General features: G+C 42.4%; 22 protein-coding genes and 2 long non-coding RNA genes across 63 annotated transcripts; 16 read left to right on the top strand and 8 right to left on the bottom strand.

Moving 5' to 3' along the window:
- Positions 1-264: 264 nt before the first annotated feature.
- LOC118315627 (vesicle transport protein GOT1B) lies at positions 265-4153 on the top strand. The gene is made up of 5 exons (XM_035643065.2): positions 265-509; positions 1467-1558; positions 1653-1831; positions 1927-2008; positions 3524-4153. The coding sequence occupies exons 1-5, from the start codon at positions 485-487 to the stop codon at positions 3560-3562; spliced, it is 417 nt and encodes a 138-aa protein (XP_035498958.1). The 5' UTR covers positions 265-484; the 3' UTR covers positions 3563-4153.
- Positions 4154-6235: 2082 nt separating this feature from the next.
- LOC118315407 (spexin prohormone 1-like) lies at positions 6236-7568 on the top strand. The gene is made up of 5 exons (XM_035642672.2): positions 6236-6298; positions 6395-6440; positions 6653-6712; positions 7332-7418; positions 7510-7568. The coding sequence occupies exons 1-5, from the start codon at positions 6236-6238 to the stop codon at positions 7566-7568; spliced, it is 315 nt and encodes a 104-aa protein (XP_035498565.1).
- Positions 7569-8936: 1368 nt separating this feature from the next.
- On the bottom strand, positions 8937-16234 carry ldhbb (lactate dehydrogenase Bb). Of its 4 annotated transcripts, none has more exons than XM_035642767.2 (9): positions 16102-16234; positions 14421-14622; positions 12312-12448; positions 11237-11354; positions 10865-11038; positions 10622-10795; positions 10414-10531; positions 9781-9904; positions 8937-9411 (listed from the first exon to the last, which is right to left on the bottom strand). In XM_035642767.2, the coding sequence occupies exons 3-9, from the start codon at positions 12438-12440 to the stop codon at positions 9244-9246; spliced, it is 1005 nt and encodes a 334-aa protein (XP_035498660.1). In that variant the 5' UTR covers positions 12441-12448; positions 14421-14622; positions 16102-16234; the 3' UTR covers positions 8937-9243. The 4 variants fall into 4 exon arrangements, with proteins under 4 accessions (XP_035498660.1, XP_035498661.1, XP_035498659.1 ...); XM_035642768.2 differs by having other exon boundaries at positions 14484-14622; XM_035642766.2 differs by lacking the exons at positions 14421-14622; positions 16102-16234 and adding an exon at positions 12599-13096.
- tmpob (thymopoietin b) lies at positions 16031-20872 on the bottom strand. The gene is made up of 6 exons (XM_035642764.2): positions 20204-20872; positions 19961-20078; positions 18883-19050; positions 18595-18704; positions 18409-18509; positions 16031-18004 (listed from the first exon to the last, which is right to left on the bottom strand). Exons 1-6 carry the CDS (start codon positions 20435-20437, stop codon positions 17620-17622), a joined length of 1116 nt encoding a protein of 371 aa, XP_035498657.1. The 5' UTR covers positions 20438-20872; the 3' UTR covers positions 16031-17619.
- A 5575-nt stretch (positions 20873-26447) lies between these two features.
- On the bottom strand, positions 26448-36693 carry LOC118315939. Its single transcript, XR_004794980.2, has 3 exons — positions 34557-36693; positions 27912-28109; positions 26448-26893 (listed from the first exon to the last, which is right to left on the bottom strand). It is a non-coding gene; the product is annotated as an uncharacterized LOC118315939 (long non-coding RNA).
- An 11304-nt stretch (positions 36694-47997) lies between these two features.
- Positions 47998-50579, top strand: pthlhb (parathyroid hormone-like hormone b). The gene is made up of 3 exons (XM_035643645.2): positions 47998-48459; positions 48653-48771; positions 49348-50579. The coding sequence occupies exons 1-3, from the start codon at positions 48367-48369 to the stop codon at positions 49763-49765; spliced, it is 630 nt and encodes a 209-aa protein (XP_035499538.2). The 5' UTR covers positions 47998-48366; the 3' UTR covers positions 49766-50579.
- Positions 50580-53482: 2903 nt separating this feature from the next.
- Positions 53483-54525, top strand: LOC118315459 (galanin receptor 2a). The gene has a single exon (XM_035642747.2). It carries the CDS (start codon positions 53500-53502, stop codon positions 54421-54423), a length of 924 nt encoding a protein of 307 aa, XP_035498640.1. The 5' UTR covers positions 53483-53499; the 3' UTR covers positions 54424-54525.
- A 10409-nt stretch (positions 54526-64934) lies between these two features.
- On the top strand, positions 64935-69031 carry LOC118315772 (shaker-related potassium channel tsha2-like). Its single transcript, XM_035643335.2, has one exon. It carries the CDS (start codon positions 65671-65673, stop codon positions 67108-67110), a length of 1440 nt encoding a protein of 479 aa, XP_035499228.1. The 5' UTR covers positions 64935-65670; the 3' UTR covers positions 67111-69031.
- A 1446-nt stretch (positions 69032-70477) lies between these two features.
- On the top strand, positions 70478-78377 carry kcna1a (potassium voltage-gated channel, shaker-related subfamily, member 1a). Its single transcript, XM_035643564.2, has 2 exons — positions 70478-70800; positions 71451-78377. Exon 2 carries the CDS (start codon positions 71696-71698, stop codon positions 73163-73165), a length of 1470 nt encoding a protein of 489 aa, XP_035499457.1. The 5' UTR covers positions 70478-70800; positions 71451-71695; the 3' UTR covers positions 73166-78377.
- Positions 78378-88974: 10597 nt separating this feature from the next.
- cnot4a (CCR4-NOT transcription complex, subunit 4a) lies at positions 88975-99250 on the bottom strand. 6 transcript variants are annotated; one of them, XM_035641912.2, is made up of 14 exons: positions 99138-99225; positions 98973-99046; positions 96809-97031; positions 96270-96467; positions 95846-95932; positions 95465-95566; positions 95109-95234; positions 94894-95018; positions 94598-94804; positions 94332-94389; positions 93969-94224; positions 92470-92967; positions 91994-92236; positions 88975-90936 (listed from the first exon to the last, which is right to left on the bottom strand). In XM_035641912.2, exons 3-14 carry the CDS (start codon positions 96980-96982, stop codon positions 90608-90610), a joined length of 2403 nt encoding a protein of 800 aa, XP_035497805.1. In that variant the 5' UTR covers positions 96983-97031; positions 98973-99046; positions 99138-99225; the 3' UTR covers positions 88975-90607. The 6 variants fall into 6 exon arrangements, with proteins under 6 accessions (XP_035497805.1, XP_035497810.1, XP_035497807.1 ...); XM_035641917.2 differs by having other exon boundaries at positions 92003-92236; positions 99138-99224; XM_035641914.2 differs by lacking the exon at positions 98973-99046 and having other exon boundaries at positions 99138-99250.
- On the top strand, positions 98670-100833 carry LOC118315028. Its single transcript, XR_004794789.2, has 3 exons — positions 98670-99092; positions 100103-100244; positions 100595-100833. It is a non-coding gene; the product is annotated as an uncharacterized LOC118315028 (long non-coding RNA).
- Positions 99833-106883, bottom strand: zgc:136858 (uncharacterized protein LOC678543 homolog). Of its 3 annotated transcripts, none has more exons than XM_035641918.2 (19): positions 106001-106883; positions 105356-105461; positions 105156-105270; positions 104906-105080; positions 104399-104510; positions 103917-104023; positions 103636-103762; positions 103326-103446; positions 103074-103159; positions 102788-102918; positions 102633-102692; positions 102467-102530; positions 102279-102373; positions 101996-102124; positions 101120-101234; positions 100894-101031; positions 100571-100737; positions 100394-100476; positions 99833-100233 (listed from the first exon to the last, which is right to left on the bottom strand). In XM_035641918.2, the coding sequence occupies exons 2-19, from the start codon at positions 105435-105437 to the stop codon at positions 100038-100040; spliced, it is 2103 nt and encodes a 700-aa protein (XP_035497811.1). In that variant the 5' UTR covers positions 105438-105461; positions 106001-106883; the 3' UTR covers positions 99833-100037. The 3 variants fall into 3 exon arrangements, with proteins under 3 accessions (XP_035497811.1, XP_047189111.1, XP_047189110.1); XM_047333155.1 differs by having other exon boundaries at positions 105356-105438; XM_047333154.1 differs by having other exon boundaries at positions 106637-106685.
- A 25-nt stretch (positions 106884-106908) lies between these two features.
- LOC118315020 (interleukin-17 receptor A) lies at positions 106909-111252 on the bottom strand. Its single transcript, XM_035641925.2, has 11 exons — positions 111037-111252; positions 110890-110911; positions 110079-110216; positions 109765-109883; positions 109553-109673; positions 108884-108931; positions 108641-108798; positions 108416-108490; positions 108241-108310; positions 107754-107849; positions 106909-107681 (listed from the first exon to the last, which is right to left on the bottom strand). The coding sequence occupies exons 1-11, from the start codon at positions 111160-111162 to the stop codon at positions 106921-106923; spliced, it is 1734 nt and encodes a 577-aa protein (XP_035497818.2). The 5' UTR covers positions 111163-111252; the 3' UTR covers positions 106909-106920.
- Positions 111253-112872: 1620 nt separating this feature from the next.
- LOC118315027 (troponin I, slow skeletal muscle) lies at positions 112873-115986 on the top strand. The gene is made up of 8 exons (XM_035641938.1): positions 112873-113021; positions 114307-114335; positions 114516-114519; positions 114666-114707; positions 114804-114935; positions 115016-115105; positions 115194-115364; positions 115452-115986. The coding sequence occupies exons 2-8, from the start codon at positions 114325-114327 to the stop codon at positions 115536-115538; spliced, it is 537 nt and encodes a 178-aa protein (XP_035497831.1). The 5' UTR covers positions 112873-113021; positions 114307-114324; the 3' UTR covers positions 115539-115986.
- Positions 115987-116165: 179 nt separating this feature from the next.
- Positions 116166-118908, top strand: tnni4b.2 (troponin I4b, tandem duplicate 2). Its single transcript, XM_035641935.1, has 8 exons — positions 116166-116353; positions 116804-116831; positions 116955-116958; positions 117069-117110; positions 117259-117390; positions 117829-117918; positions 118015-118188; positions 118262-118908. The coding sequence occupies exons 2-8, from the start codon at positions 116821-116823 to the stop codon at positions 118346-118348; spliced, it is 540 nt and encodes a 179-aa protein (XP_035497828.1). The 5' UTR covers positions 116166-116353; positions 116804-116820; the 3' UTR covers positions 118349-118908.
- A 2643-nt stretch (positions 118909-121551) lies between these two features.
- LOC118315026 (troponin I, slow skeletal muscle) lies at positions 121552-125302 on the top strand. The gene is made up of 8 exons (XM_035641936.2): positions 121552-121763; positions 122542-122572; positions 122688-122691; positions 122832-122873; positions 122964-123095; positions 123206-123295; positions 124363-124536; positions 124656-125302. The coding sequence occupies exons 2-8, from the start codon at positions 122562-122564 to the stop codon at positions 124740-124742; spliced, it is 540 nt and encodes a 179-aa protein (XP_035497829.1). The 5' UTR covers positions 121552-121763; positions 122542-122561; the 3' UTR covers positions 124743-125302.
- Positions 125303-125516: 214 nt separating this feature from the next.
- On the top strand, positions 125517-129384 carry tnni4b.3 (troponin I4b, tandem duplicate 3). The gene is made up of 8 exons (XM_035641934.2): positions 125517-125644; positions 126396-126420; positions 126552-126558; positions 126753-126797; positions 126905-127036; positions 127623-127712; positions 128106-128279; positions 128645-129384. The coding sequence occupies exons 2-8, from the start codon at positions 126410-126412 to the stop codon at positions 128729-128731; spliced, it is 546 nt and encodes a 181-aa protein (XP_035497827.1). The 5' UTR covers positions 125517-125644; positions 126396-126409; the 3' UTR covers positions 128732-129384.
- Positions 129385-130522: 1138 nt separating this feature from the next.
- Positions 130523-134287, top strand: bpgm (2,3-bisphosphoglycerate mutase). Of its 3 annotated transcripts, none has more exons than XM_035641926.2 (3): positions 130523-130663; positions 131188-131813; positions 132345-134287. In XM_035641926.2, exons 2-3 carry the CDS (start codon positions 131213-131215, stop codon positions 132518-132520), a joined length of 777 nt encoding a protein of 258 aa, XP_035497819.1. In that variant the 5' UTR covers positions 130523-130663; positions 131188-131212; the 3' UTR covers positions 132521-134287. The 3 variants fall into 3 exon arrangements, with proteins under 3 accessions (XP_035497819.1, XP_035497820.1, XP_047189112.1); XM_035641927.2 differs by having other exon boundaries at positions 130539-130663; positions 131203-131813; XM_047333156.1 differs by lacking the exon at positions 130523-130663 and adding an exon at positions 131086-131103 and having other exon boundaries at positions 131203-131813.
- A 10296-nt stretch (positions 134288-144583) lies between these two features.
- On the top strand, positions 144584-158947 carry LOC118315017 (caldesmon). Its single transcript, XM_035641920.2, has 17 exons — positions 144584-144743; positions 145075-145178; positions 148167-148292; positions 149281-149602; positions 149695-149736; positions 149827-150450; positions 150789-150824; positions 150939-151006; positions 151416-151662; positions 151768-151893; positions 152348-152391; positions 152497-152575; positions 152665-152796; positions 152880-153026; positions 154408-154479; positions 155612-155648; positions 157049-158947. The coding sequence occupies exons 2-17, from the start codon at positions 145105-145107 to the stop codon at positions 157063-157065; spliced, it is 2193 nt and encodes a 730-aa protein (XP_035497813.2). The 5' UTR covers positions 144584-144743; positions 145075-145104; the 3' UTR covers positions 157066-158947.
- Positions 158948-159210: 263 nt separating this feature from the next.
- Positions 159211-163674, top strand: tnnt2d (troponin T2d, cardiac). 2 transcript variants are annotated; one of them, XM_035641932.2, is made up of 13 exons: positions 159212-159358; positions 160063-160117; positions 160250-160260; positions 160344-160361; positions 160479-160500; positions 160586-160643; positions 160733-160849; positions 160938-161015; positions 161104-161214; positions 161837-161949; positions 162103-162193; positions 162649-162686; positions 163467-163674. In XM_035641932.2, the coding sequence occupies exons 2-13, from the start codon at positions 160080-160082 to the stop codon at positions 163510-163512; spliced, it is 741 nt and encodes a 246-aa protein (XP_035497825.1). In that variant the 5' UTR covers positions 159212-159358; positions 160063-160079; the 3' UTR covers positions 163513-163674. The 2 variants fall into 2 exon arrangements, with proteins under 2 accessions (XP_035497826.1, XP_035497825.1); XM_035641933.2 differs by lacking the exon at positions 160344-160361 and having other exon boundaries at positions 159211-159358.
- A 368-nt stretch (positions 163675-164042) lies between these two features.
- On the bottom strand, positions 164043-176719 carry dnm1l (dynamin 1-like). Of its 2 annotated transcripts, XM_035641923.2 has the most exons (19): positions 176489-176719; positions 174271-174415; positions 173143-173172; positions 172412-172458; positions 171833-171904; positions 171592-171678; positions 169311-169473; positions 169034-169154; positions 168769-168900; positions 168404-168610; positions 168160-168280; positions 167918-168073; positions 167748-167837; positions 167554-167646; positions 167239-167292; positions 166075-166251; positions 165030-165139; positions 164756-164915; positions 164043-164471 (listed from the first exon to the last, which is right to left on the bottom strand). In XM_035641923.2, the coding sequence occupies exons 1-19, from the start codon at positions 176588-176590 to the stop codon at positions 164415-164417; spliced, it is 2124 nt and encodes a 707-aa protein (XP_035497816.1). In that variant the 5' UTR covers positions 176591-176719; the 3' UTR covers positions 164043-164414. The 2 variants fall into 2 exon arrangements, with proteins under 2 accessions (XP_035497816.1, XP_035497817.1); XM_035641924.2 differs by lacking the exon at positions 173143-173172 and having other exon boundaries at positions 176489-176718.
- A 406-nt stretch (positions 176720-177125) lies between these two features.
- Positions 177126-180972, bottom strand: dnajb9a (DnaJ heat shock protein family (Hsp40) member B9a). 3 transcript variants are annotated; one of them, XM_035641931.2, is made up of 3 exons: positions 180699-180972; positions 179742-179972; positions 177126-179434 (listed from the first exon to the last, which is right to left on the bottom strand). In XM_035641931.2, the coding sequence occupies exons 2-3, from the start codon at positions 179956-179958 to the stop codon at positions 179001-179003; spliced, it is 651 nt and encodes a 216-aa protein (XP_035497824.1). In that variant the 5' UTR covers positions 179959-179972; positions 180699-180972; the 3' UTR covers positions 177126-179000. The 3 variants fall into 3 exon arrangements, with proteins under 3 accessions (XP_035497824.1, XP_035497823.1, XP_035497821.1); XM_035641930.2 differs by having other exon boundaries at positions 180777-180969; XM_035641928.2 differs by lacking the exon at positions 180699-180972 and having other exon boundaries at positions 179742-180137.
- A 1001-nt stretch (positions 180973-181973) lies between these two features.
- Positions 181974-202609, top strand: LOC118315014 (calcium-independent phospholipase A2-gamma-like). 3 transcript variants are annotated; one of them, XM_047333152.1, is made up of 11 exons: positions 181974-182157; positions 182452-183770; positions 185071-185220; positions 186157-186308; positions 186652-186746; positions 187746-187917; positions 188580-188637; positions 188933-189127; positions 197564-197759; positions 200158-200324; positions 202475-202609. In XM_047333152.1, the coding sequence occupies exons 2-11, from the start codon at positions 182520-182522 to the stop codon at positions 202502-202504; spliced, it is 2466 nt and encodes an 821-aa protein (XP_047189108.1). In that variant the 5' UTR covers positions 181974-182157; positions 182452-182519; the 3' UTR covers positions 202505-202609. The 3 variants fall into 3 exon arrangements, with proteins under 3 accessions (XP_047189108.1, XP_035497803.1, XP_047189109.1); XM_035641910.2 differs by lacking the exon at positions 202475-202609 and having other exon boundaries at positions 200158-202167; XM_047333153.1 differs by lacking the exon at positions 202475-202609 and having other exon boundaries at positions 181975-182157; positions 182639-183770; positions 200158-202167.
- Positions 202610-205505: 2896 nt separating this feature from the next.
- Positions 205506-276872, top strand: LOC118315013 (neuronal cell adhesion molecule-like). 22 transcript variants are annotated; one of them, XM_047333131.1, is made up of 34 exons: positions 205506-207157; positions 238630-238711; positions 252176-252179; positions 253433-253639; positions 254498-254509; positions 255083-255188; positions 255977-256170; positions 256580-256702; positions 258061-258231; positions 258765-258821; positions 260025-260136; positions 260233-260417; positions 260606-260740; positions 261355-261498; positions 261600-261711; positions 261854-262014; positions 262473-262620; positions 262878-263002; positions 263328-263357; positions 264123-264224; positions 264825-265022; positions 265274-265344; positions 265533-265758; positions 265912-266027; positions 266120-266324; positions 267055-267177; positions 267649-267825; positions 268293-268328; positions 268832-268891; positions 269150-269269; positions 270601-270762; positions 271503-271634; positions 271915-271993; positions 274849-276872. In XM_047333131.1, exons 4-34 carry the CDS (start codon positions 253555-253557, stop codon positions 275093-275095), a joined length of 3954 nt encoding a protein of 1317 aa, XP_047189087.1. In that variant the 5' UTR covers positions 205506-207157; positions 238630-238711; positions 252176-252179; positions 253433-253554; the 3' UTR covers positions 275096-276872. The 22 variants fall into 22 exon arrangements, with proteins under 22 accessions (XP_047189087.1, XP_047189100.1, XP_047189086.1 ...); XM_047333144.1 differs by lacking the exon at positions 252176-252179 and having other exon boundaries at positions 276025-276872; XM_047333130.1 differs by lacking the exon at positions 252176-252179.
- The last annotated feature ends 3999 nt before the right edge of the window (positions 276873-280871 follow it).

Genomic DNA, 280871 nt, shown 5'->3' with positions numbered 1-280871 from the left:
CATTTCATTGTATAAGTAGATCAAGTAGAGAATGGTATCTCCCTAACATGCTGTTGGTTGTTAATTTTATTATAGCGGATCATATTTTATTTTGTCTTGTAGCCTAAAAACATCTTAACCAGCAAAATATTTCCCTGTTGTGGGACGAATGAAGGCACATCTTATCTTATCTTAGAACTTGTAACAACGGGACAGGAAACTGTCTTCCTTGAAAGCTGATTCTGATTCTGACAGATAAAAGTGGATGGGAAGTGGAGGAAAAGTGCAAAAGAAGAATAACGAGTTGACGCAACTTTGCTACATAGACGATCTTCGGTGGGGCACGTCATCACGTGGCAGCGGAGGACGTGGCGGAACAAGCCGCCTGCTCTGCCTCTTCTCGGCTGCTGTAGTATCAACAGTTTGGGCCTGACGTGAAAAGCAGCCGGTTCGACTCATCGAGGTTCACGTGTTCTGATAAAACTGTCCCGCTGCCACCACCAACATGATCTCACTCACGGACTCTCAGAGTAAGTCCGGCTTTGTTTTTTTGTTCTTCCTCCGCCGCTCTTTGTCTTCGTAACATCATCATTTCTGCGAGAATCGGGTTCAGCGGAACGTGAGGGTTAAAAGCTCAAACACGATTGGCTGAGAGCAATAGTGACGCCCGGCGTCATTACGTCATTGCAATGTGTTTCAATGAAATATAGTAATATTCAGTCTCATTCATTTGTTAGTAATCGCCTGGACCTGTCGTTATTAATCAGTTAATTAATTAATCAATTGACCTGTAAAATGTCGACCATTTTTCGGACATGTATGATTTGTTTGTTTATGGATGTGACACTTTATGAACATTTTTTTGTTTTTTGTTTTTGTGTGCAGTGTCCCACGTGCTTTTTTCTTTTAATTTGTTCGAAATAAAAAATAATGAAAAACATGATAATAATTAATGCCGTTCCCAACATTTTATGATCTTCTGACAATATTTAATGTTTAAATCAGTGAAGCAATTAACTGATAAACTGAATTGAAATGGAGCCATTTGTTTATGGAGTTACTAACTAGCCAGTGGTTTAGCACTTATATTTCGCACATATACAGAATTACAAATGACGACTATATTAATCGATTAGTCGACTGAGATGAATCTTAATAAGTTAATAACCTGTAATGTCCTTTACAAAGCAGAAATGTCAACCATCTGCTGATATCATGTAATATCTTTTTTAATTTCAATTTGAAGACATCTTTTAATTGAGAAAATGATCGAAAGATGAATTGCTAATCAGTTCAATCATTAATCTCAGTTATTTTGTTCTCAAGTGTGGTATCAATCCTACTTTGTATAGTTTTTTTTCTGTTTTAAATTTTTATAGTGACTCATGTTGCACTCTATATTTTGCATATCAGTGCCAGTCATTTTTTGAAAACCTCAACCACATCTTGTACTTACCTTCTACTCTTTTGTCTCTTAAAATCTACAGAAATCGGGATGGGGCTGACGGGGTTTGGTGTGTTTTTCCTCTTATTCGGGATGATGCTGTTTTTCGATAAGGCTCTCCTCGCCATTGGAAACGTGAGTTGATCGTCGATGTTTCCACGCTGTCAAATATGGAAGATGATAGATATCTGACTTGTGATGTTTTCGTGTGTCCGTGCTTGTCGCACAGATTCTGTTCGTCACTGGTCTCTCCTTCGTCATCGGCCTGGAGCGTACGTTCAGGTTTTTCTTCCAGAGACAAAAAGTGAAAGCCACCAGTTTCTTCCTGGGAGGAGTGCTGGTGGTTCTGATCGGCTGGCCGATCGTTGGGGTCGTTTTGGAGATCTACGGTTTCTTCCTCTTATTCAGGTCAGCTAAAAAAACAGATAGAAAACAAACTCTTTGTCGTCATATTACTGAATTCACGTGAACTGTTGTTGGTCCCACCTTATTCTCTTGAACAGGGGATTCTTCCCGGTGGCAGTCGGCTTCATCAGACGGGTACCGGTGCTCGGGTCTTTGCTCAGTTTACCAGGGATCAGTACTGTGAGTATCATGACAACATTAAACCACGCAAACTGAACATACATGTATAGTATTAGAGACATATTTAGGTTTTTAACAGGAGGTTTTGTGATGAATTCTGTTTTATTCGAGCCAAAATGGTCAAAAACTCCAAATATATTCCGTTTACTATTATATGTGACATAAACATCAATTCCTCACACTTGAGAAGCTGGAACCAGGGACCTGGTTTGGCATCTTTACTTGAAAATAAATGACTTAAACAGTGGATTATCAAAACAACTACAGTTCAGTTTCCTGTCAATCGATTAATCAACTCATTGTTCAGCTCTGTTTATTTTATCGGAATATGTTCTTTGGCAGCCGCCTGTCAAGTTTCCTCAAGTGCTGAAACAATCCAACAGAGAAGACATTAAAACAGCTGTGTTACTGTGTTAATGCCACGCTGACAAAAAAATATGATAATGTAAAGGCGATTAAATATCCGCTGTGAAAGATGATGAGTCATGAAGGGGTTTTTATTTATGTTTTTTTTGAGAGGTGGAAAGGAAATCATTTTTTTAAAAAAAAGTCAATAAGCTTCTGAAAATAATCAACTGTGAAAACAAGTAGTTTTTACTTAAACTTCATAAACAGGCAAATATGACCCGTGTGTTAATCTTAACTCAGGGAATGTTGCTGCTTCAGAGCTCGCACCAGAGTGAGACACCGCTGAAATCTCTGAAAGAAGCTAAAGTTGAGATTTCCATCTTTCTCCGTCTCCTCTTCGTGGAGCTGGGTATAGAATATAAGGCTTCGACTGAAATGTGAGAGTTGACAGTCTTTGTCTTGTGTCGCCTCAGGACAGCGTTGTCTCTGTTGTACTGAACTCGTCCTCCAAGAATCCTCCACTCGGAGTGTGTTGTCTGTGAAGACAGTCAGTGTTCAGGACCAGTTCTCACAACGTGATTCATTCAGTGTAGCTCTCTGCTATATGTGGTCAGCACAGTGGGTACTGATCTGTTCTCAGCACAGCAAACAGTTTCACCCCATCCTGAGGGACAACTTTCTCTTATCCCATGATCCCTGTTGGCTTCTTTTGAATGAGCTCTTTTGTTCCTCATGTCAACATTACGCTCCGATTTATTAGTGTGATTTTAATTGAATCATCTGAAACCTACAAAGTTGTTGTGCAACAGGAAGTCTTTCTGACTTCTGATGCGAGTTTGAGAAATCAAAAATGATAATCCTTCATCGTAATACTTCATCCGATGAAATAATCCCTTAAGGCCGATTTGGTTTTAAATGATCCCCCACTCACTTATTGTTTCAGAACCAAGTCTTTTCAAAAACAATTCAAATAAATACAATGTAAACTTAAAGGTAAATGGGAAGGTTCATCTAGAGATTTTCAGGTTTTGGCCCTGTGTTTTGCCTCTCAGGCTGTCCTACCTTTGCAGACACAACAATAATCAAGAATCAGCATTTCTATATCTATGCTGTATTTAGTTTTCTGCATTCTTGAAAATAACCCTGGATTCTCCCTTTCATTTTCAGCTGGTGGACAAAATTGGCGAGAGCAACAATATGGTATAACATTGGACTGTTTTTGTTTTGTTTGTTTTTTTCATTGGAGGAGATTTTCAGTATTTATCACAGCTTCTAACAGTTACTGTATATTTTGGTCATTGCCACTCCATTACTGTGAACCAACATTTTTCTGCACAAAGGACGATATACGTTTATTTGTGGACACTTGCCAGACATGAGTTTCTTCTGCCAGAAGGAAAACGGTTTTGTATCTGACTGCCACTGGACAAAGTTACCAGGATATTGTTTTATTTTAAAGTTTGGAAGCAGGTCTCCCTTTTAATTTGTGTCATCCCAGTCAGATATATATGGAATGATGATGCAGGACCAGAGGATCAACTCACAGGAGAGTCTGGGGCCTCTAGAGTCCACTCCCTCAGAGTGTGTGCCTGAGCAGTCACTGAGAGCATCTTTCAGTTCCTCTATGAAGTGTTACTGGAATTTTTTGTACGTCAAAAAAGACAAGGTGGAGCTAAATGTTACCGAGGCCAAGAAGCCTGAAGTGTTTGTAGGTAAAAGATATAAAACGATTATTGTGGAGATGTTTCACTGTAACTTTTGTAAGCGCATACTTGAAATAAAGTGTCTTTTCATACATTTGCTGTATGTGTTTTGCTGCTGGATCACAGTTTTTATGAAGATGTGTCCCTTTATAACTTTGAGCCCCTGCCCCACATTTCCTACAACTGTTACTCCCCTGTTCCACATAGTCTTGTTTCCTTCTACTGTACATTTACAACAAAATCATTCTCACAAACAGGCCCACTGAACATAGAACCAGAGGTTTAGGTTTCCCCTAAAGCCTCAACTGGAGAATGTCCCTGAAAGAGACGCGAGAGAGACACAGACCAAAGTGGCTGCATGAGTTTGACTACAGACTGATTACAAACGACTAAATTGATGCGCAAAATAACCACTGAGACAAAAATGACTGCAAAGAGACCTCACAAAAGAAGCAGGTGGACTTCAAGGAGAAGTACGGCGAGGAGAAAATCAGAGAGTATCTAGTCGTTTTGTGTCTCTTTGTGGTTTCTTTGTCTCTTTTTTCCCAGGTGTGGATGGAGTGACTGGCCCATTGTCTTATAATCTGTTCATGACTGAATGGTGGGCCGCACTATAAAGTATGCTCATAAATCCATCCTTGCCCACTTGAAAAAAGTTTACTTTTACAGTAATCCACATGACAATAAATGACACATGCAGCTTTTTATAGAAAGCATCAACAAACTCCCCAACATCTGCAGCTTTTACTGCCTCTGGGCCTCCTGCAGGTGTCTTCACCTGCCTAAAAGCTGTCATCACATCGGCCTCACTCAGTGTCGTCATCACGCGCTGACCCCGGTGAAGAAGCTGCTGCTGCCCATGAAGGATTTGAAGGTTTAAAACTCTCATGTGTCTGCGGTTAATGAGCAGGGACAGTTTTGATAGCACCTGTCATCCTCGTCAATTGAAATACAGTGTAATGTGTGAGGCCGTGAAGCTGCCCATCCTCCTCCTCACCGACGCTGTTAATGAGGTGGTCGTTTCAATTTTCGAAGTAATGTAACAGCAGAGAGGAGGACAAAGCACCAATCCAACATTTAAACACAAACTGCAGCCTGCAGGGGAGCAGACAGAATACAACTAACGGTAAGCTATGATTGTTATAATTATTGTTATTCTCAGTAGAAGTAGTAAGTAGAAGTAGTGGCGGTAGAATTATAGTATATAACACAAGTGTTTGTCTATTCCATTCGACAAAGAGGAATTTGCATTTTTCTTAATTTTTGAGACTGAGTCTGTAACAATTGACTATTTTCCTTTACTTTGAGTCCTAATGTTTAGCATTTGAATGCAGTGAATGGATGATAACTGTTGATTAGGTGACCACTTCATCTTTTAATTTCTCCTATATGTCTGTATCCTTTCAAAACATGCAGGAACATATGATAGCTTTTAATCAAATCTATGAAGAGTTACTCAATGCTATAAAATGATCTTTTGCCTTATTCAAGCAGCTAAAACTGAAGGTGCAAGAATATTCACAATGTAAAGGTATTTTGAATATTGTTGAATATATCAAGAAATAATATCTTTAAATAATTTTGCTGTGAGATGCCCCTTCAGTGTTGTGTTTAGCACGTTGATAGAAAAATGAAATTGTGTTTATTTTTTTGATCATTTGGCATTTTCAAACAACATAGAAACATCGAGAAATGGTTTAAAACACACTATGATAGATTAAATAGGCAGAAATTATTATAATTATAATTTTTAACATTAACAGATAAGTAATGGCAATTTAAAAAAACAGGAGTAATAATATAAAATATAATATAGATAATAATGAATATATCATAATGTATAATTATAAAAGGCAGTGTCCACCCAGGGGGGAACAATTTCCATGGTCCTCTGAGACAAAAGGATGTTTATGAATATGAATTAAACATTATAAATGTGTACATTAATAAACATTTTAAATGTCCCGTATCTATTAACACTTACATTACATTACAGTGCTATAGAGCATCTATTAAATGTCTATAGATGGCTTACCAATGCTAAATTGTGGGTTTAAAGTGAATGTTTCCAACTGATGGGAGAATGTAGATTTGCTCCCTTTCTTTTTTATATTGTTATTGGTAATACCATTCATTTCCATTTGAACTAAACTAAATGTCATTTCAGATTTCAGCAATGTCGCTCATAGTCACGTTGTTCGTGGTGACATTGGTTAGCCAGTGCTGGACCACACCACAGGTTAGTCAAAGCTCATCCTTCTTTGTCACATTGTGTTGAAGTGTCCGTGTGAGATTATAAAGCTGCATGTGGTTTGTGTGTTTGTTTTTTTTCCAGCGGAGGAACTGGACGCCTCAGGCCATCTTATACCTAAAGGGAGCACGTAAGAGCTCATTGAACACACAACTGCTTTGTTTTGAGCCGTCTTGTCAAACAGAGCCTGTTCACGGCAGCAACTTTGACATGAAGCAGTAGGAAAACACAGGTGCTACTCATCACATGAAACTCCTGTGTTTACCGACCTCATGCCAAAATGGCCGCTGTGAAAAAAAGGTCTAGAAAGAGAAAACAGTGTTGAGTTTTGGTCTTTTGCAGAGGGACACCGCTCAGTGTTGGAGCGAGCCAGCAGAGACAAAGATGACACTTTACATTTAGGTGAGTCTGACATGTAACGCAGCTACGGGGATAAAATCTGATTAAAACTACTGATAAAAACAATTACATGTCAGTTTCACCTGCAGGTGAATATGGAACAGTATTTAGGCCAGACATAAAAGCTGAAATTCTTTCCCCCCCGGTATACATTGTGAGAATAAAGTTGAAATGTCAAGAAAAAAAGTGGAAACAAAGTTGAACTAAATCAGGTGATGATAAATTTGCATCTCAAGAATAAAGTCTAAATGTTGGGAATAATATTTGAAGTCAAGATTTTAAGAACATAGATTTTATTTCTTGATATTTTGACTTCTATCATATTGGCTTTTTAAGAGCTGATCTATGAAGTGATTATTCCTCAACCATTGATAAATCCACTTAAAAACAACATTTCATTAAGAATTCCTTGTTAGAAAGTTTTGAAAGTTTTTTGATACTTGGTATTAATCTCATCAGCACAAGCTTTCCCGTCATTTATCCCAGCAGTTGAGACGAAACTATAGAGGCCGATCTTAAGTACGAGTCTGTTCTCCGCATGGCTTCATTTTTGTATGTTATTTCTTTTTAGGACAAGTGTTGATTGTGCAGTTTAGTGTTTCTTTGTTGTGCATCTCTGCAGCGACTCACAAACAGAGCAGTGATGGACTGGGGTTGTCTTGGGCTTCATCCCTGCTTCTGGAGCTCGTGCAGCTAGCCATGGAAGAAGGTAAAACCCTGAAAGTCATCACCAACCTGACAATCATGTATGTTATAAGATTTCTTTCTCAAAATTTTCTTTATCTTTCTCTCTTCCTTAGGTGGACGCAAATTAGATAATTACCCAAATGAAGAAGAGCTGAATTTGAACTATTTCTGAGGTGTCATAATAGATTTTTCTTCTTTTCTCATATTGATGCATTTTTATTTATTTATTAGGTTTTATATAAATCTATAAATGACTTGTTCCTGCTTAATTCTAATTAAATGTGCAAGATAAATAAAATCTCCTTGCCAGTGAGCTTTATTGTGAAATTCCGAGCCACATGTTCAATTTATTGTTGGTCCATAGTGTTTATATGTCCTCTCCTGTGTTAAGTATGGATTGATTTCCATTCACAGTGGTACACCCAATGAAAAAAAGATGAAAAAAAAATAGTCTGTCAGCTTGAGGCGACGATTAAGTGATTCTCACCAGACTAAACACCACTGGGTCAGACATCATCACATTGTCCACACTGGGGTCACTAACAGAGGTGGCCCGGTGAGTTTTATTGGGAAGGGCAGCTTGACCCAGTCGTGAATGGGTCAACCAGAGGTCAGAGGAGTTGAGGGTTTAATTCTGTTATTTCAGACTGACATTAAGATTAAAAGTACATTTGTACGTGTAAGTGCTCCTTAATTGACAATATTCCTTAAAAACAACAATTGCATTACGGAAAATGTTTCCCATATGATCATGACTGACTGGGGTTTTATACTCAGTCAGTCAAACGATCTTGTACAATACAGTATCAACAAAAAGACAGAAATGTACGCACTGATCTAAAAAAATCTATATTTCGACTCCGACTATATACTGCGGCACCATTTGTTTACAATAAAAGTGACCAGAGACCTTGGACCCTAGAACTGCGGGAGGAATGTTTAGGAGAGGAAATATCAAACTTACTGACTGATATTCTGCATCAAGTGTAAATCGCTTCTGTTTTACTCTGCTCATCCACTGAAAAAGAAAATCGACTGAAGCGCTGACACAAGTTCATGCCGTGACACAGATCAATGACTCATTAAATATACATTCAAAAACAAAAAAGGAAAAAAAAATGTTCTGACTGTGAGGGTGTGAGACTCTACAGTATTACACACTGAAAAATATTCATCCCGGAAACGTTATGGAATCAACTAGTCTTTTCTCATTAACTAAATATGTACCAATAGCAAGTTCATTCAACAACAAAAAAATTCTGGTCTCTATTTTCACCGCTACTCTCCTGAATTGAATCCTTTTGACATAAAATGATGGGTTGATTAAACAGACTACTGAGAGCTCACTCACTTTACTAAGTTTCTGCGGATTTTTACCATATTAATAGATTTCCCAACATGCAGTTTGAAACCTCTCCAGAGAGCCTCATCTTTTGAAGTTTGAAGCGAAATATTCACGATGGAAACTGGGTGTATGTATCAATTAACTTTTACAGAGGGTTTTGACATCACCACGGAATGAAGTAAACACTTGTTTGTCTCACGTCAACAAACTTGCTTTATTACACGTCAAAGCACGTTTTCCCACACTGCAACACGGCCGAGGACAAACGAGTCAGAGCAACATGTCACTCAGTCGGTGTCACATTTGGTCTCTCCAGTGAGCAAAAAAGTGAACAAGCTCTGACATCTACGAGTAAATGTGACGACATCTCCGTGCACACGCCTGTGACTCTACAGTGTGGAGCAGTGGGTGGAAGGTGTGGGAGCTGGAGCTGCCTGCAGAGTGATGGCCGGCATGCAGGACATGTCAGGGAGGTGCAGCTCAGTTGCCCCCTGCTGGTCAGTTAAATGTCCTGCAGGTCCTTCTGGATGTCCCACAGTGTGTTGGCACTGTCCTGCAGCTGGGCCACCTCGTCATCCGTCAGGGTCATGTTGACCACGCTGGCCACGCCCCCGCTGTTCAGCACACAGGGCAGACTGAGATACACCTCGTCGCTGATTCCATACATGCCCTGTGGACCAACAAAAAAAAAAAGACAGTGTGTGCACGGGAGTATAAACATCAGCGAGACAAAGATTACAGGCACAGGAGGTAAGATCGGAATTGCCAAAAATTCTACTCATAATAAAAGAAAAGCTAATTTGTTAGTTACAAAACAAAACTGAGAGAAAAAGGCTTGGAATTGAAAGAATGAATGGAAAGTCAGTGTTCATCTTTAAATCTGAGACAATCTTGATAAATATACTGTATGATATGTGAGAATTAAATGTATAAATGTATGAAATCAAGAACAATCTTTTCCCCCCACTATCATTAAAATCATTATTTGTTGTAGAAAAGTTATACTTAAAAGAGATCGCCGTGTGTGAACATCCGTTACCTTCACCATGGTGGAGACTGGATGGATCCTGTTCATGTTCCTCATGAGGCTCTCTGCCAGGTCAGCTACACTCAGACCGATGGCCCAGTTGGTGTAACCCTTCAGTTTGATCACCTCATAAGCACTGAGAGACACAAGGACCCAACTCAAAACACCAAAAACTTACTTTGAACAGCCCAGTGTTATGACCTGGTACCATTAGTTTGAAATGAAGAAAAGATATGAGGTGTTAAAAATAATCTTGGAAGATGCGAAAAAATCTCTAAGAAGCAGATCGTCTGTTGCTTCCGTCCTCTATACTAATGAAAGATCCATGAATATGAGACAGACTTATTTTTCAAATCTCATTTTTCCAGATGAAAAAAACAACATTATTTTAATACTGATGCTAGTTTAACACATGAAAGAGGAGGAGAATATGGATCAACTGAAATCAATAATTATCACTTTACCCCATACAAATGATTTTTAATATTTTACTGTAGTAAAATACTTAAATCATCCTGTATCCTATCCTATAGATACAAAGTGAAAAAGTATACAGATTTAAATTATGATTATCTCAGTTTTGATTGCATTTGAGACTACAGTTTTTTGTCACACTATGATTACATTAATAATCAGGTGAACTACCTGTCCACCACCATCTTGTGGGTCTCTTTCCAGTTCTCGTCATCACAGTCGGTGCCGATATCCGGGTTCAGTGTCTGCAGGTTGACTCCAGCTACATTTGTTCCACTCCAGACAGGCACTAAAACACACGTTCAAACCATCAACCCTCCCTTCATAACATGAAGACATTACCGTGGTTCTTTCTTTGTGCTTGCTCACAAATCCTCACCGCTGGTGTCTCCGTGTTCCCCCAGGATCCATCCGTTGAAGCTGCTGGGGTGGATTCCCAGTTTTTCAGCCATCAGGAAGCGGAAGCGGGCCGAGTCCAAGTTGGTGCCGCTGCCGATGACGCGGTGCTTGGGGAGGCCGCTCAGTTTCCAGGTCACATAGGTCAGCACATCCACTGTCGAAAACAGTTGTTAGCAACGAGGCACAAAAGACGAAGGGCGAAGAAATGTGTGTGAGGCGGCACCTGGGTTAGAAACCACAATGATGGTGCAGTCGGGGCTGAATCTGACGATCTGCGGGACAATGTGCTTAAATATGTTGACATTTCTCTGGACGAGGTTCAGCCTGCTCTCGCCCTCCTGCTGACGGACTCCCGCTGTCACCACCACGATGCGGGAGTTTGCTGTCACCGAGTAATCTGACGGAGACGAAGAAAGTGTGAGTTTGTTGTGGTGGTAAAGAGGGTACCAGCTCTGTCATTCAGATTCCAATTCAATCCCTAGTGTCTTTAGAAGGTCAGTGAATCATATTTGATGGGCTGGAGTGTTGGCCAACACGAAGTGTGTTTATCAAACTCGATTTGATAATGTGGTATGACTGGGGTATATGAACTTGCCTTTGTCTGCAACTATTTTGGGAGTTTTGAGGAAGAGGCTGCCGTGCTGCAGGTCCATCATCTCTCCTTTCAGCTTGTCTTCCATCACGTCCACCAGGGCCAACTCATCGGCCAGCTCCTGCACACATCAGGGAAGGTCAGAGGTCACATGAAACTGCTGCACCCCAATAAACTCATTCAGCATCATATTTGCTTGTTATTAGTGTGGGCTGCCAGCTGAAATGACATAAATAGTGAGGTGGTAGCTGTTAAGTATATACAGAGCACTGGCACAGCCACTGTTGATCTTAAACTACAGCATTCTGCATGTATGTGCTTCCCTAAGGCCACTTTATATGTTGTTTGCTTTTTACAGATAAAACCTTAAGGTTATCATAGGTAAAGACAAACGACTGAAATAATTATATTTTACCGCAGGATTACCTCCGTGAAATATGACAGCAGACGGCTCAGTCTCAACTTTTCCCATACTCATAATTGTCCCAACTCAAAACCTGATCATAAACATATTCTTACCTCACCTTGTGCAAGCAACCGTGCTTTGCCTACAAATACATGTACTGAGTGATAAAAAGGAGGTATAGGGATTTCTCAGCATTATCACTGTGAATCTATGATCTAATTTAGCAATACTTGGTATTAGCATTAATTGCATTGGTTATTTTGAAATATAAAAAATGTACCTATTAGCTAAAAATAATACCCATTTTCTCTTTGTATGAGATCAATGTCTTTTTTCTACATGGTCCCAGACAAATAAATGTAATAAGTTCATCTAAGTCATTGCTGCTGTTCGGACAAGGAAGCTGCTCCACAATTTCAGCCGACCATTAAAAAGCCAGAGCAGAGGTGATTTGGTATAAAGTCACCGTCGGTTTTCCCTTTTCTATGTCAGACACTTTTTTTTCTTTACAGTCCATCCGTCGCCACACCTTCGTAAGGGATAACACCCAGATCAGACACCAGGGGATCAGTAATCCAGTGTCAGTCCCAGAGGATCCCGGGTATTACCCCATCCTGCGATACCAGCCGGCCGGGCTAATCTGAGCAGGGGCAGAACCAGTGGGGCTCTTACCCTGAGCAGGACGCTGATGGCACACGCCATGCCGACCTGGCCCACGCCCACCACTGTCACTTTATTCCTGGGGGGTTCGGGGGGGCCGCTGCACAGCGGGGTGATCAGCTTCTGAAGGATTGAGGCCATTTTAAATGCTGAGGCGTGTAAATGAAAGAGGAGGACAAGAGTATATCTGGTTAGGCATACAGTGTGTGTTGGCTGTTGATGAGTGATGAACGTCACATACACACATCACACTAAAGGAAAACAGTGCTGCCACCAGAAAGCAGGCTGCGTGCGCAAACCTCATAAATACTGCATTCAGGATGTGGCGCGTCATAGTCGGAGCGTGGAGGAATTCAAAAATGAACCGTGACATTTTTCTCAGTAGCAGTAACGGATGCATGACATCACTGACATCTACATCCATTATAGAGAGAAAAGAAAACCTAGTGCCTGAGCTCCGTCCCACACACGATCCTCCTGCAGGGTTCACCTTCAAAGGGACACGCAGCCAGACAAAAAAACACCAGCAATACTTGCATTGTTGGGCGATGTCCCGGGCTGCGAGGTATAAATACCACCATGTGATCAGCATGGCAAACTGATCGGACACCTGAGGTTGCGTTTCCACAGAGCTCCGTGCACCCTGCCTCCACGACACCTGCCACGGTCACTGTGTCTGTGCCGTCCAGACTGAGGCAGGCATCCGGTCAGCTGCAGCGGCAGCACCGAGCACATGTGACTCAGGGCCGGTGAGCTCCTCTCCCTCTCCCTGTCCTCTCCTCCCGTCCCTCTCCCCTTCACCCCCTCTCCCCTACCCTCCCTCCTCTCCGAATGGGGGATGGAGCAGTATAATCGGTTGCCAAACTTGACTGACTGACTGCAGACTGTTAGGGAGTTAGTGTAATCCCTTAACGCGGCCTCCATCTGCTGCAGCAGCACTTCAGACGACCGTTAACCTTAACCTCATAGGATGTCTCTAAACACCAATAACAATTGATTTATATTTATGATGATTATAAATTCCTTTCATAAATAACGGTTAACCTAAGTCTCTCTCTGATATGAGCACAATATAAAGCAGAAGCCTTTTGTACAACTACAATACCACTGCTGAATAACTACAGCCAGCAACGGAATCTGAATCATACGTGATTTAATAGCTATTAAAGATTTCTATTAGAGATTTTCTCATTATGGAAATGGTTCAAACACAAGAGGAACAAGAGGCACCGAGTCATCTGGATAATGAACCCATCTCTAAAGGAGGTAAAGTGACACTGTGTTTAAAGACCGGTTCATTCCCTCGCACTGTGGAACTGGATTACAAAAGAGAAAGCGCTGCACACTCCAAGTGTGTAGACACGAGCAGTTAATGAGTTGGCTTATAGCCTGCAAGGTCACGGGGAGCAGCGACAGAACCTTTCAGAAGCTTTTCATTATCCACAATAAATGCACGGTTGGTACCTGAAGGATCAAGCTACAAGACTATTGTCAGACTATACGCCTTTTAAGCAAACATTGTAGAAAACGCATCTCTTTTTAACAACGTCCTGAGTGTTTGTTCGCTGCAAAGAAAGGTCAAGTGGCAGTTGAACTTGAACCCATAAGAGGGGGAGAAGGACAGTGGTGATCTATAAACATTCAATAATTCTACAAAGTTATATTTAAAAAAAAAGACAAGTTGTATAGGAATAATATATAGTATCATATCATAATATATATAAAAACAAATGATTAAAAAAGTTTTTCTGTGATTATTTGACATGACACATGCTCAACCTCAAAGACTTTTCCTATTGATGCATTCAACTTTGAAATTGTTGTTCTTTTGGGTATAGAAAGTATGAATGTGTCCCGTCAGTGGTGCAGACGAGGGCTCTGTCGCTGCATCTGTCAACATCCACTGTCCAAACAACTGCATGCAGATTCACTACTACACTGTGGAAAACAGAGATTGTTAGAATAATTGTGACTTGCAGTCCTGAATGGGGTGAGAAGGATCTGATCCGAGCTAAGGGCAAAAGCAAATAAATAGAGAAACAAAAATCCAACTCAGTTTACATCCGTCTGCCTACATCAGATTTCTTTGAATCTACATAGAATGAAAACATGGCTGTTCACCTGTTGCAGACAGTCCGCCTGAATTCTCGTCCTCTCTCTCCGAAGCTGCAGTGCAGGACTCACCCGTGAGATGTGTTGCCCCGTGTGTCTGCTCGTCTCCCTGCTGTGTGTCCGGCTGCAGCCTACTGGATTTATTTGACTAAGTCTCTCCATCCCCTCCAAAGTCCCAATTTGGCACTCCAGCGGTCACCTCAGTCAGCTGCTGCCACGTTCACAAACAACAACAACAACAACAACAACAACACACACCTCCTGTAAAATAATGAAACTGTTGAAGATGGTTCCAAATAGTGAAAGGTTACTGAAAACCAATTAAAATGATTATCATATTTCTAATTACTGATTAATAACATCTTCTGTACTTCACGTGGCCACTGAAGTGTTTGGGCTGAGCGTAATGTTTCACACTAGCCAGAGAGTTGCTGGGAGCCACGGAGCTGCTCCACAACTGGTAGAATTTAGGGAGCGTGTGAAATATGCCGCAAATATATTTGAAACAGTATTAAGCAAATCATTTTTTTCCCAGTTCTATAAGTAAAATTGACCTGACTACAGAACAGGGCCACATGTGTGGACACTGTTCCACCCTGTCTTTTTCATTTGATGGAAAGACAGTCGGGATCTGTCACATCAGCCCTTCACATTCATAATAATAGTAGTATTAATAAAAAATCAAGTATAATCAACTAATTATAATATTATAAACAATAAAAGCTTTTGAGTGGATTAAGATTTTTTTGAATATTTGGAACAAAAAAGTAATGATGGCGAAGTTTCGACTCTATACATCCGGTACTTTCTGAAGTGCACACAGATTTAGATGTAGATTTAGAGTCCTGCTCGCTACGACTGTCACAGCCGGTGTTAAGTGCACAACTCAATTGGTTCTTCAAACAGATTAGAGAATTATTAGTCCCTGTATAATAAGCAGAATAAAAACAACAATATAAACACGGACATAATTTGCCAGCTTCTCATATGAATATACATTTTCTGTTTTTACTACAATGTCATTCATACAACAGCCTCAACATCTGGGTGTATGCATGAGTTATAGTTGTTAAATATATTAATAAACACATTTACATTGGATTTATAGTCCATTATAAAGCACTCATTAAATGTTTTAATATTCCTTCTAAATGCCAAATAGGGGGAATTTGAAGTGTCAAAAGAGTTGATCCGCAACTTTTTTGTCAGTGGCCTCTTCTTGGTATTAATATACCAGTGTCATCATTTTTCATGTTTTTGTATACACCTGCCATCATTACTCACTAATTCTTAAGGTGTTGTTATCAATTGAAATGTAAAATTTACCACAAAATATTCACTCTCAATTTAGAACACATTCTAATCTCCTACATTACCTGACAAAAACGAGACAATGATATCCACTGTGACAACAATTGTTTTTCCAGAATTTCCCAGGTTGGGATGAATAAAGTATTTAACTATCTATCTTTTTAAATCCGTCCTAGAAAATGTGGATTGTTTGGGGAACTAGTTGGTAGTATTACTTAAGTGTGTTGCATAACTTTATTTAAACTTGCAAAAATTACAGTTTACGTGCCAAATGTTTGGGCAGTGACAGAAATCATAAGAAAACGGTCTGGTAGCAACCAAGTTTATTTTATGATACACTGCCTACATTATCATAAATAAACAGATTAAAAATCCTTACCCACATAACCCGTCGTTTCTGTCCATTGTGGGAGAGCTGCCTGGTGACGAATCAGTTGTGTAAAGTCAAAAAAGGTTCAGATTAAGATGCAGTATCACTTGCATGTACCACATATTGCTTTCAAATGTGCTGTAAAAAAAGGTGAACACACCACTTTAGAAAAATATCAAAATAGAAAAAAAGATGCCCAAGATATCTCCCTGCTAAACATCACCTCCAGTGAATAAACCCTCTCCCCCCACCACTCAAGAGAAACCTACAGCATCTTAATTATGGTAATTTGCACAGGCAGAAGTGGTCGAGAGCTCCAAAGAGAATACACCGATCGACTGTGCCAAAAACATTTTTACTTCCTCCACGTGTCTTCTTCGTAGATCTGCCATGTCTGGAGTCTGGACACATGCAGTCTGAGATGTGGGCTATGTGGGTGCGCGCCAACAGCCAGTCCCGCATTAAGGACTGAAGGATCAGAAATCTAATAGACAGAACAAAATAAAAAGAAAGCACAACAGAGCACTAAAAAACCCAAAGCATGTAAACTCATATGGGCACACTGGCAGGGCTGGAAAAAGCAATAATCTATGATCAAACACTGCAGTTTTCATTTCCTCAACGAGTACTAAAATTGTAATGATCGAAACAAGATGCCAAAAATACAGTAAATTGACTTCATCTATTTGTCAGTAAAAACAATGATAACAATACAGTGACCAGAATTATCATTACCACAGAGCCTCATACATAGATGAGTTGAGCAGTGATCAGCTACTGGAGGTTTAAAAAAAAAAAAAAAAAGAGACAATAGTTTTGTTTTCATTTCAACTTGAACATGGGCTGATTTTTCCTCATGCGGTGATGTGACCTGACCACGTGTTTCCTCCCGGCACAGACCACGACACAAAGGTTGAGCTGAATTGACCTGAGCACCATCGAAATAATGAATCGTTCTACCTAACTCTATAGCTACAGAGCAAATTCTGAAGCTTGTATAGAAACACATGAAGACATTCTGGTATTGGTAGTAGTAGCGCTGCTTTGTGCTTGAAAAATGGGAGGGCACCAAGTGCTTACAGTGTCCAGGCACTTCACCATCAGAAAAACACCTGGCACACAGCGTCAGAAACTACAGTATGACCTTCAAAAACTATAACCATGCACGGATAAACTGGCCTCTCCATTTTTGCACTTGTTTCTACAGACAAGGGTTTAATACACACAAAGACACAAACGATTCACAGATAATAATAAAAAATCACCATTAAAATGAGTCTCTTCTGACTGCCACGGAACAGTGTTATCCAGAAGCTACTGTTTGAGTTATACCTCCCTCTTGTGGTGGGAGGAAAAGCGAAATCCAGAGCGGAGAAAGTTTTTCATTCCAATTAAATCTGTGTCGTTTGTCCAACCATGTAGGGAAAGATAAGAGCTAAGCCAAGTTTACTGCTTGAGTTGTGTTGTGCTGTGGCAGGTGGCAGAGAGGCGGGAGCTGTGGGCAGGACATGGGACTGCTGGAGGTCTTCACTTGCCGGAGCTCTTTGCAGCACCGCTGCTGCCGATGCCCAGGTAGGTGGCTGCGCTGTCCACAATACCCTGGAGTGGGATGACGACGCCGTCCAGAAGGCCTTTCAGGTTGTTGATCTGTTCCGCATCCAGGTTCTGGTAGGCATAGTAGAGAGAACCAGCCACCACAACGAGGAGGAGGAGCTTGAGCAACACGGACAGGAAGCCTCGTCGGGCTGAGGCTTTGCTCAAAGTGACCGCGCCGCCCGGTCGTGAGAAGGACTCGGAGTAAGAGCGGGTCTCGGTGTGGACGCTGTGCTGGAGGCGGGACTCGTCCAGCCAGTACTCACTCGGTTTTAGAGGTCGGCCAGCGGCCCCTCGGATTGGACGCCTGCAGGTCGCACTGATCAGAGAAACAATAAAATCTAAGTTTCAGGCTAATTTCACAGACACACACAGTCCAACAATACCAGCTGTTTCCCAAGCTTCCAACCACAACTCACAATCTTTCTCAGCAGCTGATGTTTGCTCAGCTGGTGCTGAGATAGCTGCCACACCTGACAGCAAAGACCCTCACCATAGTGCACAGGGTTGTGGCTGCCACTTCTGTTTGAGTTAGTTCTTTGGCTTCAGATGTTGAGCCAACTCCACCCACTACATAAGACCATGGAATGTGGTTGAAAGCCCTGGATAAGCTTGTAAATGAACCTTGAATTAGGACCTAATCTGCTCCACGGTCAACTTTATGGCCAAAGGTTGGTTATCTATTTTTCTTCACGTACAAACCCCCCAAAAAATCAATGTTACCTGATGCCTGTAGGTGTGCTTATTTCATTGGCAAGGATATCTTCAACAACGCTCTTGCTGGCCTTCTTAGGGGTGTCTTCAATAATGATTTCCTCCACCACCTGTCAGTGTTATCATGAAAACATGTTCATACACATGGAAATATACTCTTATTGCCAATTTTGGGAATGTTAAAATGTCCCTCACCTTGGTTTGTCGTCTGCTGCTGGTCCTGACAGTGACTGGAGTTTTCCCTCTGCTCCGCACGGGCTTCTCTACCACAGGAATCGGCTCTGGTTCAGGAGAAGCAATCTCCTCTGAAAAAACACAGAAAGTGCAACATTATAACTATACAGTTATCAGTGTTTTTCCCCCCAACATTTAACCTGGTAAACATTGACAAACCTACAAGAAGCAGGATATTTGTGCTATTTGTGTCTTGATAAACAGAATGAAATGTATTAAGATCACGAGCAGTGTGCGTTCGGAGCTCACCGTCTTCCTTGTCACTGTACTGGTCAGAATTTGTGTTGCCGTTCTGGTTGGTATCTGCCTTGGGGAGAGCTGTGAGGTCTGTGGGCACTTCAGGTTCTGGTTCTGGTTCGGCTGGAGGCTGGTCCAAAAGCTTCTGCAGCTTCTTCTCGTACACTTTACGGGTAGAGGCTGAATGGAGGGAACAAGGGTAAACACAATAGTTTGACATATTGTAGTTTCGGCAGGATGAATTCCTTTAAAATTAAAAATAACCATACTGTAGTGCTGCTTCACTGAGCAGCAGTTGCAAATATCACGTATCACATTTAAATTTCTTTACTAAACTAATTGACCTTAATGCTGTGGACAAAATGATCTGAGTGACTAATCAGACTTTAATATGAATTACAGTAGCACAATAATAAACCAGGATCTACAAATATGTCTCTGACTGAGGTGTAAATTGTCCTTCTTGGTACAGAGCTTGATCAGAGTTCTTCTAAAACAAATTAAATTAAGGTATTTACAAAGTTGTTAATGCTACAGATGTTTTTACATTTAATAAAGTCTAAAAAAGTATTTGTTTTATTAGTTGCGCTCAGTCATCAAGTAACATCAAGTCTTTTCAAGGATTTTTTTTTACAACCAACAATAATGACATTTAATAGCTGGTCCATAAATTATACCATCAAAAGCATGAAAAATATCAATAAGACCAGTAGAGATGATAAAGGCCAATGTACAAAGTGAATGATATTGAAATTTTAATCAAAATGATGTTCGCTCTACAAGCTGTAAAAGAAATAGATGGATGAATTAACCCATTAAATAAACAAAACAAATTTTACTTTATAATATAATATTATGTTGTATTAAAGTGCTCTGGGTAGTTTTTGACAAAGTCACAAATCTGATATTGGTCATTATATGGTCACAAACTTTTGGGAAGCCAAGCAAATTCTGTGCTGGGTGCTTTGAACTTTAACACAATCATAACTGAGTTGCACGAATCAGTTAACACTCCAGTTTTATTTCAAACAAATTGCTCCATAATAAAATACCTAATCACTCCCCCCCAGACACGCCTCCAGCCACTCACCGACGATGGGTCCTGACTCGACCCCATGCTTCAACAGCTGCTGTTTTAAATCTTCATCGGTGAGGTCTGTCGCCTCCACTTCCGCTGCGCGAGGCTTGTCCGTCTTTCTGGTCGCTTTCTGCGGAGAGCAAATGAAACAAAGTCAAACAGATCACACAACCCATGAAGTAGAACGCGAAGCTGCACAGACGACGCGCAACAGAGCCACAAAGGCTCCGTGGTGTCGACACCGCCGGGACGCACTCTTCCAGATCGGCTCCTGTTGGCCACCACGGGGGCGGGCAGCTCCTCGTCGCTGGAGAAGGCGTCCGCCGGCGGGCTGCCCTTGGTGTTCAGGGCGGTCAGGTTCTTCAGATACAGCTGCACGTACACTTCTTTCTTGTGCTCTCCGCTCGGAAGTGGCACGTTGTTGGCAGCGAGCTCGTTCTTCAGCTTATCCTTCGTGAGCACCGACGGATCTTCGAGGAATTCTGCCATGCTTTCGCCTGAGCTTCGATTCGATGTTGAGGCTGCTTCTTCTTCTTCTGCTGCTGCTGCTGCTTCTTCTTCTTCTTCTTCTTCTTCTTCTTCTTCTTCTTCTGTTGCCGCTTCAGTCGGCAGCTGCACACAACATCCACCAAACACCGGGAACGCGAGCGAGCAGCGCTGTTGTCAAACACGACTGGCGCCTATCCGCTGCTAGCGCGACACAAGCGGTTTATTACAATAAACCGCCCAGTTCCGCCTCTTAGCCCGATGTTGTGAATGTGTGTCGGTGGCGTGGATTTTTCCAAAGCAGATCCACGCGAGTGCTGCAAACGAAACCGGTGCAAACAATTAAAAATGAACGACTTTAATGAAACGGAATTAGCTTAGCGCCAAACCGGTCCACTTGCTTCTGTCTGTCCGCGGTCGCAACAAGGCCAGGAAACAAGCAGCGTCGCTATTGGACGGAACGCCGCAGCACGCTGCCCTCTGATTGGTCTGCTATGAATGGAACGGTGGCAGGCCGCCGCCACAAAGAAACCGCAGGCTGTGTATTTTAGATAACGGTTTACACACAATCCTGCCGACGATATGCTGTCTATTCAGCTGGCAAACGTTTTATGGCAGTATTATGTTTAATACATTGACAGATACGGGTTTAAACAATGCATTCGAGTCGCGTTAAGTGACGAGGGAACAACGTTAATGGCGGTTAATGATGCGGACGGTTACCAACGCTTACAGAGCTGCAGTTTCAACATGTTTATTGTATGAATCCGGTCTAATCCTGAATGATTACTAACCCTTTGTATTTAATATCAACAACTAAACTGCAGCCATGGCCGGTGCGACCTCTCAGGGGGCCGAGGGCAAAAACTTGTTAACTCCTAACTGACACAATACATGGCAGTTTCATTATTTTCCCTAAACCCCACCAATTCTCTAATAGACCTGAAATTGAAATCAATTAATGAATCAATTAGTAAAGTGATCAAACAAACACCCAATTAAGTTTTAGTCGCTGTTAAAAATGCTAAAATATTACCAGGCTTCTATGATCAAATCAAAGTAGTATTAAAGAAAACTATAATTAAAAGCTTAAACATTAGTTCAGATGACCAGAAAACATTTAAAATAAAAAAAATGTGCTCATGTACAGCCCAATAGTATGAGTAAGGTGTTACTCTTTTAAACTCTTTTGGCAGCAATAACCTCTACCAGGCGCTTACTGTAGCTTTGGATCAGACCTGCATATAAATCATTTTGGACCCGTCTTCTCAGGAATATTTGGTGTGAACAGCTCCCTTCAGGTCATTTAAAAGCATCTCTACTGGGTTAAGGGGCTGGGCTGCAACGAGGACTCTTTGTCTAAGGTTATTGCCCTGTTGCATCACACAAATTTACTGAGCCTCAGCTGGTGGAAATCCACACGAACATTATCCTGTACGACACTTTGATAAAGTTGAGAATTATTTTCTCCTTTATGATGGCAAACTATTCAGGCCCAGGTAAATACAAAGGTTGTTTTTTTTTTCGTGGCAGCCATTGTAGAGTTCAAGTTAGTAGGAATAAAGCAAATCTGAGGTCTATTGCACTGCGTACCGAGCAGATGTAGGTTACAATGTATATTGCATACATAGTTATACGTTTGATAATGAAATTCTTTTCTACTAGTATCAGACTTCTATTTTGTTTAAGATAACATATTACATAATGTGGTAGTGAGTGAATGTTGAGCCTATTTAGATGAAGCTTACTTCTATAACAGAAGAGGGCAGCATGAGCCATATTATCATGGTAGCTGCAGGTCGTGAAGAGTTGTATAAAGCACTGACGTTAGTGTCCTCACAAAAAGACTGTAGAGAGACCGGAGTGTTAAAATATTTGAATTTGATTCTCAAAACTCATATTTTTTGACTCACTATGACTGGTCCTCCATCTTGTGGCCCCAGCCTTGCATTGGAACATTGTGCCTTTACTTCTATTGAAAATTGATAACTGGAAAAATATTGACCTTTGAAGCGGCATAGTGCTATTGAACTTCTGTAATAGAAGTATCTACATTTTATGTTCAACATCTATTCGATTTATCAACTAATGATATAAGGAACCAGCCAGAAGTACTGGCTGGTTTCGGTGTGTTCCAGTGTTAACCCAGCTGTTGTTTCTGTATGTGTGTTTGGGCTGTCAGGAGACGTTGCAGATCAGGAACAGGTATTGAATTGATTATTTATTTATGTATTTTAAAGTCTTAAATCTAAGTTAAGTAAATTCTCTAGAAACCCCAATAATTTAAAAGAAACATGGGTTTGTCTTATTTGAGGTTTCATGTTGATCAGTATCAAGCCAGCAAGAAAGTGGACTCGATATAATGTACAGAAATATTTGTAGGATTACCATTCGTTTGTCAAAAAGTCTATGCACAGAAAAGCCACATTACTCACATATTTAACATAGCTGTGCAAGAGGGGTTTGGCATTCTAGATTCTTATCCATCATGCATCATCATTACAAAGACACCTGATTGATCCCAAATTCATTATGCAGCACAGTCATACAGAACTATTTATAGTGTCAAGAGCAGATGGTTTGCCCCCTTCACAGCCCCATTTTGAACATCATGGAGTCAGTCATGGACAGAAGAGAATGAGATAGACTACATCCACCTGGACAGTGGAATAATTGAATAAAAAACTTGTGGGTGGCAATGTCTGGAAGCAGGCTCATTTTTCAGTATTTAATGACATAGTCTTAACAATCAATCAATTAATCAAAAATGAAAATAATCTCTTGAAACAGCCCTTCACATATGCACGCACCAGCATGCTGGTCTCTAGCTCTGTGGTGCTTTGTGGGGACAGTGGTTTGATGTGGCACCGTGTGGCTCCCCACCTGTCCTTCAGACCTGCCCCGCTGGGACTTTCTGTGGATGCTGCTGCAGAAACCAAGCATTAGATCTCCACTTCAGCTGCAAACCACACTAAAACACAGCACTTCATATATAGTTCAGCTTTTCCAATGGAGTGTAAGTGTAAAAAAATGTTGAGCCCTTGAGAAACACCTCTTAAGTTTTCTTTGTATGTAATTTACACAGAAAATAAGGCTCAGGCCAAGAATCATAGAGGGTGCCTCTTTAAGCATAACAGTCATGGCCTCGGCAAAATGATCAAAGGCCACTCTTTAATCGTCAACATTCACATTTTCTTGACAGATTACTGTAAAACAAATCTAGAGCACAAATAATTGGCAGGTTGAAGACAAAAAGCAATTCATGAGAATATGAAGGTTTTTATGGAGTTACACCGAGAGAGTTGTGTTGATAAGTTGATCTTTAAAGTTATATGGTGTTTGGAAAAGAAGGCACTTCTCAAACGCACACAATCTCAAACATCTGTGTTCTATAAGTGGATTTCTGATCATTTACAAAAATGTTCAACACAAACTCCTTGGTCTAGTTTATCTTGGATTTTAAGTATTTCTAAATCCCAATTGAGTCAACCACAGAAGTAGCTGAGGAAAAGTCAACCTTTACCACCCAGAGAATGTCTGATCCAATTCCACTGACACCACAAAACGCATATTTGTGAAATTAATCAATGTTCTGAAATTTCATCTTATGTGTAAACGTGTTGCCTGGTCAATGACCAACCAGTCAGTTGTATGTTTAGTTTAGATTTTTTCTAAATAAAGGTTTATTCTGTTATACCAAATTCACACATTAAGATTTTTAAATGACCAGGTCTGTTTTCCTGCACTAATCTATCACAACAATCTCTAATCCTCACAGGATGTTATTCCTCACTGCCAAACTAATTAAGATCAAGTCCGAGGCCGTTTCCTGTACAAAGAGGAGGGTAGGATGCGGGCAGCGGGCGCAGTGTATTTCACAGAAGTTGAGATTTGTGTGTCCTGGCTTAGGAACAGCCATCTACTAGTACTCACACAGTATATTTTCATCTGTTGACAATCCAAACTCTACTTAAAAGGGACACACACTTAGTTGTAGACATTTCTGTCAGAAGGAAAAATGAGGCTGCCTCACTGGCCCTTGGTGATGCCCATTTGGCCGACTGCCTGTTTGTATCATAGGTACTACTCCATATATTTGCATTACTATTATGATTTGGGCTTGTCCAGTTTTATTTGGCCATTGAGCACAAAGAAACACTTGCTCATGTCCTCACTGAACCGAAGGCAAACTACGGTGTATGAACTTAGTAGTGAATAAGGAGTGAATAAAGAATTTCTATCAAGTCCACACTGAGGCACCCTTGGGATGTCATGTTGGATCATTTGGGGGAAAAACATAATGTGGGCCATCCATCTCTTTATTGCATTGACATAATAGGATCCACGCAAATGTCACAGGGTTGAGACACTTTTGCAGCAAAAGTTAGAGAATAGCTGGTGAACATAGAGGTACATAATACATTTTAGCCAGATATTTTCCTCGGGAGTTGATATGAGAATGCAAATCAGACTTACATTCAACAGGGGGCAGGGCACACATCGCCAAATCAATGCTAATGTAGCTTCAACATGCTAACAAGTTCCCCAACTTGCCTTGAAAAGGTGATGTTCATGTTGTGCTTACAGCTTGTTTCTGCCATCTGCTGTCCCCCAGAACAGACCTTCATGGCTCCCCCACGACCCAGGGTCTCTATACTTCAACAAGTAATGGTATTTCTTTCATCCAACACCACATGCCAGATATTTTCTTAGTTAAGAGACAATGAAATCACATATTTCATTTTACTCATGGATCATCACCAGGAAGGCCTTTTTTTTCAAGCGCCTGACATGGCTGAACCGAATGGCCGGTGGCTCGCGACTAAAGAGAGAGGGCAAACTCACGTAGGTGACTGCCAGACTCTTGAGTTAACAGGAAATAAATATTTCTGTGCTTAACTTGGCCAAAGAGCTCAACAGACCTGCCTCTGCTTAGTTTTTCAGTCCACATGGTTGAACACTGGTACCGGACCAGTATGGGACGAGCCAAAGAGCTCTCAAAAGCCTCCTGTGATGTGTCGGTTGTGACACCGCCATGCCCCTAAACTGTTTCCTCTCTTTCCCGGATGCCTGGGCTTTGAGCTCACAGGCCTCTCACTGAAGCAAGGAGTCATCATTTGGGACCGTCAGCAATAACCTTAACTAATGAGTGAGGAGTCGACAATCAACAGAGACTCAGCAGCACTCATAATTACGAGTGCCAGATCAGGGAATATGCCAACAGCTCAGTGCATTCAGCATTTTATTGCAATTGTTGGCAGGACTCAAGCTCGATATTCAATTAAGTACCAAAAAAGAAATGGGAGTGGGTTTTATCAAAGCTGACAACAAGAGACCTCTATGGGGAACTTTATGTGAGGTGCTTCCATAGACTGACATGACTGTGTTTGTAATTTCCTTACTGGTCGATCTGGGGGCTTTCTGGTGTCAAGTTATTTTAAGTAATAGCTCTCAGCTCTGTGTTTAGTGCAGCCAGGACACATTCCCAAAAACCTGGTACTACAGCCGATATGATCTTATTTATTCAAACTTGAAAACTGAAACTTCTAGGCCTCACACTGTCTCGCTGCCCGAATGGCCTGCTCTTTAGCTGGACCATGGACCATACATCAGAACTTTTTGGAATAGTGCACTAGGAAGTGAACCACGTGGAAAAAGCACTTGTCGTTATGTTTACTGTCATTCCAGGAGGCAGTTTTGATGGTTCGGCTCTTGCGGCAGCCCATAGTTTTGGGTAGTAAAACACTGGGGGCCTATCGATACTCTGTAGTCTCACAGCGTGGCTCATCCGTGCCAGCGGTGCAGGACAAATGTGCCAAAGTCTGCTGGGTTTGGCTCTTTTCTCACCCCCCTGGCTTCCAATGGCGATGTATCCAGCTGAGGTACAATAATTTGACACCTCTTAAGCAGCTGGATCCTTTAGCGTGACAACCACTGCTTTGTTTTATATTCCTGCGTATTTTGAACGCAATAAAAAATTACAGTCAGCAACATCCAAACTGTGTTTTTATCCAGTTTGGACTTTTGCCCCTCCCCACCCCCTTCAATCTCCTTTATCCCTCCCTTTCCTATGTGGGATTTAACGTACACTTTGTGGTAACCTTGCTAAGTTATCAATTTTTTCTATGTTCTCTCACACTGAATAAAGGCTTGTTTCTCTATGCCTGCTTGTTAAGACATCAAGGACAGCTCCCTCCATCTGGCATTAAGTATTCCTGGTGCCAGTGTCGGGTTAACTGACACTCCTGCACTTAAACTAATGGCAGCGAACAGTCATCTCCCATGAGGTGCTCACCTTGGAAAAAATCACCCAGTTCCCTCATCCCCAATCATAGTCGTGCTCTCACCACCCACCGAATGAAACCATGGGCATGAAAAGAGGGATTGTTTCACTGTTGAGGCATATATAAGGGCAAATGAAAACATGTAATACGCATGTCCTGTCTTGGATTCGCCTTCCTCCCGAGTTCAATGAGACGTTGAAAAGTGGGAAGAGTAGAAGAGCATGCAAACAGAAAAAGACGCACTCAGCAAATCATCATCTTCATGAGGAAGGAAAACGTGAGAACATTTCTTAAGCAAACAAATCCAAAATAGCAAAATAATAAACATTCAGATGCTTGAATGGATTCTTTTGAGAAAGGACATAAATCATATATTCTAATAAACAAGAATCACTGCTGAAGAAAAATCTTTCTAAATGTTCTGTTTTTTAAGGGAAGCTTGCAAAGTCATTATGTGGACATTTTTTCTTTCACTGGGAATTATAAACTACGTCTTGCACCTCATATAAAGTGCAGTTCTACTCTACTGCTTTCATCAGATGCTGTGTCGTTGGTCCTGTTGGATTGAGAGATTGTTTCCTGTGGAATTTTGTTTTTCTTTGCACATCTTGGTCTTGTATGTCACAAGATCAGAAGAAACTGCCAATTTCAATTTATTCCCAGGTAAAAGTAAATTTTCAGCAATGCCTCCACCTCTGTGGTGTTTTTCACCAACAGGTCTCATCACAGTCCTTCTATGCCACTGGGTAACTATATGACATAACAATGTCTCTCATTGAATTTCCCAGAGCTTCTTATCTTATTACATTTTAATTGGCTGTTCTTGGGACAAAGACAATTTCCATCCTAACACAAACATCGTGTGCAGGTGAGTCCAGGGCAAAGAGAAGCCCCTCTCAGACCACATGTGTGCAGCATCACCACCCGTCCTCCTCTGAACCCCCGTCTCAATGGAAACCTAAACAGCTTTTTAAGAATGAAGAGGTTTTTCAGTTTGTTGCTAAATATAGGCCAGCCCGGTGGGAGGTGGCAGGTTCCAGAGCCATTTTCAACATAGATGAGCCCCATGTCCTGCCCAGGGCCCGGCGGGTGGTGACTGCCGGTGGTCCGCCTTTCTCTTATGCACCGGCTCTTAAGTAAACACTGCAATCCTGCGGTCAGCTACAGCATGGCAAGGCAGCGAAAGGACTCACTGTGCAGTTGCACACAGCTATGGTGTGTTGCCTCCTCTGGCCCACTCAATCTTGGCCCCACCCCGTCACAGGGGCCTGGGTAGGGGTCGGGGGCCAGCGACAGACCTTGATGTGTGATCCCAGAAGCCTGCTGGGAACTCCTGGTGGGAACAGTGTTGGACTTCACCTCCCAGACCCCACTGACCAACCATTTTCCATCTGGAAAAAAAAGTCTAAATTAAGAACATTATCACGTTTACTGACATTATGCTAATTCACAAAAAAAAAATTCCTACATCATTGAAATCTGTCAGGATGGACAGTCATTAACATTAACGAACCATGATCCATTTGAGGCCCTAATCAATATCATTTGACTATCAGAGAACTTTTAAAGATGATGTACAAAAGTAACAGGAAATTTGAAAATACAATAGCAAATAATTAAAATAATAATCTAATTGTAAAAATTAAGGTATTAATGTTTTATCCATTTCGTTACTTGTTAAACTGTCGGTTTGAAGGGAAATAATATTAAGTATATTTTGAGACATTGGAAAAGTTATGAACAGAGATTGTGTAAATGGTTAATCGAGTATCTATCACATTCAAAAGTTTAGCGTGTTAAAGAATAACACCCAGGAATATCGTGTTCAACCAGGAAATAACTGAAATCTGAATGTTTTTATCAGAGGGCCAGGATAATATGCCATTAATCATCAGGATCATATCCAATAAAGTGCCAGATTAATCAACACAGAGGAAAACTGACAGCGCCAGTCCTTATCCACCGAGGAAAATAAGGGGCAACAGGTAGGCCCTTTATCCATTGAGCTCTGTTCTTGCATTGCTCCCCTATACATGTAGATCATAATTTGGGGAGTCTCAGTGGCTACCTGTAAGGACCACAGGGGTGGCGAATAGCAGGGCTGTGGCTTTCTGAGCTTCTTAGTGGTGCAAGCAGAAGGATTTACGGTAACTCTCAGACAAGCGTTCACAGCTTGGACTCTTGGCATGGATTCGATATTGTCCCTGGCTGAGCATCAAACCCACTGAACCTGAGGTCCAAAAGTACCTACACAAAACCCTGGGATGTTTGAATGATAAATCGCCGACATTTAGTGGCAGAACAAAAAAATATTGGCCTTGCTGGGGATATCAGTTTTAATTTTAATTCACATTGAGAGCACATGCTGGGTGGCTTGATTGACCAGAGATCAGCTTCTAGTTTAATTGACAAGCTCTTCCCTTTCGGGCGAGGATATGAGTTTTCCTGCAACTTCAGCACAGGTGCAACAGCAGAAAGCGACCCCGCGGTGTCAGAGGTGCAACAATTGCCGATGGTGGTGATATTGAATATCAACTCTGATTTGAAGTGCACCGACCAAGTTATCTTTAAGTTCATGTCCGGTCCCTCTGGGACACCTCATTTATTTCTCTGTGTAACTGGACCTTTTCTCAGTGCCCGCTCTAGCCCGCCATCTCCAGCACTTCTGGTTTTGATAAAAGAGAGACCAGCTCCATGAGAGTTCCTGAGCAGAGTTTGATGATAAAACCATATGGCAAAAAAAATCGCTCAAGAAGTTAATACATCTGACATGCAGAGAAGCATAATGGGTCAATTCAGTAATCCGTTCTGGTAAGAAGGATCAGTGCTGAGACTGAGTGTGTTTTCGAATTCACTGGTATCATTATCTTCTGCGTTACACTCGGTCAAAAGCATCATTTACAAGGTTAAAGCAGTATTTTATTAATGTGCTGACTGCTGATGATGCCAAGAGGTGCTTTACAAAGCCGCAGGACTGAATTTAAGGTCAAAGAGGATGCACCGAGCCAAACACACCAACCGCCACCCTGGAGAAAAAAGCCATGGTGCTAATATTAGAGGGAAGACTGATTACAGCGCTCCTATTAGGTTTTGGCGTCGATTATGGTCCAAAGTAGAAACGCCCTCGGCACTTCTCTTTGGTGTTTGTGCCCCCGGTCCTCGATGGCACACTACATGACACTATTAAGAGCCAGAGCAAACATGCCAAAGCAGACCACAGGGTTACTCACAGCCACTGCACATTCTTCAGAGGCTGAAATGTGACCCGATCCTATTTTTCAGCAGCTTGTCAGACTCAGTGTGGTGCAGGGAGGTAAACTGGGAGGGAAAACTGTTGTCACCTCTCTATAGCGCTTACATTTTCTGACTTACAAGATGGCAACCTCAGGTGTCAAAATGAGAGCAGAGGGGTGGGGTGGATGAGTGCTGGCAGTCATTAAGGATATGGAAAGTGAAGATATACTTACAACATCAGCAGCAGACAGTGAATGGAAAATGGACAGTTTATTGTTGAAGCTTTGCAAGTTGATGGACACACCGTTAAAGTAATAAATGTAGTAACCACATGCATTAAGATATATAATGCCATATGTGGGGCTGAAATTGAAGTGACAACATAATGATTTAGCTTGAATTCAGTGAAAATATCTGTAGCTGCTTGAGGAAACCAGCCATGCGTAAGATGTTCAAGACATTGCTTTTATGGATGATGTCTGCTCCCTGTCCAAAACCATTTTCTTATATGTCCTCCCTCTACATTACTGTTGCAGAAGTCCTTGTTGCACAGCATCATCATAGAGTTGGACTGGAAACATTGTCGGGTATTCAATATGTCTGAGCTTGTCGTCATTTGAAGTTCATTTTGAAAAATGCTTGTTATGACTGCTGCTAACCATATCCACCCACTCTGTTCCCAGTGAGCGGGGACAGCGAGGAGGAAGTCTTTCAGTCAGTCAGGTCATACTTCATCTCAGCAGGATATCAAGCTGCTGTAAAAGTCAAAGTCAAAGTAAAACTTTGGACACCTGAAACCCACTGGTGGCACAACGCGGTGGAATAAAGTTTTTAAGAAACATATAGAGACAGAAAAATTGCCAGTGAGACAGACTATGGTAAGTTAACAATCTAAAAATTATTAAACACATGAAAAAGAGGTGTCAATTCAGTCTGATGATCAGGCCTAAAATGTCCCCGAATGGTGGCTTTAAAAAAAGCTATTCAAACCCCATCACCACATGCCTGACCCGAGTGAAAAGGAGACGAATGGGCTGAAAGCAACATGCAGGTAGCAACTGTCTTATTTAACCCCAAATAATAGTAGAGAACAACAAGCACGATACACCACTCATATAAAAAAAAATTATACAGTGACTTTACACAAGCTGTCCATCCATGATCTTGAAAGTATTGAAGGAAGTGTATGAGTGTGACAATTTCATGCACTACTCAGTTGCAATAGGACCACCTTAAAACATATATGGCAACTTTTATATAAGACTATTCCATTCAAAGGTGAATTCATTTGCAATTAAACGCACTTACTTGGTCTGGTATGACCAGTCGCTTATTGTGGCTGACGTTATATATCTATACTATATATGCAACTAATCTGTCTTAACTTTAGACACATTTAACTATAATTGAGGCAATAACTTTGAACAACAGATTTTGGCTAAAGGGAGGCATCCATGTTTGTTTGGTTTTAAGGGACTTTAGTAATAATAAGCAAGATTACTAGTATTTTAAGGCAACTTTTGTATTCACTGAATGCAATATCTGCAAAATTGACATATGCTTTCTTCACTTTGCCTTCACAAATTATTGACTTCAGTGATTTTCTCCATTCCCCAGAATTACATTGCAAAGTATTCTGCTTTTGGTTTAATCTAAAAAGAAGGACAGGGAGCATATTTTTGTATTGTAGCTGTGGTGCATTATGGACTACTGTATACTGAAGTGATTACAAGTGGAGAACTGGTATCTCTTCTTCCTTTGTAGATTTACTAGAGTTACTTTTGATCGACACATTTTGTGCTATGTATTCAAACTTGTAGTCAATGCTCTGCTCGACCTGTTTTGGCCAAGTATGTGCAAGAATAAGGATCACAGTGTTTTCATTTTGAAAATGAAAGAACTGCTGATCAGTCTATACGTTGTTTCCAACATACATCACTAGCAGTTCTTGTAGCTGCAGGTTCCCACCCGTCACAAACGTACACACTCCTCCCTTTGAGCGCAGCCACAAAAGCAATTCACCTCCTCGTTGACCAAAACTCACTGTGAGAGTTTTAAAAAAAAGGCCTTAACTCTCCAAGAAACACAGCCAACTCCACCACCGAAATAGATTTCAATAAATTTTAATTTCCGCAGCCACTTTTCCCGGTATTGAGATCGTAATGAATTAGCAAACAAAAGCCCCAAAAGAATTCCCGCACATTTCTCTTTCCTCAATGAATTACTGTCGACCACACAAGGAAAACAAAAGATGGCACATTTATTTTTCTGTGGTGGGGCTGTTTCAACACAGCAATTTTTCACTGACATCACCTTCAAAGCTTCCTCAATCTAGGGTTCTGATAGTGCTTAGCTACAGGAACATTTAAGTACTGTGAAAGACATTGTCACATTCTAATTAGTCACTAGCTGAAAGAGCAAGTTTAGTTTATTTAGTGATAAATAAAAATACCATCTGTAAAGTATTTGTCTGAGGGATGCAAAGCCTGAGTGGCATGGTTAACTGTAAAACTGTATATCAGGTTAATTTGCACACAAAGAAGCATGTTGCTCATCATGCATTTATACTAATAATTCAATTATTAAAGTCAGTGGTGTAACCCACTCAGCTATATCACTATACCAGCTTATATAAAAGTCTATGAGAAAATTAGTCTATATTTCCTGAGTTTCAAGTCTTCTTCAAAACAGCTTCCTGTTGATTTGTAAATTATTGTCTCATTTAGAGTCAAATGATAAAGAATTGGGCGTGGATACTGTGTGATTGACAGTTAGTACCATCCAATGGGTGCAGGTCACAGGTGTAGGTGGACGTGTAGTGGACGATCTCTCAGTCAGGCCCACCCCCACTCCTCCAAATATGGTCACTTCTGGTCTCCGGAATCCAAGACAGAGTGGCTTCAAAACAGCAGTTCACAAACCAATGGGTGATGTAATGGTGGGTTGCCACTTGGTTGCCACTTGGTTGCCACTTGGCGCAAGTGCAGTCGCTTTTAAACAGATTAGGAGATGGCCCTGATTTGTTTGGCACTGTCATTGGTCAGCAAAAGTGAATTTGGACTAAATTCACTTGCCCATTGCTCTGTAGATCATGTGTTCAGATTATTAACAAGACAAAATACATTATAGAAAAACAAACAGCATAAAGAAAGTAATTCAGAATTAGGGCTTGAATGCTTCGAAGCTTCGGCCACAGCCATGGTAATCACCGCCCAAATCAGTATTCAAATGTTTCATGTTTTATTTTTAACATTGTTGTAAATGCATTACCAAAAAATTCCAAATACTCAATGAAATAATAGTCAGTAATCCGACATAATTCATTATGTATGTGCTAACCCTGACCCTAATGCTTACCACTTTACAACTATGACAGCAAGGATTAAAAAAAAAAAAGCCAACATAGCACTGGATTTGGAAGAATTGAAAATACCATCAGTAGTCATCTGCTCTGATTAAGAGGGGAAATATTAAGGGTTCTGTTGATACCAAGCCAAGGTCAGGTAGACCAACAAAAGATCTCACAACTGCTAGGAAAACCGGTCGGAATACTAAGAAAACACAAGCAACTTCTTTTGACCTCTCTGCATAAAAGCGGTGCGGCTGCTTTAAGATCCACAATAAGGAGGTACTTGAACCAAAAATGGGCTGTGCACTCGAGTTGCCAGAAAAAAGCCGTTACTGCGCCAAAACAGCCCATACAATTGCCAAACAGCACCTAGACAAGCCTCAGAACTTCTGGAGAGAGAGAAAAAAAATCATTTTGAGTGATGAATCCAAAACTGAACTTTATGGTCATAACCATAAACGCTATGTTTGGAGAGGGGTCAACGAGGTCTATGACGAAAAGTACACCATCCCTACTGTGAGGCATGCAGGGGGATCTCTGTTGTGTTGTGGGTGTGCGTGAGCTACAGCTGCACAGGGAATTGAGTCAACATTGACCGAAACCAAGTGGACTCTTCAGTGGCTACAGGTTCTTGAGTGTCTCCTGAATATCATTGAGACAGGGGGGATCTCAAATTTGCAGGCCGTGCAAGACAACCCCAAGAGTCTAAAGACCCCGGACACTTTTTGCCGAGAAGAAGGCACAGAAAATAAAGGTCCTCATCCACATCCATCACAAAAGACTCCAAGCTATTATTGATGCTAAAGGAGGCAATAAAACTAAGTGTTTGCAAACTTTTGAAAAGGGACCATCTCATAATTTTTCTTATTGCATGTGAAAAAAAAATGGTTTTGATCGTTACATTTTAATATGAATCCCAATGAAAATAAATATGTTTTGCCTGATCACGCATGTTTGCTTTAAAATATGGCAAACAAACTTACACAAACAAACACACACACGGGCAGAACTGTAATTTTCAGTTGGCTTACTAACCACTGCAGCTCTCTATGTATGCATGAAATAATGATGATAAGGATACGGGAGTATGAAGAAGAAGAAAACAGATGTGCGAGAAAAAAAACATGGCTGACTGCAGAAAATGCTTGGATGTTTGTTTGTGTATGCTTGTGTAACTGTGGGTTCACAGTATGTGTACGTGTGTGTGTGTGTGTGTGTGTGTGTGTGTAAGTGGGCTGTGTGTGGTCAGACTCACTGGGCTGATCTTGGCCCCTGGCTGTTGCTGGCGTTCAGCATGTCTGTAAAGAAACAGCTGGAGGCAAAGCCAACACCGGTCCCGCTCAGAAGCTCAGCCCTGCCAGCAGCGACAGAGTCCAGAACTTTCCATGGTCCTGCGTCGCCATGCCAACGGGTCTTGGCACGACACAGCTGTCCTGATCTGCACACCTGGCCCACCAAGAGTCCAGAATCACCTCTCCTGTCACTGTGTGATGAACAGGTCATTTACAACCCAAGTGTTTGTGTGTTTTTAAGAGTTATGGGCCCAGGTAAAGAAAACACCGTGGCAGTGGACCTCCTGTGTGTTTCCCCTAATCAAACAGAGCTGAGAACCTTAGCACTGTAGAATAGCAGGGTTTGAATTTGTTCAGACTTGCACTGTGGAAAACCCGCACAGAGGGATATTCAAAAAGAAACGGCATTATGGAAATGGAGCTTGATAGAGATTTGTTTTGTTTGTCTTTGATAGAGCCATCGAGTTTTGTGGTTTCAACTTGCTGCAGAAGAGCATGTACCAAACAGGAATGTAACTGCAATGTTCAAACTTTAGGCGGCCAAGGGGGACTTATTTGAAGTTCATTTCTCCAAATTATGTGACATATTTATGTTCTGTAATACTTTCCAAGTGACAAAAAAAAAAGGCCAGATTTCTCTGGATGGAGAGGTCACTCGCTGGAGAAATGTTGCTTTATCTGATTTCTCCATTCTTGTTTGTGGGAAAGAGCATAAATCAGTCTGTAGTGAGATAATGCCAGAAATTTTAGATCTACAGTAGAATGTCTACATTACATTAGTTTGGCAGACAACACATTGTCCACAGCAATGATCAGTGAGCTAAATAAAATATATATACACACACAAGAACTTTGCATTAAATGATGGAACCAAAGGCAGAAAACCTTTTGACTAAAGTACACTAACTACCAGGGAGGGTAAGATTCACCGATTTGCAACAGCGCAGTGGTATAATGCCATTGGTCATACATTTTGGGATGATGCATCGTTTACGAAATGTTACAAATAATTTTCAATTTAGATTGATTCCTCCTCTCTAAACTGTTTCTCAGGTGTGCTCTCTCATCTCCATCGCTGCCAGAGGCCAACTGTCCTCAAGTCTCTCGGCCAAGTCGACGTTGGAGGCACGCTTGGCGAGTCACAGATTATCATGGAGGAGGAAGAACAACAAGTCCCGTGCTTTGCTACGAATCAAATGTTTGGCGACAGGTTCAGGTTTTTCAATGGAGAAAGATAATTTGACAAAACGCATGCAGTGTGCAAAATATTTTGTGGTATAAAACAATAAATGGCACCAAAAGCAAGGTCCAGGCCTGGTTTTACTTTACTTTTTGTTGGTACTTTTTTTTTCCTCCTCAAAATAAAATATCTGGTTGTGAAAGGGCCTCATGCTTTTTCAGAAGTTAAAAAGAAAGATAGTTAAAAGATGCTTCCTGAGTTTCAGTACAGGAGAACAAAATAATGAAAGTAAAAATGGCCCAATTTTAGTTAATTCATGATTGGTTGTTTGCTTAAAAATAGCAAATTAAATCAAATCTAAACCATCTGCACCATATTGAATTGTCCAGCCTCATATTCTTTAGCGTCACATCCTATCGCATTGAATCACATCAAATTGCATCACAGTAGGTGTGAATCATACTGTATTACATTGCATTAGAAGTTGCTTAATGCGTCTTCAGTGTATTGCATTGGCGATGCTTCAAGATGTGCATCACATGGAGATGCACATCTCCACTAATTACAAATTACTCAATAACTCTTCAATATGAAATAGTATCAGACCATGTTGGTTGGTCTGCAGGAGTCATGCAGCTCTTAATGCGAAAGCACTGTGTTATGACACGTATGATGACAGAATAAAACCATGAAACTCTAATTTGAGCATCAGATTCATGACAACCAGCATATGCCGCCCCAACACCTGAGATATGACACGTTGTTTTTCTAGCATCAAGTGAAAAGTGACAATTTAATTATTATATTTCAGTTGTGAACTCTTGAGATTTTTCTGTTCAGCAACTTATCTTTTTCTATGGATGAGTAATTCTCTGGCGGCATCTTGACTCTGTTGATGCGTTCTCGGGTCAGTCGTGACAAGCCACTGTAATTCAATTACAGAAAAAAAGCATTTCAAAAGCGGATATTTAAGGAGGACAAATAACGGGTTATGCACATCATAAAAATGCACATTTCACATTGTGTATCTTGGCTGAACATGTTCAAAAAAGAAGCCAAACTTTATTGCCATGGAGAAAAAGTTGTAATTTTTAAAGTGGCGTGTGTGTGAGGGGGATTGTTTCTTGTTCTGTCTCTCAGGATATAGTACCCACCCATGATGTCCAAGTCTAAACTTACACACAAACACACTCACACATTAGGGGTGGAGTACGGAGAGAAAACATGATTTGCGTATGGGTGTCCGACATGCGAACATTTTGATTGATGGGCAGCTAAAGAACACAGGCCGATCCTTATTAGAGGCTGCAGGCTGCCAGCTCTGAGGGATGCGTGGGCATGTCCTCCTTGGTAAGTGATCAGGTGTTTGACTCTGTCTGGTAGGAAGGAAGTCCTTATTAATGTTGAGAAGGCCGAGGCTCAGCAACCTCAGGCATGCATGCCTGCCCACACACACACACACACACACACACACACACACACACACACACACACACACACACACACACACACACACACACACACACACACACACACACACACACACACACACACACACACACACACACACACACACACACACACACACACACACACACACACACACTCACTCACTCACTCACTCACTCTCTCTCTCTCTCGCTGTGGTTCGCTACAGTAGAGGAGGGCTGGTGAGCTTCTACACGAACAGACCTGATTGGGAACAGATACCTTCAGCTGTGGAGGTGTTAAAATAAATCTATCGACATCTTTTTACTGTTTTTACCTCCCCGTGTGATTTTCTCCACTGGCTTTCATTCAATCTAAATATTCATTACTGCAGGAATAAGTGATTTTCCTGGCCTCTTGGGGGCAGCAGTCAGAACAGGCTGCAAACACAACAGCTTGTTATGATTAACATGTTCGCCAATATTCAACTCTTACTCTATACGCAGACACAGAGCAACATTAACATAAATGTGAAGTTGGCCTCGGGCCTTCTGGTGAAATTACTGCAATTTTCAATTTTTTCTTTCAATGTGTCAGATTGACTCCTATTCTATAACACTATAGCTTAGTATAAACATTAGGGACAGGGGAAAACAGCTAGCCTGGCTCTGGTCCGAAGGTCACAAAATCAAACCCACCAGCACTAAAATTGTATTTATTGTTTGTCTAATCCATACAAAAAAGGGAAAATAAAACAAACATGGTTATAGTTATGTGCTGAACTAGCATGTCCTTTACAAATAGGAGGTGTTAATTATTGAGTTTTAGAGTTGTTGTCTACTACAAAGACATGACAGTGATGTTTATTCTTCTCATCGCTCTCTCGGCAAGAAATACATTTGTCAAGCTATTCTTTGAAGGCTTTTATTTTTCTGCTAGTAAATCCTCTAGGCTACTATGTTCACCAGCTATGGCCGCTAACTCTGTGTATCTGTTGTTTGGTGCTTGGCATGTAGAGTATGCTGGAGTTTGTGGAGCTCTTTGCTCATAACAGCTGCAAATTGCAGGGCTTAAAACCAAAACAATCAGCTGCAGGGGCCTAAAATGCTCCGCAGAGCTGAGGAGGACTGCAGAGTCGGGTGATGGCTCCATGAGCCTCTCTACCCTGCAGTCATGTGATCCACTGCTAATATGAAATATTGATAAGCGCTCCTTCTTTAAAATGAACAAAACATTATTTTTGGGGCTGGTGCAGGGAATCCCCCTTCCCCTTCATAGATGTGGACAGAAATGCCAGTGACCTGTGAAATGAACACATCACAGCTACACAGCCACTTCACTCTCACCATTAACACTGAACTTTAAAAGGTCTACAACAGCTCTTTTCCCCTGTAATCCATCTGCACCACCAAGCTCAACTCTCCTGTGTAATATAAACATTTTCAGCATGCCTCACTATTTCCAAAGCCACGCACACAGGCCGTACCCCATCTGAGAGAAAGGGAATCTAGGTCTGAATCAGTGCCGCTTTATTTACAACTCTTACAAAACAAACCTTTAAAAGCCGGCTCCCCCTTTGCTCATGCAGTGAAGACGCAATGAAAGCCTGGCCTTATGTTACAGGACTGTGAGAGCGTGGGCAGCACAAAACAAACAGCTCAGCCTTCCTTCCTTTGCTTTACAAGGGGATGCAGATTGGACAAATATGTTGGCTGTTGTGAGCAAATTCGCCTCATGGATTTAGACTGTTGGAAAACCACAGTCGGACAGAAAACAAGCCGCCTAGCCAAGAGCCCATGTTTGAATTACACTTAGCCTCGATTCATCTCCTGCCCAGAATATGTAATCGAATGTCTAATGGACTCACTGTTCATTAGTGAATTAACACTTTTGAACATTTACATCATCAAGGCCTGGCATATGTTTTCAATTCATGAAAGAAAAAGTTATTCTAGAGTTTTTTTCTCAGAGGGAGGGGACATTTTCTCTGTACCACAACAATTTTAAAACTGACTTACAATGGTGAACACTACTGACAACTTTAAAGGGCCAGTCTATTACTGGTGAAAATGTATCGTTCCACACTAATCACAATGCTATTGCATGTTGTCAGCTAAATGGACAGAACGTGATGCGTGACCTTTATGTTACTGTACTTACCTTGGGTCTGCCTCAGACTACCTCAAATCGAATTGTGTCATTGTTCAACAATATTGTATTTTTTAGACCTTTCATTCACAAATGAGACTAGTATATTTGCTATGGCATCTTTTGAATTGCATTTTTTTTCAGATGTGGTGATTTCAGTCATCATGAAGAAAATGCTTGTAAATTGAAAATAACCTGAGAACATTTGCACCATGAATTATAGTGCAGTAATACTGGACACAGTTCTTATTTGTACCTAGAAAAGTGATTGATTTCTATTCTACATCTCAAAAAAAGTTACAGACTGTATCCGTAAACAGTGTCCTCTCTCATGTGGGCATTTTTTAGTGCTGCTCTCATTTATTGTGTCTCAGAGAACTAAATATTTTAGATGACCAAGCTCATGTCATTTTAAACGTCTGTCTGTCTGTCTGTGTTTGGCGGAAATCCTCAGTCAGTAACAAAACATGTGGCCATCAGTAAAAGGACATGATGTCACTGTTCACCACATTTGACAATTTTAGATTTACAAACCAACTTTTGGTTTATAAAAGCCTTTTTCAATAAAATAACAAATATAATCTTCAAATATTGCAGATTTAACAGTTTCTTTTATGAAGACAGTTTGACTAAACGAGACCACATGCCGAACCCTATCAATTAATAAGAACCTATCAAACATGACATATCCCTTCATTATTTAGCACCAGCGAAGTCTGACAATGAGGAGACTCCCTCTGAAATTTGCTTTGCAAAAGCCACAAAATCTAATTTTTACATCCAACTAGCCACTGAACTGACCCAGTTTCAGTTCTCATTTCATCCAATGGATTTTGCTGTATGATAATTTCTCCAATGGGCGGCACAACAAACTTTTCTAAAGCATCTTAAATCTGGCTCTCATGTTCATTCTCCTTTTTTTTTCAGCAGTCAAAGCCCCCGTAAAGATTCAGTTTACTGTTACAAAGAAAAGAAACCAATCATCAAATTTGATCCAACAAATATTCAGAATTTTGGCCTGAAAAATTACTTTAATAGCAATAAACTATTCTATTCATTCACTAACTGTTTCAACTCCAATCTTCAATGAGGAAACCAAAACATATCATTAATAAATCCAATTTCATTTTTGACTTACAGTCTATCATTTAAATTATTCTAATTAATGTTACGCTTAAGACCACCACAAATTTGAGCCTTTCTATTCTCTGGCTGGCCTTGATATCCTTTCATGGTCACAGTGCTTTAAAAAAGTATTCAGTGTTCTCCAGTTTTCTGGGAGAAGCAGAAAATTGAGAGGTGAAAACTGAGGCCGGCGAGCGCCGTGCCAGTCACTGTGCCCTGGTGAGCACGAAGCGGGTGGCCTCGCTCGGCGCAGGATAAAGCTGTCCAGAGGCTGCCTCGGCATCCATGTCTGTCTGCCAAGCACTGCCATGTCCCAGAGCAGCACTGGGAGAACAAGTCCACTCAACAAGGCCTGTGCATTGAGCGCAATCCATTTAAAATAACCTATGGATAAATAAATACAGGACCCAAGTTCACTGTACAGTAATTGGTCAGGAAACCAACAGAGACAAGCTCATTTACAGTAAATGGATCAGCTTTGAGTCGGTGAAGTGCACTTGGCTCACACCGTGCATTATAACGATTTGGAAATTTCAAATGAAGCCTTTTTTTTTAGTGTTTGAATATTCACTGAAATGTCTTTGCACTGGGAAAACAACAACTGACAAGCATCTATATAGGAACAAAACAACGAGTGATTATGATGAAGAAGCAAATTAAGGGAAGTCTGAAAGATTCTGGTATTGTTTTTGTTACTGTGTAAAATTAAAAAAACAACTTTTCTTTCTTTTTTCTTTCACACACACACACACACACACACACACACACACACACACACACACACACACACACACACACACACACACACACACACACACACACACACACACACACACACACACACACACACACACACACACACACACACACACACACACACACGGTGGTTAGCCTGGCCAACCTTGTTGACCCTCTGGCTTAGCTGTGGTTGCACGCTGGACGCAAAGCACTCATTAACGATTTCAGCCTGCTCTTCACTTGTACAAACAAACAGACTCAGCCCGTCATTACCGTAACACCATGTGTGTGTGGTCTGCTCAATCAGACCTTTATTGATTCTTCAATTTTTTCGCTCAGGCTGAGGCAATGCAAAAAACGGAACGATTTGTCAAGGGAGCACGCAGACTTGTGGCATGTTTCAAAACGCTTAACACACTGGCGGACACATTTTTCATCAGCCTCAAATGCTGCACAGTAGTTGTTGCAGCGGGCAGGAGCCTGTTCCACAGGCAACGCCACGGCATCACCACAAGCCACAAAACATAAAACACCACAGTTGGGTTTTATGTCGCATATAAAATGCACATCATTACAAAGAGCGCTTACCCCACCAGCTCCACTTTTTGCCCTCAGACAGAGCTATCTTTACATGACGAGTAGTGCAGAGTCTCACTGTGAGCTCTGCTGTGTGTGTTGCTTGGCAGCCAGGCAGAAGTTTATGGTAATGTTTTGGGTGATAGGTCAGGGGCAGGAGGGTGGCAGCTATCGTGGTGGCTGTGTGGGGTTTCAGGCCACGTCCAGCTGGCTGGAGTGCTGCCTCTTGAGGTCAGGAGAATGAGAGGGGGGCATCAGACATGGGGCATTTTGTGGTTTGGGTTTGGGGGTGCAAGTAAGGAGCGAGGAGCCCCCTCCCCTTTTCACAGGGCCTAGAGCACAGAGCCACAGCAGAGAGGCCGGCCACAGTCGGGCACCGCACCATTAACATCTGCCCATAGAGAAATGCTAATGTGGGGGCTGCCCCTGGTCAAAGAATCACACTTTGGACTTGTTTTTTTGCTTTTTCAATCACATCGCAGGCATTAAACGCACATGTTTAATATAAGATGGGAAGCATTTGAGGTTTTCACCAGGAACGAGCTCTAACACTGAATAGACAAGTGTAAAAAAACACAAACACAATTTCAGATGAGTAGAGCTGTGCCAGGCGGGAATCATTTCATCTTAGAAATACATTTTACAGGCAAAAATCTCCAGTGGCAGATATTTCCTGTCTGAAAAATAATGATTTAATGTACCTGAGCTCCAGACTGAGTCTGGACAACATGCTTTTGTCCTGCTCGGACCTCCCCCGACTCACTGTCTCCAGTAGCTTGACATTTATGGTTAACATAAAAAAGGAAATCTAGTTGTAAATAAGAAAATCAGCCCCAAAGCACAACCTGAGGAGGATTATCATATATCAAGCAGCAGAAACAGAAACAGACAAATCTTGCAGCTACCTTCAAATCAAATAAATGCGTGACGAAGGAGGCCATGTTTGGCTAACCCTGAGCAGGAATTAGGTAATGTTCAGGATGTACGCCTCTTAAAGTGCAAATCAATGACCCTTCTCTGACATCCTGACTAAACTTCCCATTGTGCATTTTGGCTCCAGACCTAAAAGTCTGCATTAACTGTTGGAAACATCGACTTAAAACCCGTAAATTTTACATGTATGTAATAAAGCATAAGGATTGTGGCAATGTAAAACATTATTGTTTTAACAGTGAGAAATGTTTTCCATCAATAAATAATCGTGACATCCACAGTAACAGTGGGATCCGGGTATCGCATTGGTGGACCATGACCAAATTAGCAACATTTTTGCCGGTGCCCTCATAAATAATTAGGAATTTCTATTTAACACAGCATGCTCATCTTTTAGGTTGATCTGGTGAACTGGTGACTCATGTTTGTCTTGATGAATGCATAGGAATGAATTAATTTAAAGGCAGAGTTAGCCAGTCAAAGTGCCTCTGAAGGATTGATTTATTTTTCTGTTGAGTTCAAATATCAACAGACTTCTCCAGCAATTATACAGAATCACTGACCCCTATACCTCTTTTTGCTCTGTGTTCTCTAACTCTGGTCTCTTCCAACTCCTGAGTGAAATATCTGTTTCTTTAGCTAATAAATGCTCAATTACGTGCACTACCTGTTTTCTGATTTTCTGTCTTCTGTGGCTACGACTTTATGAGAGTGAGCCGAGACGATAAGGTAACAGACCAGACATCTGCACATTAACTGAAATGAGGAGGGCTGCACATTCAAGGGATAGTTCTGTAGGTTCACAACAATCGGTGACTCATTTCACTTGGTCTTTTGATACACTGATATCATAGAAATGTTGATTACTGCTACTTTCAATGGAATAAAAGTACTAAAACTGGTTTCATATATGTTTATATAATTCTGGATGCTACAACATTTTGGATTTGGCCCCATCTGGAGCAATCTGCAAAGTGATCAGTAAATATTTTGAAATAAAACTATGCAAAGTTGGAAAATGTAACCATGGTCACTATACGAATGTAGAATATGTAATCATGACTCTCTTTAACAAACGTTTGAAGTAGATTATAGAAATGAACAGAAAATATGTTATTTAGCCCAAAATCTTGACTCGAAACCCATGTAGTAGTTTGTTCAGTTGTCATAGAGATCAGATGCAATATCTCTGTTGCCATTAATATGTCATCAAATTGACAGAATTTAACAGTGGTCATGTCTAGCTCGGAGCTCAGAGTTTGCCATCACTATTTAAATAGTCAGCTGGAGTTCGCAGTAATTAAAATGCAGTTCTCAGTAAAAAGGTTATGTTTACTGTATATTAGTGCATGATTCTGCTGTCCCAGGGTAAATTTGACAAAGAGCTCTCTATCCTTTAAACAGGTCACTGCCGAGAGCCCAGGTTTAATACAGCAAAACCAGCTCTTGAAAAAAAGTGACGTGATTTAGGCACCAATAAACCACCAATTGAAAAGAAAACAGAGTGCATTAATTTTGAATTTTGACCGCCTCAACTGTGCCGAGCTGTTGAAAATAGCTGACCAGGAAGAAGGTAAGGAGGAATAAAGCACATTCCTGGGATGACAGTTATGATTGGTAGGTGTGTATGATTAGCAGGAAACCCTTCCAACTGCCCACAACATGACATTATAAAGTAGGCCTCACATGAACTAATTCAAATGACCCGTACAATAACTCACCGTTAAAAAACCATTAAGAGGGGAAAGTAAATCTGCAAAACTCATTTTTCAAGTGAGGTTTTCCAGGATAACAAACCTTAAGTTCTCTTTTGAACAAATGGCCGACCGATCAAAGCCCTGACTGCATCATAAAGAGACCATTATCAAGAACACTTTAAAACCTTTGATTCTGTTCTTTACAGCACAATGTACGGCTATATGTGATATTTGAACGTCATGTTCAACAGAAACTGCACTGAATGTTTAAAACATGTACGGGATGTTATTAGAGCACATGTCTTCACTTTCCACTTTTCTGCGATGTTCAAATTTCACTTGAACCTGAAACAGTGTTGAGAGTTAAATGGGAGTGGTGCCTTGACATAGTAATAAAATAATAATGGGGGATACTTACAGCGTCAGAGTGTGACTTTAGTGGGAATTAACACCGACTTACTGGCACAGACAGGATTGTAATGTACTTGCCAAGTGCGCAGTGCCTCTGAATGTAACTCCACAACAAAAGCAGGAACTGTTGCCGTGACTGGAGAGGGTTTATGACATAATTGGGTGGGCCAATATAGGGAATGGGTATAACACATAACCAAAAATAGATGCTGAACGTGGAATGAGGGTGTTTCTCTGGATGCAGAGTGTGTATGCGCTGGCTGCTTACAGTAGAACAGGAGGGTACAAATTCTTTGAAACTGGGGTGATTGGGTGGGTGTGTGTACTGTACGTGTGAAAGTGGAGAGGGAGCAGTGTGAGAAGGATGAAAAACGCACAGGAATACTGTTCTGTGTTGTTGAGAGTGCAATTTAGCATGAATCAAAAGCAGCTTTCCTGGCTCCTGTTCCATGTGCTGCCGTCTGCCAGGAAATGGGATTTTTTTTCTTCTTTTCAAATATATTTTTTTGCAGGTAAAGTCTTTACAGAATGGAATCAAATGAGGTATTTTTTTCCCAAACGAATGTTAAAGTGTTGGAAGTTAGGGGCAGACTCGTTGGAAATAGAAGAAAGAAAGCTGACTTTTTGAGACAGCAGGGGGGTCTGCCATATATTTGTCCCAGCCCCAAATCCCTTATGGACCCCCTCTTGCTGACTCCTTGTAAAATACTGAGCGCTCTCCTAAGTAATTTACCACCAACTGCTCTACAGTCTGGCCTGGAGTGATTCTACTAATCATCACCGCTCACAGAAATAATTTATGAGTTTTATTCATGAGTAGAAATGCAAGTTATTCCATCCAGTAAAACAGTACATGTAGGTACAGTAACCACAGAAATAACTCAGGACTTTGAATGGGCTGCATTCATCTTAATCAGCACACACGTTAACAATGAATCCCTAAATAGACAACGTTTTCACAATGTTTTCATCATGTATCCACAATGCAGTGGAAACATTTATCTATCCCATTGTTTACCCAAGATTTTAGTCATTGTCAAATCAATATAAAGATGAAAACAGATTACACTGAATTAAAGAGTGAACAAGTAATGTTACTGTTTGAATTGATATGTCATTTTTACTTTCATAGATGTTTAATTTCATTACAAAGTTTTTCATTTCTTCTGTTCTCCTTGTACTTACATTATTACATTTTTAATTCGTTGTGTTATGCACCAAAACACCAAAGCCAATTCCTTGAATGTGAGAACCTACTTGGCAGTTAACATGAGTTTGATCCTGATTCTAGAAAAGACTGCAGGTAAATAGAAGGAATGCCTCTGAGTTGTGCCATGTAACACCGAGTGTTCAATAGCTGATCAAAGCAAAATCTAAATGACTACTACAAATAAAAGTGACAGGTTCAAAATTAAAAAAATAACCTTCAACTGACGGATTCCCAGAAAACCTGACGACACATACATTAATATCCATTTTCATATTAATTGTTATTTTTCACTCAAGTCCAATTAGGATTCAGGCAGAGATCACTTTGAACAAACTCATTCGTCTCACTTTGCTGAAGAAAGACTTGGCCCGCCGTGTGACTCAAAATCCCAGAGTTTCTCAGGTGGAACAACATGCAGAGGTTAGGGTCTCAACTTGAAAGTAAATGGTTAAGGTCAAACGTTGGAGCCAATCCCAGCTAACATTGGTCCACCCTGGACAGGTCGCCAGCCTATCGCAGGGCCACATACAGAGACAAACATCCATTCACTCTCACATTCACACCTACGGTCAATTTAGAGTCTCCAATTAACTTAACCCCATTCTGCATGTCTTTGGACTGTGGGAGGAAGCCAGAGAACCCACGCATACAGGGGGAGAACATGCAAACTCCACACAGAAAGGCCCTGGTTGGTTTGAACCGGGATTTGAACCCAGAACCTTCTTGCTGTAAGGCTAAGTGCTAAGTGCTAACCACTACACCACCGTGCAGCCCCATCATCAGTTCAACATTTTTATTTTGTCCGGATGTAATTTTTGTTCTGTCTTAACTACAATTGTTAGAACACGTGAGCTATGATTGTGCACGTGTTCAACATTGTACTGAATCCACATCATCATGTCAGCGTTATCATTGTGAGCATATTTGCATGCTGACAATTTCCTCAATGCATTGCTGCGCCTCTTATAGTCCTGTTAGCTATGAACAAGTGTATTCACCTGAAAAGTGACCAATCAGATTAGCAATCATGTCACAGGGTCTTCACCGCTCAGTTTCTTGTCTCACATGTGCAACTGCAGCTATACAGCTACAGCCAGTGTTCAGATTGTGCGCTACTGTAGAAACATGGCGCAGCAACATCGCCCGCTCTGTGGAAGAGAACCCTCCCCATATGAAGGGCTCATTCTAAACTAAGACAAACACAACAATTCTTACTTTCAAGTGATTATACTCTCATGAAAACATAACTATGAATATTATATTTCATTCCTGCCAATAAATCCCCCCCCCCCTAAATCCTACACACTGGCCCTTTAACTATTGGGCTCAGTGCCTGAACACACACAGTGAACCTGAGCTTGTCTATACGGCTGCCTCAATGCAAAGCTCTCCACTTTCCTTATTAGCCGAATATCAGAGATACCTCAGAGCCCACTGTAACCATTCGGTGGTGAGCTGGTTTGCTGAGGCAGAGTGGAGGTGAATTGAAAGGTCTGCAGTGAGAGGCTGTGGCTTAGGTTTCTCTGAGGTTATGGTCATTTTCCCCTGGGAAAGTGGTCAGGTCTGGCTGTTTACTTTGGAGTAACCCTGCCCCTCCCCTCCTACTGTACACTCTCCGCTTGGTAACCAATGATTACCTCCATTGGTGCACACCTGTCATTTCTGACCTCCTTTCAGTTGAGTTATTCACAGATGTCATTTAGAAACTTCTTAGAAATTTTAAATTGATCAAAAATTAAAATTTTTTCAAGGCTCGTGGTAAATATGCTCTTTGTTACTTGTTGGTTTGGATGCTGCATGGGCGCCACCTTCTTGTCACAGCAGGTGTATGTGAAGGGCTGGGGGACGGAGGGAGGGAGGGAGGCGAGGGGTTGGGAGTTTGGGGAGGGTGTTAGGACTGGACTTAATGGGTAAAGGCTAAGGTAGTGCCTGCATCTTCATCCAAAGAGGAGTTTGGCTTTCTCTCTGTGCCTCTCAGACACACTCACTCACACAGCGCTGGACTGAAAACCCCTCACAGCTCTGCTCGCAGCTCCGGCCACCAGAGAAGATGCTTCCACATTGCTCTCCGTGAGATCACTGCAGGACAGAGAGGAGCTGCAGCTCTGCAGCTCATGGGCTGCTGCTGCTGCTGCTGCTGCTGCTCCGTCTATCTTTATCTCTCTTTTAATTGGGACGCTGGGGAGAAATAAATAGCTCAACACACACTGTTGGGAGGCAAATGAATGGAGCACACTGACAGGGGATTTCCCCAGGCTGCCTTCACACCAATGGATCTGGGAGTTTTGAAATGTCCAAATTGCCTTTGGCAGAATCATTTTCCTTGAATGATTTGTAAATTGATTTTTGCTACAAGATCACCTCCAAAGAGCCCGCAGACCGACCTTTTGGTGGATTTTAACTTTACAAATTCACGTCATGTAAGTCCAAGTTTCCTCTTCACTTTTACAAACTCTTTATGCCACCGGAGAGATCTCTGTACTGCGGACACTTTTTAAGGGACTATTAAATGACATGTCAATTTAGTATTAATTCATACAACAATGTTTTGCTTTTTTATTTTTTTGCTTTATTAAGTGGAGTGACGTAAGTAATGTTCCTTGTGTTCTTCAGATCTTTGGCCTAAGGATGTGTTCTGTAGTCTTGCTTCATCAGTGGAGTCTGGCTGTGTTCTTGCTGTGCTCCCCAGCGACTCTTGATGGGAGACCAGTTGATGCACTTAGTAGCAGAACGTGAGTTATTTTTGACATTCATTTTAAATAGCATAGTCAAATAATTGAGTAATATGCAATACCGGACTTTAAAAATGAAGAAATTGATTAGGAATTATACGTGGTGGAGCAAAAATATTCCTGTTTCCTGATTTAGAAAACCAAACCATAGTTTACATGAATAGATCAAGAAACATACAGGAGCATTTTTGCTGTTTCAGCTCTGGCATATTTTGGGTCTTGCGCTCAGACTCGTGATGGCCCTCAGACACTTGTTAATGCTGCCACCTACTGTTTTGAGTTTTCACTGAGCCTGACCTTGAATTTCAGCTGCCAATACTTCTGAAACTGCAGCACACATAAATGCAACTCCACAGTATCATATGAAATTAAAAGTGACAAAATCAAAAAGGTTATTATAAGGCTTTTTTTTGTGCTTACTCAGAAATTAGAAATGAAAAATCATTGGAAGAAAAACTGAAATGAAAACAGATCCATACGTTTTAACTGCTCTCATCATTTGTGATGCTGTTTGATGATTCTTGTATCTAATCTCAAAAGAAGCTTTAATCATCTCATTTTTCTCCCTGTTTTCAGGAGGAGATCTGTGAGCCACGCCCAGCTGATGCATGACAAGGGACGCTCCTTGCAGGAGTTCAAGCGTCGCACATGGCTGCAGGAGCTGCTGGAGGAGGTGCACACGGCAGATGAGCAAGCGCCACCTGTGCAGAGTCGAACCCCGAGCCAAACCTTCAGTGGGAACTCTCTACACCAGAAGCCCCCAGGGGCCTCCAAAAACCTCCCGGACCGATTCAGGCTGGACAAGGAGGGCCCTAACTTGCCCCAGGAGACCAACAAGGACCAGGCTTATAAGGACCAGCCTCTAAAAGTGGCCATGAAGAGGAAAAAGAAGGTGAGGCTAGGCCGGCGTCGAGAGAATGACAAGAGGCGGAGGCGGGCACGGTCTGTCACGATCACAACAAAGGAGCCATGGAGGACGCAGTACCCTGGTTGAGAGACTCCCACAAGCCTTTATATGGTCCTGCACTGACACAGTTCCAGCTGGACTGAAGTCTGACAGACTTGAACCACAGCTGACTCAGTCACAGCCACACGAAGGACCCCGGGGGCTGTGCTTGTATGATAATAGTTTGCAATGTGTTCGGTTTTAAAGCAATCTCATCCGTCCCGGAGTTTCACCATAACATCTTCATAAGTCCATATTTATTTGGAAAATCTTAATGCCTCTTTGAACCAGATTAAATTCAAAACAAAGCACACAGTATGCTATCATCTCTAGACAGTGTATACAGGTAGAGCGTAGAAGGACGTATTTATTGCCTGAATTTAATGTAACTTCACAAGAATTTGGATGCTGAGTGGTTTGCTTTTGTTTGGCTCTACATGTGTTGACGATCATGGACTTACAGTTACAAACTGTTCATCGAATACATCCGTTTGAACTGTTCCATAATTTATTTCACTTTGAAAGTGCGTATTTATTTTGTGAATGTATCATGGTGCTGCTGACTAAATTCCATAATGCACTTTAGTTATATCTTGTAAATGTTCTTTTGTGGTTGAGTTTTGATTTGATGTGTCTTTTTGATGGTCCTGCTTCCCCCTCCCATCTTAGATCCCTCATGGACTTGTAACTTATTGGAGGCTTCATCAAACCCACTCTCATCATTTTACGGTATAGTTTTATTTTTATAGCACAAGCCCGGGTCAGGGCCTGTCAGAGTCATTTGATGTTCTTCACTTGCACTGAGAACATACTGTACATGTTTCCAGTTAATCAAACATTAAACATGTAGCCATTAGAAATATTTTTGATTCATGGTGTCTTTGTTCACCTGTCATATCTGCCTAAATTGTGCCTTTCAGACCAAAGCAAGGCATATATGGACTTTTGGGGCAGATACAGAGTACGATATTAGGGGGTAAAAAAATATGATACGATATGTCTGCTGACATATATATATGTATACACATATAATATATATATATATATATATATATATACACATATAATATATATATATATATATATATACATATACATTTTTTTTTAATACACAAAGAAATGTAACTGAGGCTTGATATTTTACAGTTTAACCATAAATATTTTTCCCAATTACTTATAGTAAAAAAGAATACGAACAAATACATAGACCTTGAATTAAGAAGATAAACATAAATGCACATCTTTTTATTTTGATTCTGTAAAGTAAAAGTTTTCATGTCGCCTCATATTACCAGACATAAACGCTGATACTGATAATTCTGTGAAAGGCTCATATCGGCCGATTTTAACATAAATTGACTCATTAATTTAATAAATTATTGTAATGCAATTGATCATTAATGACAAGTCCAAGGTTTGTTTGTGTGTTTGCATGAGAACACACATGTATATTTTGCACACATGGTGGTCTCAGGTGTAAATGAACCTCCCAGCAGCTCCTTCAGCCGAAACAGTAGCTTGGTAAAACATTGAAAAGCTAGTTCTCTGTTAGTTCTTAATATGCATTCAATTATGTACTAAAGCACTATATGATTATCGACTATTTTTTAAAATCTGAAGTTGATATGGAGGGGACTGAGACTGAAAGTGTGGATCATTTCTCCATAATCTGCTGGTTCATTTCTCAATTAGTCTATTTATTTGATTTGTCTTTAAAATGTGAAAAATTGGGCCCAGGAGTACATGTCACAAAAAGAGGCCAAGTCTTTCAGCTAGAAACAGCAAATGTTTGGGATCCTACTAGAGATTTTTTTTTACAAAGATAAAATTCACAATCAGAAACAGAAACACCAACCATCCATTATCTATACAGCTTTATCCCTTAAGGGTTGCGGGGGCCTGAGGCCAATCGCAGCTGACATTGGGAGAGAGGCGGGGTTCACCGTGGACAGGTCGCCATCTCATCACAGGGCCACATACAGAGACAAACAACCATTCACTCTCACATTCACACCTATGTGACTCCAAGTATCTGTCGCAGCATTGGTGTCCTTATCATGACCTTTAACCTTGCATTAGAGAAAGAGGTTTTCTGCTGAGAAAAAAATAAATAAGAAGTGTATTGTTTCGATCAAAACAGGGTTTTTAAATTCACCATAGAGGGACACACACAAGGTTGACACCTTGTTGACACAAGGTGGTCAAAAAAGATGTTGTTGACTCTGCGACACAAACACACCGAAGCTGTTAATGTCCTACTTGAGAACATTTCGCATTTTTAACAGCCGTTGACTGGATGGCACACAAACTGGTAATGGAGGGGATAGCAGATGCATCAGCGTCAGCTATATCCTGTGCTAAGAGCAGCAGCAGTGTACACCGTAGGCCATTAGCTGACATCCTCATAAATGCTGTGGAAAGCCTGATAAAGCTGCCATCAGGAGCCTGCGGCTCACACCGAAGAAATCAATCAAACGATGGAGAGAGACATTAATATCTTCAGTGAAGGGGAGGAACACAGAACGTAATCAATGGACGGGACTTTTTTTTTTTTTTTCCCCTTGGAGAGTGAACGACTTTTATTTACATTTACTCATTTGGCAGATGCTGTTATCCAAAGTGACTTACAACTGAGAGACAACACTCTAAGAGATGGTGAAGTGAGAACTTAGCGCTCAGTCTGGTCAATAAGACAATGTGCAGGTGGGGATGGGGTGAGTCATGTTAGGGTTGCAGAGGTGAAGGGAGAGGAGGTTCCTGTAGCAAGAGAGGGACGCCCTTGTTCTAATGGCATCTGATTGTTCCTTCCACCATCAGCGAATCACACACAAGAACAGTGTGGACTGTGATTGCCTTGTGGCAATGGCAGAACATGTTTCTAGGAGGAACGCAGGAGCCTGTATGATTGAGTTCAAGTAGATGGGCGCAGACCCAGAAGTCTCTTTGTAGGCGTCGGTGACTTGAATTTGATTTGGGTGGCTATGGAGCACAGTTAAATGTGACGTGCCCACCACACGCCGCCACGTCCTGGACCGTCTGTGAGGCCTGCCGGGGAAGGCTTTGCATTAGTTGAGGTGAGCAATGATTAGGAGTGTTGATTTTTAAACATAATTGATTTGGTGTGAAAGAAATTGCCACAAATATGGGGAGGGAAACGATGACTCAGAAACCATATCCTCTAACAACAATAAAGCTCATCCCTGTTTTCTCAGCAGCCCGGTCAGAGGAACGTTTCTCTTTAAACCTAGTCAACCGGAATCAATTTGATGTTTGCCTTCCTTCCCTCCACGTTCAGTAATCACACTTTGTAATGAGCCGTGAGAGGCTGCCACCTCTCCCTTCTTCAGTCCAGTGTCACAGGATGGACACGGGTGAAAAGAGAAGTCTTCAGGTTATGCGATGAAGAGGGTTCACTCACAAACATGAGCTCGATGACGCTGCTGCGAGGAAAGACTGTGGTGAGTTTGTCAAAATGACAAAAATCTGGTTCCATTTCTAAAACGTTATTGATTTTTTTCTCATGATAAAACAATATAGCTGAAAGCGAGTATTTTAGGGATCACTAGGAAACATGATACTGTTCAGTGTTGCTTACTTTGTAAAAAAGCTAAAACAAAGACATAATTAGACATTATGTAATTTGAAAAGCTGCAACCAGCCAAAGTTAGAAATGTTTGGAAAAATGACCATAACGTACAACCAACTCAAACTATGCTATGTTCCTTTCTCGACTAATCCAAAACATATATGACTTTTTAAGGTGATGCGAAGTCAGTGATAACATGGCTATTCCCAATACCTATGGACTGATCTTTGCCTGCACCTGTGGAGTGATCCTGGGCATCGGGCTCTGTGCCAACCTGCTGGTCTTCTCCCTGTTTGCCAAGTACAACACTCTTCGTAAGAACCGCCTCGACATCCTCTTACTCAGCATGACGCTGGCCGACTTCCTCACCCTCCTGCTCATCCCCTTCACCCTGCACTCTGCCGTCAGCCACTCCTGGCCGCTGGGCGACACCTCCTGCAAAGTCTACCAGTTCCTGCTCGCCTTTAGCCTGGCAGCCAGCACCTACTCGCTGTGTGCCGTCTCCTTGACCCGCGCCATGATCATCACCAACCCGTACCAGCCGCCCACCATGGACCTGGTCGTCTTCATGTTTGTCCTGGTCTGGGCCCTCAGCTTCTTCATCAGCCTGCCTCTGAGGATGTTTGCCAACAAAAAGAGCTTGGTCCCGGGCCTGGCAGACTTCACCTTCTGCCTTCCAACCATTCATGAGCACCACTACCAAGTGATGCTAAGCCAGTTTGTACTTTACTACTTTGTTCCAATGCTGGTCATCGCTTTCAACTATGTCCGTCTGGCTCTTTTCCTCCACAAGAGCCCTGTAATGTCGCTGTCCAGCGCCAGGAACACCCGCCGGGCCTCCGTCATGGTGTTCTTGGCTGCTGCCACCTTCTCAGTTTGCTGGCTGCCTGGTTATGTGCTGGAGCTGTGTGTGTACCTGGGGCTGTATCACCACGGACAAGCCTGGGAGATGTTCTACTTTATCTGTACTGTGCTCCAATACCTGCACCCCTGCGTCAACCCCGTGCTCTATGTGCTGCTGTCCAAGCGCTATCGCCACAGGAGGGCAGCCTGGCTCTTCAGCTGCAACAAGAACCGAGTGCAGCCGCAGGTCATCAGCATCACCACAGACAGTTTTTAAATTCAGCTCATTTGTTTGTACCGGTACATGAAGACCTCTTCTATCAACTGCAAAAAGTAGCAGGAAAATTCAAATTTGCGTATCTCTCGTATGAAATGCATGTTTAGGTAAACTATGTAAGCCCACATGGAATGAAGAGCTAAAAAAAATATCTTATAAATGCTGTGGTTTCCTGGCTCATTGTTGAAATTCACACTAAACTTTAAAGTCTAATTGCTGTGTTTCTTAAAATTGCTCTGTACTGTAGAAAAAAAAATTGTCCAGTCCCATTTGAGGACAGGATAGCAGGTACATCTGACGTTATGGTAATTTACAGTTTTAATCTACTAACAGATTTGCTATTTAAACACTCCGCAGAGCTGTGTTTTAGCCTCCATCCGACCTACTCGTATGACAAACTTTCACAGGGCAGTTATTCTTCCAAGATGCGGATTTTGTTTCCTTGGCAGAGGGTGGCCATAAAATATGAGCAATAGAGTATGATCCACTAATATTACACAACATACCTAGTAATTGAGCCATCAAAGTGGGCGACTCAATAACTGACACTGCATGAAAGGATGCTGATCTCTAACGTGTGATTACTATTAGTTCAGTGTATTATTGCAAAGTTTATAATTTATTCAACTTGCTGAGGATCTACTGAAAAAATGGGTTGTGAAATTATCAGATTTATTGTGATAATTATTCCATCCAGCAAAACCCCCGAACAAATCACTAATTGTAATGCAGGAGCTGTGTACTGCGGGATTTGTTACTGTGCTCCAGGAAATGTATGAGTAATATTTTTCCGAAATAGCGATACATTGTCTTTCAACTGTCCATACGCTCTTATAATCACAGCTGTTATTGGACTTTGTTTAGCCTACTTACAATCAATCAAATCTTAGAATAGCCAGAGAAATAAAAGGAACATTATTGACGGTGAGTGTTTTAGTGATGACCGCTCCTTTAATAATTAGCTCAATCCCCCAGGAGCTGTTGGTTGTCAGTTTGAGGGGTTGGGCCAACACACTAGATAAAAGCACACACACACACACACACACACACACACACACACACACACACACACACACACACACACACACACACACACACACACACACACACACACACACACACACACACACACACACACACACACACACACACACACACCGGTGCTTTAGGCCCAAAGTTTTGGAGTGGTGAGGAGTAAGCAGGAGGCTGTGTAGGTGTGTAGTTATACAGAAAGCGACGGGATTTGGAAAGGGAACAACAAGGTTGGCAGAGTTCTGGCGTCCGTTGCAGTAATAGGAGACAACCTGCCCCTCCCTCTTTCAGTTCACCCCCTGACTTTTGGCCTTCTTCTTAGTGTACAGCGAGGGCAGCTGGCCTGACTCGTACAGAGTGGTCATAGCCCATCAGCATGTTGGATATGGTGAAGTAATAAAGGACACATGCTCTGGCTCTCCCTCTCCTACTCACTATACTTCAGAGTGAAGAGAAAGCGATCTGCAGCCTCCGAACAAAGCAAATAATCCACAAACAATAAAAGCAGATATCAGTCTAACAGCTGCTTTAAATTGTATGTTACCTCATTTGGGTTGTCCAGTATAAATGATCATCTTATTATCAACAAACTGTTGGTTGACTGATCAACATTATACTCACATTTAATGTGTCCACTGTTAAAGCTAACGCCCTCTCACTTTCACTAGCTTCCATTTACATGACCATCAGATGGACTGTGGACTACAACTACCACTAGGTGTCACTAACTCCTCTCAGAAACGAGGTGTGTGTGGGAAGATTCATGCTTTTCAATCCAGAAGAAACAAAATAGGACAAGACATTGCAAAACGTCACCTTGGACAAATAATTGCAATCTGCTGCCGCAATTTATTAACAATAAATCCCAGATAGATCTCGTAAGTGGTGGGTTATAAGGCTGTGATTTTCCACCCCTATCAGATCACGGTTCATTTATTTTGAACCTTGCTCTCTCGGCCTTGTACCTTTCTCTTCCTGCTTTTCCTAGAAGATCAATCAGACACTCAAACTCAACTGAGTCTGATGACATACAAGGAGTATCAGCTGTGGAAAAACTGAAGTTACTGATTAACCCATCTCATAATCAGTTGGTACTAACATTATTGGGTTGTGTACATCTCCACAATAACCTCCTTCATTTCTGACAGAACCACAGGTACTGAACTTGTGTGATTTGTGTGACACTGCAGCGATTACAACCAGGGAAATGAAAACAACTTTGCAGAAATTCTGTGTTTTCATTTTATCAAACTTTTGTGGGACTTTTGTGTTGCTCTGATTCGTGTGGAGGAGATTTCGGCATAATTTTCTATAACCTCTTGTATCTTCATATGAGATACAATAAACGCTGTGGATGTGCAGTCTCAAAGAAGTTTGTCAAGTCAGCAAGTTCCTCAGGAGAGTTGTGTTAAATCGATACTGAGTCAGAGTTTGCCAGCGGTACCTTTGCGCCAGGAAACGCAGTGAAGGACCCATTGATGTTTGAAGGGTCTTTTTCCAGAATATCTACACTGGAGCTGCTGCCGGAATATAATTCAATGACCCTATCAATTAAAACTGCTTGGCCTGGTCACTGTGCCTCCACTACATGAAGCAGCCTTTCCAAACAGATCTCAACTCATTAAGATGACAGCCACCACACTTTATTAAATATTATATTAGATAAGCAAGAGTGAACAATCAAGTGTGTCCCAAGAATGGACTTTCACAACAAAGACAATAAATGAGAGTTTTATAGATCTTTGATATACTTTAAAAAAATGTTGGTAAATCATTTTAGCAGTTTAGTCCAAATACACTACATGGCATATACTCAACTTATTTCATGGTAAACATACATCATTTGTGCAACAGTATTAATATGACAATAATAGCTATCATTGCATTCATATTGACCTACTGACATAATCCCTTCACATCCTGGTGTCTTTCTTGTAATTAATGTGACAACAAACCTATATAAGGCCAACATACAGTATATAGGCCGACTAACTTTTGTGAATTCCTGAGAGACCACATTCTCGACGCACTCCGCGAGTTAAGCGATGCACATAGCTGACAGAAAATACTTGTGGCCACGCACTGTAAGATCAGAGGGCTCTTGCCATGAGCTAATCATTCCATGTGCCATATAGGCAAGTGTTGAAGGAGCATCGCCTGTTTATTTATAGGAGTCTCTGAGGTTCCACGGCAGAGGGTCGCTCTGGAGCTGGATTCAATTACAGCTCTGGTGAAAGCTGAAAATACAGCTTCTATACAGACACAAACATGAGTATAAATTCTTAAAATGGATCTACGGGCCTAGTTTATTGGGCTGTATTCACAGAAGGTGAAGCACATGATATGCCCAGAGGAATACATGCTGCAAATTAAATATTAAAAACACTTTAAGGCTACATTTCCAATATTCATGTAAGCTTCGTATATCTTTTGTTTGTATGATGACTGAAATGAAGGGGTCTTATGGTAGATAACTGTTGCAAGAGAATAGGTTGTGAATGAAGAAACGTAATGTATGAATTTACTGTGTCATGGCAACGGAATTCTCCATAGGTAGTTCACCTCAGTATGTGATGTCATCATCTCAAAAGCAGTTGCTCAGCAGTTGCCTGAGGAATGCTCAAAAACAAATGGTCGTGTACAAACTTACGCTGAACGTAAGCTACACAACTGAAATACATCAAAATGTATTCCCCAACAGAGGCAGCAGCAGCAGCATCACTTGAGAATAAATAAACTCATTTTGAGAAACGGAGGAAGAAAATCATAACCAGTGGTTTGCATTGGCCCTGTTTGTGAGCTTGAGGAGCAGGAGGAAGATTTATTAATAGGCAGGCACAGGGTAAAGGATATCGAGGAAGCCAAGGCTTTGAGAAATGCTAATCAGACACGTGGGCAACACTTTGCAGTCCAGATGGGCGGCACCGGACTCGGCCTGACCTGATATCACGGTTCAGTGGTGTGTTTACGTTGTACAGCTCACTGTAACATGTCCAGACATGGCATGTGAGGGGCAAAAATAAAAGGAAAACATTGGAGTTAACACTGAGCTTGAGAACAAGTGAACATGACTCTTCCTATGAAGAAAATAAACACAAAATAATAAAACCTACACATTATTTTTTACAGTTTTTTGGGGGTTATTTGGCTGTAGAGTCATTACCAACTTGCCAAGAACAGAAACCAGTCAGGAAGTAAAACATAGAAATCCGTAAGAGTGTCTGTCATACTGAAAGCTGTCCGTCGATTCTCCTGGCTCTGACAGTTCGATAGACGTGTCAATCGTTCAGATTGACCAATGGGCTGCTGAGCTACCGCCCTTAGAATTGTTGTTTCTGGGAGCTCTGACGTCATTACGCCGCACTACAAAGATCGCTCTTAGAGACAGATGAGCACCTTTCTTTGTTTAAACACTTGTATTAGATGAAATACAGACTTACAGAGACGTGTAAGTGAAATGAAATGAGTTTTGCAGTGGGACACCTCACATGGAACAGCTTTGCCAATGTGGAGAGTCCGTCTGACCAGGTCCCTGCTAAAGCCTATAACTTTGCTCTGCTTCACTTTATCAGCATGAAATTTGGCCGGATAATGTTCAGATATTGTTCTATGGAATTCAACAGGAACGGGCCTCATTTGCATTATGACATAGGAGATATTCACTCTGCAGGGACCTGCAAAGTAAAACCCAGTGAAAGACATGCTAAACGAACAAAATTGCTCTGACTTACAGATGGGAATCCAAACAATCAAAAGCCAAACCTAATTCACAATGATATGAAGTATAATGAATTGAAACATCATCTCAGCTCTATAAGGACATATATAGGGCAGCATTTATTGGATGTTTGAGCATGTGCACTGTGGACAATCCTGGGAATTTGATGGGCGACCGGCCTTAGCTTGCTGCAGAAAAGTGTTCTGCTCTCGACTCAGCTTCTACTAAGATGAGTTGATAATTCAGTCATTTTCATACGGGGGGTTGATTCCGCAGCTCTGCTTGCCGATCTGTAAAAGTCACCCCCACTTCAATGAATCACTGAACAAAGTTATCAACAAAAACTTAACCTATGAGACCTTTGACGTCATCCTTGATTAATAACCCATGTGTGGTTCTCCTGAGAACTGATCCCCCTGCATTTGCCCCTGGCCTGGATGTTGGACGACACAGTCTACTTAATAAGGGAAAGGCTTGATCAAGGGGTGAAATGATAATCCGAGGGAGGCGTGGGATGGGAGGGTCATTCCAAGGAACCCTGCCCCTCCGGATCTGAGGTATCTAGTTTCATCTCCCGCATGCCTTGTTACCTATCAGCAAAAGCATCGGACATCGAGTTAAGGTGACAGCGGGCTAAAATTGGGGGCTATCAAAAAACCCAGGATCTGGCAAAAGAGCTTGGTGAGGGTATCCGCTTTCAAGAGTGGAAGCCCCGGGTCCAGACACCTCAGGGTGAGGAGACCGTGTGCAGAGCGGGTAATGGGGGACGGCATAAACACAGCTTAGGCTCTATCAGTTCAAAACTTTCACACTAATAATTAGCTGCAGCTTAACACGCTGCTCACTTCTCAGCCACATGCAGTGGTTGAGTGGAGACCAAAAAGTAAACTGTAATCTGTGCAAAGTTCAACCTACGATTTTTTTCACCGTTTAATCGACTCACAGGTTTGTCACATCAGAGGCAGAGAACTCATGGTGTGGATAATATTCAGTACATCACACATCTAGGTGTTCAGTAAGAGCGTGACTCGGGCCAACGATGACACTACAGAATGCACATATAAACAAATGAAATAGAACATATAAATCAGCTGAAATCCTTCATGGATCTTTAATACCGTCAAGTATACACTCACCGGCCACTTTATTAGGTACACCTGTTCAATTGCTTGTTAACACAAATAGCATCACACGGCTGCAATTCAATGCATTTAGGCATGTAGAGGTGGTCAAGACAACTTGCTGAAGTTCAAACCGAGCACCAGCATGGGGAAGAAAGGGGATTTAAGTGACTTTGAACGTGGTGTGGTTGTTTGGTTCCAGACGTGCTGGTCTGAGTATTTCAGAAACTGTTGATCTACTGGGATTTTCCCCTGCAACCGTCTCTAGGGTTTACAGAGAATGGTCCGAAAAAGAGAAAATATCCAGTGAGCAGCAGTTGTGTGGACAAAAATGCCTTGTTGATGTGAGAGGTCAGAGGAGAATGGGCAGATGATAGAAAGGCAACAGTAACTCAAATAACCACTCGTTACAACCAAGGAATTCAGAATACCGTCTCTGAACACACAACACGTCGAACCTTGGAGAAGATGGGCCGCAGCAGCAGAAGACCACACCGGGTGCCACTCCTGTCAGCTCAGAACAGGAAACTGAGACTACAGTTCGCACAGGCTCACCAAAATTGGATAATAGACGATTGGAAAAACGTTGCCTGGTCTGACGAGTCTCGATTTCAGCTGCGACATTCGGATGGCACGGTCAGAATTTGGCGTAAACAACATGAAAGGGCTGCACGGTGGTGTAGTGGTTAGCACCTTCGGCTCACAGCAAGAAGGTTCTGGGTTCGAATCCTGTTCAACCAGGGCCTTTCTGTGTGGAGTTTGCATGTTCTCCCCGTGTATGCGTGGGTTCTCTCCGGGTTCTCCGGCTTCCTCCCACAGTCCAAAGACATGCAGAAGGGGTTAGGTTCATTGAAGACTCTAAATTGACCGTAGGTGTGAATGTGAGAGTGACTGGTTGTCTGTCTCTGTATGTGGCCCTGTGATAGGCTGGCGACCTGTCCAGAGTGAACCCCGCCTCTCGCCCAATGTTAGCTGGGATTGGCTCCAGCGACCCTTAAATGGATAAAGCGGTAGACGATGAATGAATGAATGAACATGAACATGTATCAACGGTTCAGGCTGGTGGTGTTGGTTTAATGGTGTGGGGGATATTTTCTTGGCACACTTTGGGCCCCTTAGTACAAATTGAGCATCGTTTTAATGCCACAGCCTACCTGAGTATTGTTGCTGACCTTGTCCATCCCTTTATGACCATAGTGTACCCATCTTCTGACGGCTACTTCCAGCAGGATAATGCACCATATCATCTCAAACTGGTTTCTTGAACATGACAATGAGTTCACTGTACTCCAATGGCCTCCACAGTCACCAGATCTCAATCCAATAGAGCACCTTTGGGATGTGGTGGAACGGGAGATTCGCATCATAGATGTGCAGCCGACAAATCTGCAGCAACTGCGTGATGCTATCATGTCAATATGGACCAAAATCTCTGAGGAATGATTCCAACACCTTGTTGAAAGTATGCCACGAAGAATTAAGGCAGTTCTGTAGGCAAAAGGGGGTCCAACCTTTTACTAGCAAGGTGTACCTAATAAAGTGGCCGGTGAGTGTAGATATCATTATAAGTAAATTCAGTACTAACCAGGCAATGGCGTCTGGGTTAAAATGGGGCGAAATGAACAGTTAATGTTTTTTTTACAAGTGTAGATTACCTAACCTCTGACTCATTATTTTCATTATTTATTTTAGAGTTTCAGCGATTACTTGTTCAATCAATAATTTGATTTGACACAAAATTAATTGGCAATTATTTTGTTATTATTTTGATTAATCTTTTCAAGTAAACATGTCAAACATTTGATGTCTGCAGCCTCCAAAAAGTGAGAATGTACCGTTTTCCCCTTGTCTCAACATTGTAGGACATTGATTATCTAGGGGTTTGGGACATCAGACGAAACAAAGACATTTGACAACACTGACTCTTTCTGGTGTTTTATTGAGTAAAGGATTAATAAAGACAAAAATCTGCAGATTCATTGATTTTGAAGATAATCATTACTTGCAGCCCTAGTATTGTACATTTTCCGGAAAATCGGTTGAGAGATTGGTAATGAATATACTAACCAGACAGGAATGTCTGTTTTTGGTTAATCCATCAAACTGAATTCCAGACAAATCAAAGTGCCAAAACATTGACTTTCAAATCATGCACTGTACATATTGACATAATGCAGTCTTGATTGGTGATTTGTAATACTGGAAGACAAATTTCATTTCTTCATCTTATGATTTATAACATTATTTTGTCCGACCCTATTTTCTAAACTACTAAATTTGACCTGCAATACAGCAAACCACTGATTACTGGCAATTTTTTCTCTACCTCTGTCATAAATTTTGAATTAACTACAAGTGATTGTTCATTATTAAAACGTTGAGTCTTTCGACTAAAGCAGCTTGAATCACAGGAACAACTTTGCCTCTATAGACTCTTGCAATGTCTGCGACGCTGTCATCGCCAGAGTGAACGTCAGACTGGGTCAAATGCCCCCTATTTCATTTCCAGCAGATTAGTTGGCACTAGAAGGATGTGAACTAGAAGGAGCTGTTGACTAGCCTGGCTGACCTTCAAAAACAAAAAACACACAAACAGCCTCTTTCAATTTATCTCACACACACACACACACACACACACACACACACACACACACACACACACACACACACACACACACACACACACACACACACACACACACACACACACACACACACACACACACACACACACACACACACACACACACACACACACACACACACCCATCGCACTGATAGCAATGGCGGAAACACACTTACAGAAATACACAGACACACACTTTGTAAACAGTTGGCCCGGGGTTCGGAGGTGAAAGCCAAAGGGAATCGTTGACACAAGTTGCTTGTATGATTACCTCATGTCTGTAATGGGTTTGTAAAGGAAACTCGCCCTGTCTATAATTAGACAAAGACAATCTTCACAGGGTGAAGTGCAGTGAATAAAATGGTAACAAACACTGGCAGCTTTCAAACAAATTAGGTCTCAGAAAGTCACAACATTGTGAGGATTATCATAAGAATAATTGTGATATCACTATTTATTTTATTCACATAATAATACATTTCATTTATAGAGCACTGTTCATTGCTAAAAGCAATCTCAAAGTGCTAAGCAACATCATGAATGATATGTTTTATTCAGTCACATCAGATGTTTCGATCATTCCACTGTGACATTAAGACACCCTCTTTACTCCTTGTTGTGTCTATCGTATTACTATCACAATTATTAAATGAAGATATTCACATCGGTTGAGATTGAGACAGATTTTGTCAAAATATGTTTTTCTTAAAAATGATAAGAAGTCAGACGTTTTCCTTGCTGTGGGAGAATCCACAGTATCCTGTTACCACGGGGGTCTCCTGCATTCATAGGTCGAGCCATTAATAACGGTGGGAGGTTCCTCGCTGTCAGCATTCATGCACCCTGCGACTTTACGATATGTGTCTCCCAGGCTACACGCGCTCCCTGTTTAAGTGAAAATGTTCCTCTGCACAGAAACGTGTGGACGGTGGAAACACACACACATGGCAGCAGAGTAGACAGAGTAGTAAATGCTGCTATACTGGAATTAGATAATATGAATGTTGCGCTAAAATGATACTACTACCCACGGAGATGAGATTAAAATTCCCTTTGCTTAATTTTGAACAATTAAAAATAGAGGTGACAGAGGGAGGCCAGTGTAGATCGTAACTGAATGATTCATCTCGGAATCTTTTGCTTTGACTGATGTGAGGAAGTGTCACGTGTGCATTCCTCCGTTTGTTATTGTTTGTTTCCCTGGATACAGTCAAGGCCTGACACCTTGGCTTGACCCAGACAGTCATTTGGTGAACGCTATATGCTAACAAATTAGCGGCAGGCGGCACCGTGTCCTGACACTGGCATCTGACTCCAACCCTTTGTTCAGTAATGGAAAGGCCCCCAAAGAAGGTGTCCCTCTGGGAATCTCTGCTTTTTAACCTGGGAGCCAAAAAAAACCCCTCTCTCCCACATAAAAGTTTGTGATGGCAACTTATTCTCACTTGCCCTCATCTATGTAATAACGCAAACTGTCCCGGTTGGTTTTAGTAACACCGATTAACACCGCTGTGCTATTATTGTTGTGCTCCTGTGTGTACAACTGCGGTGACTGACGTAACTGATACAGCTTCGTGAAGGCAATGAAAGTGAGAAAAAAAAAGCCAGATCTATAAATAGACCACAACGCTGCAGTGCACATACACTACAACTTCCCTCTGTTCACACCGGGGCCGCGTCTTTGAAACCTTTCATCATTTAATTTCAAAGCGACGAAAAGAAGAGTGAAACTCTAACGTGACCAACAGCAGTTTGAACACGTTCAGATGTGTCCGGTCTGCCAGGTCTGAAAGGGGACTAATGGGTTTGGAAGAACTCACAGCAGTTTTTTCTTTTCTTTCTTTCTTAACGCCGCAGTGACCTCATGGTCAGGTCACTGGTCCTATGGGGGTCCCCTTGTTCCAAGTTGTACAATTGAGCCCTTTAAGTTGGGCGGAGAGTGAGTGTTATTTTGGCTGAGGCTTCCTGAAGACACTACCCTCTCTGGCTCAAGTGTCAGTCAAACCAGCAGTTTCCACTGGCCGGGGCCAGCAGAGCCCCTGGTCATACGGCGCTGTGTGCTCCCAGGCACTCGACTTATTTCGTCTTATTAGTTTCAAGCCACATTTAATATGCGGCCGCAGAAAAAGCACCAACACTTAGATGTGTTTATCGTCTTCTTGTGGACCGTTTCTTAGACTGCGGGCTGCTACCTAAAGTAGACACGGGCCGGGGTCCTGCAGGTTCCCCCTTGTGACAAGAATAGCCCCATGATTTCATGAATGAGGGACCTGCAGGGTGAGAGACTCCATTTCTCAGTGGACTCCGGATCTGAAAACATATTCAACCTTGCTCTGGACAAAAAAAAAAAAGGACAGAGGAAGATATTCATCTCCAATTCACATGAAGAAATACACTTGTCAGGCTACAAGTGTACTTGGAAGTCACTGCAGCGAAGGGAGTGTGAGAGGGACAGCAGCAGCAAGTGTCATCTGCTCTTCCAACTTGGGAAGGGCTTTGGAGTTTAAACTGGTGTGAACATGATAGCCATCTCCAGCCATCGGCACTGCTTATGCAAGTGGAGATCTGTCTGCGCCGTTGAAAGTTGACAGTGCGGAGGCACCAATCTGACAGAGGGACGGTGTAAATCAACGACAGCAGAGCCTCGGGCGGCTGCATGAGAAGGAGAGTTGGGAGGACGCACGGGCAAAAAAGGGCGAGAGGCAGAGCCGGGAGGCGAGCGACGGATTTACCCTCGGAGGGGTAAAAAGATGACTGTGGTGTCCCGGGAGAGCCACGACGAGACTGTGGTCGTAACTCCTCTGTCGCAAGATGCTGCGGACTCGGACCCGGCGGACCAGGAGCGCAGCGAGCGGCTGGTCATCAACGTCTCCGGTCTGCGCTTCGAGACGCAGCTGAAGACCCTCTCCCGCTTCCCGACCACGCTCCTGGGCGACCCGCGCAAGAGGATGCGCTTCTTCGACCCGCTGCGGAACGAGTACTTCTTCGACAGGAACCGGCCGAGCTTCGACGCCATCCTCTATTACTACCAGTCGGGCGGTCGGCTCCGGAGGCCCGTGAGTGTACCTGTGGATATTTTCCTGGAAGAGTTAAAGTTCTACGAGATTGACGGGGAGGCCGTGGAGCTCTTCCGGGAGGACGAGGGCTTGGCGACGGAAGACGACCGCCCGCTGCCCAACAACGCGTACCAACGCCAGTTCTGGCTGCTGTTCGAGTATCCGGAAAGCTCAGGACCTGCGCGGATAATTGCCATCGTGTCCGTTATGGTTATTTTGATATCCATCGTTATATTCTGCTTGGAGACACTACCTGAGTTCAGGGAAGTCCCCCCGGTGCCGGACAACAGCGCCAACGGCAGCGCCAGCGGCAAAGCGCCCAGTCCCTTCACAGATCCCTTCTTCATGGTAGAGACGCTCTGCATTGTGTGGTTCTCCTTGGAGTTCACCATGCGGTTTCTCTCGTGTCCCAGCAAGCCCGTCTTCTTCAAAAACATCATGAACCTGATCGATGTGGTGGCCATAGCTCCCTACTTCATCACCCTGGGCCTCGATCTCGCGGAGCACCAGGGGAGCAGTCAGCAGGCGGCGTCTCTGGCCATACTGAGGGTCATCCGCCTGGTGCGCGTCTTCAGGATTTTCAAACTCTCCAGGCACTCCAAGGGTCTCCAGATCCTCGGCCAAACGCTCCACGCAAGTCTCAGGGAGCTGGGGCTGCTCATATTCTTCCTGCTCATCGGCGTGGTTCTATTCTCCAGCTCGGTTTATTTCGCAGAAGCCGAGGACCCCGAGTCGGGATTTTCAAGTATACCCGACGCGTTTTGGTGGGCTGTGGTGACAATGACCACGGTCGGCTATGGAGACATGTGTCCCTCCACCATTGGGGGGAAATTCGTTGGATCTTTGTGCGCCATCGCCGGGGTACTCACCATAGCTCTACCGGTCCCTGTGATAGTGTCCAATTTCAATTATTTCTACCACAGGGAGAACGAGGAGGAGGACAACCTTCACTACGTACACGTGACTTGCGGGCAGCAGCAGCAACAGCCCTCGTTTGCTGAGTGTGATTCAGACAAAAGTGACCTGTCACTCTCCAAAACGGAGTCCTATCAGGAGAGCGACGACCCGGGCACTCTGACATATCCAAACATACACCCACCTGGGACATACACGGGGAAACTCACAGATGTGTAAAGAAGATGTGTGTGTGTTGGTTTTCTTTCCTGGTGAGCTGTCTTCCAGTGGACATGAAGTCTATAGGCTTCTCCACGACGGGTGCTTACAGGTGTTTTTACGCACGCTGTCTTCAGTGAATCCCAGATATTCATTTTACAACTAACACCAAAATGAGGATTTCACGCGATCTTAAGATGAGAAAATCATTCCTCCTGCTGCTCCAACTTCACACATTTTCTCATATCGGGGCTACTGGTAGAAATACAAACATAAGGAAGAAAGCTATGGACTAATGTTATACTCGGGAAACATCTAATAAAAACACCGGGCACACAATCAGACGCGTAGAATATTTGAAACAGTACAGGCCTGCAGGAATTGAGCCTCAGGATAAGACAAAAGCCTCCAGGGGACAGGTGTTTTTTATTTGTTTACCCACAAAGAAATGGCCACGCCAACCGCAAGCTATCCTCCTATTGTTGAGAAAAATATTTTTATAATCCCAAAGGTTGGAACAATGTAGGAAAGGGGAGGTCAGCCGTGCGCCAAAGGGCCAATGACGCACGAGGCATCCAGCTCTCCAGACTGCAGCGCGCGGCGAGTTAGCGACACAGATGTGTAAACCGACAAAATAATATGTGATCACATACGATAGAACAGGCCACAAGTCAGTGTGTGTGTGTGTGTGTGTGTGTGTGTGTGTGTGTGTGTCGAACTGGCACCATGCGCACTCTGGAGAGGTGGCTACTGCTATGAGCACACTGACACTTGTTTATCCACGGTCCTGTTGTGTCCAGATCTTGGGTTACTATATGTGTTCGTGCCGAACGTGTCCTGGTATCCAAACACCAGTGGCTTTTACGCAGCATGCCGTCCCGCGGCACACACATGTAAACTATACTCTGCAAAGGAGTATGTGGCGGGAAGGTTAGTAAACTGCACTGATGTCTAATAGAAGGCCTCGGACGATGGCTTGTTTGCCTCTATTTGGATCGGACTCTCACACTCAGGATAATGTGTTCAGGTTTACAGCATCTGTATTTCACAATAACGAGACAAGTAACCACCACTTAAAAAATATAAATATCTCGTTATCACAGGATCGTTTTTTTCCCTTCTCTCTAATAATAACAAGTCTCACATTAGTCTAACATTGATTTTTCTTTTTCTTGGAGCTCGTTATGTGCTTCTAGTGGCCAGAATAGGTGAGCTCTGAGCGCCACTCCGTGGATGATCAAGATCCCTGCAGACCGCTCAGGAACTAAGATTCAAGCTTGAGCATCTTTGCACTGTTGCAGCTTTTTACTGATTAAGCCCGTGAGACTCCGTATGTGACCGGATGCCTGTCGGTGGTGATCTAAGCTCACCCGAGGGCTGAAGGCTTTCTCTCACAGGTCAACACAGGGAGTTGTCGTGTTCTGTTCAGCTGCAGGAGGCAGAGGATTTAAGCGAAGCCCCTCGCTCCCCTCAGAGTCGCAACAAAACACTAGTGTGGCCTTTTCTTCTTCTCCAAAATACTGGATCATTTTCTCGAGACTGCTCTTGCATTGCCAGTGATGTGGCCCACAGAGACCTGGCGGTGTGGAACCGCTTGGGGAAAGTTAAGTCTGCCGCAATAGACAACATTCTCTTGTGTAGGCGTTGTACTGTAAACGACCACGCGTTCTTTGGAGCTGTCCAGCTGTATACAAAGCATTGTGTACATGCGCCTTTTGTAAATCTGAACCTCCTCTTTCCTTGTGCAGCTCGTGACGCAAGGTCGGAATCGCAACTTACCGCTGTGTTGTTACATTTCGCCGTCAACGACATAGACAAAGGCATTTTGGGTGTAATGTCTTGCATGTCATAAATGCATTGTGAATTCTAAATGTGATGAAATATTTATTTTTCTAATTTAAACATGTATGTGAACTTAACTTGATCCTTTTTTTTATAAATAAATTATGAATCAGAAAACATTTTTTTCAAACAGCGAGTCATTTGTGTAAGAATTGATTAGTTCAATATGATACACACACACACATATATACATACACACACATATATATATGTGTGTATATATATGTGTATATATTTATGTGTATATATATATGTATATATATGTGTATATATATATATATGTGTTGGTGCTCAATGGTTGCAAAAGACGCACAGAGGCTGCGTTGCCACAGAAGCAATTCAGTAAATAAAGTGCCATAGTGGTAATAGAACCAGGCTCATTTGAACAATTTAACAATTAGACAGATGTGTGATAATCTCATTATGTATTGAATGTGTGTTGTTGTTGTTGTTGTTTTTGTCAGGCAACAGTTGTTTTGAGTCAATTTGACCCCGTCACCTCAGTGCCTTTATAAGCCCTGCTTTTTTTAAATTTTTAATTTTTAATTTTTAAATGACGTTTGACTGTAATAATCTGAGCAGGTCCTCGTGGTTCGCTGTGGTGAATCGATCATGTGCGCTGTCCGTGGTGCTGAAAGTGACAGAGTCATGGTTGGTTTGGTTTGTCAAATTCAAGGCGGGGGGGGGGGGGGGGGGGGGGGGGGGGGGTCTCATCTGCTTCGCTTTGGGGGCCATTGAGAGGACATTATAAGTTAGTCAGCATCATAAATTATAAAATCTTGGGCATGATCTGCAATGTTGGAGATTTTGTTCTCCTGCTGTAGTTCAATGAAGAACAACAACAATCGAATTTGCTCTCACATACTTTAGCGCACACACATCCTTGACACGTCGTCCTCCTCCAATCCAAGAGTGATGGGAAGAAAAGGGCATCATTCTAATCTCCCACTGATTGATTTAAAATAATAATTAAAAAAAAAGAAAGAAGATGAAGCTCGTCTCAGATGTTGCACAGTGTTGATTGGAGGACTGTGTTACCAACTGTCCCCTCGTTGCGGTCCATTGCGCCAGTGCTGGCACACCAGCTCCTGTTTGTGTGGTGTGTGGAGAAGTTCTGTCGGCGTGCTTTAGTAGAGCCGGTCTGCATTGCGTCGAAACCCTCCAACTCCTCCTCCTCCTCCTCCTCCTCCTGCTGCTGCTGCGCTCCCCTCCCCTCCCCTCTCCTCTCCTCTCCTCTCCTCTCCCTTACCTCCGCTGCACTTGCATGTAAATTGCACAGCATAACATGCTTGACATTGGGGAGAAACCATTTGGACCCGCTGGCTGCACTTGACGTGTGTGGTCTTTTCTTCCACTGTCCATCTCGGTCCGCTCGCCGCGGCCGCGCTCACACGCACTCAGCCCGTCGTCTTGTCTACTCGCAAAAGGCAGCAGATTTCTGCTGATGCAGAGATGTCTGGAAATGTCAAGGGCTCGCTTGTTGCCCCATAATGTATCTCCCCCCCCCCCCCCGAACTGCTGCGCAAGATTTCCTCCTGCGGTACAGCCTACTGTAAGCTGCTCACACCAACGTGCCGCCGCGCAAGCGAGTGCGGACGCTGCAGCTTCGCGACCCTCTCCGTTCTCCCCATTCCCATCACAGGATTCCCTCACGCGACTCAGCTGATTTCTCCTCACGTTTCGCCCTCTTAAGACGTTCAGACCCACGTGAGGACTGTCTGACGGACACGGGATGCTGAGGACCACCGACAGGCTCTCGGTTCTTTCTTTGCGAGGTGCAATGTAAAGTTGACACTCACCGGTGCCCCGCTGTTGGATGAATTTACCCGAGGATAATACGCATTCGAGACCTTTCAAGATCAACCCACGGTGAGCCTGGAAACTGCTGACTTGTACAACAGCTGCAGGATGGATTATTTATCGACAGCCGTTATTCATGTAAAGTTGATGCACTGTCATTTTATTGTTTGCCCTCTTTCCTTAAGATGAGCTGTGCATATTGTGCCAGGCAATGGGCCTATATAGATACCTCAGTTGCTTTAATATCAGTTTAAAATGTTATGCGTCACATCACAATTCAGGCTGGACAGAGTGCTGTATGGGATGCATCTCTGCCATGCTCCTTTAAGACAGAAACACTGCAATACTATGACCAACTGAAGTAAACATCCGTATAGAAATACAATAGGAGTGTAGCAGGGACACAGAAGATACAATGCCTTTTGAATTACTAATTGCTAATAAGAATTATAAGAGAATGGGGAAAACTCACAATGACTACAGATAGATTTTAAATGTCTACATTGTTGAAATATTCTAAATATTGCTCATTAGAGTTATACATATATACATTTATTTCTTATCTTTACTACCGAACAATTGCATTAATCGTAGGCTGAGAGAAGAAAATGCATGAATAAATAAAGTGCAGAAAATGCTGAGCCAGCAAATATCTTGGCAGTTTGATCCCATTATTTCCTCCCTCTCTCTCCCTCTCTCCCTCTCCCTCTGGGTGACAGAGGCGGCAGTAACAACAGCAGCAGATGCACTGGAGAGCAGCAATGGTCAAGTCAGCGAGAACCGCAGTGGAGCCGCACTGAGGCAAAGCAGCCAACAAGCCCCCTCGTACCTGGAGACGTCGCCGACAATTTAAGGGGTGTGGGAAGCTGAGGAGTGGAAATTTCCCCCCGAACCTGAATGCCTGCTCAGTCAGACTAACCAAAATCCCAACTCAACTCCTCCTCTTCCACCTCCTCCTTCCAAAATGACTGTGGTAGCAGGAGATAACATGGACGAGACCTCGGCTGTCCCTGGCCACCCTCAGGACACCTACCCTCCAGACCCCAATGACCACGAATGCTGCGAACGGGTGGTCATCAATATAGCCGGTCTCAGGTTTGAGACACAGCTGAAAACTCTTTCCCAGTTTCCAGAGACGTTGCTAGGCAACCCCAAAAAGCGAATGCGGTACTTTGACCCTCTGAGAAATGAGTACTTCTTTGACAGAAACCGCCCCAGCTTTGATGCCATCCTCTATTACTACCAGTCTGGGGGTCGCCTGAGAAGACCAGTGAATGTCCCTTTGGATATGTTCTCGGAAGAAATCAAATTTTACGAGCTGGGAGTGGATGCGATGGAGAAGTTTCGTGAGGATGAGGGTTTCATCAGGGAGGAAGAGCGCCCGTTGCCTGAAAAGGAGTTCCAGCGTCAGATCTGGCTCCTCTTCGAGCACCCCGAAAGCTCAGGCACCGCCAGAGGGATTGCCATAGTGTCTGTGATGGTGATCCTGATTTCAATAGTCATATTTTGTTTAGAGACTTTACCACAGCTGAAAGAGGAAACAACAGTTCGAATAGTGGGGAACGTTACAATATACTTCAAGCCAAATATCCTCACTGACCCCTTCTTCATCATCGAGACACTCTGTATAATCTGGTTCTCCTTTGAGTTGATAGTACGCTTTCTGGCGTGCCCAAGTAAACCGGCCTTCTTCAAGAACATGATGAACACGATCGACATCGTGGCCATCATCCCATACTTCATTACACTTGGCACTGAGTTGGCTGAAGATCCCGGCACCGAGGGGGTGGGGGAGCAGGCAACATCTCTGGCCATACTCAGGGTGATCCGTCTGGTCAGGGTATTTAGGATCTTCAAGCTGTCACGACACTCCAAAGGACTGCAGATTTTGGGGCAGACGCTCAAGGCCAGCATGCGAGAGCTGGGATTGCTGATCTTCTTTCTGTTCATTGGAGTCATCTTGTTCTCCAGCGCTGTCTACTTTGCCGAGGCAGAGGAGCCAGGATCCTACTTTGGCAGCATCCCGGATGCATTTTGGTGGGCCGTTGTGTCTATGACAACTGTGGGCTATGGGGACATGGTCCCAGTCACTATAGGAGGCAAAATTGTAGGATCTCTGTGTGCCATCGCTGGAGTGTTGACAATTGCACTCCCAGTGCCAGTCATTGTGTCCAACTTCAACTACTTCTACCACCGAGAGACCGAGGGAGAGGAGCAGGCCCAGCTGCTCAATGTCAGCAATCCAAACATCCCCTCTGAAACCAACTCTAGCCGCCGCAGTTCATCCACTGTCAGCAAGTCAGAGTACATGGAGATTGATGGAGACATAAACAATAGCATCGACAACTTTAGGGAGGCAAACCTCAGAACTGGCAATTGCACTATAGCCAACCAAAACTGTGTAAATAAAAGCAAGCTGCTTACAGATGTTTAGACACTAGTTAGGAACTTTGGGATCTCTATGGGACTGTCATGTGGAGTAGACCATCACTTAGGAATGCTTCATTTCCCTCCTCAAAGCGCTCAATGGCATTAGGCCTACAACTATGCTCAGCTACATAGGAAGGAAACAGAAAAAAAACTAAGTTGTTCTAGAGTGTGAGACAGGTTGTTAGAATAATTAATTCTTCTGATCCGACAAGTAAATAGGTATATCAAAAAGAAACCATTGATTACTACGCGTATATATGGCTCCCTGGAGGACGCAGAGCACACACTGTCTTATCACACAACGGCGTGATGATTGAAATCTTGTGCATGGAGTACAGATAATATTTCAGCAAGTTGCACAATGCACCAGAAAAGTCTGCAGGGACATGCAAGCATCTGCAGTCAAGTGGTAAGCGCCAATACGTTATGTGACCCCCCCCCCCCCCTCATACACACACATATATCTTCCTCCCTTCCTACAAACGGATCTACTATTCAGCAAAGCACCTTATAGGAGGAAGACTAATCTCTCATGTTTGGATGTAAACAGATGGTGATCTACTCGCTTCACGGACATCTGCAATGCTGCTGTTTTTCCGACAGTTGCTGTAATTGTGATATCACCAAGTGATTCCATGCCATGCCCTTTAGATGCAACACAGCACAATGATAAAGTGAGCTTCACATTAGCATGATTAGAGACTTTCCATTTTGATATCGGCATGCATGTGACATATCTCACGTAATGGAAAGGATGTTCTTTTGGATACCTGCCTCCATCCACTCCTTCTCATCTGTTTTCATACTGAGTGCACTGGATGCGTTTTTAATTTGAAATGCTAATCATTTAGAAGTATAGAAACTGAATGTAAAATCTTAAGGGGAACAGTACATAAATGAGATCATAGCATGAAAAAAGTAACCTGCATTACGGTCTATTTGACTAAGGTACTTTTGTATCCTGGTATATTTAATGCATGACAAGAGTATACAGCTTGTTGCAATTCAGGCACTCTGCAGTGCCCTATTGTCAGGGAAACTAAGGAAATCAAATTCTGGATGTTTCTGAATTGCGGTCAAATATATCCAAACCCACCTTGAGGATGCAGAGTTTCTAATTTAAAAGTAGACAAAGAAACTGAATAAATATTATCAAAAATGCATTTAATCATAATAAGCACCAATTACAGTATTACATCAATAGTGCAGTGCATGGACCTTCTACAAAGAAGACAATTAGTAGTCATGCTTCCATCTCCATGTCAAATTTTAGTACACTTTGTTTTGGAATACACTCAAAAAGGATCTTTACCAAATTTCACAGAGAATTATTCTGACATTAGTTGCTAGTGCCTTTATCCCTTTCACCAACAGGACCAGTGAAAGTGCCTCAGTGTACAATGGTATTTGGTGAGGTTGAGCAGAGCTGGTTCACCTTTTTGGTGTTGGACACACTGTTGGTTATGATGTTAACGATGCAAGATACGCAAGGTTGAAACACATGTAGAAGACGATTGTGTTAAAAAAAAAAAGAAGATGATCCATGGCTGTCATGCACAACCCTAGTTTTCATGCACTTAATTATGCCCTTAAGCAGCAATGTATTGTACTCTGCATGTTTACCAATCCAATTCAAAGGAGAACATCCACCCGTTTTCGGCATATTTTATTCACGTCTGTTGTTTTTTTGTTTCTGCACCATGCATCCTTTCAGGGTCTCTACCTCAGCGAGGTCATTGCAAACTTGCTGCAGAGCTGCAAGCTTCAATGCAGGGCTTCCTTTACCATAATGCAAAATGGAACCTTAAGTGTAAACAGCAGTCATGCAATATTGAATGTCAGAGTCCCAAAACATAGCCTTTACACAAGCACTTAGGACAAATAGTGTACCAGAATCCTGCTCCTTTTGTTCACTTAAAGCTGCGCACAATCAGAACATTCATTCATCGAGAGTTTTTAGAGATTGATTGACTCTCCTGACAGGATGAGGTTGACTGTTTTATATCTTACTTGCTTTGAAACAGTGGTATGTAAGGTTGCTGTTGTGTCACAGAAGCACGCCTTACTGTTCATCAACACGTGGGAGAGAGCAGATATATTAAGTCTGATATAGTTTTTATATCTGTCATACTGCAATCCAGAGTGCAGCCCGAAGTTTTGCACAATCATTTTGTTCTGTTGCTTGAACCATTTTTTGTTAAGTTATATCTTTTTTTCTGTGCTTGCTCATACGTAGTGCATTGTTTCTCAGCACATTGTCCCAAACAAGCGAACTGCAGATGGGCTGGAATAAATTCTAATGACTACTTGAAAATCTCCAGCTACTGTACATCAATCCACACTCAGTATTGAGATAAATTCATTCAAATGATAGTAAGATTTTATACTGTATGCTATTTTTTTTTATTTTTTAAATTTAGCAATCTCCTGACAAGGTCCTATGAAAAACAAAGCTCTGCTGCAGTGCTACTTGAATGTCATAGTTGTTTCTGTCGGTGCAATGGCTATCCTTTGTGGTGCTAGTACAGGACCACCATTGTTGTCCTGTTACCATCACATGTCTGAAGCTGAAGCCTTCATTCATTGTTTTGGACAAGACTTTCTCCATTCTATGATTTTTGTACCCTATCTGGGTTTTTGTTTTGTTTAGTTATTGGTGGTTGGTTAGTACAGGGCACTGTTTGTTATTTTATTTGAAACTGATCTTTGTACTGTACTGCAGAAGGGTGTCTGCCTCAGGCGAGGTAAATATTTAAGAGCCTTGCTGGATGTCAGGATCTTATCATGAGAGCAGGAAAAGACATGTTTGTGTCAGGGATCTTCAATTTGTGTAGGGTTTCTCATACAGACGGACGCCAATAACACCCAATACCATATATGTAATACTATTATCACACACACACACACACACACACACACACACACACACACACACACACACACACACACACACACACACACACACACACACACACACACACACACACACACACACACACACACACAGAATGATACGAGGAAATTATAGTCAAGTCATAAACGCAGCTATCAGGAAATCGTTCGCCCAGGTCATCAAGAATGACTAATGCTTGAAAGTAGGAAAGTCATGTCCTGCATGCCACAGCTCAACATGAGGTGAAGAAAATACAAATGATACCCCTCACATTAGCAGTGCTGTTGCTTCTCTTGCTGTGAGGGCATGTATGGATGGTGCTATGCATTCAATTACCCAAAAGAAACATGCATTCTTAACAGCAATAGAATAACAGATAACCTGTTTCTTAGATGCTTTTTTGTAAGAAAAAAAAAGAAAGAAAAAAAATCAAAAAACAAAGAAACAAATCTATTTTGAATGTCAGAGGAACTGTGATCACTTGATAGATACTCACAACAGGGCTGTTCATGTACCAACCTCTCCCTCTGTTCTGTGATTTTTTTTTTGTAAGGTCAATGGGGTTAAGATGTAGATGGAGGCCGACATTTTGTTCAGAGAAACCCATAAAGAAAATGAAATAAAATCAAAATATATAATATATAGGCTTTTGTAACAATGGCATTCCCCATTAACCACCCGGGTCAGACTCGAGTCGTTTTGTAGTTAGTAACAAAGGCTGAACCTTATAACACCATCCCGAAGGAACGGCCCATAATGCACTTAGAGAGGATCTATCATCAGTTCACTGGGCTGATCAGCTGTGCGAGTGAATGTGAGAGAAGGTGCCTACATTGTTATTACATGTTCATATTGTTCAGCTCACTGTCAGATGTTACGCTTCTGCAAAGAAACTCAAGCAAGAAAAAACTGAATCAATTAAACTAAGAAAAAACATGAGAACAAAATGCAATTTAGCTACAATAAGATAGAGAAAAGTAACCACTATATACTGCAAGTAAGTATAAAAAAACAAAACAATTTGAATGTGTTTTTATTTCCCTTTTTCTTTTGGTGGCACTGTCACGTGACTGATTTAGGAAGAACATGCCATATACTGGAACATCAAAGGGTATGTTCCACTGGCAAGCCATTATAACGAAACTACTGTATTATGATCAATTGTTATACAATAAATGATATGGACATTAAGTGAATTTAAAAAAAAAAAAACATGGTTTGTTTTTTTAATTTCAAGAGAAGAAAAAAAATACAGGATTCATTCAACCATCATGTTCCCATTTTCTCCAGTCTCCGCTGCTGAACCTGCTGCTTTAATGTATCTCTACAGAAACCTACTGATCGCAAAAATATGCATGGTCGACGGAAGACTGCATGAGCTTTGCCTTTCAAACTGTGGATCAACTATAACACAGTTGCATCATGTAAAATAAATTTAAAAAATTTAAAAAAAAAAAGAGAGAGAAAGTAAAGAAACCCTTGCTTTCATCTGCACCAAGGCTTTGTGTAAAAGGCCCTGTTCAGAAGTTGTTGTGAAACGTGTCCTCTGCTGGATTTCTCAAAAGCACCTTAGCGCTGACCTCCTCACTAAGACGCCGCCGGGTATCCGAGCCGCACTCGGCGCGTGTGGATGTTCGGGTTGTGCTCGCTTAGGCTCTGAATGTGAGCGAGGACATAAAGGGCTAGTTTCTCAGACTTCTATCTCTATTCTAGGACTGAAGCGCTCGTTCGTGTGACACTTCGCCCACTCTCATCTCAGTCTAGACTGTAGTGATACTGTGTTGTGAGAAACATGCCTGTCGTGTCTCAGCAGGGCCCGTGTCACACAGCCTTGTCTGTACCACATCGGTTTTTAAGGCGTTCCTTGTTGGCTAAAAGGTCTTGATACTGGACTGCTTTCTGCCTGCTGAGGAGGCACTGAACAGGATCAAATGTCAGGATTGTTGTGTACCTCACTCGCCAAAGGTGACTTTCAGTGAGAAGATCGGGCTCGCGACGGCTGAGTTGGTCTTTTCCGTCAAGGACGCACGTCTGACTGCAAGTATAGGGCCGTTTTTGGAGGACATTTGCAAAAAAGTGAACTGTTGAACTCTTCCGCTCTTCTTTTCATCCACAAGCAAAACCAAACCTCTTTCTTGTGTTTTCTGATCCAATCACCATTGTCATGTTGTGTTTATTGAGGATTATGCTGCAATGTGTTCAGTTTGTCTGATGATGACGACAAAGGCATGGTCTGTGATCTATGCAAGGGTTATTTGTTTTTGTTTTTCTTATATCACTTTTGATTTCATCTTACATTACCTACAATAAATTTTTAAGGATCTGCTGGTGTATGCTCATTTTGGCTTGGGGTGGGGGACTTAAACCGTCCATTGTACACTAAGTTGTCAGAGTCGATCGCGTGTCCCACTAACAGGAGGAATATGCTGCGGTGTGCAGTGTTTCAGAACTGGAAGTCTCAATCTAAATGTGTCCAGCTGTGTACTACCATCTCGCTTAAGCCATTAGCAGTGATTCACGAGGCTAAGGTAATGGTTCCACACTAATCCTCCATCCCGGGAGAGCCCCGCTTACCTCTGTCATTCCCTGCGAGTTGTTACGCTGCACCTCGGAGGCCTGAAGAGTTCCTTCCGCGCTCTTCTTTTTCCTCCTGTTTTCATATGGACACATGCAAGAAACCGTCAGTGTGACTCTGAGGTGTTGTGCACACGCCGAGTGTAGAATAAGGGCAGCAACTAAATATTAATGTCAGCGTAGATTAGTGTGCTGATTATTTCACCATTTCCTAAAGCCCAAAGTGATTAGGTGGAGATATTCAGTTTACCATCTTATATGACAAACAAAAGCTGCAAATCGTCATATTTGAAAAGCTGAACCAATTAGTAATGTTTCCCATTTTTGATGGAAAAAACGAAATTGAAACAAGATTATTAACAGGAATTTATTTGGCATCTATTGCTCAACTAATCTGTAAAAATAGACAGTTAAATTCTTCGGAGTAATTTGAGATACTTGGGTCAAAAAGATTACGTATCCAAAATAAAAATTACTGTTCTTCAGTACTTTTGATTGCAGTCATAAATCTGGTCTCCTCTGTGAGGCAACTCTTCAAAATGTCCAACCAACAAGTCAGCGAAGCATAAAAGAGGAAATAGGGTGATAGGTTGAACAACTTGAGTGGAAAACACTTGCACAAAGTAGAAGGTTTTGCATAAATAAAATCAGGAGACTGCATGCTTTCAAACAACGTATAATTTGCGACGGTTAAGTGAACACTAAGCCGTGGTCAGACCATAACACACCTAAAGTGGAGCTACCAACAAAAACATTCCTCAAAAACACCTTGCTCCTACGAGTGTGATTTTGAAATCAATGTCAGATAGAACGTCATAATGAATAAGTGTTAATACGTGCAGCTGTCGAGGGCAGTCTCCTCGGAACGGCCAACAAAAAAACATCCAATCACAGAACAGAACACTCAGAGGGAGAAAAGAAAAAAAAAGCTGAAAGAAGTGGGCGACAGTTTTGGGGTGTGAAAATGATTCACTCCCTCTCCTGTCTTCTGATGGCGTGAAGCTGAACATCTGACGGCGGAGGCATTGTGGTGAACGCTGCCGCTCATCTGACACTCTCAGTTTCTCTGTCCGCCACGGGCTCTTTCTCTCTCTGTGTGTGTGTGTGTGTGTGTGTGTGTGTGTGTGTGTGTGTGTGTGTGTGTGTGTGTGTGTGTGTGTGTGTGTGTGTGTGTGTGTGTGTGTGTGTGTGTGTGTGTGTGTGTGTGTGTGTGTGTGTGTGTGTGTGTGTGTGTGTGTGTGTGTGTGTGTGTGTGTGTGTGTGTGTGTGTGTGTGTGTGTGTGTGTGTGTGTGTGTGTGTGTGTGTGTGTGTGTGTGCTCTGTGTTGGCTGTACAGTGACCTTAACAGAAGTGAGTCTCTTCTTGCTTGTCCTCTGCATTGCCCTCAGGAAATGCAGCACTCCTCACTCTGCAGGCAGCAGCAGTAAGGGTGGGGTGAGCTGGCGTAGGTCCCATTCTTCTTGCACACATTCTCTCGCTCTCTCTCCCCTCCCGTGTCCATCTTTGTCTCTCACTCGCTCCCTCTCCCGAGTGTTGTGAAGCTCCACTGGACTGTAATAGCAGCACAGAGCATCGTACAGGAGAGGAGCTCGCTCGTAGTAGAGGAGATCACACCTGCTTTTATTAGATTTCTCTTTACGCACACACACGCAGAGAGAGAGACTTACAGATCTGACTGTGGCTGCTGAATAACAGTCCACATGCTCATGTTGACTTTTACCATCCATTACCTTTTTTAAATTTTTTTTATATTTGTATTGGGACAATCCAAGTGGCAACCCACCGTGACATCACCCATTGGTTTGTCAGCCGCCGTTTCGGTCTGATTTAGGGCTCATCCATTGCACGTCCACCTACACCTGCAAACCTCTTCTATTGGACGCCGCCAACTGTCAATCACACTGGAGCCACGTCCCAATGTCCGTCGTCTATTTTACTCTAAATGAGACCATCATTTATAAAATGAACATGATGCTGTACTGGAGTAGACTTGAAACTAAAGATTGAGAACAGAAACACCTCAGGAAAAAGTTTACTGACTTTATAAATCAAGTGAGAAGTAAGAGTCATTTTCTCTGACTTAAAGAAACTTACTTCTTTTTGCAACAAGTAGAGTCGCCCTCTGCTGGTCATTCGAGAGAATACAGGTTTCAGGCATTTCCTCATTGGCTTCACTTTCAGGCCCCAGTGACTGCGTCCATTTTAACATAGTCTAAGGGACAAGAACAATAAATCGCATTAACCAATACCACATACATTTGCTGTGTAACCTTAGCATATCTGTAATGCCTCTCCTTAGATGGATCTTTAAAATACACAAAACTCAATGAGAAAACTTAGGTGCAAGCAGTTTGTAGAGTGTAAACTTTGTGTTCAACAGAGGGAAATAGCTTTATCACACCCAAGTTATAGTTTCAAACTGCAATGCGCTGATTTCAGGCTCGACAAAGCCGAGCAAAGTAACCGATGGCACATTCATCATTCATTCTGTCTCCTGTTTAAAAGGAGACGTGAGACCAATCGCCCACGTGTTTTCATCCTCACAAAGCCTGTGGCATTAAAAAAAACAAAAACGGCACACTAACATTTCAGCTCAGGACGTCTCCAGTGAGGTTGATCAGGATCGCTCACAGACATCTTGAATAATGGGCAGTGATATTTTGACCGATGGTGTCCACTTCTTTTGGTTGGTCTTGCACATTGATGATAGAAATGTGGTTCGGTGAGAAGGAGCAGGACCCAGATGCAAAGTGCAAAAGAAAAAAAACCAAACCAAACCAGGAAACAAGGCACGACATCACAGACTGGAACAGAACAGGCCAGACACAGGAACAAACTGGAACGACCTGGGAGCACAAAGACTAAACACACATGGGCAGAGTGGACACAGGTGAGACACATCGGGCGGGGCACACAATCACAGAAGCGGGAAACAAAAGAAAACAGCAAGAGACGAGGGGAACGGGATGTGCATGTCAAAATAAAACAGGAAACACAGAACGAAACACAAGGGATAACAAAGGTAACTTAAAACAGAGACACATGGAATGTTTGAAAAATGAAAAATAAACCCACAACAAGGGATGAAGAAACCAAAGTAACAGATACACAAGGAACAGTAAATCAAGTCCACAATAAGGCCGAATCATGACAAAACGTGGCTCTGAGACCTCCAAGGCTGTGCAATAAAATACCAAACGTTTTCATGGTGAGTTCAAAATGATCCCAGTCACGATCCACTGTACAGAGTTCCACACGTTGATCATCCCCCCAAAACAGAGAAAGAAATTCACGTGGGGTTTACGAAAAGGAAATATTACGATTCCCAGTTGAAGCTCATCGTGTTTGTCCTGAGAGGAACCACCAGCTCACTGAGCAGCCGACAAGCCTGGTTATTTAAGCCCTCATAGATAAGATGTAGCTGAGCAAATTCAATGAAATCTTACTAATTCTAATACCACACTGTCTCTCATTCTGACTTCCTTCGCCACAAGCCCATTGGTCCCCACAGAAGACGTGGATCTTTCAGAATGAGTCCCGACTGTATAGTTTCATTTTTATACAACGTCGAACAATCTTCGAAAAGTGTTTTTTCAGCCATTGATTTACATGGATAAGTATCTAGGGTAAAGAATGCACATTATTAAGACTGAATAGTTTTGTCTGTATTTGTACAGAATATTACCAGGTTGACTGTTTACACTGTCAGGTGGATGTTTAGCTTCAGGCCTCAGGTGAGCCCTTGTATTCAGAACTGTGGTTTAAGCCACTGTGCTGGTAATCCCTGATCAGCGCGTTGGACTCATTGAGGTGCTGTCAGTCAGTGGTGCAGTATAGGCCTTCAACGAGATTGATACCCCCGTCCTCCTCCTCCTCCTCCTCCTCGCTCTACAGTATCTTACAACACCTAAAACACATGTCAGCTGTTAGCCACACGAGTTCCCATCAAGTTAATAAACGGTATAAATGACTCAGGCTTGTCTCCACGTCGTCCGGGCACGTTACATTGACTTGTTTTCATTTCCCGGAGACTTACTCAAACCTTAACCAAACATGTATTCACCATTTGAATATTTACCTAACAGAGACTTGATTTTTGTCACCATGAGGACGAAAAGTCTCACACGCACACAGAGAGAGAGAGAGAGAGAGAGAGAGAGAGAGAGAGAGTATGGCCAATATGCCTGAGTCAGGCTTCTGGCTCACTTGATATTCTGATCGATGTATTTGAAGACATACAATCATCCTTTGTATAAAAACGCCATGCCTTTCCTGTTGACGTCGCCCAAAAAAAGTTCCTCAAGGGCCTTTTCAATCAGCTGTGCATGCAAAGTATCATATGATCGCCCCGATATCAAGTCGCAAGTGTCCTCTGCCCGATCGCAGTGTAAAACCGCCTCACAGAGATGCCTGAGCAGAGCGCTCGGCCCTCTAACAGCTCCACGTAGGTTCTGAATGTTAACAATGTGCAAAATAGCTTTCACAGCATTATTGGATCCACCATGCTGGAGCCAAAGCCCTTGGGCCTAACACCACCCCACCCCCAGGTCCAAGCCCACCAGTTCATCTCTTATCTCCTGATCCCCGAGGCCCTCTCCCTCTCTGGTCCACTTCCTCTTTGCATTACCTCCATCAGGCCAGGCTGCTGACACACTTGTTTAATAATTAAGGGCACGTCCATAATTTCCTCGTCCTTGTGGAAGTCCACAAATGGTCTCTGTGAAACTCAGGCCAGATAAATGTACCTCTTTACCCCGGGCCACTGACAGCCTTACATCACTACAGAGACGAAACAGTCCAGCGATGGTGGCGGTGACCCGATTAGACGCGACGAGCTCATCATCACGAGTCAACCGCCGATCTTTTTCATGCACCCGTTCGTTTGATTTCCATTGACGTAGATACATGCTCACCCTGTGGTGTGTTCAAGGAATACTGCATGACTGAGCACGTTGACTGTAAACAAACATCCACGATCCCTCCATAAAACAATCAATCTATAAAGCGATCGATCCATCTATTCATCCGACCAACTATGAAAAGTGCTACAGATGTGGTCGCAGCTCTGTAAGGCTGAGCTTAGTCACAGCATAGTTTTGTTTAAATGCTACCACCAGCATGCAAACATACTGATATTTTCACTGTGTTCACCATTATACAATATTGGTCTGATCATATGATGACTGCACTTTTCCAACGTCTACTTTTGAGGAAGAGACTTCTTGGTGATAGAAAACACTTTCAACAGAAGACACCATTAATCTGCAATTGGCGTTTTCTCTCGTATCAATAAAACATTAAATACAGTAATAACTTAAACCCACACTAGTGCCTTGTCCATTAGTAACAGATTGTTCTGTAAAGCTTTTGGACTGATGGCATGGTATCTTCCAGACTGTCTATTTGAGCGCTCACTTCTGGCTGTTGGACAGGTTTTCTCCCTGGTACATAAGATATCGGGATGTAATAAACTTGTTTGAAGGCATCATTATTTCCATGGTGGCAGCAAAGCATATTCAGAGAGTCCTGTAGGTTAAACTGGAAAAAAGAAAACACTTTACGGCTGACTAACTCTGACCAACTCAAAAAGAGTATTTGATATTAGCCAACGTTCTCAGGTAGAGCTAAACACAAATTACAGCTAAGACTGGTGTGACTGTCAATATATTTGCAGGTATTTAGTAATAAGTGAGTATTGGAGATGGTTTACCTCAGGATGGCACCAGAATAGAAGTTTAGTGATCACCAAAGTTCATCCTGGGGAGGAACCATAGTTAAAAATACAGAAATATCTTCCCTTTACAGAAGATTTGTTTAGCAATTTTTCAGATTTAAGTTCCTCTTATTTTGATCAATGCTCACAATCTGCACACGTCCTTGTGGTATCGGGCGATGTGGGTCTCAGTTTACGTGCTCCTCCTGCCCAGTGTGCAGGGTCAGCGCGCTCGTCCGGGGGAGAAAATCCAAAACTAAACAAAGAGAGCACCAAAGCGGTGCTGTGACCTTAGCGCTTCAATTACATCCCCACACAGCGCTCAAGGAGGCTGGCAAATAAACAAAACCACAAAATGATATCACCGCGAAGTACGAGGGACCTGCTGAGATGCACACAACACGAGCATCGACTGTCTGCGCCGACCTGGAGTCTGAGCCGCCACCAGAGGTTACTGTCATGCTGCACAGGCGGCGTTTAGCACAGTAGATGGCACCTTCGTGATCACAGGTGAGAAAGAAGCAGTGAGCTTTCAAAGGAGCAGTTCAACCTTTCGAAAAAAGAGTAAAATAACCAAATTGACCGACAACTACTTTCACTATTAATAGGTATGACTGTTATTTTATTTCATAGTTAGTTGATTGTTCAGTGTAGAAAAATTGTAATTAATCTCTGAAGCCTGACACCTATTCAAATTGCTTTGTTGTGTCTGGCCAACAGTGGAAACCCCCCACATTTTGACTTTACTATCAGAGAAAAATGGACATTGCTTCTGTTTATCAACTAATGACCCGATCAAATTTACCATATCGGCCTCAGAGTAATGGTTGGTGACGGAACAGCACTGAAGCCTACATCTGGATCCAACAACAAATGTCTGCCCAGTACGAGTTATGCGGCCGAGATCTAGGGTCTCTCCATCACACTCTGCGATGTCTGAATTGGACTTATGAATAATATCAACGTCTGATGAACAGCTGTCATATCGTAGAAAGCCCCCAGAGGAAAACCAGACACACGTGGGACGTCCAGTATATTTCCCCTGAGGTTGCAGGACAGGACACTGTTGGACATAGACCACGGTCCATGTTGCTCCACATACAGACCCAGAGTGGTTACACACTGTACGATGATGAAGGAGCATGTCAGTTTTCCTGCCCATGCAGGACACATTAACTGGACTGCTGGTGGAATTTACAGTAAAGGCTTGTGTGGGTCAGCTGAGAGCTGTGCACACTGCAAAAGATATCCACCTCACTGTGTCAGTCAGTCTCTTCTGAATGTTACTTTTTAGAAAGCAAGAAAAAGAACCTGTGGCGATAAGGTGAAATAATTCTCTGCATTTTAACCGTCTGTTAAACTGACAGGCCTTCATTCTTTTTTGCTGGTTTCATAATGTTGCCACTTGAACGCTAAGCCCTGCGGAGAAGCGGAATCATTCAACCCTTTTGCCGTTTTCCAAGATGGTTCTCAATGTTTTATTTGTGATTGCAACTGATAATTATTTTCCTTATCAATTATTATTCTGATGATTTTGTGTTTAAATATATGTTCTGTAAAACAGTTAGAAAAAAAAAAAAACCTTTCCCAGAGCTCAAGGTGACGTTTTCAAAAACAATTGGCACACACACATTGGCACAAATTCTCACAGTGAAGGAGCTGGAACCAGAGAATTTTACAGTTTTGGCAACAAAAAAGTTGCTGATATATATTTTTTACCACCCGACCAAATGATGAACCGATAAATTATTTCAGCTCTAGTTTTTAATTGCTCGATATGAGACTAAACTTCAAAAGTTTGAATTTTTTGCAGTGCAAGCAGCTGCACTGGTGAGAGAGCCTGTCAGAGGCTGACAAATGGAGAGAGTGCTTTCTGCTGAGAGCAGTCCCTGCAAGCGCCTGGAATGTATACATACATACATACATACATATACACACATAATGTCGTACATATATCTAATATTCATCATTCCCGCAGGATGAAATCAGCCGACTCTTCATCTAGGGCTACGATGAGGTTGACATTTGTGGTTTTGAGAGAAAACAATTTGACTGGTTGTTGTGAAGTTTCAGTTGAGTCAAAATAGTATTAAACTGAATTTGGAGATACTTGAATAAATTTAACTAAGCGATGGAGATATCCACACTGTTGTATTGCAGTTTTTCCTATGTGAGGGTGAGAGGGGTCGGGGAAAAATGTTTAAGAGTCTTCCTTTTTTCACCCCAAGGCAATTCATATTTCTTCTAATATTGTGTATAGCGTCCTGCATCATTAAGCATGATATCTGTGCAGAGAAGTGTCAGAGAGGGTCTAATGAAACAAGAGGCAAAGCCTAAATGCTGACGTGTAAGTGCGATAACAGCAGCAAAGAGTCCTGTTCACCTGCACAATGTCACCGAAGGAGACACGAAGCGACCGCAGGCGACACCGCTGCAGTCTGGGGCAGCGTCCGTGTACATCGCACGTATATTGCCTCACAATCCATCCATCCCTCTCAGCTCTATAAGCGGCAGCCACTGCAGCTGCTGTGCCCTCTCCACATGCCCTCTCACTGTAGCTGCAGTCCTCGAGGAAAGCGAGATTTCAGCAGTTTAACAGCGTGAACCCCTGCAGAGGACAGCTCAGTGGAAGAGTGAACAATCAGGGCTTTTTTGCTGCTTGTTCTGTTGGAACACCTGACTGGAGTCAGGGCCATTTGCAGCTCACGGACATTTATTTGCACACACTCAGTGTGCCTCGTTTAGAGACAGGGAATTGAAGTCACATCATTTCACACACACTTTCAAAATGAAATAAGAATAATGTCACAGTTATCCCCACGGCTTCATCATGAAAAGGTTCAAACCTCTCCCAGAGTAACCTCTAACCTCTTTTGCTTCTTAATCCAGCCCCACTCCCCGGTCCTCCTCCATCCCCTTTATGATAATGAGCATAAATATGCAGTTTCAGCAAATCAATAAACTAATCAGTGGCAACACTGTCTGTCACAAAGCACTTAATGATTGAGTCCAGTACAGTATTTGCTTTTGGGGCAAAAATTCTTCCGCTGATGCAGAAAGAAGCCGAACACCAGCTCTTTTCTGCAGCAGCGGAAGCTGAGCAGATGCTATTCTTGAATGTGTCGGACATGCATCATCACAAAGATACCTACGCTGTGTTTCGGAGCAGCGTCTGCGTGAGTGGGTGTTGGTGCGGGAACACTCTCCTCCTCAGCAGAGGCCCCCCTCCCACCCTCTGTGTTGCTGCTGACTCATTGTCACAGCCCTTGAATCTGCTGCCTGCCTGCATTATTCACACACTCACCTTCCTCTGCTGGTGCCTCCTCAGCACCTGGAGCCTGTGAACGGCGGGGGCCACTTCAACCCCCCCCCCCCCCGGTGCTGAACAGAGGGGCTTCAGTTCCAACCACATGTCCAGTTACTCCGGGACTAGAGCTGAAAGAATCAACAATCCATTAGGGCGATTGACTGAAAAAAGATGGTCAACTATTTTGATAATCAAATAATCATTTAGCCCTCTGTGAGTCCGAACTGAGAAGCCTGAGGTGGAGCTGTGGGATATCTGATGATCGTACAAGTATTTTTGAAACTAATTCAAAATGTAAAAAACAGTTACTTGTTAATATTTTCAGTGATTTACAGTTGAACATCCAAATATATTGCATATTTCAACTGAAGCCTCTTGCGTTTCCTGATTCTCCCGTCAGGTGATGTAATTACAGGAGCAGCAATCGTAACTCAGAATAAGGATCCTCATCCGTCCACACACACCTGATGTTTTCCTCAGCCGCCATTTTTTCTTCTTTCCTAGAGCAGAAGCTTGAGTGAAATTTAACTCACGTGATTATTGCTGTCATTTATTTTTGGAAACTGTTTTGCGATACTTAAAAAAAAAACAAAGCTTTACTTTTGGCATTTCTGTTAAGAGGGGCACTCAATCACAATTTTGTGGTGGTCACATTGTCATTTTGAAGACCCCTGGACTTTATGTTTAATTTAATATCAATAATCTTAAATTGCATCCGGATCAGGACTAATTTTGGATTGGTCTAAAACTGTCAACTGTCAGTCTGGAGGTGGAGGCACCTGATTCACCTGATGTCTAACTGCAGAAATAGTCTGGCCCCTGTGTCAGTTGTGCTCCTCCCCGTGTCCGTCATACGTCCTACAGGAAACAAATATATGTCTCTGCTGCAGGTATCTACTGCTGCATCTACGAGAGCAGGGCTGCAAACTGAAGGCCTGGGAAATCCACGATTGCTGTTGCTGTGTGGTAATAATATGAGAACACCTCTTCATCCACTTTGCATTTAATAATTTGATGTGCTTATTAAGATACTTAACGATGGCTATTTTGTGGGAAATACATGATTCATATGAAAAACTACTATCTGAATATCATTCTGTGTAACCGTGTGTGCGTGTGCGCGCAGGCCTGAAGTTTAACTGCAGAGCTTCATCCTTCACAGAAAAAGTGATCTGCCCCCTAGTGGATGACATTGGAACAAGAAACAGGAGTAATTTATTAGATTGATTGATATATTATTGGCTGAGTACTTTAAAAGTTTAAACATTCCTAAGCGTACATGTTTGAGTCAGGGTGGTGAGAACACAACAGCAGACAAACACCAGCTCTGAGTTTTCAGTTTTATTTAAGGTTCATTTTTCCAGACCTGCAGAGGACAGTTCACTTCCTTTTAAGCGCCTTGATTTGTTTCGTTATTTTTTTCTTTAACCGCGCAACATCATGTTAAAACCCATTGTATGACTGTGTTGGTTTCTCCTGGATGAGTTTGTTCATTTTGTGAATACTGTTAAATACAGAACAGCAGGAGGAGGGGGGGGGGGTGGTGGTAAGAGAGAGAAAGAGAGAGAGAGCAAACACGGATGAGAATTAAGACTTCAAAAAGAAATAGAAACGGCGGTGGTCGGAGAAGACGTTCTCGAGTCCTGAAGGCGGAGAGCTCCTTCAGTCACTACTACAGTACTTGGTATTGTCTTGCAGCACCTTCCTTTGTGACACACACTCACATGCAGTTGCTGAAGTCAAATACAATATTGCATACTTTTTCAGCAATTGAGACTCCTCTTCCAATCGCTCCGGCTCCTTTCTCTCATCTGTCCATTTTAAGGCATCATTTAAGCCCCCGTGGGTTGAACAAAGGGACCTGTTGACCCTTTCTCTATCCTCACGAGTTATTTTGGACATTTCCTCATCTGTCTAGTCATTGTCCTGTCTGCTTGGTGGCTGTCCATGTTAGGGTTTAGCTACTGTAGGTACCACACAGTGGCACTGTGAGTAAGAGTCTAACCCTAGTGCTCAGGATGTGTGCCACGATCTCCCAAAGCCCTGGCTCCCCGCGGTTAGGCAGTGCTCTATCCTCTGATACAGAGGTTCAGCAAAAATGTCCCTCCAGCCGGACGGGGCCAGTGAGAGCCCTCCACTAAAGGGAATGTGGGCCAAGTGGCCTCTCAAGCAGACCATTTGTGTCCCTACCTAACAGGGAGCCCGTGCATAGCCTGTGCCCTCAACTCCCCTGTGTCATCTGCATATACTCTTTGCTCATCAAATCTCAGCTTCTTTTTTTTGGGACATTTCTCTCTTTTTTTTTTAAAACCACTCTCAAAAAAAGCTAAGTGCCAACCCATTTTCTCTCCCTCTCTCTCGTCTTGTTCACGACTTAGCAGTTAAGGGTTAACCGTTTCACAGTCTCCTGTAAAGGTGGGGAGGATGAGGGTCTTTGGGGCAAAGCTTCAAAGAGCAGATTCACAGCTTGCTTCATTCCTCGGAAACTAATCGCGACTTCAACTTTCAAAAAACACTAATGTTGTTCATGCTTACTCATTAGTTACTTTAAAAAAAGACCCCACTTCAGCTAATTTGTTTCGTTTGCCAGTTTGTGAACTCTTGTGTCGCCACTGGGCGCTTCTAAGCTCTACTGTTTCTTGTGCTCTCCGTAAACAGCAAGCTCCACAATGAAGACCCACGTTACGCCCAGTACTAGGCCTGAGGAGCGGTGATGGTAGCTGACAAAGGGTACTGATGACTCGTGTGCCACAAACAATAACGAAAACAAATAGGCATTCGGATTAGACAAAAAGGAAGGAGGAAGAGAAAAAGAAGAAAGCATGTTTGTTACTTTGTTAATAATTTCTCATAATCTGCAGATTGGTGTGTATTGCATTTGGGGGGAGGGGCGGGGTACAGGATGAGTGGGTATAAAGTGGTAGTGTGGGAATGGATGGGTGTCTGCTGTAGTCTGTGTTCAGTGGCGGTCCACAGCGGCACTCTGTAGCAGCTCTGTGGCAGGCTGTCCTGGGGGTCTGAAGGCGGTCTGGAAGCCTGGGGGAGGGGAGTGGAACTGGCTGGCGGGGTTGGCTGTGGGAGGGGGCAGGTAGGGAGCCCAGCCGCCCGCGGCTCTGTGGTGGAGGGGGATATGGGCGTCGAGGAGGCCACTGTGGAGGGGCTGGGGTGTGGGCACTGCTGAACTGGCTGGGCCGTCCATCTCTGTGAGCGCCTGCAGGGACTTGAGCCAGTGTGGTGGGTTGTCGTCCTGGAGACAGTCTAAACTGTTGCCCGCCGTGGCTGGGATGCCTGGGGGTGGGGTGGGGTGGGGTGGGGTGGGGTGGGGTGTCACAGGATAGATGAGTAAAGACAAAAAAAAAGTTTACATACAGAGACATCTCAATCTATACACTGCAGTTAACACAAAGACCCTGAAGCTAATATTTAGTTTGGTTGACAGACTCTCCCTTTTAAAACAACCGACTCTTAGAGCGTCAATAAATATATTTAACTTAATAAATTCACACAGCTGACTTTAGATCCAAAACAATTTATCGATTAATTGATCAACAGAAAAATAAAATTTCAGAAAAAATAGCAATTTTAATATTTCACTGTTGGCAAAACTTTTTTTCCTGACATTTAACAGATAAGGCAAATAATCCATCGGCTTCATCAAAAATGAAATGAATGGTTAGTTGCAGCCCTGACTGACTCTGGAACTTCAGCTGTTGCTTGAATAACAGGTGCACTATTTGCAGAAACTGCATAATTGTCTACTGCAGCAAGGTGTATATGAAAACAACAACAACAACAAAATCAAAAACCAAAAACTACTACTCCAATTCAATATTGTATTTATTGATGAGATGTTACTGGTATTATGCCCTCAATTGGTAAAACACGACTTCTGTCATTAAAGTGACCGCCAACTAAAGGCAAACTCATGGTTTCCATTTCCACATCATCACAATTCCTTTACTATATCACTAAGTTGCATATGATCTGTGCAGACTGTGTGGAAATCCACATACATCCCAAAAATAGGGTCCTGTTCGTGTTTAGTGGGCACAAACTTATTTTTTGCGAATAGTGGGGTGTGTCTTCTTGCTATCAGAAGATCGCCATCACGCTAACTACAGAGCATGTGTGATCCTACGTATAACCACAGCTGCAGTGTTAATAGAGGAACATCCATGTCCACGAGATGGAGTGGAAATCATTAGCTAGCCTTAACTATAACTTTGTTAATTTATCCTTCGATAAAGATACATCAAAGGGGGGAAAAAGACAAATGTTTGTCCCAATTTCCCAATGACACATTTTAACTTAAACAATTAATCAAACATCAAAATTGTTACATCACCATTTCTACCTGTGATGATCGCAGGGTCCATCCAACTGGCTGTGCCATCCCAGCTCAGGCTGTGTGTGATGCCTGCCGGCCCCACCGGCCCACCGATGTGATTAACACTGTTGGAGGATGAGGAGGATGAAGAGGAAGAGGAGTTTGGGAGACCCCCGAAGTTGATATTGATGTTGGGCAGGAGAGCTCTGAGGCCATCCTGCCACTCTTTCACATTTAAGCCATCTATAGAGCCACTGTTTTCTGCAGGAGAGCAAAAAGAGATGTGTCCGTTACTCGGGTGATGTGAACACCGACTAGTGGTTGACTGCAAAACTGCATCTACAAGTGCCTTTTCCTTCCTCTGTAAGGTCAACAGAAGTTAATCACAACAAGTATCACAACACTGTGTGGCAGTGAACACACACTGTCTCATTCAATAACATCATTGTGTTACACATCTGATCTCAGTTTTAACATGATCGTGTGTCCCGTACCTGAGATGGGGATCCCTCCCAGCCCTGTGTTGTGCTGAGGGGGCAGATTCAGGTCCAGGAAATTACTGTGTGAGGCAGCACTGGCTGAGTGGTTCAAGTGTGTGAGGTTATTCCGTGTGGGGACGCCCATCCAGGGGTGTCTGGCAGATGGCTGCTGCTGACTGGCCTGGCTGTTCTGACTGCCGGGGAAGCTGAAGGAGCTGTAGATGGCTCTGTGGTGGAGCTGGGGGAGGCGTGGCAGGCCACTTGGGAAGTGGTGAGAAGCGGCACTGAGGTTGGGGGGTGGCAGCCCGGGACCATGATTGCTCCCCTGTCCGAGGGGCCCCGGGGATGAGGGACACTGATCCTGCACCGACAGCTCCTTCTCGATCAGGTCAGCCAAAGCCTTGCGGGTGACGTCGAAAGGATCGAAGCCCAAATCGTCGTCCTGCTGTTTGCTGGATGAGCCGAAGCCAAAGGCCGCCTGCCAGTCTGTGGAAGAAGACACTGGTATTGTGTCTGTGAGGAAAGAAGACACACGAGTTACTGGAGCCGTCGGTCATGTGATGAATTCTTACGTGATCAACAGCCATTGGATTTTTTAAACTTTTATTTGACTTCATTATTTGATTGGCTGGTGCAGTTACAACTACGTCTGTGACCTCTCTTGACCTTTGGAAAAAAAACAACCCTGGGACCCTTTAGCCTTGATAGCTCTACTTTAGGTGTGTGTACACTGTTTGATAGCATTGTCTTCTGATCCTGAAATTGTGCATTTTAGATACCATCACTGCAACAACTTTTGGCACAGAATTACTTCAGACTTGAATTTCTACATTGTTTATGTCTCTGTTACTTCGGTTCAGTAACTCTTGCATCCACTGTGACTTGCTGGTTGTAAAATGTAAAAGTTACTATTAAAAGGAGGCCAAGGTTATGTCTGTAATCAAAGGGATAAAGAACAGTAACCTTTTTTATCTTGGGTACATTATTTTTCAGCCTAGTGCACTAGAATGGCGGCGTCCCCAAAGAGGCTAAATCCTTTAAACTTGTCTCTATGATGTAGTTTTTCTTTTTGAGTTGAATTTCATCATGCAGGGGACCTTTTGAAATGTAATTAAAGACATGTGAGCACTACAGGGAAGCCAGACAAACATCATTTAATTAATGTTAGTTATTACTCATTTTCAATAAAAAAAGACTTATTGACTAAATGTTGACTAGGTCCCTGACGAATGGCTGACTAATAAGTTGGGTGGGGTCAGCCCACTAAAATATTATATAATATAAAGAGTAAAGCCTGTAACGGCAGAAAATGCTCAAGTAATAAGACGCCACCATTACAGTCAATATTATGGTGTACGAAGCTAGTGGCCACAGTATTATGGAAACAAATAGTCAGAATAAATCAGATGTAGGTCAAACCATCATTTCAAAACTAGACAAACAACAGTTTTTAAAAACACAACCAGTTACGCATTTTACAGCTAACATATCTTGAACCTTAATCTCCAGTGTACCTGATGTGAAGAGGCTCTGTGGTTCAGGGGTCATGGGCCAGTCAGAGCTGCCGCGGGGGGAGCTGGGGAACGGGGGCAGGCCAGCGGGGAGAGGGTTAGGATGTCTGAAGTTACTGTTGTCTGAAAAGAGTGACTGGGACTCTGCTGCTGCACCCTCGAAGGGCGAGCGGGCTGTGAGGTCTGACACACTGATGGGCACCACCAGGCTGGGCTTGGTTAAACCCGGGGGCGGGGAGGGGGAGTCACTGGTGGGCATCTAGATAAAGAGAGAGGGAAAGAGAAATGCTCATGAGTTTGTCCTTTTCAACCTGATTTTGAAGCGTTAGGATATAGCTGAACTGACAAGTGGTTAAGTTGTTATACCTGTTGTAATGTCTCTCCATTTACCAAACCGATCGACTCTGGAGGTTTATCACTGGGACTGAAGACAGCAAAGGCAAAGTTAGATACATAATGGTTCCCATATTTTACACTTGTGCAGTGTTTCATCGTTGTTCTGATATCAAAAGATACATTTGTAGTTTTAAGTACCGAAAACCATTTCAATATTGTTTTAGATCTCCTCTCTCATGCTAAATATACTTTTGGTTGAGTGTATGGCCCTATTGCCAAGGGGTGGTCTGTGTTACCTGTTACTGTCACAGTTAGAGGAGAAAGGGGACAGGGCGGCATGCTGACCAGGACCCAGCTCTGTATCTAGCCCATCTGAAGTAAGAACTTCTTGGTCTAGGTAGTCTAGTAGCGGAGGGGACTTGCGGTCCTCTGAAAGCCCGTTGGCCAGTTTGTTATGCCCTGACAGTGTCGGCCACCCATCTTTACCATTGCTATTGTTGGATCTGTTGCAAAGCAGGAGAAAAAAATGTAACTTAGCACAATAATCAAGAGCTAGAGTGGAAAAAAATAGAAGAAATAAAATAACAACAACCTCTGTGTGGAGTTGGATTTACTCTTCGACTTCTCTGTACCACATGCTGGAGGTTGTAGAAAGCTAGGGTTGATTTTATAGAGGTCTTGGAGGAGTTTCTGCTCATACTCTTGATGTTTTCCAGCCTAAAAACAAAGGACGCAACATGAGACGACTGCCTTTTCAACCATCAACAACTCACACGAGACAAAGTAAGATTTATGCTCTGACTTTACCTGCATCTCCTCTTTAGTAAAGCTAGCTGCTTCATCCCCCAGCTCATGTAGATACATACAATCAGGTTTGGGACACTGCATACTTTTAAGGAAGTAACTGCAGTACTTTGTTGTGCCTAAAGAAGCCTGATACAAAGACAGAAGACAGACAAAAGTCGAGTAAAAAGTGATGCAAGAAATGTGTACATAAAATTCAAAGTAAAGGAATTTTCTTCCGACGGCTTTTAGTTTGATCCTATTTTACACTGCAAGTTGTTTTATATTACGATGTTAACATCTTGCAAACAGTCACAGAATAAAGCAATGATATGGCCTGTATGCGAATACAAAACTACTAACAGTGGTTATTTGCTCACCTTGAGTGTTCTGCCATCAACAACCACATTGTTCACACACTGTATTGCTCTTAAAGCGTCTTCAGAGCGGATGTAAGTGACATATGCGCTAGCACTAGGCCCCTGGAAAATCAGAAAATTTCAATCAGCTGTCAATCAGGGCTCCATGAAATGTTACATTTATTCATTGTGAAAATTAATATATTAAAACTTTTCAGAATGATAACTGAGAAAATAACAACAATTTAATAAACAAGCAAATCTTTGTAACATTCTGCAAATTTGTAAACAACACTTTTCAAAAAAAAAGAGAGGATTTTCTATTTACATTGATTAACTTTTACTAATGTTTTTGAAACTATGAGTTGCGGTGCATCTGAGCAGTTTGATTCCAACACTCACCTGTGAACCGGCATAAGATGTACTATTGTTGATGACCACTTTATGGATTTTACCAAACCTCCCAAAATACTCTGGTCGTTTTAGGACCTGTGGGCACAATGTAAAAAAACTATATGATAAATTGAATTTAAATAATCCGTTACCAGAGAGATTTTATACAATGAAACCTCTTTAATGTACAATGCTGGACACAAGCTTTATGCCCGAGGCTTCTGTGGCTGCTGCACTCACATTACATGTTCATTAAAAATCACTTCCTATCACAATGCTTTCAATCTTCACTATCTGTGGATGAAAATCAAGTTTAAGATAAATCGAGCCGCAGAACCTTCAGTTTGTTACCGACTCTGCATTGTTCACATCAAACTAATGTGGCACAAGTAGAATCAGACATCAAGTTTGTTAGCAATCACTCTGTGCTCACCTCCGGGTCAGCGAGTCGCTGCGAGAGCCCCACCACAAACACCAGATTTCTCTGGACCACTCTGACACTGGCCAGATGCTTGCGGTTTTCTGTCACCTTCTGCTTCTTCTCGTTCTGTTTCTGCTTCTTTTCATTCTTTATCCTTTGGATCTCCTCCTGTGACAGAGGCTTGTACACAGCCGGGTCCTCTGGGTACGGCTGAACAGAGAAAACACAAATCATTTTTTATCCATCTTTTGAGAAAGAAAAAAAAGAAGCTCTACAGGTCTAGATGATGAGGCTTTAGGAAGGATGGAGGCTGACAGAAGCCTTAAGCCACCAGTGTGGTAGATCAGCAGGCATCAATAGACAAACTGTCAATGCTATAAATTTAAATTGACAAAGTGATATCTAAACTGACCAGCCACTTTAAAAGGGGGTTGACTAGTTTATTTACCAACTGCATTAACATTTTGCTAAACGCATCCCCTCACAACAGACAACTCTCTCCAGTCAGGATGAATTTCTCTGCTATTGTGTTCTTTGCAAAGTTTCCTCACCTTTCTGCAGGCGGGGCACAGGCCGTTCTCATCTGTGCGGATGCGATGCCAACAGAAGCGGCAGATCTGGTAGCCACAAGTGCAGGGGAAGAAGTTGACGTCATCAATCTCCAGCGGCTCCATGCACAGAGGGCACTCCATGGGGTCATCCTTCATTTCAGGGCTGTGGGACATCCTATGGCGTGACTAAGGCGAGTGTTGAAGCTGGTCACAGAGCACAGGGCTAAGAAAACAAAGAAAAGATGCAGAGTCTGATTTGCCGTATGACCTTGGTGAAAATAATTTCAACTAACTAGATCTATTCTACTAAATTGAACCTGCTGCAAACACATATACTCATGAGTGGGATGGCACCGCCTCTGCAGCTGAAAAATTGGACTGTGCAAACACTGAAATATTACTATATAAATATGATCGATGCAAAGTTTTACCTAGTCAGCAGCAGACCAAACAGAACACTCTGTTTTATTTGGTACACTTTGCTAAAAATTACTGCAGTCTAAAGAATTATATCTTGCTTTAAATGCAGATATAGTGTTCAGTTTTTCAGATTTCACTTTCTAAGAGAGGAGTGGATTCAACTTCAAGTGGCTATGGAGTTTGTGGAGTTGCTGAAGAGCATTGCAAGTCCTACATTCTGTCAACTCCATTTACACCATCAAGGGCAGATTAGATATCTGAAAAGGCTATCTTTACATTTTGGAGCTGAATCGATCAATTGATCCTCAGTAAATTAACCCGCGGGTAGGGCTGCAACTAACAGTGGTTTTCACAATTACCTGATCAGTTAGCCTATGAAAAGCCAAATAATACCCAAGGTGATGTCTGCAAGTGTCTTGCTTTCTTTGAGGTATAAAAACAAAACAGAGATATTCACTCAACAAAGATATATGTCAAAGAAAAGTGGAGAATCCTTGTAAAATGACTGAAACTAGAAGTAGGCTATCAGAATAGTTGCTGATCACTTTCTATGCATCAACTTGAAGATTCAAAATGTATTTGACCTCCATCTGCAAGTGTTTTGATGATCAACTACTTGAGTGATTTTTGAGCCTGATGCATTCGGTCCATCGCTCTAATGTGCCTGTGTGTGATAAAAGGAGCTGTACGACACACGTCATCTTAAGTTTGTGATGGGTCAACCTGAACATTACGTGGAATTATTGCAAAGACAGCTCCACCAAACAAAAACCCTCGCATAAAATCTTGATGGAGGCATGATGCATGGCCACTGTGACGAACTACGCTGCCTTGGCGGCTGCAACACTGACTGGAAAACGAACGTTCCTCCCAAAACACAAGCTCAACCCGGCCCTGCTGGGAGCTGCCGCGGTGTTGTGGTGTCGTCCAGGGGGTCGACTCAGTGTCATGGTGGACTCGAACAGAGGCATCCAACAAAACCAGCTTCGTGCGCAGTTCAGCAGCAGACCGGCGACAACACCGCTGCCGTCGAACCCCGAGTGATTAAAGCCCACGGTGACAGGGAAGTGCCAACGTTTCAAATACTGCACCTGGCGGCGTTTCGCAGATACACTGGCACGTCCCGGGGAGTCACAGCTTCACCTGCAGACACCAGCTGATAGCCGGAGCCCTTGTGTTGGGCCAAATAACCCAGAGAGGCAGGCTGGTAACTCGAGCTGCTCCGTCCCCTGGATCGTACATTATGACAGATGTTATTTGACCAACGTTAGGGCTTAAGCTAACACTGGGCGCAAACGAGGTAAAAGAAGCCGGTCGGACTGAGAGGGGGACATCCAGGGGCGGCTGGAGGCTCGGTCACCCACGCGAAACACACAGCAGTGGATCCTGACTGGATGTGGATGTTAATTGTTTGAACATTACGCATGACACGCCGCTGCGCGCTCTCCCACATATTAACTGACAGCTTGATTCGTGCTAACCGCTAGCATGCTACACTCTCATGAAGACGTACGGCGCGGCCTACACCAAGCTAGCGCCGATCTGGACGCAGGTTGTCGGCACCGTAAACAACTGACACCGCTCCCACGACGCCGAGACAACACGGACAGCGCGCACACCAGCCCGCGGATACTCTGGTGTCCGTGTGTGGGGGCGCGAGAGACACGGCTCTCCTTTGATGGACGAGGGACAGTGGGAGCTGGCTAGTCCATCTAGCAGCCTGGCTAACGTTAGCGTCACTTACCCTGTCCGTATTTAGCTTAGATTCCACTCCGAGGGAGTCACACCAGATTGGGCGGAGACTGCGACCCAATGTATCTGAAATGTCAAAATTTCTATGAACGGTCACTTACGAAAACCGCAGGTGTGTTGGTCTGTTGTAATTAGAAGGCTATAAAGATGTTTTTACCCCTTTCTTTTCTTGGTATTGTGGAGACAATTTACGCTCAAACCACCATCTTAGCTAGCATTAAAGTTGGGAGGAGGGAGTGGGGCAAGTATTCGGCGCCACTGAGTCTGCGCATGAGGATAGGTGCATTGTGGGAGATGGAGTTTTACGCGGTTCTCAACCAGGAACTACAGGAACTAGGAAACATTTTCTACAAACCTGTGGGACATAATATCTAAAATAGAAATATATAGTAAAAGTGCATATGAAGTCCTGCACATTTGATTATTTACATTTATACGACTTTCAGGGTTTCAACAACTTTTCAAGACCCCTTTAATACTTTTAATGTACTTAAGTTTAAGACCAGTTTTTACTGACGATATCGCCTGAAACGATTTACCAACTTCATTAAGTTATTGACATTTATGTCAATTGTTTGTCGCTGCCAATGTCAAATGGCAGAAAGTGAATGGATGAATAGATGGAACGATTAGTAAATTTCAACTAAATTACATACGTACCCAAGGACCACATATACATTTCATAAAACATCAGATGTTTGGAACAACAGTACTATTCATCCAGTTTTTGCTGGAATCAAATAAAAACGCCTCGTATAAGTAACATTACCCCCAAAACCTCCTCCATCACTGCTGTTAAATATGTATTTTTCAGTACTGTAAGAAATCAAAACAACAGAGAAATTTACAATGTATAATCTTAAATCATTTATTTTCAAGGATTTGTAATCACAAGCTCAAGTTAAGATATCAAATACAATTTGTGTAATGTAATTCATTAACTCACTTACAGAATATTAAGGCATGAAAATCAAAAAACAAAAACATTTGTTTAAAAAAATCACAATGTTCAATAAACCAGATTCCTCCCACATTTCTTTTTCAATTTGAAATATTTTCAATCTATGCACCTGTAGCTCAGTTTGGGCCAGTTCTGAGTCTGGACTTTTTTTGGATCCACAGATTCTAATGTGAGCGCGGGGGCGATGGGGTGCGGTGAGGCCAGGGACAGCCGTGCAGCCAGGAGCCCCATCCTGACACAGCTGTCTGTGTCTCGCTGCTGGAGGATCCCTGCCATCAGAGCACCTGCGAGACTGCAGACAGAGTGGGGATGAGTGTCTTTTGTTTGAGTTGTTTAGGCATGATTTTGTGAGCGAGACAATGGAGGTCCGTGGAAATGAAAAGTGGCTGATACTGCAGCAGCAGCAGAAAAAGAACAATGGGAGAGAAAGAGGTAGAGACAAATTTTAGCACCTATCTCCTGCTCCTGATACGTTCATTGTCTCTTCTGCGGTCACAGTCAGTGCTGGGTAGTGTACAGCACAAAGCTGTCTTCTCTGAAAACCCAAGTGCAGCAAAAATTAATCTTCACTTTCACTGTCTTGGTAATCATCATCATCCTCATCAACATCAAGTATAGACAATTCTCACCCTCTTCTGTTTGCTTGGCTGCAGGTTGACTGAGCTTCCATCCTGCTCTCCACACAACAACACACCGTTAGCCCCCAGAGTCACCACCAGACAGTGAAGATGCTCCAGAAGGGGGCGTGAGAGAGCCACAGCAACATCCAGCACCTCCTCCAGAGAGCTTGGCAGCACTGCCATGCCATAAGACAAAACCACATCCGCAGCTACTGTCACACTATTTTCATTTTTTCAACAAGGAACCTAATTGTAACACTCATGGGAGGGAATCTGTGACATAGTTGAACCATTAAATACTGTTTTCTGTCTTTCAGTCGACTTGTGTTTACCTTCAGGTGTCGGGATACCCAGTGTTTTGTTCATGGTGCACAATTCCCCCAGGTTTGGGGATGAATAGGACAGAGACTTCCAGGCGTCTGACAGGAAAGGCTTGCGAGCCTTTTCTGAATCCGTTGGCTCGTACCAAACTGTGACACACAGTATTACATAAAATCAATGAAAGCTTGTGTTCACAATCTTTCATTTTCATTTAGTGGCCATATCCCACAAGCTTACCATTGATGTTGTGCTTTTTGGCAACACAACAAACATAGTCGATGGTGGAGGCAGGAATATTTCCATCTAGACACACAAGAGTGGCTGATAAAAGCTGCTTCTCAAACTGGGACACCTTCAAAAGAGATTTTCAAGGACAAAATCAAGAAAGAGTAAGAGAGAGAGTAATCATATAAGTGAAGATTATTTCTATTGAACCTTTAAAAAAAAGAGGTGCTTCAATGATACACATAACAGTGATTTGTGGGATGGTCAAAGATAGAGGGAAATACAAGTGTTTCAACTCATCATTATTGTCATTACTGATTAATTGTTCAGTCAAAGTTTCCTAAAACCCAAACTGAAATATTCAAACAACTTATGTTTTACATCTTTTTGTTCAAAACTCAAAGCTATTCACCTAACTATCTTTGGAAGACAGAGAAAATGACCAAAGGTCTACAATGACAAAAACTGTGCATAACACCAGAGTGATAAGTTGCATATGAGCCTGTACAGGTAGGTTTAAAAAAAACTAATATTTAAAGATTGTGAAGAAAATAGATATAAAGATTTCAGCATTACTTCATTTGGAGACCTATTTCCTTACTGGTGTTAAAGCTAACAATAAATAAAAAATTCAGTTCAGTTCAAAATGACCTGAGGTTAATGGATTGTGCCGTTACATCACCTGTAAATCCTCATTGCACCATTCCCAGAGCAAACAATTATATACAAAGGTAACTAATGATAAAAAACATAATAGTGACAAAATGTCATTTTAATATGTTTTAAAAATGTTAGAAATAACAATGTTTCTTTGTGCATTTATGGTTTTGGAACGTCAGTGCCGGAGTGGTGTGACTGAAAGTAAATGTCTTTGTCAGCACAACTTACATACTGCTCTGTGATTTGCTGGTGAATGTCCATGTCTCCCAACCCAAGACTCAGTTCTCCACTCTCAGTGATGACAGCACAGTAAGTAGCTGTGCTTTGCTCTTCCAGCCTAGAAACACCACTCGTGTTCTAATACAGAAACAAGAAAAATAAAATAACATTTATATATTTAACTAAAATAATTCCAATCCTCCCGCGACCCTTAAATGGATAAAGTGGCAGATGATGGATGGATGGAATTTCAATCCTGCTCAGTGACAGTCGCCTCTTGACGTTCACATACCATATGTTTACAGTAGTTTAACACTGCATCGCTGTTTGAATCGGCTCCGACGGCTGAGATGAACAGAGGTCTGTGGCCCAATCGACTCAGAGAGTCTTGAAAGAAAGCAGAGAAGAAGGGAGTGTGAGAAAATCAGGTTTTTACCTGCTGATGAAAATGTGCATGAACTAGTCAGATAAAGATCTCACCAGCGATGTTCCGTCCTACGCCACCAAATGACTGACACACACTCCCTGGGTTGGTCTGCCCAAACTGAAAGAGGCAACAAGTGCTCTTGGACGTCTCAAACTAGATATTATGCTTTCATATGATATGGAATAACGTGGATGAATAAGTCTTGTAAACTAAACTTACTTGAATTGTTTTCTTTTTTCCTTTGGCAATAAAGTCCACATTTATTCCTCCTATCACAACCTGTAAAACAACAGCACTTCTGGTAATGCGTCGTGCCAATGTTTGACTTCACACTGAAAAATGTGTAAAACAGTGCAACATATTTGTATACTCACAATGTCTGTTTCTGATTGTGATTGTTGAGAATGATGAGTTCTACTTCTCAACTTTCTCTTATTCATTTGTTTTGACAGTGCGCAGGCTATCTGACTTCCAACTCGAGCATTGTTATGAATGAGAGCAATATCTCGGAAGACAACAGGTAAAGGAAAGTGTGTTACAGCTCAAAGGTGATCTACAGTCAGTGGCATTCATTAATCTTTTTTGTGCCTTTTTACAAAGAATATGAAATGATCATGTTCTGTGTTTCCCGTTTGATGTTTCAGACTTCCTGAAGGATACTGGCCTGAAGGGACTTTCCTTCAGTCAGCTCATTGACCTTCTGAAGAATAAATGGCGTCACATCTCTTCCCGTGATAGCTTTGGCACTGAGCGAATCAAAACAACATAAGGTGATAATCGTTCCATCTTAAATCAACGGTGTGTTTAATTCACTTTGTCATCACCGCAAAGACATGTTCCGCTGTTGTCACGGACCCAATATCCCATAGACAGATCGACACATTAACAGATTACAAAAGACACTCTCTGTACCTCGCCTCTGTCACTGCAGCCTGTACGGCTTCCTCGATCTGCTGGCCTGCAGCGGCATGCTCCTCTGGGATGGGCACCGCTAACAGGACACCACTTTGAAGACCCAGGGACAGAGTGCTCGCTGAAAGACACCGGAAAATGACATCCAGACTCATAACAAAAAATTACAAAGACAATTATTATATTGTAAATATTAAAACATTCTGTGCCCAATATACTATTTGGTCAGATCTATGCTTCGCAAAGTTAAGTGATGCTGGACATTGAATCACAAGGAAATTAACAATCAGGATGTAAAATGTTGATATACCAATGAGTTTTGCAGCCTCCGCAGGGTTGTCGACTTGGCACGAGGAAGTGAATCCGCTTTGTGGAGAGAAGAAGGCTGGGAAATTCTTTGACTTTCCATAAGTGGCTACACAGACACCATGTGTCTCCTGAATAAAGACACATTGTAGAAGAAATTACCAGTAGTAGGAAAATTTGATTCACATGCCCAACAAAAATATTGCTGATACATTATTTTGCTGACTGAAGTATACACTCCAACACAGTATCTATGGTTTTATGAAAAATTATTCTTATTCTTACAAGGAATTCAAGGGTGCGACCAATGTCCAGAATAGACTTGACCCCAGCAGAGATCACAGCAATGGGAGTTCTGCCCAGCTCTGTCAGATCTGCACTGATGTCCAGACCTAAAGAAATAATCTGTTAATCAATGGTGAGTAATGGTACTTTCTATAATTTTCTGTAACTATTAAATTCTATAACTGTTATGGTACTTTGGATAAAGTGTGAGCATCTTGATCTTCTTCACATATTATATACATATATTCCCCAAAACAAATTCACTATTCTGACACTTCTGGTGTTCATACACATGACGGCCTTCCTCAAGTGGGCTGGACCTTCAGCAGCCTAATCCGTTCATTGTCTCTGTCAACAAATCAAGATTAAATTACAGTAGCAGGTATACTTGACACTCAACTCTGTGATTTGGGGAATTATATAGGTTTTACAGTGTCAGGAAGTCAGATGGCTATTTCTGAACATGGTGCGTGTCAGCTTACTGTTCTCTCCGTCTCTGTGAACTCCTCCAATGCCACCTGTGACAAACACGGGAATGCCAGCTCGATGTGCTGCTATCATTGTGGCTGACACCGTCGTTCCTCCAGTGAGCCCCTGAGGGAATCACATATCATGACTGCATGCAAAACACCACAATGAGATTAAGCCAACTCTAGTAATTAAAATTCGATGAAACCCCGCCATCCAGTGAGCCGTCATGTGTTTCAGACACAGACGATGGTGGATTATGCTAAACAAATAATCCACCCTGTAGTATATGAAATACTTAGAACTGGCTCCACATTAATGAACAACATAAAAAATGCTGTTGCATGTATTTACAATAATATTAAAATCTGAAAGGAGCTATTATGCACATTAAGTACAATTGATCCTTTGAGTACATTTTGTTCATCATACTTCAATACTTTTACTCCAATAGGATTCTGAATTCAGGGGGCATTTACTAACTACTCCACCTATCTGAGTTTTATATACTGCAGGCTCACTTTGCTGATGACGTGTGGCAGATCACGGCGGGACACCTTCAGGGAGCTCTTGCAGTGGGCGAGGTGGTCAAGCTCCTCTGACGACAGGCCGACATGGACTTTGCCCTCAATCACCCCAACCGTGGCCGGAGTGGCTCCTTCAGCTCGTACAATGGCCTCCACCTCCTGTGCTGTGCTGGATGAAAACGTTAATGAGGCTCGTTATCTGTGATTAAAACAACTACGTACACTTGAAGGTCATTGCTGGTACCTCAGGTTGTGCGGATAGGGCATGCCATGTGTGATAATAGTGCTCTCAAGGGCAACCACCGGTTTGTTTTCTGCCAATGCCTGTGATACAGACGGGTGAACCCTGAAGAGGCTGTCTGAGGGGAGAGGATTCACAGATCATCATCCTCATTTTTTCCAGCTGCGTGTACAATATATCTTCAAGTGAGAAGATGCATTTACCATTCTTGCACCATGTGCTCTGATAAGTTGTGATTCCTCTTTTCAGGACAAGTGCAGGGGCGCTCCTCAGCATTCTCTTCATTCTGTTTAGATTGTGTTGGAAACCCTGAATACATTAAACAAGTTTTCAAAATTCAGTGTGAAAAAAAGCAGTCAGCTGATCCTCGTGATTAAATCAACTTTAATTAAATCCTCCTTGTGCGACAAGCATGTTTGTTATTTGCATAAATTCTACTTCAACTTCTGATACATTTTAAATAAATAGATAATTCTGATTAGTCTAACCAATGACAAAAATGAACGGGGGTGTAATAGAAATTTCTAAATTATGTGTATTCTGCTAAATTACTGTGTCTTCCTCTTCAACGAAAGAAGTAAGAACAAATTGCTACCACAAGAGTGGACATCGAGACAAATTCATAATGTTTGATTACGGTTTAAAACTACAACAGACCAAACTATGAAAAAGACAGACAATGACTCAAAATAAAATGCAAACACTAATAAGATTGGTTTGTTCTATTTTCTTATAGTATAAACTCTTGAGAAATGATTAGAAGGGGGGAAGGCGTCTAGTCTGTGCAGACAAATCTTTATTAAAAATATTTTTGTGCTCGTCAAAATCAAAACAATAAACAGCATTACCTCAGTTTTCTTGAAAGAAATATCAAATAGGCTCCTCAAGCTGTATCACACCATGCAGTGTGTGTGGGTTTTTTTCTGTCACTGCAAGGCACTAGTCCAAACCAGCTATTGTGAGGATTTTCTTTGCTCCAGTTAGTTGGAAAGAATTCCCACCACCATCCCCTCTCATGGGGCCACTCTCAAATACTCACATCCAAAGTCCAGTGCAAGGGTCTGCATTATTATAATGATCTGTTTTCACAGCCCATGTGCACTAAAGACCATTAGCTGAAATATGTTACATCAGCAACTTGTCTGATACAAACCCCCAAAAACCTAACTGTCTGCTGTTAACTGTTATTTGCGCCAATATTGTAACAGCTGAATTTTGTAATCTACTATTTCATTAATGACAATGAGAAGAGCATTTATAAATACAAAATAATTCATCCAAATCCCTCTAAAAGCATCAATCTGCAGTAAAGAAGTCATCAACATTAGCTGATTTAACACCACTCTGCGCTGGACGATGGACAACATTTACAAGTGGTGGAAAGATTGACTATTTAATCACAACATTTTTGCTTTTTTAATATTAAAAAAGGTCCATTACACATAACACTCAAACTCTATACACCAAGAGATTTAAGTGCTTACCTTTTCCAATGTAACAAAAATGCTGGAAACTTTGGCCACAAGGCTAAACTTTGACCCAAACACTGTTTACACAGCCCACAAGCATCAACCACAGATCTCTGTGCTCTCAACTCTTATCTGGAGTTGTGTCCTGGTGGAATGTAGTGCAGCATACTGCATATAACAACCAAAGCATTTTTGTTTCCCATCAATGCACATACATAGATATTTTGTATAGATGAGTCCGGTTCAAGCTGCAGTTAAATCAGTTTCTTGGGTGATGACTATAGAATATGTTTAGAGATCTATGAGGTTGCGTGGTCATAGGTGGCCATCGTCTCCTCAACCTCCAGTTCGGTGCTCTCGAGTAGTTCACCTTCAAACCACTGAGGATGCTCCAGCTGATATGCACGGAAGGCCTCTATAGCATCGTGCAGGTCTCTACCTGAGGGACACTGATGATACTCGTCCTCTGAAAGCCCTGCAATGTGATTCACTCTGCCGGGTTCATACATCTCTGTGTCCAGGATCCTAAAAAAGAGCTCCTCAAACTTCTTCATCAGCTTGTACCGCACTGTTATGTTGAAAGGTGAAGGGACATCCTCTTCGGAGCACACATCATCAAAGTAAGCCACTATGTATTTTTCAAAGGACGCAGATTGGATGAAATGGGGCACCAGGAGGCAGAGGGCGGGAGTGAGCATGTCACCTAAAAGTGAGTGGACGTCCTCTCTCAGAGAAACCTGCTTGTCACCACACATGGCTCTCCATTTGGCTTGTACTCCTGGCGAGCACAGGAGTAGTATCTTATCTGAAGAGCTTTCTATTTGCTCTCTGTGCCAGTCCAACCACTGAATTCTTCCCAACACTCCCAGTCTGGCAGAGTCCAGCAGATCCAGGACCACCTCTGTACCGCATTTGGCCGCCAGGAAGCCACAAAGCTTCAGAACAATGTTTTTGTACAGCGGGTGGTCGACGGAGTAGATGACGAGGACTCGCTTTCTCTCACGCACTTGAAAACCCTCTGGTTGGTCTTTGGCAGCAGATGAGGATTTGATCACAGAATCTGAGAGAAGGATGCAGTTAATTGATTTTCCTATTCAAATTGTGTTTTTCTAGCCAATAAGGGGGGGCAAACCTTTATGAGAGGCTCTCCACAGGAAGTAAAAGAGAAAACCTCCAATGACAAGCAGACCCACAACTGCCTTTATAATTAAGGTCCGTGGTGGATAATCTAAACAAAAACCAAGAATACATGTGATTAGAAAAATACCTCTATAAATACAAAAACAATGAATTAAAATATCAGTGGACCACGAAGGGCACTCCTCCACTGTGAGATTAATGTGACAGGAATATAAATTGACATTCGTTTTTGGTATTTTGTCTAATCTCTGGTTTTTAGTAAAATATATTATTAGTTAAGCTCTTTGGGTCTCAAAAAGATCTAAATCAGACAATCTGAGAAGTTTAGAAATCAAAACTCAAAGACTTCTGACATTTTATTGGGTCATCAGTCAAAAGGTTGGGAATCAATGAATCATGTTCTTTACCATATAGTCGTTTTAAATGTACCATGCAATATATAGATAGATATAGATATATATATCAAAATGTGAACTTACAAGGACAGTAATTGATTATATCCTTGTGACGCCGACAGTCATTTTTGCATCGTATGAAAAACGGCTGAATCTATGAAACAACAGAGTAAAGTCAGCTTTCGACATAATATCTCTACAAGTAAGATTACATCATTAACTGGTAGGGATGAGACATTAGATAAAAAATTCAACTCACCGATAAAAACATTTCACATTGTGAAAGCTGCTGCAAACCAAATTCAAATGTCACATTCAGTGATGCTCCATTTTCCTGTTTGTTTTAATGGAATAAGAAAATACAATCTAGTTAAATTACTTTGCAGTATATCACACTAAATCATGTGATGGTAGTGCACACCAACTCTCACACAGTGATTCTCGTAATCATTGGTAAAATAAGTGGCATACTCAATATATTTACCTTTGAGATATTCTTTGAATAATGGAAATCCTGGTTCCGGATGGAGACTTGATATATCTCTGAGTATTGTGCTGTTTCAAAACTGACAACAACAAACAATTTTCCCTGTTCCTTATCAACAGACATGGCAGTGGTCATATGAGGCTCCCACATACTACCTGGAATAACAAAACAGAGTACAATGTCTAGATGGTCCAGGATTACTTTCATTATAATGTGTGACGTGAAAAATATCAAATTTACCATTTTCAAGGCATATTTGGGCAGTTTGGATTCTGCTGTCACCACATCCTGAAAACAAACAAGAAGCTGATTAGAATGTTTTCTAAGTTTGTCTTAACAAGATATAGCAAATCACTCAGTGAACTGTGTCATTAATACCTGAAAAGCATCTATTATAAGCATATTATCAATAACGTGTTCAGTATTTGTTGCTTAAATGAATGAAAATGCAACAATTAATCGATTGCATGAAAAACACCTGATAAACTTTTTTTTGATTAATTATCTAAGCCATTTTCATGCGACAAATGCAAAAAATATTGATGGTTCCAGTTTCTCAAATGGGATCATTTTTTCCATCTTACATTAGAGTTTATTGGACATCTATGGGTATTGGACTGTTGATTTCACAAAAGGAGGAAAAAAATTATTGATACATTAATTAAAATTCAGTTGATTATGAATAATTGTTAGTTGCTGCCCTATTGGAAATAATTTTGCTCAGAAGGTAAAACAAAACAGACCAAAGAGCTGTAGGCTACAGTTACAGCTTATTATGCACTACAATATGCCACCCATTGCGTATCAAAAATAACATTGGACAAAAACTGAAAGATTTAATAAATAGATAAATGAACAAATAAATACCTCCATGCACACTATGGTGAACCAGGTGTGAAGAAAACTCACCTGGGAAAGTAATTTGCTTTCGGATCCTGTAGTCTCCACTCTTAGGTTCTGGCAAATTTACAACTGACACCACATATGTGTGTCCAGGCTCTGCCACAACTCCATCAAAGGAAAATGTCCACTAATAAAGAAATGGAAAATGTGCTGATACAATGTGTTTAATGGTTGGCACTGCTATAGCAAAGGATAAGCAACTATGTTTTCTGTCTTACCCTCGTACGGTCTGGATTCAGCTGTTCGGATATATTGAAAGAAAACTGCACACACATAGTTTGATTTGTACTTTCATCCAGAATATTTATTTCTGATCCATGAAGGTCTAATACACCCCCTGTGAATAGAAGAGAACGTATTTTTTATCTGAACACTGCATCTCATGTGTAATCTTCTCTTCACCTTTGATGAAAGACTGGTTGGTTTACAGCTGTTATTTGATGCATTTCCAAAATGATAAACAACACTGTGGTTTAAAAATGCAGTATCAAACTTTTTTGATCAGAGAACTGAATAATGTCGCATTACTCACCATCTGACTTTAGGTTCCATATCACCTTCAAAATGGGGACGGTCCTATGTTCGTCAGTCGTGACTCCCACGTGCTCCGGACCCCACTCTGGGCCGGTGGGAGCAAGTTGTACGACAACGCGTTTATCAGAACAGTTATCTGGCATTTAGGGAATGATGGAAATGTTTCAAAATACGATTCACTGACTGATGTGTATTTATGTGCTGTTGTGGAAAGTAGCAAACAAACATGCAATACATTTCCTCCAGTACTGCACGCAGGTACAATTTTAAGGTAGTGTTTTTAATCTAATAAGCCCAATGAAGGCTACAGATTTTTTTTAGTTACTAACTACTTGGCAGATTCTGATTAAAATTAAAAAATATTTTCAACTAACAAATTCTGATGTGTTAATATAGATTAAAATGAGACTATTGATGCCTGGGAGAAAAAATAAAAATAATAGTACCAAGCAGTATAAAGAAATCAAAGTCATCCTCACCTTCACCAGCTTCAACATTAGCGATATACAGAAAAATGCATCAAATAATTTACTGTAATCACATACTTCACTTTACTAAAATTGAACTTTTATGAGTATTTCTTCTTCTGGTAAATTTGTACTTTTACTTTGAATTGTACTTGCTACTTCAGAAAAAGATCTGCGTACTTCTACCATTACAACTTATGTGTGTGGGCATTCTCAAATATTTAATATTTATGCAAAGAGGCTCACAATTTGCACTAAATATTGCCACTCAACATATTGGATGAACTCTTCTCTATACATTAAGTGTTTGTACTTCAATTATTAGCAAAGTAAGATACTCACTGATTTTGCAGTTGGCAAGACCCTGGAAAGAATACAATATGAGACAAAACAAAACACATAAACAGTGACTTTATGAAGCCTGGACTGAATCCACTTCTATAATATTGCTTATGTATATTTTTAAACTTTCACAGATTGAATCCTCACCGGTTGACTGCAGTCCGGATGTTTGTTAAGAATCCAGAGAGAAGATGTCACAGTGAGTCCTGCACTCAAACAAAAACAGAAAAAAGGAAGATGGATCATTCTGGTGTCGCTGGTGTTGCTCCACATTTCCGGTTTAAAAAGCTTTAAAAACTACAGAGTAAATAAAACAAGGGAGACTAGCAATAATCAACTCTATTTGGAAAGACGGTGTGAGCGTTTGCTTGAACGAATACTGAGAAGACTGATAGCAATCAGGCACTGACATCTGAATACACAGGAAGGACGCCCTTATCAAAGTTTGCAGTTTCCATTCTCATTGAGAGAACTGCATAGGTTGCATATATTGCTCTCTTAATATGCAGGTGTCTATAAAGTTTCTTGCCCCTAGTTGCAGTTTGTATGACTGATGCCAACTGCAAACTGATGTCAAAGCATCAAACGGTCACTAGGTAGCAGCAGTGACCAAATTTACAAATAGTAAAAGTCCTGTTCAAACAGTTTAAATTGCATGTTGGTATTGTTTTTAATAATTGAAAAATATATATGAATTTGACGAGAAATGAGGAGAGAAAGGGAAATGAGTCACAAAGTTCGTCGGCCGTTTACCTCATGCAACATCACCAAAATTTACAGATAACAGAACATCTGAGTTCAGAGCATCAACACATGGAGACAACAGACGGCTCAGGAATTTGACCTTAACCTTCAGGTATTCACTGTTTAGTTACCAAGGATTATCAAAGTGTGTTTGTGGCAGAGTTTCAGTTCCTTCGCTTTGACTCAGTGTTACTGTCTCAATCTCATGAGTTTACATAACATTGAGACAGGCATACAGACAGACAGAAAGTCAGAAAGACAGACAGACAGACAGACAGACAGACAGTCAGACAGACAGACAGACAGACAGACAGACAGACAGACAGTCAGACAGACAGACAGACAGACAGACAGACAGACAGACAGACAGACAGACAGACAGACAGTCAGACAGACAGACAGACAGACAGACAGTCAGACAGACAGACAGACAGACAGACAGACAGACAGACAGACAGTCGGTCCTGTGCTGCTGAAATCTCACCAGAATAGCCTGTACGGGTTGTATTTAACCTCTCCTCTGTATGAGAGTGGTGTCATAGCAGTTGTGATCCAGAAGTCATGGTGGCACCGTGATCCAAATATAAAAATACACTTATATTCAGTACAACTATCATAAAGTATGTGAAGTGATGTGTTCTTGATTTCAGTATATTATCTAACCTCCCCAATTTCGGATTTGAAATTGTATAAACAACTAATGAAAAGTGTATAAGACATTGTAGCACATTATAATGTAGCTATGATCAGGTCTTTTCTGTGTATTTATTGTTAATTATAACTTGTACATGTGCTTGTATCTGAAAAAGAATGGAATCTGGAATGACTTTGGTGATCCTGTGAACTATCATCCTCCACCATCGTCTGAACCGATTAGCATGTTCAAAGCGTGTACATATACAGCCTCACATGCATGATAAGTTGAGGCTGTCGACTTCCAGACAAAGACAATAAAAGTACTATTTAATCAAAGGGCCTCAAATTCATCTAAATAAACTTCTACCTATTCACTTTTGAGACTGACTTGAAGAGGCACCTTTAAAACAGTATGTCTTTGATGTTAGCTTCAGCCAGTACGATCCATGACACGAATTACAAAAGCAAACACACTCAGGTATCTGATATCTGCCAGAGAGTATAACTCAGCTGTCAGTCAGACGAGGGGTGTGTGATCGTGTGCATTGCAATCACATGAACTAAATGGGTCATGGGTTGAGGGCGAATCAAAAGAGGATTGTGCATTGTGATGTAGCAATTGTCAGGTGGACAGGGGGTCTATTTTAGTGAGCCATTCACATGAGACTTCAAATACATGAATCTTTCACAAATAAGTGTAAAGTGCTTTCCACCTCTGTTGCTGCTCTGACTGATTCCCTCTCATATTCACGGTAAGTTTGATACGATAATGCACCTCTTATGGATCGCAAGAGAGTTAATGTCCATCAGATTTACTCTAGACATTAAATGGGGCTCTTTAACCCAACACGATTAAGAGACACTGCAGTCATATGTTTGCTTGGACCAAGTCTTGTCCTGCTTTATTGTAGGGAGTAGTCAAGACTGAAAACCATCGTGCTGACACGGCTTCTGTGGCTGGTATTCAGATGAGGGAATACTACATGTCACTACTTTTGACAAGGTCTCAAATCAACCATTCGAACGTGTCTTTCCGGCTTTGATTTCTAAGACGCCTCAAGTGAAGAAACTGTAACCCGAGGCTTGAACTGCCCGCGAAAGTATTGGTGGCTGGTGGCAGCAGGCTTGACCCATCGCAATGGCTGAAAAGCTGGTGTGATAAGTGATGATGGCTCGCTCGTATGAACTGGCATGGAGGGCAAGGCTGGAGGCTTCCTGAAATCATCTTCTGCCTTGCCTGTTTACCTTGACTTCCACTGCCTGCCATGCTGGATTAATTTAAATTGGATATATCAGTGTGTTGCTTCACAAGCACTTTCATGTATTTGTTCTGCTCTGACACCTCCATCTATTTATTAATGTGAAATGCCGTGGTTAAATTCATAAAAAAATAGGAATTGATATTGTTGTGGAACTAAGGTCAAAGAAAGGAATAGAAAGAGTCAAGGGAGGGCATACATTGACAAATATGAAAGGGATAATTGCCTTAGAGTTCTTTTCATTTCCCTTTTAGCCATCTAAACAGGAACCGTATGTGTTGATGCCAGATAAATGCAATCAATAACCTGGTTAAATAAAAAGAAAACAATCATATGAATCCTAAAGGGTGAGGACTGCGCTGTTTTTAAAAAAAAGTATTCTCACAGTCCCCACAGGTTTTGTTTTGTTCCTCGCTTGGATGCCAAAACCTTTTGGCAGCTTAGCAGCTTAGCTTTCTCTGGCATCATCATGACCACAGCAGATGCAAGAACACGCCAAAGCACGAGGGAAATGTGTCCAAATATAGCTGTGCAATAGAACCCTCGTCATCCCTTTATAACAATAGTACAGATTATCTGGTCCTGGAAGAATACTGACATGTACCTGACAGTCCCTGTGGAAAATCAGTGCAGATAAATCTATTAAACAGTTAACTAGTTGGATTCACCACATTCATATCAACTGCATAAAATACAACTGAAACTTTGATGGATACAGATAAATCATATTAAAAAAAAGTGGGAATGCACTTTTAAAAATGTGGTTTCCCCCCCAAAGGTACCATAAGCTGCAACCATGTCTGAGGGGTGAGTATTTGTGTACGATAAGCAAAAATTCGACTTCATGTTTACGGCTTCCCTCCTTTGTTCTGTGTATTATCAATGACCTGTTTTTCAACTTTACCGATGTTTGTTGTGAGTTCCTAAATAATTTAGAAAAAAAACCCATCTTTTTCCTTCTCCTTTTCATGTCAAATGATGATGAAGACCGGTGAGCAAAAATTGTTTCTCTCACAGTCCTTAATTAATCATCAGTCAAGATTCAGAAGCTTTATGAATTTCATGCTTAAAATTGTATTTAAAACCTCCACCCACAGCTGTTTGCAGATGTATAAAGTGTACTTATCTTTGTCACAGAAAAAGTCAAAATATTCAGCGACACGCCGACTGCATTTGAAGGTGGGTCTTGTTGACCCATAGAGGTCATGAGTGGACAGCAAGCTGTTTTTTGGTTTTCATCAAGGCTTCACTAATTATGGACTTGCTATCCTCCAGTCCAAACTGCTGAAGAAGGCAGCTTCTATGCTGGCGGCAGAAATCGAAGACAAGAAACACGAGAAAGAACGAGTTGTGAACGAATGCTTCCCTCCACTGAAGCTCTCAGGCCTGGCAGTCCAGGAGCTGCAGGTACTGACTCACAACTGATTTGATTGTTACTATTTTACAGAATATAGAATGTATTTTATGTTTCTTTTTTTCGGTCGCAGGATCTTTGTAAAGAACTTCATCGTAAGATTGATGTTGTAGATGAAGCACGTTATGAAGTAGAGGTGAAGGTCGCCAGAAATAACCAAGAGGTAAATAAAATTTGATACATTTACTGGCCTGGTAGGATGTTGCAGTTGAACTGTGGGTTCACCTGTAACTGGGACACTCGTTGCACAGATCCAGACACTGAATGGGAAGATCGTTGACCTGAAGGGGGTAAAGAGGCCCAGCTTGAAGAGGGTGAAGAAAACGACAGACGACATGCTGGGTGCATTCACCGACACCACCAAACACATGAAGGCAGATTTCAAGGTCAACCTGAAGACAGTGAAGAAAGAAGAAGACAAGGTAAAATTGTTGGCGGATACAAATCCTCTACAGAGCGTAATAATAATACAACAATAATTTACAATCTACTGTGTCATTCATTTCCAGAGGGAAGAAGTGACTGACTGGCGTAAGAACGTGGAGGCCATGTCTGGTATGGAGGGCAGGAAGAAGCTGTTCAATGCAGGACAATAAGAAGGTGCTCACATCAAACCAGGTTTCGTCAGCAACCCACCTGTCCTAAAGTAAACAGTGACTTCCCAGTGTTCGAGTCAAATCATTTTGTTTGGCTTTATTTCAGAATCCTTGCCCAAATACAAGGTTTTCATTACAGCATGAAAAAAAACTTGTTTTGTAAAGAATGATGTCAAACCATAGACTCCAAAGATTGAATACAGAAAATGCACAATTTAGACTATAATGTATTAAAACTGCTTTAATCTTGATTAAATATACACTTGTATATAAAGACTAACACATTTTGCCATGAATGTAATAGTATGTATTGTATAATATGTATTACAATGTACTAAAGGTTTATGGGTTGGTCTTTTTAAAGTGCAGTATTCATGTTAATCACATGATGGCGCTGTGCCACTATATGTAATACACTTGATGCTAATTAAACAACTATGATCACTTGTCTGTTTGTTTTCTCTGGTTTATTCAGGTTTAATTTTGCTTTTATTTTAAATCTAGCTATTTCGATAATAGTCAAACAACATTATGGTGCATTGGATTCACAGACAGAACAGATGTTAAGTACTAGAGTGACGGCTGCCCTAACATCCTGTAGTCTTGGTGTTGAGCAATGGGAGTGTGTCGTAGTGGTTCACCTGGTGTTGGGGGATGTCGTGTAGAAATGCAGTGATATACAGTAGACTCACTGTCAGGACACAGGAGGCTATTTCAGTTGGCCACTCGCAGAAGGCAAAACATTCAATTTGACTTGAGTTTTCTTCTTCACTTAAAGACAGACACTCTCAGCCCAACAGGATTTAAATAAAAAGGTACGTTGATATGTTTGATAATGATAGTGTGATTTAAGTAGAAATTTTTACCTGTTGCATTAATCTGGGATGGTTCCAAACATGCACATTTACTGTAAATGTAAAATTGATTAGATATTAGATATGACAAACCCCAAATGAGATGATTATTATATGTTTTTAATGTGTTTTAATGTGTTTTTAGCCATTTACAGAATTGAGTTGCTACAGTCTACGGTCTCAATTATACGCTCAAACATGAGACGTTTTGTTATATGCTGTACGTCTCATCTGGCAATAACTAATGGCTGGCATAATGAAAGTATTTCACAAAACAAAAATGCTGGTTCATTTACAAAAGCTGTGTTGATTGCACTTAAATCCTAAAGCAGCAAAATGCTTGAGCTATGTATCGCTACTACTTCAGCTACTACTGTATCTGAATATTTTTTGATTTTCATTTTTCAACAGACAAGAGGCATCAAACCATGTCTGAGGCGTAAGTCATAAATATTTTTGGGATTATGTAGGACTATGTTAGCACCTTTCAGGTTTTCGTCATGTCAGTAATAACTCTTACATTGTTATTTTTTTCTTTTCCACACCTCAATTTTCTCTACAGACCGGTAAGTTATTCTAATTGCTGTATATCTAAAGAATCTTTATAAGGGAACCATGTGGGTCTTTTTATATAACTGTTGGTTCAATAAGTTTTTGTCTGCTGCCTTTTGTGTAGAAAAAATCAAAGATCACTGCATCTCGCAGATTGGCTCTCAAGGTATTGTCTCTTTTGCCTTCACCACAACCTAATCCATGACAACCATCTGACCAAACGGAATCTACTGCTAAATTCACAAAATCATGACACAAAGTGTTGCATTGAAACTGTGCCAGAAAGAAAATGACTCTCACTTTTCGAATTTTAGACCAAACTGCTGAAACTGGCGTGCGTGATGTTGGAGAAGGACAAGGAGGAAAAGAAGCTGGAGAGAGAAACTACTTTGAGTGAGCGAGTCCCTTCACTCCAGCTGTCTGGTTTGTCCGTGCAGGACCTTCAGGTATGTGCAGGTCACTGCATGAGCCGCCCATCGTACTACAGTGAAACAACATGGTTCCACTGCTCCACACCTACTGTGAGCAGCCCTCTGATGCACACAGTGTGTTCATATACAGGAGGTGCATTAGACAACAGGTGCCTCATCATCTACATTTGACTTTCTGGGCATTTAGCTGACACAGCTGCTTGAGACAAACACTCAAGTCATGAACTTTTGCTGTTAGAAAAAAATATTCATTCGCATATTAAATAAGTATCAAGTATTCGCTTAACATGAAAGTAAAAAAATCATCACAGCAGGGCTCCCTGGTGCATTATTCCATAAATGTTGAATCAGCACATAGAGAAACCCACCATCACCTTTGAGTTTGAAATGTGCGACTGTAATAGGCGACCGCAGGGTTCAATACGTCTGATATGATCCTCTGTCTGTCTACAGGCTCTGTGCAAAGACCTGCACCATAAGATTGATACGGTAGATGAAGAGCGCTATGACATTGACGCCAAGGTGGAAAAAAATAACAAGGAGGTACTGTACATTTTCCATATTCATGTATCCTGTCTTTAATTCATGGATTTCCTCTATTCCTATTTTTCAACCTGCATTTATAATTGCTTACCGCAGATTGAAAACCTGTCTCAGAAGGTCTTTGAGCTGAAGGGTAAGATGAAGCGACCTGCTCTCAAGCGCGTGAAGATCTCAGCCGACGCCATGCTGGGAGCGCTGCTGGGCTCTAAGGTCAAAGAGTCTGTGGACTTCAAGGCCAACCTCAAGACTGTGAAGAAAGAGGAGGAGAAGGTACGGTTTGAACTGTGGCACAATGCTGTGGTATCACTAGTATCACTAAGAAGGATTTTCTTCTTCTAAACAGAAAGAGGAGGTGACTGACTGGCGTAAGAACGTGGAGGCCATGTCTGGTATGGAGGGCAGGAAGAAGCTGTTTAATGCTGGACAGTAGATGTGTATTTTTGAAAATTTTAAATAGAGCCCCACCAATATTATCGGTTGGCCGATAATGGCCTGATATGTTTAGAGCCCGACCGATATTATCGGCCAACAGTTATCAGCCTTTAAATGTGCATTTATGTTTACAGTTTAAGTAAAATAAATGTGTTTCTTAATTCAACTTCTATTTATGTGGTTGTATTTGTATTTTTTTTTCCAAATTACAGTTATTTATGGTAAAGTTTATGGTTAAACAAAATAGCATATCGGTCGGCCTCTAATTTTAAATATGAATGCTGTTTTACAATGGAGGAAAACAGAAAGGGCAAATGTTTCTGCACACAATTGGCAAGCATCTGTGAGTGTGCAAGTGTGTGCATCTTCATGTTTGCAATATACAAAACTAGTAGGATTCAAAGGAATGAATTTGTGGATATTTTGCTTATGCACTCTGGTTTTATGGTGTTTGCATCTGGAAACCCGTCACATATGAGAGCGTTGTGAAATTTGTTGTGTTTTTTTTGGATCTGTAGATGCTTGGAAAAGACTGGTTAATAGAAATGAATAATAAAAAATACAACAATCATACAAAAAACTATTAGAGTACTTTTTCTTTCTGAATATCTACATTCTCATGAGCCGTGGGATCACACGAGTCAGATGGCAGTAATAGTTCCTGGAGTGGGCAGTTGACAGCGAGAGCAGCTGAGAACAAAGTTGTTAAATCATCTTTGTAAATCAAAGTAGAACTGTGAACGTCCCAAAATAAAAGAGGTCACAGGTTCAGGGCTGCAATAAACCCCTCAGAAAAAACAAGCAGTCGGAGTACACAGCACCAATCAACACACCTAAAAGTAAAAAGAATAATTGCAGACATAATTAGAAAGAGAAAAAATAAACTGAACAAGAAGAAACTTGATAGTCAAATTAGTTATTCAAATCTTTTGAGGCAAGATTTTCAATACATGCGCTGGTTACAGCTTCTCGGCTACTTCATATGTTTGGGGTTTGTGTACGGGTCCAACAGAATTTTTTTTTATACAAGTTTTCTCATATTATTTATATGAAAAAAACTATTAGACTGAACAAGAAAATAATCAGCAGCACTATCAGTTGTTATAGAATATCATCAGCTGAAGCCCTTCATTACGATAATAAACTCTATGCAGTGTGTTTTAAAAAAGGATGCCTTTAGCTAGATGATTTCTAACCTAGGATGTATCACAGAGACTCCACTGCTGCTCTTTCAGCCCTGGTACTGTACAAATGTATTTGGAAACAACTTCACTAATGTGGTGATTTACACACCCGGGGGATGTTAAAGCTCATCAAAGAGGAAGTTCAATGATCTAACACACAAAGATGAGTGTGGATGGAGCAATGCTTGTGAGGTAGTTCAGGCAGTCAACTCAAGCTGCACCTTATGTGACATGTCTCACTCTCCACAATCCTCGAACATACTGCACTTCACTCTCCCTGGGTCACGATATTTGCTAATCACTCCCCACTATCTCTATGTAATCATATCTAGGGAAGAGCGATGGGGTCGAAGAGACGTCGACTAACTGCGACTATGTTCTGCTGCTAAAATGATAATTCCCAACGTGAGTCGTCCGACTGAACGAGACATTAGGTTACTTGGCATCAGATGAATAATGTCAACTTGGCTAGATGACAAATTTCCGATAGAATGCCTGCGTGACGCTGTTCAACCCCAACATTTTCAAAATTCTAACCGCTTTCCATGCATGGCAAACAGTGCAGTGATGATGTTAGTGTGCAAATGATGATAAAGGTAAGCCAAACTAGAACACTACAGAAAGATTGTGGTAATAATTGCATTTCTGGGACAGGACACAAACTACGGTCTCCTGCTTAAAAGTCTGCACGTCTGACTTCCACACCCTTAGTTTTCTCCTTGCTGGGGATCTGTACTTCCTGCAGCTGTGAATGTTGAAGGTGAATGTTGGCATTGGATATAAATCATGGGGTGAGAAATTGTTCAATGTAGACATAAATCTTTGGGTCTCCAGGCTGCTCCAACCGGCAATGGAGAGTTTAATGAAAATATGCTCATGTGGCATTAGGGGAAAAAGAGGATCCGGCTCTATTGGAGCTTGATCTATATTAAATAAAACCTGGCTATCTCGACCTGTTCTCCATCAGTTTTAACAAGTCTTTTTTCTAATCTTCTTAAGAGTTCCCCAACTTTGTGGAAGTGCAATACTAAATCACTGTGGTCCCACCTTAAAGCAGTTGAGAGTAATCATAACATAATATTCGACCCAGGCTGTGAGCTTCACTATTCTACATGATTGCATGAGACACAGGCGTTCGAGGGGCTGAATATTTGACTCCTTGTTACAACAATGACGCAGATTGGCTGGCTCGGTTTACGAACCACCAAGCCGTGACCAGCACCTGTCCTTGTTCCTCTAGTCCCCTAAATAAAACCAGACTAACCTTCATCTTTGTTCCTATCTCCAAGGTGGTCCTGTACTGTGTTGTCAGACTACAGCAGTCTGTTGTCATGCACATGCAGTGGAATAGTGATGTACTGTATATAAACTAAAATAGATTGATGATGTGTACTGATCATACTGTTTCTTAAAATGATCAGGTGAAAGTAAGAAAAGTGATCCATTCTAACTGATGCAAATATATAAATCAAATCGTTTTAAGGCCTCAGCAATAGGTCAGAGTAGATCTCTAACGGTTTCCTTCATTTTCGATGTTTAATCTCTAATTTGATTCTCAAAATCTGACCATAAATTTGTTTGCAAATCACAAATGAACAAAGTAATAAGAATGATTTTCCTTTCATGCTGATAATCATACATAAAAATAGTTACATAAAAATAGATAAAAATAGTAACAGTTCTTAAAAACGTTTGCAATCTGAGTTGGCAGCACTTTTTGCATGAGCTGGTCTGGATTCCCACATGTCCTGCTCAGTTTGTTCTATAAATAAAGGTGAAAAACAGGGAGATGCAGATACACCAGTTTGATATCTCTCTTCTGTTTGACACCTTGAAGACATGACCCTTAACTCCCACTGGTGTGACACTGACCCAGCATGAGTGTGGTCACCGGTTTATATGCTCACAGCCACTTCCAACAACAGGTGTTGTTGAACCCGTGCAAGATGCCCAAAGGTTTAGAACTATAAATGCAGTTTTATTACCCCCTTTCCTGTCTGAAAACTGTGGCGATGCCATGTGCAACAGTAAATGTCAGCGTTGGCAGACAGACAATAGCGGTAGCACAGACAGGAGTCTATTTCAGTGAGCCATTCACATTTGGCACAGACACTATAAATCTGATTGATATTTCTCCATCGTCTCTCAGAAAGTTTACGCTGCCCCCCTCCACACACACTTTTCTTCAGTTTTGAGGTCCGTCTCAAGGAGCTGTGTGACTTCAATAAGGTACAGAAATACTCCTTTTTTAACTTGTGAATTGGAGTAGATTTTATATTTTGATGTTTTCATTCATAATCCTGAGTAAGAAGTATTTTTTTAGCATGTTAAAAACTACTGGTACCTTAGAATCGGTGAAACCTCTGGTGTCTTGTAATTAACATTAACAGCGAGCCGAACACTGTCATCTAACATGCCTGTGGATTATCTGGCCATTCACCTTTTTTGTCACCTATGCAGAGTTATGTTAACACAAGGCTCAGGGCTTTGCACGTGACACAATACGAGTGTTTCAGCAAATTTGGCATTAAGTATTTTACCATATTCGTATTTAGATTTACCTTGTGGGAATGCATGCTTATAATGCATGCAAAATAATTTAGCAACATTGAATTTGTAATTGTAATTTACTATGTGAATTCCACAAGAACGATGAACAAACTTTAAGTTGATATCTGTTTTTGGTTACATGTACAGTCACAAAGGATGATGAGTATATACTATATGAAGCTCCTCTTCATTGCACAAGGCAGACAATAAATAACTGTGTGCAGCCAGTTTTAATGAGTAATAAGTGTTTGGATTGGATGAAATACTTTGACCAGAGAAGATCATCAATCTTCAGCGTACAGCTCAGTTCAAGGTGTTTAATGTTAAATGTGAAAGGTACTTTCACTGCAAAAAATAAAGTGCATGATTGTTAATATTTGCAAGGATTCTGTTTCAGATTGTTCAATAATAGTTGACTATGCAAATTATGCAGCTGCTCTTATTTTCCTTATTTCAGTGTGGGAATCTAAGACATCCATGGCTGAGGAGTGAGTATGATCACTTTATTTTCATGTGTCCATCGACAGCTTCAAACTCTGTGTTGATATTCATTTTGTAAATATGTTTACATGTATTTCCTCCCTCTTGTTCATGCTGCAACAGACCCGTGAGTACCTGTGACATCCCCCTGCCCCCCTTTCAATCCTATATTTCATGATTAAGATCATAAAAATCTATATATGCAAATGTGCTGTGTTCCACAATGTAGATGGAGGATATGAAATGTTCTTTATGTATGAATTCCAGAAAAAATGTAAGATCTCGTCCGGCCGAAAGCTGGGGTTGAAGGTACGTTTTTTTTTAATTGGTCAAGCTACCTATAAAACTAGGGGGGGGGGGGGGGCTTTTCATCTATTCATTTTAATATCTTTTCCTTAGATTAGACTGTTGGCAGTTGCTGCTCAGATGCTTCAGGAGGAGACAGAGCAGAGGATAAAGGAGAGAGAAGCTGCTCTGGCAGAGAGAGTTCCTCCTCTGAATCTGTCTGGTCTGTCTTTGCAGGAGCTGCAGGTATTTCACATCATTATAAATTGTTTTTGTCTCAGTAACCGTATTGCTTTGTATATGAGTTCACATCATTTTCTCAGTCCACAAGAGGTGTGTCATACATTCTTTTACAGGATCTGTGCAAAGACTTGCACCACAAGATCGATGTCGTAGATGAGGAGCGCTATGATATTGGCCTTAAGGTTTCCAAAAATGACATGGAGGTAAGACACATAAAAGACATAAGACGTTGCTGCATCCAGTGTATTCACTATGAGGACAAGGTCGAAACATAAAAGAGCTAAAAACAGTCAAACACTGCCTCCAAGTGGCAGCACTGAGAATGACAGGATATAACAGGACCTCATATTGTACCTGAGGCCTGTTCTTCAACAAACACCCTCAGGTTTGGTTGTGTCGCCAAACAGGGGCCTAAAATAGTGTGTTTTACATCATTAATATTGAGCTTGTAATTTTAGCGAGCCATATTCAACTGGCTTGAGATACAACAGGGCAGTAAATTATGGACTGCTAATTTGGTTACAGGCAATAAATCACTACACTGATTTTAAGATACACAAACCCCCAGAAAAGATAAAGAAGGTTGAAGTAATAATAATTTGGGCTGAGACTGGCTATATAACAAAAATAGTGTTGAAAAAAAATCAATGAGTTAACTGAAAGTACAACAGATATTACTTCCTAACCATAGATGATCTGTGACGAAATAAAATAATTTTTTGTATTCATCTATTCTTAAGATATCCAAATATTTAGTTTTTTCAAGGATCAGAGTATTACACACAGACTTTCTCTCACGTTGTGGTAGATGGGTCAGTATTAAAGAGCTGCTAACTTTAGAGGAAGGAACACACATGTACAGTTGTTCACTACACCTTAACATAACTATAAAGAGTTGGACGACTCTATATAGTTATCCACAACATTGGAACAATTTTGTTAAGATTTTTTTATTTTATTAAAAATAAAACAACTCAGTGTCCACTTACTATCTTTTTGCAGAGCTTCTAACCACACCTTGCTACATGTGGGTGAACTCCATCTGCTGAGATACTGAGATACTGAGGACTATTAAGTTTCTATGGTCATCTCAATTTAAGATTAATTACATACTGATGAATCCAAACTTTATGATTTCATATGCGGAGGAGGATGAGTGACTCTAAGAGCGTAACAATCTCAGGAGCTTCCATCTACATTACGCTCATGTGAATAAATAAATAGCACTGAGTGTGATATGTAGTCTACTTGACTCATGACCCCTGCCCAGGTTGAAAACATGAATCTGAAGATCACTGAGCTCCAGAGTAAGTTCAAGAAACCGAATCTGAAGAGAGTGAAGATCTCAGCTGAGGCCATGCTGAGCGTCTTGCTGGGCTCCAAACACAAAGAGTCCATTGACTTCAAGGCCAACCTGAAGACGGTCAAGAAGGAGGAGGAAAAGGTAAGCCCGGCTTTTGCTTTTGATTCTCATCAAGCCACAGGTAATAGTTATTTTTCGGGGTCAAATTATCCGTTTTATCTTGGCTGGTTCTCCATGACATGTTATGTTTCCTACGGAAGGAGGAGGTGACCGACTGGCGGAAGAACGTGGAGGCCATGTCGGGCATGGAGGGCAGGAAGAAGCTGTTTGACGCCTCTGGAAACTAAAGACACAGTGGGTTTTTTGTTCGAAGCATCTGATGTTGAATTTTTAACATAACCATCTGATCTGTAGCACACTGATTCATGAATTGCAGGTATAAATAAACACCCCTGAACAAGATTGAAAGTGATTTTTAAAAGGAGCATGGCCTTCAGGTGGTGTTTAACTTGTTTATATAGTTTCTCCACACATATTCTTGCATTCTTGAATTCTGATGACTAGACTTCAATGTGCCTCACTGGGTATGCGTAAGTGATGCAGTGGTTATTTGCAGTAGTTCTCCAATGCAGCCTTAAGATGGCAGTAGAATTCTTTCAAACAGTCTACCGGGACTTGTGGAGCTAAAGTAGTGTCCACTGTGTCAACATGCTACCGTGGATCTGGAGTGACTATGTGCCTCATAAATTAACACATTGTTTGGCCATTTAAGAAACATTGCTAAAAAAAATGAATTCTAATTCCAGTCTTATTTAAAGTGAGTCTTTATTAGAGTGTGTTATCCTCTTATTTTGTTTATGCACGTAAGAACCAGCAATGATCTCTGAATAAAAGCAAAACAATCCTGCCTTGTTTTCCTTCATTGTGTCATGTAATAATCTATTTGAATCTATACAGCATCGTCTTTTTATTTATTTATTACATACTCATACTATTAGATAAAAGCTGATTCAGACTTCAGCCTCTCTTTCTTCACAAAGAAAGCATCACAAGTAGTGGACAGTCCCAACAAGACCTTTCACACCTCATACATATGGGATGTGAGAGGCGCAGTGCAAGAATGGTGAGGAGAGTCGGTCTATTTTAGTGAGCCACTCACATGAGTGCTGGAATCTATATATCTACCCTCTTTCTGTCCGTCTCATCTCACAAAAAGAAGCCTGTGAGTATTTGTCAACTGCTGTATAAGGTAAGGATTCTTAATACAAAACACAACAGGATTAAAAAGACAAAAAGATGTTGTTTCATTACAGATAGAAATTGCAAAAACTGATGCTACTCCGTATTCATCGGTATTAAATAAAAAGTAGAAAGCAGTTATACTTAACAGCATGAAGTGTTTTTATACAATATATATATATATACAATATATATATATATACAATATATATACATATATATGTATGGTTTTAAGATAACTTTGAAGTTATTGAGGGAGAGGAGGTTTTTATTTCAGGTTTCAGTGGTCAGCTGCCTCAAACATAAGTTAAAAATAACACGAGTGGGAATTTGATTGATGTGTTTTACTTTTTAAACAACAAACCTTTTTAGATCGCTACTGTTTTATTTCAATATAATGATTTGGAATCAAGAAGATTTTATATATTTATATCAAAAATATATACTGTAATAAAAATCGAATACTGCCCGCTTCAGTCTTTGTGTTTATTTTCATTGACTACTGTAGATGTCAGGTGACTTCTTGGGGCTTTGTTTGAAAGAGTATTGTTTAAGTCACTGATTTGACCTGTATTCAATGTCACTACTTCTTTATGTCCCCTGCTATGGTATATATGGTTTCTAACTTAGAATACTTAGAAAAAATCTGAAAACTGATTTTGAGAGTCAGATTTTCCTAATTTCACATAATAAATGTATTTCCATCTGTTAAAAAAGAGATACGTTTCTATTTCCTTTCTTTTTTCCATTGTTGGATTTAGGAAGAACTGCAACCATGTCTGAAGCGTAAGTACCCAGGTCTTATTAATGTCCATCACACCATTACTCACACAATAAGTATGTTATACAGAAATGTAACAAATTCAACTTTTTCTCTTTCTCTGTAAATTATGGACACCTTCATCCTAAATGGATAGACCGTCGGTGAGTACATTTTTTGACAGATGTATTAAATATTTTCAAATCAATTTAATTCCTGTCATTAATTGTGAAACTTTAAACTAGGTATTTTACAAGGTCTGCAGTACTCCAGATCTGTAAATAATGTAGTAAAGGTTTACTGCCAGTATAAGTGTACTAAAAAATATGAATGAATTAAACTTTGGCTTCTTTTACAGAAACCAAAGCCAAAAATCTCAGCCTCTCGAAGACTATTTTTGAAGGTATGTTGTGTGTGTCGTGTTTGTCTTGGATAGTGATGCACTATAAAGTCTTGTACTGTAATCCGTACATTGTCCGGTGGACTGAGGTGTAATTTTGCATGTTTAAGACCAAACTGCTGAAGAAGGCCATGACAATGCTCGAGAATGAAAAGCAATTCAGAAAAGATGAACGAGAAAGAATCCTTGAAGAGAGAGTCCCATCCCTCGTAATGTCAGGCCTGACTTTGCAAGATTTACAGGTACGTATATCACCGAAAACCACATACGGGACTTTATTTTAGTAGTGACTCTAAAGAAAGTCAACATTGAATCACATAGCTGTCTAAACACTTTAAAAGGGTCAATTCACCCAAATCCCCTTTTCCCACCCAACACTAATGCCACAAGCAATTAGGTTTGGTTTTATTTGCAGAGTTTTTGCGATAACCGCTGAGACGCCTTGAGCCACAAAAATACAACTGAGGTAAATGTAATTTTGTTTTAGTGAAGAAAAAACTATTTTAAAAACCTCAACAAGCAGTTTCTCTTGCCATGAACAATTAGTTACAATAAACCTCAAAGTCAACAATTTTAATTGGGACCATGTGAAAACATTTCTTTCTAACAAAAACTATATATAGCATGGTCTTTGGTTTATTCTGTTGATCATATAAATTACACATGCTGCATGTATTTATAAAGATTTATGTTTATGGTATACATACAGTATTTGCAAATTACCATGGACATGTTGTACTGTAGCAGTGGATTGTTCCTTACCATGTCAGTATTTCCATGAAGTTATTCAAACTTAAAGTCTAATGCATGAAAGGTTTCTGTCCACAGAATCTTTGCAAAGAACTACACCAGAAAATCGATGTGGTTGATGAAGAGCGGTATGACGTAAATTCGAAAGTGACGAAAAATGACGTGGAGGTAAGTCAATATTTGCCATTTTAGCTTTTATCCTATTTCACATGAACTCACTTCCTTGGTTTTTCTTCCAGAGGCTCTGCTATTTCTTATTTACTGTAGCTAATGTCATCTCCATTACTATGGTTGCTCATCTCTTCAGTTCAAGCTAAACAATCATTGCTGGTTGACATATAATGCATTGTTAGCTGGGCCCCAAGCATGGGACATCAAAAACAAATTTTGTTGAGATTTACCGGGCACTGGTAGGCTCAACCTTAATACACGTGGTCAAGGCCCTGCACTATAGGTTTAAGCATCTAACACATTTAAGGAATGCATACTCTGTGTACCCAACATTCAAATGGGATTTCAAGGCGATGTTGAACGCGAGTCTTTCATTTGTGTGAGTAATAGATACAGGACCTGTCACAGAAGATCTTTGAGTTGAAGGGCAAGATGAAGAGGCCAAACCTGCGGAGGGTGAGGGTGTCTGCTGACGCCATGCTGGGAGCGCTGCTGGGCTGCAAGGTCAAGGAGTCAGTGGACTTCAAGGCCAACCTCAAGACTGTGAAGAAGGAGGAGGAAAAGGTTAGGGTTGCTGGCTGCTCACTGTATTTGCCAAATTCTGACAAAATAACATGGTGTCACTTTACTGTTTATCACCTTCACAAACATTGGTTACCACAGGTTTAACTTTATATTTGGGGACTGGACGATGACATTTACACTATTACTGAAGCTAAAGAGATACATATTTACATATAGAAAGTTGGTTGGTTAATTGAAATAGAATCAGATGATGCTTAAAGTGAAACCTGATGTGAAACCTGAAATACTTAATATGTACTGCAAAAAGAAATCATGTTTCTTTGACATTAACATACTGTACATGTATGCTTAATTTAATCAGAAGTAAGTGATGTAAATGTATTTTTCATATTTTCACCGCACAGAAAGAGGAGGTGACTGACTGGCGTAAGAACGTGGAGTCCATGTCTGGTATGGAGGGCAGGAAGAAGCTGTTTGATGCCGGGCAGTAGATGTGAAGTGAATATCTTTGTGAAGACATGTTGCTGCTCTATAGCAGGTAGAACCAGTGAATCATGTGACTATTGTTCACTTTATAATGACAGTGACAATGAAGGCCAATTTAACAAGTAGGTTCTGGCATTGCTCATTTCAACTGTTTGTGAAGTAGTGAGTATATTAATTCTATTACACTTCTTGGGGAATACGTAGTGTTAATTTTGCATGATGACATAATGAAAACTGTATCATGAAAAAAACCATATGTATTTTATGTATTTGAGCAGGGTACTGCTTTTGTGGTTTTTAGCAGATGAATTCATGAACACAGCACTATTGGCTGTCCAGATCTGATGTACAATAAACAGGTGATAATCAGAGGGAATGCAGAAGGGAGCAATCTTTTTACTTTGATCCACTTCCCTCTTCTGAATCAAGGCAACATTTTTATGTGCTCTTGTGTTTGCCGCAAAGACATTTTACCTGTCGGATTAGGAAACACATTCCAGGGACAGCTAATTTTGGCAGTCAACTGTTCATGGAGTCACATCACGGTGAGCCTTCTCGGACATGAATGATGAATTAAACCTGAGACATTATAATGACAAAAAAGCAGTGTTATGAATTGTGCATCAAATAATAAAATCATTATTGCGGACATTGCTCAGAGATGAATGGTTATCTGCGTCTGGACGATGGAAAGCTGTAGCTCTCTTTACAGCAGCTTTTTAGTATTTGTACACTTGTATCAGCCACGTAATTGTCTGATGGTTTAGTGTATATATTAATATGTTCATAAATGAATCTACATTGAGAGATTTTGCTCATAATCTTTTAGGTCTCTCTGTTTCACATTTCTAAATTGTGGTCCATTGGAAATGAAATATCAGAATAACCGTTTTAGCAACTTTGATTCGTCAGGTATTTTTACTTTGCTGCATTATTTAAGGCAGACACATTCCACCTGGAGTTAACATATCGATAAACAGGTTTAATTTCACCATATGTACACATCAATATCTTGATATGGAATATTGTATACGGTGATGTCAGCCATATCGCTCATTGTTGGTAACCACATTTAGGGTTACATTCAAATTCTCGAGTAGGGCCTGTGACTAATGATTATTTACAATTGAGCTGTTGATTCTTTTTTTCAATTGGTTGTCAGGTTAACAAACAAACAGTCAGAGTAATGTCCATCACAAATCTCTCAAAGCCCAAGGTGACGGCTCTGATTAAAAAGCCTCAAAAAGGATAATCTCTCATCATGACTATATTTCTGTTGATCAACAAACGGTTGCCGCTCTAATTTAATGGCAATGGATGTAAATGGCTGTTTCCTGTTCAGGCCTGTTCCAACCACAGTTGGACGATTCGTTTCAGAAACTGCATTTAAAAACGAGTTCCCTTTAGTGATTTCACTGTACAGTACACCGTGCTGTGGTTCAAACGGTGGCAGTTTCTCGGACTTGTGGTCATCTGACCATGTTTTGTCCTCCATCACTGAACACACTGACAGCCTTCGTGTTCCATGTACACGTTGTGATAGGCCGCGGTGCACGCGCTTACATAAACTGCAAAGTCATCTCATTAAAAAAACCCGTCTGTCTTTCTCTTACAAACACTGCAACTCCTGAGTAAACTACGACGCGGGTGTACTACAGACCGGTCGACTGTTGCTCTGCACATCCGTGGCTGCTGACGGTCCCTCCCCTCCCATCGCCCCCGCCCCGCCTCCCTCCGAGGGCCTGACTGCCGCGCACCATATTTGGGCACAACGTTTCAGCCAATGGTGCCGCCCCACACGCGCGCGCCGCCACTCCGATTGGACGGCGTGACGGTCAATCGAGCCGGCTTCACAGACCGTAGCGTCGCCGTGCGTGGCCCCGCGAGGTACTGTCAACACGAGCGGCTGTACCGGCCCGGTTCGAAATCCACGAAGGGTAAGGATTTTCACAATGTTCGGGTCGTTTCGGGACGAGGTTGGCAGCGTGCTTTGATTGTGTTATTCATACGTTGGCGGGGTCTTAAAAAATGAAATTCACGCAGCGTTAACGGACATCGGGGCTGCAGAGCAGCACGTCATCCATCTTCACAGACCAGCGGAACAGCTTCATAACAGCATCCTGTGAAATCTTTGCATACTGTAGATATGTATCGGTATCTGCTGTTGCCTCGTGTCCAGCCTATGGATGAGGGTAACTGTAGCTGTGTGCATTCACCCTGTCACCTTTACAAGCCAACCTCTGACCTTTTGCTGGCCTCAAGTCCCTGCTCCTGAACTCAGATCACACACACACACACACACACACACACACACACACACACACACACACACTCACTCACTCACACAGACCTGTCACCGAAGTGAGGCCGTTACACTGTAAGCTGTCTTTCTGTTTACTGTAAGCTTGTGTGAATGCTTTCACTGGACTGCATCATGTTCATCCATGCTGAATGTGTGCAGGTTTTTCTGCTGCAGGTGCTTCCGGATGTCCAAGTACAAGCTCTTTCTGCTGAGGCATGGAGAGGGGGCCTGGAACAAAGAGAACCGCTTCTGCAGCTGGGTGGACCAGAAGCTGAGCGGCGACGGGGTGAAGGAGGCCCAGGACTGCGGTAGGCTCCTGAAGGAGCAGGGCTACAAGTTCGACTTGGTGTTCACCTCCATACTCAGCCGCTCCATCCAGACGGCCTGGCTGGTGCTCGAGGCCATGGGCCAGGAGTGGGTCCCCGTCGCCAAGTCCTGGAGACTCAACGAACGCCACTACGGCTCCCTGATCGGCCTGAACCGGGCAGAGATGGCTCTGCAGCACGGGGAGGAAAAGGTGAAGTTGTGGAGGAGGAGCTACGACATCACTCCACCTCGGATCGAGGAGTCCCATCCTTACTTCTTCGAGATCTACGACGACCGCAGGTACACCACGTGTGACGTGCCGAAGGAGGAGCTTCCCCGAGCGGAGAGTCTGAAGGAGGTGCTGGACCGGCTGCTGCCATACTGGGACAGCACCGTGGTGCCGGAGATAAGGAAAGGCCGAACTGTGCTCATTTCTGCTCATGGAAACAGCTGCAGGGCTCTGCTGAAACACCTGGAAGGTATGTCGCTCAGCTGACCGAGGCCATTGTGCACAGTGTTCTCTCGGCCATTGTTTTTGAAGGCTGCATGCATTCAGTTGAATTCAGCGGCTGAACTCCTGTTTGACGCTTCACGAGCTGCTGTTTTCAGTCATCGAGTCAGTGAATCGGGGAAGGGCAGATTACCGTTCCAGATATGGATGGTTGAACTTGTACAAAAAGGCCAGTGAGTTTGTGTTACATTTGGCCGTGGCTATGAAATCCACGCTGACCTTTCTTCACACCGGTATGCTGGGGGGGGCTCTGTGTGCCACAGGCCACTCAGTAACTTAACACATAGTGACCATTACATAATGATATGCAACACAGGATCCGTACAGGCTGGTATTTTGCTATTGTCAAACATTTGGCAGTGCTCTAACTGTGTGGCAGCTTTCCTGACTGTAATGTCATTACCTTGCAGTAATGCATGAATGAAACGCTCAGGAAGCGCTTTGTTGTAATGAGATTGTCGAGCATGACAAAATAATATTGCTGCCCTTATTTCCACAGGTATATCAGATGAGGACATAGCCAGTGTCACTTTACCTACAGGGATACCTGTGCTGCTCGAGCTGGATGAAAACCTAAAGCCTGTGAAACCGCGTCAGCTCCTGGGAGACCAGGCAAAGATTCAGGCGGCCATTAAAAAGGTGGAGGACCAGGGAAAAGCCAAGCCATCGACATGAACGCGCTGTAACTCTGTTCTTGTCTCTTCTTGGTCTCCTTGAAATACTCAAATAACTCATTTTCTTTAAGATTAGACAATAACGATAACTGTTCACTGTTAGTAAGAACGGTGGTAAGTCTTAAACCCCGTTAAGACCTGGTATTAATGTCTCGGGTGATCTAATCACAAGTGGACTCTAAGTACAGGCGCAAACGCGTGGGGCCGCATTATTTTTGCTGTGTGTGAACGCAAATGTGTCCTGGGCCATGTTGAAGGAGCGCCTCCTCAGCTGAAGTCCACTGAACTGCTTCATTTTCATTGTGAACCAAAATTAGTTTTACACTTTTACACAATTTATTTATTTGATAATCCGTAAAAATTTTTAGCTGTGGTTCGCTCAGCAACTCCTGGCCCTGCTCTCTCTCTCTCACTCTTTGTCTCTACACACACACACACACACACACACACACACACACATTGACAATGGACCCTCTGTCTAGTCAGACTGCCTATAAACATAATTTGGTCTTTGCAAACAGAAATGACCAGTGTGTTTATTTTCATACAGAGAACGAAAGTGAGATATTATCACAGGTGGTCACCTGAGACGCAGGTGGAGACACATTCTAATGCCAGGTGTGAACTGACGAACTCAGAGCTGTTCACTCATGATCTGATCACTTCAGCCAAATGTGGATACCAGGTCTGAACAGGGCCATACTGTCAAGTCACTGTGTAGAGGCCTGACCTGAACACAGAGTATGGGTGTTGCAGGTCAGACTGGTTCCTCTGGTGCAGGACGAAGTCCAGAGATGTACTGTCAATGTTTTCAGCACTGTGTGTGATGTGTAAGCACTGAGCAAAGCTTTTGCTTTGCGTCTTATTTTTAAGCTAATTGTCTCCAATGTGTATGATTGTATGGTCACCCTAAAGTTGTTATTTATTTATTTACTCTTTCACTACCTTGCAGATTGATGGCAATTAATTCAAATTTAAAAAAAAAAAAAAAAAAAGCCCCAACCGATCCTATGGTGATTTTATTTAACACAGCGTACCTCATAGAAGTTCATCGTCAGACTGTACATTTTGAGAATGAGGTAATTGTGAGCCACAGAAATACTGTAAATATGTGTAACACTGGAACTCTCTCTACTGTCCCATGTGAAGTTGTTTACCTATTAGCTTTATACTGCACAGTGCATTGAATCTGACTCCGACTGGGTGGAGTTGAAACCACAGCGGATTTTGATTTATCTCCTTGTTACATAAAAGCGAAAACTGTGAATTGTTAATACCATTATTTTTGGATAAATTCAATAACAGTTAAATTATTAAATTAAATAAGCAAGCACTATTTTGATTTTGATTTCTAAATTATTATCATAAATTAATGGAAATTATTTGATGTTACTTATGTTCTGGCGATAACATGAGTGAAAAACCACTCCTGCGTCTGCACATTACTTCTTATAACAGCACTATCTTGTCATAGTGTATCTTACTCTATGTCACTACTGTGTGTAGTACAGGCTTGTGTGGCTTGTTTGTCATTGCACAGTCACTGTGCGTCATGTGTTTCTCCCGTTTCTTTCCCATTTTGTTGTGTTTCTTTTAATTTGTGCACTGGTCTGTTGGGTCAACAGGGGGAAATAGCGAAGTAAAGAACGTGCATATGTTGATACTGAAAGGTATATATCATTTCATGTAGGATGATGAAATACCTTCCCTGCTGTCTGCATCTTACCATGGGATAATTGTCATGATGAAATAAAGGGAGTGAACATTTCCTAAAATATCATTTTTTTTATTTCACTGTTATGGTGAACCTTTATTTTATGAGACAATTCATCATACCGCAACAGCGCACCGTCTCAGATGTCACCATGATGTACCGTTAGCTGTAAATCTGGTGGTGGAGCAATAGGAACAAATTAGAAAACAAACAACCATGCTGTTTTGGAAGCGCAGATATGCATGCAATTTGGATTGTGGTTTTTCTTGAAGCCCACTGGAAACAATAAACAACTGTTGAGCTGCCACAGATGGATCCAGAGGAGTGGCTCTTCATTTCTCAGCAGTTTCTTGTAATTAGGCCAAACCAGCAGAGCTGAGTCAGGGAGAAACTCTCTAATTGGATGAAACTACTCCTAAGTGGACACGATCCTCAGCATGAGTTAGTTTTGTTCCCATCCCACTTTTTTACTGTAGAAGCCGCTAGTTGGATTGTGTAGGTTCGTCATCCAGGCATCTGAAGTGTTCCTGTGACTTAACATTTCTTACCATATATGCATTCACTCCAGAAAGGGAATTGGTGTGAGAGGACTTGAGCTTGTTCAAGAGTTGCTTTGAAAGTAATAAGAAATGTTTTTAGGACTTCATTTTCATCTCGCATTCAGAAAACTTTGTTTTACATTCAGCGGTGCAAAATCCTGAATAAACATATAAACAATAAACAGTTTTAGAAAGATGTTTGATAGTTTTGTCTTCTGAAGACCATATTTCACAATACTCGCATCATTACCATCTGAGCTGATTAATCTCAGATCTAATTATCTGTGTATAAATTCGACGAATCAGTGACGTTAGTTAAAGTTAAGCACATCTCTGAAGTTAAACTGTACCTGCGCACACACACACACACACACACACACACACACACACACACACACCAGCCCCGTGTGGACATCACTGAGTTGCAGTCGCAGCAGGCGGGGCTGTTCATGCTGTGTTTATAAACCTCTGGTCGCTCTCGTTCTCCTGATTCCGAGCAGGAACAGTCACTTTGGTCTGCAGGCCTGGTAAGTTTCATGATCCTATCTTAAAAAGGGAAGTTTTATTTTGTATTTTTTTATTCAAAGTGATGTGGGGGGATTTGAGGCTGAGCAGATTGAGACTGGCACTGTAACTGGTGAAGTCGTGGCTGCTGTCAAAACATCATTTGGGTTCATGACAGGGAAGGTGCATGGCTCATTAACAGGACTCAGCTATGTTGGATAAGAAAAGGTTTTGTTACATTCAGATAACTGTAGGTATTTTATATAATAATAGATTGGTTTATATATTGAACAGATACCCTACTCTTTGAAAAAAATATTGTATATAATTTATTCTGGATCTGTCTCAAAGAAGAAAAGTTGATCATATATATATATATATATATATATATATATATATATATATCATGAATACAACTTAAAGTTACCTTAAAGTAAGCAGCGCTAAGTCTGCACAGAGATGCTAAAATGACTAGAGAGTATATTAGATGTCTCGCCTCCATATACAAGTTTGTGCACTGGCTTGAAAAGAGTCCTCAGGCAGAGTTACACATGGACAAGATGGAATGGAATATGAGGAAAAACATCTGTTTAACATCTCTTTATTGACAACTTTAAGCTATCATTTCCTTACAGTATATGTCATATATTTTACACAGAATTCTTCTGCAAAAGTGATATTTGTTGGTAAATTCGACTGTACCTTGGATATGCATTTGAATCCAAATATCCTGCAGTACATAAAATGTTAAACGGAATGACTCAATGCAATAAAAGTCAATGATTGACATTTCCTTTCGATTGCCAGTCATCTGTTTAACTCCTCGAGAGATTCTGGTAAAGTTGAAAATATGAAGTTCATATAATCTAGTATATTTCCGCATGATGAATCAGAAGGCTCTGTTGAATTTGTGAAGTGATAATGGGAAGGTAAGACCTGCATAGCTCTGATAAGCGTATGACAGAAAAATGGCAAACTTGTCATCCTCATATCATGAAGTAATTACAAACTGAAACTGGTGGTTCTGCAAATCAGTGGTTTCAAAGTCCCAAATTCCTCCTCTTCTCCCTTTCCGCAAGGCTTAGTACTTGCATCTGTCCTGTCAAACACAGGAGTGATTACTATAATTTCACTTTTAGTTTCTGTTACCGATACACTGAGCAGACTAGCTGTGGAGAAGCTGTTTGCTGCGGTGGACATGCCAAGTCAGTCTCCTATTCCTTAGATGGTATCGAAGATAAAGGCTACATTTACTTGTGGGTTGGTGAGTGTGTGAGTTTATGACCACGGGCTCATCTCATCTCCCTGAGCATCCTCGGGATGATTCTGCATCATCAGAGTGAAAACAGCAGCGTATCCACAATAAAATGCACGTACATTAATTGTAAGTTATTTGCAATTGATTTGATTTCAAACCTTCTGTAAATCTGCAGTGTGCATGTATACTGTGAACACGCAGCACAAACAACCCAAGGAAGGAGGAGAGTTCACAGATGTATCTCAATGACGTCTGTGAATGACTTAAATTCCCCATAAAAAGCTGCAACAAACACCCAAGTCTGCGTGGTCCCCGTGGCAAGAGAGAGTGGGATGTGAGCCGACCTGCGAACAAGAGCACAGAGGACTTTTTTTTTAAACAGTTTGACTTTAAGTGTAGTCATTAAAAAAGAAGTCAAATTTGCCAGATGAGAAGCTGATACAGGAGGGGGCGATCAGGCTGTTGATGTTTGAGACTGAGCACAAATGAGTCTTTGTTGCTAAAAAAAAAAAGAAAAAGGTGGTGTGATTTGACAAAGCGGAAGGCTGAATGCCGTGTACGTGTACAGATGGGATGCTTTAAATGGGAGAGGAAATGGTTTTCCACATGAGCAAATTACAGGAGAGGTAGAGGCGACTGTTGACCGGCTCCGTCATAAATGAAGGCATTCATCAGCAATCAGTCTGCCATCAAATCTACTTGCAGCAGATGCGAGGAGGAATAACATTCCTCAGACCAGAGCGATTTCGAATGCCGGGCTTATTTGTTCAAATGTCCACCTGTCCCTGCACCTCAGCCTTCCAGTCCTATTCTTCTGCCTCCCAGCAGCACTATGGAAATTCGTCGCGATCGCAACGGAAAGAAGTTATTCTTAGATTGCCACTTTGTGTTGCAGCAGGTATTTCCTCGAGTAAACCATATTCCCTGTGCATGGCCTTGCACCTTGCCAAGCTGGGACACTACAACTAACAGTGCCTGTGTGCTTCCTTAAAAGGAGAGCGAGTTCGCCGTCTCAGCTGTTTGGATGCGAAACGGGGCGTGCACATAGCTGCATCTATTTCCACTGTGTTCCCGCTCAAGGAGGAAACTGTAACTCAGCTTTGGATTTGAAGTCACTTGAACATCTAGTGTCACCAGAGATACTTTGTCTGAGTTTCATTCATCCCTCAGGCCTTCTTTTTTTGAAATCGCCCAGAATACAGCAAGATAAACAACAACGTCTGTGACAGACTCCTTGTGGCCCTTTGCTTGTTAAAACAAAGCCGAGCTGCCGAGCTGCCGAGTGGAGAAACGAGGAGTGGGAGTGGGCGTCCTGTCGAGCCTCTATCTCTGTGTAGCGATGACAAAAACGCTCCCAAATCTTCACTTCAACCACTTGATGGTTATCGTCCCTTTTCAACCAAACCAAACATTTGAATGGGCTGCAGAGAAGGTCGACTCCACACAGCGTGTTGTGGCTGGTCGACTGAATGGAATTTGCATCCTGGTCAGGGGCTTTTTCGCATGTGACCATGTTTGGTCATGCGGAGGAAAGCAGCTGCGGCTTCTTGATTGATTGCAAACGCCTCCGTGGCGTCTGTTTATCTCTGAGTGTGTTGAAAGCGCTTTCTTTATCTTTGAACGAGAGCCTTGTCTGATTTGGGGACGTGTAGTTACCTGAGAGCCTAACTTGTGTATATTTTAGCCGACGCTGTTATTAGTGCAATTCACAAGGAGAGCCACCGTGGGATCCCTTTTAATTCCCAACATGAAAATCCAAACAGTATGATGATTACAAATGTCACATATTTACAGCAGCCGATGAAACAGATGTTCACGTACAGCACCTCTGCCTTCACTTTGCAGTGAGCTGGAAACACTTTGAGTAAAAGTTGGAGATGGTGGTTGGCCTTTGAAGTTAATGTGGTGCCATCAAACCATTTTTTCGGACAGAATCATCCATGATATTGATTACAATTCAGAAAAATATGTGATGCCATACACAATGCTGCTGAAAACCTCGGGTACCAGCCCATGGTGGCAATTTGTGACTGGTACTTTGCATGCTGGTGCATATTCAGGGACCACACTTGTCTGGAGAGGATGGACGATCCTAGTGAAGCATGCGGCTCTCCTACTCGAGAGCACAGATGAGCCAGATTACGTTGGTGACCCAAATCTATCAAGAGTACTAAATTAAAGACTCTGAGATATCAGACCTCCTTCAATTATCCATCATCAAAAACCCTCTCAGATTTCAAACACTGGAAAGCATCAGCGAGGAGGGCCTGTCTGGTGTTTGTTAGTTTGCCAATGTCTGGAAGAACTCATAGATGTGAGATACACAAAGAATCTCTGCCTGTATTCCACTAATCTAGTCAACAAAGCTGATGAGCTGCTGTCAAGAGCATGAATGCATCGGGTCTCTTGTGGTCTCACTCTGCCGATGGCACAAAGGATTGTGGGCAAATTTTGCACAATAGATCCATTCCATATTTTACTTCCATTTTGGTTTCTGTAGTCAAATGACGGATCAACCCAAAGGCTCAGAATTGCATAAAAAAAGAAAGAAGCCACGCGTCAAACCTTTCACACAGGCAGAGCAGCAGGCTTTTGGTGCAGCGGTCATACAGCCTCCAAATGAAATCCTCTCCCCTCCAAAACAACAAATCACCAATGTTTTTTTTAAATTTACCAGCCGGGAATACTGTCGAGCAAAGAGACACAATGGCCGTTGTGTAAGACTGGCTGATGGATCAAGGGGAGAGTTGCATCAGATTCTCAACAATGATGTCCCCCTTGACAGCTGCCTTCCAACAAGGCACGTCTGTGCCACACATTACAGCTGATTGCAGCACAGGGATTATACTACAAGGGTCTCGTCATACGATTGGCTGAGAAGGTGTTTATGTGACTGAAACTCACATGAGGATATTTCAGTTACTTGTGTTTCACTTGTATTATTCAATATGCAGGGCATATGCATGAGCTATAAGTTTGGGACATTCTTTTGAAAATGTTTAGACTGAAAGTTTTGACAAAAATAATCAATAAATATTCTATGCATATACATACATATGCGTCATTTGAATAGAGTTTTAACACGCAACAAGCAAACAGAAAATGTCACTTTAACTTCAAGGTGCATTATTTTTAGTAGATTATTATTAAAGTGGATTTTAAACATCTTATTTATTATCTGCAATAGGGCTGCAAAGCAAACAATTATTTTCCTGATTGACCAATTTTTTTTTCTGTCTAAAATGTAAAACATTTGAGAAGCTGTTATGAGAGAATGTGGACAAGGCTTTCTTAAAAGTGACTTAAAACAATTATATCATCCATGCGCATAAAATACAATTTGTAGTTAGCTTGTAGATAGATTTGTAGTTTACAGTAAACTGACTAAATTAACAAATAAACGGTGACAAATCAGCAGTAATGAAAAATGAAAAAGTTCACAGAGCAGACAAAAATGATGCTTGGGAGAGTGTGTGTGTGTGTGTGTGTTTTACTGCCATGGGATAGCCAGTCATGGCTGCCACAAGTAACAGAACATGCAACTGACAATAACTGCTCTAGAGCAGGAGTCTCATGTTCATGATAATATTACAGCAGTGCAAAAGAGGCAAAAGGTTTATAAGTTATTGTCTTGCTTCCTTCATGCCACATCCACCAGTTGATTGATTGTGTGTGAGAGAGAGAGAGAGAGGGATGTACGACAGCGACATCCAGCTGCATGCAAGTCTTTCTCGAACATTTGCCAAATGAAGATGTGAGGTCTACTGGAACTTGCCAAACCAAATGTAAATCCTCCATTAGAATAATAATGCTTTTTCTGCCCTATTTTTGCATGTGGTCTAAATACACTGGCAGACTCTTTACAAAGACGCCACCATCCAGCCAGTAATTACAAAGCCTGACTATATACAAATAGCACATGGCATGTACACAATGCTGGGATGAATAGAAACACAAAGGAGGACCATGCAATTGATGTAATTATGGGGCTTTTAGTGGGAGTCTGTTGAAGTTTGTATTGCATACCGAGCTCTAATGTCTCGTAAGACTTATTATAACCTTCAGTGGGCCACTTGAGGGATTCTCAGGCTAAATCCCCAGCTTCAGAAACAAAAGGCTCAAATGTGGTCTTACTGTGATTTAACTGCTGGGCAACACTGGCATTGGATACTTCCAAATGAAAAAAAAATAGTTTCAGTCTGGACTGTGTCCATTAATCACATTTAATAGATCACCCGGTTTAAGTAGATCAGTATGTTAAAACCATGATTCCTTAGTCTGTGCTTCCGACATTAGTCACTGCCTTAAAATTCTGTAAAAATTACTTAAAGAGATCACATCACTAACACATCATATATTCAGCAGTTTATCCCTTAATATGTCAGAAACCTTTAGGCTTTTAGTATTTATAGGAAGTGTCTATATGTTTTTTTTTAAATTTAGCTTACTCATTCTGTAAGTTTCTACGTCATTGGCAGAAGGTGCTCAAGGGCATCAGGTGGTCATGGTTTATACATTTATAACAACCACCTCTAAAATGTTTTGTCCGGACGATACTGTATATGAGTTTGCAATAAATCACTTCCTTGTTTTGCTGAGTGAAGTGCCGTGTCATCCTTTTCTAGGAAAGCTCTCGTCAGAGATGCACTGGATGTTTTAGAGAAAGGCCTCATTCATTGAAGGCCTGCTCTGTGCGTAAGCCTTTGTGACTGTATATGGTATCGGCCATAGTGAAAATTGAACTGCTTGTGTCCCATTGTGATCCATCGCTCACTGTTGGTGGGCTCCACCGCAGTGGACTGAACAGAGTTACAGAAAACTGACACAATCTCATGTGGCTGAGAATGGATTATAATGCTGCGTTAGACTGCACATAAATATACTGCAGGTGTGTCACATCAATGTACGGGGAGAAAACATGATATAATCTGAATAAAGGGCGATGTCAACTTGACTCCGTGAGCTCACATCATGTGGATTCCCAGCACTGTTTGTTATGTTGTTATGGAAGGAGATGGGGGGTTTTGTTGGGAGGCAGGCCAGAAATCCTCTCTGCATTGTTTTCTCTCAGCATGTGGTGTCAAATGTCAAATGAGAAAAGTGTGTGTGTGTGTGTGTGTGTGTGTGTGTGTGTGTGTGTGTGTGTGTGTGTCGATGAGTATAACAGTCAGTATATCGAAAGGCCACCAACAGAAACTAGCAGTCTGTCAGAAAGTCGGTGCCGACGTTTCCTCGATCAATACTTTGAACCATTAATCAAATGCTGATGTGCTTTAGAAAGTCGACTTTATTTAAATTTGAAACTGGTACTTTGTACTTTTTCTTTGTTTACCTACTCTTGGTGTAATTTGAAGACAGAGCATGTTGAATTGTGAGATTGGCCTGAAGTTCACTTCATACATGTCTATGAGTTCAGTTGGAACTCCAGGAAATAACCCTTCTTCAGTGATAAGTGTTAAATGAACCTCACATCAACAACATCCTTTAAACAAAAAAATGACATTTTCTGATTTTAAAACACAAATTAATATTCAAGCACAAGACGATTTGCAATCCATATTTTGTTCAACACAAATTCCATGAATCCATCTCTACGGTGAAGCTGCACAATGTTTACTTTCTCTTAGCAAGACTAACTTTATACCATTGGATCATTTACAACAACTGTAAGTAACAGTAACAATTGCATTTAAACTGGAAAATGTTTTGAGAAGTTTATCACTAGAACTTTGACTGAAAGATTCCAGTAATTTAGCATAAAACAAATCTCGGTATATGTCTATTAGAATGTTTTGTCAGACGTGAGCCATAATATTTTGTTTTCTTCAAGCATAAAAAGTCTCATTAGTAATGGTACCAATGTTGCATCTTAATCATGATCCAAAATAAACATTCTGTATTAGACTTCAAAAAATAAATGAAATGAAAGTAGTTTAAAAAATAATTTCTGATTTTAATTTGCTGTGCCAAAATGTCTGGAGAGTTTTTGTTGGTTCCTCTGTAATTTCATACAACAGTGTACTGTACCTGTTGGCCTGAACCACGGCTAGACTTTGTTACAGACTCAAATAAAGTGTTCAGAAGGTGGTTGCTGACGGCAGCTGCCTTGAACCTGCCTTAGAAAAATATTTTCTATACAGTCTATACACTCAACTCTTTTTTTCAAAGATTATATCTATGAACACTTAAGACCATGCATCTGATTTCTTTGCTTTTTATGGTCTTACTGTATTACAAGTAGCTCAACTTTGGGAAATAACCCCTTAGAAGAGGAGGCCAAAATACAGTTTTATTATTATTTTATTAAAGGCTTTGGGTAGTAGTCAGGTAGATTGATTGCTGTGGATACACACTGGATTGTAGATTATATACTTTGGCAGGTTTATACTAGAATTACCATGTTGTGTATTATTCAGAATCTGTAATGAAATTTAAATGCACAGTGGTCTGGGAGCATGGAGTTTCAGTGGACCGGCATCAAACAACAGTAGAAGGAGTTAAGGGTTCACTTATTATGATGATGATGAATGGGGGTGTTATTTTTTACAACTCAGGCAAAGCTGTCTTGTAGATCAGGCTGCCCAGTGGATAGGCCCCCTTCTGCATTCAGGAAATAAGTTTTGGATTATTCAAACCGCCTTACTGAATTCAAGATGTCCTAGAGACCTACAAGTATTATTTAAACACATTCAAGAATTGCATTCATTGGTTTGTGAACTGCCCCCTTGAAGCCTTGAGTTTAGAACTTTGACCAGCGAACTCTGGTGTTTTTTGCAACCGGACGAAGGAGAGGGGAGTGGGCCGGACTGAGAGCTTGTCCACTGTGCGCCCACCTACACCTGCAACCATGCACTGATTGGGCAGCAGCAGCTGTCAATCACGCTGCCCACGCTCGAATACCTACAGTGCTTTATTGTCTATTTTACTCTAAATGAGACCATAAAACTAAAGATTGAGACCATGAACTCTCCAGGAACCTGTTTACTGACGTTATAAATCAAGTGAGTAGTTTTGAGTTTCAGTTTGAGTCATTTTCTCATAGACTTCTTAAGAAAAAACGGACTTCTTTTTGCAACAAGTGAGTCGCCCTCTGCTCATTATTCCAGAGAACACTGGCTTCAGGCACTTCAGCATTTTCTGGACCCGGTGACTACGTCCGTTCATATACACGGTCTATACTACAAGCACCTCTACAGCTCACTAATTACCTTTATATTAAGCAGAAATAATATGAGAGGTCTAAGATCTTTATTTAATTCATCTATTGGTCAGAAAGCGAATAATCCAACAATGATATCACATAATAAACTGATGATTAAGAACAAATGTGAGAGAGGAAAGTGGCAGCAGAACAATTTCCCAAGAAGAAGATTATGCTCTGAAACCAAGATGCACCAGAGTACAGGTAATCCAATTAGGTTCGTCCAAAGAGGCTTGAAATCCAAGTGAGCTAGAACCAGATGATATGTAGATTTGAATGTCTTTTAAGCTGCACCTCCAGCGGCGTAAAGAAATGTTTGACAAAACAATCAAATGAAATCTTTTTTATTATTTTACTGTCTCTCTCTCTCTCTCTCTCTCTCTCTCTCTCTCTCTCTCTCTCTCTCTCTCTGTAGATAACAACTTGTAGCCAATAAAAATACATGGTAATTTTAGGATTTGTATTGAGACTCTAATGATAGGTTGCTTAATGGCTTTAGTCCATTCAAGATTGTTGAAAATGGACATTTGGTTGCAGGAGCTTTGCACAACTCGATGACCCGGCGTTCGCTCTGCAAACAAAATGACCACACAGAGAAGACGAAAGAGGTCAGGGGAGCAAGTAATGTGTGAAATTACAGAAAATCAGACTCCACAAGCTGGGCAGCGCATCGCACAGGGCAAAGACAGCGGATGAAGGGAAAAGAAGAAATTATTTGAGCAAGTCTGAAATCAGAGACAAGGGAGGGGAGAGGGAGAGAGGGGGAGAGAGTAGGAGTCAGGTTGAGGAAGAGGAGGAGGAGGGAGGAGGGAGGAGGGAGGCTGGGAGAGAACGAGAGGGACGCAGAAAGGCAGGCTTTGCCTTTTCTGGTAGTTAAAAGCCAGTGAAAGAACAAGCAGGAATTCCTGGTGCAGCAGAGGGGCCGAGATATAAACCAGACTGTAGCAGTTGATGTATGACGAGAGGGAGACACTGCTGTCCATGGACTGAACTTCAGCTTCTGTTCAGGTAGTATAAACCATCAGGCACTGTGGTTTGTTTGTTCCTTTTTTTTACGCATGTCATGAAGCTGACTTGGGTGGTCGCCCCTGTGCTCTTGGACCAGTTTTATCAACTGCTTCTTAATGAGTTCAGAAAGCTTTGTTACGCATCTAACACCCCAAAAGTGTGGAACTTTCACGACGATGAAACGAGACTCATCCTGTGTGGTGGGATGATCCGGCTGTACTCACATTTTCAAAGAAAAGGAGGGAAAGAAGGTTGCAGGGTGGATGGGCTGGTGACCGATGAGTGAAACACTTTTGAAACATCACGTGCTCAACCTTTTTGTATTTTTCAGTGAGAAAGCGAGGAGACTCTTTTGGGCATCATGGACGACGACTTCGACCGCCGCATGGAGCTGAGGAGGCAGAGGAGAGAGCAGATGCGCAACGAGGCGGAAACGTGAGTGCGCACACATGCATGCAGATGAATACGCTGTCGTGGAAGACCACACAGACTCATCAGGGACTAACATCCCCCCACCCCCAAATTCTTAGACCACATCTGCAGTAACTGCTCACGAGGAAGTCGCGCCAGTGCAGTGGAGCCAGTTTTTGGAAATGTTCACAACAGTTTTTCTTGGTCCTCCGCTCATGCAAAGTCCTATTGACAGATGACCGGCGGTCAAAGTCTGCTGTGTGTATGTCTTTGTGTGTGCTGGCTCTGAGAGCGCCTGTGCGACTCCACGTGGAGCGGCCGATTGGAGCGGACAGGACTTGGATGGTGCTCCGATGATGACAGCTTGATGATCTCCACTCGTTAGGGGGAGTCAGTCGACTGTGCTGCTGTTTGGATTTGTCCCTCGCTCTCCGTCGCCTCCCTCCCTCGCTCTCTGCCCTCAGATAAATATTACAGTGGCACAAGACCACTGCAGACTCTGCTTGTAAAATGCGCACTCGTGGGTGCTATTTTGTATTTAACAGGTCAAAATATTCTCCAAACAAACTTGGACAATGTGCAGTGGTGTCAACTGCTGATGTGACACGCCTGTAGCTGTCAGCTGCTGCTCAAGTGTTGCTCAATGGTAAATGAGTCGGCGAAGTTAATGAGAGAATCAAGTATTGTGATGAATTTTCATGGGACCAGAGCCCACTGACACGTCTGAAGGCAAATTAATGACAAGGGTCTATTGGATCGGCTGGTTTTCACATCCCGACATTTCAGCAATCAACATGTCTGTTTTTAGACTCGACAAAAGAGAAGAGCTGAGGAAATGCACAGTTGCAAAATGTTGATGCCGTTTGAATGAGTAACTTCTGTGCAAATCCTTAGTCGTTGACTTTTTATTGTATTTTTCCTTTTTTGTAATTCCACCACATGTGTATTTGTCACAGCACTGTTGGCCTGTAACCACACATTCAACCTCACCGTGCAGTGATGCGGGGTCAGACGAGTGCGTGTCTAAATGTTCCCTGTTGTCAACAAGCAAAACCAACATCTAAGAACCACAGTGTTGTCCAAACTATAGTTCCCTCTTCACAATGCGTGTGGCCACTGGTTTATTTTCAGTTGACTCTGCGTTGATCCTGCCGCTGCGAGAATTGGAATCACTTGAGTGCGAAATGTGTATTCATGTGCGGCTGAAAATATTCAACCCAACAGATGCATGGTGGGGGTGATCGGGGTGGATGGTGTGCGTACAAAATGCTCAAAGGGTTTTCTTTCAGAGTCACTTGTGGTTAAGTATAAAAGCACTTAGGTTAGTGAAAGGCTGTGGTTTTGTAGTTAATGTTAATAAACCCTGGGGTCAACATGACCACACTTTTTCAATATATTCAACCAAGTGCTGTGAGAGTCTGAACGCACAACACCATACAACACTTTAATAGTGCTGCTAAAGTGGCAAAATCAGACGTTGCGGAGGGAATAACAAACGTCGAGAAAGAACATTTTAATGATATGTTCAGGATGCAGGATATCTACAAAGAGCCAAATATGGAAATGCAAAATTAAAATAATATAAAAAATAATATAAATCCAATTTCTGGGAGACAGGGTTGGGACTTGAAGCTCACACACACACACACACACACACACACACACACACACACACACACACACACACACACACACAGGTTGGTGAGGTCAGAACGTATTGAGAGTTTTTGTTTTTCAATAGGATTTGTTAAAAAGTATAGACTCATCAGTTTTACCCACTAAGGGACAATAGCGAAACGTGGCCATGACATCATCGCTCGCATCATTTTCTTTCAGCTCAGGAGTCAGTCGACGTCAGACGTCCTGTCAGAGCCTCAGTGAAGTCAATCTTTCTCAGTCTCTCAGACAGCTCTGCCAGCCTCGCCTTCCTCTCCCCCCTCCTGATTCTCAGCTCCTCTCTGCAGCACAAGGAAATGCTGCAGACGCTGGAATGTTTTGACTACTGTTTTTTTTTTTTAGTTTTTAGGGTTGTTTTTTTTAGCAGAACTCGACCATTAAACGTGATCAGTTTGAGAGTTTTCTGTTGCTTTTCTGTCATTTCATTCTGTTCTCCTGTTGCCCAAGAAGCCTTCGTCATATTTCCCCTCACATCCCTCAGGTTGCCCATCTGGAAATGTAGCAGTAAAACTCTTGCAGCAGTCTCACAGTAGGCCTCCTGCTGGAGGTGGAGTATCTAATTGAATTACTTCCTCGGTGATTACTTGAAGCGTCCCATGCCATTTGCAGGAACCTTTGCCTGGGGATTTGTTGGATTTCCGCTCCATTTGGGTCTTTGTTTCTATTTTAAAGACGGAGAGGATTCCTGTGGTTCCCATCCAACTCTTCCTCTCGCAACATCTGTAAATCATTGTGCAGATGAGCAGAGGGGAATAATACCCATGCGCTATCAATGGACCATTTCAAGGGCTCTCTCCCTGCCTCATAAAGCCTGGTAATGCTTGGAAAGATACAGCCTGGCACACGCCAGGGTCTCACTGGGAATGTGCTCACAGTTGGAAAAAGGTCATTTGCAGGATGTGAGAGAGATCTGGAGGAAAAGATAGGTGGGCAAGCCCTCTCTCCTGCCGCCACGGTCTGAGATTATACTTCGTTTTTTTAGTTTTTTGCAGTGCTTAGTTCTAAGAGGGTAATTCTTCTGGAGAACTCGATTTCTTCAATGTTACATTTGGATCTCAGGCACACACACAGTGTGTGTTTCTAGTTATATCTTAGCGTGTTCTCGCTCTGTTGCGGTTTTCCAATCTTGATTATGTCTTTTGATGTCAGCTTGAAATCGTTTGGCTTACATCACTGGTTCGCAACCTGGGGGTGTAGATGCCTCAAAGGGTCCAAAGAAGAAGTTGAGGGGTCACTATATATCGTTGTCACACAAGATACGGAATAAATAATACTGAAATGTCTTCAGACAAACGCTGTAGGTTTTAATGTGCATCTGTATATGTAATGATTCAGGGTGGGTTACAACAACGACGATGATGAGGAGGAAGCACGGGAGCGAAGGAGACGTGCGAGGGAGGAGAGGAAGAAGATGAGGGACGACGATGAGCCTGGTACCACGGATGTGATCAACACTAACAGGTAGAATGCGGATGAGGGGTCAAGAACCATGTACTGTAGTACTGCAGTGGGTCATAGGTCATAGGTCAAGGTCATAGCATTGAGGACATTGAACAGGGTCATTTAGCAAAAATCCAACAGTGATAGCAGTTTAGTGAGTGAGTGTACAGAAGCAGCCCGAGTGCAAAGAGAAGGACTCAAACAGAAGCACAGGACAATACGTGCAGACAAACAGTTTTGAGCAGGAGCAGAGCAAATTTGCGTGTGAGCAGGGATTGTTTGAGAGAGAGGGCTGAGAGGGATGGAACGAATTAGAAAATCTGAACACGATGTGACGCAATAATGCCCCAGAACGTTCTCCAGAACAGCACAATTATGAACGTTTGGTAACACTTTAAACTGTCATTTTTGTTGTATGAGTCAGGTACCAACAAATTCTAACTGATACTTAAATGTAGGAACAGTTGAAGAAAACAGGGGGGTAAGAATACTGGAAACCTACGAGGTTCAGTACTGGGTAAGATCATTAAAGTTCTGGGGAAACTGCAGGCTATGAGTCAGCTTGTTCACAACAGCCAGACATGATATTACCACCCACATTACTCTTTGATATTAAAGTTTAGTTATATTCAATGCACCAAGAGTTAGTCATCTACTGTTCATACACCTTGTGCTATACTATCAGATCACTTTATAGTGTTATAGTTTTGATAGAAACTGTTCATGTCTGTGCACTTGACAAGGGGGAGAAAAACGTGTTAATAAAACCCTGTGGGTGTAGCTGACTCATCTGTATTGAATTTCCTCTTGTATTTAGTTTGTAGCAAATTTTAAACTCTTGGCATTGATAATCACTTCCAGCTGAACAATTCAATGAAAGATGTGGGTTTGTCACACCCCATCGTACAGGAAATATAACTGTATTGGGAATTTTAGAGATTCAGATTTAACCAAACGTGAATTCCGGCCCCCAGAAATTGATGTTAAAGTCGATTTCACGTTCTTGCAGTGTCACAGAGTCCGAGTCCGACACCACCGCCACCAGTGCTGGAGGCGCAGATGATGACCAGGCTTTGCTGGAGCGCCTGGCCAAGAGGGAGGAGCGCAGGCAGCAGAGGATGAAGGAGGCCATGGAGAGACAGAAGGAGTTAGACCCCACCATCAGCACCTCCAACAGCACAGACAGCCCGCTGGAGGAGGAGTCCTCCGTCAGCAGCAGCGCTCAGCAGCATACAGAGGGGGAGGAGGAGACACGTGTCCAGGAGGAGGTGGCACAGGCTGATACAAACTCCTGGAGGAAAGAGGAAGAAGATGACGAGCGAGAGGAGAAGGTAAAGATGAGTTTTCAGCTTTTTCCCATTCAGAACTCAAAGAAGACATACGCTTTTATGTTTATATTCGTATATATTTTTTCCCTTGACAGGAATCTGCTGAGGGGTCAAGACCTCCAGGCACAAGAAACGAGGTATAACTTCCTAATTTCCTCCTGACTTCATTTATTGATCCACAAACAAAGAAAATGATGGAAAATAATTAAATATATCTTATCTCATAGGAGGAGACTGAAGCCGCAGCAATAGAAGTAGAGGTTGATTTAGGAAAAGAGGGCGCAGATGAGGAAACAGTTCCCGATGTTGACAACGAGCAAGAAGAACGGAAGAGGAAAGAAGAGGAGGAAAGGCAGCAAAAAGAAATGGAAGAGAAGCTGAGGAAAGAAGAAGAGGAGAGGCAACAAAGGGAAATGGAGGAAAAGCTAAAGAGAGAGGAAGAAGACAGGCAACTGAAGGAGGAGGAGGAAAGGAAGAAGAGGGAAGAGGAGGAACGAGAGCAAAAACGAGTGGAAGAGAGGATGAGAAAGGAGGAGGAGGAAAAACAGCAAAAGGAACTAGAGGAGCGACTGAAAAAAGAGGAGGGGGAAAAACTAAAACAGGAGATGGAGGTAAAGAAGAAGGTGGAAATGGAAGAGAAGAAGAAAAAGGAGGAGGAGGAAAAGAAGCAGAAGAAAGAGCTGGAGGAAAAGAAAAAGAAAGAGGAGGAGGAGAGACGGAAAAAGGAGATGGGGGAAAAGAAGAAGGAGGAGGAGGAAAAGCGGAAAAGGGAGGCCGAGGAGAAAAAGAAGAAAGAGGAAGAGGATAGACGCAAGAAGAGAGAGATGGAGGAGAAAAAGAAGAAAGAGGAGGTATTGGTGTGATTCATCAGACTTTTCTCCGACAGTCAGTCTGGACCCAGAAAACTGGGATGAGGTCTTCTGATGATGTGTTAATGTCCCTGTTAGTAAACCAACAGAATAAAGACATTTGAATGTAAAATAATCTTAAACCTCAGGATTAAGTGACACTGATTTGATCAGATGTTGTTCTTGCAGATATCTGCTGTTTGTTATGTAGGACAAAAGATGTGGCAGTACGATGTGTCTTCAATTCACATCTGTGTTGCAAATGACATCACACGTTTCAACTGAACTGAGCTGCTTTTATCATTGTTTTAATCTTGTTTTTTTTTGTCTTCTGAATAAAGGAGGAGAAGCCAAAAAGATTTGGTTTGAAGGAAAAGGTAAAAAACAAAATTCATTCTCCTTCAAACACCTACAACGGGTTCTCGTCTAACAGTGAAGAGAGACGGTGCAGTGGTTTGATGTGTAACTTTATTTCTCTCTTTTTTCGTCAGAACGAACCAGTCAAACAGAACGGATCCTTCATTGAGAACAAGCTGAAGAAAACAGAGAAGACATCCAGGTATAGATTTCTGCTCAGACTCTTCATTTACAATACGACATTTACAATCCCAGGGAACCTGAGGGACTTGCTAGATTGGATTATATCAGGACAAGGCTCATTCTAACTTAAAGATACATACATGTACCATCCTTCCACGGATGGATTACCTAACGTCCCTACTGGACACGTGCCCAGGGGTCAAGAGGTCAGGGGAGCCACTGGGCAGAGCCTCTGTTTAAAGTATTGTGTTTCAAGAGTTTAATATTCCCTGTTTGTGTGTTAGAAACCCCTCACCCTGACCGTTAATTCTATTGGCAAGTTGTTCTTATGATGAGGTTTTTATTATTTTTAACTCGTCAGTCGCTAAAACATGTGCATTTGTACACACGTGTGTTGGTAATACAACAACCGCTCTGTCTGTGAGCAGGGACAACGCTCCCTCCGCTAAGACAGACGACGTGGAGCGGCAGGAGGCCGAGCGGAAGCTGCAGGAGCTGAAGCGCCGGCGAAACGACGCAGAGAGCGAGGAGTTCGAGAAGATGAAGCAGAAGCAGCAGGACGCGGAGGCCGAGCTGGAGGGGCTGAAGAGGAAGAGAGAGGAGAGGAAGAAGATCCTGGAGGAGGAGGACAGGCAGAGGAAACAGGGGCTGGAGGACAAGAGAGTCAAAGAACAGGTGAGGACGGATTCATCGGGGATCAGCGAGTAAGTCCAGCTGTCCCAAGAAGCTGTTGGTGAGCGGTGACAAAGGTGTGACAGTGAACTGTGGCTTTCATAACAGGAGGAGAGGAAGAGGATGAAGGAGGAGATAGAGAAGAGGAGGGCGGAGGCTGCGGAGAAGAAGAAACAGAAAGAGGACGACACCAGGAAACCCGCCTTCACTATCAGTCCCAAAGGTTCCTCCAAGGTAAAGAGTTTTGGACCAGAGGTTCAGACATCGTGCAGATGTTCTACGGGGTTTCCATCACTTCCTCTGGCATCTGAGCTGTGCTCCAACTATGACTGTGATGCATTTTCTTGCTGGATTATTTTTGGAGGTATGCTGAGAAAGAAAAAAAAAAAAAACGTAGACCAGGCTGCGTGTGCGTGTGCGTGTGTGTGTGTGTGTGTGTGTGTGTGTGTGTGTGTGTGTGTGGCTCCCTTGCAGCCAAACTCCAGCTCAAACTCTCGGGCAGCAGCCAGCATAATGTTCAAGCACAGAGAGACCTTCGCAGGGACAGGCTGGTCTGCCCCTCAGTGAGGACAACAACGACAAAAAGCCTAGGACAGCTCGACCAAATCCAAATGAATGTGTCCATGTCAGTAGCAGACTGGTTCATCTGGTTTTATAACTGTTAACATTATGTTTTTTTTCTGTGCAGATCGGCGAGAAGGCCGAATTTTTGAGCAAATCAGTCCAGAAAAAGTGAGTCATTTACAATATTGTATGGTATCAAAGTGAAGCAACATAATTCAATGAACCAGGGTTGACGAGCCGTATTAAAGTGAAGTGGGTTGTTCCTCCTTGCAGCACCGCAGCCAGAGTGTCACACACTCCAATCGTCTCCAAGATAGGCAACAGACTGGAACAGTACACTTCCGCCATCCAGGTGAGACTCGACAACATAATTCACTGTCCTCAGAGTAAAGCTGTTTCCGTCCTTCCAAAAGTAGTCAAATCCATCCTCTGTCTCCACAGGGAAACAAAGACGCCAAATCCCCCAAGTCTCCAATGGCAGATATCCCTGCAGGAGGCGCGCGCAGCATCAAGAGCATGTGGGAGAAGGGCAACGTCGGTAGCTCCTCCGACAGTCCCGCCCCTGCCAACAAGGTGAAGGACTGAGAAAGCAAGAGGGGTCGACAGGTTTGCTGATACACTGACCGACTGAGTGTTGTTCAACTCTCTTTTCCCAGGATGTGGCTGGTATCAAAGGAGGCGTGGCCGGACGTGTCAACAGTTGGATGGCAAAGCCTGCAGAGCCAGAGAAGACAACACCTGCACCTGCACCTGCAGCCGCAGCAGCAGCAGCAGCAGCATCACCCGCAGCAGCAAAGCCGGCAGTAAGGCCCGATAAACCCTTGCCTTCATCGCACGCACTACTGTAAATTGGACACCAGTGTTACTCTAACAAAGTAATCCCCTGATATCCTGAAAACGCTAATGTTCTCATTTGCACGTCAACTTGCCAGCCTTTTGTTGGCGGCGGGCTTTATGTCTGAGCTCCAAGGGTGGACGGTGCTGCTGTCTGGAGTCTGGTGACACCGCATGGACACTTTGTTCAACAGCATCTGCTGAGAAAGCAGCATGGCCATGAAACCCTCACTAACCCAAACATTTATGATGAAACCATCATAATTGATGAATTGATGATTTAGGCATAAAACTGTGGGAACCCACTGAACATCCAAGAACTTATTATTGAACAATAACTGTTCGAACACAAGGCACATAGTCGGACAGCTGTATATCAACGTACCCCCTTTGCATAATTATTTCTATGCGTCTGTATACATCGATCACACGTAGGTATATCAGATTATATCGCAGCCCACGAAGCATACAGCATTCGCAAACTGTTGTCTCAATCTTTGTGACTGTCTTTGCCAAAAAACAAAACTATTTTTGTCTCACTGTGACTCCGTAATTATAGTCTCCTTCAAAGGTCACGTCCCTTGACCTTTGTCCCATACAGAGACATCATTATCCTATTTGAAAACAAAACAGCAAATACATGGAATTATTAATTTCGTTTATTTACCATAAGATTGCGCCCTTTAAATAGAGGGGGTCATTCGTAGCCGGGGACTTGGCGGACACTGCGTCCTTCACTGAAAGTAGCACACCAGCTGCTAATCCCCCCACGTCGTCTGGAGACATTACACTGTGTCCATAAGCAGCAGGACCACTGCTGGATGATGGTGTGACATTGTTCTCACGTGAAATTTACGAGCGGGATATCTTTAGTGTCAAACAGTCCTGACCAGAGGAGCGGTTGTAACCTTGCCTCTACTTTTGCGGCAACACTCCCCCCTGATGGGATGAAACTGCAGAGCACTCATGTCTGTACTCCCCTCTCTGTGTTCACTCGTTGACGTCTCATCTGCCTTTCGTTCCCCCTTTGCTAATGCACTCCTTTCTTCAGCTTTGCTCAATTCAACTATGCAACCGTCTCACCACTACTACAACCAATAATCATAAGCACAATGAATGTGTATAGACCTCATAACATCAGTCACTGAATCAGTTCTTCTGAGGAATTAATACTTTTACTGTTGATACTTCCAGTACATTTTGCTGCGAATACTATATCACTTTAATAAGATTTAGAAAGCAGGAGTGTTTCTATGTAGTTGTACTTGCACTCAAACTCAGGTAAAGAATCAAAGTACTTCATTGTCCGCTGAATTACACTAAAAGGTGCGTGGTTGTTGTTTGTGCCAGGATGTGAAACCAGGCGACGTTGGTAACAAGCGTGGCATGTGGGAAACCAAGAAGGCCTCTGCACCTGCCAAGGTAACACACATACATTCATGCATACATGTGCACCTCTTCTACTGTTTGAAGGAATCCAATGATTTATGGTGACGTGATTCCGTCTGTGTGTTTCATCCAGTTTACCTAGTAGATGGGTGAAACAGGTAACGCTCAGTGCACGTTCCACCGGGCATGGTGTGACTGAATTTGTGATGTGTACACTTTTTTTTTACATCTTTGCCCAACACACGTCATTTGAGTTGTTGAGTTGTTTTGTGCCAGTTCAGTCAATTCAAAAAGTGACTATTTTTCAATCAAAATCTGTACACACGATTCTTCTGAAAGGGACTGAATGGACCCAACCTTACTCCATATACTTCCTCACCTAAATCTCTCCTTTGCTCTTAACAATTACCAAATGGTTTCAACCAAGTACACATTAATTATCTCCTATTAAAAAGTGGGATGTATTTTGGATTTTAAATCTGCGCTTGAGCTGCCTGAACTGAAATGGAAATACTGATTTTGATGTAATTATAACGTGGAACTTTTATTCACACCATATTATTTATAATACTTGTGTCCCAGACTGGCCTTGAGGACACAAATAGTTCTTCTTGGCTCTGATGTGGCTGTTCGTTTGGAACATGGATTACTTTACAACACGAATGTGATCTATGTGTTGTTACCGGACATTTTGGCTGCACAGTGCACTGTGTGTTTCATGCCAAGATGCTAGTTGCATTGCACTGGGGATATTATTGTTGAGTGCATGTGGTTGTGTTTCAATGCTGATGTGTTTTTCTTTTTTGAGTGTTTGAAAAAAGACTCTGACGTGGAATTTCACCCAATTTTTTATTCGTACACTTCAGCAATAAACTGATCTGATGTATGTTGCAGTATATCATGAATCTGTGAAACCATTCCACTACTCCCCCTCTCACATTTCACAGCCCATACATCCAAAAATGAAATAAAGATTTTCATATGATTTCATTTATTAGGATCCTCGTTCATTCTCAGGAAGCGGGAGCTACTCATATTGGGGTCTTCACACCTAGTAAATTGAGGAATTGTTTCAACACAATCATCTGTTTTCATAAGGCCTCACTAAATATGTGATATGTTGATTTTCTCATTATTTCTTCCCTTCATCCCTTCTTGTTTACAGGTGGCAGTTGGAGTAAAGAGCAAATTCGTCACAAATGGTAAGTTGAGTGGCTGTAACTAAATACATTTACTCAAGTATTGTTCTTAAGTATAATAATTTACATTTATGCTATTTCATACTCGTACTAATCTAAAATGACAAATGTTGTACTTCCTTCATCTATAGTCACTGCGTATTGCTGTAAATTAAACTGTCTATGACGTTTTGAAATTAGCCTGACCTTGACCAGCTTGATTGGCGAAATGCAACTTCACTTGTTAATGTATCAGTGAGAAGAAGTCCTCATTCTGTGGATACTCTACGTTTTGGCAGATTTAGTGGACATCTTCCAGAGTTACAATAATTATAGGGCTGAATTCCGTAGTTTCTCCTTTTTCCTCTGCTGACCTGTACTGCACCGCCGACTAAATGTTTACATGTTACATGCTAATCCAGGATTTGTCCTGATCAGCTCTCAGGGAGGCAGAGTTTAGTAGAGTCATCTCTGTCCTTCAAACCATTTTCTGGGTGAGGGGGGTACATGCCATGGCTGATTTATGGCCCCCTGCGGACCCATAACCACTACAACCGGCCAGCCCTCCTCTGTGCCAGGGTGGCTGTAAATCAAATCGGCTGCAGGAGATATTTGGGCCCTGTGGCACTGTGGTCTATATTTATAGAACCCCTGACCCTGACCTTGTTTCCCAGTATAAAGAACCTTCCAGACTCCGGGGATGGCTGTCGTGTCTTCGCACTGCGCTGTTCACCCGGTGCCACCTGGGCCGCCCAGTGTCGGCGAGCTGTGAAGCATGCCACAGTGCAGCTGCTTGATTTTCACATTACCATTGGCTGATGGGGGAGGATTACGACGCATTTGAGCAACAGATTGGGCTCAATCATGGGGCTTATTCACTCATTGTCGATGGTAAAGACCTACCGTGTCGCCCCACAGCCCGGAAGAATAGTTCAGATGTAACCTTAATCGTGAAAAAAAACAAAGTTTGGCTCAGCAGAGCTGTTCCGCTTCTTCTTCTTTTCCTTCGTGATCAAAAGTCACATTTCTTCTGGCATCGAGCCCCCCCCCCCCGCCGCTTGAACCAGAATGTGAACAATAGGAGTGGAAAAGTGTTTGTCAAGTGTCAGCTTCGATCCCCTAAATAGCCGTCGTCCCCACTTCTTCATCAGAAATAGACCGCTGGGCAATGAAGTAAAGGGCAAGTGACAAAGTTACAGCTTTCAATCATGCACAAAAGAGTCCTGGCTTTGACTGCAGGATATGTGTCAGCAACAAGAGGACTGTGTCTGGTGTACAAACACACACGTACATACGTTGCACACATACGGATGTAGACGCTCGGAGAAGAGCTCATTCAACACTTCATGGCGTCGATCTAAACGCAACACAGCTTTAACACAGTGACTAATGGATCTTTAATGTCTCTGTCTCTTCTCTATTACCAGGTGTGAGACCCTAACCATTGACGCCCTCATTTAAATCAAACCTTACCTGACCAAACACATGGCTACTCTGCTTCTGTATGCGAATCCATTTCCCCTCAACTCACCGGTATTTTGAGCGAAGTTCAGAACGGAATGAGGAAAAGACGATGGACGGGGACGAGGGACGTTGAAGGATTCCAGCGTGGAGGTTTTCCGGCTTTATTTTCCCGAGGACAGTTTGCACTGTCTGCATATATAAAAGTGAAAGAAAAAAACATTCTAGTTCATCCATTGAATTTGATATGATCTTTTTTTTTTAAACGAATGAATTCAAAGACGTCATACCTGAGAAAGAATGTTAAACCGCAAGTCGAATGATTAATAGTTGGTGGGGTTGATTGTGTTGCGTCCATCTGGTTGGTCCTCCATTCTTTTCTTTTTTTTCCGTTTAAAAAGTTAACGAGACGTCTTTAGCAGACTTCAGGATGCTTAAATGTTAGTTTGCTTTCAAGCCACACCGACCTGCCCAATGATAAGCATTTGTGTTTTACTGTCACTCACACACACACACTCACTGCTTCCTGGGATGATAGTCACAGTTTTGACTCCATAGAAAGCCTGTACATATTAGTTGGTACCACTTTCTGATGAGGAACTCTTTAAAAAAGGTTTATAAATAGTAACTATTGCCTTTTGTAGTGGCTGAAATATAATATACCCTTGCTTTATAGGTCTGTTATAAGTCATTAATTAAAAGAACTATGCTGTTGCAGACTCGAGAAGCGTCTGCCTATGGTTTTGGTGCCACTTTCTAATCAGGCATCACTTATGAAGGATTCAGTTAAGAGGTTAATCATTTTGCTTACTAATGCATTATAGATCAGTTATAAGGCAGTCGGGTGGCTGAGAAAATCCCATCACCTACTGTAAGTTTTCTTTTTACACACATTCATAGTCAGCCTGCTGACCGTGGTCATCTTCAGAGCGCCACCGTTTGAATGGATATTTGTTGTGAAACATATTGACAGTCATTGGATGGATTTTTATATTGTGCCATTATCAGGTCCAAATGTTTCATTTGTTCAACATCTCGGTTTATGAGCAAATAACTGCAAAAACTAATCACATTCCCATCGTCCTCGCCTGCACCCTGTGTTTATATACTAAAAGCAAATATCAGCATGATGAAAAGCTGAAATGATACGATGAGTGGATGGATTATTGTAGATCCCTCTACGAATGACTCTACAGTCTAGAGGGCTTATAATAAAGTGATTTATTAATGGACAACAACATTTATTGCTGCTTTGCTGTCAAATAGAAATAATGATTTTTTAAAACCTTGAAACCTAACACATGTTATTTTGAATGACCTACAACTGGTACATAAAGCATTAGTACATGACTTGTAGACTATCAATAAAGCTATTACACACGATGCTGAGGCCAGAGGACAGCAATGCAGCCAGAGTAACACAGTGAACACAGTGATCACAGTGAACCAATTCAACATTTCTGTCAACAACACATGTGGGAGTTTGAAAATTACATTATAACATAATATAGGCACAAGAGGAAGTAAAGTAAGTTATATGCAATCAACCATAATCAGCCAATCAGTGTCCAAACACAGTTCTACTGACCAGGTGACAGTATAAGACTTCATACTTATCTGTCATCGGTAAAGGCTTGCAAGACATTTGCAATATGCTCTGATGTTTTAATACTTACCAAAATTAACTCTAAATCGCAGCCTGCCGTTTCTTATCAGTCGGCGGTGCACATGGGTTGAATCCTGCCAAAATGTATTGGGAGTCTTTCATTATTGTTGTGGTACATTGCTCGGTTGGAATGTTTGAAGTTATTGTTTGTGCTCGCTTCAGCAATACAATAAAAATAAAAAGGAGGAAAAGGGTTCGTTATAGTTCTGTTGCTTTTTGTTTTTTAAGTATTGGGGGCAAACGTTGCTTCACGTCCTTCCTGACCACTTGTGAAATGATGGAGTGTTGAAACCTGAGTGGCTGGTGAAAGCTTGAATGGACATGAGACATTTTACCAGGTCATGAATGTACCTGCAGAGAGAGAGAGAGTGTGTGTGTGTGTGTGTGTGTGTGTGTGTGTGTGTGTGTGTGTGTGTGTGTGTGTGTGTGTGTGTGTGTGTGTGTGTGTGTGTCCAGCGGTCTAACAATAGACTGACTGGCCATAGGGTGCTACAATCACATGAGTCCGAAGGGTTGGACTATGTATCCTTGATGCTCAACCTGTTTGTGAAGCTCAAGGAGCTGAAGTCCGCCGCTCGTCTCTGAGCTCCTTCTGTCTGACTCACAGGTAAGGACGCTCTTGTGTCGCTACTTTAAATCAAAGCCTTTGAACAGCCATTAAATCTCGAAATGTATTGCGGTCTCAAAACAAAAGGTGTCCTGATCCCTACATTGGACTAAAAGACAAAATAAAAGATTTTGTAATTCGATAATTTTGCCAACTGCCTGTGTCCAAAAGCGACATTCAGCATGATGCAAAAATGTCTTAACATCCATGTTTCTGTCTTTTCTCGCTACAACAAAAAGTTTATTTGAAATGTTTGACAATAAGCGTGACTGAATTGCAATATTATTATTATACCGTACAGTAATATTACCGTACAGACCACAGGTTAACATTAAAGACATGAAGAGTTTTTATCAAAGTAATTACAGCAGCATCACCTGGAACAACGTTAAAATAAATTTTACAGTTTGTGGCAGTAATTTCACACAAAATGACCTTTCATTATTTTCTTAAAGAATTTTTGAACGCAATTTTATTACCTGCGAGTATTGAGTATGAGTTTTTTTTTCCAATCATGAAAGTGCACCTGTTGCTCCAGTAAAAGATAAGGATACTTCTTGTCCTGCTGCAGCAGTGAGCTCAGATATTTGGGTCAGTACTGTAAACTGCGTGGACTCTCATGCCGCCTCATGCTCCGCTGTGTGGTTTAATGATCAGAAGTGTGTGCCGGTCTAAAAATAGGCTAACAGGGATCCATTTTGCAGAGCTCATCTATAACAAAATGTCTGACACGGAGGAAGTCGTGGACGAGGAAGTTCAGTATGTCATGATTTTTCAACCCTTTTTGCACCATTCGTCGATTAGTTTGGTGGAACGGCAGAATAATAAATGCATCATAACAACAGTGTGTCTCTTCCTTTTGTCCTTTCTGTTGCTCTGTTTCTGCTGAAGGGAGGAAGAAGGTAAGAACATTGCGTCTACTTGTGTCTTTAAATACATTTACAAAGATTTCACTTTGCTAATTATTCATGTTACTGATCATCAGCACAAGAGGAGGCAACAGGTGAGACAAAACAATCCTTTAACTCCTTTCCTCCCCCCCCCCCATGAAAAGATTTGACAAGAACACAATAAACACAGTTTATTCACAATGGCGTCTGTTTGCTCTCCCTTGTCCCAGATGAGTCAAAGCCAAAGCCGAAGTAAGAATCCTCGCCCTCCTTCAGTTAAGAAATCAAAACACCATTCGATGCAGATTATACAATGATCAACTGTTCACCACTGCAGGTTTATGACGAATATATCCGCTCCAAAGATCCCTGATGGGGATAAAGTGGATTTCGATGTGAGTTAACGCCTTCGTCCTGACTGAAACCGCAACTCTGCAAACAATAGACGCATTTCTAACAGTGTGTGATCCCGGCCTGACGGCAGGACATCCACAGGAAGCGTCAGGAGAAGGATCTGTCTGAGCTGCAGTCTCTGATCGAGGCCCACTTCATCCAGAGGAAGAAAGAGGAGGAGGAGCTCATCGCCCTCGTGAACAGAATCGTGAGTGGTTTTCGGTCACAGCGGGACTCCGGGTGTTTCTGTCCGGTCCAAGTCACCGTGACATGTGAACAACTTGTGCCTGCTGCAGGAGAAACGTCGCGCCGAGAGGGCGGAGCAGCAGAGGATCAGGTCGGAGAGAGAGAAGGAGAGGCAGGCCAGGCTCGCGGTACGTACACTCACCTGTGACCTCACACTAGAGTTTATTCAACCAGACGCCGTGATGACGTCAGTTTTCCCCCTGTGCTCACGTCCAGGAGGAGAAGGAGCGCAGGGAGATGGAGGACCACCGCAAGAAGCAGGACGAGGACGCAAAGAAGAAGAAAGCCCTCTCAAACATGACCCAGCAGTACACTGCTGGGCACAAGGTCATTCAACCACTCACGGCTGGGAGTTTGTAAATGTGACACACGGTGCCCAAAGGTGACGAGTGAAGGCACAGATACTGGCTTGACCTTGATCCCTCGATTGATCACTTGGGACAAAAGGCTCCGTACACGTGTACAAAAAGTGGTTTGTTACACAGGGTCATCAAACTCTGTCATTCTACGCCGATGCAACACGTTTAAATATAAACTCACCTCGCGGAGCAGCACCTCTGCAGTTGAGTGACGCCTCTCGATTCAAATCAGATGTAGTCCCCCTCCTTTCATTCAGGTGCTACTGTGACCTGTGACACAGGTAGTTAAGTCAAAACAGAATTACTTATGAAATGAAATGTATGAGAAGGTTAAAACCGTACATACTGTATTTAAGTACAAATTTGAGGTACTCCTACTGTGTTTGATGCTGCCTTGTATGTTATTCTACATCTAAGAAGGAAGCATTGACCCTTTTACTCCTCTATATTTACTCAATAACTTTAGTTAGTATTCATTTTGCAAATTAAATTGCCCTGTAAATATTAGATAAGATGATTGGAAAACAGTCGGTGTGTTATCGTTACATTCAGATTGGCTTCTCTGTGTCTTCTCATTGTAACCGAAACAGACTGACAACAGGAAAGGAGCCAAGAAACAGACGGAGAGGGAGAAGAAGAAGAAGATCCTGTCCGACCGCAGGAAGCCTCTCAATGTGGATCATCTGAACGAAGACAAGCTCAAGTACGACAGAGCGCTGCGGCGCAGCAGGGTTTCCTGTGTATTTGAGATAAAGCTGGTTCATGTTAATACAGAGATAAACCCAATATTAGTACAACAAATTATGTTTTTTTGCACAGTGTCATAATATAACTTGATCCTCTTTTTTGTGATCAGGGAGAAGGCCAACGAGATGTGGCAGTGGCTGATGGGGCTGGAGGCTGAGAAGTTTGATCTCAGCGAGAAACTCAAAAGACAGAAATATGATGTGAGTCATCGTTCACAGAAGGAATTTATATTTTTAACACAGTCCACAATGATGACGATGTCCCCGCTGACACAACAAGACGATCTCCCTCATTTATGATGGAAATCCAACACACACCTGAACGACACCTTCCCTTCTTAATGTGCTTTTAATTTCCTCAGTATTAGGATTTATCTTCTGCATAGTCTAGAGACAATAATGATCAACGGAAACAGTTTCTTTTCTGTTATTAGGGTTCCTCTTTTGCCTCTGTGATGTAGTTTCCCCTCAGGTAAAATAGGTGATTCAAGTCAGAGGTAGAAATAAATTTGGCCCTCTAAAGTTTAGGGAAATTGAATGTTGGTTTTATAAAGGGCTTTCCCGTTTCCAATGTTAGCAGCCTCTGCTGGACATGTCAGGTATCCCACCTTTTAATTATTTGATTAACACTTACCAAGGATTATGTGTCCTTCCAGATCAACCAGCTTCTTGCCCGAGTCCAGGATCACCAGAGGTAAGTGCAGAAACCCCTGGGTGGATGAACCCTTGGTTATCATCAAGACTAGATGCTCTTTCTTGGATTCCTTACTCAGATCGTTCAACGTCTTGTCTAAATCCATCTCCTCTTCTATATCTGGTTACTTGGTTTGGAGAATAAGTGTATAAATACATATGAGAAGCTACTTCTTTGAGTCATGAGATGGGTTAAGAGATTACAGAGGACAATCCTTTGAGTAGATATTATCACAATCTTCTCTGAGACCAAGAGCAACATTTTTTTAATGCAATACAGCATGCAAATGTTCTTGTAAGATTATATTGTAACATTTTCATTAATTTCATAGATTAATGTGAAATTATTTTCAGTGTTAAATTGGGGTTTCAGTCCCAGAGAAAGTGCATGAATAGTGACCTATCTGTGAAATTCTTTCTCTATAAAAGGGGGAAACTTAAATTTGAAATCTTATTAGAAAGACAGATTCTGGAACACGTTGTTGTAATTTTCTATCTATTCAGATGTCTAGAAAATCACTAACCTCAAGCACATTGAGTCTACGCCTGCCGTATGAAATGTGCTGCATAAATAAACTTGACTGGATCAAACTGTCAGAGGATGATCTGCACTGAAAACATCACAGATTTTATTTTCCACATAGATACAACAGACTTGATGCAGTTTTTTGGGGGGATTTCTGTATCTAACATCATGAGCCAAAACACCTTGTTTATGGATTTGTCTGTCAAAACTGTTTACCTACTTGCCCTCAACTAACTGTCCACTGGGCTGTTTCAGTGCCAAAGGTCGTGGCAAGGGCAAAATGGGCGGCCGGCTGAGGTAGAGCAGCCGCCAGGCGACGACGACGACGACGCAGACCGAGACACCAGCGATCAATCCGCCCATGTGTCTATTGTGTGTGTGTGTATTCATTGTTCTGTTGTGTTGATGGATTACATGTCAATTACCATGATATCATAACAATAAATAAAGTCATTACATCCGCTCTGCTGTGTCTCTGCAAACTCACTGTCCAATTCTCTGTAACACAAAGTCCAGGAACAGGACATATTTACACAATCAGCCAGAATCCTTCAGTGTCAGATACCGAGAGCTCTACACATGAAAGAAATCTTATTGGATAACGGATAACAGTTTTAACACTGGGACAACTGTGGTTCTAATTAAGCATTGTTCCACGTCTACATACAGTACAAATAATTCTGTTATCAACAGGAAACATGAATGTAGGGTATTTTTAAGTTAGTGCACTTCTTTGGAAAACAACTAGCAGTGGGCACTTTTGTTTGGGTTGTCTTTGCCTTATGAAAGAACTAACTAACTATGATAAAGAGAGCGTCTACATGTAGCATGTTTCGTCATTGATAGCTTTAATTCAAATCTACGTTCAGAGTCAATCCTCAGCAAGGCTTCACATAGTGGTGATGCATAACACTATCTATATATTTCATTGTTTTAATTACATAAGAAAAAAAATTATATAAAACTCTAGGACAGAAGCATGTGATGCGGATGTTGAGAAGTGCTGCCCCTTCATTACATCCAAGTCCTTCCTGTACATTAAAACTATGTTTCGATATACACATATCCACACCAGTGCATTTTCAGGTTGTTTGTCTCTGCAGCCTGAAGTGTTGGGAGACTCAGCGGCTGCTGGGGGGGGGAGGGGAGATGAGGGTCCATGTTGGATGAAGAGAGTCTGCTGCTGAAGAGAGCCCGTCATCCTCACCACATGTGGGTTTCTCTGATCTCTGCGATGACCTGGCTGGCTTTCTGCAGAGCCTGCAAAGTGTGCAAATTAAACAACTCAATAATTTCATAGCCTAAGCCGACTTTCTGAGTGCACATTGGGGCACATGGTTTCTACTTTTCACTTGAACTTATACACTGGAAGGGCAATAATCAGGACATATTCCTCCTGCTGACCTGCAGCTCCTCCAACTCGCCTCAAAGCACAGGTTCACATCTCTTCACGTCTGTCGTGTGAACACTGCAGCTGTTTTTTTTTTCCTGCAGTATTTATTCCTTCTGCTCACACAAAGATCTGTCAATGACAGATACGTTACCTTGAGCATGTCAGCAGCCTCGTTGCGTCTCTGTGCCATGTCCTCGGACTCTGTCAGCAGGTCTTCCAGCAGGGCCGCCTTGTATAACTGACCCACCAGCTCACTCTGCAGGCAGTCCTTCACATGGTTCACCAGGAAGTGCATCACTGCCTTCGGTACACTGCGGCCAAACAACAACAATAACAGCAGAGGAGGAGACAGTGTAGCACATAAGAAGCTGACCAATCGTATCAAAATTTTCAAAAACAGCATCAAGATTGGGTGAAATGTGTACCTGTCCTGGATGTTCTTCCGTACGATAAGGAAGTACGACTTGATGAGTCTCTCGATAACCTCACAGTCCCTCTGCTCTCGGGACGACAGCTTCCTGGACACCGGAACAGGCTGGAGGGGAAAAGGCAACAAATCCACTTGTTAGTGTGCTGAGTGGGACGTGGCAGGGGAAATGTACATAAACAACAACAAAAACTCACAGTGAAATGTCTCACAAATGCTGTAACCTGCTGTAAAATTCAGCAACACATTGCGCCCGGTTCATTTTTACTATTTTACATGCTTTTGTCTCGTCACGCCTGGATTACTGCAACAGGCCTTTTTAATGCCTCAACAGAAAATCTTTAGAGAACGATTTCAGACAGTACAGAACTCAGCCGTCAGGCTTTCAACCAGAGTAAGCGGGTTGGAACACATCAGCCCGGTTTGAGCCTCTTCACAGTTTGCCTCCAGTTTGCTTTAGAAGTGATTTCGAGGTTCTCTTCAAAAACTTACAAGGCACTTATAGGTCTGACTCCTCAGTATATTGCAGATCTTTTATCCCCTCGCAACCCTACTCGCACTTTGAGATCCTCTGGCAGGGGCCTTTTAACTGTTCCAGATTCTTAGCTGAAAACTATGGGGGAAAAGGCTTTTGAAATAACAGCCCCGAGGCTTTTTTAACGACTGTGTTTTTACCTGTGAAGCACTTTGTAACTTTGTTTTGAGAAGTACTACATTAACAAAGAAATTATTATTATATTAACATTTGTTTGTGAGTCAGAGATAAACTTCTGTTAAATTTGATTCTGTTCTAATTGCTGTTTGTATGCATTCTGTTGTTATTGCTATCCAGCAATAACTTTTTTAACAAGGTTTCCTAAAGCCTTTAACTGTATCGCTCATCCTTTCACTGTGTTATAGGACAAGTTATCTAAAAGTAAAACTGTATTTACTAAACCATGTAGATTATATTTCCTGAACTACAATATCAAACATGCACATAATTGCATTTGTTGGTGACATTATTTTTGTCGTGCAGTGTTTTGAAGACGCGTGTGACCCACCACATCTAGGAGGTTGATAGCGTGGCCCTTCTGTGGGCTTGCACAAAGTGGATTTAGGGCCATGGACCTGTCGCCAGCCGCACCCTCCTCTCCCCTCTTCAACATGCCCCTCCAGTTCCCCATCCCACTGTCTGTCTGGTCGCCAACACTACCACTCTGAGAGCCGCTGGCTGCTGCCTACGGGGAGGAGAGAGACAGTGGGTGAGGATGTGGGATATTAAAAAAGGAGCTGGAAATACATCATGTGCATAGGAAGTTTGGGAAAGAGGTGAAATCAACATGTTTCGAAAAATTGTGCAAAGACATGAGTGAAGTGTGTGTTAATAGATGTTAATTTTCAAACACACTTTTTTAATAGTTGCATGCCATAGGCCTTCTTTAACTTCATTCCAAATTAGTTCATTCATACTTCTGTATATTCTTCATTTGAAAAAAATCAACAAGCGAAGACACTGGTGGGAAACACTGACAGTCAGTGTGCACAAATTACATGACCTCATAGTTCCTCAAGCAGAAGATAGTTTTGCGATACTGATCTGATAGAATCCCGACTGTGATTGGTATTGGTATTTCATTTGTCTTCGTCTTCGTCTTCAAATTAAACACTAAATGCTAATTGAGCCTGGGGTTGTCGTGTTTCTTCTGTCAGAGCAAACAACATGCAGGAGGAAAGTGGTTAACTGTACGATGCAGAGTGACGATAAAAGGTCAGATCAGTGAAGGTTAAAAAAAACTGCCCCTCACACCCACTGCATTCCCAAAATTTGGGTGATTTCAAATGAACGCAGGACTTTTGAATATAATATGAAAGGAGCACAGCAGCCGGGGCTTAGAGGTGGGCAGGGGTTGACTATGGGCAGGCAGTGCAGAGTGAACGCTACACACCATGGTGACCTGGCCCTCCGGGCCAGAAGGCTCAGTGGGGGATGTTGACTGCCCACCCGGGCCTTTAAGGGACTAAAGAAGGACATCAGGAAGAAAAGAGTGGGCGGAGAACTGACAGGAGCTACAGGTAGAGGTGTGCAGGAACCTTACATACTGAGACGATTTCTGAAGTCCGTTAATTCTTCAGAGAGTGGACTGAATACCGATGTGCAACAGTGACAGAAAACCTGCCAAAGCTTTAGACAGAAGAACAGTGACTCTCACAGAGACGGAACGTACCTTGTCTCTGGGGACAGCAGAGGGCAGGTCTCGCATTCTGTTGCGTCTCTGCTCCTAAAAAAACAAAAGTTGGACAATTTTACCACTGTCAAAGCTAAGAAGAGCAAAAGTTTCCAGTTCAACTTGTTGTTTTCTTTTGTGTTGTTGTGCTGCTGAAATATACAAGGGGATAAACGCAGAGAAAGACTGTTGAACAATTAAATCATTAGCCTGAGATTCTAACTTGAGAAATACAAAATAATACAATCAGCAAATGTACTATATGAAGTCGGCTATGCAGAAATCTCAATGCATCTGGAGCAGCTAAATTCTTACCTCTATGTTGTTGTTCATGAGACCGCAGGCATCAGCAAAGTCGGGGTGTTTTGTGTTGATATAGGCCAGTTCAATGGCAACAAGGTTATGAACCTGAAAAGACATTTAGAATATATAGATTAAACAGACAAGGGTGTGAATAACACTCCCTTTTCAAAATGCCTAAGTGGTGTTCATAGCGAGCGAGTCCTCACCATCTCATTGGTGACCGGGAGTCTCTTTCTAAGTAATGAGGTGACCACTTCCACTATGGCATCGTGGAGCTTCGGGAACCTCAGCAACTCCTGCAAAGATTAGGAAAAAAAAATCACCATAGTTCACCTCAGACACTGCAGCATACGACTGTGCTTGTACCTGGGCTCACCTGTGTGCTGTAGTTGCTGCAGTGTTGGATGATCCTTTGCATCTCCTCGTGAACCAGCTCCACACAGCGAAGACTGGGCTCCTCCAGACGCTTGACCTGCCGCTTCACCAGCAGCTCAAATGAAACCTCAGGCACGAATAAAGCAGGCCTCGGGCCCTGTACAAGTACAATGACGAGACAAGTCTTGAAAAAAGGGTGCAATTTAAAACACAAATTGTAAGCTGGAGAGGTGAAGGACCCACCGTCGCATTTCTGATAGCTGTGAGCACATCGATGGTTGTCAGGCCGCCCAGAGGGTCTACAGACTCCAATGTGCGACCGAACGTCTCATGAAATATATAACAGATTCTTGCTCCACCGCATCTGGAAAAATAAAGAAAGAAGAGGAAACTGCAATAAACATACGAGCAGAATTTGATCAGTCAGAGGAGAAACAATGCCACACCTTTGGACAGGACCTGCAGTTCAGAGAGTCGTGTCACTCACAGTTCTGCTGTCTCGATGTACTTGGCCGTGCCCTCGATGGTGTGGCAGTACTCTGCAGCAAACTTGGTGATGAGCTGCAGCAGCATGGAGCTCTGGTCATCGACAGGTTCCCCATAGCTGTTGAGTAAAGACTGGTACTGGGCTGCCAGCACATTGATCCTCGTCTTCAGCTCAGGAAGACAGTCTCTGATGTGGTGCATCAGTAACCTTTGAAAAAGAAAATATATATAATTTTTTAAAAGGTGATTCCTAGAGACAAAACAGGATGGTCATGTGGATAATTGAGAGGTGACTGTCATATATTCTATTATGTCCGGTTATTGAGAGCAATAAAGATCGCAGAAAATGTATTTGTTGATACCTACCTGTTCAACGTTCTGGCAAGATATTTAGTTCCATTTCTGTTTGTGAGGGAGGGGTACTTCTTTTGTAAGAAGACGTATTCATCACGGATGGCATCTGCCACGGGCTTCTTTTGATTAATATCTAGCTGACTCCTAAAAAACACAAAAGACAAAAAAGAAAAGAATCATACTTAAAAAGGTTTTTGGTACCATCAACAACAACGAGGGAAAAACTTGCATATGTCTCAAGCCAGAATGAGATTACAGGTGAACGTGACATGTTTACCTGTTGACCACTCCGACGATGCCCAGTTTGACAGGAATGACTCTGCCCATCAATATGTCCATGGCATCTGTACCGGCGTCCATCAGATCCAACTTGGTCACTACAGCTAACGTCCTCCTACCTAAACGCACGCACACACGCACAGACAGACAGACAGACAGAGACACACACACACACCTGGTTACAAAGATTTCACGACTAAAGGAAATAAAATATAACAGAATAAAACCCAAAAGCAAAGAAAGAAAGAACGAAAAAAAAACATGAGGCCATGTACCATCAGGGTCGACCTCGCGGGCCACCTTGAGGGCCTCTGAGGTCGCCATGTCTGTGTTGGCAGCAGTCACAGCCAGGATGATGGAGTTGGGGTTGGAGATGTATTTGACGATCAGTTCTCTGATCTGGAGCTCGATGTCTTTGGGCTGGTCTCCCACAGGCAGCTGTTTTAACAAATACACACCGTCTTCAAACCACTGTCAATACTGGGTAAAGCATCAAGTAAAACCAGGGCCAACGAGCCTCACAATTATTCATTAGCTCCATGTATTCATTGACATTTATATAACATCTGTCAGTGCTCAAAAGCTGTATTAAACCATTATAGATATAGAATTAATCAAGCTTCCTAGATACTGTTGCTAACAGTTACCATAATAACAATGATAATTAGAATACATAATAAGATGGTGATATTAGTAAGCCTGGTTCTAAAAAAGTATAACCAGTGTTACTACGGCAGGTGAGAAAAATGTTCAAGGTCATTATAAATTAAATCTAAGACGTATTAATATATGCCGAGGCCTTTTTTGAGAGAACTGAATTCATGTAGTTTGAGACGTATCAAGACCTGCAGACACCCTGCAAGAATCTCCTGTGTAGTGTCACTTTGAGTTCATACACTGAACCAAATTATAAACGCAACACTTTTGTTTTTGCCCCCATTTTTCATGAGCTGAACTCAAAGATCTAAGATTTTTTCTATGTACACAAAAAAGGCTTATTCCTCTCAAATATTGTTCACAAATCTGTCTTAATCTGTGTTAGTGAGCACGAGATAATCCATCCACCTCACAGGTGTGGCATATCAAGATGCTGATAAGCCAGCATGATTATTGCACAGGTGTGCTTTAGGCTGGCAACAATGAAAGGCCACTCTAGAATGTGCAGTTTTATCACACAGCACAATGCCACAGATGTCGCAAGTTTTGAGGGAGCGTGCAATTGGCAGCCTGACTGCAGGAATGTCCACCAGAGCTGTTGCCCGTGAATTGAATGTTTATTTCTCTACCATAAGCCGTCTTTCAGAGAATTTTGCAGTACATCCAACCGGCCTCACAACCGCAGACCACGTGTAACCACACCAGCCCAGGACCTCCACATCCAGCATCTTCATCTCCAAGATTGTCTGAGACCAGCCACCCGGACAGCTGCTGCAACAATCGGTTTGCATAACCAAAGAATTTCTGCACAAACTGTCAGAAACCGTCTCAGGGAAGCTCATCTGCATGCTCGTCATCCTCATCGGGGTCTCGACCTGACTGCAGTTCGTCGTCGTAACCGACTTGAGTGGGCAAATGCTCACATTCGATGGCGTCTGGCACTTTGGAGGTGTTCTCTTCACGGATGAATCCAGGTTTTCATTGTACAGGACAGATGGCAGACAGCGTGTATGGCGTCATGTGGGTGAGTGGTTTGCTGATGTCAACGTTGTGGATCGAGTGGCCCATGGTCGCAGTGGGGTTATGGTATGGGCAGGCGTATGTTATGGACAACGAACACGGGTGCATTTCATTGATGGCATTTTGAATGCACAGAGATACCGTGACGATATCCTGAGGCCCATTGTTGTGCCATTCATCCACGACCATCACCTCATGTTGCAGCATGATAATGCACGGCCCCATGTTGCAAGGATCTGTACACAATTCCTGGAAGCTGAAAACATCCCAGTTCTTGCATGGCCAGCATACTCACCGGACATGTCACCCATTGAGCATGTTTGGGATGCTCTGGATCGGCGTATACGACAGCGTGTTCCAGGTCCTGCCAATATCCAGCAACTTCGCACAGCCATTGAAGAGGAGTTGACCAACATTCAGCAGGTCACAATCAACAACCTGATCAACTCTATGTGAAGGAGATGTGTTGCACTGCGTGAGGCAAATGGTGGACACACCAGATACTGACTGGTTTTCAGACCCCCCCCCGGACCCCACCAATACAGTAAAACTGCACATTTTAGAGTGGCCTTTCATTGTGGCCAGCCTAAAGCACACCTGTGCAATAATCATGCTGTCTATTCAGCATCTTGATGTCACACCTGTGAGGTGGATGGATTATTTCGGCAAAGGAGAAATGCTCACTAACACAGATTTAGACAGATTTGTGAACAATATTTGAGAGAAATAAGCCTTTTGTGTATGTAGAAAAAGTCTTAGATCTTTTGAGTTCAGCTCATGAAATATGGTGGCAAAAACAAAAGTGTTGCATTTGTAATTTTGTTCAGTGTAAATGAAACAGGCTGGAACATTGTGAAGCAAAAGGGAAATCTGTCAGACCTTTGTAATGCCAGGAAGATCCACCAAAGTGAGGTTCACGACATGTGGTGAGAAGATTTTCAGGTGAATTGGTTCATCACTAATACCCTGGGGAAAATAAATACATAACTCGTTGGTTACTTTTACGGACAGATATTGCAAAAATCTCAGGTTAATGCAGACATGAAACATCCAGCTCCTCCTAGAATAATATTTCTTGTTTGTTTCCACTTTTTGTCTTAATTTGTGTAAAGTATCATACCTTGTTAGTGCCAGAAATTCTTTCAGTTTCTGTTTCAATTTCTTGCCTGATGTCCTCAAAATTTATGTAGATCTGAAAAAAAAGGCAATTTCACAGTGAAAGATGGGGACTCCAATGTGTCGGCAACATCAATGTAAGCATTGGTTTTGAATATTTAACAACAATAACAATAGAGAGAGACAATCAATGGGAAATGAGGGGGGTAATTTATGAAGAAATATTTCCTGAGACGTCCTTTTTAGTGTCATGAGGCCGTCAGCACACCACGGGGGTTCTGCTGTATGAACATGAAGAGCTCAAGAGAGACAATTCAACCTTGGAAGACATTTGCCCTTCAGCCACATGACTATTTTTATCTACTGAGGTTGTTCGCCATTACAGATTATATGTGAGATTAGATGTTCCTGTTGAAAACATACCGCAAAACTCACTGTCGCTAATCAACAAATGTCAGTGAATCAAGAGAGGATACAGAACAAGTATTCTGGGATCAGACCCAGGTTATCAAATATTCAGACCTTTCTGTATACAGTACATTTATAATAGAAGACTCCAATGAGTATTTTATTCGGGGCCTACCTTGTTTTTTGTGTGTAGGAATTTGCCCCATTCCTCTCCATCGATGCCTGCAGAAGTACAAAGTGGAGGACAGATGTTTTGTTTAGAGTTGTGACGGATGTGTGTTACTATTTTTTATTTTTTCCTGTTTTCTGTTACATGTCTCAAGGGACGATTTCTCTGTTGGCAAGGATGGGACGGAAAAACACTTCAGCCAAAATCAAAAGCTGAAGCGTTTACAAAAACAGTGGAACAACTGCTGTTTTCACACAACAGTAATGGAAGCAAATTATGGCCTAAAGCAAAAAGAAAAAAAGATGTGCATTTTAGGAAGCAGAGACCTAGAGACTGTAACAGTATGTCACAAACAAAGTAATTACCTCTGCTGCAATTATTATCAGTGCAACAAAAACAAGGAAACAACTTTGCAAGGGTGGAGTCTGTGAGTCATCTTAGAGGGCACCGATATTTGAAGACATTGAAGGTTGTCTTTGAGGAAGTTGTAAACAAACATAAAACTAGGCCCAATGTGATTATCTTCAAGAGAAATGTCTCTCTAACTTTAACTGACAGAGACCAGACTAAATGCAGGGGAGGGCATGAGCTGATTAAAGTGAAGCCGTGTGGCTTGGCAGCTTTGGAGGAGCTGCACAATTACAAGGCAGGATGGGGCAGAATGGGCAAAAGAGAGGGGAAGGGGTGTGTTATGTAATATACAAACACAATAAGAAATAGAACAAGGAAAAGGAGACCTCTGTAAAGGCGTCCATTTTTCTTGGATTCTGTGGTTAAAGAGAGACGACAGGAGACAAAAGGGTTAGCCTGGCTATCTGCAGCTCCTGCACAGCACTCTGCGGTAATGCAGAGTCACTCTGAGGTCGTTCCCAGACAACAACAACTACAAAAAAAGCTTCTAATAATTGCAGGATCTTGGCACATTTTACTCCCTGCTTCCTTTCAGTCAGAACTGAGGATATCGGTTCTCACTCCGAGTTAAAGTAATATTCCTTTAATAGAAGTGTTACATTCTATGGTTTTATTATTATGTAAACATAAAGCAATACAATCTCATGACTGCTGAAAGCAGCGTTGGTATGTAACTGATTACATTTACAGAAGTAGTCTGCTTATATATAATTCTAAGATATTTGTACTTGAACTTGAGTACATCCAATGTTCGCAAAATTGCACTACTACTTCATAATATTTGAAGAACCAGGGCTGCGTAGAAAGGTTTTTCGGCACAGAACCGACAGCTAGCGGACTGTGAGGAAATATTTGCTAAATTTTACAAAAAGTGCATTGGATTCAAATCGCTAACTGCCCCTTTAATGCATCGATAATTACAATAAATATAAATAAATATATTATGTGAAGTAATTTTATGAAATTGGACATTCTGCATGAAGAGTACTTTTATTTTTGGTATGTTAAGCATATGTTGATGCTAAGACTCGACTGTGGTGGTATTTGATTTACTTGAAACTGAATTTACTTAAAAGCGAATACATGACTGTTACTTGTAAAAGAGTATTTCACTGTTTACAGATTTGCCTTAAGTTTAAATCTTAGGAACAATAATGCTTTTTGTCAATGAGGTTGAAGATTACTGCAGAACTCAGAATCAGCTGATATCACAGCTGCTTGTCTGAATACTGTCCTAAATGCCACATCCACATGCATTAATTTCACTGGATTTAGTCTGGATTTTACAAACTTACTTTACGTAATTCAATTAGCTAAATGCCACATTTACTGATGGAGCAGAAATAAATAAAAACCTGTGACTATCAAACAGTTTAGGTTGTTGGAGAATTAAATATGTAAAGATGTCCATAGAAACAAAATAACACCAAAGAGACAGAGGAAGCAGATGTTACCATTCTCTTCATTGCTTTTCCTGCGGTCATCTGGATCGATGTGCACTAGCTGTAGGATGAGGGGCCGGCGTGTGACGATGCCAGTGCCGCGTGGCAGGAGGTCCCGACCAACCAGGCTCTCTAGAACCGAGCTCTTCCCACTGCTCTGTGGAAAATAACAACAACAACAACAACAACAACATCATCATAAGTAAAACAGCAGAGACTGATGTGTGTTTGAGTCAATGGGTAAAGAAATCTGTCCTCTGATTGAGTCTATAGGACAAGAACGTAAATGAATCTGACTGGAAGAACCTGGGTCCAAATTTAGCTCCCTGCTATGCACCCATTAGTTCTGGATAGTCCAAGAACTAGTTAGCAGCGTTGAACCTACTTACTGATCAACAGAAACCTTGTGGGAGCTTTAACTGGTGTACACAGTATTTATCCCTACAAGCACTTTGTGCCACTAGGCAACCATTTCTTGATCATCATGTAAAGTTACCAGCCCCTAATGAGATCTGGTGACCTGAAATAACTCGCTTAACTCACTTGGCTAGCAGAGACCCCTTCGGTGAACTGGTCCTAACTTCCATGGTAAGAGAGGAAAACTAAATCCACAATCGGTTACTTTCTCTGTAGCTACGAATCTAATGTTATTTTGATTGCTATATGTTGACCTAATTATAGACATGACAGGAATAACCAGTTACTTATACTTGGCACCCAGTATCAGTTACAGTTCACCTTAACTTAAGGTCTTTCCAGGACCTTTGTTGAGCCTTGGCAAGGTCAAACATGAGAAATGAGGCACTTGAAACTCGTCTTGTCTCACGGTAAAACCGTCAGGCGGCTGCCAGAAGGTCTGAGACAGTCACATCCTATTAGCCGACCAGTGAAAGTAAACATGTGGGACAAAACCCGCCACTTTAAACCAATTAGGGTGGTTAGGTGGTCATGGTGAGGCTGTATCGGACGAGAGAGGTATTGATTCAAGTTTATGGTCATTAGAAGTTCATGGTGCTGTTGAATTGTGTTGTGTTACACTGAAATTGTATTCGCCCCACTTACATTAACCATGCTGACCTAAATATCACTAAACGCATTAAAACCTCTCTGAAACAACTTGAACAAATGTCAACCTTTGTAACGGTATGATTTACTGCAGGGCTGTTCCACTCTTTTCGGCTGCATTGGTTTTATTAAGATGAAGGCCTGCAACTAACCGTTTGTCTCATAATCGGTGGATCTGTTGATAAAATGAAACGTGGACTTTGATGACAGTCCAAAATATAAAATGAAAGACAAAGAAAAACAGCAATATAGAGAAGCTTGAAACATTTGTTTGACATGTTTGCATCAGAAATAAGCTTAACTGTCGTTCAACTGCCGAATCAGCTGGCGATTGATCAACTAATCGATTACCTGATCAACTATTTGTGGCCCCTCTGAGAGGTACCTAATAATCTGCTACCATGATGTAAGTTGTTCTACCATGCTTCGTAGAGCTAATGGTACGAGAAGAAGAAAATGTATGCGCTCAGTGCTGAGATGATTCATCTAAAGGTTGCTCGGCAGCAACATAATTGTCACCCATTTTGATAAATGTATTTATGGTTTCAGTCATTTTTCAAGCAAAATGAAAGGAAAATTACAGATATTTTCAGATTTCAGTCATTCAAAGGAGAAGATCACATCATATTTCTTTTTCATTTATCATCATTAACTAAATTTGGATTTCTGATCTATTGTTCCAACAAACCAAGATACAATTAGAGATTTCAACTTTCTGGTCAGCAGCTTGCTTTTGAGATTTCTTTCACGTTTCATTGAATACATGATTAACTGACGAATCAAAAAGAAATAATCACCAGATTAAGTGATAGTAAGAATCCTTGGTAGCTTTTATGTATAGTTATGAAGATCTAAGGTATTTTTAACAGAATCCGACTTTGATTTATTCTTAAAATAGTGACCTGAGGGATAGCATTACTGTCAGCCCAAACACAGAGCATGTGAGATCACATGCGGCTAATGCTAACGTTATGCTAGCTAGGCAGTTCCATTATTCAACCGTGAAGCGCCGTGCTGCTTCTAAATCCAGTCTGCACCTTTATATCGACTGTGGCTGCGCGAAAACGAAAGAGAAGCCGCGCTGCAGACTTGACACGAAGCCAGAACAAGAAGTTGGCGCAGGCTAGCGAAGTTGCTAGCCTTCAAGCGAAGTGACGTCCCTCACCTGAGTTCCCACAACAACTATCTGCGGCAGTTGGATAATATCCGCGCCGACCGTGTTGAACACATCCTGCAGCTTGTTGATGACAGGTATGAGGGGCTCCATCAGCTCCGATACGAATCACCACCTGTCACGAAGAGGCAAGTTTCTTTAGCCCACCGCACACGGACACAAAGTCATTCAATGTCCCCCGGCTGAAGCTGGCGTCGCTGTGGATCCACCGACAACTGCGCAGGCAGCAGTGGCCCCGAGTTGCATCATGGGAGTTGGAGTCCATTTAAGTCAGACTCGAAGGCTTCGCGTGTGATATTTGAATTTTTCGGGACTACATTTCCTACAGGTGACGTCATACCAGTGTCGCACCAATGACAAATGGAGTCAGGTATTTTTCCTGTGCGCAACAGTTACTATGGTGAATACCAAAATATTTATATGTCAAACCCATGGATGAAGTGTGTTGGTGCAACCGGTACGACCTCACTTACTATAGACCACGTCTTACATTTTGGGAAATAATCTGACTTTAATGTTAATTAAAATATATCAGAAACAACAACAATAAATCAAATTTGATCTTTTCCAAAAATGTGAATGAATACAACATGCTTTGTTCTTAAACAACAAAAGGAAGGAATCTCTATTTGTTTTCTACATTTTATTTCTAGGCATTCTTAAAAAAAAAATAAACAGCTGAAAAACTTAAAGTGCTATTGGATATTTTACAACAATATCAACATAGGAAATAAATATTGCAAAGCACAATGTCAAAGGCGCAAGTTCTAGGAATGAGGTAACACAATTGTTAGGAAATGTGTATGTGTGTTTCATTTCCCAGCCATGGGCAGAGGATCAATGTTTGCCCACATACTGTATATGAATATTTCTTCAGCTTTGCACTGCAGCTTTCGATGTTTGATCTCTTACACAGCAAAATACCAATTGCAATTAAAATGGCAAGCTGTACTGTAAAGAATGGTTGTCTCACAATTTTCTTTAAAAAATATACAAAATCTGATGAGTAGAATAAGTAGTCTCGGAGCCCCCAAGTACATACTGTGGCTTACAGTTTAACTGGTCCAATACCTATATTTCAGGAATTGTGGTTCAATTCCATGTATCCCAAGAAACAATTAATCCATTAAAAAACATTAACATTTACTTTAATGTAGATATTAAACCTGTGACTTTATTGTACTTAAGTCGGCCTTGATATGACATTCTGGAGTGCACAAAATAATGTAACAAATGTGTGTCTTATAAAGGTGATCTGTGGCAGTGAAAAGGCCTGTCAAGTTGTATGGAAATCATAAGACAACAGAGTTCAGCAGAAGCCACATTATGTGACAAATCTACACTTCTATCAAACAACAAAAATGCCTTATGTTGAAGGAAAATAACGACAACACATGGAGTTGAGCAAAATACCAGCAAGTAAAACATGTTAAATGCAGTCTGATAGTAATAACCATGCAATGTTTGCATGGACTTGCTCAGTTGCTCAGATTACTGATTATTTTTGAGGCTGCAGTCTTTGTGTTTCTCTACTTCTTACATTGTACTGTTACATCGTAAAGTGTAGCCAATATTTTGCCAGTATAATCGGATCCAACACAATGGCCTCAGAAATTGCATTCAAGTTAAATGGAAACATCTGCAAAACAAAATAGCAAAATGCAACATTATACACTTTCACACTGGTTGAATTGAATGTAGGCCATTTCCAGTAAATTCAAACATTTTATATTCCTGTATAACTCTTCCCTCATTATATTTTATAATTAAGGGATATTTGCAATTCTTTTATAATTACTGCCCTAGATTGAAACACAAAAACAATGAAATATATGTTGTTTAAAACACTGGCACTCTGGAGTGCACATATTCCAACAGTATGTAGTACAAACCCAAACATAAACATTGAACGCCTTAACTTGTGCAGGGTCCCAGGTATTTGTTGACATTGCTCCCCGTTTGACCACCATAAGCAAAACTCCCCTGGATGCTATTGTCTCTGCTGTCAGCTGTGACTGGAGACTTACAATAGGAAAACCTATACAAAAGAAACTAAAAACTGTACAAAAGCAGCGTGGAAGTTTGAACTATTTGTGAAAACAACATGTGTGTTTGTGTGTCAGGAGTGTTCTATATTCAACAAAACAGTCAAATCAATGATGTTGTTTTCAAATTCAACTCCCAAAAGAAGGTGCTCGAAAAATATACAGAAAAAATACTCTCGTTCAATTTACTTCAACAAGTGAAAAACAACTACAATCATTTCCAAGTCCATGAGCGCACACAGGGAATGTGTGAAAATAGCCTAAAATAAAACAAAGATTATTTTAATCTAGACCTAAGCTTAGTAAACGGTGTAGTCAGTGCTTGTCATTCTGTGCCTGAATGTCACAGTTCAGATTTCACAACATCTGAACCAAGTGGCTTTCAGTTAACGGATCAATACAACAGTATTGTAATCCCTGAAGGCAATTTGTAATCTTATATCGCTAGACATTGCATCTTAAGGTGCAGTGCAGTCTGTGTACGTGGTGACCATATTCCCTCTGCGCTCTGTCACTGTTTTGCAGTGCTGTTTTGATGCACTGTGAAACCTGTTCTCAGATTGTTTGGGGTGTCTGTCAAAAGTAAACATTCGCTCGATGTCTTCAAACATGTCATCGAAGATGCCTGTTCCAAAACCTCCCTGAGAGTGTCTCTTGTGTCTGCTGTGGGACTCCTTGTGGGTCCTGGAGGGTTCATCAGAGTGCCTTCGGTGACGGTCATGTCTGTTCTGGCTGTATATGTCAAAGTCTTTGAATAGGTCATCAAAGCTGAAGCTGAAAGGTTGCTGGGCCCTCCGTCTGTGTCCTTGAGTCTCCCCGGTGAAGTATACAGAGGCGTCACCAAACTGGTTGTATTCTCTTCTTCTGGTTTCATCCGATAAAGTTTCATAAGCTGCGCATGACAAAGGGAGACAAGATTCAGTCGAGGGTTGAGACATTTAGTTCTGTATCTGATCAGCATTTTAAAAAGGTTTGGTTACAGTGATAAAGGCATAACTATGGCAAGTAGAAGCCCAAACTTGAACATCCAACTATGCTCCAGAGTCCTTGATTTGAAATTAATCGGCCTTGACAATACTCTAATCTGCATGCTGGACAAAATATCATATGAGAAATAATGATAACATATTCCAGTGTGCCAAGAAACAATGAATCTTTACATTCCCAAACAATCCCCCAAAAGAAAGAATCAAATGTACCTTCAGCAATTTCCCTAAATCTCACTTCGGCATCCTGATGCCTGTTCTTATCGGGGTGATATTTCATTGCAAGCCTGTGGAAAGCCTTTTTTATCTGTCGCTCAGTGGCATCTTTTGGCAGGCCCAGTATATCATAGTAGTCCTTCTTGGCCAGTATCAGCTCTGTTATCAGGAGGATGCACACTGCAAACGTTACCGCAGACTGTGCAGTTGCCATGGCACCAATGTCACCTGGAAAAGAGAGAGAAAATTCTTTATTTTGAAGAGGAATTGATTGATGTATGCAACCACGCGAATTAGTGCTGATTGGTGCCAACATGAGCTCTGCACTACGAAGCAGGATTTGCGGTTATCAGGTTTAACTCTGGGTTTTCCATCCCACGAAGCTGGTTCTCCTCTTACCGGGGTCAATCACCATGGTAACTAATGCTTAACAGCTAACTAACCTGCTCCCGAGCAGGTGAAGTTCAAGATAAGAGATTAAAGCCAGTCACCAGTATAACTACAGACCAATCAGATCACTGGAAGACCTGAGTCATCCGTCCTTCAGCATCTTGCTTTAGAGAACTTCACATAATTAACAAATAGACTCTTGTCTGTGTAAACACCAAAAAGCACTGCTTTTGAAGTGGACATAGTATTTTGTGTTTTAACATACATCATGGAAGTACCACAAATCTGAAATTGTGTTTTTAGTTTCTCTTGGTCGATCTGGCCCTGATTTCCCAAGTGTGATGTGGTCTACACAGAGAAGTGAAATCAAAGTGAATTTTTTAAAAACAGTGTTTCTAACAGTTTTAAAATGCTCTGGGTTAGTGAAGGCCACATGTGACTGAAGTCTGGGATTTTGTTCTATCTAGTATAAAGAGTGTACGCCCCAGATCTCATGCAAGTCAATGCCAATGTTAAACGTTATGCTCTGTCACAGATTACACACACACACACACACACACACACCTCTGATGGTTTTAGCTGAAGGTGGCTAACACCTACTGCCCCACACATTCTCCCTCCCTTCAGCTTCTCGTCTCCTACCTTGTTGAGGTCTGACAGGGGAGCTGGTGACGTCGCACTCACACTGCCTGCGATCTGTTTAACCAATGTTACACATGACAGCGTTAAGTGGCGAGTATTATCGTGGGACAGTTGTTAGTGTTAGCAGCAGCAACAGCAGCATCGTTTCCATCTCTTCTTCGATCGTGTCGTTGTATCAGGGTAGGCACACTTTGTATGTTGATGCGTTGCTGCCCTCTGTTGGTCAGTACAGTCCAGTTTTTTAATATATGCGTCCAACATTTTGTCAGTAGATGAAAGTACAAGACATTTCTTAGGATATTTTGAAGAATGAACATGGCACCCCAAACAATGAAAAACAATATCGAAAACAGATAAAAATATTGGTCAGTGCAGTACAGTTAATACTCCCCCATCCTCCGAGTGTAACAGTCTTTATTACTGCACTCTGCAGTTTATTAGGCACCTCTTCTAGTTACAACTAATCTTGTTCAACAGTAAATAAATAAATAAATAAATGTTTTTGGATCATTCCTATCTATTTCTGTGGATCTGTTCACAAATTTCCAATTTACATTTGCACATATTATTTGGTTTTATTTTTCTTTGACTGAAGCCAGTGAATAAAATATTTTTAAGCAGATTTTATTGTTGGCAAAAAACACATCCGTTAATGCAAGTTATCCAATAACAGACCCATTCAAACAGCAAAGAAATATTTTTAAAACTAAAATTGTAATTGTCTTCTGTGATGCTGTGATGACTGTCCATGTCTCAATCCTGCATTTGTTTGTTATTTCTGTTATTTGTTCACATAAATTTCAACTATATACCTATGTTGCTCTGTTTTTCATTTATAGTTAATATTATACTGTACATAGTGTGGGATTAGAGTTTTGAGGCATCATAACTTAAGATGTCTTTGGTAATTATGTGATCAGACAACTTTAGAAAGGAGATCAGCATGTTACTTTTCGAAGTGCCTGCGTGGCGCTCCATTGTGTTTTCTCAAACCCCGCCTGGTGCCTAGGAGGAGGGTGGGGTCCCCATCATAATAGTGGGTGCAAACTCCGCCTGTCCGGACGAAGGTCGGTGTACGCCAGTTAATAATAAAAGTTCATGTCTGCCGCAGCTCCCAGTAGCGATCCTCAACCAATCAACAGACTCCATTAATGGGGCCAAATGTCAGATAGCCAATTGCAGAGCACATCGGACGTCACATGACCATTGTTTTTCTCTCGACTGAAGTCGTCATGTCACTCTGGACATGAAGTGTCCCGTTGAATGACACGGTGTATTTCTAAACCCTCTTCTACTCCCTGTTTATGTCAAAGACAGATGGCGACCTGATGAGACGGTTAAAATATTCCAGGCTTTCGTGAAACGACGACACACTACACTGGTAAGGTTTATCTTATGTTGTGTGGCCTTGTATGAATGCTAACGAGTTAGCCAGCTACGCCACTGTGTAAGCTAACAGCCAGGTGCTGATGTTGAAATGTGTTATTCTGAGTTGAGCCGTTTTGTTTTCTTCTCAGTTTGGATCAGTTACCAAAGACACTTGAGGGAAACTGTTTGATGCTTAGAAGCCATAGTTAGGAGCAGTGTTAGTGATTATCTCACTTCATTTTCATCATTTTCCTTCTGTTTTCCTTCTTTCACGCCAATGTCACTTTTTGTTGTTGTTCATCACCAGGTTAATGAAAAGGGAGAGCATAGACCTAATATTTCTTTGGAGGGAATAAACTCGTATGAGCCGAGAGAATGAGTCATAGGTGGACTCAAAATACCTGGCTGAAAGTAAGCAGAGCAGTTCTTCTGTGGCAAAGACATGCTCGCAAGTCAGCAGTATCACTCCCATTGTCTGGTACCTCTCACCGCAGGATTCATGTGCAACAGCCTGTGTGCCACAGGGCTGGCTGTCTCCTGTGGATGTGCATCCACCACCCGAGGAACAGGTGTCGCAAAGGATGGCTCTTTAAGGCTCACCAGGTTAGGCAAAGTCTCGGACTCCACACCAGCAGCCTGTATTTAAAAACTTCAGCCTCGCGTTGGTCTGCCGGTCTGAACCAACACATGTCGCGGGTCAGGAACACGCTGGACACAGTTTCCAAAGCCATGAGTGGGACACACACAGAACTTCTCTCTAAAATTTCCAGACTAAAACCTAATTCTTTAAAGGCGTTGAACAAGACTGAGGTTAGTGTTGAGTCTATGCCTAAAGCTGAGGAGAGTGCAGTCACAAGTACTCCTGCTCCCACCAATGCTGCTCCTCTGTCTACATCAACCACACCCAAACCTGTGATGAACTCCTCTTCTGTCGGTCCCTCTGTTCCTTCGTCTGCTGCTGCATTTGATGCAGGTGCCACTACCTCCACTCATCCTCAGAATTCTGCACAGGCAACCATCCATTCCACAGCTCCGCCTGGGCGTGAACTTCCCGAGAGAAGAATTAAGCGTGTTGTTTCTCCTGTCAAACCAAGTGTTTCCATTAAGGAGGAGGCACCTAAAGCCTCATCGAGCGACTCAGAGGACAAGAGCACTACTTTCAAACAAACTACAGCACTTTTCCATCCCAGCACCTTTTCAGTCAGCCTCGATGAGACTTACAACTACCTGGCCCATCACATCAACTCATATTTCGGTAGCAGTACAAAGACTCAGGACAAGAAAGTGGACAATGCTGACTGTTCCTCTGATTCCGCTCAGGGTAAAAAAAACAATGAACTTGTGCCAGTGCCAGATAAAAGAGACTCTGCTGCTCCGGCTTCCCCTCCGTCCTCTAAAAAGGGATTAGGACACTACCTGTCTTACTCAGCTCCCACTGTGCAAGCCTTTGTTGGCAGCTACATCAGTCCCCTGGTCCCCAAGTTCAGGACGGGAGAGTCCAAGACTGCTGCAGTGGAGCAGAAGAAGCTTGAGGATGCGTCAGCAAAACAGGTTGAAGCCACAATGAGTAAGGAGCAGAAGGCTGCAGAGGAGAAAGCCAAGAAACTTCTACTTCAAAGGGAAAAGGTAGGTCTACAACAAAGCAATATGTAATTCAAAAATAATGCATATGAATGTGACGGTAAGCAAATCAGTATCCTATGGGTGTCCCAGTTTCAGTGCTTTATGTAAACATTTGACTTTGTAGGGCACACAGATTCGAACTGTGTAAGACACACTCTGTTTTTGTTTATGAGGGAAGATTAAAGCCCTCATCAGATAGTTCTGTTTTATTGACCAAGTTGACCAAAGCTCCAGCTTTTCTATATACCTTATGCTGCGTTCTGGGAATCTGTTTTATATATAATGTTATTGAGAAAGCACTTTGTGGAGACGGAGCACTACAGAAAATTTGGACTTTGTAGGCCAAGCCAGGCTTTTATTTTGTAGATATATTACAAACACACCTGAAATTCAGTTTGTGGTGAGGCTGGATGTAATATTTTTTTTAATGTGAACTAATAATATGTGAATTGTTCTTTATTTGGACCCCCACTAGCTGCCCTTAAGGGAGCAGCTACTCTTCTTGGGGTACACACACATCAAAACATAGCATTTAAAACAAGACATGCCACATGTAACATAAAACATGTGCAACGTAAAAAAGTTAGCAGTTAGAAAAAACACTGCGTGACCTATGTCTTTTAACTTATATACGTAGGTCAATGTCCAAGGGCCAGACGAGACGTTTTTACCATCTAGGTAATGTAAATGCATCAATGGCACAGAAAAGGTCCTTTGACAATATTTTGTAATGATTATAATCACTGTGGCAATTTTGACATTAATCTGTTGATTTCTCCACAGTCGATTATTCTATTTATGCTAGCACATACACAGGCAAGCTTTTAATTAAACTAGTATTGCTTTTTTAATCCCATCTCACTTTTAGATGGTAGTTGAATTAATGAGTTTATTACAGGAACACACTTTTGATAATAAGTAATTGCTGTTTTTCAAAATATATAGAGGCATATCATTTTTCAACCTTCTTCCTTTGGTTTGTTCCACCTCAAGATGTGCTCACATTTACATTTTTGGGTTTGAAGTGAACAACAACTTTCTGTCAATCCAACGGGGGTAGTTAAATTTCATATTACAAACAGTACGGTTAGTATTCATGTAGGTTATATTAAATGTTTCCGCTCATTCTAGATGGTCACTGAAAAAAGGGTTGAGTCAATAATGAAAACATTCATTTGTTACTGTGTCATATTGTAATGTCAAGTTGTTGTTGTTGTTATTATTTTCAAATTAGCCACAGAACTTGGATCCCACCAAGTGCCTAACAGTGAGATCTAATTGGCGGCATGTTTTTTGTCTGTAGATCATTGCCAGGGTGAGTGTGGACAATCGTACTCGGGCTCTGGTCCAGGCACTACACAGGGCGTCAGATGTGAGGGTCTACATCAACAGGGTGGAGGATCTTAGCTACCATCTCCTGGAGTTTCCAGAGACACGTGGTGTTGCTGTCAAGGTGAGAAATCTGATCAGGTTTTGCATTTATTTTCTTCTTTTGGTAACATCCTGAGGCTTTGTCAGCAAAGTGTCTGATGATGCATCAACTCTTACGTTTGGCACAAGCTTGCAGTGTAAAAACAGTGTTTACAGCAGCACTTTTTTTTTTACACATTCGTGCATCAGCATGTTATATTTGGAATGAATCGCTCAACAGCTGTTAAATGTGAATAATGTAGATAATGGCCCTGTCTGTGTTTAGAATTTTTCCAATAGCAAGCAAAATGTCAGTTTGTCAGCTGTGGCAACAGGTTATGGGGTTTGCTCTGTTTATTGTCAGAGCCTCGCAACTACATGCAACTACCTGCCTTATCTGCGATGGCGTCAGGAACTCGTTTGGTATTAACCTATTTATAAAAATAAAAGAAGGTCAAATTTACATGTGTGAGGAAGGTTAATCAAGTCTGTGTTGTTCTCAACATATCATTGTAGCTTTGTAAATGGCAACAGAGGGCATCTATTTCTCAGATATGCCCAGCTTCACATATTCTTTGAAATTACTATATTTGTGTGCATGTTAATGTGCGATATCCTCGAGAAGTTGCAGGACAGTTTTCAATTTGACGAACGATTATTGTGAATCCAAGATCAGCTGGGCTTGGTTCATTGTTGGCATCAACTCTGTGCACGCTCTGCTCGTTTGTATGCTTTACTTGGTGTGTGAATTGACCTGGATCTAAAGTGTCCATAGCCTAAGAAATGTATACCATGAATTTGTAAAGAGATGGGATGTAGCCCACTCCTCTCCTCTCCTGGTAGGTGCATATAGGGGAAACACTGCTGACTTTCTCCTTGTTTGTCTGAGACTGAAAAGAAAACTGGCATATGTATAATATTTGATTGAGGAAACGACTAAACAATCAATCAGTGCTCTCATTATTATACTGTTCCTCAGGAGAAGGTTATCCCTTGCCTCCTGCGTCTGATGCAGGCCAGTGACCCAGGCCTGAGGGCAGCAGTTGGACAAGCCCTTGTTCTTGTGGGCTACCATAAACCCGTAAAAGGCCGTGGCATAAGGATCCTTACCATAGATGGAGGAGGTTTAAGGTACAAGCTCAGCTCTCCTTTTTTTCTTTTCTTCACCCTAGGATGTAATATGCTGATATAAACTCTTTTTAAAGTGGAATTAAATTTCATTCACTGCAGCTCAGGTCATGTCAGAATATTTTGAAAAGCAGTTCACTGCTTCTATTAGCAGTTTCAATTTGTGAAGTAAATGTGTTTCGGAGAAACGGTAACTGTAAATGGATGAGGATTAATGTGTCCTTTGTCTTTTGTTATTCTAGTTGAACATCAGTCAGTTTCACTTTTTGAAGCCAGTTCAGTGCTCTGGTTTGTCATCTTATGTTTTAAAGGCTCTTCGTGTACGTGCACGTCTTTGTACTTTCAGGGGACTTCTGGCACTTCAGACTTTACAGCAGCTGGAAACCTTGACCGGCAAACCCATTTACAAAATGTTTGATTACATTTGTGGTGTCAGCACAGGTATGTTGTCCTCCTGCCCTAATTCTGTGTGTGTGGATTATTAGAGTAGACTTGGCAGCACACTGATCACACACTGACCCATTTGGTGCTCCATGCTTCTTTTGACCTCAATTTCATGCCAACCCTGCTGCAATGCAATCAGTTTAGACCAGGGTAACTCTGGTTCAAATTGTTAAGATGCTTGATTAATCAATAACTAATAAAATTACAATATTAATGTCATTTATCTACATTTGGATTTAGGAGTTATCAGTAAGTAGATTTACACTATTTTCCCTGTATACAAATTTAACACAAGGGGGTGCTGTGGACCACTGTGCTATCATCTGCCACTTTTCTGTTTACATTTCACGACAGACTGAGAAACTGCATTTTATTTTCAGAGCACATTGCACTTTAATCACCACCAGAAGCTTCTGTTTGTCCTCAGTTCCCAATCAGTTCTCTTCGTCTTAATCGTCACCAGTTGGAATCTTAAGATTCAGCGAATGTTGCCAAAGCACAATCCAATTACCGTACTTGATCAAATAGTGCTCACACATTTAGAACCCATCTGGGCCACATCTGGTCATTTTGATCACCCCCTATTATTCAGGTTGACCCCAATTCTGCCCCCACTGCACTGTTGTGCCTTGTTAATCTCATCAGGGATCCTTAATCGTGGAAACAAAGTAGTTGAATAGCATTTGCCCAGAGTTTTATAATCATGTTATTTCGATGTTTGCGTATTAATGGCTCATCTAAGGCTAATGTTACTATTTTATGTTAATCCTTTCAAGAATTAGCCTTTCATCAACTCCACACCTTTAAAGGTAACAGAACAAAGAGCTGTACCTGTTTGCCCATTTGTTTCCATTATTTCCATGTACAGTATATTCACCATAGAGTGACTGAAGCTTTTACACTTCACGTTTACAAAACATGATTTTGTATCGCTGGTTTAACTCTCAGTCACTGCACCTCTTTGAATGTTTGTGGGTTTCTCCCCCCCCCCCTCAGGTGCTATCCTAGGGTTCATGTTGGGTGTCTTCCAAATCCCGCTGAACGAGTGTGACGATATTTACCGGAAGTTGGGCTCAGATGTTTTCAAGCAGAATCTCTTTGTTGGCACCGTGAAGATGGGCTGGAACCATGCTTTCTACGACAGTGAAGCCTGGGAGAAAATCCTAAAGTCAGTTCCACTGTTATTGTACATGACAGAGTAGTGGGTTGTGCCCATTAGAGTCCTTTCAACATGTCATGATGGTGACGTGGTGACGCAGCTCATTTTATTTTTTACTTTTGACTATAGTATCAAACTAAATGCATAGCACATAATGTGAAAGAGGCAGACCTTCAACTTAAACAATGCCCTTTATTTTTGTCAAACTTCCATGAACATTGTGTCATAATGCATTTTAAAGTGAAGATTTATTTGCCAAGTCTGTGCTGCCTCGTCATGCAGCAATAATGTGTTGTGTGTTACTACAAAATCAGATATGATGTTCACTGTGATAGATGACTAACTCAATAATTAGAGTTTCACATGATATTGAAAGTTAATTATTATAATATATGGAAATCAGTGTAGACCAGAGGCTGTTTGGAAAATTTGTATTAAAGTTTGAATATGGTCAATATGACATTTTTTTCAGATTTTAAAATGATTTAGTGCAGTAGACTGGTCCCTTTAAATAATTATGCTGAGCTTAATATTTCAATTTCCATCACCGGATATGCAAGGATTTTGTGAAGCTTGCAGTAAGAATTTCTGTAACAAGTCGTATTTACTACTGCTACTAACCAGAATTCACTAAGCCAGAAAATAGCAACGTCCTGTCTTTCCTTCCACAGAGAGAAAATGGGTTCTCACCTCCTGGCGGAGACTTCCAGAAACCCAGAATGCCCCAAGGTGAGCTTTGGAAGATGGCCCGACTATTTCTTCCATCTGTTCTGGCGCTGACCAGTGAGTCTTCGCCTCAGCTTGTTTACAGGGATATTACACAGAAAGCTGCTTTCTCGATCTCAGTCTTGCTGAAAGTTTAAAGGAAAATACAGTCTAAAGCCAGATAAGGCCTCAGCAGAGAATAGAGATGTCAGCATGTCTGTGTGGATTTTGTTCCTGCGTTTAAGATCTGTTTGGATGCATAATGCTGCCTCGTACTCAAAAAGATGATCATGCTGTATGTCATTTCCTTTACCTGTAGATGGCAGCGGTGAGCACCATTGTAAACCGGGGCATTCCATTGAGGGCATACGTGTTCAGAAACTACAACCTGCTGCCTGGGGTGCGCTCACACTACCTGGGGGGCTGCAATCACCAACTCTGGCAGGCGATCCGAGCCACGTCAGCCGCCCCTGGCTATTTCCAAGAGTTCACCTTGGGGAATGATCTCCACCAGGTCAGTCCCATTCACAGCAGTAACAGGGTAGTGGCTCTGATCATGATAGGCTTGATAATCAAATCGAACGGTTTAAATTTGAAACATCACCTGTAGGTATTTGTTACAGAAAAGGTAACGGGATATGACATGTTGCAGTGGACTTCATAAGCTTCAATTCCCCGGATCACCACCAATACAAACAGAGAGAACATGTGCCAGACTCGTTCTAAAGGCTCTTTCTTTGGCTGATGGATCGCTTTCTTAGAAAAACTGTCACGTTGGTAAATGCCAGTCGATATTTTTCGCTTTCACACCCTCCTTCACACAGTCCCCAAATACTCTGCTAGAGAAATACAGGGCTTATTGTTGGTCTGCTGTATTTAAATGTTGCGCAGTCTGTGGATGGTGGAGAGTTTGAAGGATTTTGAGAAGCCTTATTAGGAAAATCCTCAGCACAGCAAGCTGGAGGGGGGATCTCCATTTTCTGTCTTGTCAGTGTTTATTTCCAGTCAGTTACATTTTGACACTTATATCTCCACTGAACAGGTATGCATTAGCCATAAGTAGCATAACAATCTGCCAGTCAACTCTACCATTTTACCGATCAATACGTATGGCCACTCTTTACCTTTTAAGTTAGGGCACAGTCAGAGAGCAGAAAAGCGATATGATACCATGCACATAAGAGACCCGGCTTAATCTTAAAAAAAAAGACAAGCAACTGGATGTGATTTTGCAACAGTGGATGCACAGTGCTTTGAAAAAGAGATTAAAAGCACACAGAATACCCTAGATGCATTTACAACAAATTTAGTTCCATCCCTGTTTAAGCATTCTGTTGGTGTAGCTTGTTTTTCGACCTGTTGCCTCCAGATCACAATATCTCCTTGAATTTGACATTCAGAACGCAGATTTGGCTCACAGACTGACAAACTCAGAGTAGACATTTGTGTGGCACACAAACACATGTGAATGAGCATGTGTTCGCATCAAAGTCAATATCCCATGTAGACAAGCTCCCAGATTCTTAATTGGAAGCTGTGCTGGTTGTGTAGGTGAATGGGGAAGTGCAGGAGGAGAGAATGAAAGAGACTGCTTGATGAAAACCCACCTGTGGTGGGAGATTTCCCCAGCTTTGTCGTCTAGCAGGTCTCGCCCTGCTTGGAGATGCATAAATTAGCCCAGTGTAGCACTTCCCTCATCACACACACACACACACACACACACACACACACACACACACACACACACACACACACACACACACACACACGCGCACGATTGACTACTGCATCTGCATCATTAGAAGGAAGAGACAGACAATCTAATTATGAACCGCAATTCCAAGCGCAGTTAGACAGCCGCCAGCGGGAAACCTCACACTGAGAAGATGAGACGCCATCAGTAGTTTGATATATTTAACACACTTGACGTGAAGTTATTTTAATTTATTTCAAAAGAAACGTTCACATGGAAAAACTGAATGAAAATAGAAAAAGAGATCCTTTGCCCTGAAGGTTACGTTTACGCCCAGCCTGGGCTCCCGTTTCCTGTGTGAGTTGAGCTTGAGCTTGTTTGTTCCACTCACTGCCTTGTTATTTTGGAGACTGTTTCCACCTGTTTTCACTGTGCCTGAAGATATTCTGCTAGCACTGGGTTTGTTCTGCTTTTCCAAATGATTAAGGCTTTTGAAGTCTCATATTAGGGAATGAATTTGCACGTGTTAAACAAAGTTCAGTTTGCTTTTTAATTGTAATGCATGGATTTTGAATACAAAAAGAAGAGCACAGAGTTGGGGGAGGGCAAGCTTATGTGTGCTAGGAATAAAAGCCTCAGCTACTTCAGCAGCTTCGTCAACGTCCGCTGCTGTCAGCTTATAGCTCAAAGACATGAAACATCTTGAATTCATGATTTAAAATCTTTAGAGAAAAAACTTGTCACACCAATATCAAAGCCATGGAAAACTCGAAATGTAAAACCTTATGTTAATGCTAGAATTGAAAAGAATTATGTAATTAAGACATTCATTACAGAAGCATTTGTTATGTATATGAAATTCAGATTCAATTTAAATTGATTTCTTCATAGGAGATGCTGATATGAAAATATGAGGTTTGCCTTGTTTCAGTTTTCAGTGATATAAAAGCAAGCAGTAACTACTTTAAATCTGGATTAAATTATTTAATTTTTCAAGTTTTTAAACATATAATATGATTGGACAGCGGGATCTAGGATAGAGTTAAATAATGTAAATTACAGTACAATGAGTTCCTTTTTTAATATACCTGTTCATGCAGCATTTCAACCACTTCGCTTTCCCTGTGAACCTCTGGCCAGATTCCGAGTGCCACCCAGCCTGATGACTTAATTCACTGGCTATTTGAAACTGGCCTTGAGCATAACATGTTGTCTGTGTGATGTCAGAATTCCCTGAAGAGAGAGTCATCTCACTCTTTTCGCTCAGACGCCCACAGAGTTTCCACTTAATTTAAGCTCCAAACAATCACTCTTTTGTGCCGCGAGCGCAAGCGAGTTGCCGCGCCATGTGCTGAACTAATGCCCGAATTCTCAAGCAGCGTTTCACGAAAGTTGTGACTGTTCGTTGATATTTCTGTGATTCTGCTGGGCTGGAACAGAAATCTGTCTGACGGATCCAGAACTTGAGATCCAGAATGGGTACACACTGGGGAATTGTAACTTGGAGGAAGGCTTTTTGAAGCACAGCAGCTATGTTATTATCAAAGCCTCACACTTGCAACCATAGCCATAGAGGGGTTGCCTTAGCGAGGGGGAACAAGAGTGACAGAGTGGGGAAAAAAAGAGATGAAGGGAGGGAGGAGGCGTAATGTTTCACATTAAGGCTCTCTCCGTTATCTCTACCCTAACGAACACAGAAGTAGAAGACTTGAGGCGTTTTACAATGGATGTCAGGGCATGCGTGGAATGGTGAAGAGGTCCCGATTTCTTTTCTTTTAGTTGCCATGGTGTCTCCTTAGGCGGTGGGGAGGAATGGGAGCATGTTTTGTGCCCACCTCTGCCAACATTTGATGGGATGTATTGGATCAGTGGGGCAACCGCCCCCAGTGCAAGCTCCAGAGAGCCCCGACGAGGCATCTCACTTGGCAGAAACACTTAACCCAGCAGTCCCATACTTTTTTGTCTCACAACTCGTCATATGTCGTAAATGAAGAAGTCATTAAATGTGGCAGATATGGCTTAAATAATTTAATTGTGTGTGTGAGAAAAATAAGTAAAAGGAAGCCAGAGGAATTGAGTACCATTCCACGTGTGCAGTTGAAGAAATCATAACCTTTTGGGTCACCTTTTTTCCCTCTTACTCCATTTTTCCCTTGTAAAGGCCACTTCAGGGGAAGTTATTGGTCATACATAACACGCGCAGCACTACAGCAGAGAGGTGACAGAGAAGATAAAAGCTGAGCTGTTAGCCGCTCCCTCCCGAGTTAAGACCTTGGAGCTCGGCACAGAGGCCTTTAGGAGGACGGAGCTCAAATTTGTGAGCCCTGCTGCAGACAGCCTCCTCCTCTACGCAGACTTGGGCTCTTGTTCTCTTGAGTGTAAACTCATACATGGATTCTGTCATTGTCACATTACCTTGTTCCCTTGCAACGATATGTTTTTATGAACACCTGACCATTGATTATTTTCACTGGTTGCTGTATGAAAGCTTTCGTGAATCTTTCTCCGTCTTATTATGATGGACAGAAAAAAAGATGTTTCTGATATGAAATTGTCAAATATGATATGATATATTCATATAGAGCCTAAAGAGAATCTAGACCAAGTAAATATGAACAGGGTTCGTTCTGTGTCCGTTTATATTACTGCATTATTTGTCATAGTTAAACATTTAATTCTACACCCGGGAGACATGACTCATTGTTCCAGTAATGGTTGTACATGTGTGGTCACGAATTCGAAAAATGCGTGGGACAAGGTAACTGTGAGCTATAGATCACAATTGCTTTGCCTGCCTGGGGAAGTTTGCACTCGCACACATGGGTCCCTCCTCTATTGACAGCCTGAGAAGATGGCTTGAACCTCAACGTGACCTCCGCGGCCTATAAAGGAAAAAAGGCAAAGAGGAGAACCGGTCGACGTAATCGCATAATATGGCATGAAGACCTCTAACTTGACCCGGCTGCCACTTAAGAGTGACACTCACCACACTGACACCTTTGTCAGTCTTCTCCTCGCTGCTCACAACTGTGGCCTTTATGTGGATTGGATGATATCTAGGCAATTCATTTTACTCTGTGAGAAGATTTACGTTTCGAATTACGCAGATGGCAACTGAGAAATCTTGTTTTTATGTGCAAGTAATCAGAGATAGATTTTGAAGATTTATGCAAAGTACACAAGACATGCCTAATTATCTACTTTATTGATTGAATGACCACCTCTGGAAAACAGAGTGGCTATTGTGACGGGCATAATCAGATGTCCGTGATGTATGTAATGCTTCCCTAATTAATCATTTGAGAGAGAGGGTACTCTCATTGCCGGAGTCTCGTAATAAATCATGACAGAGCTCAGTGCCCCTCAGTCCATCCCTGTCAAAGAATCCAAAGAAGAAATCGTAATGACTACAGCTGCTCATCGGGGCTGTGATGTGAAAGTTACACCAGCTGTAAGTTGAAGGCTCGGCTCATTTAGATTTAAGCGAGCGCTCTTTCCTCCGTGTTGTTGCCACTCATAATGACCCTCGCACAAGGCAGCACAAGGCCTACCCTCGGGTTAGAGAGGCAGAAAGATACGGAGGCACACGGGCTGAATGAAGTGGATGGAGTTTGTTGTCCCAGCTAATGGGAGCTGACATACACTGGGGCGTGAAATGACTTTTACTGATCGTGACGATAGCACCTCTTTCCTATTCAAATCGGCACTCCTCCTTTTAAGGCGGCTTAAACTGGCACAATGAAGATAAGTTCCCACCAGTTAATGACAACTGCAGTGCCAGGGTACTACAAAAATTGTGCGCGTCTTCATTTTGTTTATTTATCACGGTTCATATCATAGTCGTTTTTAGCTGTAAGAACTTGTTCCTTTTAAAACCATGTTTCAGTTTAATTGGCCATCGGAAGAAGTGAAACGTGTTCCCAAAGGTGTAGGAGACTAATTAGTCGGAAAAACTTGCTTTCTTTGCGTTCAGGAAAACGTGGAGCTCATTTGTAAATCAGCCATTAGAACCCAGCAGGAGGGGAAAAGCGGGGCGAGATGAGCTCTAATCCTCCGGAGTATCAACGAATGGGCTCCACCGGAATCAAGAAACGCTGTCAGAGGAAATCATTAAGCCTCTCAGGAAGCCCGAATACAAACTTTTCAAACAAAAACATTTAAAAATGTGGTTTTCTCTCAGACTCTAGGGTTAAACATCCGTCGGATGGACATGACGGGCAGGGATGTGTCCTCTGAGGACTTTTGCCACATGGCTTTGATGAAAGCCATGTGAGATGAGGTCTTTGTAAGTACAGGCAGCATTACAGCTTTAAATCCTTAGAAATGGAACTGTCCTTTGCTTTGTGTCACACTAAGTATTTGACAGGCCACTTGAGTTTGGCTGTTGTGTTTGCAAAACTCATTTGCAGTGTTTCCTAAGTAGATCAATGTTTGTAACCCTACTCCTCATCCAAACATACATCATGTAACCCCTGAGTGAGAGCATGGCAGAGGACCAAGTGCGGATTTATCACTGAAAAGTGCCTTTAAAGAGCCCAGGCTCCACCACTGCAGCTTCAGCACCTGCCAAACTCTTCTCACTGTATCTTCAGTGTGGTACCGTCTGTGTTGACGAGGCTTGTGTGGTCCTGACAGCTAGGGAAGAAGATGACGGATGCAACTTACAGTATCTCCTAAATAATTGATACTTCGAAAACTTCTGAGCGCCACACACACACAAACACACACACACACACACACACACACACACACACACACACACACACACACACACACACAAAGAAATCCAGCAGCACCACAAATCTTCCTCACTGCCACACACCAGGCTTTCCTGCAAGGGCACGACTATAATCACCAGCTCTGAATTGCTCAAGCAGGTGCACTGAAATGGAGACAAGTTATAGTATTCAGCTCCCAGCTCACAGGAGCATTGTGCAGTTGGCTTCTAATGTTACATGCCTTGGCTCTGTGCGAAAGGCCGGCCACTGTGCCTGTGAAACCTGCCCCCAGCTATCGGCACAAAGGACCTATAACTTGGCCCGGACTGTTGCCATCATTTCCACTAAGTTCAGAAAATGAAGCCCCTCACAGTGCTGTGAGTGATAAGAACTCCTCAGTTTGTTTGGTTTCCAGCTGGGTTCTTCCCTCTAAGGCTCTTTTAGGAGCAACTCCAATCCAGGCATTGCCTCCCCTTTTCTGTGAGTCAGCGCTCGGTCGGGCCAGACAGCCCACTGGTGCATAAAGACATGCTGGGGACAAACGACTACATCAGCAGTTCTTCTCTGCTTTGTGGCAGAGTGAAACCCTCTTTATCCAGCTCAGCCGGTGAGATAGGGGCTCTCTGAGGTTCTCACATCAATAATTATTGATTAGAATCTACCTATAATAATTGAAATGATCAGTTCATCACATTATCATAACAAATTTTACAAATTCAAAGAAAGTCCCTTTGTCAGACAGTTTGATTTATAGGGAGTGGAAACATTTGCATTTGTAGTTTTTCTAATTTAGCCATTAAAGCCAAAATGATGGCATTGCCATGTTCATCACTTTGGTCCAGACTGAAATATCTCAAAAGCGATCCATCCAGTAATAAGAGACATTCATTGTACCCAGAGAAGGAATCCTGGAACTTTGGTGACTCTTACATTTTCTCTGGCACCAGCAGTAGGTCATCTGCGCACATCATCTCCCCCTCAGGCTGAATTATAATGACTCTTTATCTACTATTGCCGTCATCAGGTCAACATTTTCATGTGTTCAATATAGGGCTGCAACTAACTATATTTGATTTATTTCCAGAGTATTTTCTCTTTAAGTCATTAGTCTATAATAGGTCAAACAATGGGGAGAAACACAATCTTAAATTCCGTGCTTGACTTCAGAGTCTTGTTTTGTCCAAAACCCCAACATATTCAGTTTATTATCACAGAAGTCTAATGAATCCAGATAATGTTCACAATGTCTGAATTCTTTCTTGATTAAGGGCCAAATGATTAATCAGCCATTAAATTGACGATATATTTTTCAGATTTAATTTTGATCACCTAATTACTGAAAAGCTAACAACTATACTTTGTGTGGGTATAGGATAGTGAAATGAAAAAACATCATACCTGCTGAACATGAGCATGCTAGCAATGGTATTATGAGCGTATTATGAGGATGGTAACTAATGGTACACAGCGTATAGTGGATATAGCCAAATTGACAATCTTATATAGTTTGCATTTATGGCTGCCACTTAGATATTTCTTGGTCCAACTTTACTGTAGGAACTTTGGAAACCTAAGCCAAAAAATATTTTTTTCTTCATATTTTTCATGGAGAGTTTCTATATTAAAAGTGACAAGTCGTTGACAAAGCACTTGCTATCATTGGAGCTATTACTTGATGTGGGGCCCCCGGTCAAACCACAATAGCCAATTTTCTTTGCAATTTTAGTCGTCGTCTATACGATTTTTCAGTCGATCTCCCCAGATGATTAGCACAGCTTCGCCTTTGAAGGTGGCCCTCATATTCTCTGTCATGCTGTGTGCTCTCATATATTCGCATAGAATCGTCATTAGGCGGCAACACTGCAGTGGAAAGACGGGAGGTTCCCTCCCCCTCTTCCCTGAGCCTCAGTGTCCATGTGACATATGCTGCCAGAAACGCATACCCACATTATTGTATGCATTGACTCTACGCAGGCATTAGCTTTCGATCAAACATGCACACTCAGTCACATAAACAAGCACTCTTCCCCGAGAGTGTCCCAGGACCCTTGGGGCCCTGCAGCTCCCACCCCCCCAGCCTGGCCTCTTTAATGAGGACTGGCCCCTGTGCGTTTGATCCTGCTGCCAGCTCGCAGCCCTGCGGCCCCTCAGACTCATGCCTATTCAACAATCCCCACAGATTTAGCAGTTACTCCCCCCATCGCCTTGGGTAGTCTATGGATCCAAAGCAAACGCACTCCTGGGTGGTTGTTCGATATCAAAGGCAGTCTGACTGAAACTGTGAGGGGAAGGGGAAAAAAACAACAATTTAGCTCGGTGCTTTGTAGACTTACAAGCAGCTCTGGAACTACACATCGGGCTTTGCTTTTGTTTTGTCCCTTTAAAAATGTCATCTATCGAATGTTAAAATCCAATAAAGGTTTTAGGTTTCAAATGCCAATTAATTGGTTTCACTAGGACTGTGCTCTCGGCATTGAAACCCCATCCAAAGCCTGTAAGTGGAGTCTCTCACATGGCATTTCCTCTGTTATGTGTGCAGGATGGAGGTCTGCTGATTAACAACCCCACAGCTTTGGCTATCCACGAGTGCAAGTGTTTGTGGCCCAATGTGCCCCTGGAGTGTGTGGTCTCACTCGGCACAGGTCGCTTAGCAAACCCCGGCTGGAACGGCTCCACCTACACAAGTCTCAAAACCAAACTCACCAACGTCATCAGCAGCGCCACAGACACTGAGGGTAAGTGACAGCCGCTGCAAAGTCTTAAAGGTGCATTATGAAAATTCAGAGTTTCACAAATGTCCATTTGAATCTGACCTAATTGTATCTTGGTTGACTATTTGTTGTCTTTTTGCTGATGCTTTTTGCTTTTTGTAAACAAAATGATGTGAACACCTTGCAAAATAAACTTAAAGGGGCACTGTTCTGATTTTACATATACATGTAAGTGTATTTGTCGTGAGGAGGACTCTGAAGGAAGCTGAAGGAAAATAACCCTGAAGATTAGGATTTAAGTCTTCAAATTCATATTTTTAATCCTGCATTACAAACTTTTGAGAGTGTGGCTGTTTACCAGGCCAAGAGAGTCTAACTGCTCCTTCAAATTGTGACCATTGATCTTTTTATTATATGTGTGTTGTGAATCCTAGAACCACATGGTAGAAGTGCAATGCTAAATGTCTGGGGTGCCCCTTTAATCACAATTAAAAACAGATCTGCAAAAAATGGTTTCATATACCCTCGATTTGATGAACTTTTTGAGAGGTCTAGTGCATTATAGGTCGGCTTTCAAAGCATCATTAGACCACCGACACTTTGTCAAAAACGTCTTATTATTTTTTGTTAAAATTAAGTAAAAAACACAAAAACAGGACTTATAGCGTCAAGGGAAACCGTCCTAAAAAACATGAGATCGCATGACAACACTGACAAGCTGCACATTAATGAAGAGTGAACTGGCCAAAAGATGAAAGTCGCCAACAGGATTGAGCCACACAGTTCACTGATGAATCAATGGCTGTAAATAAAGGGTATTCAACCTAATGTGACCCTCTGGTATTGCTGGCAATGTGGATTTATGTTCATATCATTTTGTCTGCCCCTGAAGATTAAATTGCACAGTAACTGGATGAATTATACTCATATATGTTCATATCATTTTGTCTGCCCCTGAAGATTAAATTGTACAGTAACTGGATGAATTATACTCGCTGTGTCTGTATCATTTCTAAAGGAATGAATTAGGTTTTGGTGTCATCAGTGCAGACTGAACTTGTTCCTAATACGTCCCATTGTGGCCATCTTTAGTGGCAACCTCTTCCGTCTCTTTATCACCTCTGGACACGGGAACCACTGCTGTGACTAAATCTGGCTCGGCCTCCTCCCTGTTGTTGCTGCTGCTGTGGTGCAGCGTGTGACCTAGATGCTTCTCTGCCACTTGCGCCTCCTGTATTTGGGACTAAGCACCGGCCAGCTTTTCAAAGGACTTTTTAGAAACAGCAGGATTAGCAAGAATGTTTCAAAAGCTCCCACCCCATTGTCCTTGCCCCCTTCTTTGTCTTAGGTGTATTAGTCAAGCTAAGGCTGATCTAATGGGGCTTTAAATGTAAACAAAGGTTGTTATGGTGCGGAAATAGTTTTTAGCTAGCTCACAAACTCACTCCGTCACGTTTGGCGGACCACTAATTAGGTTTTCCCAGAAGGTGGAGCTGTTTGGGTATGTCAGACCAGCACATGGAAAAGGAAAGTAGTAGCAAAACTGCGGATGCAGACGTGATGATGTCTCCAGCTACAAGGCAGAAAAGGTAATAGCTGTGGCAATTTTCTTATGTAGATACAAGAAAACTGCAGCAGCTTTTACTTTAGATCTGAGTTTTAATAGTGGGGTAAATTACACATGTAATTTAAAAGCTGGGACAGGGATTCAATCAACTCAATTCCAGTAGAATCAGAAGCACAGAGTTGTTAACCAGTCCACTCCACCAGGCAAAGGAATTTTAAAATGTTCTCGACTGAAATAGAGGGAATTGCTTGCAGCAGTGTTCGTCTTCCTTACCTTCAATAACTTGTGTTTTATTAGCATAAGAATCACTTAACACAATGTTAGAATTAACTCTGTTATCTTTTGGATGAACAAGCTTCTTTTTACTGTCCTAGTATTTTCGTAGTTGTATACATTTTATAACCTTTCAATGTGTAACACAGTACGTTATAGAAATACTAAATTAAAAGTTGATAAAAGACCTAAAGATCTGTTTACTTTCTAACAGACTCTATGTTTGGACTCCTGAACTGCTGAAGCACTGTGGGAACACACAGAAATCGCAGTCACCCCATATTTACCCCATTATTGTCACCAGCTGCCTGTTTGTTTTCATTTGTAGGTTGTTGATTTTAAACCTCTCGGATGAAAACAGCCATGACAGACAAGCCAGACATTTTCACTTGCTATTACCTCACACGTTCCGCCTTAAGCGCTTACTCTGGAACAAATGTAATGTTGTCACACCGTTGACTGATAGAGTTTGACTTCTCATGCCCTATTCACTCATAACACAACGTTGGAATGTTTGTACATAATTATGTGTTCATGAATTTGTTTTTGTGGCCTCACTCTCCCCTCTCTCGCTTCCTCCAGAGACTCACGCCATGCTCGACGCCTTCCTCCCTCCTGACACTTATTTCCGCTTCAATCCCTACATGAGCGAAGATATTTCCATGGATGAGAATCGAGAGGAGAAGCTCAACCTGCTGCTGGCTGAGGGCGTCCGCTACCTGGAGAGGAACGAGGAGAAGCTTAAAAAGGTGACTCGCATCCTCACCAGGGAGAAAAGCTCCGTCCAGAGGATGGCGGAGTGGGCACGGCTCAGGGCTGACATGTATAATGGTCTGTCCTTTAACTCCTCGAAGCTGTAGATTCAACACAGGCCACCTTTACCTCGCATGTAAACTCTTCCCTTATTCTATATTACCTAGAATGTGTCTTTATCACCATGATTCGTGTGCCAGAGTTGTTGACCTGTTGACCTATGGCTTTAAAGAATATTGTGTAAATGCACAAACTCACGCTACATAATTTGATAGTTTTGGCAGAGATAAAGCATCTGTTTGCCATTGTGGTTGGCAGCTTTCAATGAAGATGAGTCAAATGACGTGTGGATCTTGGAAATCCCTGAAAAGGGGTTCACCATCAGCCTTGCAGGTAAATGATGCTTGTATGACTAAAGGAATAGTTCGACATTTCGGGCCAATGTGTGTATTCACATCCTTGAGTTAGATGACAAGATCAATGCTTATGTCTGCACAGCGAGTATGAAGCTGCTAGCTTAGCTTAGCACAAAGACTAGAAACGGGGTTAAACAGCTAGCCTGACTCCTATCATGAGCTGTTTCTGTCTTCCCAGTCATGCTTAGCTAACCCAACTAGATGCCAACTGCTTGTTTACAAAAATGAGACTGGTATTGATCCTCTTCATCTAACTTTCAGCAAGAAAGCAGCATATTTAGGAAATTTGTATATTTCCTCAAATGTGAACTATTCCTTTTAAAAAGCAGAATAGTTTTACAGTTGCGAACGTCCCCCCCCCCCCCCACAGGCTGTTTCAAGTCTGCACTTTTTAACCATCGTCTGTCCTTTGAATCATTTGTTAAGAAAACAAATATATCCTCATAAACCTGTGTTTGTATTTTCACAGTAAAATATGTAGATAATAATGTGTTATTGGAAAAAATGTATTTGTTCAGCTAAGCTGCCAACATGTAACACTGTCAAACAGGAATGTAAGGAAGGATGTGAAAAAGAAAAAAACATCTTATATTTGTTTAATGTCTGATCAAGGTTAAATTGACATTTCTCAGTTGTAATGACAAAAAATGGCACATTTAACAATACAGCAACGGGTCAATTATGTTTTGCATATTTATAGCTGTAATATCTGTACATTAGGGCCTTCTTTACTTTATTACATATGTAAATGCATGTTATATTTATATTTTACGCTCAAAGACAAGTGTGAAAGTTGCAAATAATGACTCCAATATTTTCTTTAGTGATTATTAATAATGATTAAATATGAAAAGCATATATGTGTGTATATATATATATATATATATATATATACAAATGGAGCCTCAGTGTCACAAGGATTTACTTTGCGTTATTTTAGCCTCAAAGTGTTTAAGTTCAGTTGTTTCAAGCACTTTTATCATTGTGTGCTTGATTGTATAGTTTTATGGGTTTCCCACAGGTTCTGCACATTTTCTGCTCCGTCTTCACTCTGCCCTCTCTCCCTTTGATGCCTCTTCTAAAAAGCCTCTTTCACCCTCTCTACCTTGAAGTGCTGCGTTTCTGTCCCCACTCTGCTGTACCGCAGTGTTTATTTAAATCATACAGGTTTTAGCTGGCAGAACGACTTAAAAGAGATCTCCTCTTATTGATTCGCCATAGCTGAAAATGATCCTGTAAAAAAAAGGCACTGCAGATGTTCATGTCCATGGTTAACCTGGTCAGGTACTGTATAACTGCTCTCCGGGGGACCAGAGGTAAAATGAACACAGATATTTGCCAGATTAATGTAATTCTACTGTTCACTGTTGGCCCTGTGTAAAGACTGCCTGACATTGTATGTAATTAAAACCCATCACTGAAACTCGCTGCATCCTGCCTCGTAGTTATATGGAGATTAGCTGATTGTGATCTGAGGGAAGCTGCTGCGGATCATCTCAGGAGGAAGGTACAGGTGGATATTAAGTTGGTAACTTGTACTCGCACAACTGCATAATTGTTCCGACAGAGATCTGGTCTGATAAGCATCCTCACCTCAATTCCCAAGGTGCTTGGCTCGGTTAGCGACAAATTCTGATTCATAAAATTGCCACTGCAGGCACATCTGCCAGTGTCTATCTCCTCTTCTAACACTGAATGTTGTTTTGTGTGTGTGTTTGTTTGTTTGTAAGGTTAGGGTTGTGTTTTTCAGGGGAGGGTAATTTGAAAAGCCCATTCCTGAGCTGTCCATCATAAAAGAAAGGAAGGTGAGATGAGATGACTGTGCAAGGCTGTGCTCAGGGACCTGGGTAACAGCCCCGGCCGGTGATGGATCACATTTCCCTCCAGCGTAAACACTTAACACCGACAGAGCTCTCCAACAACAGCTTACACGCATGGAAACACAGCGATGGCCGCAGAAGGTAGAGGACACAACAAACCGCATCAGCAGGGGTCTGAGGAGGAAATAATAGGCCATTCATTTATATTGTTTTATCTGGAATTTAACAGCAATACAAAGCCAATAAAAAAGGAGACATCAACTGAATAGAGTGAGAAGAGTATCCTACATATTGTTCAATATTAACACAAGAAAAATATGTTTATGGAATTTAAAGTACTGCAATCTGTTTTCTGAAGATGTCAGATTTATTAATCTAGTTTTAAAAGACAACTTCTTAAAAGAATCAGATCTTTCTCATTCAAATGTTTGGATTCATCAAGGAATAGTTGAGAAAAATTCTGCCATTGCTTGATATGAAGCCTTAATCTGCTGTAATCTACAGATTCTAAAAGGTTCATTATTGAAAGTGATTTTATCATCAACAGTCTGTTCCATTTACAAAAGCAAAAGAAACAAAATTATCCCACACACAAAAAAAGAGGAAGCTGTTCCGTTTTCCTGCAGATGAATTTTCTGATGCCAAAGCATGTGATTTAGAGGTGCTTCTGTTCCTCAGTCAGGTTGTTATTATTATTATTATTATTATTATTATTATTGTCACCTAGCAGGTTTGAAAGAAGACCTCACATTACATGACATCTTTCACCAGAGAAACTATTTTTCCGGATCAATCAGTCACCACTACGGTAACAATGCATCTAATCAGAGGGACTTGGCAGCAAATAAGGAATCGCTGGTCTTCTCTTAACCTTCTATTTTTCCCCGCACTTGTACTCTATTCGCCTTTTAGTTTACCTAATTGCACCAGAGTATCAATACTGATTTATTAGAAATCCAATACATATGCATGTTCCTTTCCTGTGTAGTCATTCCAGTTTACTTATAAAGTGCATTTAAAAACAACAAATGTTAACCACAGTGCTTCACCGAGAGATTTGATTGAATTACAGTCAATAAAAAGAAATAAATATGAAGATCAATAAGTAAATAAGCTGATTCTATTTAGTGGTTCCATTATACTGAACGCAGTCCTGGCTGCAGGGATTTCGAGGAGATATGCTGCCGACCTTGTAGATACATGTGGCAATGTGACAAGATAACTATCAGCACAACTACTTTAACTCTGTCCTCTCTGCTGTGAATACCAGCTGTTTGCAGGAGTTTATAAATCTGTGTTTGATCCTGAGGAGTCCGGCCTGTCGTGACTCTTTCGCTCCTCTGACCACTTGTTGAATCTGTTCCAACCCTGTAGTGTTGGGAGCCAGACCGATTCACAGTAACTGAAGTGAGTGAGGAAAAGGACTTTTCACGTAGTGATGAGTAGGAAACACATTTATTTCGAGCTAGGACATAGTGTCAGAGTTAATGTGAAGGAGAAGACCTGCTTGAGTACACAGTGCTTCAGTGTTATTAAGACTCTGAAGCTGATCACTTTGTGTTTCAGTGGCTCTCAAAATTGGCCTTGGATGTTTTCTCCTTTTAAATTTGCTCCAGTGGTGACAGAGATTTGTCCATTATAAAAACCTTTTTATTTAACCTGAGGGTTAAATGAAGAATTTCCCAGAGTGGATGGTGTCATATAAACCCACAGCTTGTTCTTGTCAATAGAGCCGATTGTCGTCACTTTATACAGCAAGACAGAACAAAATGCTTTGGTTTGTGATAAAGGCGCAAATATAGGATATCAGGTATGAGATATCAGAAAAAAATTTAGTAAAAAAACAAAACATGAACCAAGAATTCACATGAATAGCACCTGTTCCTGAGACACAGTGCTGTGTATTGTAGAGTCATGTCATGTTTCTGCCCCCTGTGTGTTAACACAATTAGGCAGCCAGTAAAAGGCTGCTCCCACTCAATTCAGAGAAGTTCTAATGTTATTAAACGGCAGACTGGGGGGGGAAATGCATCCTCCTCTGATTTAAACAGATCTGACTCGTGAACATGTCCCCCAGCAGTGATCACGTCGCTAATTTGATTTCCATTGCACCTTTTGGCCAAACCTCCACTCTCTGAATGTGAGCGTGTCTCCCCAGTCCGTGTCAGGAACCAAACTCGAGGGGGTTTCGACACGTAGCGCGTTCTCCGGTCTATGTTGTAATGTAGCAACTGTTAACCCTCAGGGCGGCTGCTTCTCAATTAACACCTAACATTTAGTGGCAGCAAATAACCGAGCTCATTAGCACTCAATTTGTTTTTGAGCGATATTGAGACAAGATATGAAGAGTTTCATTTCAAAATAATGACTGGTCCATTTTTAACAAGTGGCAGAGACACAAGTGATCGATAAACAACCCTTATAGGTTGAACAGATAATCAATAATGTGAATTAGAACCTTTAAATGAAAAAAAACAACAACTTTGTGAATACTGATTTCTTGTTTATCCTAATCAATATGTGGCATAGTGGATATTTTGACTCATTAAAAGATATAATGACATAACGTGAACATATTGTGGCTATGATGTTGTTCTAGACCGCTGTGATTTGATGTGAGTTCTGACTAGGAGCCTGCTGATCTGTGCGGAATCTGCGTTATTTAATCACCGCCCTCTGATGGGAACCAGGCCATTTCCTGGTTGGCTTGCTGGTGCAGCATCTGTTATCCTCTCTGCTCTGAAAAGAATAAAGAATTCACACTGAATCGGTGAAAAAAACCGGCCAACTGATGACTCTGTCTCCCCTGCACAATCGCCAGGCCGTGTCTTTGCATCTCGGCGAGCAGAGGACTTTGAGGATCCACCACCGTAATATGGCACAGCAGCGGTGAGGCAGAGACGCCGTCTTCTCTGGTGGGTTTTTTTACATTTCAAAACAAAGCCCTGACAAGATTCCACAGTCTCCACGGTGCAGTATCCATGAACTTATGAAAATCCCTCCGAGTACTATATGGGTAATATGCATGGGGGAAATTAAGAGAATATTTTTTTATTTAATGAGATTCGAAGGGTATTCAGACGTATCTGGAGGCAGTCTGCACTGAAGGGCGAACAAAATTATAACACTTCTGAGTGTGGTGCTGGGGAGGAAGATGTGAGCAAGAATCCCCTGGACCCTCCAGTTGATGAGGTGGGAAACTGCTGCTTTCGAACACTGGGGGATTACGTCCAACAAATGACCTTGGCCTTGTGTCAGCATCTCCATCTCTATTTTCAGTCATTTTATCTGAACCTACTGTTTTGCAAAGCAGATCGTCTGAGGAAATATTCCACAAACAGGAACGTTGGAGCACTGGAGACAGCGAAAAGAAGGGTTGGGGCAGATTTTACCCTCTCAAATGCAATGTGTCACCCTTTAGGCTTCTTACGATGAACTGCTCACAATATATTTCTGCATGATTATTAAGTGCATTTCCTCATTTATCGTCCGATCTGTGTCGAAGCCTAATTTGAGCTAATCTCCGTCAGCCAGCCTCTGGACGGCCACTCGAATCAGAAACCCAGTCTACTTGCCAAACCGGGCTTAGCCGAGTAATAACTGCATCACTCTCTTTCTCTGTTTGATGCTATGGCTGCAGATGGCTGCCATGGCTAAGCCAGAGATAATGCGTGTGGGTGACACGCACAAACGGAGGAGAGCATGGGCAGCCTGAACTAAGAGGAAATGTTGCTTCTTTTTTTTTTTATTTAAGTCACATGATCTCATCCAGCAAAGTGTTGGTTGATCCCTGTGCCGCTATTGGTGCGAGAGAAAACAGTGTAAGAGGGTATGAGGAGGACATGCAAATGGCCGCGAGCCATTAAGGCCCAGAGCAGCTGGAATGAAGTTCAGGGTCAAAAAGGTCAAGGTGCTCATATTTGACTAATTGCAGTTTGTGGAATTAAACGTTTCGTTCCAGTTTCGTTCCAACCTCACTTTACATGTCAAGCAAAAACTCTTAAGCCCGTAAGGCTTGAAACTACTCCAGTGGCGAACACTATAGAGGCTTGTGGCATTATCACTTGCAATTTTGAAATAACAACACAGCAGCTTAATGAAAAAGCTGCTCCCTGCTGTTAAATCACAGAAAGGGACGTTGCCGAGCTTTAAAATAAAAAAAACAAAACAACAACAACCAAACTTTGGGCTTGTTTCAACCCGGAGAGTGGTCCAGCTGCTGGACGGAAACATTAACGTGTCTGTCCGTGACAAACGATTTCGCCGGAGCGGCTCCGCTCGCCCGAGTCCACCGTGCGTCGGCAGCGGCGCCGCGGTGCGCGCGCACGCCCCGGAGTGCCGCTGCGCGCCCCCGCCTACGTGTGTGTATTTGTGTGTGTGTGTGTGTGTGTGTGTCGGTGAGCTGGTGGGAGAGCAGAGAGCAGAGAGGACCAGTGACTGGAGCAGGGGAGACCGGTGGAAGAGGCTCGGCGCTCAACGGGACTCCGCGTGAACAAACACGCAGCAGACGCCGTCGCGCTGTCGCAGGGGACCGAAGACGCGCACACGCACCAGGCTCCGTGGGTTCGCGCCGCCGGACGAGCAGGAGATAAGGTGAGCCCGAATAAAATGACAGCGTTCATAAAAAAAACAAAAAAAAACCCAAACACGTGTCGTGTAGCTGACGGTTCGCGGTCAGGAGTTTGTGCCGAGGAGGGAGGGAGGGGAGGGGGACACGCAGCCTGCTGCTACCCCGAGTTGGATGCTGTTGTGGAGGTCTGCCGGCGGAACCACTGCTCTCCTCGCGGCTCGCAGGGACGCAGGGGTTTGTTTTCAAAGCTGCGTCTGTCCGTCCCTCTGTCCGTGTCTCTGTCCGTCCCTCTGTCTGTCTCTCTGTCCGTCTCTCTGTCCGTCCCTCTGTCCGTGTCTCTGTCCGTGTCTCTGTCTATCTCTCCACGTTTTACGCGTCAGCGTTCATCCCCAGGAGGAGCAGGTGCAGGCGGGCGCTCAGCCGCAGGACCACTGTCACTGAGCCACTGTGCGCCGCTGACGAGATGCTTAGACGTCGTGTCACTTATCTTCCAGCCTCCGCCTGTGATCTGTCTTTGGTGCTCACCCAGATAGATCGATAGATGGATAGATAGATAGATAGATGTCTATGTTTGATAGCTGTCCTCATACACAGAAATCCCCCATGTCCCGTGAGCTGATTCGCTCCCCACATGTTTAATTCCCCTTCGTATTCATTTCACAAGTCTGGTTTGTTTGGACCGACCGGTCGGTTTGTTTAGTCCAATTTCCCTTCATCAGACTCAGTCTGATTATGACAGACACCCCCCCTGAGATTCACCAGTAAACATCTCATGCCATTATCCCCCCCCCCCCCCCCCATAACCAAACAACTGCTTTACTGGAAACCCACATTCCCACCCAATCCCCTCTTTACTCCCCCCTTATCCTCCCCCTCCTCCCTCTGTCTTCTCTTGGTCAAGGCTTCAGCCGACCCCCCCTCATCCCCAGACACTCTCACTCATACACACTCCCAGACAGACACACATGCCTCGGCTGCACACTTTCCCTGCCCGCTCAGATATGGCCACATTAACACAATGCTAATGACCCCGCACTTCATTGTCTGGAGCTCTTGTTCTTACTGCTCTGTGGAAGGGCTGACACACTTTCCAATAATGTTCATTCACTCCGGGCAGACCACTGTTAATCTCTTTAAGAAGATAACAATATCCCTCTATCCTCGCCTTATGTCCACTTTGCATTAATTCAGAAACAGGCGGCAAAAAACGCGTGACGCCACTTTACCGATGCATGTTTGTGTGCCTGCTGGTAATCTCTTCAGTCGTGGTTTAACCACGGTGAGTCGGGATGTCGCTGTGGGTCCGGAGAGCCGCTCTTCTCTCCAAGCTGCTGGAGCTCGACTGACCGGACATTTCAGACTCATGTCTAACGTGGAGAAATCAGGACAAGATAGTGACCTACATTGTGCTGCCATCTTTACTTTCACCCTCAGCACAAACGGCACTAGGCAGGGGAGATTTGCATAACTAAGGGATTATCATGGCACACGCTGGCCGGAGTTATTGTGCGAGCACCAGCCAGTCGCACTGTGCTGACCCAAAACCAGTGGCGGGCAGCTCTGCTCCGGGGGCTATGGGAAAAGCTTGGGTGTTGGAGGGAAAATGCCACTAATTCCACTGTGTGGGCCGCAGAAACACGCAGACCATTCTGAGAGAAGTGATCAACGCTCCTTCTGTAAGCGGCCGTCTGTGGCATTGTGACCTCCACCAACTGCAGGAAGGGACAAAGTCTCTCATAGATGGAAAGAGTTGTTCTGTGCCACTTGATGATGCCGATGATAGTGACATCATTTCTCTGAGGAACTGATGTGAACCTGAGAGACTTTCACTTGGTTGATTCGTTTTCACCACCGACACACTACGTGTGGGGGAAATATGGGCTTTAAAATTCATTCAAAGATAGGAAGGATATGAAGTCAACAAATTGCTTTCAGAGTAGGAGACATTCAAAGTCAGAGGAGATTAGTGTAGTTGATATTTAAAAAAAGAAGAAAATCAAACACCTCATTTATTGTCTGGCACTGGAAGATCCAGCATTTTAATGGCTTCTAGTTGATTCTAATTTAGGCCTTACTTTTGTTGTTTTTACTAGAATCCAACCGATATATCGGCCTCACTTACATTTCTGTCATAATGGTTTGATGATGACATCTTAGGAAGACTTCCATTTTATATATCGAGCGATATATAAGTATTGGAAGTGTTTTATTCCCTATTATTGTAATCTGCTTCAGCCCCATAAACCCCATGTTGATCGGGCTCTAGTTTTGACCATTGCCTCTATGACATATATTATAGGGTTGTACAGTCCCAAAACTAATAGCTCCAACTCTAATGGGGCAGGAAATGAGCAATGAGATATGAGCTGAAATCCAGTTGATTGGTTATGCGACAAAAAATGAAATGGCAACTATGTGGATATTTATTTAATTGTTTTGTGCAAGAAAATGTGTCACAGATTCTCCGGTGTTTCCCTCTTTGCCCTATATGATTCGGTCTGTAAATGTGATTAATGTCTACAAGGATCGGTTTAGTGTCTTTGCAGTTCACCTTTGTCTTCTCTTCCAATTGAATTGAAGTAACCCAGGAGTTGGTCTAAAACCTGTGATTGTCTGTGTCTTTTTTGCCACATCTGACTTCTGTTTACTGGTGCTACCATGTTCCCAGAGCTCAGCAGTTACCTTGCTCGGGACGGTGATGTCATGACCGGCAGATTTAATGGCCAAAACTATAAAACTAAGGTCAAGGTTTACCCCCCCCCCCCATAATTGTTGTTTAATATAGTGGCACAGCCATTTCTTTTTCATGCAAAATTGCACAAGGCCAAGTTCACTAGCATGCCATCCTAGGTCACTCCGGCTGATTGACTGAATGATTGAGTGTGTGTGTGCGTGTGTGTGTGTGTGTGTGTGTGTGTGTCCTGCAGACACGTGTACTTGCGTAATGAGCGGGGACGATCCAGCAGCCGTTATGAATAGAAGTGCTGTGCTGCTCAGCTGTGATGAGGCTAAATCTCCCGGGACTGATAGAGGCCCTTGCCTATCCATTAGTGTCACTGCGGTCGGGGTGTTTCTTCCGAGTGAGCCTGTCACACACAGGACCACAAGGAGCACAGCACACCGACACCGCCTGCGCCTCCCTGTCATAAGCATGTTCGTCTCATTTTGGAACTGATGAGTGCCTCATTAGACGACCACAGAGGGAGCGAGCGGCATGTCCCCCTCCCGCTTCACGGCTGCCTGAACACTTGTGTGTGCACAAATGCATGCGGGGGCTTATGAGTACATGTAAAGAAGGGCATACATGTTCATTATATACAAACACGCGTTTCTCTCTCTCTCTCTCTCTCGCTGGCTGGTGGGTGCAATTAGAGTTTCACACTCAGTTAGGCAGAGGCTCTAATGGGGATTGACACGCTCCTGCGAATCCACTGCACACGGTTTCAACTGTTGATGTTTTCTTCCTGGACCTGTTTATATAAGTATGAGTGGATGGTGACAGATGACTGCGAAAAATTGATTCTCCTTGATAATTTATTGAAGTACTTTTTTAAATGGAAATTCTAAACATGCTGTGGTCTCAGTCTCTTCAGTGTGAAGATGTTTTTTGCTTGTTTCTGCTTTATATCATTAGGAATTTGAATTTTAAATTGTTGGTGGGACGAAACAGGATTTTAATTATTAACGATGAAATGAAATGAAAATATCTGTTAGTCACTGCCCTGATTTCCGCTTCTGAATTGTTAGGATTTTATGCATTTATTTGTCAGCGTTAATCGACTTTTTTGAGGTTTTGGTATGTAGGTTGGACAAAACAAGACATGAAGGTGTCTCCTCGGGGTTCTGGGAACAACTCTTTCTGACATTTTCCGATTGATTCATCAAAACATAATTGGCTATTAAGTTAAGATAAGATATTCAACTCAATTGATAGAACGTTAATTGGCAACAATTTTTATGATTGTTTTATAATATTTGGCTCAGAAATATCCTTTGATTGTAGACTATTAAATATGTCAACCTGGCCTCTGGGAAATCCCAAGAGATATTTTCTCTTATCTCTGGACATTTGTTAGCCATGCCGCTTTCTTGTAACAATTCTTGGTCTGGTACTGTAAGATCAGTTTGGCAGTAGGTAGTGCGGACAGATGGGGGATGAGTAGCGGTCAATGCAGGTGTCCCTGAACGACTCACTGTGACCGTATCATTACACCAGAGCTTTACACCATGACAGTCATCAAGCCTGATCACTCAGGGTTTCAGAGGGAGCGCAGCTATCTCCCACATCAGGGTATTACACCCCGTAGTGAGAACAAAGCATTTAAAGATGCTCTTTACTGTTCAAACCAACTGCCAGGCAGCGGCAGCAATAGATCCCCCTTTTGAAGTGGCAGGTCGGGATAATGGAACGTAGTGTTGTGGGTTTTATGTTTCCTTTCTACCCCCAGTTGAGCACCTGACAGGTTAACTAGCTCCGTCTACCATTGGCTCTGACTCCCAAACAGGCTGGAGTTCAGGGAGCTGAAACAAACGAATGAAAATGAGAATTGACGTGTGTTCAGACTATTTTTCTTTTCTGAATTCTCGCAAGGTGCTTCGGTGTCTTGCCTCCCACTAGAAGAAGCAGAGGGAGGGAAAGTAAAAGTGGGAGTGTTTTGAAGCGTTCAGGATTTCAGGGGGGGAGGAGGGGTGGATCATGTACCTCAGTGGATGCTGAGAAGGGACAGGGGGAACAAAGGGGGTCTGTTTTCTCTGTCTGTACTGGTGGGGCGGCTGTTTTAGCCTCTTTCTTGCAGCGTAGGGGGGTGATGCAAGGTTATGCCCGAAGACATCCACAATAGAAACTCGGGTGTTGGAGCCTCTGTTTGAACACTGTTCCTACTGAAGAGGACTGGAGAGGCAGTCCTTGTTACCACAAGCCTCGGGCCTGTTCAGGCTTTGGCCAACTTTGGAAGGGCACCAGATGTTGGAGAGGTAGTCGGTGGCCCAGTGGCAGCACATAACAAGAACCAGTGCTTCCTTTTCCTGTCCTGAAAACAACAGGAGCTGGGCATCGCTCCAGCGGCATTGTGTAGGCTGGCCAAAATTACAGAGAATTCAGGAAGAGTGTGTACTTGAATGCTTTCTCGTGTGTTTTCAAGCCTCCGTCCTGCTCCCATTTGCATAGAGCTTAAGAAGAGTCGGCCACACATCCCACTCTCTGTTGGCACAGTGATGAAGCCTTCTTGGGTCGTCTAATAGCTCAGCAAATATATCACCACAGCTCTTATTCTGGCTTGCAACGTTGGATCTGCCAAGAAAGCCACTACAAGCCTCCACACTCTTACCAGCAGGCTGCTGAATGTTACATCCTATAAACTTGTAGAAGTGGGGGGCTGCAGAGATTTAAGCAGTGCAGAGGCGTAGCTTATCTTTGTTGCCCCAGCACATGATGCAACAGTGGCTGAATCAACAGGAAAGAAGGGGACACTTAGCTGTCAGCTCATGAATAAAGTTGACATGGAAGCACAAAGTGGCTTTGCCATGGTTCAGGAGGCTCGCTGACCTCGAGGTCTTATTTAGGCCAGGCCCTCTAATGCCCTTACCCTGTGCTCCACCCTCTACCCCCTCCCATACCCTGGCTAAGGGTAAGACACCATGTTAGCACTCGGCAGCCACCACAGAAGGGCCCTTAATCCAAGTGGGATGACAGCTTGGCTCTGGATGCTGTTTCTGTGGCGCTGAGACCAATGGGCTTTTCTTTCCCCCTTTTTCATCCCTTAAACCCCCCAAACACAGCCACTGGAATCCTGGGAAAAAAATTCTCCCGGGAGACAAAGGAATGGGATGGTAAACAAATTCAAGTCTGAACCTGAGATTCCTCCATTCAGCAAAAGAGAAATGTGCTTGTCCTATGAGATATCAAAAGCATAAAACCCAATGCAGGCTAAAATGCTTTTTGGTTTTTTTTATTATGTCGACGCCACGTGTTGTGTAAAAAAACATAATCTATACCCAGTTAATCTTTGTCCAGGCTTCAAAATGATTAGGGAAGATTGAGGTCAGAAAGCCATTAGAATCATAAAATGTGTTGCCACACCAAACCCCCTCCTTCCTTTACACTCATCAGCTGAGCCATCCAGATATCACAAATGAAGTAAGTCATTTAAAAACTATTTTTATGTTCCAGCTCCTGAAATCTGGGGATTTTCTGCTTGTCACTGTTTTGTATCATTCTAAATTGAATATATGTTTTTTGGCCTGTTGGTGGGACAAAAGCTCATCAATCATCTAGAGCTCTGGCCATTTGATTTAATATCTTCTGACATTACGTAAATTAAAGTTACAGAAAATGTTATCAATAGATGTAGAGATAAAAATGTATTATTTGTAACCCTAGATGTTTTGGACTATGAGATAATATGTTGATCTGAAAAGTGGAATGAAAAAATATCAGTCATACAGACCCACAGTACGAATAGCCATAACTGCCCTAAATATGTATTTGTACAGTGTGTATATGTGCCTTGTTAAATTGATCTTCCTTCCCCTGTAATTACACAAAACAGATCACCAAACAGGTTTGCACCTTTTTCAGGATTCCCTCTATATTAAGGACATCATTTTTCAAGAGAATTGGCTCCACATTTAATTTATTAACAAAAAAAATCCAAGGACAACCACCATGAGGTTGGATGCTCAGCCCCTGTGCCAGAGCAATTTGGGATCGAATGTGAGTCATGGAATAGTAATAAGTATAATCTCTTTGCGGTCAGTCGTTGCTGGTTTCCCAGCACCGGGCATCTTTAGGAGCTGGAGGAATGTAATTGTCATGAAGATAATTCCTTGCTGTGGGCTAGCAGGGCTCGTGTGTGAGGAGGGGACGATGGACAAATGGCAACTTCATTTATCAGGATCTCCTCTGAGGCTGACTGGCCTGATAACCCAATCAAATGTCTAATGTGGCCGGGAGCTGTCTGGGCCAACACTGGGCTATTTCCAACACTGTGCTCTGACTATGGAGAAATATCAATTAATCTTTGTCTGGCTGTTATGGTTTACAGCCAAAGCTCTGCTGTTTTAATGCAAAATCTCTCAGAGAAAATTACACTAATAATTTTTAAGATTTTGGACATTTACAACAGTAGAAATAATCTTTTCCATGGGCTCCTTTTTCTGTATACTTTGACCCACAATTAGACCATTGTACATTTTGATCCCGAAGATGAATGGCGCTCCTTATATTGGTTTTAGTTGTTATTGGTGCTGGCAATGGATGAAAAGACCCTGGTCTGAAGCAGACCTAAAGGCACAATGACCACATCTCTCCATGAGCAGGGCCACGGTGGACATTTAACTCAAAGGGGCTACTGCATGAGGGAGAGTACGCCTCCACAGATCCTGGGGGAGAAAAAACAGGACACTTTCTTTCATTGGTCATTTGTGATGTGACACTGAGGTGGAATTCATATAGCTGCCGGTTTTGAAGTCAGTATCTTCATTGTAGTTGACATTTTGAGGTATGTAGATGGCTCAGTTATTAGTCAAGGGGCACTCTTTGGATGTTCATGAAACGTGAGTTGTGTGGAATAACAGGCGGAATTGTTGATGTACTGGGTAACTGCAGTTTCTAGCTTGTGTGCATTTTGTCTTTTATCTGAGCTAAACTTAAAGGTACATCTGCAGCTTTTACATAATTGCTATAACCACTATGTCAGTAAAACCCACTTTAAATGATGATGATTAAAATTGTTGTTTCAGTTCCATAGCCAGCCCTTGACATCATGATATGCATGGCACTTATAGAATTATTAAAACCTGATTTCTAATCTCTGCTTGCAGTCATGTGATTCAGATAAAGGAGCAGTCGCTGCCCTGAGAGCAGATTATGAACGGATCTCTACCACGGTCTGTCTGCCTCTTTGTCTTGGTCTCTGTCTCTCTCTGTTCCTCTGATTATTTCCTTTTCTGACCCTCTCTCTCCTATATCACTCTGAGTATATTTCATATCTATATATGCTAACCTTTGCTCTCCAGGAGCCTGGACTGGATGGCTATTTGAAAATCCATTACTTAACGTGTGTTAGAGCCCGAGCGATATGGATTTTGAGGGCCAATGCAACCGATATTAAGGAGTAAAAATTGCCCAATACTGATATATATATATAAAAAATTGGCAATGATTCCTGGGATGTTGTTATCAACCCCTTATTCCAAAGCAATATAACTGATGTTAAATATTCTGTAGTTTTACCATAAACTTTACTATAAATAACGAATATGGAACTTCAAAATAATTTAGAAAGTTAACATAAATACAGATCTTTTCTGCATTGTTTATCCTGTAAAATATATGTTCCTGTCAGTAACAACTAGCCAGCTTCAAAAACAAATTGGACTTTTAAAACATCATCAAAAAAAATCAATAGCACTATTTAAGCCAAAGAACTCAATTGTGTATTTCACATTATACTGTGTGTACATTGAAAATGTGCATATTACTCTGTTTTTATTCATACTTTCATATGTGGAAATGTCTCCTTTGTGGTTGACCTAATATTCATCCACAGTCGAATGAGTTGAATCCGGCTCTTCTAACGTCCTCCCTCCTGAATATTATGAGATGGTTGGTAAAGATAAACAGATGGTGGTGCTAATTCTCCATTTGGTGTCATTAAACCATTCCAGAAGTGCCAGTGTCAGTGCCAGTCAAACCTCAATCTGAAAGCGTGATGGAAATATGCTGTTTATGTTTGTTTCCTGTGTTAATTTAATGCACCTTAGCGTCTCGTCAATTTTTCCACACAAATCTGATATTTGTCTGCCACTGTTTTCACGTTGAAGCTGTCATTCCAGGGACAAAACCTGTCAAAAACTAGTAGCATTAATTATATCCTTGCATATTTTCCCAATTTATAGATTTCCCTGTTTCCAACACTGTTTTTAAAGGCCTGCTTTGCTCACAGCTACAGCGTCTAATCAGACCAGAATAAAGGAGCTACATGGAGGTCGGACTGATTGGATTCTCCACGGTCAACGGCAGTGAAAAAAGTCTAATTAAGCCTTGAGCGTCCCAAGTCAAACTCCCCAGGATTACCCTGGCCCTGCACCCAAAACCCAACCCTGGGAGAGAGTGATAACTAGACTCCCATAATCTGAAGCCGGGGCTGATGAGAGAGAGGGGGCTGATGATGAAATCGGTGCACAGTGAATTCTGACGTCACCAGCAGGTTCAGGAGTATGTCACTCACACAGTCCTGACCTGGAAACACTGGAACCTATCAGGTAAATTATGTTCAAATCAAACATCACAGTTTGAGAATTACCAAGGCGGAGTACAGCCAGCAGCAGGAAATGGTGCATATTGCTCACGTCAGTGTGTTTTGGTGAGATAATGATTAAGAGAAAAACCTGATTTCATGCAGAGCTTCATCCGTATCGTTAACAAACCCCAGCACTTTGAAGTCAAATTAGAAGTGTGTCTGTATGGGTAGTAACGACAGACAGATTAGGGAGCAGTAAACCCCCCTCTCCCCCTTTTCTTCCTCAAATCTCCCTTTTGAGACAAAATAAAACCCAGTGAAGTATCTTCTCCTTTGTCCCAACTTTAAGGCGTGGGTTGGATGTATGCTCTGAAATTTGGGGTTGGCTTTTCACTCACTCTTTTGTTTGAGTGAAAGTACACGTTTACTGTGGTCATTGCCCCTCAATGGTCCTTGGAAGAGTCCGTTTGCGAGGAGAATAACTCACAACGGGACATCGCCATTGATCAGGTGTTTGCCTGTAGGAGGTAGGAAGACGTGAGGAGGGTGAGGGGTCAGGACGGGGTGAGAGACGGGGAAGAGCCAGTGACCAGGACATCCTCTCCCATTCACCAGGATGTAGCCAAATCTGAAATGTGGCTTTTTTCATTTGATCCTGGAAACAGTGCACCTGCTGGAGGCCTGAGGACGTGTCCTCTCCTCCCTCTGTCCTTTCCCATTTCTCCAAAGTATCACTGACCTGTACCCATGTGAATAAAGCCTCTGCTGTTCTAGTGTCATTATATGAGCGACTTTTCTTGGACAATAGATTTTTTTTCTGTGTCCCCACAAAAGTTGAAAAAGTTGCAAGAGCTTGTCGTCTCTTCTTACCTTCTCGTGGGATTCATTTGTTTGCGAGTAGTTCCTGGTTTAGCATCAAATTGCAGCCAGGGTGCGAGCTGAAAATGCTCCTCCGGCCTCAAAACAGAAGCCCCTGAATTTGTTTCACTCTGCCTGTTTATCCAAGTAGTGATTCAGCCGAAATGGGATTTTGTATTTCGAGTATTGGAAGCGGTGGCAGGGCCGGGTCCTTGACAGCCCTGTTGAATTAATTCCTTCCAAATGGCTGGTTTAAAGTATGAAAAGAGGGCTGAGATTAAAACCTACTACTGACCTAATGCATCGCTCCGATGGAGGCGCATTTTTGACCGTGATGTCTTGTGAATCCATCCTTTTTTTATTCCTGTGACTCGTATTGTGTGGAGTTGAGGCATAATGGAGTAGATGGCCACAGAGAAACCACCCGGGACTGACTGTCATAGCACTTGAGTTTGATTGACATACCACTTCTTTTTTCACATCAGACATGGTGAAATGGTATAAAAGTGGCTCTTTTACATAACACTGGACAATTGCATGCCTAACCTCCGTCATTCACCGCTGGGCCTCTGTGAATTCCAACTGGAGCAACCTCAACATATCTGTGTTTTGTAATGCTAAAATTAGCAGACTCTGAGGCATGTGCTTGATATGGTAATAGGGCAGGAAAACTTTGTTTTTGAGTGTTCATTTTCAGCTTTACCATGGATATTTGCCAAAACTGGCTTCTTAAATTAGACTAAAACTTGGCTGGACTTTTAATATGGGAAACATGAGTGGGGGATAATGATGGCATATGCAATTTGATATCAATATATAATTTGTGTTAGGGTTAGGGTTAGCATTATCCACCAGAGCTTTCAGGCACATTAAACAGGGAAGAATGTCTATTTTAAAATAATACCTCATCATGTTGATGCAAACCCTCATGTTAATATCAGATTTTGCCATAAAGCAGACTTGCACCGTTGACCACAATGTCCTAATACACCTAGAGATATTTAAGAGGAAGCTACAATGGTACAAACAGTAGAGCGAAATATGTATATTGTCGGCAGCAGAGCTGAAAGACCTGACAGTCAATTAATAAAACATCTATTATGATCATTTGACTCACTGTCCAAGCATGGATGCTTAACATTTGCTGTTTCCAGCTTCTGGGATATTTTTTGTGTTTTACAAGTACTGGTGGTTGGACAAAACATGGCATTTAAATTTAAGACTTTCAGATAGTTTTCAGTAAATATGGAACAGTAGTGTATAACCCTCATGGGGACTTGCTCTCATAGTGTCACTGTACTGATTAGATCTCTTGAAGTGGGACAGTCACACATGGATATAGCCATTTTCTAAGCTTTAAACTTGAATCCCTATGATCAGCCTAACCACTCTGACTGTAGCTATGGCAGTGTGTGGATTAAATACAACACAAGATAATTTATTATTAATCCCCATGGGCTAATTTAAATAGCTTCTGTCCTGGCACCATGCTGTTTTTTCCCCACTGCCTCCTTCACCTCGTCACCTCAACTTAAAACTGGGGGGGGGGGGGATGCAGCAAAACGTCCCACAAAATCGTGCATTGTGCTGGGTGATTTACAACGCTGTTGGTATATACGGCATAAATGGGCACATCTGTGACATTTTACCTCACAGATTCACATAATGGCACCTCTCGGCCGTGCTGAGTGCAGGAGTGCTACTTTAAATGTTTAATGGAGAGTGAAGGGATGAGAGGCATCTCCTGTCTCTGTCTGCATAGTGTCTCATTCCCACCTGGCCGAGCTCCAGTGCTCACTGCAGCATTCTGACCCACCACACTGCTGCATTGAGACCGGATACAAGGCCTCGTTGGAGACTTTTTTAGCCCCAGCGAAGTTATGCGGCGTATTGACTAGTTTGTGCAGTTCAGCCTTCTGTTCTCAAACTTGTTCAGACTGTGAAGTTCCTCAGTCACTTGACTCTTGTTCTCTAAATGCTTCATTTTCTGGCTCGGCCTTCTTCGCCACCTTTGTGATGGAGTAGAATGCAGGTCGTTTGACCGCCGCTCGCCAGCCTGGAGCCTCCTACGCTTTTCATTTTAAAACGTATCACAAGTTCAAGCCTGCGTTCCACACTGCTCGGGAGTTTTAGTGCACCTTAAATGGAGAAGTGTGGAAACGCTGCCTGCTCCCTTTTAGTAAGTATGGCCGGGCAAAAAAGGAGACGTTTGGAAAGGATGACGCCGTCACCCGTTTTTGCTTCCTGATTGGCTCTTTTCAGTCACGACTCGACTACTAGCCATTAATGTTTTAAACACTTACTGTAAGTAACAGTTCCACCTCGTCGTCACTCCAAGAAAAAGAAACCCCTGCTCTTACTTTTCACCCTTCCTGTTTACACCTGCACGCACATGCCCAGTGTATATAAATGTTCAAGTGACAAGGATTAAATCTGATACTGAGCTAAAACACTCGTCTGGACAGAGATCGTTTTAGTGGAATGGATGTTGCCTGTGTCCTGGTCAAAGCCACTGCATTTCAGTGAAGCTCTGGCCGTCATTTCAATGGCTCTTTCACTGCCGCTTGGTGACAATGCATTTTTTCCATGCCATAAAGCAGACGCTGTATTATAGTGGCACAATACTGGGCCCATCTGAAACTGTTTTACATGTGAAAGGCACACCGGGATCAGGATGCCTACCACTGTGTGGGGCTTTTTGACTTGCCACTCCATAATGAGTACACACTGGAAGCGAAAGGAGCGGGCAGCTTTAACTGGCATTGTGATCTTTGCATAGAGGGAGGAAATGCACTATAAAGTGCTGACCCAGGCTTTTCTTCCAAGGCTGGGACTTTTTACATTTACAAGAAAACAGAGATTACTGTGAGATCAAATGAGCTTGTCAGCAGTTACACTCAACAACAGGCAGGAAACTCGCACTTTAAATATTTGTCCTCCTAGAAAAAAAGATTGCATTCAAAATGGTTAAATGCTATGAAAATATTTTTTTGTGGTTTTCTCTTGCCAGCAGTCGCTGACTTTAGATACAGCTGTAGCAGGTGTCCTCTTGACTCTGATCTTTTCAGACTTCTTTCTCTTGAAGTCAACAAATCAAGAACTACAAAATGAAGTGAAAACCACTTGACTGTAGAGGCTCAGCCGGCGGAACAAAAAAGCCCTGGAGTTAAATGATTACCGTCCTTTGTGTGAACACTACCTGTCCGCTCTTGTGTTGTCGTTTGTTGTCGGAGAGTTGAAGAGTCTCCCCTTGTTCAGAGTCGTCTGCCCTCGGGGCTTGACGCATGGTGCAGCTCCCGAAACCCTTTCCCTTTAGAATAACAATTCCAACAGAGTTAAACCAGCACTGCTGGTCGACTCACTGGGAGCCTGTCAGCAAGACTCTTAGTTTTTAATTGAGCACTCAAGCAGAGAGGGTCCGTGAAAGGCCAGAGGTACCCGGCCAGACAGGCCGGTTGGTCAGTCACCCCTTCAAAGACCGTAATTTCAAGCCCCAGAAGGACCTTCTGGAGACAGACAGCACTCAGACCTCCTCCTGACGCTGCAGTGTCCTTGGCCCCCCTGCCCCACTCAGAGGGCTTATCCTCTCCGACAAGAGCCCTCCAATGTCTCCAGTTGGTCATGTCAAGGACACACGTCCATCACGTCGAGAGCCAGAGGAAACCGCCGCAGCAGCGCTGTGCACATGAAAGCCCAGACGAGGACACGTTAAAGCACATTGGCCCAACTGCAGTCCCGCCTCAGAAGAAGGATGTCACCGTGGGGAAGGGGGAGGCAGCTGTGGGTGTACAAACCAATTGTATAATTTGATGTCTGCCCGTGTAGCAGGTTGATAGCACTGCGGCTTGGCAAAATCTGTAGCGGAGGAAACAGTGCTGCTGGCTCGAGGTTTAAAATATTTGAGTGGAGCACCCCTTTTTTTCACTCAGTCAATTCGCACTTTTTCCCGTCACGCATTTTAGCCAAGGGCCTTGTCTTACACCCGGCGAAACACACAGCTGTAGCAGCCCACAGGCAGCTGTCTGTAGGCTCTTGTGTTCTACAACATACAAAACAACACTTTACTATAAATGCCCCTAGCATTTATTAGGAGTACATGACATGACATAAATAGTTTGTAACAATACAGTAAACTTGAAGATATGAGTGTTATTTCATATATTTGTTAACTATAACTTATCGATAGGTTTAAATTATAAACTTTAATGAATGACTACATAGTAAAGCCGTCAAATGATGTCAAATATGTCTTCATAGGAGAATTTATAATTTCAGACAACTGCTGAACACCAATAAACACATATTACAAATATATCCTCATATTTAGGGTGATAAAAGCAATCAGACTTTCTGGCTGGAAGAATTTGTGAGATATAGCTTGTTTTGAATTGGTCTTCTACAATTTCCGTCATGTACTGTATTGCAATACATGCTATGCCTCCTATGCCATTCTATATGCCGCATGGCATCTTTGAGAACAGTTTCTTCCATACCAACTTTTCATCTAGTCTCTAACTAACAGACATCTGGTCTTTATAAGACAGATAGAAAACCCCTTTAAGCATGCTGTGAATGTTCAGTTTGCAATAAAACTCCTCCAGCCAGTTTATTTTGAATTTTCAATAGTGATTTATTCATCCAAAAAAAGTATACAAAATCCATAACCTCACATTTCCATCACGTCTTCTTATTATGCCTCTCCCGAGTTAGTAGTCAACATCTGTCCCATCATCATTTCCCTGAGGAGTACAAGCTGTCACGACTGCAGCAGAGTTAGTTTTCCTTGTGTCAAAAGGGAACACAGAGAGTAACACACACATAGTGGAAGCTGTGTGACATCCCTCTAGTTTGTGAATAACAAACTAGAGATAGCAGAGAAATCATAACGCTTAGAAAAGCCAGGCACGAAAAATCTGCGAATGACGAGCCCTGTTGTCCGCGCCAAATCCAGAGTGGGCCTTTTCCTGCAGCCTCTCCTACTCCACAGAGCCACTTTCTCTGACATGGTGCATTCAGCCAGAGCTTGTCTGTCAACTCCATTTTGTCACTAATTTATTCATTTAGGCAGTGGCAGCCACATTCAAAGACAATGGCGCAGAAGCTCTGAGTTGAATTAACCTCAATAATTATGTAGATTTTGGGCAAAGAAAAGCCCAATTGTTACACACTTCTCAAAGTTCCTGCCCCCTGCTGTGCTCGACATCCAAGCGAATAAATTACTAGACCCAAGAAAATACGCCCCTCCTTGGGATCCTCATAGAACGACAGTGCACTACATTAATTTTGTGAGAATATTACCCTGCAAGGTCAACCATTCTTGTTTATGTTTGCACTACCTACCGTGTGGTTTTCACCTAGTCCTCGGTCTAATGGAAACATGTATCCACTGTGAGTGCATTATCCTGTGCCAGCAGAGCATAGGATCCATTTTCTCAAAACATTTTAAAGGAATTCACTTTAAGTGTTTCCAATAAAGGTCTGGTTTAAAGTGCTAATGGGTCGTTTGATCAATACATGAGCTCTTCCACTGTAAATACCGATAGTGGTTGAACACATTTGTAGGAGAGCATTGGAATCCATTACATGTTCCCGTGAATCCAGGCGCCATTTGAGCTGCTGTAGGATGTTTATGAATGTTGTAGTTTGGGCTTGTGTTTATTCTGTAACTGTAGAATCTCATTCTGTTAAAACACAATTCCTTGTTGTCCTGTAGTTAGGTTTTTTTTTTGTTTCTTGACAAACATTCGGCTCATCCCATATGGGATTTTAAGACATTTCTGTATATAAGACATAAAAAATATAACAACATATTTATATATGTTATATAAACCAAAAGAAAATATAAATGTCTTAAAGCATGCATCAAATAGCAGAAGAAGACATGGAGAAATGTAATAATTTAACAGTTTAATATCCTGAACCCCAAGACTTTCTCCCAGTAGGCCTAATTATCCCACTTGAATATGTCCAGTGTTACCGTGCCAAATCCACAATTATATCAAAAATGTTCTTTCTTCTTTTTAAATTTATCATTGAGGTATTTGTTTACCTGATTAATTGTCCTTCTAGTCAGCCTGATTTATTTCATATCAAATAGCTGATTGAATAACTGAGCAACATATATCTTCCAGTGAACCTTCCTATCCCATATATACAGACAACTTTGCTACATATTTGTCCTGTACATATACGGTTCTAAGTAAAACTGGCAGTTATTTTGGTTATCAATGGCAGATATTTGCTTGTTCCAAATCTGCGATTGTTGCCGTTTGTTTGGCAAACTGAATATTTTTTGATGGTTTGACTGTTGGCATAGGCGGGGTGCTATCTGAGTGCCCCAGAAGGTCGCCCCGCCACTACTTTTACACAAGTGAGGAAATGTTTTCATAATTGAAATTCATGTCCATTATATTAATACATTATTTATTCATACACATGAATACAAGTGCTTGAAGATGTGTGTGTCATGCAGGAGAGTCGGTAAAAACAAATGGAATGGTCAAGGTTGACATTTAAGGTGTTTCGATTGATTCACAACGTCATCTAATGCACTGAGTAACATGCCAGAAATCATCCCAGGTTAAAAGTGTCTGGTCGCCTTTGAGTAGCAGATTGAATGAAATTAATATATTCTCCCTACTTAATGTTAACTGGTAAAACATCCTATTATTCAACATTCACTTTTATGACATGTTTCTTTATTTGACATGGTTTTGCAAAGCCAGGTCTGTTGAACTCCGGCAGCTCGTGCCTCGTCCACATTGCCTGCTGGAAATGCAAGTTAGATCAGCTCCTCTTTCAACTGCAACACACTGTAGCGTTCGTCAGAAAGAAGGGTCCGAGACGGTAGCTGGGTTCGCCGGCAATTTAAGTGCGCAGGCTTCTGTGAGCCATAGCCCACGCCAAGCCTACAACCATTCAACCTCACCGTGTGCTTTGAGCTCTCGTACGTTTCCTCAACTTCACTCCGCCGCTACTCACGTCTACTTGCGTCGTTACTTCCTCAGTCGCGGAGGGATACGGACCTGTGCAAACTGATTCGACGTCATAGCCGTTGTCATCAGATCGCTTGATTTGAGCTACCCGTTGAATAATGGATGAGCATAACCCGCCTTCCATTGCGGCTTCATTCGCCTGTGTTGCTAAATGCCAGTAAGTCTAACATTTGATTGTGTGTTCAGCTCTATTGGACTGTTGTATGTAAACTTGCCACCATGGAAGCAGTGATTACATAACCTTTGAAACAAGCCACAAACTCACCGTGCATGAATGCGCACGTCATAGTTGTGCTCTGGTACAAATAGCACTTCATCTCTGACTGTTGGTTAAACAAAACAAGCAGTTTTGCGTGACCTGGATCCCTGATGAATCACATTTAATAGAAAACACGAAAGGCTGTTTGATAATTGGAGTAATTGTTAGTGTCAGCCCCGCTATTCAAAGGGAGCATATACAAACTGAGTGTAAATAAAGGCCAGATCTGGAGCAATGACACGTGGCCACATACAGTAGAGAAATAATAATAATGTATTTGGCTGAATGTGGAAAAAACAACAGACTAAAACAACAATAACAGGAGCCAATTTGCGTCTTGTGTTAGCTGCTGAAACAAGGGCAGCTAAAATTCTGCCTAATGCACAATACAGTGGAGGAGGTGAAAGCCTGGCTCCAACTGTGTGGCTGGTACTCTGGTACCTGGCCCAGATGAAGGCCGACGACGGATCTGGAGAGTAGGAAGCCCAGGGATGTTGTTTTTATTTCACTAACTAGGACCGCTTGATTTAAAATGAAGACTCCTCATTGTCTGTGTTTACCTATCTTTTAATTTGTTTTAATAATTGAGTTAATATGCGCTGTAATGATGCAGAATCAGCCAGTCCCCTGCTTCTCCCAGTGTTGTGGTGTGTTCCTTGTGTTTGGGACCACTGCCTCCTCTAAATGCTGCCGGTGTGTGTCTGTGTTTGTGTTTGTCTGTGTTTCGGGATATGCAGGGCGAGGGTGAATTATTGATGCAGTGTAAATCCAATCTGGCTCATGGCAGGTGCGTCGTGTGTGTGTGTGTGTGTGTGTGTGTGTGTGTGTGTGTGTGTGTGTGTGTGTGTGTGTGTGTGTGTGTGTGTGTGTGTGTGTGTGTGTGTGTGTGTGTGTGTGTGTGTGTGTGTGTGTGTGTGTGTGTGTGTGTGTGTGTGTGTGAGAGACATAAGCAGAGAGGAAGAAGGAGCGGTGCTGTTATTAAAAGGCAGCACAGTCTGCAGTCCTGCCCACACAGATTCAGCCATACAGGCTCCAGGCTTGTTATAGTTACATACGCACACGAACACCACCACAGTGTTCACATATACTGATGCTCCACAAGAAAACCCTCTGCCCTCCCTTCTTCTTCCTCTCCTTCTTCCCTCAGTCTCAGTTGAGCAGTACATTGTTTTTCCCTCTCTCATCGCCTGTCTGTCTTGCTCTTTGTGCTCTTCCCTCTCGCTCCCCCACCAACTCCACAATGTGCCACACTCGAGCTGCAGCGGTCTGTTATTGTGCAGCATGCAGACAAGCTGCTAGGAGCCGTCCCAGTGATATCATCCCATTGTCCCTGTGCCGTCACCTGCACCAGAGAGCATGGAGTCCAGCAAGAGAGGGAGAGAGAAGAGAGGTGGAAGGAGAAGGAGGCAGCGGGTGGATGGAGGAGAGGGATGGAGGACTGTGTGGTCTCCCTCCACTGGGCCAGTCCGAGACGCCAACCTCTGCAGAGACACCCGTCTTTTGGGACAGTTATCAGAGAAGGCCGAGCGGTGCTTATTTACCACCATGAATTCTCAGAAAGTGGTTTGGGCCTGTATCAACCCCACAACGTGCCTTTGCATGAAAAATCTATATTAGCGACAGGTCCTCGTTTTTTTTTTGTATTTGATCATATTAACCTCCACCAAGGAAGTTATGTTTTCACCCATCTCTGTTTTCAGGATTACGTAAAAAGTACTGAACCAGTTTGGGCTGAACTTGGTGGAGGGAGGGGGCACAGGCCAGGGAAGAGCCCATTAAATTTTGGTGCAGAGCCAGGATCTCTCAGTCAATAATTTATGGATCTTGATGTGAAAACTCAAAACAAAATCTATAATTGTTTGGCCTTGATGGAGGTATGAACTCTACTGCGTGTCACTCTAGTTGAATAAGAACCATCCTGTCTCTGATCTGCCATCTATTTCATTTTCCTGTTATTGCATACTCTACTCATCCATGTTTACCTGTTACATTGGGGACAATGTATCTTTCCACAGTACTTATTACAAAACTGATATTATTTGTCATGTCATACTCACCACTGCGCTGAGTCCCTTTTTTGAACCGAATCTTATTTCATTCTGTAAATAAACTCTCAAAACTCTGGTGAAGGGTGGGTCTGGTGGGCTTCTAATGTTGAAGCCATCACCTCTAAAACGAATCTGAAAATGGATTTTCTGTGAATTCAACTAACTAACTAAACAGACGCGCAACAGTACACAAATACAGTAAAAACATACACATGTTGCAGGAAAATCATCTCATGCCCCCCCCCCCCCCCCCCCCCCCCCCACACACACACACACACACCAAGCCAACACTTATGCACCCTCAATGTCTTTTTCACAGCTGCTCCTCTCATTTGCTCCTGCCTTGGGCATACCTGGTTTCTCTTATATTTCACATCTCTCCGTCTCCCTCCCTCTGCATTTTTATCTCAGCGCCGCCAGCGCGCGCGCGTGTGTGTGTGTGTGTGCGTGTGCGTGTGCATCAGTCTTGTGTAGACAGGCTGATTAAACCCTTCAGCGCTGTCTCCTTCACCATGGGCTCCATACACCTCACCTTTACGTCACACCACAGAGAGCTGTCTATGCTTGGTTTCACTAATATGACTAATACGTTATTTTTATAGGAATGTCTGTGGGCAGAAGGGATATTAAAGGAGTGACAAGAAGTTGTTCCTTTTTCTCAGCATTGGGGTTTTTTTTGTCACTGAGCGCAATATGGATTTAACATCGAAGCCGGAGTAGGAGGTGAAAGATCAGATTGCCAGTTTTAACCAGGTTTCTTTAAGGTGTGTTTTGCTTTTTCCTTTACCATATGTTTTATCTTTACCATATGTTTTATGAGGCATGTAGCTGTGTGTTTGAGGGAAAATGTCTTTTAGCCTTTGGAAAGTATCGTCTTTCAACTGGACTTGCCTGAGTTTCTTGGAAACATGGGAAGTTCCAGGTATTTGTGACCCACAACAGGTTGAATACATGTATTAGCAAATTGTACCTGCTAAACGTCAACATATTATTATCATGACTGTGAGCATGCCGAGTGTGCTGACATCAGTATTTAGCTCAAGAAATTACTGTTATTCTGAGAACAGCTTCACAGATCCACTGGTGCAGAGGACGACACTCTGTTGTGCCTGCCGGTGGTTCGGAAAGATTTAACCCCGGTTCGGCCCCCCCCTCAAGAATCAGAGGAGAAATCTGGTGTGGAACCTTGGTCAGTACCGATGTCCGGCCTAGATCATCTGGTATTGTGAGATAACCTCCCGAACTGACCAGAAGAATCATCGCGGCCGCCCCAAAAATTATCCCCCCAAAAATTGGGGAGGATGATTACGTCAGTATTTTCTGAGCGGAACCAATAAGAGAAAGAACTTCAGAAAAGTTCCGGAAAATGTCCAGACTTCAGTGCCTGTAGGAAAGCAGCTTCATACGGTGTTTTTGCGTTTGTGTTTGTGTGGACACTATACATCATTGTATGCTCTAAGGAGGTTTAGGTTGTGTTACGGAGACAGGTGGTGTGAGAGCTGGACACAGCGTGGGTGAGGATGAAGGAGATGAAGAGAACTCTCATTCCCCTCCTGCTGCCACAACCATGCACTCCCAGGATGGCTTGTAGACACCAGGCTCCCTCAGCTGTTGTTCTGGTTCGCTAATGACTCTAATTAAAAACGAATGAAACATAATTCACGAATGACCGTCGAGCAGCAACCTCAGGTCCTGCTTTTACGTCCGTAGCTGCCTGGTTGTAAAGTAATGGGTTAATGCTCTTGCACGGGAGTAAAAATAAAACTGCAATTCAGCCGTGCGGCGGTGGACGGTGTGAAATGCATCAGTGAGGCAAATTGTTTGTGTATGTGGCTGCAGTGCTGCTCACAGTAATGAACAGCCTGGAGGACGCGCCCCGCACAGCATCGATCGCACACTCTCACACAGACGGTGGTTGGAAATTGGTCCTGGTGGGGAAGCAAAGGAGGTGCACACATGCCTGCACCTTCTGTGGACACATATGGGAGCAGGGATCAGCGCACGTGTACATATTGTGTGTGTGTGTGTGTGTGTGTGTGTGTGTGTGTGTGTGTGTGTGTGTGTGTGTGTGTGTGTGTGTGTGTGTGTGTGTGTGTGTGTGTGTGTGTGTGTCACTGTGTGTTACTGTGTGTTTATCGACGTCTGTGGGTGCTCACTGGACCGAGGATGATCTTCTTATGGGTGGCAGTATGGAGCATATAGAGAGAAGACCTGCTCAGCGGGCCTTCCTCTCCCTTTGCAGCAGAAATCACTTGGATCTCTTCCACCTCCCCTCATGTCCTCAGCTGGTGCTGCTCTCTGCAGTTGGAGGCGAGCCCCGTACATACAGTGTGTCACACCGGGCTGTCGAGTTTCCTCTCCTGCCTCATTACCACATGAATGGTTGCCATGTTGCCGTATACTGTATTGCTATTGTTTGCAAGTCACTCAAAGTCACTGGCCGGTGAGCTAACAATAGCCAAAGGAGGGGGATTCTTCTTTCAGACGGAGAGTATCCTTATTTAAAATGATGGTTTATTGCATCTCCAGCCGTATTTTTGTGGTTTTCATAATTACTCACTCCAAAACCTGCCGACACTGCAACATTGCAACAGTTGAGTCTGCTGGACAGATGATCCAATGTGCTGTATACAAGCCAACAGTTTTAACCACAGCTCCACCGCAGTGGCATTATCATTAATAATTCCATATTGCACTGGGAAGCTGCGCAACACAAATAATAAACGGGCAGATTGACAGTACAAACAAATCTAAAGAAACTTCTGAGAAACAGCACAGTCAAACAACAACAATGTGGTTAACAAGCACAAGTGTGTTTACATGGTAGTTCTTCTGAGAAATGAAGCATTCAATGTTCATCCAGTGGGATTGACACGTCACTGTGGTTTATTAAAACTTGTTTGTTTTGGGGGTCTACTTCCTGTGATAGCATTGTACTCGCCAAAATCATTACTGAGATGTGGAAGCACAGCAACAGTAACATTTCTACCCATCGGTACAACGTGATCTGGAAGGACATTCAGACAGTCATACAAGTGGTAAACAGAGCCCAGGTCAGCCAAACTTATTTTGGAAGAGAAAATGAAGGGGAACAGTATATTTTTGTATTTATATATTAAAATATACGTATAGTATACTGTAAATATCCATTACCGATGATGACCTTCCTGGTTTATCTTTGACGGACTGTACTTGATGTGGTCTTGCACGCTCACAGTTCGCCTTTGCAGGGATGGATTATTCACAGCACAACCTGTCTGATCATCTGACCACTGCTGTTTGTCGTGTTGGACCAATCTTCAGATTAAAGATTATCTAAGTGTCCTCGCCTCTGAATTGCCTCGGACATCTCAGATTTGTTAAACAGTTCTATTACATCTGTTACTGTAGAAACAGCCGACCAATCAGACCTCAGTGGATGGGATTAAGATGCTAGCCTGAATCTTGATTGCATTGAATTGTGACAAGCTTCGATTAAGATAGATACAGCTGTACAAGTTCTTGTAAGTCCACAAACCGAAAGAACACCTCCCAAATGAGCACAGGCATTTGATCAAAGCATAAAACAACAAGTTACCCGCTCATTGAAATCTCTACTGCAGTTTAATGGGCAACTCAAAGTGACACTGGTGAAAATAATACATCACTCTTTTCTGATTGTTGAGTGCAAAGACAAAATAATTCCTGATAAGGGAAATCAAGAGTTATAATGCAAAAGCCAAAAGTACAAAGATTAGAGTAGAGCAGAATTATCTCTTAATAGTGTAGAAAACAGAAAGAGAATTAATCCTGAGGACACTTACGGGGAAGGGGAAAGAGGCGGGTGCTGCTCTGGCCTCTGGTTTATTGAACTATTGTCTGTTCCCAATTGTGTCAGTGAGGATCTTTGGGTTGAGAAAGAAATACGATACACGCCTCTACAGGTCCTTAACCTCGGGGATGGTCTGCTGCTTGTATGTGTTAAATCTCTTCCATTCTACATCTTTGTTTTTTGTTTTTTTTACTGCACTCTCTCTGCCTCTCTCTCTCCCTCTGTCCTTTTCTTTCACTCTCCATCATCCTCTCTGTTGTCTGTGAGCATGTTTAACACTCCAGCCCTGTCAGTGAGCCTCATGGCACCATGGAAACCAGTCACACCATTCTCTATCTGTGTGTGTGTGTGTGTGTGTGTGTGTGTGTGTGTGTTGATGGGCGGGATCAGGGTCTTGGTTAGTTTCAGAAAGCTGAGGAGAGGTCGTGGCCGTCCCTGTGGGCCTCTTGCTGTAATTCATGTAAATTCCCTTAAGACCTCGGCCGCGTTGTTTTCCTCATTGTGCCCAAACCGGAATCCGATGCCTGTGTCATCATCAATGTAGCTTGATGCAAATCTTTAGTATTTTATTTCCTCTGTGGCGAAAATTCCCTCATCATGCTCCTTTGATAGTCAAACCAGATACCTCGAGCTATCTCCATAGTGTCGGAATGTGATACCTCTGACACCAGACTCCTGTCCTGTTATTGTGCTGCGATGAGTTCTGCTGGAGTTAACAAGGCTAAAATTGGCACATACACAGAAGTGATTGCCAGAGGACAGTGCTCTTCTGTCATATCATGGCATTGTCATGGTTTATTACTTGACGGAGAATCAACTTTAACAATCACTGATTTGACGTGACCCCCCAAAGCGATGTTGTCAAGAGAAGTCAAACAAACAGGCATTGAAAATGACTTGTATGAATTTGTTGGTGGCCAGCGTAAGAGGACTAAATCTTCCATACTTGTTCTTTCATTCAGTCACTGACAGCGGTGAAGTATTTCACAAGTCCCCCCGCCCCCGCCCACCCCACCCTGCCTCGATAGCCTTGTGAACCCAGCCCCTTGTCCTCTTCACGAGCCAATCATATTTCACTCCCATTCACTTTTGTGAATAGGAAACTCGAAAGGGAGTCCTCAATCGCGAACACCCACTGACAGGCGAGTGCACGCACACACACACACACACACACACACACACACACACACACACACACACACATACACATGCAGACCGCGTGCAGCTCTAGTTAGGAGGGCTTGGTCTAGACCACAGCGTGAACTTTGTTCTGTTAAAAGTTGCCATTGAAATATGCAGTTGCCATTGAAATATTGTTCTACTATTGGTAGACTACTAAAGAGCAGGGAGGGCGGCAGTCCTATCTCAGTGTGAGTCTGAAGGAGCAATGGGCCGGCGGGGATCGCCCAGTGTCTCTGCTCAACGGAGTCAGTGTGCAGAATTAATGCCCATTAAACTTGGTCAATCACGCCCCTCGCTCAATGAAATATGTCCCTTTCACTCATTCCATACCATAATCCATACACCTCGCCACCATCCATCATCTCTGAGAGCTGTCTGCCGCCGATGAAGGCTTTTATTTATGATTCACTTTTCAAATTAATGGCGTCTTATGCGGTGACGTTGGATGCTGAGAAAGCTAAACGTGCTGAGTTATGTGTCCGTAGAAAAAAACGGCCGAAGTTGTGCATTAGTAAATGAAGGTGGGATTCCAGCTCAGAGGTTTCAGGTTTCCTGACCACCGATGTAGCTGTGACGGTCTTCGGGCTCCCGGTTTCATCGTGGTGTGTGGGTGGAAGTGATGCACTCGCAGTAGTAATGTAACAATGAGCATGTTGTGAGGCCATTGAGCATGTCCCACTGGTGCAGACAGAAGTCATATGCCATTGTGGGATTATTAAGTGGTTGGTCCCACAACGGCGAGGAATACTACACGTGTGGAAGCAAAACGAGTAAAAATGCCAAAACCACAATGTAAAAATACACCATGACAAGTTGAAGCTGAGGATCCTAGGATTAGTATTAGATAGGTATTATTAGGAAAATGTATTTGTATCAAAAGTAAAAGTATTGGTTCAGCAATACAATATTTCCCCTGACTGACCGCCACCAAGGAGGTTATGCGATTGGTTTGGTTTATTGATTACTCAAAAAGTAAGAAAGATAAGTAAGATGGGTTTTGTCCGTGGTAACAGCTGATTCAATTTCGGGGTGTCTTGAAAGATTCTTCAGCTTTGTGAGATAGGGCATAACCGCTCTTGGTAGATACCTGTGGCTGCTCCTGGTGGAGTGTTAACTACTGTAGTACATATACTGTTAGTTAGTTTAGTCCGGTGGTTCCCAGCCTAAACAAGATACATTTGAAGGGTCGTGAGATGATTAATGACAGAAGAAAGAAGAAAATCAAAGTTCTGCAACACAAATACATTTAATTTAAATTTTTGTGCTATTATCTATCTCTGGATGAAGAGTGGAAAAACGTCTGTTTGGTGTCAACTGGTAAAATCTGAAACTATGACAAGGAGCCCAAACAGTCACAAACAGTCACAAGCCAAACTAGGTGGGAATCACTGGTTTACTATATATTGCATTTGATAAGCTCCTTGAATGTAAAATTTTGTATATATTAGAGTATAATAGAGTGGTAGTAGAAGTATAACTCAGACTTGTACTTGTACAGTACATGTCTTGATGTTACATACCACCGCACTGGTGGTATGTAACATCAGCTGAAGAGCTCAATAAGTCTGAAATAATGTTTTTGTTTTATTTTGTGAATACTGGAGTCTAAATCATTGTTCACGCTGATGGACAATGTTCTTTGAGATGGGTTATGTTACATTATCTGTGCCTTTGTGGTGAGAGTGACATTATTTAGGGCCTTGGCTGGAGAATAGTGACTCTTTCAGGCCATTGTTCCCCTCTGCAACCATAGCTAACGGATGCCAAAAGACCTTTTTTCCCCGCATCTATTCTTTTAAAACGGGCTGCAATAAATAAGCCTCCCCTCACTGAGTCAACTAGATTAGATTGCATGGGGACATCTGTTGAGTGTAGGTGAGCACTTTCCCTGGCTTCTCACTGTATGGGAAAGGAAGTCTTTAGGATGTGCCTTCGGGCTTTTTCCTTTCATCCCTGTTGCTGTGCTGCTTCTCCTCCACCTCCGCCCTCTATTGAACATCTAAAACGCTGCTTTGACTCGAGCACAATCCATGCAGCTGACAGTTATGTTCATGTACACTAGGCGCCATTCGATTGAATGTGTAATTAAAGTGTCAATTTTACATTTATGCTTTGCCAAATTCACATCTCAGGATGTTCTGCGCTGTCATCTCCTCATCCTGCAGACAGTTACATCCCATCCAGAACAAATAACTTTTTTTAAATATTTAATGCTCTCTAAAAAAAAAAACCCACCCAGCAACTTTGTAGATTGTGGTAGTTGTTCATGTGATACCAGGAAATGTTTAACCCCTATTGTAGAGAGACAAAAGGTTGTTTTAATCCCACTGTGTGAGGGGAGGCAGGGTCAGGGGAGGGACGTGGGAGGAGGGGCTGTGGGTGTGTTGGAGGGGTGGAGGCTGATTTTGTGGGGGAATCGGCTCTTCTCTCTTTACTGTCACTCAGTCACAGCAGACACATCGAGGAATACACAGCCACGGGGATTAACACAAGTGAACTCTCCTCCTAAGCGGCGGCTGCACACACGGAGGGGATTTATTTTTATTTACATGCACAGAGATAAAGGTGATGTATACTCTATATTTTGTATAATAAACCATATAATACTCCTGTTGTGTAGAGAGTGTAGAGTCAGTGATGCTGTAGGAGATCTGCAGGCGATGGTCCAAGTGCACTGAATGTCTGTCGGGATGAAACTTCCCAGATGATTTTATTGCCGAGACACTCAAACGATGAGTCAGTGTACATACAATTGAATTCATTATCAGGTTAAGTTTCTTATGTTTAAGTTTAAGGAAATACGCAAAAAAATATTTAATGATACAAGCCTCTCATATGTGAAGACTTGCTCTTCTTCTTTCATTATCTAAGTTTAATATGTTTGGGTTAGTTATTTGGCATTTTTCACTAAATGGTTGGTCAATTACAACTGAAACATTAAATGACAAGTTGATCAGCAGAAAATGTATTAAAATTTTTAAAAGAAAGTAATGCGAAACATGTCCCTGTTCCCGCTTCTTAATTGTAAACATTTGCAGTTTTTCTTTGTCAAATAAGGGTATTTTGATTTTCGTTTGCATATAGACTGTTGTTTGGTTGGTTTGCCCCCCAAATTCATAAATTTTACACTAAATTATGAAGAGTTTATTTTAATGATATGTAGATTAATTGATAAAGAAGTGGCTCTGTTGATTCTCAGAATTTCTGCTGAAACTGCGAAAACCCTTGGTTTTGACTCGCTTTAGCCTTGAAGGTGGGGATGTGAGGATATTTCTTGCAGTGTGGTGAAAATATTTCCTGTGCAGAATATTTCTCCAGTGAGACGCCCATAAAGGCTTGTTTCCTCTGATCTGCAATCAGCCATTCTTTTAACATTTCCATGGATAGTTTGCCCTTTTCCAGCACTCGCACACCGACACATCATCGTTATTCTGCTGAAACTCAACTTGTCCTCACTTCTATTGGCACATCTCTGTCTTTGCGAGCAGTGTCCCCCAATGTAAATCCATCATAGGGGGAAAAGAGAGAATATGTTCTGGCTCTAATTATTGCTCCTCTCTTTGACGGTAATGATGCTTCATCGGAAAAGTGGTATCGTCTGTAGCCAAACTCTGCCTCTCATTAGCCAAGAGCCTAAAACGAATCCCACAGGCTGCAATGCCTGTACTGAGACCCCTTCCTCTGTCTGAGTCTCATTAGATAAAGTGTGACATCTCACTTCCTGGCTGTGACCAACCTGCGGACCTGTCACTCCTCGACATTCGACCCTTTGTGACAAATGGAAACATACACTATGTCCTTGGACGCATTTTCTCCCCTAATTAAGAAAGAAATATGTTTCAAGACCCAATTAGAGCTGGGTTTGGTGTCTGTGGTGTCTGTTAGTATAATAGTTCATTTTCCTGGTCTTTTATTTCTGTAGTATAATTTATATGGATTTAAGTTCCATTTTCATTGCATACCTGAAGCTGAACAAAATGGACATAACATTAATTCATTCGTTTAGTCGTGAATGAATGTTTAGTATTTCCCCATTACGTGATACTAAGTAATTTATAGATCATATTTATATTCATATTCAGGCCATAATTTAAAAAAAATTCTTTTGATGATGCCATATTTTTTATTTTTTTAAACTTTTTTTGCAGTTTGTACTGGTTGTACAGTAGTATTAATAAAGATAAACTGTATTATCAATGTATTAAGCAAATATATACATTTTTTGTTCACATATATTGACATGTATAAGACCGATAGTCACTCTCTTTTTGTTCTGTTTGGGTCTCCACCAACTCCTGATGAATATACCTGGCTGCCTAATGCTCCACCATGTGCAGCTAGCTGTCGTTTTGCGATTGGCAGGCAACGTGCAGTAGGTTTATCAGTGACCTTTCATGTGCATCTATGCTAATAGTTCACGGTGAGCGTGAACCACAAAAACTTTTGGGCCATAAAACCAAAACAAAGATGCTAAAACTTCGGAGTGAGCTGATGATTATCTGTGAGTCCGCCACTGACTGAGATCCCCCTCACATTACACATAGTCATTTGATCCTTTGTTAACTTAAATATATTGATTTGAGCGACTTTAGGTTTCAGGATGATTTGCTCTTAGCTGTAATCCTTTTTGTTTGTTGTAAAATGTTGCTTTGCTGTCTCTACGTCCATCAGCCGTGTGTTGTTGTGTGTCAGCACTCGTGGCACGAGAGTGCTCCCTGAGGTAATCAGGCCACTGTGCGACTCTTGCTGTGAAGTGTTTTGTTGTCCTGCGCACTGCCCACTGTCTGAATCCTACCTCCGGCTATTTTCAGTCTCGGCCCTCCGTCCGTTTGCTCATCACCATGGCAGCGGAGCTGGACTGAGCTGAGGCCGACTCGGTGGAGACTGAGGGCAGAGGTGGGGTGGCGGGCTGGCTGGCTCAATGTCATGGTGGACAGGCCTCTTTTGATGGGATCAGCCTTCAGGATGTGGAAAGGTCATTTCGTTGGTGTGTTTTATGTATCGATCGCAGCTGCAATCGGTTGATTTGTAGTTGTCTGGTGAGTGCACAGTGAGGCAGGAATGATGGGGTATAAGGTCAAACTGCAATAGCTGAACAGGGAGATGTTCGGTGCTCAGGTACGGTGTCAGCAATAATATAATGTGATGTTGTTTGTCAGTGATTTTTAAGATCGGGGTCAGGATCCTTTCCAATTCCGAGCTGTGACAAAATCAGATTTCCTTGTGTACTATTCTGTAAGAAGCAATATGCTGTTGATTCAAAATCAGTGAATTATACAAAAGCTTAAAGTAAATACCTTTTTTTTCAACAGTAGTAAGAAAAACAGCAGCTGCTGCATAATATGATCTTAGGTGAGTAGGAAATAACAACAAAAACCCATCTGTGATTGTTTGAAACATTAATGTGAACCTATGGTTTACAATTGTGTCTGTGCATTTTACCAAATGCAAACGGCGGCGTCTCTCAATGGGACTCCAGACTGTTATTCAGAGCAGCAGACTGGAGTCGATAATCCTTTGCTGGTAAAATTGGATTTGCTTCTTTAATCACTTGGCCCATTAATGCCGGCAGGTGCGTCCGTGTTCATTGTGACAATGTTTGAGGAGAGGTTTGGGCTTTAAACAGTCGATAGCAGGACAGAAGAGAAAGGTTGAAAGGCAGGGGAACGCCACACCTTCAGGCTGAAAAAGAGACGGGGGGAGATTCGTAGAAATAAATACAGAAATGGAGTAAAGACAAGACAAGACAGGGCAGTAGCAAAGGTTAGAGGGAAGGAGATTGAAGAAAAGGATGAGATAGATCAGAACAGTCCATCTCTGTATTCTTTTGACTTTGACCCATGTTATGGTCCCAAATGTTCCTGTTTCCAAAACTTGTCATGCCATATTATATTATGTCAAAATAAAATTTGGGGGCAAAATAAAACTTCAACACAAAGTCAACGTTTTTTCCCCTTTTTTTAATTACAAAAAAAGAAAGAATGAAATGAAGACAGACAGCTCAGTGTATGATGGTAAGAAAGGGAGGAACCCTAACGTGAACAGAGAGGGAGAGACGAGACGAAGACAGAATAGGTTAGGACAGGGCAACAGTTTTTTTCCCCTGGATCAAGATTTCATATTTAGGTCCCAAGGTCTGGTGATCTGAAGCTCTGTCCAATTGTCATGTTGAACATACATTTGGAAGTCAAACACAAATTTCCGTCACTATTGGAAATCCTCCGCGTCTCTCTTCGTGGAGGGTCCTAACCCTAAGGCGGCAAAAAATCTGAGAGGCTGAAAAATATATTCAACAAATGTCAAGACAAGCATCTGGGTCAGTGTCATAAATGTACCACAAAGAGGATAAAGGAGGTTGGTCGTGGCAGGAGGAGTGAGGAGAGAGAAGGAAAAGGAAGTCTGTCGTTGTAGAAGCAGAGAGACGGCAAAATGGGAGACAAGGTGAGATGGAAGAGGTAATGGGGAGGGGAGGAGAGGAAGCATAGACAAAGTACAGAGTCGGAGAAGATAAGAGACGGAGATGAGACGAGACAAGGGGAGAGACGCGGGAGGAGATGTGTCTCCTCCAGCTTTCAGCCGCGGGCCTTTGTGTCTATCAGTTTGGATTACACACCCCTGCCTCCGAAAATCCTCATCCACACTCTGGTTTACACAGCTTGGGTGTTTGCTCTCTTTTCACCGCCCAAAACTTGTCACAGTTGGAAGTGTTTTAAGTTCATTTCCAGAGAGTCAACACACTCACGGATGATTATGCTACGGCAGGCGTTTGATTCGTTGAAGAGATTTCATGTTGGAGCTTCCTGGTGTGTAATCTGCGTGAGTGTGACAGAGAAGGACACGCCCAATATGAAAAGGATTTCAGCAGATTATGACAAAACCAAACATAGAGTGGTAGGCTCTTTGTGAAGTCAAATGCAGTGGATGTTGGGGCAATATGCATAGGTGTGCAAAACTTCCTCCCCTGCAACCTTATAGAGAAAGACTGGATTTTTACTATCGTGGTTTAAAGTCCTGGATGTTTCCGTGCAGAGGAGACGAGAGGTATAAATCATGAATACTCAAATCTGCTATTCTCTTCCATTTTTGTTTTGTTTTAGCAGATTGAAGACAAAACCACGGAAGAAAAAGAGCAAGACAACTAGCCGGGGAAGGAGCACGTGAGACTGGATTTGGGTTTCTCTGGTAAGTTTGAAATATATATTTTTCTATCTGAGTCTGAATCCATTTTTTCCCCTCATCAAACCATCTCCACCAGCAACGTCGTTTTTCCAAAACACTGTGAACTTCCGGGCCTTTCACAATCATACGCTCTTGTTCTTCTCGCAGGCATTTCCCCTCCCGGAGGATGTGAACACACACAAATGTCAGTCTGTTTGCCATGCCCAGCGAGTGTCTCCAGTCCAAATATGTTCATCTGTGCTACTGCCAGAGTGTGAATGTATTAATATTAGCGCCTCTGTGTAGAGCTCCTGAAACCACCACCTGAACCACGAGCCAACCGCCCCACCGCTTCCACCGCGTCTCTCGGTCTCTGTTAGGGATGCCCGCGCTTTTGTTCTGTCTGTGAGGGCGGAGGTCACCACTCGCTTGACTGGCATTTGTCCACTGGCAAAGTGTGTTTATGTGTCGGCATCCATTTTGGCTGCGAGCTTTGGCAGGGAATGAAAACAAAACTCCGGTGTTCCTGGTGTCCCAACTGTCCGTTTTGATGCGTACGGTTGTCAAGGTAACACACCCCCTGCTCGCCCACCGCTGTGAAAGTGGACGTCGATACTTAGAAATCGCAAAATTGCACTCAGAGACTAAATTCAGCAATGTGCCTCTCTCTCTTATTGACACATTATGTGTCATTATGGGGCTTGCCGTGGTAGAGCAGTTCCCTTAATGGCAGTGGCACAATTAGGAGCTAAAGTAGCTCCCTCAAGCATAAAGGTCTCCGTGTGCATTAGAGCCCCAGAGAATTGACTCTCAGCTCACAAGGGTTTTTTTGAAAATGACCCTCTGTAACCTTTGGTTCAACCCCTCGTCCTGCGGTGTGGATAGTGTGTCTGTGATTCAGCCAGGGGTTGATCTGATGCTGTGTGAGAGGAGGTGACGCGGTGGGATGTGTAGCCACTGCCCAGTGGAGTGTGAAGGAAGGATCCCACCCCGGCCCTGCTGCACGTCGAGGGCCTCTGACGGCTCCTCTGCCTCTGGTGGTGGTGCTTGTTTTATTTTTGGCAATTTCTCTCTCTCTCTCAGTTTGACAATGTATGTGCCCGTTGCACAATTTCACTTCTCATCTGCCTGCCTGTCAATCTGTTTGTCTCGGAGTCTCTCACTCTTTTCCGTCTTTCTCTCGTCATTGCACCGTGGCAGCTGGTTGTTGTTGTGAATGTTGGTTGCTGTGTACCAGGTAGGCTGAGTCCACAGTTTCCAATGGCCGAGTCATAGAGGGCCACACGTGGGAGCTGCAATCTGAATTTGCGGTTTGAAACGCAGTGAGGCGTGAAGCGTCCATTGTGTGCCGCAGCATTCAGGTCCCCAGCCGCTTCAATGGAAGGCTGCAGAGGTTTCTGTTTACCTCCACACTGCTGTCTTTCACTGGTTTCTCTCATGTGGCCGTCAGGGAGTGTGCTATTATCGCCCGTGTTTGTGTGTTGTGATGCCGAGTGGGGGAGGATGGGAAAAAAGAAGTTTAGAGGATCACCCAATGAGAGCCTTGCCTCTCCAGAAATAGCTCCATGACATTTGACTGTAAATCTGTGAGACAGAATTACCCAATCAGATACAGTGCAGTCAGAAAGTATTTGAGAACTAATGCGTTTTCCATTTTCTTTTACTCTACTCTGACAGCCCGGCAGCCGAGAGGCTGCAACGTCTCCAGGTTGACTCCGGCTGTCTGCTGATCATTGTCGTATGTCATTACCCACCTCTCTCCGCTCATGTACTGTCATCTCCCCACCATCAAAAGAGGCGTAGCAATGTCCAAAATACTTTATAGTTCTGTAATAAGTACTTAAAACTGCTTTATCACATTTTCTTTTGCAATATCAGCCATTATTTGAGATCATTCTTACATTCTAATTAAAACTTGCATAATCATATATTGTGAGCACAATGTTGAAATGTATGATATCAGAGTTTCCTTATATTTTGTCCCCTGAAATTGGGAGACTCCTTTTCACTCATGTCAGTGCACCTGAACAGTGTCCTCATCTACTATGAATGAAGCAGCGGCGATGGGGTTAGAAAGTGCTAGTGATATTACAGAACTGCAGTTCTGAGATCAGACCAGTTGCAGATGAACGGAGGGATTCACACACACACACACACACACACACACACACACACACACACACACACACACAGAGGGCCCCTGGCCCCCACATCATTTCAGATGAGCGCGTCAAGATATTTCTTAGGTGTCTGTTTGATATGAGCCTGACAATTCTCCAACGGTTTTCAGTGTCAACACTCTCGACTGCACATGTTGTGTTTAAGAGCTGCTGTATCTGAGAAAGAGGCTGTACGTGGATGTGATTGAGTGGGGATCTGTGTGGGGTTCTTTTTTCAGTGTCTCCGTAGTTGTTTGTCTCGCAGAGATGGGGAGGTGCTTATAGACACACAGCTGAAGTGTCGGAAGGACGGACAGGAATAAACAAATAGATGAATAGGTGGATACAAAGACAGCGAGGGAGAAGAGGCTGAGTGATGTGAAAGAGGTTGCGAGGCCTCTCCTGAGGGACTCGCCTGCTCCATCTTCCAGGGTTTTGGGGAAAGTCGGCTTCACGCATGTCTGACGCTACATCCATTCTACTACGTTTTCAAATTAAAACAGTGTTTTAAAACTGTAACGACGTCCGTGAACACAAGCCTTTTAGCTCTATCAGTATTAATCCCCGTCTATTCTAACACAACTGAAACCATTCAAGTACACTGAGCAGCGAAACAACGGAAGCTCAGATTCCGAGTATCGACGTGGCTTCGGGACGCAGAAAGAAGATTGTCCGCACATCATAAGCTGGCGGGCTCTATCTGTTTGGGGGGCCCTCTAAAAAAAAACACAAAGATTTATGTGGCTGTTAGGCGTGGGTCCTGGTCCAAGGCCAAGTCTGTCTGCTCATCAACAGAATCCCTTCTCCCCTGATATTGCGGTTGAATATATATGGCAGAATTTAGATGTAACCCCGCGCTCACCTGCATCTCATCCCATTCTGATGAGGAATTTCTCTCTCTCGTACCTGCAGAGTAAGGGAATGTGTGATTATCAAATTCCAGGGTTCTTTTTCTAAATGAAAAAAAGATTCATAAAGAAAAACATATTTCTTAATGTAGGTATCCAAAATTCTGGTTCTACAGACACCCAGATATTGTGTCAGCACTAGTGTCAAGAAAAATAAAGAGGTGTTTACCGTGACTGTGCTAGACCATAACATGCCTACATCTATTCTTCATACGTGGGCAGAGGAGAGAGAGATTGTTTCTGTTAACACACTGTGCCATTATCTATTATCGCAGTAGGTCACACCTCTGGTCGCCGTCGTCGGAGACGAGCCACACACACATTTGTCCGGCCGTGCCGTTCCCACCTCCCAGTGCTGACCTTTCCTGTAAATGCACTGAGGGAGAAAGAAGCCCCCACCAGCTCCACTACAGCCTCACCCAGGCATTATCCAGCACTCAGCTGACACGTCTCCTGCATTAGCGACCAGCCCCATCCCATCAAACAGACACGGGACAGAGGCTGTTAGCGGAACTGGCCACAACTGTTAGTGTTAGACTGGAGCATGCGCTTCCTCCGGAATCACCGGATGATGGAGCAGTTCTTGTCAGAGCAATTATTTCTGAAGACTGTTTGTCTGAACTGTGACTCAATGTGGACCAAACTACGTAACCCACTCGAAAACACACTCAAACTCTCCAAATGATGGATGGAATGTGGAAAATCTCTTAACTGTATTCACATCAAGTTAACTTGGGTAGAGACTTTAACGGCTCCAAAGGGGATTTCCTTTTCGAGAAAGCCAAGTCCTTCATTAGCATCATTTGGACTCATTAGCTTACATTTCAGTCATCTTGACCCATGAGACAGATAGTAACATGTTCACACTGAGCCTTGATGAAGTGCCAACAGTCACCACGAATCAGTCCCCACCAGGAGCTTTTCCACTTCTATTCTATAATCCTCTCTTTAATTTCATAAAACACCAGTGCTTCAAATAAAATGGGGTCATCCAATTATTTCCTCAGAACCCATTTCCATTCATTTAAGCGAGATGTTGTCACTTTCCTTTTTGATTGGAAAAAAATATCAAAAGTGTCTCAGACTCAGAGCTCAATTAGATCAAATCCCATCAAAAGTCTTTGGATAAGGAAGATTTTAAATGAAAATTCATAGCACCTCTTAGAGAGAGTTTACTCAGGGATGTCTTTGACGACTTGTTCACTTCCCCCGAGAGGTGTTTGTTGGATTTAGCATATGAACACCTGACCGGAGAAACAGAGTGGCCATGGCTCAAACTCATTCAGTCTTGGCCGAAAGTGGGAGTGTTATCGGTCCGGGTGGCAAACACACAAGCAGCATTTCTGCATAGCCATTTCAAGACGGAAAACTGGGTCGGGACATTTCCCAGAGATTTTCCTCCTGTATGCTCACATGGACTCAATGGGACATTGGGGGGAGAAGTTTCGGAAAATGTCATGAGCAACATTTGCGGACATTTACGTTGTCACATACATCCCCTCTGGAAAATGTCCGGACTGCCGTGCATGTCTGCAAGCAGCTCATGCATTGTGTATTTTAGTTAAATATTAGTTCCTTGTATGTTATGGTAATTTTGAAAGTAGTGCTGAAACAATAAGGGACTTAACTGAACACTCAACTTTCAATTTATTACTCGATAACAGATTTACTAATTCATAGATGGCTTTAAGTCTAGCAAGAAAATGTAGATTTGCTGCTTTATTAATTTTTAAAGTGTTAAAATTTGTCAACAAAACTATTATGAATAAATAACTGTAACACAGTCACTGCTTCTGTAATATGAATGCAAACACCTCAAATACTCTAAACAAAGCTGTGCTGCAGTCATAAGTCACTCATCAATGTTTGGATCGTTAATTCATTAATAGGTGATGTATTATAGATAGACCATTAATAGATAATAGATTATAATAAAAGCATTGAACTTTCATAATGGAAGCCTAATTCAAAGATCCATTGAGTCCTGATAAGAAGAAAAAAAAATCAATCTTCCATTTTTCAAACCTAGTTGAGCAGTTTGGAAGAGTTAACCCCTGTTTGCATCTTCCTTAAAATTAAAAGGCCTTGATTTGATTTTCTCCTCATTTTGAAAGGACTATTGTTTGTGTCCCCTATGTCTGAAATTGGATGGGGAGTTCTTTTGGAGAGCAGCGGAGGGGAAATGATTTGTATTCACCTGCTGTATCTGAATAGAGCCGAGGAGGGGCTAAGAGAGAGAGAGAGAGAGAGAGAGAGAGAGAGGGCAACTACATAGTGCTTTCTTTATGTGATAATGGATTACTCTGACATTCACACACATTGTGGTGTGGTGTGCCTATCAGTCAATACTCACCCACCCGTGGGATGAATGGCAAATTTTAAACAGATGCCATTAAAGAGCAGTCTTGCAGTGACACAACAGGTAACAGAGCCATGTATTCTGTGTCTCTTTGACGTCAAACCAGCAACTGTACTAACACACATGTTACATATGTGTCTTCACATCATCCACTCCTGCAAATTCATTTTCCCTTTCTCTCATTTTTCTTTCTTTCTTTCTTTTTTGCTAACATAACTGCACTCTCATTTATTGGCCCCGGCTGAGCAACTGGTTTTTCCTCTGTCAGCAGCACAAAAGGGACAAAGTGGAACCGGGGACGGGCGGTAATGAGCAGCTCCTCTTACAGTGTCACACGTAGACCAGCCACGGTGTGGGGAAGACTTCGGGTAGACAATGGAGGGATCCGAGGGGTCCGGAGCCCTCTGAAGCCCCTCTTTGATTGAGTTTCCTGGCACTGTGCTCCAGTGTTGGGGGCTGATTGTGGAGTGGGAGCCGTGGGTTTTTCGTGGAGGGGGCGAGGAGCCTCCTCTGCGCTGACCTTTCACAGACACAGGTGGGGTGGAGTGGAAGGGCCCGCTGGAGGTGGAGGAGGGGAGTGGCAGGAGAGGCCCATTGTGGCGCTGTGTGAATGTCGAGGTGGCACTCAATAACACTAGACCTCGCTGCCTCTGTCCACCTGCTGGGGATTTTCTCACTGCCACTTTCTCACTGGGAAATTACACGCTGCGCTAACACACAGTGGTGACACTGTTCCAGTGCACAGTCGGTGTTCAGGACTCCTTCACTGTTGTTGTCTGAGGAGCTTGCTCGGCAACTGCGAGCACAAGTTCCTCTTTTTTTTAACCATGCTAGTGGCATTGCTCTAGGGATGGACATTTTGACATTAGTTTGTCCCCTCCTTTGGTCCAAACTGAAGTATCTCCACAACAATAATATGACATGTCTAATCTCCAGAAGACAATTATTAGCTCAACACAGTTGAGCTGTAGACTCAAAAGCTGCTTTCAGACATGCACTGAAGTCTGGGCATCTTCCTGAAACTTTCCAGAGGGACTGTATGTGAGACTGCAAGTGTCCGCAAATGTTGCTTCGGACCTTTTCCAGGATTTGTCCTGCCAGCCCCCCCTAATGTCCCGAGAATGTCCGAGTGAGCCCATGTGAGAATACAGCTGGAATCTGCAGAAAATTCACAGTCAGCGAGTGGGCTATTTGATGACCGTATACGAAAACACTGCGTTCCACAGCGGAATGATCCTCTTGTCCCGCCTCCTGTCGCTCTACCCAGACACGACAGAATGTTTGGAGATTGAACTGAATTGAATTGAATGGAATTTTACTGCTGCTGTGAACGTGTCTCTTGCCCGTTGGCCATATGTGAAAGGAAAACCAAATGTCTGGGAAATTGGCTGCACACATTTTCCGGAGTTCATGTCTGAAAACAGCTTTAGTTTTAGTTGGCCATATGTATGTTGTCTCAGCAACCTCTTTTAAAGACACCTCATGGTTGAAATGTCATTTAATTGTGCCTCTGCATCCTTTTCCACTCCGGGAATGAATTCCATGATAAGCAGTGAACTACTGACATGGCCTCAGGACAGAGGCGGGCCTCAATAGAACTAGACCTCAGTGTCCACCTGCTCCTTCTCTCTGGCAATTGACAACATGTTCTGGTAACACACGGTGGAAACAGACTGTTCCACTGCACAGCTAGCGCTCGCGCTTTGTTGTCTGATGTTGTCGGCAGATTTTGCTCGACTGAATGGGACCTTACAAAGCGCACGCTCCCTGCCTGCCTGTACTGTACTGTATCAGCACAATTCAAATTCCACCGGTAGAGTGTTTATCATAGTGAAGTGCTTTTCTAGAAAGACCTGGTTGCATTAATTGTTGACTGGGAGCAGTGACATGAAACACTGTTTCTCTGTGTGGCCCGCAGGAATTACAGAACATCGGTTACAAAGATCACAGCTGCCAGTTTCTGTGTGTTTGATGTGAACATTTCCTGCAATGCCCGTCTCCCACAGACTCTTTTTGTTGCACCCCTAAGCTGAAAGTAAACTCCACATATTGTCCCCATCTTGGGAGACCCTTCACATGTGTATTAAGCCATCCGGTGCAGACACGGTGGCAAACTGAGATTCTAATCATACCTCTTTTGTTGAGCTCGGAGGAGCTTCAGACTTTTTCTCGGGGGTGAGCAGATGTCAAGCGTACAGTTTCTCTCCAAGGTTACTTACGAGATGACAAATGGGTCTGGGCCTCTTTGTCCCCTTTTCCATGTGTCTCTGTTTGTTGAGAGGGTTGACATATTTTTGTCGGCATGGAGATCTGAGAGCACTGGGGCGATCGCCATGGATACAGAGTGCCCTTTTGGAGTGCAATTTTGAGCTGCTCGACTCAAAAGTGTGTGGAGAGTTCCTATATTTATCCATAAAACATTCTCCTACGTTTGCTGAACTCTGAGGGTTATGGATTATATTAAAACAGTATTTGTCTCTGATTCCACATATGCATGGATGTTCCTGTCTGCTGTCTCCGAGGATTTGCCTCTCCTCCCACAATCAGATTGGTTTTATGTTGATTACTTTCTCGAAGCTCTTCTGTTTCTGTAGCTAAAGTGTGTCTTGTGATGTTGTGTGCCGAGGGTTTTCAGAGTGCTTTGAGCTCTTCAGAATGCTGGTCGGCGTGCATTCCTCCCACCCACCCCCCTGAATTTGCTCGTGATAATGAACCTCTGCTCAGCATATGAATGGCCTCACCCATAACACTCTCATGTGGCGGGGCGAGCGCGGGGCGAGCTCCATCCTCAATGCCTCACGTCCTATACTGACCCACACACCATGGGTGTAGAGGGAGGATGCAAATGGTGGAATCGAGTATAAATCCACATACACCCACATGCATAAACAGGACTGCTAGGGGATATTGAAACATCCTCTCTTAAGCAGTGATTACAGTGTGGGGAGCAGCTATCAAATAAAGGTCAAGTTCAGATCTACAGTTGCTCATTGAGCCTTTTTTGCTTCCCAGCCGGATCTCATTTTAATGATTTGATTTGATATTTGCCCCTTGCAGCTCCCCTAATTCTCCATTAATGAGCCACTGTACATGGGAGGTGTCAGAAAAGTGTGCAAATGCACTGTTGAGACTCAACTTTGCTTCCATCGCTACTCTATAAACTAATTATTTAAAGCTTCTGCTGCATTGTGAGGCGGTGAAAAGACTGGAAGAGTTTGCCACCAGCAAATATCATGAGGAGAAAAAAAGAACAGGCTTCATTCACCCATTCCCTCTCGGAGGGAGCGCTGACATAATGTGAGGATGTGACCCGCTGACAATTTTATATTTAGCTGGCCTGCAATGATAAGATGAAAGCAAAACGCGTTTTTGGTTCCATTCAGGTTGAACAGGCAGGGATTTCCTCCTTTTCACCGCCGTCCCATCTAGGGGTGCCGCTTCCTTCTGCATGCTAAAGAGGAGCCCCCTCTCAGAAGTGCCAGCGCCGGCAGTGATTAGCATTTGGGTGGAAGGGACAGAAAGCGAATCCCGGAGTGTTTTTTGGCGTGTACAGGGAAGGATGCTGAATGCCAATGTGCGGCGCGCTGTGAAAGGAGGAGGACCAAACAAATTTGCCAGACACGTTGCATTAGTAGCAGATGCCTATTTGCATTAAGAGTTGTGGTGGAATGATAGCTGGGGAGGAAGTATTGGAAATGGAGCAGGGAAATCTTTAAAGGGCTGCAAAGATTGAATATTCAACTTTCACAAAGCTGGGAAGTAAACTGAGATAGATTTTTAAAGCGTCTATTGAAGTTGGCTTTTTGTTAAAAAGTCGTAGGCTCTAAGCTCCAACTGGAGTTTATGGAATGGTGGTGTCTATTTGGCACATCATTCATGACGGTTTGATATCAGGAAACGTAAATAAACAAAAGCTTTTTTTTGTGTGGATCACACGTGCAACTATCAAAATCAGTTCAGGTTTAGCTGGCATGTATTCATCCAACAACAACAGAGGAGGATATAAACAACAACAAACTACAGTGGAGGAGACGAATTAAAGACTTGTTTTTGTTGTACAGTGCAGATGAAAGAGCCGCGGCGTGTTTTTGGAGCTGCAGGGTCTCGCCGAAAAACAGGACCCCAATTCATATGTTAAGCACACTAATTATTTGCATACGATCCCCCAATTATAAAAGCTAATGAGTAGATTATGGGAAACACACGGCGATGCCGGCCCGTGGAATTTCCATTGTGATACTGTAGTTGCAGATAAAAGGCCTGTGGGCCGCATTAGTCAAAGCCAGTGAACATTCAACCTCACATATCCTGGCTATAGTTCACTGCTAATGCCCATCCACTGCATTAGGTGTAAAGCCGGGAAGCAAATCAAAGTTCACTGCCAAATGCGACATATGTAATTTCTCTTTCGGCTTTCATTTCAAATGACAGCAGAGGAACAAATCTGTTTTATATTCATATTCTATATGAATGTGACTCAATAAACTCTGTTTGAAGGACCGTCTGATTATCTTCTACAGCGGAGCCTTTGATGTGATGTTTAATGGCTCCGAGAAAATGGGCATGCGGCCCCGGGCGGGGACGGCATGTAGTGACTCCCCGGGCTGCAGCGGGAGCAAGCGGCAGCCTCCGAAAAAATAAACTCTTCCAACCGTATCCATTTTCCATCACCACCCTCCAGAGTGGCGAGCCATTCTCACCATTATACCCCCACATCCAACCGCGTGTGGAGGGTCCCCACTGCTCCATTAAGGCCATACGGAGGCTCACGCGCCCCTGATTGCATGAGCCATCAATAGCACTGATTATGGGAGTTAATTATGGCGCTCGTCGTGAGAGACAGGTTTGTCTTTCATCATAGATGTTAAAACTGTACGCTACTGATGCAGCAGCAGCGATACGGCCGGCGTTGCTGCATTGCATCACTATTGTTTTCGCACAGACAACGACAATATCTTTTCTAGCGGTTAGCGCAAAGCATATGGTGCATTATCTGTGGCTGTAAGGGAAGTTCAATGGGCCCTTTTTTCCCCTGCTGACTGCTATTCATTTACACTGTGGTGTGTTTCAAGTCTCGGTGCTCGTGCCCCTGTCAGCTCCATCTGTGCTCAGACATGTCCTGACCCTCACATTCTGTGGCCAGTGTGTGTGTGTGTGTGTGTGTGTGTGTGTGTGTGTGTGTGTGTGTGTGTGTGTGTGTGTGTGTGTGTGTGTGTGTGTGTGTGTGTGTGTGTGTGTGTGTGTGTGTGTGTGTGTGTGTGTGTGTGTGTGTGTGCGCGCCTGTGTGTTTGTGTGTATGTTTGTGTATGTGTTTGTGTGTGCCTGTGTATGTGTGTTAGTTTGTGTGTGTGTGTGTGTGTGTGTGTGTGTGTGCGTACATCACAGTATGTGCTACATCTCTGACATGTGCACAAAACCAATTAGTTTTGGAATGGTGAAGTAGCTGGCCATGGGAAAATGACAATGGAGTAATTGAAGAGGCTTGCTGAATGAGAGGCCAAGACAGCTCAATGCAGCTTTACACAAGTGCAGAGTGTTTTCTCCACGGGCAAAATGAACATAGAGGAAAGAGAAAGTCCTGAGTGAAGGCAGTCTTGTGTCGTAGACAGTAATTAACATTACAGCCTTTCACTCTGATGAAATTTTCTGCAGAAACACGACTAGTTAGGTTTTGTATCTGTATCTAGGTGTTTAACTGTGATTTTTGCACATTTCCTTCCATTCATACATACTTTACATCATAGCAAACCACACTGTTATGTTTGGTTTGTGTTTTTATCCTAGCCTTGTCATATTATTGTTTCATACTAATGGATATTGAATACAGATTGGATGTTTACTGTGATTGATTGCATGTGTAAAGCAAGTTATAAAGAGTCTTTAATGTTTTAGGAAATGAATGGAAACTAATGGCTGCCTGAAATTAAGAGAGTGTGCAGTATTATCACCTGACTTTGCAGTTCCCCTCAGGTCTAAGAGCATTTTAGCGTCTTCCAGCTAATTGTTTTGGATTAACAGTCCGCAGCTTTGCTGTTTTGGTTTGCTCTCACTACTCTCAGCAAAAAAAGGGCTCTACACTCTCACTGTACACTACTGTACACTACTGTACACTACTGTCCACTACCCACTCAGCACCAAGCGGCGGGCGGACACAGTTAGAAACTACCTGGTAAACACAGTGGAGCACTTAGGAGCTAAGGAGCCTGATATTTCCAAAAAGGGTGAGTGAATATTGCCCAAACCAAAATGTTGACAAAAACTTAACATATCGACTTAAAGGATTATGATAAGCTTGTGTCTGCTTCAAAAAAGCCAAAAAGTTAAACCGTTGATGCAGGTTTGCGGAGCTAAAACATAACAGATCAGTACCGTGGTCTTTGAAGTACACTGAAGAGCCTTTGACAACTATTGAAATGAGTTTACTTCAGGCATTTCAAACTTAAAGTTCCTCTACACACGCCTGCCCGTACAAATGGCACCAGGGGGGAAAACGAGCCCAATTCAACCGTGAGGAAAAAAAAGGTAGGTTTAAAAATTGCCTTTGTGAGACAATGTTGTAGTTTATTATCCTCTTGCCTTCATCTGTTTTGAAAAATATCTAAAAATCCTCACTGGAAGTGTCCCTACCAACCCATCATGTCTTCTTTCTAAGAGACCATTAACTGTTTCGATTTGTATCTGCCGTCTGACAGCTTCTGGCGCAGCACTTCAAACTGTGTTTTAGGTTTTATTTCAGCCTCAGCGGTCTGCGCGGAAATGAGCTTTAAGTTTAGCTGGAGTTTCCAGGTGTGTTCGCACAAGATGCAGAGAAAGGGTCCACGGGAGAATCAAAAATACACTCATTATGCAGGCTTTTGTCTCACACTACATCGGGAAAGTGAAGGTTTCAGAATTAAAATGAAAACCAAAACTTAGATTTAATCTGGCTATTTCCAGTGATTCTCATGCTCACTATTCAGTCCGGATGGGAGTAGTTTCAGTTGCCGGCGGTTGTTTCATCGTCTGCCGAATCCCACTTGAGTTCCCACCGTGGTCCCACTGTGAGAGGGATGTGAGGGGTCGGCTCCCGTATCACTGCAGCTCACGTGGATAATTATAACGCACACAAACAAATGAATACAGGCACACCTTTGCAGTATGCACACAAAGGCACACACACTTATGCTGACCGGCTGGAGCTAAGCTGCTACACCTCATTAAATTGAATCCTGAATGAAGCCCTGGCTCCGCTCCAGATAAGAATCACCAGGCTTTCAGGGATTCGCCATAAAATGTATAATTAACACATTTATTCTCTTGCTGTCACAGGCTGTCCCTTCTGTTCACTTCACCTGAGGCTGTGCACGGCGAAGCTCAGTCTGTACTTTACCTTTATATATTACAAATATATATATATATATATATATATTTTACAAATTATAGTTTTCTTGAATAACTTTTTGACCTTAACAGAATTGGATTGGAGCCGAGAAATGATTCCCATACCTTCCTCATTATCACGAATGGATCTCATCGCATCAATGACACTTGATACATACGTTTCCAACGTAGCGAGTTCGAAATAACAGTGAGAGTCTGATGCAGGGGGTTTAATCTTTTCCCCCTCAGACAGGGTTCAGCACCCCTGCCTGCAGCCTGCAAATGAGCTTGATGAAACTGCCCCCCACCCCTGGATCTTTGTATGTCAGATCCCAAGATGGAGCTTCCTGATGGTGTACACAGCAGTGGGATTGGTTGCCCTGGGCCAACAATACACGCCCTCCCTCGGGAGGTGTAGTGGAAGCTGGGGGCAGCTGACATTAGCCTTGGTCTCTTCCCATGCTACCAGACGCCTGCTCTGGGGGCCAGTACTGAATCATGACTGGGGGGCAGCGCTAACAAATACATCAGCTCCCCGAGGAGGACCCTCTTGCTGTCTAGCCTGTGGTCCCAGACACAGTTACCACCACTCTGACCCACCTCAAGCCCAAAGGCAGGAGGCTGGTGCACGGAGCTCCGCCTGCTATGGGCTCGATTGGATTCGCTCATACAGTAACCAACATTAATATCCCAAATTTGATAGTGTGGTTTGTAATAATGAAGCAAATGAATCTCTCTGGGCTCTCAATTAAGCCGTGACATTTTAATACCGTGCCAGCGGATGCCTTGGGTTAGACAGGCAGGGGAGCCAGATGAAAAGCAGGTTAGGCTGCTAAACAACGCCTCCGAAGTTTCCCTCATTGTTTTTTATCCATCATTTCCAAGCCGCGCTCACAGTTCATTATAATGAATTATACCGATCATTTCATTGTGACAGTGCTGAGTGATGCCGATGAATATAAATTAAATTGAGCTAAGTCATTTTGATTCAGTAGTTGTTATTATTAGCTTCGATAAGTGTCTGGTTTTGACGAACCTCACAGTGATTATTCTTTAACATTTGCATTCTGTTATTTTGCCTTTTTTTTTTTGATTTCTCCCAAAACAATAATTGCTTCTGGTTGGATGAAGGTGTGACATGTCAACAATGAGTTGCCTGGCAACAAGAGACCACATTGTAATCTGGTGGGTTTGATACATTGCATTTCTGTTTTGGGTTCCTGTCTATTTTGCAGTGCATCCACCGTGCCACAGTAGAGTCGTGATGGAGGCCTAATCAGATTACACTGTAACAACAGAAAAAAAATCTGCCTGCTTTCACCAGTTTGCTGAAACCTGGAAACAAGTCGTCTCACTTGAACCTAACGCCCTGGTGAACTTTTAGCCTCTGTCCCCACTGAAATTTCAAACATGAGGTTCCCCACTACAACAATCTCCTGAAAGGACCAATGGTTCAGTGTCTGAAATCTGACCTCACTGCCCAGTCCGTCTGCTGCCGGCTCACTCACCCACTCACTCAGTCAATCAAACAGATCATGCTGCGAGTGAAATGGAAAGTGAAGTGAGTGTGTCCCCCTCTTTTTGTCATCTGCAGGCTGACGTGATCGATATGGCAGAGAGGCCTAATGGCATTGTGGCCACGCCGGTGATTAGCCGAGCAAAATGAGCCCATGTGGGCCGCGTCGGCCCCGATCGGAGCGCACTAGATCAAAAATATAGCTTCCAGCAAACTGCACTGCATGGCAACTAACATCGATCTGTGGACAGAGCTATACGTGTCTGTCTCGCTCATTGTCTCTCTCCCTCTCTGCAGCTGATGAACACCGAATAGACTTAACTCTGCATTATGATTGATAGCCTCAGTAACTGGTTCTGTTATTCAACCCAGTACTTTCAGCTCGGGTTTCTTTCCTCTTATCTCTGACGCTCTCTCTCTTTGTCTCTCTTTCTCTCCCTCCAGTGTGTGTGTGTGTGTGTGTGTGTGTTTGTGTGTGAGTGTGTGCACTCGTCCTCACCCGGTGTGACCGAGCAGAGAGGCGGGACATCGTCGCATTTGGGGGCATAGCTTCGTGTCATAAATCGATGATGGAGCGGAGGAGGATGGACACGGCGCTGCTGGTGCTGTTGATGGGACACCTCGCCACCGCGCTGGAGGTCCCACTAGACCGTAAGGCAACAGAACACACACACACACACACACACGCACATACACCACACAACACATTTAATCAACGCCCCAAGTTTGTCTTTATGCAATTAACTGATTAGATCAGCAGCAAATTAAAGTCTAAAATGTGAGGATTTTGCCGTTTTTCTTTCACAAATGGCAAACTCACAAGAAGTGTGGGTTTGGAATACCAAGCACCATTCAGAAGTAAACCTGGTGTACTAACATGAGAGTGGCGTCCATGTTTTCATCTGACTCTTGGCAAGAAAGCGAATAAGTATCTTGTATTCCTTTAATCTATTAATACAGAAAATAATTGGTAATGAATATCATATTTTGCTGCTTTCCTGTTTTTTTCAGAATGAGAACTTGGTTGATGGAATTGTGCCTTCAACTTCTCATCATTCCGTTTTTCCCTATTTATTTCCTCTCAAGTAACTTTACAATTTTAGCCAATATCATGTTTGGGGCTGCAACTAACCTTAAAAATCTCAGAACATTTTCTATTTTCATCAAACCAGTCTGAAAACCCGTAGATTGTCAGCTTACTATTATATATCACAAACACTTTTGAGGAGCAGGATCCAATGAATGAATTATTCCTCACTTTGACTGGTGTGGCAAAGAGAAGTTTTCCACCCTGACCTCCAGCCCTGCAGCTTCTGCTGTAGATCTTCTACACACTGTTTTTACAAACCGCTTGGTTGGAGCTGTTCACCTCGTCCAGGAAGTGGCCTCGTCCAATCCTTGTTCTGAAGCATAAATAACACAGGGAGATTTCCCAACTAATGTCTGGTTCTCTTCACTGTCACAATTTTTTTCTTTCTTATTTGCTGATTCTTGGGGAAAACACTAAAGTTCTGGAAGGATGTAAGTTTCAAACCAGTGTGACCGTGTTCACTGCAGAGGTTGTGCAAGCGTTTCTCCTTTTTTTTTATTTTGTCCACTAAAGGATATATTTGATCCTTTTTATTATATTTTTGTATTAGATTTAGTTTGTTTTGCTTAGTGTGGTTTGGAGTGGACTTGAGTGTATTGCATGCATTGTTCCTTTGTTTTGCTGTTTTTAGTTTGTGTTTCCGCGGCTGTAAAGCATTTTCCGCAGAGCAATATTGCAAACAGCATGAGTTCTTATATCATTCGTTTGTCATAGTCCATTAGTTATCTCCCCAGCACCGACAGGAACACATTATAGCATCGGATCATTACAGTAAAGTGAAATGTACCAGAGCGTTTTGCATGACTTTTTGCAGCAGTACATGTGTTATGTTTTTTTTTCATTTTTGTTTGTGTCTGTCAGCAAACAGCCGCCTGGTTGGAGTCAGTGAGTCAGTGCATGTGGTCGGTGATGACTGCTTGTGTGGTCAATACAGCGATGGAAAGATGCGTAGTTATGCAATGAAGGTCGTGATTAAATATCCTCCTCTTTCTGATCGCTTTTAGTGCCACAGCCGCCGACCATAACTCACCAATCCCCCAAGGATTACATCATCGACCCACGGGAGAACATTATAATCCACTGTGAGGCGAAGGGGAAGCCTCATCCCAGGTAGGAAACTGTGAGCTGTGATCTCGCTTTCATGACGCCATTATTCCTGTACAGTACATGCTGCCCTTGCCAGAGGCTGGTTTTAGCTAATGAATGTTGTCCTCCAAATCATGCCATCCTGCTTCCTTCCTTTATTTATCTTGACAACTAATTAATTTGCAGCGAACACTGTGTAGGAAGCTCATTGACAAAATGCCCTTAAACGTAACTTTCTCCTTAATAATTAACTCTAAAATCATGTTATATAACCGTCAAGTGAGGGTTTTTCGATTACTCTCCTTCTTCGCCTCTTTTGTTCCTCTGTCAACAGGATTTCTCTTTCTCTTGCGAGGTTGAGTTGTTTTTTTCAATTCGTCTGTTCCACCGTCTAACCTTTTCCATCACTGGGGATAGATACTGGGAGAACACTATTCTCTTCCTTGTTTTGGCTACACAATGGGCAACGCAGTTCCTTTGTGCCTTAAATTGATTCAGCGGTGAAAGCGATTTCATAGGAGACCTATACAAGGATGAATCTGGTGTCGTTTTTCCGTCGCATTACACTGTGCAATCACTTTTAACATCATAATGACGAGTTTAAGCCAGAGGTTTATTAAGTTTATTTCCACTGTAAAGGCAAGAGGGAAAAAAACACTTCCCCAGGTATTATTTGTTTGGAGGTTACAGGTAATCTGCCTTATCAGGACTGTTAGTGGTTTGATATGTTTTGAATGGTGATTGGATTTCAATATGATTTCATCGCAGCAATGAAATCAAGAAATATGACATGAACTTTTTCCCCCCCTTAGTTTCTCTTGGACGAGAAATGGGACCCACTTTGACATCGACCAGGACGCCAATGTGATCATGAGGCCCCACTCTGGGACCCTGGTGGTGGACATCAGCAGAGAGAAGGCGGATCATTACGAGGCGGTGTACCAGTGCACAGCAAGAAACAAACATGGAACTGCTGTTTCCCACAACATAGTCGTACGACAGTCCAGTAAGTGCAGTGCAGTGCCGCCTATAACAATATTTCAATCTTTTCATTTTCCTTTTTCTTTTGTTTTCTTAATACCATGTGTATCTCACTTCACATAAAACTGATTCCTTTCTTTTGTTTTTCTAACAATTAAGTTGCATTTTCCATCTTAAGGGCACTCCTGACAGGTAAAGGTGCATGTACAGAGCAGCATGTTTTATACATTTTTTTTGTGCAGGATGTAATAGAGGATAGAGCTGAACATTCCTTTGTATTTCTCCTCTAGCGCATCGTTCAGTCAGGCATCATTCCTCTTTCCTTGCCTCTGTCATCATATCAGCAACAGAACCATTAGCCCATATTTCAACCCATATTTCACATGAAATCACGAGACTCTGCTGATGTGCGTTCCCGTTTCCAACCAATCCAGGATCTCCCCTGTGGTCAAAGGAGAAAGTCAAGCCAATCGTCGTTCAGGAGGGCGTTTCCTTGGTGCTGCCGTGTCGACCCCCCGCTGGCCTGCCCCCTCCCATAATATTCTGGATGGACAATAGTGAGTACTTCAGTCATTGGAGGGGTTTTCTTAGCTGTATGAAAATGTACTAAATCTGAAATACACTATGTGTCCTTTTGGCAAAAATGATGTTTCTGTGTTTTGTCAGCGTTGAAGGACAGTCGACTATATTTTGTATCACAGCAAAGACATTTTTTTTAGAGCGTTGGTGTGTTTTAGAGTTTTGAATGTACCCTTTGATTGTTCAAGGAAAAGTGAAAATCTACTAGCAGGCGCTTAAAAGTTGCTCAGGCTTCACGTCGCAGTCATCACCCTACAAGGCGCCTGACTAAAAGTAAAGCAGACTTTAAATTCTTTGTAATAGATTAAACAACTCTATCGTATTTCAAGACTCAGCTCATTAATTCTTCTACTGTACAGAGGTGAATTGAAACCAACGGGTGCCTTTAACAACAGAATCATCACACTTAAAAGTCTAAAAACAGTATGGCCTGCGTTTTGAAACCGACGTTTCGATCACAAGGCTCTGGGCTACAACGTCACTACGGCAAATAAAATCCCTTGAACGGGAGCTTGGAGGTGTGCGGATCCTCTCTCTTTTCAAACCCTCTGTGATACTTTGAAGATCCAGCACCCATCAGAATGTAACTGGAGGTGCATGTTCTTTCCTTATTTCCTGCTTTGAAATTGGTCAAGCTTGTGGTCAAACAAGTGGCAAAAGTTTCGTAATTGAGCCAAAGCACACTATGGTCTTGTCTTGTATTCTAACATAAACAAACTAATACCACATTCATTTAATGAGCTTAATTTATGCATCAAATATAATATAATAATAATTCAAAGACTTGTCTTCCAGTAAACTACAACTTTCTTGACCATGGAAACAGCAGTTGCAAAAACAATCTCACCACAAGGTCCACGAAGTAGCTGTTCTGGAACTTCCAATTGCATCGTATCAACTTTTTCATCAGAACTGGGAAAACCCATCTGCTCTGAAGATAATGTGATATACATGAAAGCTCCAGAAAAACCACTGAGCAGGCCTGGTGATGAGATTAGTTTTTTTAGTTGTTTTTTTTATCATCAGAGTGGTTTCATTTCTTTAGCCCTGGACCTTCCAGACTCTGAGATTTATGCTTCCACCACAGTCTAAATAGATGTGAAGTGAAGCTGTAATGAAGATTCATTTGTGGTTTTCATTCCTCAATTCAACAACAACATTTCTTCCCAGAAACAGTCTCTCGATTAATTTGGATAAAACACAATGTCAATGGGCCTATGTCTTTTGGAGAAAGTAATAAATACAAAAAAAATATATTATTTAATGAAAAAATTGAAGTGAGTCGAAAGGCGATAGCAGAGATAACAGCTTTAACAAACATATGTACACATTTCAGACTTCCAGAGGCTGCCTCAGAGCAGCAGGGTGTCCCAGTCCCTGAACGGAGACCTTTACTTCTCCAATGTACTCCGAGAGGATTCCAGGAATGACTACATCTGCTACGCCCGCTTCCCACACACACAAACCATCCAGCAGAAACAGCCCATCACCGTCAAGGTCCTCAACCGTAAGTCCGACTCCGTGTGGAGGAGGAGAAAGTGCTGGAATCCACCGAAGTTGTAATGAGGCAGCATGACTGAGGCGAGGAGAGTGTCTGCGTGTGCTTGTGTGAGGCAGTTCAGTCACGGTAGTATGTGCAAGCATGACTGTGTAGGAGGGAAACCGCATTTCCTATCTCTAATCCCATCCTCGGAGACGCCAGTGGTCGTCGTCCCACTGAAAAGACATATTGTCAGAGGCTCTCGTTGCCCCCTGCAGATTCGGCCGTTCATTTAATTTCTGCTGTGAGACGTTCTGTACGCGCACTCGGCACCAACAACAAAGCCTGCTCTCATTCAGTCTCGCATTGCATGATGGCAGCCCCGTTCCCACCAGATTCTCCCTATGACGCGCAATTCTATTCTCCGACTTTTGAATCATTTCAAGTTTCATCATGTGGGTCTTGTTGATTTGTCAAAGTATGTGTTTGGGTTTTTTTGCTGTTCTTTTGTTCTGATGATTTCAACTTGTGGCATGTGTGATTTCTGTGTTGTGTTACAGTGGATGCAATCAATGACACAATGGCAGCTTTTTACAATGACACTGATTTATTTAGTGGTGAGTTTTGACGCCCCCTAGTGTTTACTCCCAAACCTAGTGCTCCAAACTCTGGCTCTTACCCACTAACACTAACCCTTCATCCTGACAACCCCAAGGCTCGGGGTGGGAGATGGCACCCTCTAGTGCTTACCCCCGGCATAGACCTCCACACCGTACTGTTACCCACTAACACTAACCCTTAAACCCAAGAATCCAAGTTACTTCTGTGTCCCGCCTTCAATCCTGTTCTATCCAATCAAAACCCCTTCAATAACTTTTCACTTCCTCCTATGAACTGAAACACTTCATGATGATTCCAGTATAATCTGAGCTGATTGTATAACTTAGGCAACATCTGTGGAGTCTTGAAAATCAGATCAGAGCTTTAAATGTAATTGAATTAAAAAGAAGGAATCAGGTGACAATTTCAACACATGAAACATGCATTCGACTGATGATAAACAATACATTTGATCCAAACAAAGCGTAGATATGTGAAATATCTCCCTTTATTTTACTTTGCCTCTTTCAAATTGCCAGCTGCAGTCGTCATGTCTAATATCACTCTTTCCCTTGCTGACATGCCTAATTTCCTGTCACCAGTTATTTTCATCCTACTTTTCATTTCATCTTTGGCTTATAAGATCTCGCCCCCTTGCCTGAACAAGCCCACACATTAGCTAACACGAAACATGCAAGCAGTTCACAGAGTTCAAGTCAGTTTCATACCAGCAGATTATGTCTCTTTTAAACCAGAAAGCAAATCTTAATGTCTTTAATTGTCAGTTTTACATTAACTTCATTTTAGTCTAGACTCTATGACCCCAGAGGACAGCTAATTGGCACTAAACACCTACATAAAATAGTGCAATAGAACACAACATGGCAATAAAATGTAAATCTAACTGTAAGATATGAAAACCCTGAATGATTCTGTAGAGCAGAGGCCTCATTATACCAGTGAAGGAAAGATTGAGAATGCGAAAGGCCTGATTTGGGCCTGGATCATTACTGTGTTATGGACTGATGCTGAAGAGATAATAATATTTTTCATTGTGAATCTGTGTGTGTGTGTGTGTGTGTGTGTGTGTGTGTGTGTGTGTGTGTGTGTGTGTGTGTGTGTGTGTGTGTGTGTGTGTGTGTGTGTGTGTGTGTGTGTGTGTGTGTGTGTGTGTGTGTGTGTGTGTGTGTGTGTGTGTGTGTGTGTGTGTGTAACTATAGAAGACCCAGTGGATGAGAGGAGGCCAACCTTCCTCATCCCATCTGGCTCCTCCAGCTCCAAGGTGGTGTTGAGAGGACAGGTGCTGGAGATGGAGTGTATTGCAGAGGGGCTGTAAGTGACAGAATCCGCCATGACTTCCGTCATGAAAGCTTCAAGTGCCCATCTGCTCGAGTGTCATCAACACTCTCTCTTCCTCTTTGAATCCAGGCCCACTCCCGAAATCTCCTGGACCAAAATGAGCGGTGATCTCCCCGCCCAGCGCACATCCTTCCTGCTCTACCAGAAGATGCTGCGCATTGAGAAGGTGTCCGAGTCGGACGCAGGAGATTACCGCTGCACCGCCAGGAATCGTATCGGCTCGGTGCACCACACCATCCGTGTCACGGTCAAAGGTGTGTCAGTGATGAAGCGCACTGTTTCTGTTTCCGAGCAGGCCAGACCTCCAGGCGGCGGCACAGTCGCTTCCTCTTTCTGTCACATCATTCTCCCTCGTCCTCCGTCTTATAATTGATTTATGCAGAGATGCCAACAGGGCAGCGTGTTCGGTGATTAATTCTCCATCCTTCTGTTCTATTTTCAGCTGCTCCGTATTGGATCAGTGGCGCTCCCAGGAACCTTGTCCTAGCGCCAGGTGAGAACGGCGTGCTGACCTGCAGGGCCAGTGGCACGCCCAAGCCCTCCATCACCTGGGCCATGAATGGCATCCCCATAGAGAGTAAGTGCAACTTGTTCCTCTGCCTTGAAAAACACAGTCTGTGTGGCCATTCTCTTGTGAGCTGAGCATTCTTAAATTTCATTATATGAGACAGGATGATCTCTTTTTCGCAGATGTGTATATATACCTTGGCAATGTGCAGCATTATTTCCCTATGGGATAGATGTTGTCTGAAATTTACAATGCCCGAGTTTTGATACTGATACCAAAGGACTGGAGTCACAAAGATGATTCCCAACATAATGTATGTTTTTGTTTTACAAAGCCAAAACCATAACTTGTCAGTTTAATGTCTTGTTTTGTGCACTTAAAAAAAACAAACAAGATATAATTTGTTAATTACAATTTTTTAAGTGGCTGCTGGGGGTTGCTTTGAGTGAATATCTGTTTCTCTAACTCTCACCACTCGATGAAACGCCACGACCAGAATCATGATTTAAATCATAAAAGAATTAGTGAACAAGACCAAGAATCACCATCAGAATCTCTGTATACTAGATTATTTTTTTGAATACTGAATGGGATGGACACATTTCAGTGGCTACTGAAAGAGAGTTCAGGTTTGCCACACAGCCGATGTGGGATGGACGAGTAACCCAGTTATCCATGAACAGATTCCCCTAAGGATCTTAGCAGAAAGGTGGAGGACGACACCATCATCTTCACCGATATACAGACTGGATCCAGCGCCGTCTACCAGTGTAACGTCTCCAATGACTATGGTTACCTCCTGTCCAATGCCTTTGTCAACGTCCTCTGTAAGTCCATAGCACTACACCCATTTGTATTTCGGCCGCTGTTTTCCCGTTTATGTCTGCAGTGCAATAACATGTCAATAATTGCTGCTGCCTCACTGCAGCGGAGCCGCCCAGAGTGCTGACGCCAGCCAACAAAGTCTACCAGGTCATCAAAAATCATCGGGCCCTGATAGACTGCACTTTCTTTGGGTCACCCATCCCTAAAATTACATGGTGAGTTAATTCACTTTTTTCTTTTACAGAGGAAAGCATTGTATTATATTTCTTCAAAGCCGTTTCTCTCTCTCTCTCTCTCTCTCTCTCTCTCTCTCTCTCCCTCTCTTTCTCTCTCTCCCTCTCTCTCTCTCTCTCTCAGGTTCAAAGACGCCAGCGCCCTGGATGGAGACCCTTACATCCTACATGACAACGGCACTTTAGAGTTTCACACAGCTCAGACCCCAAACGGTGGCAAATACACGTGCGTGGCCAGAAACTTCCTCAGTATATATGAGAATCACGTCTACTTGGAGGTCAAAGGTGAGAATCTCTCTGTCATAAAAAAACAAAAACATAAGCCCGGTGGTGCAATAAAAACTACTGATGGAAGAATCTCAGCACAAGAGCGACTAGTAGCTGTTTTTGAAACGATTTCTTAGAAACGCACAAGATGTTAACCAGTGAGTTTAAGACGTACTAAAAGTGTGACCTTGGAACAGAGCCAGGCTAGCCATATTTTCCACTGTTAATACTAATCTAAGCTACCACAATTCTAACTTAAAATGGGCATTTTGAGTATAAAGTATAAGATTCATTTATTAAATCCAGAAAGCCTACTGATTTTTGTGAAGGACAATAACCTTCAGTTAAAGTCCTAATGTAAACCTTTGAAGTCGAGCTTACTTCCAACCTCATGGCTTATAGAATAATGATCCGGTTTATAGATTAGACAATGTATTCATTCTTGACCCTGACCCCCCGTCTTCCCTTCACATCAGAGCCCACCCGAATCGTGAAGCAGCCGGAGTACGAAGTGGTGCAGAGGGGCAGGTCTGTGGTGTTCGAGTGTAAGGTGAAACACGACCCCTCACTCACCCTGACCGCGACCTGGCTCAAAGACGACGGAGAGCTGCCTGATGATGAGAGGTCAGAGCAGTTGTTGGAATTGTCTCACCGCCTAGAACATTAACCCTGTGTGTGCTGTCATTCTGCATCAGGTGTTTATGGCTCTGGTCGGTATTTGTGTACTGGTGAATGTTTGGTATTCGTTGTTGTGTTGTCTTGGCTGCGTTATTTCAGCTTGACTGCCGGCCATTAAAACAAATCAAATCATTTATGGATTGTATGTAATGTGAAGGTGCTACCCTCACTGTATGAACTGCCTTTTTTTCCCCCCTCCACAGATTAGTTGTAGACTCCGACAGCCTCACCATTACTGATGTGACAGAGAACGACGCGGGCATGTACACCTGCATCATGAACACCTCTCTGGACCAGGACTCGGCCAGTGCTGAGCTCACTGTTGTTGGTACGTTCCGCTCTCCAGAGGATAAAATTCACCGACTTTGTTCAAACCAACCCACAAATGATTTGAGCGTAACTTCTGCATCTCAGGTCTCCACAGGAAAGTGAATCTGTCTCATAACTTACACAACATATCGCCTTTCAGCCCGTCAAGGGTCACAAGCCTGAGAGTTTACTCAAGAGGTTTGGTGCGGATTTAATCGGCTATTCTGTCAGTGGCATGAATATTTAATTATCGCCTTCTTAGCGTGCCAGATAATCTTCTTTGTTTCCTTATGGTTGACTGACCATTAAACTCCCATTTCACTCCCTGCCCTCCTACCTGGCAGAGGCCACACCGACTCCAGCTGTTGTCTACGGTAAACCTGCAGCACACATGAGCACCCAGATGTGCTCCGCTGACATGGGCTTGTATTATTTGTTGGATGTTTCTGTGAAGCATGTCGTGGCCTGAAGATGCTGGTTTTTTTTGACGGTCACGGAGCATTTATACGTTTCTGATTTACCAGCTTTGATTTCAAGTGTTTTATTTTATTTTTTTCCATTACTCTTTGTGATAAATTGTATGTTTTTTCATTTGTGTAAGTTTGACTGCATTAAACCACTGATGCAAAAATTCAACATTTAGGCAAAGGGGAAGAAATCGCTCTCAAACTTCAATGCAAAGACAATTTGTAAAGCAAACATTTCTCCATTGCACCACTTGGGATCGTTTCCTCGTCACTCATTTATTCAAAGCATGCCTTTTCACTTTATCAATTCAATTCCAAAACACGAGCCATGAGCCTCTTTAGTGAGCCCGGGACTCGATTTCACGCAGAATGATTACGGAAGATGCTCAAATTGAGCGTCAGTCGTTTCATATGCATGATGCAGTGTCTGCATGTGTATCACAGGGCAAATAGACCATGTAAAGAAATAGAGCAGTAACATAACAACTTTAGCATATATCATTATTTTTAATATTATGGAATACAAATGAATGTAACCAGACACCCTGTTTTGTTTTTCGCTTCATCTTGTCTTGGCATGGAGCCTTCATATTCTGTAATATGAAGTCAGTGTGAATGTCTTCCCAGTGCGATGTGTTAAAAATGTTGCTCACTGTGATGCATCTACCCCAGAGCGACCTGACCCCCCAACTGACCTAGAGCTGACGGACCAGAAAAAGAGGAGTGTTCAGCTCACTTGGACCCCTGGGGATGAACACAACAGTCCTATTCAGAGTATGTATCAAGCGTGTGTGTTTGTGTGTCATGAGGATTACTGTTCAGCATGTGAAAACAGTTATTATGTCCTCTAATGGAAAATTTAGGATCCATTCTTTTTGGTTTACTATCCAGGGAGTTAAAGTCAGCATGTCTCTGCCTCCACTGATTCAATTTGACCAATTTCTTACAGCAATTCTAGCTGTTTTCAGACATGAACTGAGAAACCTGAGTTTCCATAATTACAAATAATCAATAATATATTCTGTAAAAATCAGTGGGGGGGGCGATTTGCTGGCAACCAACCCCTGCCAGTGGAGGCTATATACAGTTTCTATTTTCAATGCAGTTGTAACAATGGATTCCAGTGGTGAGTTTTAGTCTGGTGCAGCACATGATACTTCTTCATACTGATACTGTTTATAAGTATTGTCATCTTGTTGCTCCTTTAATCGTGGAAAGCACTGCTGGAGGTAGCATTTTTAGACATTTTTAGACAATATTATTTGCTTCCTGCGAGAGACAAACCTTCCGGGCCTTCCTTCCAGGTTTGCGAATGTGCTGTCAGATCATGTCTATATTGGTTCAATTATGCACGGTACTTCTTATTTTCCACAGAATTTCTGATCCAGTATGAAGACGCACTGCACCACCGAGGTCACTGGCATAATCTCACCGAGGTCCCTGGAACCAGGACGACGGCCCACCTCAAACTGTCCCCCTACGTCCACTACACCTTCAGAGTTTTGGCCCTCAACACTGTGGGCTTCAGCCGCCCCAGCTTCCCCTCCAGGATGTACAAGACAGAAGCTGCAGGTAGAGTCTCAGCTGATCTATTGTGCAGTTTCACCTGTAACTGAAAACTGCTTGTGTCCGACAGTGAATCAGACGATGTTTTCTAAACATACACGATTCCGTCTTTAAAATCTCAGATGTTCTGAAAGTAAACACGTTAAAGTTAAGAAAGTAAATACATCAGCAACTCAGTGTGTTGATCTGAGCGTCAGTGACAGATTTTTCATTCGATAATATTTCATTTTGTCGTTATTGTTTTGGGTTTTTTTCAGCTCCAGATGAGAATCCAACAGATGTACATGGATTTGGAACTGAACATGACAATCTTGTAATTTCGTGGAAGGTAATAAAGTAGTTTTAGGCAATCCATTTTAATCCTGAGGCAATAACTGTTGTTCAGGGACTACTGTACTGTGAAACGTATGACCTTAATTTATGAGAACCAATGTTTTTCCCCATCATCATATATTACATATAAAAAAATCATAAGTTTTGGAAAACTAAGTTACTTTAAAACTTTCTCCTCCGCAGCCGCTGACAGCCTTCCAGTCTAATGGCCCAGGGCTTTGCTATAGAGTAATGTGGAGGCAGAAGTCAGTGGAGAGTGATTGGACCACAGTGACTGTGGCCAACAACTCCAGGTTTGTTGTGTCTGGAACGCCCACATTTGCCCCATATGAGCTTAAAGTTCAGGCTGTGAACGACCACGGAGTTGGACCCAAGCCTGCCGTCGCCCACGGCTACTCAGGAGAGGATTGTGAGTTTGAGCGACTTTTTCGCCTCTTACAGGAAAATCACTGTGCTTGAGCCTGGGGTGATACATTTGGCTGTGAAACCTATGACATTTACTCAGTATGTTTGCTTTTGTACTTAGCTGTTGTTGTTGTTGTTCCTTGTGTCCATTGTGCAGTGCCAGTAGCCGCTCCAGAAAATGTTCAGGCCGTGGTGCTGAACAGCACTCTGGCAGAAGTGCACTGGGATCCTGTGGCTCATAAATTAATACGGGGATATCTCAAAGGATACAAGGTGGCGTAGAACACACTACATGCTGTTTGACATGGACACCAATCATGACACGCAGGGACCCTGCTCACTGTATACAAAACCCTATCTTGTAGGTGTACTACTGGAAAGAGCGCAGTCTCCACAAACACAACCCCCATCACATGGAGAAGCTGATACTGACCTTCAGTGGGAACCACAGCCACGGCCGGCTGCCTGGTCTGCACCCCTTCAGTCTCTACTCCTTCAATGTCAGAGTTTATAATGGTAAAGGAGAGGGTCCCGTGAGCCGCACCCAGCAGTTTGAGACACCCGAGGGAGGTAAGAGAAAACATGTACACCCTTTATTCCTGTTTGGCTTTCTTTCTTTCTTCTTTCAGTTTTTCATATGAGGACTGGAATTCTCAAGATTTTAATTAGATCACCCAGAGTTTATCCAAAAAGGCAAACACAGATGTTGCTCTACTAAGATTAAAACACAAGACCTAATCATAACTATGGATAGCTGCTTATTGGAATAGGTTTGTGGCCTAAATGTCATGTTGTGAATGAATTAATATTCAATTAAAGTTTCATCATAATCAAAGTAAAAAGATTAATTAAAAGGATTAGGTTAAAATGTCAAAATTCAATATGTATGCATTTATACAACCTTATCATAATTGATGTTATGAATTAATGGTTGGTCAATTATTAATACATTTAAGAACCCTCCGGAAATGATTGAAGACAAATTAAAATAATCTGCTTTGATTAGTCATATGTATCTAATATGTTACTTTTTAAACAAAAAAAAATACTTTTACTTATTCCCCTTTATTAAAAAAAACAGAATCTAGACAAATATTTTTCATTTCTAAAGTGTAACTGCTGGACAAGAAACATCTCCTACTTTACTTAAAAGTCTGTTCTCAGTGTATACTGTATGTGCTGGAGGTTTCTTCACATTCATTTCTCTGTGAGGGTCAAACATCCCTAATCTGCAACCATAAATCTTTAGCTTTACTTTACTGAACTAAAAGGTTTCATGATTAATATTTTTTTCCCACAGTACCTGGGGCTCCTCCTTCCCTGATTGTCACCAACTCAAACCTGGACACTTTAACCCTCAAGTGGAGTCCTCCTCATGATCGCAATGGACACATCACTGGCTACACCCTCAAATATCAGCCAGGTGAGGCTTTTGAAGTTATCCACATGACTCACAGGGCTGGGCTTCAGTCAGCTTTTATAACTTTGCCCAGTGTTTAATGTCGCCTTCCGTCATGTAGTTTGTAGTTTTGTCATTCCTTTTCACGTCCTGTACTGTCATCCTGTTCAAAGTCAGATTACGAGATGGAAATCAATAAAGAACAAAGATTACGGGTTAGAAGGGTCTAAGAGCATTTCAAAAAAGTAATTTTTTGCCTAAATTACAACAACACAAATTAACAAATCAACTTTTGTCACCTCCCGTCTTCTTTTCCTGAACCCTGCACCTCTGTGCTCCAAATGCTTCCATTTCCACCTTTCTCATTATTGACATTCCAACCCCATCTCCAACCCCTCCTCCTCATATTTCTATTCAACTTACCTTTACTACTTCCAAACTTCCATCCCCCCTCCCCATCCCATTATCCTTGTTATCCACCCTCCACCCCTGTAGTCAATAACTCCAATGAGCTGGGCCCAGTGGAGGAGCTGGCCCTGCTCGCCAATGAGACCTCAGTCACTTTGCCCAACCTCAAGTACAGCACACGCTACAAGTTTTATTTGAATGCCAAAACAGTCAGGGGAGCTGGCCCAGCCATCTCTCAAGAAGCTGTCACCATCGTGGATGAAGGTAAGTCAACAAATGTATACAAAAAATAATCAATTGAATGAAATCTTATTCATGTTTCTTCAGCTGGAAAGCTACGTGAAGATTTGAGCAGATGATTATTTAAGCAGGGTGTTCTGACTTTGTGTTTTCTGTGTGCCTATTAGTTGACAAAAAATGTTATACCATAAACTTTATATAGCATTATATATCTACGTAGGTGCTTTATTCATGTCTGTGTTAAGTGGAACGTGAGCATGATCCAGTTGCATTGTTTTAAAAGGTGACCCATGTCGTCATGAAACGTCAGATCGATCATTTTACATTTAATTCACTCACATCACACAGCATGACCACCTACATGTCTCACTGTCACGTGCAGTGACAGATGGAGTTGTGTGTGGGTGTGGGTGCGGGTTGGGGGGGCAGGGGGGTCATCCTATAATGATTCCTGTCCTGTTGTTTTTCTGTGTCCTGTTTCTCTTTACAAGCTCTAATGTCACAGTTTGACGTAGATGTGGGCGAAGGTACCGGTGGTATCTAGACTGTTTTTACAGATATAGCCGTAGCCTCAAAAAACCCCACTGCAAGCATGCACTCCTCACGATTTCAGCAATTTCCCCCTTGCCTCTTTCAAATTCTGCTGCCCACCAAAATGCTCCGCTGAGTTCAAAGCTGGGAAAAGTTCAAAGTCACACAGATAAAGATGCTGCGCCTCGTGTGCCTTTTTAATGTTGTGTGATAAAACTGCACAAGTCTTTCCAAAGCGCTTGACTGCATTTTCTTTAAGTGCCTTTGGCCACTTTGACCCCCTCTCACTTCTTCCATGGTGGCTGCTGGTGATGCTTCCCGCTGCATGGCAAGGCTTTGCTTGGCGTGCCAGTGAACTGTGTGCAATAATTACTTGAGCATCTGTGCTGTCTTTGCCTGTGGAAAGTGTTTGTGTCTGTGTGTGTTTGTGTGTGTGTGTGTGTGTGTGTGTGTGTCTTGTGTTTGTTGCCGTCTTTACCCCTCTCCGTGTTGTTTACAGGAAGCACCCAAACCTCTCATCCCATTGCACGGTCTCCTCCACGCCGTCCGCCCCACAAGGGTACAGATACCGCTGTGATCCTAGTACATTACATGTCTCATTTGTGACAGGATCAGCTTTGTGTATTTTTGTTTTGTTTGTCGGTTTAGTGGCCTGAATGAAATTGCTGTTGTGTACGGCTACGCGGGCATAGATTCAGATATGATAGCAGCATTTATTAAGACTATAATTCAATCAAAGCATGCAATTGACAGTTACTGGATTGTCCTTTGACCAGCAGACCAATCTTGATGGTTGTCTTCTCTCTTGTGTGCTCAGCGCGGCCTGTGAGTCCTTTTGGGAACGTTAGCTCCTTGCTTCGAGACGATGGGGCCCACATCAGTTGGGAGTACTGGGGCCCGGAGAGAAACGTTTTTGTAGAATACACAGTAGAAAACAGTAAGCAAAAGCAACACATGTTTATTTGTCGTGCACATCGGTGGCAAGAGATCCCTACTTCATTGTTGGCTTGTGCAGGTGAATAGAAATATTGGCAGTCATGTTGACGCTGGCCTCTGCCAACGTGGACCCAGCGGTGATAAACAAGGCTGCCTGCGATTGGACTGCTCATTACTCCGTGCTGGAGAGTTGCGTCGTGCATTTCCCGTGACAGTGGCGCTGGAACGTACGCAGACAAACACCGTGAAAAAGCAGCACAAACATTCTTGCCGTGCCAAATTGAATTTGACTGAAGTGCTCTCCATTGTTTCTATCCACCTGCGGTGAGGATGAAAAGCGGTACGCTGTTGTAGTATGGCTCTCTCGCACCTTCTGCTTCATGATCACAGATCACGGTCATTTAGAAAATACCATTATCAAAAACATAATTATCAGTCAAATGCATTTGAGGACTCATCACCCCATGTTTATGTGCAGTGGCCCTAAGAGCTCAGTGCACTGCCACTGAGAAAGAGAACGCACTCAAGTAGATAGAAAGCAACAAAAGCAAATGAAGAAAACGTCAATTTGACAACACGCGCACAACATTCAGAGAACAGGAGTCTACAGCCATTCTGGCCGGCGTCAGTCAAAAGGCAACGTAGGAGACAAATTGAGGTGGCGCTAGATGAAAAGTCAGAGGATCTCTTAAGTTATTTTTTGATCCTGAAGTCAACATTAACGGGTGCACCAAGTTTTCATGACAATCCATCCAAATAGAGATTAAGCTGTTTCAGTCAGGTCCAGAGTAATGGATGAACTCTTGCGATCCTTGGAGCCACGCTGAGTGGCAGGGCGAACAACGTTGCAAACTGAGAAAACAACCACGTCACAGTGAGTCGCACCGAAACGTAACCGAAGTAGTTACACAATGGGTTTTTCCAGGAGACAATAAATGTGATCATCACTTTTTTATGTTCCCCTGGAAATTTCTGTTCTTATATGACACAATTTGTGTCTTTTTCGACTTGTAGCGTTTCTGTATGTGGTTGCGTTTTCTCACTTTTCAGTGTGTGTGTGCGCGTGTGCTTTGTCTGTTTGCATTTGTTCTTCTCAGTTGCAGTACATTGAGCATTCAGGGCCAGGGTAATTCATTCAGATGCAAAAGGAACAATTTAACAGTGTACATCTAATATAAACAACAATACCTGTAGTGTAACCCCATAACATTAGACTTTTTTTTTCTTCCACCCAAATAGTTGTCACGATGTCATGACCTCCATAGCCCATTTCAAGTTGCGTTCGCTCCCTCAAACGTACCTCTCTTCATGAACGTCCCCCCCCCCCTGCAGGTGAAGGTGAAGAGGAGTGGCAGAAAGAGCTTGTGAACGGCTCTCAGAAGGTTGTGCTGAAGGGCTTAAAGGGGGGCCTGTCCTATAGGGTGCGTTTGGTGGCCAGAGGTCACCACGACCAGCCGCTCCACCACTCCGAGGAGCTGTTGGTCACGGTACCAGGTGAGGCAGTTCCTGGGCGGTTGCCTCCACCTTGGCCCTGGCCTGACCCTGCACTGAGTCGTGTGTAGACTGTGTCGTAGTTTGTGCCATTGAGTTCCATTGAGAATTGTGAGCCAGTCAAACATGGGTTTAAGGTGTTGTGGTGACTCTGTACGCTGGGCATGTCCTGTAGTAAAGTAGAGAATCCAAATAGCAGCGTGCATGATCGTTTGGTTCCGTTTAAGCACAACTCAGTCAGTCCTGTAGACTTGGTAATTAGAATAGTGGTTGTGACTCTAATATAGAAGTCAAATATACGTTTATTAATGTGTGTTACGTGTTATAATATTCAAGCTAATATCACCCAGTCAACCTACGTGTATGTGTTTGTGTGTGATTGTGATTGTGCGTGTAAGCGTCTTTCTTCTCTCTTTCTTTGCACTTGTGGGAAGAAGACTCATTACCTACATTTAGTACTAATGTCCCAATATGTTCACATTGGCATTAGCTTTATTTAAACCCGTCTAACATGAAATGTGTCTTAATTTTTTGGTAACAATAAACTATCATTTATCTAGTAGGTACTAAGAGACATCTAAAACACGTTTTAACATCGCGTGACGTTAACACTTGACGTACAACACTTTACTTGTCGGTTTTTTAACTCTCCAGTGGGGATAATTGTTTCTATTTCCCCCCTGTCATTGGAGAAAAGAAAGTCCAGCCATAAATGTTAAGTGTCCCTCTCCTTCTCTGGCCAGCTGTGGCGAGCAGACAGGTGGACATCGCCACTCAGGGCTGGTTCATTGGCCTCATGTGTGCCATCGCTCTGCTCATCCTGATCCTCCTCATTATCTGCTTCATCCAGAGGAATAAAGGAGGCAAATACCCCGGTGAGTAGTCGCTCAAACTCCGCCGTGGAGACACTCGTAGATAAACCCGCACTGAAATTATTTATTTGCGAACATTCAATCAATGGGATATCATTGAATTTTAAGATCAACCTGTTTTTATGTTTGATAGTTTTGTGAAATTACCAGAAAAGGGGATATGTTGTTATTACCCTAGTTAAACAGAAAATGTTGGTGTGTTGTAAGAACAAAAATATCATATCACACATACGCCCTCACAGTTGTGTTAGTTTGTGTTAATGGCCTCCTCTTTTCTCACCAGTCAAAGAGAAGGAGGACGCACACACGGACCCGGAGTTCCAGCCAATGAAAGAAGAGGACTGCACTTTTGGGGAATACAGGTGAGAGAAAGTGCTCCAGCCTCTGGAGTCCCCAGAGCCGATATTACAGTTAACCCCTGCCCCATCCCTGCTGTGTGCCGAGCTCTGCTCTCTCTGGCTGGGCCGGCGCTCTGCGCTCCAGTCCTCCTCTCAACCCTTACAGCTAACCAACAGTTGACCCAGGATCTCCAGTAACAGAAATTTCAAAAACAAGAAGAAGTTTGAACTCCATTTGAACTTCTGTCACCGAGAAGCACAAGATTCTTTTTTTTTTACCTCCTGGGTTTTGGGACGTCCTGGATTCTACTTGTGTTGGACTCAGTGTTGTATGTGCTTGATATGGCAGAGTGGTGTCACTTGAGAAGCAGGAATCTTCAGGTTCAAGGGATTGAGGGGGTTTGGGTGTTTGGAAAAATTCTAATAAGACAAGTCAGGAGAAAAATAATAAGCTACTTTCATTTGCAAGGCATCCTAAAACGACCCGACGCATCAAATCCCATGCAGACTAATAAGCTACACATAATACATTGTGTTTACAGTATATATAGTATTAGTACTTTGCTTCGTGTATTGCTAGTTACATACACAACCCTGATAGGATTGAGAATCGCTGAAACTATCATTCCTGCTAATTAACAGCCATTATCCAGCTATGCCTGTTAGCGTCCTCTTTCAAGGCTGCTCCTCCAATCGCACGCGGAATAAAGAAAAAAGCACTTTACATCTGTATAGCTAGCATTTTTCAATATTGTTTTTTTTATAAGTCGATTTATAAGATGCCTTGCTTTTATATTTTATATTCCTTTTTGTATTATGTATACATAAATCTATTCTATGGATTATTTTGCTGTGATAAATGCATATTGATATATACAGAATATATATAATATGTGATATGCATGTTGTGAGGATCTGATATATGAAAATTTGCTCTCGGCAATAATGTATTGAATGGAAATACTGTTCATATACAGATATACAGAATATAGATGCATATGAAATTGTCAGCATGTTTGAGGGGAGGCAGTCATCACTGAGTGTACAAGAGCCAGTTGATGCTGTTTATTACAGGTCAGTATCCAGTCACTAATAGTAACAATTCTTAAAGGATAAGGCTGACGATATTCTACTTTTCATTGTTGTCAAAAAAATACCTTTAAAAGACCAAAACCAACATTTCATCAACACCTCTCAACTTGAACCTCTTCACAGCTTCAAGCCCATATTCCTAGATTTAAATCTTCTCTAAAAACATGAATATAAACCTTATTTATTATTTAAAGCTGAATAATTTATTAAAACAGCTGGGCTTTCTAGTTTGTGTTCATAAAAATATTCCTTTATTTGTTAGTGACTATATTCAGCAGCACTTTTCCCAGCAGCAGGACAGTCTATGAGGGATCCACTCAAAATAGATGGAGCTCTATAGGCCAGAAGTATGAAATATAATGAATCACACAAGACACACGGACGACACGTGACTGATGAATTCATCGTTTATTTTTGTCTTGGGGTTTTTTTTTGACAATAAAAAAAAGTATCCATAAAAACAAATTGTTTGGGAAGATAAAAATGAAGGTCCTCTTTACACTGCAAGGAGACCTCTCCCATGGACATCAAATTATTATTATTATCATCCATGCTGTTTCATTGGGCTCAGCTGGAACTTTACAGTATGTCAATAAAGGCATTACCTGACGCAACGCAGCTGTTCTTGTTTGAATGCAGGAGAGCGTATACTGTGGGTTCAAACTGTACTTGTACACAGCGTATGTGCCTGTAAAAGCTGCAGTGTGTAGTGCAATCGTGTCTACTGTAGGAGTGACTGTTGTGTTGTGCGGGATCTCTGCCGGATCTCCTCCTAATCCAGGGGTATGGGTCTCGGGACAGGTAAGGGTGACGAGGGTGTGTTGGGGGAGGCTGGGGTGGGGCGGGGTCATCGTTCTGTGAGTCTAGCATGTGAGGAGGAGGGTCGTTGGATAGCTGAGTCACTGTGGAGAAATAAATGCCCGCTCTGTGCACATCCCAGGTTTTCCACAGCCGTCATCACGTTTAATATTTTGGTCATGAAGCTATCATCATGTGCAGGACACAGTTGAATCATTTAAGTCTCGCCTCTGCAGCCTCACTGTGCTGAGAAGGCTTTTGCTTACTGATCATTATCGATTATGTTCCCGTTCAGGAACGTTTCAGCATTATGATGGCTTTATGAGCTTATCTCATTGACGTTCAACTCATGGATGTGGAATGTTTTTCAACTATCTGGTAACCAAAGAAACGTTTCTTTGCAGATTTTTCATGCATTTTGCCAAACTGTGATACGTATCACGCTTGCTTTGGGGGATGTTTGGCTGAAACCTTGCTTTTTTCCAAGTGTTGCTCATATCATTGCCTTTTCATCACAACCTCAGTGTTTTTTTCGTTTTGTTTGTGTTTTGGATGGGGGATGCTGCTTTTGTCAAACAACACATTCACCACTTCATTTTTGGTTTCAGGGGGAATTGAACAAGGTGTGATGATGCTCGAGCTTTGTTCCCCTGTTGCCTGTTGGAAACCAACTAATCATTCATAGCCACAGTTTTTTAGAAATGGAGCAAGCCAATTTCAAATTTGCTTCTTGTGCAGTGGGCAGGAATATTCATTGCTGCATTCATGAAAGCTGCTGAGTGTATTTTTTTTTTAAAAATGGCATAATATATTTTCAATATGGGGAGGAAAAAAACAACTTTACCATTACCTACCATACACACAGTAGGTTGTGGTAAAAGCAACTATTGGCTGTGCAGTGCTCCATCTAAAAAAAAGTGATCACTAATCCTTGTTGCATCTATCACACCATCTCACCTGTAACACCTGCATGTTATTTTCTCCTTCAGTGACAATGAGGACCATAAACCGTTAAAAGGGAGCCGCACGCCGTCTAATGGGACAGTTAAGAGGGACGACAGTGACGACAGTTTAGTTGACTACGGGGAAGGAGGAGACGGCCAGTTCAACGAGGACGGCTCGTTTATCGGCCAGTATAGCGGAAAGAGCGGCAGCAGGGACACTGCTGAGGGCCACGAGAGCTCCGGGGCCCCGTCTCCCATTAACGCCATGAACTCCTTGAACTCGTTTGTGTAGCTGCTCAGTCGTCGCACGCCGCCCAGTGTGAGGGGCTGCTCTGACTGCTCAATCCCCACATCTCTCTCTCAGAGGGCTGCCCCAGCACCGCACGGCTTTATGATCCACACGTCCATCCCCAGTGCCACACACGCCGCACCACACAGACGAGTCATGACAGACTTTAGTGTTGGAAATCTGCACAGGGAGGCTTGGACACCCGTAGCTCATTATGTAGCTCAACCAGTCATAGGATTTTAACAGTGCATGAAATACAGTACCTGATATTACCTGAATCCATATATAAATTAACACTTTGATATTAACAAGTGTTGCTTCTTTCCTTTTTTTGGGTGTACCAGGAATCTATTACAGACTATGCAGTGCTCTTCAGAACTTCTATGTAATTAGTTCATATAATTCCATCACGAATTTTACTGTGCACACGGTAGATCATGTAAAGTGTGTATATATACTGTATGTATATGTATATATATATATGAAGTGAACTGAATATTGGGAGCTGTGCACACAGCATGCTTGAGATTGCTGCATTGACACGTTTTCACCCGTCACGTCACCGCCCTGTCGAAAGATCCACCTGCACCTGTGAAGCAGGAAACTGAAATGCTGCATGGCATGTCAAACGACCTTTGCCCCGCATGTGACCTCCTCTTATTGAGCTTGACCTAGAGGCCGGTGGGGAAAAGTGCTGAGGGTATGACAGCTTGCCTCAGTCAGGGCTCCTTCCGCAGGTAGTGCCTTTTTCTTCCAAACAATAATTTGCTTCTGAAGACTCTTTCCAGAGTTCAGTGATTGGAACAGAGACAGTAGTGGGACTCCCGGGGTCACATCCAAGACAGGATTAGATAAGCTAAAGAAGAGGACCGTAAAGGAGGGAGAGGAATAATTCATACACTTTTCATCTTCTTTTTTTTTTTTTTTTAAAGACTCCTCCAAAAGCCTCGAGACACTGGACTGATTTGATTCCTCCAGGAAGCTAAACGGAGCAGCATTGGATCACATTAAAACATTAAAAAACATTTTGATTTCGCATTAACTCTGCAGCCATGATGTACAGTACCGGATTGTATTCCTGCAGTGTATGAATGTATGGGTGTGTCTGTGAGTGTGTGTGAGGTGTGTATGTCCAGATACAGTACATTATTCAATTCCCATTACGAAAAAACATTGTTCACTTGTACGAACTAGATTTCTCAAGATTTCTTTTCTCTTAACTTGTATCAAGTTTTATTATAATTTTTTTTTTGTAGAATATTTGTTGAATTTGTAAATACCTTAAGTGGTTGTACAGGGACAAGCAGCGTATAAGGCAATGTTGTGCATGACATGGTTTAATGTGTTGATAGGACTGTATTAAAATATAGACTACTTCTAGAGAATATCTATATTCATTTTGTTTTCTTGCTGTGTACATTGTAATGGTAACTAACTGGACAGAGAAGCACATATACATTTGGACTGTTGTCTGATTTGCTTGTCAGCGAGTTATGTAACTTTGATATTGCGCAACAACCTTTAGGCTGTAGCGACAATATTAATCGATAAGTAGAATGATATTTTTCTGATTTGTATTGGTTCTACGCAGTCTTAATATTCTGCCAAAATGATGCCCTTTTCTGGCAGTATTGCAATTTTTTTCTTTTTGTATTTAAGAAACAGATTTGTACTAACAGAAATCACTTTCTTTTCTCTATTTAAGTTTATCCTTTTAGTGCAAGTATGAAATTGAAGCTACTGGAAATATAATGAATGAATAAATAATTATCTGCTTTGATTTCAGTTTTCAGACTCGTCTGTCATTGCCCGCTCTCAGGATGAGTGATGCTCTTGAATGGAGATTCAATGACTCATCAAAACCCGGTTATTCTTGGTGCTATTTATCAACAAAATATTACACCACACAATAAAGCTTCAGAATAATTTCAGTATGCTACAGTTCTGGGAATTTTGCTCAGTATATGCATGTTATGTTTTGTGTTGTGGTGGTGTGTTGATGGGCACACCACCATATTTTGGTAAGTACTCACACTCGAAAAAAATCAGACTGATATTATTATACACTGTGACATTATTTGGTAGTTTAGTACAGTTGTTCCCAACCTCCTCCAAAACTGCTCACAAAGTAAATCTGGACTGATGATTAATGAGGTAAGATTGAAAAAAAAACAACACATTCGTTTTTGAATATTCTCTCATTTTCTTTTGTTAAATAATTGTAGTTCTACCTCTTTGGGCCACAAACAATTAATGAACTGAAGTGTAGAGTGGAAATGTCTCTTTGGTGGAGCTGCTAAAAACCACCTCAAACAACCAGACACTGCTGTTTTGTTGAGGGTCAGACGCCAAAAGGGTTGGGAACCACAGATTGAATCCTTAAGGAAGTGCTGTACTTTATAAATTAGTGTGTTTTTTCATGTAACTACACTTGTCAAATAAATGTTGTGGTAAAATATTTTCCTCTGAATTGTATAGTGGAGTGTAGAAGCATATAAAGAAGCATGAACGGAATCACTTGAGTACAAGTACAGCGAACAGGAGCTGGTGGGCTTTGTGAATATGAACGCCTTCGGCTACACAAAGGCCTTATGAAACAACAGTTGGGTTCAATCTGTCTGTGTCTGTGTGTGTGTGTGTGTGTGTGTGTGTGTGTGCTCACTTGTGGCACTTCCATTGCAGTCATATTGTCAGGATAATGGTGAGAGAGCAGCCCGCCATCTGGTGCGTTATCACACAGCAATGTGTCAGGAAGCGAGGAAGTCTGCTATCTTGTGTCTTGCAAATACTTTCTCCCCTTCTGGCAAGGACTCTGCCTTCTGTTCTCTCAGGTACACTAATTCCTTTTCCAGGGTGAGGCTGTTTGGGGATCGTTCACACAATTGTTTGCTGTTAATAGCGGCAGTGATTAAAAGTGGATGCTTCTCCACATATTTATGAATTGGGATTGGCGTTTAATTTTTCCTTTTCCATAATGCAGCCAGGAGGTTGTTTTTACGAAGCAGCGCATCTGTGTTGAACTGCTGCAGGCTCTGGCATTTCCAGAAAAACAAACGGCCGTCACTCTCGGTGGCAATGATCTGAAAGACCTGATGACCTTCAGCTGCCGGATGATGATTCATCAATTTGTTTTTGACAGATTTTCCCTTTTGACTTTACTGCCACCTAGTGATAAAACGTAATGCCACTGACGACTGACGTAAGAAACAGGCTCCTAAAAACACTGAGTGGAAATGTCATGCAAGGAACATGATTAAAAATTGGCTAGTGACGATTTTATCTGTAAAGAATGAAAATATCTTATAGATGCTACAAAAGCAACGCAACAAGCTGTGTTGCTACACATTTGACCTGACCGCTGATAAGCCTATGATTTTGTTTTCCCTCTGTTGACATCTCCTGTCCTCAATTACAAAGGCTTCCTGTAAGAGGCTTAGCTATTTTGTTTTCATGGCAACAGAATCACATTATTCCTCTGTTAATTGGTGATCATTGCCACCCAACAAGCAGCTGCCCCATTGCCCTTCTGACCCCCACCCACCCACCAACCTTCCAGCCTCACTGCTCCGCCCCCTCCCTCCATCCTGTCGTTCCTCATCCAATCTTCGGTGGATTCATTCAGTGTCAGCTGTACGTCTGCCATAGCATCCATTATCCGTTTCCCCTGCTCCTCTTGTTGTCCAGCTCCTTGATTTATTGCTTGGCTGAAAGCCTCGTTTGAATTGATCTAAAGCTGATTTATGTCCAACTGCAGTCTTTTTTCAATGGGGGGGTGATTACATGGTCTCATTGTGATGCCCTGTTTCCAACAAACCTGGGCCCTTTGAAGTGCATCATTTGTGTCCCACATGCACAAGCAAAGGGCGTAATCTTTCAGCATCTACAAGATTCACAATCAAACATTGTGCTATGATATCAAAGGCAGCTATTAGAAAAACACCATCATTTGGTTCATTTTCTGGTATCTTTAAGTGTGTGCAGAGCTTCGGAGCGTCTGTCCCTCGGATGTAAGTGGCAGAGCCTCTTTGCCTTTATGTAAATGTGGCCTTTACTGATGCTCTGGGAGCTGGGGAGGATAATTGTTTATGATTACTCTGTGACATTTCCATATGGCTGTAGAACCGTGTGACACACACACACACACACATCTGTCAAGACCAAGCTGTTTAGCGCCTGAATGGTGTGTTTGGTTTGTTTGAAATTGAAAACACTAAATGTGGGGGTGGGGTGAGTCACCCCTTCCAGTATAAGTGTTTTTCTTTCTTCACCAGTGGCAGATATCATTGCACTCCAGTTGGACGGATGCAAAGCTTTGTTCAATCGATCTAACCTTTTTATCTTAATCATGATACCATCAGGATCACAACCCTCTCCTCACCTAAATTCCTATTCTCCATGAGCCCCCCGTGCCACGTCCCATGTGTATTTGAACTTGGTGGGTTGCGTGAGCCCCCATGGAGATCACTGGGGCTAAATCACATTTACCCTCCCTCCTCCCCCTTCCCTCCCCCGTCTCCCTCCTCCTCTGCCTCCATCTCCCTCCTCCTCCTCTCCTAGGCAGATAGATGACAGGCACCTATTCTTTTCTCCAGACAGCAGGGTGTTTGCTGTTCCTCTTATCCACCCCAGAGACAGGCCTTGTAACTGCGTTAGTCACCGGCAGGATCTATCTCTATTTGCATTTTTTCCGTGTTGTACGATGAACTGAAAAACTGTTTGTCTGAGGGTTGAATACACCTAGATCCTGGATAACCCTTGCACAAAATAATATCCTTTTGGGCCTTGCTGCTCTGTTAGGATGTCATGAATTTCCTCGGTGTAACTGAACTCCTTTGGCCTCTGTAGGGTGACATATTTTTCCAAATATATCTCTCTTGGGTGGACATAATATCTTTTTTGTCGGCCGATACAACAGTTCCATCTCAAAAGGAAACAATACTTTTTTTTTTAAATGAAAAGTCTGAATAACACCCTCACTTTCTGATCACCTTAACAATAACTTCTTTGATATTTTCCCCCAAATTCATCCAAGGGGGCTAAGTCCTTCAATTAATTCTACCCTGCTCTTTCTCAAAGATTCCTGCATTATTTATGGGCTGCAGCAGATTAGTATTTGCTGTGTGGTGTTTACATCCAAGATTTAAATCTAATCCCAGGGGATTGGGACAGTCTCATGTTTGGACTGACACACGGGCAAGGCGTTGTAATTAGTTGAGGTGCCCTTTTGATATCTGCATGATGAAAAACATGAAGACAGTTAACACGAAGGCAGTCACTCATTTCTCATTTTTTTCTCCTTGTGCTGTCTAGTCATGCTGATCTGTTTATTTGCTCATGTTTTGATATCTCCGTCTGAAACCTTTGCTGGTGCTGCGCCTCAAAACAAATTAATGGAAGGAATTTTCGTCTCTTTGGGGGGAAAAAAAGTCTCTCTGGATAATTCACTCATGTCACTGTAAACAATCGTATAGGGACATGTTCTTCTTTGAAAGCAGTTTGTAACTTCAGATATAAAGTTCACACAGGACTATGCCGGGAATAATACAGTGTTATATCTGGATATACGTGAGTTTTTGTCTGTTAACCCTCTGAACCCTTAAGCCATTTTTCCTATTTTTGGTCCGCCGCGTCACCTCGTGTAATAATGCTTGTCAAACCTCAACCCTGTCATGTACAGTCAAGTTATATACATCTATTTTTTTTTCAGGACAACGTAGGCTATTAGAATATGTATGCTACAGTGATATCACATGAATGTATTAATAGATATATGACCATA

The sequence above is a fragment of the Scophthalmus maximus genome, chromosome 7 (genome assembly GCF_022379125.1).
Source record: "Scophthalmus maximus strain ysfricsl-2021 chromosome 7, ASM2237912v1, whole genome shotgun sequence".
NCBI lineage: Eukaryota > Metazoa > Chordata > Actinopteri > Pleuronectiformes > Scophthalmidae > Scophthalmus > Scophthalmus maximus.
The sequence above is the reverse complement of the archived record's forward strand: the minus strand, read 5'-3'. Positions and strand labels throughout refer to the sequence as shown.

What these genes read in the sequence shown, in the direction of transcription:
- LOC118315020 (XM_035641925.2), bottom strand. Translation starts at nt 111,162, where the DNA reads ATGTGGAGCAACACCAGCGACACCAGAATGATCCATCTTCCTTTTTTC. An exon ending in ATTCAAAGAATATCTCAAAG is followed by an intron (nt 108,491 to 108,640) that starts GTAAATATATTG and finishes TAAAACAAACAG; the next exon opens with GAAAATGGAGCATCACTGAA. An exon ending in GTGGAGAGCCTCTCATAAAG is followed by an intron (nt 107,682 to 107,753) that starts GTTTGCCCCCCC and finishes TCCTTCTCTCAG; the next exon opens with ATTCTGTGATCAAATCCTCA.
- tnnt2d (XM_035641932.2), top strand. Translation starts at nt 160,080, where the DNA reads ATGTCTGACACGGAGGAAGTCGTGGACGAGGAAGTTCA. An exon ending in GGGATAAAGTGGATTTCGAT is followed by an intron (nt 160,644 to 160,732) that starts GTGAGTTAACGC and finishes GCCTGACGGCAG; the next exon opens with GACATCCACAGGAAGCGTCA. An exon ending in AGTACACTGCTGGGCACAAG is followed by an intron (nt 161,215 to 161,836) that starts GTCATTCAACCA and finishes TAACCGAAACAG; the next exon opens with ACTGACAACAGGAAAGGAGC.
- ldhbb (XM_035642765.2), bottom strand. Translation starts at nt 12,891, where the DNA reads ATGCTGATCACATGGTGGTATTTATACCTCGCAGCCCGGGACATCGCC. An exon ending in CCGGGACATCGCCCAACAAT is followed by an intron (nt 12,449 to 12,836) that starts GCAAGTATTGCT and finishes TACACGCCTCAG; the next exon opens with CATTTAAAATGGCCTCAATC. An exon ending in CCATCAGCGTCCTGCTCAGG is followed by an intron (nt 11,355 to 12,311) that starts GTAAGAGCCCCA and finishes TGATGTGTGCAG; the next exon opens with GAGCTGGCCGATGAGTTGGC.
- LOC118315017 (XM_035641920.2), top strand. Translation starts at nt 145,105, where the DNA reads ATGGACGACGACTTCGACCGCCGCATGGAGCTGAGGAGGCAGAGGAGA. An exon ending in GATGTGATCAACACTAACAG is followed by an intron (nt 148,293 to 149,280) that starts GTAGAATGCGGA and finishes ACGTTCTTGCAG; the next exon opens with TGTCACAGAGTCCGAGTCCG. An exon ending in ACAAGAGAGTCAAAGAACAG is followed by an intron (nt 151,663 to 151,767) that starts GTGAGGACGGAT and finishes CTTTCATAACAG; the next exon opens with GAGGAGAGGAAGAGGATGAA.
- LOC118315014 (XM_035641910.2), top strand. Translation starts at nt 182,520, where the DNA reads ATGAGTCATAGGTGGACTCAAAATACCTGGCTGAAAGTAAGCAGAGCA. An exon ending in ATAGATGGAGGAGGTTTAAG is followed by an intron (nt 186,309 to 186,651) that starts GTACAAGCTCAG and finishes TTGTACTTTCAG; the next exon opens with GGGACTTCTGGCACTTCAGA. An exon ending in GAAACCCAGAATGCCCCAAG is followed by an intron (nt 188,638 to 188,932) that starts GTGAGCTTTGGA and finishes CTTTACCTGTAG; the next exon opens with ATGGCAGCGGTGAGCACCAT.
- cnot4a (XM_035641914.2), bottom strand. Translation starts at nt 96,982, where the DNA reads ATGTCCCACAGCCCTGAAATGAAGGATGACCCCATGGAGTGCCCTCTG. An exon ending in CATCTTATGCCGGTTCACAG is followed by an intron (nt 95,567 to 95,845) that starts GTGAGTGTTGGA and finishes CTGATTTTCCAG; the next exon opens with GGGCCTAGTGCTAGCGCATA. An exon ending in TTACTAAAGAGGAGATGCAG is followed by an intron (nt 95,019 to 95,108) that starts GTAAAGTCAGAG and finishes CTTTGTTTTTAG; the next exon opens with GCTGGAAAACATCAAGAGTA.
- dnajb9a (XM_035641928.2), bottom strand. Translation starts at nt 180,060, where the DNA reads ATGTTGGCACCAATCAGCACTAATTCGCGTGGTTGCATACATCAATCA. An exon ending in ATTTAGGGAAATTGCTGAAG is followed by an intron (nt 179,435 to 179,741) that starts GTACATTTGATT and finishes TGTCATGCGCAG; the next exon opens with CTTATGAAACTTTATCGGAT.
- LOC118315627 (XM_035643065.2), top strand. Translation starts at nt 485, where the DNA reads ATGATCTCACTCACGGACTCTCAGA. An exon ending in CTCTCCTCGCCATTGGAAAC is followed by an intron (nt 1,559 to 1,652) that starts GTGAGTTGATCG and finishes CTTGTCGCACAG; the next exon opens with ATTCTGTTCGTCACTGGTCT. An exon ending in GTTTACCAGGGATCAGTACT is followed by an intron (nt 2,009 to 3,523) that starts GTGAGTATCATG and finishes TTTCATTTTCAG; the next exon opens with CTGGTGGACAAAATTGGCGA.
- zgc:136858 (XM_035641918.2), bottom strand. Translation starts at nt 105,437, where the DNA reads ATGAAGAGAATGCTGAGGAGCGCCCCTGCACTTGTCCTGAAAAGAGGA. An exon ending in GGAGGCTGCAAAACTCATTG is followed by an intron (nt 103,447 to 103,635) that starts GTATATCAACAT and finishes GGTGTCTTTCAG; the next exon opens with CGAGCACTCTGTCCCTGGGT. An exon ending in GCTGCAGTGACAGAGGCGAG is followed by an intron (nt 103,160 to 103,325) that starts GTACAGAGAGTG and finishes TGATTCGCTCAG; the next exon opens with TGCCAAAGCTATCACGGGAA.
- tmpob (XM_035642764.2), bottom strand. Translation starts at nt 20,437, where the DNA reads ATGGCAGAATTCCTCGAAGATCCGTCGGTGCTCACGAAGGATAAGCTG. An exon ending in CGAGTCAGGACCCATCGTCG is followed by an intron (nt 19,051 to 19,960) that starts GTGAGTGGCTGG and finishes CCCTCCATTCAG; the next exon opens with CCTCTACCCGTAAAGTGTAC. An exon ending in GTACAGTGACAAGGAAGACG is followed by an intron (nt 18,705 to 18,882) that starts GTGAGCTCCGAA and finishes GTGTTTTTTCAG; the next exon opens with AGGAGATTGCTTCTCCTGAA.
- LOC118315013 (XM_047333130.1), top strand. Translation starts at nt 253,555, where the DNA reads ATGATGGAGCGGAGGAGGATGGACACGGCGCTGCTGGTGCTGTTGATG. An exon ending in GATATCTCAAAGGATACAAG is followed by an intron (nt 266,028 to 266,119) that starts GTGGCGTAGAAC and finishes CCTATCTTGTAG; the next exon opens with GTGTACTACTGGAAAGAGCG. An exon ending in GTTTGAGACACCCGAGGGAG is followed by an intron (nt 266,325 to 267,054) that starts GTAAGAGAAAAC and finishes TTTTTCCCACAG; the next exon opens with TACCTGGGGCTCCTCCTTCC.
- tnni4b.2 (XM_035641935.1), top strand. An exon ending in CTCGCAGATTGGCTCTCAAG is followed by an intron (nt 117,111 to 117,258) that starts GTATTGTCTCTT and finishes TTCGAATTTTAG; the next exon opens with ACCAAACTGCTGAAACTGGC. An exon ending in TGAAGAAAGAGGAGGAGAAG is followed by an intron (nt 118,189 to 118,261) that starts GTACGGTTTGAA and finishes TCTTCTAAACAG; the next exon opens with AAAGAGGAGGTGACTGACTG.
- pthlhb (XM_035643645.2), top strand. Translation starts at nt 48,367, where the DNA reads ATGATTTGTAAATTGATTTTTGCTACAAGATCACCTCCAAAGAGCCCG. An exon ending in ACTTTACAAATTCACGTCAT is followed by an intron (nt 48,460 to 48,652) that starts GTAAGTCCAAGT and finishes TGTGTTCTTCAG; the next exon opens with ATCTTTGGCCTAAGGATGTG. An exon ending in GATGCACTTAGTAGCAGAAC is followed by an intron (nt 48,772 to 49,347) that starts GTGAGTTATTTT and finishes CCCTGTTTTCAG; the next exon opens with GAGGAGATCTGTGAGCCACG.
- LOC118315459 (XM_035642747.2), top strand. Translation starts at nt 53,500, where the DNA reads ATGGCTATTCCCAATACCTATGGACTGATCTTTGCCTGCACCTGTGGA.
- LOC118315772 (XM_035643335.2), top strand. Translation starts at nt 65,671, where the DNA reads ATGACTGTGGTGTCCCGGGAGAGCCACGACGAGACTGTGGTCGTAACT.
- dnm1l (XM_035641923.2), bottom strand. Translation starts at nt 176,590, where the DNA reads ATGGAGCCCCTCATACCTGTCATCAACAAGCTGCAGGATGTGTTCAAC. An exon ending in TCCTACACACAAAAAACAAG is followed by an intron (nt 171,905 to 172,411) that starts GTAGGCCCCGAA and finishes CTTTTTTTTCAG; the next exon opens with ATCTACATAAATTTTGAGGA. An exon ending in ATCTTCCTGGCATTACAAAG is followed by an intron (nt 169,474 to 171,591) that starts GTCTGACAGATT and finishes TTGTTAAAACAG; the next exon opens with CTGCCTGTGGGAGACCAGCC.
- LOC118315027 (XM_035641938.1), top strand. An exon ending in TGGCAGTCCAGGAGCTGCAG is followed by an intron (nt 114,936 to 115,015) that starts GTACTGACTCAC and finishes TTTCGGTCGCAG; the next exon opens with GATCTTTGTAAAGAACTTCA. An exon ending in TCGCCAGAAATAACCAAGAG is followed by an intron (nt 115,106 to 115,193) that starts GTAAATAAAATT and finishes CTCGTTGCACAG; the next exon opens with ATCCAGACACTGAATGGGAA.
- bpgm (XM_035641926.2), top strand. Translation starts at nt 131,213, where the DNA reads ATGTCCAAGTACAAGCTCTTTCTGCTGAGGCATGGAGAGGGGGCCTGG. An exon ending in TCTGCTGAAACACCTGGAAG is followed by an intron (nt 131,814 to 132,344) that starts GTATGTCGCTCA and finishes TTATTTCCACAG; the next exon opens with GTATATCAGATGAGGACATA.
- LOC118315407 (XM_035642672.2), top strand. Translation starts at nt 6,236, where the DNA reads ATGTCGCTCATAGTCACGTTGTTCGTGGTGACATTGGTTAGCCAGTGC. An exon ending in AGTGCTGGACCACACCACAG is followed by an intron (nt 6,299 to 6,394) that starts GTTAGTCAAAGC and finishes TTTTTTTTCCAG; the next exon opens with CGGAGGAACTGGACGCCTCA. An exon ending in AGATGACACTTTACATTTAG is followed by an intron (nt 6,713 to 7,331) that starts GTGAGTCTGACA and finishes GCATCTCTGCAG; the next exon opens with CGACTCACAAACAGAGCAGT.
- LOC118315026 (XM_035641936.2), top strand. An exon ending in GCCGAAAGCTGGGGTTGAAG is followed by an intron (nt 122,874 to 122,963) that starts GTACGTTTTTTT and finishes TCTTTTCCTTAG; the next exon opens with ATTAGACTGTTGGCAGTTGC. An exon ending in TCAAGAAGGAGGAGGAAAAG is followed by an intron (nt 124,537 to 124,655) that starts GTAAGCCCGGCT and finishes TTCCTACGGAAG; the next exon opens with GAGGAGGTGACCGACTGGCG.
- kcna1a (XM_035643564.2), top strand. Translation starts at nt 71,696, where the DNA reads ATGACTGTGGTAGCAGGAGATAACATGGACGAGACCTCGGCTGTCCCT.
- tnni4b.3 (XM_035641934.2), top strand. An exon ending in CTCGAAGACTATTTTTGAAG is followed by an intron (nt 126,798 to 126,904) that starts GTATGTTGTGTG and finishes TGCATGTTTAAG; the next exon opens with ACCAAACTGCTGAAGAAGGC. An exon ending in TGAAGAAGGAGGAGGAAAAG is followed by an intron (nt 128,280 to 128,644) that starts GTTAGGGTTGCT and finishes TTCACCGCACAG; the next exon opens with AAAGAGGAGGTGACTGACTG.